General features: G+C 48.1%; 4 protein-coding genes across 9 annotated transcripts; 2 read left to right on the plus strand and 2 right to left on the minus strand.

Annotated features, from left to right (window-relative positions):
- Positions 1-14,013: 14,013 nt before the first annotated feature.
- EMILIN3 (elastin microfibril interfacer 3) lies at positions 14,014-19,698 on the plus strand (the record flags this gene model as incomplete). Its single annotated transcript, XM_081033979.1, has 4 exons — positions 14,014-14,177; positions 15,553-15,675; positions 16,843-17,066; positions 17,347-19,698. 4 exons carry the CDS (start codon positions 14,014-14,016, stop codon positions 19,131-19,133), a joined length of 2,298 nt encoding a protein of 765 aa, XP_080890105.1. The 3' UTR covers positions 19,134-19,698.
- On the minus strand, positions 19,689-36,555 carry LPIN3 (lipin 3). 3 transcript variants are annotated; one of them, XM_081033978.1, is made up of 22 exons: positions 36,364-36,526; positions 35,384-35,436; positions 32,687-32,826; positions 32,396-32,595; positions 31,108-31,203; positions 29,864-30,129; positions 29,593-29,676; positions 28,929-29,049; positions 28,448-28,790; positions 27,592-27,691; positions 27,291-27,451; positions 26,809-26,902; positions 26,635-26,704; positions 24,934-25,026; positions 24,814-24,857; positions 23,923-24,061; positions 22,730-22,878; positions 22,473-22,559; positions 21,882-22,034; positions 21,633-21,747; positions 21,450-21,553; positions 19,689-21,273 (listed from the first exon to the last, which is right to left on the minus strand). In XM_081033978.1, exons 4-22 carry the CDS (start codon positions 32,585-32,587, stop codon positions 21,129-21,131), a joined length of 2,556 nt encoding a protein of 851 aa, XP_080890104.1. In that variant the 5' UTR covers positions 32,588-32,595; positions 32,687-32,826; positions 35,384-35,436; positions 36,364-36,526; the 3' UTR covers positions 19,689-21,128. The 3 variants fall into 3 exon arrangements, with proteins under 3 accessions (XP_080890104.1, XP_080890102.1, XP_080890103.1); XM_081033976.1 differs by lacking the exon at positions 35,384-35,436 and having other exon boundaries at positions 36,412-36,555; XM_081033977.1 differs by lacking the exon at positions 35,384-35,436 and having other exon boundaries at positions 36,364-36,520.
- A 55-nt stretch (positions 36,556-36,610) lies between these two features.
- ZHX3 (zinc fingers and homeoboxes 3) lies at positions 36,611-174,616 on the plus strand. Of its 2 annotated transcripts, XM_081033682.1 has the most exons (7): positions 36,611-36,769; positions 36,933-37,432; positions 55,045-55,117; positions 81,874-82,076; positions 106,773-106,889; positions 163,147-166,161; positions 168,210-174,616. In XM_081033682.1, the coding sequence occupies exons 6-7, from the start codon at positions 163,299-163,301 to the stop codon at positions 168,218-168,220; spliced, it is 2,874 nt and encodes a 957-aa protein (XP_080889808.1). In that variant the 5' UTR covers positions 36,611-36,769; positions 36,933-37,432; positions 55,045-55,117; positions 81,874-82,076; positions 106,773-106,889; positions 163,147-163,298; the 3' UTR covers positions 168,221-174,616. The 2 variants fall into 2 exon arrangements, with proteins under 2 accessions (XP_080889808.1, XP_080889809.1); XM_081033683.1 differs by lacking the exons at positions 36,611-36,769; positions 36,933-37,432; positions 55,045-55,117; positions 81,874-82,076 and adding an exon at positions 57,775-57,857.
- A 2,544-nt stretch (positions 174,617-177,160) lies between these two features.
- On the minus strand, positions 177,161-213,754 carry PLCG1 (phospholipase C gamma 1). 3 transcript variants are annotated; one of them, XM_081033679.1, is made up of 33 exons: positions 213,676-213,754; positions 212,866-213,196; positions 192,742-192,894; positions 192,538-192,631; positions 192,327-192,374; positions 190,655-190,739; positions 190,479-190,562; positions 190,218-190,252; positions 189,954-190,026; positions 189,751-189,852; positions 189,384-189,502; positions 189,216-189,301; positions 189,024-189,144; positions 188,123-188,291; positions 187,866-187,988; positions 187,676-187,777; positions 187,409-187,596; positions 186,932-187,132; positions 186,729-186,848; positions 186,455-186,635; positions 185,457-185,534; positions 184,559-184,662; positions 184,204-184,300; positions 183,867-183,936; positions 183,222-183,379; positions 181,690-181,786; positions 181,306-181,530; positions 181,070-181,218; positions 180,333-180,447; positions 180,087-180,248; positions 179,910-179,998; positions 179,633-179,820; positions 177,161-179,452 (listed from the first exon to the last, which is right to left on the minus strand). In XM_081033679.1, the coding sequence occupies exons 2-33, from the start codon at positions 213,080-213,082 to the stop codon at positions 179,410-179,412; spliced, it is 3,876 nt and encodes a 1,291-aa protein (XP_080889805.1). In that variant the 5' UTR covers positions 213,083-213,196; positions 213,676-213,754; the 3' UTR covers positions 177,161-179,409. The 3 variants fall into 3 exon arrangements, with proteins under 3 accessions (XP_080889805.1, XP_080889807.1, XP_080889806.1); XM_081033681.1 differs by having other exon boundaries at positions 213,586-213,729; XM_081033680.1 differs by having other exon boundaries at positions 179,633-179,817; positions 213,586-213,715.
- Between the last annotated feature and the right edge of the window lie 4,624 nt (positions 213,755-218,378).

Genomic DNA, 218,378 nt, shown 5'->3' on the forward strand with positions numbered 1-218,378 from the left:
CAAGGTCACCCAGCAGCATGGTACAACCCGATTCCCCCGCACATGCCCCTCAGGCCGCCATTCTGTGATTGTCCCCTGGGAGCCCTGCTCAGAGTTAGGACTGACCAACAGGAGGCTGAAACCGCCTCCCTGTTCCCCCAGGCAGAGGACTGGGCAGGGGAGTGGCCCAGTGGGCAGCAGGACAGCACCACCAGCTCCTCTCCCATGCCTGGTGTGCACGTATGTCTGCCTCTCTCCCCCGGGCGGCTCTCGGCTTGGCTCACAGTGTCCCCAGGGAGCCAGTGGGCTTCTTGATTCCAGGCTGCACATCTGGAAGTTGACGCTATTAAAACAAACCCCATTATATAACAAACGGACATCTGGAACCCGTTAACGCTGAGTTTTTAGAAAAAGAAATTGTTTTGGATGTGCTCTCTCCTAAAAATGTGGCAAGACGCCCTCACCCTGGCTGTCCAGGAACCCAGAGACCAGGCAGCCTCTCCTGGGCCCATTTCTCAAGGTATCTCAGGCCAGGCCAGGGGTGGTCTCAGGCAGAGACAGAGGCAGGCTCCCCCCGCCGGACAGGCAAGTTCCCTGTCTCCTGAGGACTACGTCTGGGGAAGGCTTCTTTCCACTTCCACTAAATATGTCTTCAGCACTTGTGTGCCTGCTATGTGTTGCCAACTCCATATCATTCACCTGCCCACCCCAACACCCGCACTGAGCCTAATCACTCTATCATGGCTGAAGAAAACAGATCATGCGCTGCCCTGGATTCTGACCCACAATGCTTAAACAACTCTGACTCACCTGCCACCACCCAGACTGCCACCTTAGCTAGTCCCTGGAGCTCCCTAGCACCCTCCAACCTCTCCCTGAATTGTCTTCCTACCCTTCCTCCCTGGACACAGGTGTCCTGGGGCTAAACACGGTGAGGCACTGACTCACAAATCACTTGGCAAGGCTCATGGTCATTCCCTCTATGAGTGGACCTTGAACCAGCAATGAAGAGGCTTTATGAGAAATGTCTGGCTAACATTTTCAAGTAGAAATTTTAATTTTTAAAATAATTCCCCCCATCCCCAACATTTTATGATGAAAAATTTCAAACGCACAGAAACAGTGGAAGAATTGTACAATGAATGCCCACATCAACCCACCACTTAGATTCTGCCTTTGTTAACATGCAGCTGTATCTGTTCACCTAGTAACCGATCCACCAATTCAAAAGCAAGTCGCAGGCGTCACTACACTTCACCCCTAAACACTATGCATGCATATCATTAACTAGAGTTTAATATTTGTTTCTGGTTTTCTTCCCTCCCCCCCGCACCTCCCCCAACTCTGTTCAAGCCATTGTTCTCAGTCTAGTCGTGGAGAACACAGCTCACTGGCCCAGGTGGGAATCGAACTGGCGACTTCGGTGTTGTGAGCACAGCGCTCCAACCACCTGAGCTACCCGGTTGCCCTGTTGCTGGTTTTCTTGGAAATCAAATGAACATACAATGAAATGCACAAGTTTTAAGTATAGTGTTCCAGTAAGTTTCACAATCACAGATACCTGTGTAACCCAAACGCTTGTCACCATATACAATTTACCATCAATGCCAGGAAGTTCACTGTGGTCCTTCCCAGTCAATCTCCACCCCCCACTCCGAGAAGCAGTTACCGTTCCGATTATTTTCACTGTAGAGTAGGTGTTATGGGTTGAATTGTGGTCTCCCAAACTTCCTATGCTGAAGTCCTAGCCCCAGGATCTTAGAATGTGACTGTATTTGGAAAGAAACTTTAAAGAGTTGATTAAGGTAAAAATGACGTCAGATGGGTAGACCCTAATCCCATATGACTGGTGTCCTTACGAGAAGAGATTAGGACACAGATACCCACAGGCATAGAGGAAAGGCTATGGAAGGACACAGGGAGAAGACTGCCATCCACAAGCCAAGGGGAGAGGTCTCAGGAGAAATCAAGCCTGCCCATACCTTGATCTTGAACTTGTAGCCTCCAAACTGTGAGAAAATAAATTTCTCTTCTTTAAGACCCCTCCCCGTGCCCCAGTCTGTGGCAGTCCTAACAAACTAATAGGGTTTCTCTTTTCTAGGATTTCATATAGATAAAACCATGCAATATGTATTCTTTTCTGTGTGGCATACTTTACCCAGCATAAGGCTTTTGGGATTCATCTGTTTGGCGACATATATCAATACTGAGCTCCTTTACGTTGCTGAGTACTGTTCCAGTGTATACATATTCCACAGTTTGTTTAGCTGGGACAACTTATTTTTTTTAAGACTTTTTTTTTTTAGAGATTTTATTGGGGAAGGGGAATAGGACTTTACTGGGGAACAGTGTGTACTTCCAGGACTTTTTTCCAAGTCAAGTTGTCCTTTCAATCTTAGATGTGGAGGGTGCCATTCAGCTTCAAGTTGTTGTCCTTTCAGTCTTAGTTGTGGAGGGCACAGCTCAGCTCCAGGTCCAGTTGCTGTTGCTAGTTGCAGGGGGCGCAGCCCACCATCCCTTGCGGGAGTCCAACCGGCAACCTTGTGGTTGAGAGCCCACTGGCCCATGTGGGAATCGAACCGGCAGCCTTCGGAGTTAGGAGCACGGAGCTCTAACCACCTGAGCCACCGGGCAGGCCCAGGACAACTTATTTTTTTAATGACAGAGAAATTGTTTCATAACATTTCACTCAAATGGATGTTCTTTATGTCCTCCCCACAACAGAAAAGACATTCCACGGCCAGCCCTACTTAGTAGAGAGCTTCATAACTAAACGAGTGTCTAATCATCCAGAAATACACATAGAACACATTATACCTCCTGAAATGAAACGTTCTTAGAGATGAAAGTAGTAGCGCATTTGAACATCAGCTAATGCAGACGACCCCATGATGTCACTGAGGCATCCGCTCTTCATCTGTGTGGTTACAAATAACATAGTGATTATCCTGCCTTTGGGGACTGGGGCTTTGGGTTTGCGTCTTCCCTGGCTACGGGACCTTGGGAACTCACTGAACCTCGCCAAGCCTCATTTTCCTCACCTGAGAAATGAGGCAGTAATCCCTTCCCTAAGGGTTGCTTGAAGACTGAAGGAGCTAATGAATTCAGGGTGTTCCCATTGGCTGGAGAAAGTAAGGACTCGGGAAGTGTTCACTGTTTTGATGTGTCCTACTCGGCAGCCCTCAGAGTCAGAACCTCCCTCCTGCCAGGCAGGGCAGCGAAAGTGGCTTTTCAGTTCACAAAGAGTAGAAAATGAGCTTTCTGCATTGCCATGTATGATAGCTGAGACGAAGGAGCAGGGTGGTGATGGTTGCGGCAGCACCAAACCACCAAGATCAGTTAGGCTGATGCAGATGGTGCTTTTGGAGTTTCACGAAACACGCTCTGAATTGTGGGAGCAAAAGCTGCATGTGTTTGACCATGTCTCTTTATTAAATATTTTGTTCTGTCTGAATGGGGTGGTTTCAAAATTTTGTTTCACTTTGTCATGGTCGTTTCTAGGAAAGGGTAAATTTACCTCGGGGTAACCTCAGGACCATCCTGTAGAATAGATATTAACTTAGTACTTTTCTTCAGACAAAGCAGAAGAAGTGCATGATTCGAATTGCCACCATTTATTTTATTTCAGAAATTCTTCTCTTTTGAAAGAAATACTTTTCAACTTTGAAGTCCTTAGGAATTGTTTTTTTGGCATAATTTATCCACTCTGTCCCAAGTGGCTTTGCAATGTCCATAATTTCTCTCAGATGATGATCTCTGTTGGCTTTTCAAGACAAAGAAAATGCCTATAGTTTCACTTTGAAGCTCTGTAGAAAAAATTCCCATGACACTTACCATGTGGTAAATAAATGTAAAACGAAAGATAGATCCAAATTTGGAAACAGGGCAATCGAGGGCACCCACGGATAGCCTGCGGGTTGAGAAGAATCATTTACTACCATTTCCCGTGGGCTGACGGCACGTGAACATGGTCCATTGAAGCTGCAGGTGTCTTAAAGAAATGACCTTGCGTCCTGCACACTTCATCGGCGCCCCGCTTCCAAAGGCTGGGAAAGCTCTTTTAGTGGGTTTATCATGTTGTGCCAGGAACAGAACTGAGAGCTTTGAGGTCCTTTCCTTTCCTCGCAAAACTTCATGATTATTAGAACCAAAAGATATGCAGAACTCCTCAAACTTCCTTCAGTTTTATTCAAGTCAATTCCCCTCTGCTCCTATCTTTTTGTTTTCTGATATTTGTGTAACCCTGAAGGAGATGATTGATCCCAGTCATGTCTTCAACATCCATGAAACCCGAGAATCTCTCTTCGACTAAACCTTCTGGGTCAGGGCTGCCCTGTTTCCCAACTCCAAACGTGCAACTGCCGCAGAGCTCCAGGGTCAGCCAGCAGCAGGCCTGGCGGATTGGGCAGCGCCTCTGGAATGAGAGGGCTGGCCAGACAGTAGCGACCAGCGGCAGAGAGAGCCTTGGGCAGCAATCAGATCTACTAGGTTTCAGGAGAGAGCTTGGCACAGGCATCCACCAGAGAACTGGGTTAGCAGTCTTGGGAGGTCCTGGGAGGATCTGTAGAACCCGCCACCCACATTGTCCCTGGGAGATGGGGACCCAGAACACTCCCTTCTGGGGTACCACAGGGCACGAGCCAGCCTGTCAGCTGGACCTGAACCTTGGGGGTGACTAGAGCTGCAAGAAGGCAAAAGGATAAACTCTCTTAGCACTGCTTTTGCTGCATCCCATAAGTTTTGGTATGCGGTGTTTTCATTTTCGTTTGTCTCAAGATATTTTTTAAATTTCCTTTTGAGTTCCTATTTGACCCAATAGTTGTTCAAGAGTGCTTGCTGTTCACTTTCCACGCGTTTGTGAGTCTTCCCGTTTCCTTATTGTTAAACTGATTTCCAGTTTCATTCCATTGTGGTTGGAAAAGAGACTTGGAATGATTTCAGATGAATGATTAAAGAAAATGTATTACATATATATATATAATGGAATATTATTCAGCCTCTAAAAAGAAAGAAATTCTGCCATTTGCAGGAATGTGGATGGACCCAGAGGACATTATGCTGAGTGAAATAAACCAGACACAGAAAGACAAATACTGCATGATTTCATTTATATGTGGAATCTAAAATAGGCAAACTCATAGAAGCAGAGAGTAGCGTGGTGATTGCCAGGGGTGGGGAAGAAGAGGGAGGGCAGGGGGAGGGAGACATTGGACAAAGAGTACAAAGTTTCAGTTGTGCAGGATGAATAAATCCTGGGGAGCTAATGTACAACAACATGACTGTAGTTAATAATACTATATTGTATACTTGAAACTTGTTAAGAGAATTGATCTTAAGTGTTGTCACCAGAAAAAAAAAAAAGGTAACTGTATGAGGTGAAAGATGTGTTAATTAGTTGGATTGTGATAGTCATTTCACAGCGTATACTTACACCGAAACATTATATTGTACACCTGAAATGTATACAGCTTTTTAACTCTGTCAGTTATACCACAATAAAGCTGGGGGAAAAATGGGAACTTAATAAAACTTATATTGAAGTTCTGGAAAATAAAAAAAGGACAGAGAGAAGAAAATAGGCACCTGAGGGAACCTAACAGTCAGGAGAAAGCCTGCAATGCACTCAGAACTGCAGGAAGAAACAAACCGCATCCTGCACAACAACCGGAGAAAGAAAACAAAACAAAAAGAGCATTTTAAAAAATCAGATGCAAAAGAAAATACTTTCCTGAACTCAAAAACGTGATTTCAAATTTAAAATAAATTGGAGAGACTGGAGAAGTGGGAAACCAAGTGGAAGAGAAAATGCAAAACCCAAAGCAAACATAGAAGACGACAGAAACAATGCAGAGAAAAAGAAGAGCCTAGGAGGAGAGAGACTCAGGAGACATGATAAGTGAATAATAAACCTAGAAGGGGGAAAAAATAACAACAACAACAAACAGAGGAGAAGTAATAACTTTCAAACGGGAAAGAAAATTTTCCGTGGCTTGAAGAAAGACTTGGGTTTGAAAGGGCTCGTTGAGTTCCAGGCAGGAATGATGGAAAAAAACAGGCAGTTAGGCATAGCCGGGGAAGATTCCTGAATTCCATGATTAAAGGGAAAACTCTTACGAGCTTCCCAAATGAGAGAACAAGTTCCATGGGAAGAAAAGAGAAACAGACTGAAACCACACATCTTACTTGCTAGAAGGAGAAAAGAATCCTATGCCAGCCAAGGTTCTGTTCACCTACCCAGGACAGAAAAAAATACAAGGGCCCAGTGAATTTCCCTGGATGGGGAAAACACCCAAGAACAAATCGAATCAGGCAATAAATGAATCAGACTGGAGACAAGGAAGGTGAAGATTAGAGGAAGCCATGGTGAGTCGGGAACCTACCAATTCATGTGTAGTTAGTTCCAAGTGGATAATGATAGATTAGGTGGAATTTGTAATAGAAGCACTAAATGAGCTGTTTTTCTGTTTTGTTTTGTTTTTTAAACAGAGGAGAGATGCAGTCAGACCTTTTGGGTAGTAGACAAATGGGACACCTCCACGAGCTGCATATGCTGGCACTCCATCCAGACTATCTGTAGGGCACTTCCAATTTAGCATGGTTTCCTTTCATACACGTGCCTCCCTTCTTTCCTTGTCACAGCAAAAAGGACCCCAAGCTGGAAACCTGAAGTCATCCTGGAGCCCCTCAAAAGTCACCAAGGCTTACCGGTTCTCCTCCTAATCTTTCTGGACGCTTTCCTGCAGAGTGACTTGTTTATAACCCACAGCTCATCTGTTTAGCTAACACAGGCAGGAGGTGGTCCCCGCATCAAGCAAGCCCTGTCCGTCAGGAGGGGAGCTCAATGCAGAAAGGCAGTGACCGTGGCCTGTGGGAAGTGGCAGGTGAGTGGACTCATGGGGTCTGAAGACCGAGGGTGTCTGTGCACCTCCTCCCCAGCCCTCAGCCTGTACCTGGAGGAGGTGTGAGGGAAGGAGGAGCCGAGACTTAGGATAATATGGGGATGAGACGTACTGTGGGGGTGGGGGGCAGGATGCCCTAATCCCTGTGCAGCACCCAGGGTGGGGGAGGGGAAAGGAGGGGGGATAAAGTCCCACTGCAGGAGCCTTCTGCCTGCCCTTTCCCCAAGGAACTGGGGCTGCTGGCCAGCGCCAGTGTAGCCAGGAATGTCGGAGTCACCAGCTGCAGAGACTCGACCTGGGGGGGCCTCATTGGTTAGGGTGGGCAGCAAGAGCAGGTGGGTGGGCTGCTGGGGGCGTCAGAGTGGTTAGGCCCTGGCAGGGAGCCCTTTGAAAAGCTGCCAAATATATCATCTGGCCCTAAGCACGAGATGGATGGGGAGACAGAGCCCTGCGACCCTGCCAGGGTGTGTGCCCATGACTCTGACCTTGTCCTTGACCTATCTCTCCAGCCAGTTCACGGAAGCCTGGCAGCCCTCCCTCTGAATGCCTGCTCTCTCTCATTTCCAGCATCTGTGGCCTGGATCCTGGCACCAGCCCTGTCAGTGCCCCATCCTCACGGCTACAGAGTGACTTGTTTATAACCCACAGTTCATCTGTTTAGCAAACACAGGCAGGAGGTGGCCCCGGCATCAAGCAAGCCCTGTCCGTCAGGAGGGGAGCTCAATGCAGAAAGGCAGTGCCTGTGGCCTGTGGGAAGAGGCAGGTGAGTGGACTCATGGCGTCTGAAGATGGAGAAATGTAGGTGCGCTACCTCCCAAGTCCTCAGCTTGTACATGGCCCTCCCGGCTCCAGCAAACCCCCTCCTAAGCCATGGCATTCTCACGGGAGCAGTCTCCCCCCACCCGAGGGAGTCTCTTGACCCTCTCCCCTCCCCAGGCCCTTTTCCTGACCCCTCCTGGGATTTCTCCCAACTCGCAGCCACCTCTGCCCACCCCTTATCTCGGTGCCTGTGAAGCTTCTTGCACTGAGCGGGTGCCCAGCAAACGTCCGAGAGAATTAAGGAATTAGGGCAGAGCAGGTCTGAGACAAGGGCAGTGTCTGGGTGGAGGTCAGGTCCTGCCTAGCCAAGCATGAGTTTCCATGGCAACGGCCTCACCCGACCGTTGCCCTCCCCCTCCACCCCCAGTGGAGGGTAGCCTCCTGCACGGCTTGGCTTGGCCTCTCTGCGCAGCCCATGGTCTGCCTGCCTCCTCTGTCACCAGCGGTAATCCTGTGCGGTTTTTACTCTGGTGCCCATGAATAGAAGAGTTAGAGGAGGGCGGGCCTGAGCTCTTCCCAGGGCCTTGCACCCAGCCCCGCCAGCAGGGAGCAGCTCCCGGGCCCCGCTGGACTCAGGCCAGCTGTACCACCCACTCTTGTCAGCATCTGCCTTCACGGAGGCCTCCCCACTCAAGGCTCAGCGTCGTTGGCCTGGCCCGCACCGGGAATGCAGACCCGGCCCTGTACAGTTCATTAAACCGTCCCCTCTCCTCACACTTAGCCACATATGGTCTCCCCTGTCCCAGTCCTGATGTTTTGTCTCCCCTCAGCCTGGCACCTTCCAGAATCCTTCCCACACCCACAGCCCCCAAATCAGCCACCAAGGCCTGTCAGCTCTCTGTCCTAAAAGCCTCTGGGACCCACCCTCTGTCCCTGGGCCCCTCGCCTGTCAGCCTAATGGCTGACATTGCAGCCACCTCCTCCCTGGAACCCTCCCCCAGTGCCTGCTCCATGCAGCAGCAACCCTCAGAGCTAAGGGGACAGGACATTTTTTGAGAGAGGTCTGTATGCATTGTCGCCCTGCTGTAAACTCCAGGCTCTTCTCTGAAGTATCCAAGGCCCCTCTTATCTGGCCCCTGCTAATCCCTATTGGGGCCTGGCCTCCCCAGAGATCTGCAGGGCTCCCCGAACACAGCAGGCTGTCTCCTGCCTCCTGGCCTAGCACACACTGCACCCACTCCCTGGGATGCTCTCTCCCCACGGGTGGACTCTATGTTGCCTATTTGGGGAGACAAATTCTTATCCGCCCCAGGCACTTCTTCCTTAGTGACCCCGCGCGTCCCCATGGTCCTTGATCATAGTGAGTGTCATGCACATTGTCCCTTTCTGCTTGCAGTCTGTCTCCCTGTCTGGGGTCGGGTTCCCAGAAGCAGAGCTGGAGAGAGATTCAGGAACATACCATTTCCTAGGAAGGGTTCTCAGGAGACACACAGAAGGGAGGGTGGGAAGCAGGGGAGGGAAAGGGCAGAGCAAGAATGGGGTCTCGGGTGGAGTCTAGATGTGGCCTGATCCAGGGGGGCCTAGAACATAAACCCGTGAGGGGAGGAGGCCCGTATTTGTACCCCTGTATCAGCCGTGGCGTGGGAGGCTTTGTGACTTCCCAGGGGAGATTGCTCTTATCAGCCAAGGGCAACTCGCAGGAAGGGCAGCTGTGAGCAAAAGCAGTCAGCACTCCTGAAGTGGGGGGTGGGGGTGATGGGTGCACTCGGTAAAGGGGGTCTGGCAGGGCACCGCGCCCCTGTCGAGTGGGACCTGTGACACCTTTCGGAATGAATGAAAAGCATGGCGCTCCTCGGGCTGTCAGCTCTGACCGTCCCCAAGCCCACAGCTGCACTGCTCCCCTTGGAGAAGGTCGTGCGATGGCAGTCACCACTTTAGTGGGCAGAAAGAAGCCCAGACACCCACTCCCCAGGGAAGGACTCAGCCCTGCTTCCTCACTGAGTGTCTCTTGTGTGCCCAGTCATGCAGATGGGAGCTTAAGCCAATGTTCTCCTAGTAACCATTTTACAGGTGGGAAGATAGAGGCGCAGCGGGGTGACAATACTCCATGAAGGGCATGCAATTTCTGAGTGGAGGAGCTGGGATTCAAAGCCAGGTCCAGTCGGCTCTGCCTGGTTCCTTCCCCCAGGGTGCGTGAACGGCCTCAGTGAGCCCTTCCTGCCCACCGTAGGAGACTGACTGGTGAGTCAGGGTCACTTCTGTGCATCACAACAGGGCTCAGCTAAACTCAGGGTCCCCAAGGGCCACATCTGGTGTTTGCAATAGTTGGAAGGCCCATGCATGTATTTTGCATGTGATTTGCATAATGATTGCATCTGGTTTGCATGTGTCCACACTGAGAGCCTGTCAGTGCTGCACAATTTTTAAGTTGCTTGTTAGTACCTCTCATTCAATGGAAGTCTGTCCCGGCTCCCAGAGTCCAGTGTCCGTGATTTCTGGACCTTCGGGCTGCATGTCTACACACCCGAGGGTCCTGGAGAAGCCACACTTCTGCCCAGCTGGAAGAGGTCACCCCAAACCCCTGTGTGTGGATTTGACAGTAACCTTTTTTGATGGCGTGGGTGTAATCAAAATACCGACTGGGCTTTGAGCGTGCTGATGTTTATGTTGAGGAGAGAGTGAGCCAGGCAAAGAGCCTTGCTCACTTTCAATGGTGTCCCCGCGTGCAGGGAGGCCGAGCTTCTCAGGCTCAGAAGAAAGAAGATGGGGGGTGGGGCTGGGCAGGGACAAAGGGCTAGTGGAGAAGGAGTAGGGGGCTGGTATCCTAGGGGGTGCACCCCCAATTGGCTGGCGGTGGGGGGTGTGAGTTTCTCCCAATAGCAGGGGTTCTCATCCGTGGTAGGAAGGGCCTGTGCCAGAAAGCTGTCAGTGTCAGTGCTTTCTATTTCTGTCTCTTTAAGGGGACCTACATTCCATAAAACTGAGGCTTTCAATGACCTTATGTGGTGGGCCTCCATAGAAAAGCAGGTAACATCCTGGGTGAGGTGGAAGGAGCCTGAAGATGGGAGAGGAAGCTCCTGGGATTCTCAGAAGTGCGTGGAGGCCTGGAAGGACTGTCCCAGGTGAGTGGGTCACCGCCAAGCAAATCTGCCCCCCAGGAGCCCATGGACGAAGGAGGCAGAGGTTCCTGCTCATGTCCCCCATATGTGCCACTTACTGATGGACCCTAAATGCAAGACTTTATGCTCCCTGTCCAGGGTTATTGTCATCCTGATGGCATTCTCTGTTCTTCCTGAGGAGAGAGGTGGCGTATCTCTCACCAGGGCCTCATGAAGGTTGGGGAAGTATGCTTCTGAGTGTGTGTGTAGGGAAGTGGCATGGGGTGGACCAAGTGTCTGGATATGGCCGTGCAGGTCCCCACAAACAGAAAGCGTGATCCTATGTGTGGCCCCTCAGCCCGCCTCCATCCAGGTGTGGAAACTCCAGTGTGAGTGGGGGGAGGACATACTGTCTCCCCTCCTCCCCTGCCCTGGCTTGCCTATGCTTCCTGTCTGGCAGATACAAAGTGGCCTCATTGTCTGCGGGGGAGACCCCAGCCTCTGGCTAGATGCAGCCAAGACCCTGAGCGTCTCCTCCACCAGGAAGGGGCCCCAGTGCTGTATCCCAAAACTGTTCCCGTTAAAGAGGGAATATGGTGTTTGATGTCTGCCACCTGGGGAAGGGGGAAACGGGGTCCAACTGTCCTTTCAGCCCCGTTATGTGGGTTTTTCCATGTAAAGACAAGGATCTAGCCTCCTCCCTGTGAGTTATGGGCCCCACATCTGGGCTGGGGAAAGGAGTGAGAGGAAGGGGCGGGACCCCTTGGAAAAGGATCACAGTTTCTGGGACGGGGAGGGGGGTTTCTCCCAGAGCTGCTAGGCAGCGCTGCCAGGCAGTCAGGAGCCAGCCTAGGGTGTGGAGTGGGGCTCTGTTTATCTCCCACTCAGATGCTTCTCACTTTCCGAGAAGTAGAAATTCAGTGCTTACCAGATCAAGAGCATGTGATGGACACTGTGTATCCTGCCCTCAGCAAAATGGCTCATGACATCTCTGTTATAGGCCGGAGATTATAATAGCACATTGGGTGGACTTGTGGCAGAGGATGAAAGGCTGTCTTAGACAGGCAACAGTTGGATGCTGGGATCAGAGGCCCACTCGAGCTAGCTCCAGTGAAGTGGGTTATTGGAAGCAGACGGGAAGACAGTCACCAGATGGCCACTCATTGCACTTCTCCCTGAATCCAGAGCCTCTCGACTTTGCGCCACTCTCCTCTGGCAAATTCTCTTCTTCAGCTTCCCTGTAACTCCAGTAGAGCTAAGGCTGCCGCGTAGCTACGGCAGATCTGCAGCCATGATCTGTCCTCTCACCACCCCTCAAGGTCCCTGTCCTGGGTTGAATAGTGTCTGTTCTCTCAAAATTTATGTCCACCGAGAACCTTGGAATGTGAATTTAAGAGTAAATAGCATCTTGGCAGTTTTAATTACTTCAGATGAGGTCATACTGGATTAGACTGGGCCCTAAATTCAATGACTGGTCCTTATAAGAAGAGGAGAGGACACAGAGACACCCACAGAGACAAGGCCACGTGAAGAAGGCCACGGGGAGGAGACCCTGGGAAGACAGATGGAGACATTGGAATGATGACGTTACAAGACAGAGAATGCCAAGGAATGCCAGGAGCCCTCAGAAGCTGGAAGAGGCAAGGAAGGATCCTTTCCTAGAGCCTCTGGAAGGAGAATAGCTATGATGACACCTTGATTTCAGATTTCCAGTCTCCAGGATTGGGGGAGAATAGATTTCTATTGTTTTCAGCCACAAAGTTTGTGGTAATTTGTTATGGCAGCCCTAGGAAACTAGTACAGCCCCCATCTTGAAGCTGGATTCCATCAGCCTCTGTATTCCAATTCCCAAGCCCAGGACAAAGAACAGTTAGCTTGGCTGGCTCAGGTGTCTGCCTCGCAGGACCCACAAGCCACTGTGCTGGGAGAGGGCAGAGGCATACTTGTGGGTTGCAGAGCTGCCCCCTTCCAGATCCTCGATATCATCCCTTTACCTGAAGGGATGTGGATTTGCATCTCAAAGTCAGGTTGGAATGACGTGTCTCCAAGTGCCTCAGAGTTCCTCACCTTGTGCACGCCTATCAGCTACTTGGGTAAAGGCACAGAAAGCTGTGGTCACCTGTGTGCATGAGACAAAGCCAGGAAGATGTGCCACTCTGTTGGATGACAGTACCAGGATTCAAAAGGCTCTGTGCAGGTCAGAACGTCAACGAGATGATTTTGAATGAGGTTGACTATGAGGGCCAACTCTTGGGTTCCAAGAGTCAACTTCCCAAGGGAAATATGGAGGCAGCCTGGCTTAACAGCAGCTCTTTGTGAGAAAGACCTAAAGGTTTTCTTTGACCAGATGCTACTAAGGAGCCAGTGCTGTGTGGTCCAGCGGGCTAAGAGCTTTAGATGCCCAAAGAGAATCAGAGCATCACTGGCTGGGCTGGAGAGGTGACAGGCATTTGGGGCTCCATGCAGCCCGTACCTGAGACACAGGGATAACACGGACCCCATCAGGACACCAGAGGGACAGCCTGACCACCAGACTGGGTTGCAGAGGGTTAGGGAACAGGGAGGAGTTAAGATGCCTGGGGAGGGGACAGCAGACTTATCAGATGTCCTGGGCACTTCCAGACAATGACAATGACAGTGCAAGGAGGCAGAGCTAGCCAACAGGGACGGTCTGGGGCCTGTTCCAAGGAGGGGGCTGCGGAGGTGGTGCTGGCGCTACCCAAACTACGGTCATCTCCGCTCCGAAGTCGTGGGCCGCCGTCCCCAGGTGCACACTGGCTTTGAAGAGCAGTGTGTCCGGCGGGTGGGCCGCTCCGGAGAGCCCCAGGCCCACGCGGGTCCCGGGGGTCTGGCTCTGTTCTCACCCGTGCACGCGGGCTCCGGCCGTGGCTGGGCGTGTTTGGGGGCACCCCTGGGCGCCACGGCCTGCGTGCGCCCCTGCCACCCCGGGGTCGCTCCCTCCTTAACCTCTTGCTTGCGGGCGGCCCCTCGGGCGTCAGCTCGGAGTCAGGGCGGGGGTCTGGCGGCAGAGAGGGGGCCGGCGGAGGAGAGCGACGCGGCCCCAAGTTTATGCTAATCCGCGCAGAGCCCGCCTCCCGCCTCCCCTCCGCGGCCCCAGCCGCGAGAAGCGCCGGCCACTCCGCGGGACGCAGCCGCTGCGAAGCGCCAGGCGGCCGGGCCAGCGAGCTGCGGGGGCCGCGAGCGGCGGCGGGACGCGGGCGGGCGGGCACCGGCGGGGGCCCCGCATGGGGCCAGGTGGGGACCCGGGGGCGGCGGCGATGGGCCGCCGCCTGCCGGTGTGGCTGTGCGCCGTCGCGGCGCTGCTCTCCGGGGCGCAGGCCAGGGGCACCCCGCTCCTCTCGCGGCCCGCGCCGCCCGCCGCGTCCCGCTACAGCCTCTACACGACGGGATGGCACCCGCGCCTGCGTCCGGGGCCGCACAAGTAAGCGCGGGCCGCGCGGCGGGCGGGGGGCGGGGGGGGGCGGCCCCGCGGGCGGCGCCCACCTGCCCCGATCGCGCGCGGGCGGCGGGGCGCCGGGCACCCGAGGCCGCGGCGCGGAGGGGGCGGCTCCCGGGGCCAAGCCCCTGCCCAGCGGGCGCCCCACGCCGCAGGAGGCTGAGGGGCTGGTGAGGAAACACAAGCCGAGGGGGCCTGGCGCGGCGGCGGGGATCCTGGCAGTGCCCGCGGAAACCTTTCCAGAGAAGTAACATTTTCCAGCTGCGCTGTGTGCACACCCCGGGCGCAGCGGACCAGGTGGAGGGAGCGGAGGGAGGGCGGTCCGCGCGCGGAGCACGCGGGGCTCCCCCCGCACACACACACCACGCGGGGCCGCCCCTCGGTCCCCTGCCCCAGGAGGGAGGGGAGGGATCCCTGCGCCCAGCGGCCTGCGCTCCCTTGGGCAGCCCGGCCCCAGCCAGCCCTTGGCAGCCGCGATGTGGCTGGGCCTCAGCTGCTGGGGGCGCCTGGGTCCTGGGTTCCTGGGCTCCAGAGTCTAACAACAGACTACAGGTGGCCAGTTTATGTCAGGCAGCTGCCTCCCCCACATTTGTGGCCTGTAAGGAGGAGCTGCTGTCCGGCCCCTGCCTCAGCTTCTGGTCTTTAGCGGCAGTGGCTTGAGAACTGGCCTAGCTCAGGTGGGTTAGGGGCTCTGCCTGGGGTGGAGCTGAAGTTGAACTCTAGCTGCATGTGAGAGGTACTGTAGAAGGAGAGCGTCCAGCCCAAAGCTGACACTCAATGTGCCTGGGCACATCAGAGTAGGCTTCCTGGAGGAGGTGGTAGAAATGATGTGAGAATGAGGAACCAGGATCAGAGGCAGGGGCCCCAAAGCTACAAGGCGGGGTGCATTTCCCCAGGAGTCAGTCAGGGGAGGAAGGGAGAAGTGTGGTCTCGAAGACACTCAGGCACTAAATTGGGATCTCGGAAGCATCAAATGCTGAGATGAGGAATTGAGAACCAGTGGAGGAGTTGGGGAAGGGTGGGGAATGTGGAAAGGTCCTTGATGGGGAATCTGGGGGGAGGGGCTTCTTCTCCGGGCAGGGAGAGCAGAGGTCAGACTGAGGAAATGCGGCCACACCAGGCTCCGGGTTCAGTGCAGAGCTTAGCCCAGTGACCAACTCATTAGGGAGGCTGGGATCAAAGAGACTAGCAGCAGGGCTGGACCCCAGGCCGAGGGCGCTGGCTCCCAGGATCAAGGACAAGGGGTAGAAGAAAGATGGAGGTCTCTTCTGCTGAGGTCCACAGTTGGGGGGAAGGGCTAAGGAGCCTCAGAGGGCCTGGCCCAGGACAGATATTCCAAGGATGCCATTCTCCCCTGCAGGGCCCTCTGCGCCTACGTGGTGCACAGGAATGTGACCTGTGTCCTCCAGGAGGGAGCAGAGAGCTACATAAAGGCTGAGTACCGGCAGTGTGGATGGGGGCCCAAGTGCCCCGGGACAGTCACGTGAGTGCACCCTCATCCCACCCACTCGGGGTCCCTGGGCACACGCCCCACCCAGGCCTGCCTTCAGCTGAGAGCAGCAGCCAACTCTACAAGGGCTGTAACTCCTTGGACTTCAGAGAGCCTACCGCAGCCCCCACCCCAGCTGGATGCTCGAGGGGGCCAGGGAGGAGTCAGGGGCAGGCTCAGGTCGGAGCCCACAGGGGACCAGGGGAGGGTTCCTGGGGGAGAGGCAGCACCAGGCAAGGAAGAAGCAGCATGGGGCTGGGGGGACAGGGGAAAGCAGAGGGTCACATTGGCATGGTTGATGCCAAAGGACCTGGTCAGACTCAAGGAGGCCTGTGCTGACAGTGGAGAAGGTAGGCCCGGTGTGGGGCTCAGGCTGGACACATGGGGCCATGTGAGGACGTGTCATATTGCACACAGGTCTGTGCTCGGAGAGGTTCAAATGCAGGTTTGAAAACAAATCTGTTTGCTTCCATGTGTCAGTGGATGAATGGGGACAGGTACACTGCTGACCAGGTGAGGGAGTGGCCCCTGTGCTGCCTTCCACCCTGGGCCTTCCTCTCTGTGCTCAAAATCAAAGGTGTCCTGTCACTCGCCTCTGCGATCAGAGCTGAGTTCTCGGAGTCAGCTAGGGAGAAGTGGAAAGGCCTAAGGGGAGCCGATGGGAGTCCAGAATGGCCCCCAGGCAGTGAGAGGGGTTGCCTGCCCCAGCTCCAGGGCAGTACCCCTCACCTACCCACAGGGGTGGGGGGCTGGGGTGGGGGCTGAGGCTTTGTCAGAATTATTCAAGGTACCACCAAAGCCAGAGTGGAATTTCTGATGGCAGTATAAGCTCAAGTGGGTCCAAGTGATCTTGGGAGCGTTGGGGCCAAATTCCTGCTTGTCTTCTCCCCAGGCAAACCAGAGGGGGTGGGGCTTCTTCCTACACGCTTCCCTAATGCATCTGAGCCTTGGCAAGGCCTACTTCCACCCTCCAGCCCTGTCACCTTAAGCATAGAAAAAGGAAACCCCTGGGGGTGTTGTGGAGTTGGGAAGACTTCTAGGCTGTATGCACGTGTCTGAGAGTGGCCCTGAATACCAGCCAGGGCACAAGGCCACCTGCCAGGAGGCAGGCACCTCAGACCACAGGTACAGGACCCTGCCCTCTCCCCATCCCTGGCCCAGGTACCGCACGGTGCTCAGACCCAAATACAAAGTCGGCTACAAGACTGTGACGGAGCTCTCCTGGCGTTGCTGCCCCGGGCTCACTGGACAAAGCTGCCCTGAGCACCTCACAGACCCTCGGGCCACCCCGCCCCATTCAGAGCCTGAGTCCCAGATTCCCTCTGGGCAGCTGGGACCAGGCCCCAGGCCCCCTCCTTCTAGCAGAGCGGCGCCCAGCCCCTACGGTGAGTCTGCCTGTAGAGACCCTACCAAGGTAGTTGGGTTTCTTGGGGGGAGGGATGTGGGAAAAGGACTGACCCAGGCTGGCTGAGCTCAGGCAGAGCTGGCAGGGTGCATCTCATGCTGGGCAGAAGGGTGAGCCCCTGGGCCTCCTCCAAAAGCTGGTGGAGCTATGCCCCGCGAGGTTGACTTAGAGTAGAAAATCTCTCAGGTGGCCGGGCAACAGGACCAGCTGAGCCAGCCAGGCCAACGACACCCCTGCAGTTCTCTCCTCCTCTTTCCCAGGAAGGAAAGGCCCAGGGCTGTTTGGAGAGCGGCTGGAACGCCTGGAGGGTGATGTCCAGCGCCTGGCACAAGCATATGGTACTCTCAGTGGCCTGCTGACCAGCCACGAGGACCCCAGCAGGATTACTGGTGGCCCCAGAGCTCCTACTGCCCCAGTGGGCTTTGAGGTCATCCCCGAGGGGTTTGTGAACCCTGGAGACAGAGCTGGAAGGCCGCTTACACCTCCCCTGGACGAGATCTTGAGCAAGGTGACAGAGGTGAGCAACACGCTCCAGAGCAAAGTGCAGCTGCTGCATGAGGTGCACGGGCTGGCCCTTGGCCACGAGGCCCACCTGCAGCAGCTGCGGGAGGCCCCCCCATCTCCACTCACCTCCCTGGCCCTGTTGGATGAGTATGTGGACCGACGGCTGCACCGACTCTGGGGGAGCCTGCTGGATGGCTTCGAGCAGAAGCTGCAAGGCGTCCAGAGCACATGTGATCTGCGGGTGCAGGAGGTTCGGCAGCAGTGTGAGGAGGGCCAGGCCGCCAGCCGAAGGCTGCACCAGAGCCTGGATGGCCGGGAGCTGGCCCTGCGCCGGGAGCTCTCACAGCTTGGCACCCGGCTGCAAGGCCTAAGTGTGGCTGGCGCTGGGAGCTGCTGCAGCGAGCTGGCCCTGGTCAGTGCCCGCATGGACAGCCTCGAGAGGAATCTACAGGTAGTCACTGAGGCCCAAAGGGGCCATGGCCCCACCTCCAGGGATGAGCTCACACGGCTGTCTGCGGCCATGCTTGATGGGGGTGTTGATGGACTTCTTGAGGGCCTGGAGACCCTCAATGGGACGGAGAGTGGCATGAGGGGCTGCTGTCTGGGGATGAAGGAGGGGGGATGGGGTGTGGGCGGCTTCAGGACCATGCTGGAAGAGCGTGTGCAGGGCCTGGAGGAGCGCCTGGTGGCACTGGCTGGGGAGCTAAGCCATGACAGCACTCCACCGGGGAGGTCGGCATGGCCCCTGGTGCAGACAGAGCTGGCCGTGCTGGAACAACGGCTGGTTTCGCTGGAGACCTCATGCACCCCCAGCACCACCTCAGCCCTCCTGGACAACCTCATGGCAGAGGTGAAGGCCTGGCAGAGCCAGATTGCGGTCCTTCTACGCCAGGTAGCCAGCCACACGGCCCTGCTCCAGCAGCTCAATGGCACCGTGGCCGAGGTCCAGGGGCAGCTGGCCGGAGCGACAGGCAGCTCACTCCAGGGGGAGATTACCCTGCTCAAGGTCAATCTGAACTCGGTGAGCAAGTCGCTCACAGGCCTCAGTGACTCCGTCAGCCAGTACTCTGATGCCTTCTTGGCCGCCAACACATCCCTGGATGAGCGGGAGCGCAAGGTGGAGGCCGAGGTCCACGCCATCCAGGAGCAGGTCAGCAGCCAAGGCTCGCGGCTTCGGGCTGGCCACAGGCAGGTCCTGAGCCTGCGGGGGGAGCTGGAGCAACTCAAGGCCGGTGTGGCCGGTGTGGCTGGCGGGCTGAGCCGCTGCCAGGACACAGCCCAGGAACTCCAGCACGCAATGGGCCACTTCGACCAGAGGGTAGCACAAGTGGAGGATGCATGTGGGAAGCTGGGCCTGATGGCTGCAGACCTGGACAGCTTGCCCACCAAGTCGCTCAGGTCCCGGGAGGGTCTATGGGACCATGTGGACCAGCTGAATCGCACGCTGGCCCAGCACGCACAGGACATCGCCCGCCTCCGGGACGACCTGTTGGACTGCCGGGCCCAGCTGGCCGAGCAGGCACGGCCAGGGCAGGCCGACTAGGCGGGCCGGACAGGACCCAACCCCAGATCCCATCAGCCCTAGGGACCTCAACCCAGAGCTCACGCCATGCCTCCCAGCCACGCCTGGCCAGTGCAGATGCCAGTCTTGGTCCAGCTCCAAGAGTGTCCCAGGCTCCAGCTCACCCACGCTCAGGGCTGCACCAACTGGACAACTCAGGATAGCAGTCAAGGCAAGCACGTGATGCCTGAAGGCCAGGGTGGACCTAAGAGACCTCACAATCCTGTCTGCAAATCGCTCTTCTGCGGACACATAAGTTGGCCTCTGTGCAAAGACCTGCAGAGCCATTCTCTCAAGACAGGGGCCTGTCCACAGCTGGGGCCCCAGCCCATGGAGGCTTCTGGTTCCTTTGTCCCCTCAGCATGCCTCCCCAGGATTCTGGGCTCAGTTTCTGCAGGAAGGTGATGCCCACTGGTACTGTCCTCATGCCTAGCAGCTTCACGGGTGCTGTTTCTGAACCAAGGACCAGAGGTTCCCACCACCCCGAGGTTCCCACCACCCCGAGGTCCTTCAGGGTGGAACAGAAACACGAAGATTCAGCCAGAGTTCTCTTTATTCCTTTTGATTCTCCCCAAGGTGAGGGCTTAGGCAGCTGTAGATTCTTGAGGAAGATTGGGTCCAGGCGATCTGTTTGGAGACACCACTTCAATTTATCCTTTTTCTTCCCCAAAGATGTGTTCAGGGCACTCTGGTTCACACACAGTCCTCTCCTTTCCATTTGGGGGCGGGGGTGGTTCTTTCCCCCCAGCTTAGGGCCTCTCTCCAGAGAGCAGCCCTTCTTGTACGTCATGGCCTGAATGAGGTCAGACCCTGGGCAAGAGGCCACAGCTGGAGGGAGAGGGCTCCAGGCCTAGTTTCCAATATCCCTGTAAACCCAACCCCGCCTGGATGTTCCGTTCACAAAGTCCTAAGAAATTCAGGTATGACACCACCAACGGACAATCTGAAAACACAAGTGTTCAGCCTGCACAATTCCAAGACCCTGATGCCTGTCTGCTGAGGCTCCAGGCCTCAGTTTCCCCACAGCAGCACGAGCCCTCCCGTGCTGTTTTGTAGGTCCCTGTAGCCCTGCCTTCTGGTGTCTCAACATTGGGTACCCTGCCCTCCACTGTGGTGCTATCGGGGAAGGGCAGGCCTGGATTAAAGCTTTCAGCCCATCTAAAGGTATTTTCTTCCCCGAAGACGGAGAGAGGGAAGGCTACAGTGGGGTGCCAGCCCTCCTTCCCACAGCTCCTCAGGCAACGGCCCACTCAGCAGCTGTGTAGGCACTGAACTGACCAGGCTAGAGGAGGGCAGACCAACCCCACCTGCCTGTGTCCCCAGGGGAGCTGCTGGGAGGAGCAGGAGCAGCTGCTGGGGGCAGGCTAGGCCAAGTGAGAGTCATATTCTCTTGGTCCTTGCATTGCCCTGGGCTCCCCGTTTCCTGATTTCAGAGGACACTGCAGCATCTGAGCTTGGGATGTGCTGCAACGTCTGGCTCAAGAGCTGTGGGGAGGGGCCAGGGCTATGCGAGGCTCTGGCCTCAGAGGGTACGGACGGTCCAGGCTCCCAAAAGGCAGTGGGGGAGCACTGCGTTCTTCCCAGATGCTATTCAACTACTGCCCACTGCTGCCACCCACCTGCCCTGTGCTTCCAACTCTGAAGCCTCAGTGGGAGCTCTATTCTCTCTGTCCTAATTAGGAGATGAGGCAGAGTCTCAGGGTGATAGGGACAGAGATGTCAAGGGCACAGAATGCTGCTGCAAGGGCCCAGGTGACAATCATTTAATTGCTACCAGCCAGGGCCATGCTGAGGCCTGGAGCAGCTGCCCTGCCCCCTGCAGCTTAGCTGGCAGGAGACAGGAGAACAGGACCGGAAGGAGAGAGGCTGCCAGCCAGCCCACGGTGCCCGTCCTCCCCACCCAGCTTCCAACCCCATGCCCTGGACACCCAGTCAGTTCTGGGCCAGGCCAGAGAGGACGAGGCAGCCTGGGCGGGTTCAGGCCAGGGCATCAAGGTCCACAGAGGTCAGTGGCTCCCGCCAGTAGCAGAAGTTGCTGTATTCAGGGTTGGCTAGGTCTGTGCTTGGGCCACGGGCCACCGGCGGGAAAAGGAGCTCAACCACCTCACCCAGCCGTTCGTATCTATGGACAGAAAAGGGTCGTCACTAAGAACCTGCGCTGCCACCAGTCCACAGCCTCTGAGAGCCCTGGGCAAGGAACAGAGGCCCTGGTAGGGAGGTGGAACTGGGGCCCAGGGACAGGCTGGGGCATGGGGACATGGCAGGGCGTGGGGGACAGGTGGCAGGGTTTGGCCTCACGTGGATTTGTGGTTCTTCATGGGCTCCTGGGTGAGCTCTCCCCGGGGATTGACTGTAAAGATGCGAGATTCAGGTAGGCCCACGTGTCGGTAGGCAGTGATGTCCTGTGGGGGACAGGAAAGGGCCGGTGGGCTGGGAAGTGGGGAGGAGGTGGCTCAGCCCTCGCGGAGAGGACATACTCACGTTGGGTCTGTTCCCGAAGGCGGCATAGAAGGGCTGGCCGTGGGGCAGAAACAGCTGTTGGATGTCACTCAGGCAGGCGATCTTAAAGACCTCTGGCTTCTTCTCAATCACCTCCCTGGGGAGCAGGGGCAACGGCAGGGAAGGGAGCCGAGGAGGGGTAGCAGTCAGAGGATGGCAGGGTCAGGTGACACAGGCCTGGGCTGGCAAAGGGCCTGTGCTCCCCCCCACCACCGGGGGTAGGGGAGTTACCTGTGCAGGGCGGAGAAGAGGCTGCTGGGAGACAGCAGGATGGGGCCCTTGGGGAGGCCATAGCCGCGCTCGCTCACCCACTGAAGGTACGCCTTGGTGAGGTCAGCCATGCCGATGGCCCGTGCCGAGCAGTACAGGAACTTGTACCCATTTCTGGGGGTGGCACAGAGCCATCAGGGACCAGCCATCCCCCATCCCGCCCTCTTGGCTTTAGCCACCGCAGCCCAACCCTGGGGTTCTGGCCTCCAAACCCAGAGGCTTTTGCAGGGAAGGGACTTAGGACAGCTGAGCTGGGTCTGAGGTGGCTGTCCCCGGTAGAAGGAGCATGGCCAGAGTCCTGAGGCCCAAGTGGACCAGGATGGACAAGGGTCTGTAGACTTCCTGCTGTAGCAGGAAGGCCAGCAGTTAGATCCCAGGCCACAGGAGAACCAAGGACCAGCAGGTAGGTCTCAGCATTCCAGGGACATGCCCTGGCTTCTTCCCTTGTGGGCTCTGCTGGTCCCCAAGCTTGGCTTCCCAGGGCCGAGGCCACGGTAGCTTAAGAGGTCCCGTCAGCCCCTCCCTGGGGCCCTGCCCTCGCCCCGCACTCACAGGTGGATTTTGTGGTAGAGACTTGTGATGCCCTGGTGTGTCCAGTCTTTCCCCAGCTGGGGCAGAATGTGGCCCAGAGCATCCGACCTAGAGCCCAAAGGAGGGGTCACTCCAAGGCAGCCCACGTGACCCGCATGGGGCCTACCCCGCAGCCCCAAGATGGTGCAGACAGGCCTCTCTCCCTGTCTGCCCACCCCCAGAACAGAGAGCTGAGTTTTCAGAACGCCCCTCTCTTCCCCTGGCCAACCCGGCCTCACTTGGTGATGGTGCCATCGATGTCTGAGATCACCACTTTGTCGTCCCATTTCCACAGGTAGATGGTGGCCCTGCAGCGGCAGGTGCCCTGGTACTGGGTTGTCACACTGAAGACCACGTCGTTGGCACCTTCTTGCAGGTTCAGCTGCCGCTGGGGCCGGGCAAAGGGGGTGAGCTGTGATCTGCGACAGCCGGGCACGATCCACCCTGTGCCCCCCAAACTGTGGCCTTTGATCCCCCAGGCCTCTCATTCTCCTCTCCTTCCCAACTCAGAGAACCTGCTAGAACTCATCAGAGACAAGCACACACAGACACACCCACGTGGGCCGAGGGTGGCCACGAGGAGGAAGTGAGGGAGTGCTGGCGTTGCCCACAAAGTGCCAGGCACAGGAACTGTACCCTCCTTTTGTGTTCCTTTGGGGTGCAGTTCAGGGACAAAGCCTGGCCCATGGCTCCCAGTCAGGTTTCTCAGGTCAGCCCCAAGGCTGGCACTGCTCTTGGCAGGGGACACCCCACTCCATAGATGGCCCTGAGGGGATCCCCACAGGCGGCCCCCTGACTAAGGCTAGGGTACCTGTGATATCCCCCTAAAGAGAGACCCAGCCCTGTGCTTGGTCCATAGAGAAGGATCAGGGAAGCTCAGCCAACTGGTGACCAAGGCTGCCAGGCCCTGGCTGACGTGAGCGGTGTGTGAGCCCCAGGGTACCACAAAGGTGGCACCTTCTCTGCACAGGCTGGCCAAGTACCCCCCGGGGCACCTCTCTGACCACAGAGTCATACTCAGAGAAGACATTCTTATTACAGGAGCCACGAGTTACAGAGCTTGAAAACATGACTCGGGGCGGGGGGAGGGGGGACTGGGGTTGCCAAAATCTGAAGGGCTGTCATCAGCATTTGATTACTTTAGCGTGGCTTCCAAGGGCAGACCCAGAGCCAGCTGAGCCACTGCAGGTAGGGATTTTAGGATGGCATAGAGCTTTTCCACTGACAGCATCTGACAGGGAAATGGGCTGGCATACAAGGAAGTGAGCCCCTTGCCCCTGGAGGTGTTCAAGCAGAGGCTGTTAGGGAGGTGGCCAAGGGGACAGATTCTGGGCTTTGGTGACTGTGGCTTTGTGGAACCATTCCTTAGCCGAGACCTGTCGGGTTCTGGGACAGAGTTCTCACCGCCCTCCCACCCCTCCACGATACTTACAATCTGATCAGAGGAGAGGCGGAGGGACTTCTTGTAGGTAGGCATGTAGACGGGAGGTGAGGGTGGCAGGGAGGGAGCCTCAAGGATCACAGGGCTGTCTGGGGCGTCATCCTCACTGCTCAGGACATCAGTCTTGTCCCTGTGGGCAGCCCAGCTCTCAGGCCACCTCCCCCAGCTGGAGGCCCTGCACTCCCAGGAGATGCTTGCCCCGCAGGCCAGACCACGAGGGGCTTGGGACCTGTCCCTGCGCCTCTGGAGACTACCTAGGGGATCAGAAACCCCTCCCTCGAGGTACCACCCACTGTGGGGCTGGCAGCAGAATAAGGATGCAGGCTAGCAGTAAACAACCAGAAAGGTGACAGCACATCTAGAGCTGAGAGCCCGGGCTCTCAGCCCTCAGCGCCTCGCCAGCTAGGATGCCAGGGCCTGCCTTGGAGATATTTACCTGAAAAACCTAGTGTGTATTTTAGGGTTTATTCCCAACCCCACCTGCTTTGGCTTTAGTTGACTCATCTTTGGTCACCCTCCCACCCAACCCTGGGCGTTCTGGGTCACTTCAAATGTAAAAAAGGAAGCAAGGCCAGCTGGCCTCTGGTGGAGAGGGGAGGCCCTGCCCCTCCTTAATACAGTAGCCCCTTGTCTGGGCTGGGAGTCCGGGCACCCATTCCAGCTCTGCTATTTCCTGGCTGTGAGGCCTTTGCTGCATCTCTGTCTCAGTTTTCCTATCTGTGAAATGGGGGCATTTCTCAGGAAAAAGAAAGGGTGTAGGAGTGACTGGGGAGTGACAAAGAACCATGGCTGGGGGAGGGGTGCTGGCTCCATCCCTGTCCTCCAGGTGACCCTTCCCAGACTCCTCCCCAGGCTCCAGCTCCACCCAGGAAGTCAACTCACCGCCCTGGCTCCCTGGCTGTGTTCTTCTCCCTCTGTGCATTGCGCTGTGGGAAGAAGATCCATCCAGTGAAGTGTGGCTCCTGCCTGCGCTGGCCCTGCCCTGGGACTCTGACCACCCACCTCCTCGGCTGAGAAATCCCGGCGTCGCCAGGAAAACCACCACCGCCCACCCTTCCGGGGCATCTTCTCCTTCTCCAGCTTGTCCACGGTGCCCTGTGAGCAGATGAAGGTCATGGCATTTTCCCCCGGCACCATACAAACCCACCTTAGATTGCCCTTGGGGTCACACTGAGCCCAGAGTCTGGGGCTGACCCTCGAGCAAAGTGCTGTCAATGTCTGGATACGTGCGGAAGAAGCACGTTCACCTCCACTCTAGGACTCATGGAGCTAAGCCCAGGAGACCAAGGGCCACTTCTGTCTGTCCCCACTCCACCCCAGCCCTGACCCGCTAGCTCTAGCCCAGCCTCGGCCTGGCCTCCAAATAGTGTGGGTCAGTCTCTGTACTACAGTAGCTTGGGGAGTTTCTAAGCTCTGGTACTCCCTGCGTGATGCCACCAAGTGGCAGCAGGAAGTCTATGGTCATTACCGCCTTCAACTTCCAAGACCAACACAGCCAACTCCTAAGGTCAGTGATTCTGCCCCATGAACAGCCTCCCTCTCTGTCTACTCCCATCACTGTCTGGTGGGGGCAACATGACCTTGTGAAAAACGCTAGAGAGTTGTGCTAGGTATCCCCAGGGAGGGCCCAGGTCCACCTGGGAGACATATCAGCTTCCTACAAGCACAGAATGGCACACCCAAGTCAGGAGGACGTGGGCTCGGGATGGGTTGGCCAGGGTGCCCATTTGAGCTGGGAGCAGGCTGAGGGAATCTCCCAGGGGCCTCCGTGTGGGTCTGTCTGGGTAAGGTGAGGAGAGCCAGGCAGGAGAGGGCCCTCCTCCTCCCCACACGCTGTGGTCCTCGCTCAGACCCAGAGCCAGCCAGAGGATGGAGCTGAGCGTCACCAAAGGGAGGCATCAGCTGTCACCATCTGGTTACTGATGTTCTTTGGGCAATTCGAACCCCGTGAAGAACAGACCAAGGTCAGGCCCTGGACCATTCTGAGGGGCAGAAAGGGCAGGTGCAGGTCAGACAGGGTGGACGCTCTGGCAGGAACTGAAGAGTCTGGGTTCCTCCCCCTCTCTGAGCATCTGCACACGCTGTTCCCACCCCTCACCAGCTTAAGACTTACTCATCCTTCCGATCTCTGCCCAGTGGGCACTTGCTCAGCCAACCTCCCTGTTGTAGGCTCTCAATGCAACCCAGACCTCTCCTGCCCAATATTCACATTCATCTGAATTTCACATTCATCTGACAGAGTCTTTGATTAATTGTCTGTCTAGGAAGGTATGACTGTCCCTGGCACGTAGTAGGTACACGGCAAATGTGTGCTGATAAAGCAAGCCAGCCCCGCAGCCTGCCTGGAGAGGGTCTCCAGGTAAGGTGAGGATGGGGAGCTCCATCTCCCTAGCCTCGTCTCTCAGATCCAAAATCTCTCGTTGGAGGCAAATATTTATCTCCCTCTGGTTTCTCCTGAGCTCCTCTGAAGTCAAGTCCAAATCCACGAGGATTCAGCCATGCCAGGAAACCAGGGAAGGGTGGAGCTTTGTCCCCACACCACAGGTGAGGCTTCAGGGGCCCTCGGTCTCCTCTCCCAGGGTGGGTCTTGCAGCCGGTCAGCCCCAGGCCCATCTCTGCCCACGCTCCACTTCCTGGCCAAGGCCTCTACCCCGAGGCTATGGCTTCTTTCCCCAGGAGGCCCAGGGGTGCTCTAAGCATTACCTTGGGTAAGTTCTTCTGGAAGGCTTGCAGGGAGAGGATCATGGGGGCAGCTACAGCCCAGTTATAATGCCTGGGGAGACAGACAGGGTGTCAGGGCTACAGTAGCTACAGAGCCATGAAGGTGAGGGTGGGGGTGACTTCTGGGGCTGCTGGCAGCCCAACCTCGGTACGTACTTCTCATTGATTTTTACCACCAGGTTCTGGTCTTCCAGGAGGCCAGGGTTTTTGGTGAGATCCTGATAGGAGACGATGTGCTGGTTGAATTTCTCTGGGCACAGAGGCAGAGAGTGAGGGGCAGACTGACACATCCCACGACCCCCTGCCCCACGCCTCCTGGCTCCCCTGCACTCCACCACTCAGGCCTCCTGCAGGTGGGGGCTTTGACCCAGCAGGGCTCCTCCCTACCTGTGGTTTTCGCCCCTGCTGTTCCCACCCCAGGCTCTGGCCATTGTGGATTCACAGGATCACTCACAACTTGGTATCAAGCATTTGCTTCACGGGGCTGCCCTGCTCTTGCTGGCTGAACGTGGGCTCCACAGGGCACAGAATGGCAGGGGCTCCAGGCCCAGCCTCACAGTTCTGCTGCCCCACCCTCTGGGGTCCCCCCGGCCCCAGCTTCCAGCCTCAGTGCCAGTCCTCAGAAGGGTCAAACATACCCAGGGAAATGTCCCGGCTGTCAGCCAGTCCACCACAAAGGGACAGTACTACAGTGTCCACTGTGTCCGGAGTGGGTTCTGGCTCCTGTTTGGGGTTGGGGTCCTCCAAGAGCTTCTGGCTGCTGGGCTCACTCCACCTCCTGGCCCCCATGCCCCAGTCACTGAGGGCAAACGGGCCATCAGTGACGTGAAGAGGAGGCAGCTGGGAGGAGGGCGCTCACCCCACCCAGGCCCGTGGCAGCCAACCCCTGGTCCCGCGGGCTCCGATCCCAAGACACCCTGGCACCCAGAACCCGGGCACCTCTGGGGGAAGTAAAGGGCTGCGTTCTTAGAATCCAGAGAGGGCAAGTCATCCAGGTAGATGTCACTGGGGCCCAGGTGCTGGCTTCTCTTCAGGGGGCCTGAGGGCAGAGGAGGGGACACCTGTAGACCTAACGTGCTCAGCAGTGTGAGCAGTACGTGTCCCCCTGGCCTCTGAACACTCTAAAGCAGCGCTGTCCAGTAGACTTTTTACGGTGATAGAAATGCCCTATGTCTGCTGGCCCAATACAGTAGCCAATAGCCACAGGTGACTGTCAGCACACTTAAAATGTGGTGTGATGAAGAAATGGAATTTTCAATGTTATTTAATTTTAATTCACTTTAAGTAGCTAGTGACTGCTGATTTGGGCAGTGCAGGCTGCATGCCTCGTCCCGTTCTTGGGATAAACCGCCTGCTCGTGAGCCGAATTTCCAGCTTTCTTCATCAACTCAGCTTCATTTCCCAACCTCCCCACTGCCTCACTTTCGACACATCAGCTGCCTCAGTCCCTAGACATGAAACTCTCTCCTTCCTCACGGCCTTGACACATGCTGTTCCTTCTGCCTAGAATTCTCTTCGCTTTGATCCTCACTGGGCCACCTCTCCATCGGTGATGTCTCAGCTCAGACATCACCCACTCGGACCACATGACTTAAATAGCCCCGCTCCCACCCACTGATCACCCATGTCACATGCTTCCTGGTTTACGCATGTGTCATCTGTCTGCCCCACTGGACTGGGAGCCCCACAGGCTAGTGCCAAACACAGTACCTGGCCCATAGTAGGTACTCAAAACATGCTTGAAGTCACAGAATCCACCCAGGAGGTAACAGCGGGGTATCCAGCCATCACTCACCTTTCCCCCTGGAGGACCCTTCTGGCTGCCCGGTGGGAGCTGGACCCTCCAGAGCGGCCCAGCTCCATGATTTCGAGGCAGGAGGGTGACCCGTACCCCTGGACTTCTGAGTCTTGGTTTCTGTTCTCTCAGGGATGGTAAGAAGGGGGTCCGCCAGAGCAGGCACGTCCATGTCAGGCTGAAGGAGGTCAGTGCCAGCCCCCGTTGGCAGGAGCAGGGCTCCAGAAGGGTCCACACCAGCCACAGAGGTGGAGGCGGTGCTGGGCTCTCCTTGAGGAGCAGAGGCTGCCCCAGTGCTGCCATCAGGGACCGTCGAGGACACAGGCCACTCAGCCTTGCCCACCTTCATTCAAACAGAGGGGAGAGGATGTGGGCCAGTGCAGAGTCTGCCTCCCACACCGCACAAGGCTTTGGGGAGGTGGCCCACGGAGGCCACGGAGCCCCTGAAAGGCAGAGATGGGGGCTGACATGAGGAACTCACCTTAGGCAGCCTCCCCCAGGCCCACTGCATGTGGGACTCAGCCCTCAGGGCGCGGGGCTCGGGCGTCTGCACCTCCAGCTCCGAGTCGCTTTTAGGGGATGTCAGCCCACCTGACGAGAGGCTGCAGGAAATAAGAACTCAGAGGCCCCCGAGCCAGCCTGCCACCCCACTGCCGCCCACCCTAGCCTGGGAAGAAATATTTGTAACACAGTTATGCCTGTGTCGGAGCCAGAATATATGAAGAATATATAAATATATAGAGGACGCCAGCAAATCAACAATAAGAAGGCAGACCCGTAAAAGAAGTGAAAAACTGGGTAAGGTTGTGATTCCTTAATGGGTACTCGGTGTCCAGGTGGGGTGACGAGAAAATTCTGCAACTAGATAGAGGCTGTACTAGATGGTGGCACAACACTGTGAATATACTAAATGCCCCTGAATGGTATGCTTTCAAATGGTTAAAATGGTAAACATTGCGTTACGTACATTTTACCACAGTTTTAAAAAAATGGGCCAAAGACTTGTACAAACGCTTTACGAAGAAGGTACACAAATGGCTGGTAAACACAGTAAAAGTGTTCTAAGTCATTATGCATCAGAAAAATGGAAATCATTCTGAGACCTTGGCCTTGAGTCCCTGCCTGCAGCCCACCTAGACTCTCACCTGGCCTGCGGGGACCACTCTCCATCAGAGTAGGGATAGATGTCTTTGGGCTGCGGCGAGGACTCCCCTTCTGACAGGACACTGCTGAGGGGCCACAGGGAAAGAAATGATTACTGATAGCCCAGGGCGCTCCGGGCAGGGCACGGGAGCTGGACAGCAGGGACTCGGGGAGGTGGAGCCATGGCCCAGGGTCACAGCACCAGCAGAAGAAACTGCTTCGAGCCCAGCTGGCATCCTCATACCCATTAGTTCCCACCTGGTCCCCACACACCCTGGAGACTCTGGCTTGGGCTTTTCCAGCAGGGACAGCTCACTCTCAGCGCCTGCCTCCAGCTCCTCAGAACTAGAATCGGCTGCCACTGTGTCCTCCTTCCGCCTGGGTTTCCTCCTACGAAGCCTCTTCTTCCGCCCCGTGGAGGGCACACCGGTGATGATGGGCTCTGCTTCACTGGCTGTACCCAGCTGGGAGTCCGAGGGGAACCCAGACAGGCCCCCCCAGGGGATGGGTGACGTGCACAGGCGGGGAGGCACGGGTTCCTGAGGAACAGACCAGGGGCAGGACTGAGGGGCTACAGTTTAGGGGGGCCGCTCCTGTCCCCCCGTTACTCTGAGCCCTGCTGGAGTCCCAGGCTTTGGAGTGAGCTCATCTGGGGTCAGGCAAACAGGATGGAGGCTGGACAGAGGCGGCAGCCGCATGGCCTTGAACGGCTGCTGGCCTCAGAACGCCCTCACAGGGATGAGGCAGGCCAGGGTGCTATCCCAGAAACCTGGGTATCAGCCTCTCATCTCTCCACACCGACCACAGTACACACCTACTTCCCTTTTAAGTCTCGGCCAGGCGTCACCTCCTCCAGGACGTTCACCCTGACCACCCTCAGCCTCGGTTCCAACCCCAATCATTGCAACAAACAGTTTCATCATCCATTGTTTATGTGTCTGTCTCCCAGCCTAGTCTGGGAATCTTCTTCGAAAGCAGGGGTCTACCCTTACCCAAGTCCACTGCAGTGTCTGGCATAAAGTAGGGACTGTTAGAGTTTGTCCAACTCAAACTATTTAAACACCTCTGCTGGCTTGTGCTGGGCCTGCCTCCCATCTGCAAACACCCCTCTCTGTACCCAGCACCCACACATTTCCATGTTCCAGCTGCACTGAGCTAGCCCCAGATCCAGAACAAGTCGTCTTATGCTTTCCAGTCCCCAGCCATTCCTCAGCAGGCTCCCCCTAGCCAAGCTGCCCAAGGAAGTCCTCCTTCCTAGCCTTCAGGGGACCAGCTCAAGTGTCCTCTTCTGAGACACCTTTCCCAGCTTCCCCTGGGAAGTGAGTCAGCCCTCGCCCCCACCGCCCCCCAGGCTCTCACAGCGTATCCCGTGTGCCAGCACCAACCCATCCCCTGCCGTCAGACCCTTGATGATGCAGTATTCCCCACAGTGGGGACAGTGACACACCCACGACCCCATCCACAGCGGGTTCTAGGGAAGGGAAGAGGCAGGTAGTGTGAAGGACACAGGTACTTACCTCATCACTCTCCAGCTCCTGGACGAAGAAGGCCTCCCCGCTGTCCCCCAGCTTCATGTGCAAGTCCACTGGCTCCCCATTGATTTCAATGTCTACCTGTAACAAGGTGTGATGGGGCAGGGGACGCGTGGTCCCCCCCGTTGGCCTTACTCACTGCCACATTCCAGTCCACTGGCCTCCCAGCTGGTCCTGGACACGGGGGATCCCGGCTCCTTGAGTCCTGCACTTTCTGGAACTCTCTCCTTGAGACCTTGACATGCCTGGCTGCTCCCCACTCGGAGGGGCATGCTTCTTCTGAGAGTTCCCCTTCTCAGAGAGGCTCTGTGCCCCCTGACATTTCCCCATTCTCGGGGCTCAGTTGCAGGTGTCCTGGTCACGGTATTCCTGTTTGTGCCTTGGTTTCTGTGTTCCTCTCTCTTCCACACCCCATAAGAACAAGGACCTGATCCATCTCGTTACTGTTGTGGCCCCAGCCCCGGGACAGTGCTCAAACATTTGTGGAGTACACCAGCCATGGTAAGAATGACCATTTCCTATTCACTTTGTACAGTGTTTTATTGCGACTATGCTGTTTAACATTTACAACAAGCTGTTGCAGCCCTATCATTATTCTCACTTTATAAATGAGGAAACTGAGGCTCAGAGGGTGAAGCCATTCACTGGGAAGTAGCCCAATGAGGCTATGAACCTAGAAAGTCTGAGCCTACAAGCCAAGCCCTTAACCGCTTAGCTACATGGTCTCCCACAAGGTTATACTTTCCTAGTAGGATTCTAGAAAGCTCACCTCAGTGTGAAAGGGATCTGGGCCCACCAAACCTCTTTTCACACACCAGGCCTTGGTGCGAACAACAATCTGTCACGTTTGCCCAAGCCCAGTGAAGACAGTGCAGGTTCCCTGAGGGAGAGGAACTAACCTTTGCACAGTCCTGGCCCTGGGGCGTGTTATCAGCTCCTATCTAATCACCAGGCAGATGAGACCTTATCCATTTGCACAGGTGAAGTGACTTACCAGGAACACACAGGTAAGGTCTTAGCAAGCTGGAGCCAGGTCTGATGGCTCCAGCACCGGGGACTGCCCCACCATGCTGCTTCCAGTGGAAACAGAAACCCTCTTGGACCAAAACCCCCAAACTAAACCAAAACCTTCCAAGAAAATACAGAAGGGAAGTCTGTCCAGAGGACAGATCCCCAACTAAGGAGGGCCCAAGTCCTCTCCTGGGACAAGAGGGGCTGCCCTGGCTTCAACAGCCCACCCAGCATTGGCCCTTGGCCAGCTATCAGCACTCACCACCTTCTCCCGTGACCGCAGGACACCCAGCTTGCCGAAACGCACGTGGAAGGGCGAGCAGCGGAAGGAGCCGTCCACCTGCTTTACCACCAGCACGTCAATTCCACCGCTCAGCGTAGCTGGGTTCAGGCCCTGGTACAGCTCCTTCACCGTCCCAAACACTGTCTCCGCCAGCTGCCCCACGTAGTTCATGGCTGGGGCTGGCAAAGGGAGGTGGTGGTGGGACTAAGGCCTGCTCCCCCTTCCTCCGTGGGGAAGCTCCGCAGCCTGACCTCTGGGTCCCCAGCTTACCCCTGGAACACCTTTGAACACAGGCAGCAGTCTCAGGATGGGAGGTATGCCGGTAGATGGGGGTTCTAGCTGTGGCTCACCCCGACCAAAGTGGCCCTCCTGGACAGCTGCCTCCCTTCGCCAGGAGCCAATCCCCACATCTGTAAAATGAGGGCACTGAGTAAGGCGGTTGGGGGTGCTCTGAGCCTCTAAATGCCATGAGTCATGATAATGAGCATGGTACTGAGTGGCAGGGCTCATTTCATCTTCACAACAACCCGCGAGGCTGGTCGAGTGGGTGTCATTACTCCTGTTTACAGACACACCAGCTGAGGCGTAGAGAGGTGGAGTGACTTGCCTGGAATATCACAAGTAAAGAGAGGAATCGAACCCAGGCCTGTGTGGCTGCAGAACCCTAGGTGTGGACCACTGGGATGGCTCAACTGTGGGAACAGCAGGAGGTAGGCACCCCTCACTGGGGTCAATGAGGGGCAGCCTCATGACATATCAGACCCTGGACCCTACTGGGTAATGCCCCAAAGGCTGATATCTTCCCAGGAAGTGGGGAGGAGAAAGTCTCGGTTTTCCCTTCTGAGAAATGGGTTCAGATATCAGCTTTCTGCCTCCTGGTCCTAGAAGTTGGAAGGGGTCTTGCTGGTCCACTGTGGCTGATTTGTGGGGAACCAGAGGTGGGGGTACCCCAGGTACCGTAGGCTCTGCCCAACTCTACTCCTAGGGTCAAATCCCCTACAGCTGCAGGTGGAGGGAGCTCTCAGTTGAAGGCCCCAAGCTCCAAAGTCCTTCCCAATTTCCTTGGGAGGATGGGAAGTGCATCTGTGGCCCACAGTTGACCCCAGTATCTCTAGGCTATAGTTCTCAGCCCCGACCCACATCCAGGCTTTGGCCTAGCTCTTGGCGCGTCAAAGCTGCTCCTCCTTCCCACAGCCAGACCGGTCCCTCCAGCTTTCCCATACCAGGCACAGCTAGGTGAGCCAGAGGCAGGAGGCTGCCACGGCCGTGGAGAAGAGCCAGGGCTATAATGAGAGCCACCTCCACGCTGGCACAGTGCCTGCCTGCCAGCTTCAGCTCATTGCCCTCACGCTGGCTGGCAGGCAGGACCCAGGCCATCCCACCTCGGCAGAGCACTTCCCCCTCGCAGACCTTGCATCAGAACCCCTGGAGGACCAGCTGCCATGTAAGACCATCCCTCAAAGATGTGAAGTGGCTTATCCAAACTCTATTACGCTAAGAGGCCATGGGGTGGGGGGAGGGAGTGATGACTCATATCTTGGTTTCCTGACTCCATACCATGGTTCCTTCTACTCTGCGGTCCCCAAACTGCACCACAGTTGTCTGCAGAGAGGGCAGCCCAGCCCACAGCCCCTCTCTGCACAGCGCTGGAATGCCCTGCCCCTCAAAGTGTGGTCCAGGCCCAGCAGCACCAGTGTCACCTGGGAACGTATTAGAAACATGGAGCTTCACACGCATAAGGTACAATTTGAATTGCTAAAATGAAAACTGGATTAAAATGAAGCTTTTTGGACTCCAAATACGTCACTCAAATTTAATAAATATTTTATCTGCAAGGCACCTACTCTGTGTTGGGTGAAACTTTCCACTTTGGTTTCTCCCTGCTTAGCTAACACCCAACTCTGTGACTTTAGGTCTGGAAACAGACAGACTGACAAGGACAGACATGTAGTGGGCCGGGCTCTAGACCACTGTGTTCAGGAAAATCAGAGAGGACTTTAGAAGCTTCCAGGAATAAAGGAGCAAGCATGGGAGGGGCAGACCAGGGGTAAGGGCAAAGGTCTGCCCAGTGGGAGGCCCGAGCTAAGCTATCTGCCCTGCTGAGGGCAAAAGAGCTTGATGTGTGTGTCTGTGACATGCTCAGCTCGCCCTAGTACAAGGGTTCCCAACTTGGGAATCACTGACGTTTGGGACTTTGTTATGGGGGGATTGTAGGATGTTCAGCAGTATCCCTGGTCTCTACCCACTAGATGCCAACAGTACCCCTCCTCCAGTTGTGACAAATCGTCTCCAAACATTGACAGAATTGGCTCAGATTGAGAGCCACTGAGGTAGCAGAAAGAGTTGAATGGCAGAGATGGCAGCCAGGGAGCACTGGGTCCTACTCTGATCCACCCATAAAGTGTCCTCAGACAAGTACCTCGCTGGCCTCAGTTTCCCCCTCTATGAAACAAGTCCTCAAGTTTTCAAACCGTTCTCAGCCTAGGATTCCTTCCTCTCCCTGTTCCCTCCACCCCCATGAGCAGATGTCCACATGTGCCTGCTCAGCATTTGGGGAGACTCCTGTGAGCCAGGCCTTGGGCTCCCCTCCTCTACCTGTACCCATCCCGGAAGGCATCGCCTCTCCCCAGGACCCAGCTCTGCCTCCTTGGTCCTCTCCAGAGGCAGGGAGGCTCTGCTTGGCTCTCCTACGCCACCCTTCATCCCCAACTAACATGTCGAAAATCAAACACTTCATCTCCCCCACTCCCGAACCCTAGTCAGCTGAATTCCTCTCGGGACTCATGGGTAACCCTCTCCAAGCCCTCTGAATCCTATTCCCCAATTTCCTGCTCATCTAACCCCTCCTTTCTTCTCCTACTGGCCTAGGTCAAGGCTTCATAAGCGGATGCCTAGTTCCCGGGTGGCAACAGGACATTGTGGGTGAGGCACCGGAGACTGGGTTCTAATCCCCTCCCTGCCACTTACTAGCTCTTGCCTTCGATAAGTCACTTCACCTCTTTGAGCCTCAGTTTCAGCCTCTGAAATGGGGATAAGGGGATGCATGAGTAGTTAATGACATAATTCATGTAAAGCACAAGAACACAATAAATGCCTGTATATGCCATTTATCAGCAGCAGCATCTTTTTGGCGTCGTGACAGCACCACCTACCCAGGCTGGTCCTGATGACACTACAGGTCAGACTCCAATGCACTGTCCCAGCCTGCAGCTGAGAGTTTAGACTTCTTAACTAGCATTCAAAGCCCACACAGCGGTGGCCCCACTGTTTGTAAAGTGATCAGGTGGGCTCCAGGCAGGCTTCACAGGGGGGGCCAAGCCTCAGCGCCCACTCTGGGAACATCCACAGCCCTCCCAGGCCAGCACACAACTACCGCACAGGGAAGCCAGAACAAGCTGCTTTGGGTGGGAGCTTTCAGCCTTTCTGGGCTCCCAGATTTGGGAAGGGGTGGGGGCAGGGCTGTCCACCTAGGACCAGAGGGAGCAGGAGGACAAGCATCCCTCTAGCTCTGGAAGGGAGATAACCAACCCCAGCTCCCAGCGTCTTTCACGGCTGCCCCATCAGACCCAGCTAGTCCCAAAGCGGACCTGACAAGGGTTAGACCCAACTGTGCAACTGAAGATACTTAGTACCAGAGAGGATGGGTGTTCTCCCCAAGGTCAGGCAGTCTGCCTGGGGTGACGCTGGGCCAGCCTCCCCTGAGAGGTTTCTGAATCTCCTTATCTCCAGAAACCCCGTTCTGTATGTCCCGGGGGCCTGCAGCCTCTGGGCCAGATCCAAGGACGGAGTGAGTTCCTCCACCCTGGAGTTCCCTTCTGATGGCTACAGATGGGTCGGATTCAGGCCCGCGAACAGGAAAGAACGAGGGTCGGATGGCAGGACGGAAGGACCGGGCAAAGGCGGACAGGAAGAGGGGCATCAATTCTCAGGCCCGGGTTGGGCCCTACCTGGGGAGCTGCCCACGGGACTTCCGGGACCCGAGCCGCCGCCTCTACCTGCGTGCACAGGGTCCGCAGGTGGGTGTCCTCGGCCCCGCACTCGGCGCTTCCTGCTCCTCCAGGACGGGCCAAGCTCCCGGGGCCGCCCCTTCCACGAGCCCAGGGCGTCTCCGCCGGCACCGACGCGTCCAGGCTCCGCCCGCCCCCAAGACCCCGCCCCCGCCCCGTCCCCACGCCCAGGGCTGGCCTTTCACCTACAGAGGCTGGGCGGGGCCAGGCTCAGGCTCCACCCCCGTCCCTTCCCGCACCCCAGAGGGGCTTGGTGGGAGTTGCAGGTGGCCCGCCACCTGACCCACTGCCAGGACAGGCGGAAAACCCGGGACCTCCGTACTCTTGGCTCGCTATGTGACTTTGGGTAAGTTCCCCCAGTCTGAGCCCGTTTTCTGCTTTGTCAGAGGGAATACGGTGGCTTATCCCGTTTGTCAAAGCCACCTCGTAGGATTTTCGATATTACGTGAAGTGACGCTCAAACATCCCCTCCTCGGGGGCAGCTTTCCCTGACGTCCCTTATCCCCCAGGCCGGACAGGACCCTCGTATCACGTGCTTCATATTTGCTCGAATGACTGCATGCTTATTGTCTGCCTGCTCGTTTGAATTTGGCCTCCGTGAGAGTACGCGGCGTCCATCCTTACACCGTAGCGCCCAGTTCAGTGCCTGACACGCAGCGGGAGAGCAGTAACCGCCGCTGCCTTCATTCCATCTGTCCGACGCTGGTGGAGCGGCAGCCGTCGCAATACCGCCACTGGCCAGCAGAGGGCAGGGGATGACCGGCCTTCCTGCCCAGCTGAGCAACCTCCCCGCCCGCAGGCGCCCCGGGGCTGGGACAGGTGAGCCCAGGTGCGCGCACTTCTAAAACCATCAGTCGGCCGGTGAGCCACGGGCCGAAGCTCCCGGGCCAGGGAATGGTTTTTCCTTTTGGATCTGTGGTTCGTGGCCTGTCCTGTATCGAAGACCTCTCCGAGAGCCTGTGAGGATGTACGGCCCCTGCAAAGAAGGTGTACTGAGAAGGCTCAGGAGGTGAGGGAATTTGTCGTAAAGGGGGAAGGCACGGAGGAAAGGCTTGGAGGGGTGGGGTGCAATGGCAAAGCGCCAGACTTAGAAAGTACTGGGCGGTGGAGAGTGAGCGGTGACCGCCATTGCTCTGTGACCCAAGATGACAGGACCTGCTTGGAACCTCAGTTGTCTTTGCTTTAGCAAAAATCAGTCCTGAACCCAGGCAGTGTCTGGCTGGTATCTCAGAAGAGAGCCCTGTTGGGAGCAGGGTTATCTATCTCAAAGTGGCCAGAGAGCAGCCCCAGGCTGCAAACATGTCTGTAAAAGCATCATACATAACTATTCTATTTAACAATGAAACACTTGGAAACATCGGGAATCGCTCCAGCCAGGGCATCGCTCCAGCGAGCGAAGGAAGGAAGGAAGGAAAGAAGGAAGGAAGGAAGGAGAGATCATAGGTTGGGGCTACAGATATCACAGTCACTCCTTTTTGAGCCTCAATGTCCTCATCTGCAAAATGGAGATGAAACCTACCTTGCACGAATGTATTGTGAGGATGAAACAGGATGATCTAACTCAGTGGTTCTTAACTGTGGCTTCACATTGGAATCACGGTATCCTGGGCACATACTGGGGTACTGGCAATAGAAACAAACACAAAACAAAAACTTCTCTAGGTGATTGTTAATGTGTGGCCAAGACTAGAACTACTGAGCTAAATAAAATGCTGAACACGGTGCAGGGCACACACTGGGCATTCGATAATGTTTATTGCGTATATATAAATATATATATATATATATATATTTTTAAATGGAGCACAAATTGTTTTCATTGTTACTTGTTAGAGAAAAAGAAGTTGATATAAAGGTTGTTGCAGAAATTGGATTTTGGACAGGCTTCTTTCTGGAACTATGAATCTGAGATTTGGTGACTATGGGGGAGGGGGAGACAGGGGCAGCTTCTGATAGTATAATTTGTCCTAACACCCAAATGAGCTGAACGAGGCAGGGCCCACCCTGGTCCAGCTTGTGGTTTACATCACCACCTCCAACACGTCCTTGGAACTTGCACGCAGCGTGGATGCTTGTGTTTGCCCATTTCTGGGGTTAAGCGTACAGGCTATTTTCTCCTCTCCATGGCTACACTCACCAGGCAGACCTATACCACTGGCCACTGTTTGTTTCTTGATGAATCCGCGAGTATAGGTAGCACTTCCTTCTTTATGGAACTAGATAGGCTTCTGTGCTTCCTTAAGTCACAGACCCCGTGATTATTTACTGTGTCTCACTGCTTTCTTGCTGGCACCCAGGCCTGCAGCTGTGACCGCTTGTCACAGGCAGCAAGACTGGCTGTGGGAACAGTTCTTCAACCACTCCTGGTGGCTTCATTGAAAGTGGAAAGGGAGGTAAAGGAACCTGGGGCTCACTCTCTCCAGCACGTAGGCTTGGGGGTGGAAGGGTAGGCAGCGGGTATCTGGCTAGGGTTGTCAGATTTAGCAAATAAAAATAAAGGATGCCCAGTTGAATTTGAATTTCAGATAAATAACATAAGGTGTGTGTGTGTGTGTGTGTGTGTGTGTGTGTTTCCATGCAATATGTGGGAGATACTTATACTAAAAGAATCATTTGTTTATCTGAAATTCAAATTTAACCAAATATCCTTTATTTTTATTTGCTAAATCTGGCACCCCAGTGCTTGGCCAGCCAGCCAAGGAGAACCCAGTATGCGGGATTTACTGCCGGCGACGGCCTCCTGCCCGGTATTGCCACATCCAGCTTCCACCTGTCACTGCCCTGCTCCAGAACTGTGTGTGGCTCCCAGCTGCTTCCGTAGCACAACGGGCTCCCTGGCTGCTGTGCTGGGTCTTGGCTCTTCTGTCAGCCCAGCTGCCCTGCTTGGACTCTTTCCCGCCTCTGCTCTTGCTTTCCCTGCTTGGCATGTCTGCTGCCCATTCCCAGTAGCAATTGCAAGCACTTATTGTGCCCCTACTGGGTGCAGGCATGTTGCTGAGTTCTTTATTTGCATTGGTTCATTGGATTCTCACACAACCTAGTATGGTAGGGACAGCACTTATCCTACCTTACCAAGGAAGACACTGATGTTCTAAGAAAGTGATTCTTAAAGTTGGTCCCTGGGCTAGCAGCAGCAGCAGCAGCTCCTGGGAACGTGTTAGAAATGCAAACCCTTAGGCCCCACTCCAGACTTACTGAATCAGAAACTCGGGGGTGGGCCCAGCCATCTGTATTTTATAGCCCCATCCATACCCCAACTAGGCGATTCTGATAGGCGATTCTGATGCATGCTGGAGTTTGAGACCTGCTGTTCTAAGAGACGAGGTGACTGCAAGTATAGAGGACCACCAGACAGGATGTTTATAATCTCACCCAGCATCGTGCCCGGGGCCAGGCACCGGAGATGCTGCAGCAACAGCACAGTCTGGGAGGTGGGAGCGGAGGAAGGAGGGAAAGAAAGAGAAGAACACACAGGCCACTGGGATGTAAGATGACGAGGCTGAGATGAGGTAGGCCAAGCCCTGGAGCCCGTAGCAGGATGTGAGGGGTCAAGGAGAGCTTTCCCAAGGTAGAGCTCTAAGCCTGAAAAATAAGTTGGCGTTTGTTAGGTGAAATAGAGTAGCAACAGTGTTCCAGGTGTCAGGATTAGTTTGTACAAAGGGCCTGGGGGCATTTCACTCTTGGGGATAGAAAGTGAGGCAAGGTGAGTGGGGGATGGGGGAGGAATCTGATTGTGCCAGAGTCCTCTGCCCTCAGAGCAAAGGAAGAAGTTTTAAAGGCTGTTGAGAAAAAGCCCTCTGGCTTCCAGGTAGAACAGGTCCTAGGGAAGATGAGGGTTTGGGGGTGGGGAGTGGGCAGCAAGGAGAGACACAGTGGTGCTAGGCCTTACCCCAAGCCCTGGATCCAGGCTGCTTCCGTCCTCCAATGTATCTGCAGAGATTCAGCCCCCTGTCACAGCAGTGGGCACGTGTGTGGGTCCAAGGCTGGAGTCGCAGGGTGCAAGGCCAATATGTAATATAATATTCTGGGCCTAAGAAGTGGGTTTGAGGAAGCAGCGCCCTCCCTGTACCCCCTCTGCAGGCACCAACCACACTGCCGGCCCCACCCTGCTGGCCCCAGCCTCTGCCACTGGCCCAAGTTCTTTTCCCTTGCATGTTCCTTTTCCATGCTGATGTGGCTAAGGCTGAGCCTTTCAGGGACAAGCCCTGGATGGGGTCAGGGAACCCTAGGCTGGAGGGCAGGAGACTTCTGCCGTTATCCCCTACTCCTGCCAAAGAAGCCTTTGGTGCCAGCCAAAAACTGAGCCAGCCAGGCCAGGTTGCCTGGCAGCATGGGTTTCTGCTGGGCAGTTCCCGGTTCCAACTGTCCTTTCCGGAAAAATGTCAGTTTGACCGAATCCTTTTGGAACCTGCTTGCCATTTCTAGCCTAGGGAAGAATAGTGAAAGATCACTGAGCATTGTATAAAGTGGAGCTTTCTGTGTGTCTAAAATCCCTACAGGATTTACCAACTGCCCCGTGAACTTGACCTTCAGCAAGGGGACCTCCTATTCTTCCTCTTTTTATGTGCTCCCCACCCTCCATCTGGCATCCAAGACTAAGGAAGGTCTAGCATGGAGCCCTCCACTTAAATGGATGTTCAGAGATATTGTTTAGGGGAGATCAATTTATGCTCAGCCTTGAATAATATATAGATGGAGTGTGTATGGGATGGGCAGGGGCAGTCTAAGTGGATGGAAGTGGTTGAATGAAGGCACGGATACTGGAGAGAGAAAGTGAGTACAAGGAGATAGCCTGTCTGGCCTGAAATATGGGGCAAAACCATGGGCATTAAGGAACAATTGATGGTTGCTGAGCAGGAGAGTGACACAATATTGCTAGTCATTGTACCAGATTCTTTGCAAATGTTACATGTACTGTCTGGCGTATATTGTTTTCTCTGCCTGACAGTTCCCTCCTCCCCCTGTGCATATAGTTAATGCCAGCTCATTTTTCAGATCCTTGCTCCACTTCCTCAGGGAAGCCTTCAGTGGCAGACAGACTCTAAAGTGACCCCCTGTATCCTTGCCTCCTGGGGTTCATGCCTCTGGGTATGTAATCCTTTCCTCTTGACTGTGGGTGTGACCCGTGACTTGATTTTAATCAAAGCAGAAGACCCAACTAAGACATGCCCAGACTGCTGACTCACAGAAACTGTGAGATAATACACATATGTCGTTCAAAACCTCTAAGTTTGTAGTGACTTGTTACACAGCAATAGCTAACTAATACACCTTCTCGCTAGGTTGACTCTCCCTTACATAGGCTCTCACAGCGTCACGTATCTTTTCATCTTAGTGCTTTATGTGACACCTTCCATATACTATTTGATGAAGGCTGTCTTCATGAGGGTACTTTTTGCTTACCACTGTATCCCGGAGCTTCACTTGGTGCCTGGTACACAAAAGAAAACCCACAATAAGTATCAGTTACATGTGTTAGTGAGTGAAGGCTCTTATTTTATCTTTATAACAACCTGTTAGAGTAGCAACCATTGTTCCATATGAAGAAAAGGGAACCAATCATTAACTTATGCTTAAGTATACTGATCAAAATTTTATACTTAGTAAAATTTTGGTTATGCATGCCACCCTAGCCTAATTTTTAGTGTGACCCAAGAATAAATTATTTCAGTGCAGGGCATGAATCACATCATTGCATGGTATGACATTGTTTATGTAGCATTGTATTTTCCAAAAAGCACAGCTATCCAAAAGATAATTCTGGGTTCCTTTGGGTTTCCTAATGGCTTCTCTTACACTTTACTTAAATCATTCTTTTGAAACTCCTGCCCTGAGACTGTCCTTTTCTACCACTGCCAGACCCTCGTCTGCCAATACCTTTTATGATTCCAGCTGTTCCCAACCTCATTCTTATCAATTTCATAAAATTCTACATCTTCAGCAAGACTTCTTTCTACACAGAAGTGAGAAGCTATGAATTAGACATGCATACAGTAGCCTGGATGGAACTTACAGTGTTAGGTGGGGAAAACAGTAAAAGAGATTTAAAACAGTTTAACTGAGGTTTGACTGACGTACAATAAACCACACATATTTAAACTGTACATTTGAGTTTTGACATGTGTAGATGGATACCCATGAAACCATCACCACAATCAATGGTTTTATTTTGTACTCCTCTTGCATTGAACTCTCAGAGTTCAAAGCCATGTGACAGCAGGATGCTGTTAAAACCAAAGTCAGTTCTGGTTGGCTCTCTTCTCAAAACCTTCCAGTGGCTCAGTCTCATACCTCCCACTCCTCTGCTCTCTTCTTCCACTCAGCTCCCCATCACTCACTGCACCTGCCACATTCGCCTCCTCCTGGGTCCTCAAGCACACCAGATACACTCCCCCACTTTGCCCTGGGGGTTTCCTCTGCCTAGAATGCTGTTTCCCCAGACACCCACATGGCTCACTCTCTCACCCACCTCAAGACAACTCAGATGTCACCTTTCTACCCTGAACCCTCCCAGCTACCTTTCCCTGTTCTAATCTTTTCCAGTAGCACTAATCACCTTCTCATATGCTATATAATTGACTCATGTGTAATATTTGGTGTTTGTCTCCCCCCACGAGAATGTAGCCCCAGGACGACAAGACATTTGATCTGTCTTCACCGATCTATCCCAAGAATGGCGTCTGGCACATAGTAGGTCTCCAATCGAGATTAGTGACTGTCTGCATTGCCTCTACTTTGAAGTCTCTAGCCCTTGCTGCTGTATGTCTCCCTCTGACCACTTTCTCCAGTATTCTCTCCAGGTTATACGACTGGTGGTATCTGCCCCACTCACTAGGTTGCCAGTGTTTTGACCTTACTGTGTGTTTGCCAAGCCTCCAGCAGTGGCGAAATACTAAATTCAAGCTTCTTCTTTTTTTTTTTTTTAAGGACAAGAGGATAAAAGAGGAAGGAGCAAAGAGAATGAAGGGAGATGATGGGGGAAGCAATGGGCAGAGCAGAGAGGGTGGAGACAGAAGACAGTCACAGATTTTCCTGGGGTCCCCACCCAATCAGCTTTCCAAGCGGCTCAGAGGACCAGCCAGCAGTGGCTGAGGGTTATGTGCCACATATCCAGAGCTGTGTGCCACATGGCAGAAGCAGTCCCGTTGAGTCATGGGACACCCAGCCACCGTAGAGTTTGGTGTGTGGAGTATTTTTGTTTTTTACAGCCCAGCTGTCTGTGTAATGACTTCCTTCCCTGCGGCGTTATTCATGGAGGTGTCCCTGAGCGACCAGCTGAGTCACTGCATTCCTTGCAGCTTAAAACACTGGCTAAGCACCCAGGCCCAGTTCCTTCATGTAGGTGGGACCCGTGAAGGCAGCCAGGGAGTGCCCCGGAAAGACAGGCTTTTGGGTTCCCGTCTCTAACCTGCACCCATCCCCAAAAGCATGATTGAAAAAACAACAACACGGTAAAAGTAGAAATTCCCTCTGTTAAGCACTGAGGGAATGGCCGCAGTCATGTACCACAGCCTGAAGAATCACATGTCACAACCATGACATCAATGCCACGTCGAAGGGGGCACGAGGAACCAGAGTCCATGCCCTCTGTGTTGTTGCAGCGTGAAGGGTCAGAAACCCAAGTGAAGAGACTGGGAATGCTCATACCCAACTGGCAGCCATGGAAACATGCTCAGCCCTTCTGTAAAGTAAGCATGAAGTTCTCAGTAAAATGACGTCTGCCTATGGCACGGCGATCAGCAGTGTCCTTGAAATGTGTCTTGAAGGAAGTTTGCTCAGATACATAAGAAGAGAAGGAGGGGGTTGTTTATTGACAGGGTTGTTCATGCATCAGTGAATGGGAGGTGAGACTGCTGCAGGATTGTCCCAGGCAGACTTCATTTTGCTGAGAACTACCTGCTTGTTTTACAGTTTATTTCTACACGGCAATGAGAGGCTACGCATGAGATGTACACACAACAGTCTGGATGGAACTTACTGTGTTAAGTGGGGAAAATAGTAAGAGAGAGTGAAAGCACAATACTTTTCCTGTTTTACTGTGGTATGACTGACATAAAATCAACCAGACACATTTGAAATGTACATTTGAGTTTTGACATGTGTGGACACCCATGAAACCATCACCACAGTAAAGAGAACACATATATCCATCACCCCCCAACGTGTGAAGTAGATCTAGGTGTGTTAAAATTTTAACTTAACATTAAGTTGGTTTTTTTTTAAAGTTTAACTGTATGTGCAATATAATCCCATATTTATAACAACAAAAAATGTTCAGATACCCTGACAAAACTGGAGGAACATATACCAAACTTATGTTTGTTGTTGGGAATCTTGTGAAAACTGCGTGGCCCCACTTTGCCTGGCACCACAGAAACGGTTGTGCCCATACCTGTTGTTCCATATCATGGTCTCCAAGTCTCTGAAGAAGGTTTAACACACTAGAAATTTGTTATTATGGTCCCCTTACTTTGAGTGACTTTATTAAAATGTCACAGAGGTCATCACAATGGACTCCCACAGAAGGGGTGTCTGACTCTTCTATTTTCCTTTCAGCTCACCTCCAGGACCATTTTCTTATCACCCCTCCAAACAGGAACTATTTCAGCAGGGGGCTGGCTGTGGCTGGGGACAAAAGAGTGCTTCCCCAACTTGTTTTCAAATCCATCTTTTATTACCACTCTTCACGTTAGCTCATGAGAACAGGAAGTGGTGAAAGATTGTGGGGGTTGGGGTATGTTTAGTTTTGTCTGGTTATGGGTTTTATATAAAGGCAGTCATTAAGTGTTTTGTGTCTGGCTTCTTTCACTGCACGTTATTTATAAGAGTTGCGTGCAACTGTAGTCCATTCACTTTTAGTGCGATATATAGCATTCTGTTGAGTGACTATACCCCCATTAATTTATCCCTTCTACTACTGATTGACCTTTGGGTTGTTTCCAACTTGAGGCTATCATAAATAACGCTGCTGTGAACATTCTTGTACAGGTCTACCTGGGCATTTATTTCTCTTAGGTATATACTTTGGAGCAGATTTGCTGGGTAATAGGAATGCTCATGCTTAACTTTAAATAGTAATTCCAAACTGTTTTCCAAAATGAGTATAACTTTCCGCCCCCAGCAATGTGTTAAGAGCTCCCCTTGTCCATTCAGCAACAGTTCTCCTCAGCAGTTGGCACTGTCAGACTTTGTATTTTTAGCCATCTGTTGCGTCTGTAGTAGTTGTTCACTCTGGTTCATTTCCTTGATTACTAATGAGGCTAAGCACCTTTCATATGTTTATTAGCCATTTGGATTCTCTTTGTGTGAAGAGTGTGTTCTTGCCCATTTTTCTATTGCTCTTTTTTTTTTTTTTTTGTATATTCTGGATATAAACCCTTTGTCAGTTATGTGCATTGCAAATCTTTCTCATCTGTGACTTGCCTCTTCACTCTGTTAATGGTATTTCTTTTTCTTTTTCTTTTTTTTTTTTTTAAAGATTTTTTATTGGGGAAAGGGAACAGGACTCTACTGGGGAACAGTGTGTGCTTCCAGGACTTTTTTCCAAGTCAAGTTGTCCCTTCAATCCTAGTTGTGGAGGGTGCCGTTCAGTTTCAAGTTGTCCTTTCAGTCTTAGTTGTGGAGGGCACAGCTCAGCTCCAGGTCCAGTTGGCGTTGCTAGTTGCAGGGGGCGCAGCCCACCATCCCTTGCGGGAGTCAAACCGGCAACCTTGTGGTTGAGAGGACGCGCTCCAACCAACTGAGCCATCCGGGAGCTCAGCGGCGGCTCAGCTCAAGGTGCCCTGTTCAATCTTAGTTGCAGGGGACACTGCCCACCATCCCTTGTGGGAGTCGAGGAATTGAACTGGCAACCTTGTAGTTGAGAGCCCACTGGCCCATGTGGGAATCGAACAGGCAGCCTTCGGAGTTAGGAGCACGGAGCTCCAACCACTTGAGCCACTGGGCCGGCCCCATAAAGCTTTATTGTTTTGCCTTTCATATTTAAGTCCATAATCCAACAGAAATTGGTTTGTTGTTTGTTAAATACATGAAGTTAAATTGGAACAACACATCTCATAGACACCCATTCATTCAAGACATATTTATTGAGTATCTCCTGTGTGTCTGGCCACGTTTATTATTTTCCTTTTCATATTCAGGTCCATAGTTCATCAGAAATTGGCTTTTGAGTATGGTGTGAGGTAGGGTTCCAATGTCATTTTTCCCAGATGAATAGTCAATTGACTCAACATCATTTATTCAAGAGATCATTTCCCCACACTATTCTACAATGCTATCTTTATCATTAATCTGTTTTGGGGGTCTTCTTTTCTGTCTGTTGGTTTTTCTCTACTCTTGTGCCAATACCGTATTGTCCAAACCTTTAGAGCTGTATTATAACTCTAATTAGCTGATAGAGCAAATTCTCCCACCTGGTATTTCTTTGAGAGTACGTTGGCTATTCGTGGCCTTCTATAGTATCACATAAATTTGATATTAGAATTATCTTGTAATGTTCCATATGAAAATCAACTGGGATGGCTTTGAATCTATATACCAATTAGAGAGAATAACAACTTTATAATGTTGAGTCTTCCAATTTATTAACATGGTGTCTCTCTCCATTGTTCATTTATTCTTTGATGTCCATTAAAATGTTCATGGCTTCCTCTACAGAGGTCTTACATGTCTTTTGTTACATTCATTTATAGGTACTTGGTATTTTTTGACTATTGCAAAACTATGTTGACTATTCTTTTAAGAAACTATTTTTTCTGACATTTGCTAGAATATATAAATAAGATTGATTTTGGTGTAGTATCGATTTTGAAACCCAGAAGTGATCCTTCATCAATCAGTACCCAACCATGAAGGCACCCTGCTCTCAGGCTTTTACCCTCCAGAATGGTGAGAAATACATTTCTATTGTTTATAAGCTACCTAGTCTGTGGCATTTTATCATAGCAGCCAGATTAAGACAACTATTTATTGGTCCTAAAAGTTTTTTGAGATTCCTTAGGATTTTCTATCTACGCAATCATGTCATCTTTGAATAAAGACAGTTTTAGTTTTTTTTTTTCTTTCATTTCTATTCTTAGGTGGCTAAGAGTTTTTATTGTGAAGAGTGTTGAATTTTATCAAATGCTTTTTCATCACATATTCAGATGATCAAATTATTTTTCTATTTTATTCTGTTAATGTGGTTGTTTGATTTTTAAATGTTAAACCAATTTGCATTTCTGGGGTAAATTCCATTTGGTTATGATTTCTTACTCTTTTTATTTATAGCTGGATTTGATTTGGTAACATTTAGTTTTGGGTTGTCGCATTTTGGTCATGAGGGATATTGATCTGTCGTATATTCTCTTGCTGTGTTCTTGCCAGGTTTTGGTAGTAGTATTGTGCTGACCTTATAAAATAAGTTGGGAAATATAATTTCTTATTTAAATATTAGCTAGAATATTTCCAATCTTTTATCTTTTTACTCTGTATGCCCTTAAGGTGTGTCTCTTATAAACATTATATAGTTGAGTCTTCTAGTTTGGTTAAATTCAACCTGTCAACCTTTTTCTTTTTATTAAAATATTTAGTCCATTTATATTTGATGGAATTAAAGGTATGGTTCCAAACCATTTATTTCTACAATCTTATTTGTCTTCTCTTTTTCCTACCTGGTTTTTGTTCCTGTTTTCCTTTTTTTTCTTCCTTCTTTTGGATTTTTTATTATTCCATTTTATTTTTTTTAAATTGTGGTAAAATACATATAACATAAAATTAATCATTGTAGCCATTTTAAGTGTACAGTTTACTAGTTCACATTTTTGTGCAGCTAATCTCCAGAATTCTTTTCATCTTGCAAAACTGAATCTCTGCCTCCATTAAACAATGACTTCCCATTCCTTCCCCTCCCCCCGACCCTATTCCCGGCAATCACCATTCTACTTTCTGTCTCTATGAATTTTACTTTTCTAGGTACAGGTATACCTCACTTTATTGTACTTCACTTTATTGGGCTTTGCAAATATTGCATGTCTTACAAATTAAAGGTAAGACTCTCCACCAGAAAAAAAGATTATGACTTGCTGACAGCTAAGATGACCATCAGCATTTTTTTAGCAATAAAGTATTTTTTAATGAAGGTATGGTCATTGCATTTTTAGATAAAATGCTGTTGTATGTCTATTGCACATTTGGTAGATTACAGGATAGTATAAACATAACTCTTATATGCACTGGGAAACCAGAATTTTTGTGTGACTCACTTTACTGTGATATTTATTTTACTACTGTGGTCTGGAACTGAATCTGCGGTATCTCCGAGGTATGCCAGTACTTCATATCAGTGGAGTTATACAGTATTTCTGTTTCGTGACTGGCTTATTTCACTTAACATTATGTCCTCAAGGTTCATCTATGCTGTAGCATGTGTCAGACTTTTCTCCCTTTTTAAAGCTGAATAATATTTCACTGTATGAATATGTTACGTTTTGTTTTTCCATTCATCTGTCAATTGTTATCTGGGTTGCTTCCACCATTGTGGGTTGCTTTGGCCATTGTGAATAATGCTGCTATGAACATGAATGTATAAATATCTCTTTGAGACTCTGCTTTCAATGTTTTTCCACTGGAGTTTTAGGTAAACCACTTTTTTATATTTTTAGTGGTTACATTGGAGATTATGATATACATCCTTAACTTATTGCAGTATAACTTGAGTTAGTACTTTACAATTCTCCAAACAATGTAAGAACCTTACAACAATGTAATTCCCTTTACTGCTCCTACCCTCTATATTATTTTTGTCACATATTTTGCTTTTACATATTACAAATCTCAAAATACATGTCGTTATTGCTTTAAATAGTAATTTATCTTAAATTTAAAGTTGTTATTATGTTTACCCACATGTATACCCTTTCCTGCGATCTTCATTTTGTCCTATAGCTCTGTATTCCCACCTAGAATTGTTTTTCTTTGACTTGAAAAACTTTTAGTATTTCTTGTAATTCAGACTTGCTGGCATTGAATTCTCCAAGTTTTTCTTTTTTCTTTTTTCCTGGCCTGGAAATGTTTTTATTTCACCTCATTTTTTTGAAGGGTGTTTTCACTAAGTTCTGAATTTCTTGGTTGGCAGTTTTCTTCCCGCTGTAGATTTTAAAGATGCCATTTTAGCCTTCTTTCTTCTTTCTCATGAGAAGCAGGTTGTTATTATAATTGTTGTTTCTCTGAATTGTCTTTTTTTCCTTCTGCCTGCTTTTAAGATTTTATCTTTGATTTTTAATAGTTTAACTATGTTGTGTCTAAGATATGGTTTTCTTTATATTTATTATATTTCATGTATTTATTATCTGAGCTTGAATTTGTGTATATCTTTCATTAATTTTGAAAAAATTTTAACTATAATCTCTTCATATATCTTTTTCTTTCCACTCTCTCCTTTTCTGGGACTCAAATTACTTTTGTATTAGACCAATTTGATAGGTCTTTGGTTTTCTATGGTTTTGCCATAATGTATCTGGGTGTAGATTTATTTGACATCTTCAACTTATGAGTTGATGTCTTTCCTAAGTTCTAGAAAATTCTCAGACATTGTCTTTTCAAATATTGCTTCTGTCTCATTCTCTCTCTTTTCTCTTTCTGGGACTCTAATGAAACTGTATGTTAACCCTCACTGTATCCTGTATGTCTCTTATCTTCTTCTATATTTTCTATCTCTTTGTCTCTCCATACTTCATTCTGGGAGTTTTCGTCTTACCTATAATGGTAATTGTCATTTGCATTGCTTTCACCTTTTGGCTATTGTGAATAATGCTGCTATGAACATGGGTGTACAAATGTCTGTTCGAGTTCCTACTTTAGATTCTTTTGGGTATAGGAGTTTGGAAAATTAAGTTTGTGAACTCATCCTAGAAAAAGTGCTACATACCTCATTGCTGAGTGTCACTATGGTCACCTTCGAAGTACTCTTCTTTGGAAGCTATGCACCGACACCAGCACCTAGTCCATCTTTCAAAGCAGTGTTGGAACTCTTTTTCTGGAATGGCCATCAGAGCTGTCGTCATATTACCCTTGATGTCCTGAATGTCATCCAAATATCTTCCTTTCAATGTTTTCTTTATCTTTGGGTAAAGAAAGAAGTCATTGGGAGCCAGATCAGGTGAGTAGGGAGGGTGTTCCAATACAGTTATTTGTTTACTGGATAAAAACTCCGTCACAGGCAGTGCTGTGTGAGCTGGTGCATTGTCGTGATGCAAGAGCCATGAATTGTTGGTGAAAAGTTCAGGTCGTCTAACTTTCACGCAGACTTTTCAACACTTCCAAATAGTAAACTTGGTTAACTGTTGGTACAAATTCATAATGAATAATCCCTTTGACATCAAAAAAAAGGTTAGCAACATTGTTGCAACAAGTTTGCAAACTTAATTGTCGGACCTCGTACACCTAGAAGTAGAAATCCTGGATCATTTGATAAGTCTAAATTTAATTTTTTTTTGTTGCATTTTTTCCGTTTTTATTTAAAGTTATTGGGGTAACCTTGGTTAATAACATCATTTAAGTTTCAGATGTATAACTTTATAATACATCATCTGTATACTCCATGGTGTGCCCACCAGCTAAAGTCTAGTCTCCTTCCATAACCATATATTTGAACCCCTTTACCCTCTTCATCCTTCCCTTCCCCCTTTTCCCTTCTGGTAACCACCATACTCTTGTCTGTGTCTATGAGTTTGTTTGTTTTGTTTGAATGTTTGCTTTTTTGAAGAGCCATCATACTTTTTTCTACAGCAGTTGCATTATTTTATATTCTCACAAATAATGCACAAGGGTTCCAATTTCTGCACATCTAGTACCTGTTATTTTTCTTTTCTTTTTTGGATAATAGCCATTCTAATGGTTGTGAAGAATTAGCTCATGATTTTGATTTGTCAAAGCTTGGCTCTTATCTCTTGCAATGTAATAAGTTTGGTTGGTTTTTGGTCTGTGTCTGATAATTTCCTACATTTAGCATCGCTATGAATCTGTTTCTTTGTTGTTTTACTCAGTTTTTCTTTTGGTGTCTCGTCTCCATTTGTGTCTGGCTATATTTGACTGTCCATTAGACATTGCAGCACATTTGAGACAATTGTAGAAACATTTTAAGGTTAGACTGATGTAAACTTTTCCCAAAGAGATTTGAAAAAAACGTTTAAAAAAATTTTCGTTTTTTACTTGCCCCCTTGGGAATGCTCACAGTTCAGGATCCCTTTAATCTGTGTTCAGAGTGTGACGTTATCTAGAACATTCAGAGGACTTGAAACCAGGCTGCAACTGTGAAAGGAACAGACCACTTCCAGTTCACATCTCTTCTGAAAGCTCTTCGGAACCCTTGATTAAAGTAAAGTATAAAGAGTTTTGTTGGCTGAAGACTTGAATGTCTCACGGAGGAGTCTGGAGAAGGGATGGGCAGTTGTTGGATTGGGATTGGGTCAGGGGGCAGCTTGTTGAACTTTATATTGTGGTTCTTCATGGGAAAAGGAGGAAGGCCGGCTGGGCCAGACTAGGGCTAGGGAAACCGAACCTGCCTCAGGGATGGGCTGTCCCTGCGGAGGCCCATCCCTATATGGTGCAGGGTCTACCAGGTAGAGTACAGCAGGGGAGAAGCCAGGACTACAGAGAAGCTGAGAATGTGACCGGGGGTGACTCAGCAGGCCAAGGCTTCTGTTCGCCTGGGCCAGAAGTAGGTTCTCTTCCTTGGGCCTATACCGTGGCCTTCGCCAGGCCAACCAGTACCTACGTATGTGGGCTGGGCTGAGCCTGGACACTTGAGGCAGCTTCATCATTGTTCTCCCTGCATCATTCTGAGCCTACCCAGTCTGTTCTCCACGTAGCATGTTGTCCCTACTCAGGTCACTTCCATAAAGTCCTATTGCTCTTAGGATGTCTCAAATTATTACCATGACTTGATCTGGCCCTGGCCACTTCTCCAACCTCATCTCCTCCCATTACCGACCTCATTGTTCATGTTTCTTCTGATTTAAAGAAGAAAATCGCCATGTACCCTTGACTGCCACCCAGTTTAAATCGCCATGTACCCTTGACTGCCACCCAGTCTATGCATGTGCTGTTCCTTCTACAGAGAGCGCGCTTCTTTTCCCTATCTACCTAATGGTTTGGACTCAATGTATGTGTCCCTGAAAAATTCATACAGTGAAGCCCTAACCCTCATTGTGACTGTGTTTGGAGTAAGGAAATAATTAAGGTTAAATGAGGTCATGAGGGTTGTGCCCTGAGCCAGTAGGATTAGTGTCGTAAGAAGAGACACAGGGAGCTCACTCTTCCTCTCTCTGCACACACACGTACTGAGGAAAGGCCATATGAGGACAAAGCAAGAAGGTGGCCTCACCAGAAACCAAGTTGGCTGTAACCTTGATCTTGTATTTCCAGCCTCAAAAACTGAGAAAATTAACTGCTGTTGTTTAACCCACCTGGTCTATGTTATTTTGTTATGGCAGTCCAAGCAGACTAATACGTCTAATTTCACCCCAATTTTCCCCTTTAGATCTCACACTTACTGTTTCCCTAAATATCTTTAGGCCAGAGCTTCCTATTTCTGGATCTCATGGTACCAGCGCCATGTAAGATTTATGGTTTTGATTACTTGACCAATGTCTGCCTGACTTATTAGATTGAAGCTCTATGAGGGTCTCTGGTTTTATTCGCTGCTGCATACCCAGAACCTAACAGAAGGCCAGGTACACGGTAGGTGCACAATACAAATTTACTGGGAATGAGAGTGGTGGGTAGGGACAGACAATGCATTGAGCTGGACACTCAAGCTCATCTCTGGTCCAGGAGAAACTGCATATTTATAAAACAAGATGTGACTCTAAGCCCCACCCTGTGAAGGATTGGGGCTCCTGCCCATCATGCCTGGCTCAGGTCCTGGGCTGGCCTGGCCTGGCCTACGCCTGCTCATGGAAGCAGCAGAACCCCAGCTGTGAGGACTGGCAGAAGACAGGCTCTGACATCAGGCCACATCCTGTTCCTTCTCTGAGCTCTGCCTGCATTATGCTACTCATTCTTAAAAAAGAGCTGGCATATCAATTGGGTAGAATTTTTAGTTTCTCTTCCTGTAGTTCAAAGCTCAGACTTGTTCCCACCTATGAGTCTATAGCCCTGTCTACTACCCAGAGCTGTGCAGTAAACAGCCATTGTTAGAATGCTTTCGGTTTCAAGTATAATAGAGAATCCTACTCAAATTAAAATCAACGATAATGATTTATTGATTCATGTAACTGTATTTGGTAGATAGATTCAGGTAGGCATTGATCAGTGTTCCAGCTCTGTTTCTCTTCAATTCTCTCTGCCTTTCCCAATTCCATATGTTAGGTTCATCTTTAGGCTGGCTCTCCTCATGGTTACAAAACAGCTGCCAACAGCAAATGGTTCCTTCCTGACATCCCAAGAGACAGTGAGGGTTTTATGCAATCATTGTGCTGAGATAAATGTTGGGTATTAGTAGATGTAGGCTGGGGTAATAGGGCTATCTCTGAAGCAGTCAATACAAGGTGGATTAGATTACTTCAACTGGCTTAGAACAGTCAGGGTCCACACCCACATGTGGGAGATGGGGTCCATCCCTCTCAAATTGTCTCAATGCTGTACAATGGGGAGATGGAGTGGATGTCAGGAAGATACATCTGTCGAGATAGGCTAGATGTTGCTGAGGTGAAAAATAAGCCCCGATCTTGTTTATATAACAGCAAAACTTTATGTCTTACTTATACTGCAGGTCTACAGTGGGTCACCTAGGGGCATTATTCCGTGTTTTCTCTCTTCAGGACCCAGACTGATGGAGCTATCACTATCTCAAACATCGTCTATTGCTGTTACTGATGGAAAGAGGATAGAAAATTGTCTACTAGTTCTTAAAATTTGGACCTGGGAGTGACATACTTCTACTCATCCTTTATTGACTACAATAAAAGCAAGTAACATGGTCATTCCTGACTCCAAGCTGTAATGAAGTATAACACAATCCTGTCATGTATCTGGGAAGCAAACCTGAAATCGTTGGCTAGCATTCATGTCAACTACCACAGGAGGTCATCAGAATACCCACTACCGAGGGCTCATGGAGACCACCCCAGTTTTTGTCCCCTTTTTGTTGAGGAAAAAACAACTTCCTGTTTTGATTGCTACCTAAAAATAGGCCTCCCAATTACACAGAAACTCAATCATCATCTCCTGTGTCACAACCAAATGTTTCTCAGGTTTTGTCCCATAAGTGAAATCAGTGGTTCTATTTTCCCATTAAATGAGATCAATGGTTAAGATATCTCCTCAACTCACAACAATTTCCTTTTTTGTGGTCTTGATCCACAGAGGTGGGTTCCTGGTGAACTACATCACCTGTAAGCTGGACATAATTATCGGTGGTGGGGAGTGGGGTGGCACCTGACTCAAGTTGCATCAATGAGAGCCTCTTCTCTGGGATTTGGAAATTGGAATGATTAGGGATTTTAGTCTTTCTCTGGGTACCTGGAATTGTGTCATGTACTTGAGAATGGTTGGCAGACATATTTCCCATTGTGTTATCTAGAAGCAAAGAAAACAAGTTTGCAGAGAGAATCTTACAGGTAAACCTTGCTCTGCTTCCAGTTCGTCCAGAAGTCCAGCTGGGTTCTCCCCCTTGGCCTGAGAGACTCCTCCTCTTCTTCCCCAAAAGTTTAAGGTAAGTCCCCCTTTTATTTTCCTTAAATTGGCCTGATGGGTTACTGGCACTTGCAGCCAACAAACTCCTAACTGATACATGTTCTTTACCTCTGGACCCTGACCTAAATAGGTCACAGGTGTAGCTCATTCCAATAAAATAAAGCTCAGGTTGTAATTCTGTTGCATCAACTGTACTTCTGGCAGTTTCTTTCCTGCTTGAGAAAGCTCATCAGAATGTGAGTGCAGATGACATTATTATAGGGAACACCTGGAATCTACTTAAATTGTTTTTTTTTAAAGAAAAATATTTTTCATCCTCAGGTAAGCATGATTTGTGACATACCTCCTAACACTGGTATTAAGTGCATGCTGCTTCCTCTGCCTGGAGTCTCCTTATTAATTTTTTAGACCCAACCTAATGTGACCTCCTCTTGGAAGCCTTTCCACACTCTCCTATATAGTATTAATTATGTCTCTCTCGCTGCTTCCCAAAGCAGTTGGCACATCTATCTGGTGTTATGTGTTTTCCTCCAGAAGTAATTTATTATCTGGGTGTCTTCTCTGAAATACTGAGTCTCTCAGTGGTCAGGAGAGTGCCTTGTCTATCTCTGTGTCCCATAGTACCTGCATTGGAATAGATGCTCAGAAATTTGAGTAAATTTCTGTTAATTGGAATATATCCCATATCTACTTTGATTCATTCAAGAAATATTTATTGAGTACCTGAGTATGTCAGGCCATGTTCCAGATGCTAGAACACTAAGTTTCTGCCCTTGGGACATTACAGATGATATTCAGGTCATAAAGGTTATGAGGGAAAATAAAGCAGCACGAAGGGAGAGCAAGTGATTGGGGTTGGGATTTGATATTTTAGTAGAGTTGTCTGAGAAGGTCTTCCTGAGGAGGTGACTTTTGAGTAGATATTTGGAGTAAGGACACATACCTTTCTTGGGGGAAGAAACACCAAGTGCAAAAGTGAGCCTGCATGTTCCAGGAGCAGGAAGACAGCTGGTGTGGCTGGAATGGAGTGAGGGGGTAGAGTGGAAGGAGATGCAGTTAAAGTGGTGAGGGAAAGGAGGGGTGCAGATGATATAGAACCTTGGAGGCCCTTGAAAAAAAAGCCTTTGGTTTTTGCTGTGAGTGAGGTGGGAAGCCACTGAAGGCTTTAGAGAAGAAATATGTTTTGACTTAGGCGGCTTGAGAACAAGCTCTGTGAGAGCAAAATGGATTCAGGGAGCAGAGGTAGCAGGTCATTGCAATATTCTAGGAAAGAGAAGATGAGGGCTCAAATGAGGCTACTGTAAAGGCAGAGCTGACAATCTTTGCTGCTAGATTGCATGTGGGATATGACAGGAAGAGAGGGATCAAGGATGATTCCAGTGGTTTGTCCTGAGCCACCAGAAGGATGGAATAGACATTAACTGAGGTGCGGAAGGCGGGAGAGGAGCAAGCCGAGGGGCAATTCCAGTTTGGCTTTGGACATGTGAAGTTTGACATATTGCTCAGTACTTATGTACGCGTATATACACATGTTCACTGGTTTTCAGGATCTGAAGGTTACAGGCAACCCGAAGTTAAAGTCAGCCTTGCTTATTGAACAGCAGGCACCGTGCAGACAACTTCATGTGTGCTGTCATCGAATCCTTTCAATCATTCCTATTGCCTTGGTTACTAATATTTTCATAGCCCTTTTATGGATGAGAGATTAAGTAGCATGTACAAAGTCACTCGGCCAATTGTTAATCTGCCAGTATAAGGCAGATCTGGGATTCCAACGCAGTTATGTCAGACTGCAGAGGTCTTGCTGTTGAGTAATCACTGAATTCTAAACGTGGGGACCACTGAGCGTATTTGCTGTAGGTTTGGGCTCCATAACGAAAACGGTGCCTGGAACGGATGACACACTCAGAAAAGGGCCCGCTCCCAGCCCAGGTGTTACAGGTTCCAGATAGAGCCCGTGGAGAAAGCACAGCATTATTTATTGGACCTGAGAGGGCTAAGTGATACTTTCAAGTTCTCAAATACCTGAAGATTTAATGTTAGGAAAGCAGTTGTCAGAAGTTGTTGTTAAGTTGTTGGGAAATAGGAAAGCTTCACACCTGCAGGGAAGCGCTGGTGGGATAACAGAAAGGCTGCCTCCCAGGTGATGCCTCCTGGGACACACTAGCCTGGGGTAGGGGGTGCGAGGGGGTGGCCTCGGGCCCCTGGTCCCTGTCCTGCCTACATCCTTTTGAAAGCGTAGCCTGGCGTGGCCTTCCTTAGGTGGTCCTCTAGGACGACCAGGATATGGAGTCCAAAAGCCGGGAACCTCCGGGGCCCCCGCATCCGCCCCTGTCCCCTTCTCCCCCACCCCCTTCAGGCTCCACGTGGGTAAAAGCCTGACCGGCGCCCGCGCATGCGCCCGGGACGAGGTCCGCTCTCCGCGACGTCAGGGGGCTCGCGCCCGCGCGAAAGCCCCGCCCCCCGGGCGCCAGAGGCCACTTGGGCGGGGGGCCCCGGGCCACGCCCCAGCCGAGCCGAACGGGGCCGAGCGGAGCCGAGCGCTGCCGAGCGCCGCCGAGCCGAGCCGAGCGGAGCGGCCCGGAGTCGGTTGGTGCAGCTGCGTCCCCGCCGCTCAGCAGTCCGCGGCTCCGGCGTCGCCGCCGCCGCCGCCGCCTCAGCGGGGCCTGCGCCGGCCGGCCGGCCCCCCGCCGGGAGGGAGGCTCGGAGCGCGGGGAGAGCGGCCCAGCTACTGGGGCCGCCGCCGCTGCAGCTGCCAGGTGAGCGCCCGCCGCGGCCCGTCAGCCCCGTGGGCCCCCGCCGCTGTCAGCCCCGCGTCGGTGTGTGTCTCTGCCTGGCAGCCCCCCGTGTGAGCGCGAGCCGCGTCCCGCCGCGCCCGACCCCCGGGCCGCCCGCGGGGCGCGCAGCCCCTCCCGCCCGCTGCCCCGGGTCTCTCTGTCAGCCGCCAGCACCCCCCTGCCGGCAGGCCCCGCCCCTTCCCCCCGAGGCCCCGCCTTCCGCCCGTCTGTCATCACCCCCGCCCCCAGCTCGGGGCGCGGGCGGCCTGGGGGCGTGTGGTGCCGCGGAGCGCGGGGGTCCGCGTAGCCCTCCCGGGGCCACCCAGCTGCGAGAAGCGCACCGCGGGGGTTGTGGAGGGGCCGTGGGGGTCCGCAGACGCCCGCCCGACCGCGGGAGCGTGCGCGTCCTGGGGTCGGCCGGCCGGGAAGCGCGGCGTGAGCGCCCGGGAGCCTGGAGGGGCGCGCGGAGGCCGGGCCGACTGACGCGGGGGGAGGGGCCGGGCGGCCGGGGCCGCTGGCGCTCAGTCCGCGGGCCGGCGCGGTCCTGCGCGTGCTCTGCGGGGCGGCCGCCCGAGCGGCGAGGCGGCTGAAGCCGGACCCGACCCGCCGGGGTGCCGGACGCTCCTGCGTCCCGGGACCCCTCCTGCCCGCGCGAGCACAGTAGCCCCGGGCGCTGCGTCCCCGGCTGCCGCGGGCGGCGTGTGAGCGGAGTGGGGGGCTTGTCAGACCTCCCCAGTTTGGGATTTTGCATTCCGGGAAGCCTGTTGGAAGTACTCGGGGTAGAAAGGATTTGAGACTTGGAGGCGTTTTGCGTGGCGCGGTTTTGCATTTCCGAGCAGAGATTGCCCTGAGCCTGTGCCCTGTGCGAAACGGTTCTGGGATGGGGAGGGGAGGTATGCCCCTTGCTGTTCGCATCTGTGTTACGGGAACACACAGTGTGTTTATTCACGAGACCTCCACACCCCCTCAATTTAGAACAGGATTACAGTAGTTCCCATTTTACACATTTTTTTAAAAATGTTGTTCTCTTGGTGCTCGTTACTTGTAGTAACTTAGTATTGCAGTATTTCAAAACTAAGAGAAAATGCGCCCTAACACAATTTTTGTCGGGTAATTCTGAACCACGGGGAAAGAGCCCAAAGCACACTTCATTAGCTGGAACAATTTATTCGGGCTTACTTTGTTTCTAAGAGACATACGGTGGAAAAATCCAGAAGCAGCAAGGTAGTATCCAAGAGTCTTAGGAAATTAATGAAAAGGGCCTTCTATTGCTGCCTTGGAAAGATGGTATCAAACTTGCTTTAGAGGACAGAGCTACTATGTAATGATAAACATATTAACCAAGTTGGTGTTTTGACCTTGATACCTTGAACAGCGCTTGATTTGTGCCGTGCTTCCCAACAGGCAAACATTGCAGGGGCAGCGGGGTAATTTTTGGAGAAAAATGTTTCCCCTGTTTCATGTTTTGTTTTGTTTTCTTTTTCGTAAGTAAGATTTCAGACTAAGGCAGTCTCATGGTGGGAATGTTGTGTGTTTTTTCTTTTTTTTCCTTTAAGATAACATTAAAAAATTACAAAAGTAATTCATGTTTAAGGCAGAAAACTAGAAAAACAAAGAAAAGCCTAAGAAAAAAACCCCACAATCCCACAAACTGTAGTAGACCAGTTTGGTATTTATCTTTTTAGTCTTCTGTTCCCATGTACAGAAGTATTGTTTCCTACAAAAATGCTACCATAGCATAAGATTGTTTAATTGTATTTTTTCACGTATAAATAGATTATGAGAGATATATTTGTTTTATTTTTACGAGTAGGAACTTGTGTTCCCTTTGTGATCTTTTTAAAAAGTAAGTTAGATCCCCTGCTTAGAGCGCTCCAATATCTTCTTGTTTTAAAGTAAAATCTGAAGTCCCTGCCATGGCCTGCGAGACTAGCTCCTTCTCCTCACCCCCAGCTGTGCTGGGTGGAGCTCTTCGCTGTGCCCTACAAACTTCACGCATCTGCTAGCCTCAGTGCCTTTGCCTTTGCCTGGCACTCTGTTCCCTGGATATCAGGGTTCTGGCCTCAGGTCTCTGCTCAGACATAACCTTATCAGGCTTTTCCTGACCACTCTGTGTAAAATACACTCCATTCCCCCTGTCCTCCTCACCCAGCTTACTTGTCTTCATAGCACTTACCACAACTTGGTAAATACAGACTTATTTATTGGTTGGCTTATTGTCTCTCCCCCGCTCCTGCCCCATTAACCCAGAAGTGTGAGACTTTTTCACTGATGTAATAACCTCAGGGCCCAGAGAAGCACCTGACACATGTATGGGTGCTTAATCAATATTGGTTAAATGGACGAATGAATGAATGCTCATTATCCATCCATCCATTCATGTGACCTTCCTGGTGGCCTCGTGGTATTTTAGATAGGCGAGTACCATGAAACGGGGTGACAGTCCCTTAAAAGTCAGGACAGCCCTCTCCTGTACATATCTGAGAAGAATTTTACAAAGTGAGTCTTATGATCCTAAAAAGAACTACAGTCTTGATTTAACTTCACAATTGAGGGAAGGAACATTTTTGGCAAATGTTACTGACTTTCCTTCTTATGCATATTCCCTAGTGTCACATTGGAAATCTTTGAAACATATAAAGTATCCCAGTTATGTTTACAGCTGTGATTTCAATTTGGTAGTTCTCAGTGATAGTTTAAGCTTCAAGAGCATAGTGAGTTTTTTGTGTCAACAGATACCTAGAGATATAATTACAGCTTTAATGTGTTTTCATTTGAGGAGTAGCTGTTATGTTTACTTATTTTCCTGGCAATTCTATCCTTTTCAACTCCTTGCTTATCAGTTTTTGGATGGCCTAGCAGGTATACTTAAGTGTTTTGTTTTTGTTTTTAACATTTTAAAATAAATCCTTGATCTTTTGAGCATTTTACATCTCTCATGTGACTCTTGAACTGTTTGAAGGTACCAGTTTCATCTTTCAGGATGAAATGACATCTGTAATAAAACATAGTTGCATTTTCATTATAAAGATGGGGAAAATTGTATCTTAAGGTTGAATGTTTACAGGCAGGACACTATGAGAGTAAGTTTTCTAAAAGCTTGAATTTCAAGTAGACTACTTTTAATTTTTGTGAGTTTTTAAAAAAATATCCTTGCTTTTGCTCTTAAGGAAGAAAATCCCTCTGAACACGATCCAAACACGATTTCAAAAAATTTTCTCATGCCCCAAATATACAGAACTTGGGGGGGGAATCCTGATGAAACTTTTGTTCTTTTAAAGGCCTAAAGAGAATGTGTTAAGGATTTATTTTTAATTTTTCTACAGGCATTTCTTGAGCACATATTTGAGGCAGTGTTTTTTTTATGAGCTCCATGACCCTGTTCAGTTTTAGGTTACCAACCTGATTTCTTATTGTTTCTTCTCTTTTCTCACTCCATTACCTCCCTTCTCTCATCATATTCTCTCCCTAAGTGATCTCATCTATTCCCAGGAGTTTAATACCCTCTGGATGCAGATGACGCCCTCAGCTACACCGCCCACCTGGCCCTTTCTCTGGTTCCAGACTTGCATTCCCAGCTGCCTCCTTCCTGTTATCTCTACTTGCTGCCTCACAGGGATCTCAAACGTCACAGGTCCAAGATGGGTCTCTCAGTCTTCTTTTTAAACTTCCAGATTTGTATTCCCCCTGCCTGCCTCCCCTTGGCCCCCCCCCCTTTCGTCATTACCGTCCACTCACTGTTCAGGGCAGATGCCTGAAAGTCGTCTCTGATTCTTCCTGATTCCTCACCCCACATCCAAGCCTAGCCTCCAGAATCCCACAAATCCTCTATTTCCTCCTCCCTCCTAATCTAACCACCATCCTCTCTCGGCTAGATGACTGACCTTACCGGTGACCTAGTCTCCCAGCTTTCACTCTTGCCTTCTTCTGACCTATTCTCCCCCCTGTAACCAAAGTGACCCTACCAAAAACGTAAGCCAGAACACACCACCTCCCTGCTGGTGTCTTCCCACTGCACTTAGCCCCACACCCACTTCTTATTCTGAGGTGTCCAGCCTCTGCCTCCCTCTCCAACCTCCGCTCCTTGCTCACCATGCTTCTGTCAGGTTGGAGCACCGCCAAGTTCTTCTCCTCTGTAGGGACCCATCCCTCTGCCTGCCCCTCACGCTTACCCTCCTCATAGGAAGATCCTTCTCAAACATCTGGTCTCAGCTAAAATGTCGCTCCTCAGAGGGGCCCTCCCTGATCACCCATCCACAGTAGCTTCCTCCCCAATGTCCCCTCCCCAATGTTGCTTAGCGTTTCACCAACATTCCAAGTGTTTCATTTATGTTAGCTTCCTTCTGTAATGTCTACTCCCCCAGCAGACTGCAAGACCTGTGGGGGCAGGGCCGGCCTTGTCCTGTTGATGGGACAGTCCTGGCACCCGGTGCTCTGCCTACAGTCCAGTAGGTACAGGGCTTCGCTGTGCTTTGGATAATCATTGTTGTAACAGCTAATTTTTTTTTCGAGACTGACTTTGTGCCAGGTCCATTGCTAAGTGCATTCACGCATTATCTCTGAATACCTGGGAGAACCCTTAATAAGGTGGCGATGGTTATTACATGATCATTTCTACTTTTAGTTGGGAAAATTGCACTTAGAGAAGTTAAGCAATTTTTAAGGTTTCACAGCTAAGAAAGTGGTGGAGCTGAGATTTGATCTGAGTGTAGAAACGTTCCTTTTACTCATTACTGTCTTCTGATACGAACGTAGGAATGAATGTGAAATATGCAGTAATATTATTATTTGATAATTCCTCATGTTTGTGTTTCTAAACATATATCGGAGTATAAAAACTAAGAATGCTTGGGTTAAGATTTTGCATTTCCAGGGAAGTTTCTGATCATAACCAGTGTGCAAAGCACACAGATTAGGTTGTGTTCAGGCTTTGGTTTTGCTTTTACTTTTGTCACTTTTTAGCTACAAGCCCTTGGACAAATTATTTAACATGTCTAAGTTCATTTTTTCAGCTGTAAATGGAGAAAATGAATAGTTCTTATCTCACAGGGTCATTGTGAGGAACATAATTATACACCAAAAAAAATCCATGTTAGCTATTAGTATTATAAGGAAGAAAACAAATCCCTCAGGAAAAGACTTGTAGACCCACCAATAAATGAGTTCGGGTAAGAGTGAAAGATAGCATAACAGTACTGCTTCACTGACTTTGCTTTTGAATTTATAAAAATCATCTGGGAATTCACTATTTGGCTTGGAATTTATAATCTATTGATGTATGTATGGCAGCTTTATGTTTAGATGTAAGCTTGTTAAATGCTTGGAGGTAAGACACCTTTCTTCTTTTTAAAACTCTGTCTCATCTTAAAGATTCTCAGGGTGGAGAGATCTTTTGAAAGTTTGGCTATTTTTATACTTTTCACCAAAAAGGTGCTCACCACCATTATTGCTTACTTCAGTAGATTGTCACTGGGGAGCTTACTTCAAATAACTGAGCGAACAGTAGACCTCGTAGTACAAGTGCAGAGGGCTTGGTCTTATGATAAATGTCTGGGCACAGTTGCTTTTTCTGGTGGAATGGCTTATAAGCAAGGACCAGTCTGGTGGCTTCCATCATCTCTGTGAAATAGAGAGTGAGGTTGTCTGCTAAAAGTGGGAAGAAGTTAGAGCTAAAACAAGGAGATTTGACATACACTTGAGAGCAGGAAGAGGACGAGTGACCGTCGGGCAACGTCCATGATCTCCAGGCAGTAGGAAGGGCCTTGTTGAGGGAGAAGACCATGGCTTGATTGAGATACCAGTAGCAATCATCTGCTTGGTTTTAGGAGCAAAGAAGGCATATAGTTGGACTGAGCCAGGGTTGGAGTTTATGGGGAGAGGCAGCAGAAGGCCAGTGGGACCGAGGAGCTGAGGTATTGACCAGACAGTGACGACATGGTAGGTAAAGGTGTCTAGGCTGAGTGGGAAGAGAGAAGGACCAGACGTGTGGATGAAATCAAGAATGGGTGTGTTGGGTTGATGGAGTAATAATAGGAGGGTGTGGTTAGGGAGGGACATGTGAGTGGAAGATGTCAGAGTTGGAGCAACTAATTATTGATTGGACGTGTCCTGCTCCTGGGTTTTGCCTCCTGAATGGCTGAAGTGAATGCATTCAGTGGAAAGGAGTGAAGTCAAGGTCAAGTAACGGAGAGGCTGGAGAGTTCTTTGGGCCATCTATATGGTCGATCAGAGAAGGCATCAGAAAGATGGCAGGACATTTGGGGTGGCGAGAAGGAAGGTGTGCTAGGTCTTCAATAAATGAAGTACCAGCAATAAGAAGAGGTGTTATGGTCAGCCGGCAGGAGCCTCAGATTAGGGAGTTTTGGAAAATGCAACTGTAGTGGATTAAAACATGGTCTGGAAGTCAACTGCCTGTGTCTGAAGGTGAGACTGGTGGGAATGAGCCTTTGCCCATGCCCTTTAATAGATTGCTTTTCCAGGTCTGTCCGACATCAGAATTAAGGGAGCCTCTATTAGAGGCAAATATATTGACAAAAACAAGAAGAGACAGCTGGTAATGACAGAGGCAGAAATGCTATACAAAATAATTCAAAGGATGGCAGTTGGGGGACATTCATTGTAGAGGAAACAGTCTTGTTAGCCTCAGTGGTCTCTGAATACAGTAATTAATCATAATTATCTTGTTCAACAGGAATAGGTCAAATTATGGTTTAGTTAGTTCAGAAAGGCTAAGAAGGAAGTAATGCAATTTAGAAAGCTTTCCTTCATAAGCTTGCATGTTTTAGTGCTTCGGTTATCCCTAAAATTAACTTATGTGACACAATTCTGTCTCTGAAGATACTGGATTTAAAAAACCATTTACTCCCTTCTCTCTCCAACCGAGCTCAGGATCGGGTGTTGCCTGTCCTTCACAGCCCTGGTGGCTGTGTCGTCGCCTCTCGCCGTGATCTACATAGGAACCCAGAAAATCTAGAAATGAAGTTATATGGTAGAGAGAGTGTGTGGTGGAAAAGAGGGGAGTCAAGATGAAGAAAACTTCGGCCTTGTTTCACATCTTAATCTGAACAAGAAAACTTCCTGGAGTAAAACCATGGGAATACAGTGTGTATGGAAAAATCTTTCTGCATCATTCATCCCAAGATATGCATATCAGATACCAAACTGGACACAAGCCGTATGAGTATCCGAATTATGGAGCGAAGCCAGACAAATGTAATGAGTGTGGGAGAGCCTTCTGTGATCTCCAGTGTTTTGAAAAACATAAAAGAAATTACAATGGACAGAAAACCTATAAAGTAGGGAATGTGGGGAAACATTCAGTTCTTCAATTTCACTTTATATACATGAAAGAGCCCACAATGGAGAGAAGCTCTATCAATGTAAACAATGTGGCAAAGCCTATAGATATCAAACTTTTCAAACACATGAAAGGACTCACACAGGAGAGAAACCCTATGCATGTAGAAAATGTAAAGCCTTCACTTGTCTTAGATCTTTTTGAGAACATAAAAGAACTCACATTGCAGAGAAACCTAATGTATGGAAACATACATATATTATGTGGTATGTATGTGGTATGTGATGTGGTAAAGCCTAATGGATTAGAGTGCCTTACAAACACACTAGACGACTCCCACAGGTGAGAAACCCTGCGAACATAAGCCGCATGGTAAAGCATGCAGTTCTCATCTAGGTTCCCAAACGTGAAAGAGTTCACACCGGAGAGAAGCCCTGTGCATGTAAAGAATGTGGAAGAGCCTTCACATGGTACCAAAGTTTTGAAGACATGAAAGAAAATTTGCTGGAGAGAAGGCCTTTGAATGTAATGAATGTGGGAAAGATGTTACCCAAGTATTCAAACACGTGAAAGAAATCCTATGGGGAAACCCTATGAATGTGAGGAGTGTGGGTTAGCCTGCAGACATTACAGTGCCTTACAAAGACACGAAAGCACTCACCCTGGAGAGAAACCCTGAACGTAAGGAATGTGGAAAAGCCTACATAGAGAGATCACAGTTCCTTAATAACACAAAATAATTCAGACCGGAGAAAAATCACATGTATGTAAACAATGTAGTGAAGCATTTAGTTGTCTCACTCATCTTCAAAAACATGCAAGGAATCTCACTAGAGAGAAACTGTAAACAGTGTAGGGAAGCCTGGAGAGATCCTCGTTTCTTACAAACACGTGAGAGAACTCATTGGAGAGAAACCCTGTAACTGTAAGGCATGTGGGAAAGCCTTCATTTATCACACAACTTTTCGAAGACATACGACATTGCCCACTGCAGAGAAACCATATAAAATTGCAGAATTTGGGAAAAGCTTCAGATAATTCTGGTTCCTTTTCAACACATGAAAGGACTCACTGGATAAAACTTTTCAAATATAAACAGCATGGGAAAGACTTGAATTGGCCCACACACCATTTCATGTGAAGACTCCTAATGGAAATTAAATGGAAATATAAGTAATGTGAGAAAACTTAATAGACATTAATCCATGTATATTGTGCCAGAAAACTTTCAGCACAAAAGAGTTCTTCTTCATGTTGTAAATATATTGTATTTATTGAAGTTCTGTTTATAGTACATCATTGGACTGCGGGTTTCTACTAATTACTTTCAGAAGTGAGTATTCATGGGAGAATTCTGAGAGTTGTCTTTCAACAATAGTACATAAGATTAATAGGCAGTGTCTTTTCCTTAAAACGTTTAATATTTTTCCCCATTTTGAAGCCTGTTAGATCCATGGGTGAATTGAAGTGTATTTTTATGTGCAGTTAAGTTAAATATCTCTTTAAAACTTGTATTTGTTCTGTGTTAAGGGGCCATTGGAAAAGGATAGTTTGGTGTTTGGATTTTTCTAGTGACCTTGTGGCAGTCTTTTATATCCCTGGTCCATTATATATGTTCTGTCTTTCGCTCTGACAAAGCTCCTTTGTGGGGGTAAAGGGTATAAGGGTCTTTTTCTATTTTCCAGACAAATAGTTGGAATAAGTTTTATGTATGGCAAGTTTATGAAAGAATATCATTTCATGTAAATTATTATTTTCATATTTGGCCCTTTGCTTTTTGTCCTTCCTGCTGACTAGCACTTGGTGGATAGATTTTGGTTTAAGATGAGGGCAACAAAATCTAGAGTTGGAGATATTCTCCCCCATCGGTAATGTTAGGAACTTGATTTTCTAAAATCCGCCTTCTTTATAGTTCCATGTTAGAATTCATTAATAGCCACACTTGCATGAGATTTTAGAAGGTAAAAATTAAAAAGGCATTAGTCAGATTTTGAAGCCACCATTCAGACAGACACACAGACACATAGTAGCCAGGGGAACACCATCTTCCAACCCATAATCTGGATTCTTTGACCTTCCAATCAAGACCACCCTAAAACCACTACCAACTGTCTGGTATTTATTGTCTGAGAGGTGTAGCTTTGCACTGATTTCTTCGCAAGTTCCACATCAAAGATCCATCAGAGTTTGTATTTTTCTGTAAGCCCTCTGAAGCTTGTTCAGACTCTTATGCCTCTGTCAGATTCCCCTCTTTTCTAGGTGATATGCATGTAAGGTCTAATTCGTATAGGAAACCCCTTTATGCACTAACAGTGCTAGTGAGGATGCTTTCTTGATTCACCATGGCCCCCACAGTGCTGCACTCAACAAGGAAAACGGTGGGGTGGGGGGGAATGTAGGGGGGCTGTCGGCTGCATGTGCAGTGGCTGCCTCGACCAGCCCTGCCTCCTGTCAGGAAGACTCTGGATGTCCCGTTACTTGTAGCTGAATGTCATCCCTCGGTATGTTTTCAGTGATATTTGATTGTGATTAAAAGTATGCGGGATTTTTTTGGTCAAATGTACACTTCTGTAGGTGTTTCGCAAAAATACTGTTTTCTAAGCTTTTGTTTGCCAACAAATATTGTTTTTCATTTCCTGAGAAAATACGTAAGAATGTCCCATTATAATTACAGATTTTCAAATAAACTTTGTGACTCTCTTCATTTAAAAAAAAATTTACTCAATGACAAGCCAAAGACAAGAGCAGTTATTATCCCATGGGACAGTGTACATGATCATATACTTAATATCACGGTACCAGTAGCCCCACCATCTCATTCCCCTATTTTCACCAAGAAAATTCTGTTCCATTTCATGGCAAGGAAGAGGAATCCTGCAAAAGAATAGCTGCTGGAGGCGGGGAACTTTGGAGTTAGCCTTTCTTGGCTTAGAATCCCCTATTGCTAGGAAGGAGGTTTTGAGTTTGACTGGCAGTGTTTCGAATGTTTAAACTATACTTACCACCGGGCTTGTCATACCCAAACACTAAATAAAGCATTGGGAAAAGGAAGTTGCAGAAGTGGTTGCTATGGACCTTGTGCCTAAAACTTGATTTGCTTTAGCATGTGCTCCATTTCTTATTTCCTTTTAGCACTGCTGGTCCTGAGAAGCCTGACGTTCAAGCTGGTGAACTGGGTGCCAAACATGGCATAACATCTTGGTTATATTCCTGTCACTTTCCACTTCCCTCCACGCGCTATCCCATCTCCTTGGTGAATGGCAGGGAGCCACATGAACGCACATCTTGAGACCTATTAGGTTGGTGCAAAAGTAATTGCGGTTTTTACAGTTATTTTTCACCCTTTTAAATCGCAATTACTTTTGTACCAACCTAACAGAAAAAATGGCAGTGGAAATTTAGCAATGAACTCCACCAGAACTTTCAGTTTGCAAGCTGAGATTTTTAACACGTATTTCTATTTTAGAAGAAAATAGGAATTCAGAGTATATTTCCCTCTTAGTAAAACATTTTCTTCTAAAGCTGAGAAATACTGAGCCAGAGGCCCCCGAGTATTTTAATGGTAATACCATGGTCTCTAATATCAGACTTTCTCACCCTACGGAGATCAGGAACCCTCGAAGGCTTTGCTGTGTTAACGGTGTTCTTTCTAATGCTTGAATCGCTAAGAGTATTCCATTAGTGAAGTATTTGTATGCCTGCTGTGAACTAGGCCCCTTGGGGTTAAGAAAGCCGGTCCCTGGTCTCAAGGAACTTATTTTCTTTAAAAGTTAGACTAGGTGTATTTAAATCTCTAACCTCAAGTAGACTATGCTCTGTGCTGCGAAGGAGGTACCGTGTTTCCCCGAAAATAAGACCTAGCCGGACCATCAGCTCTAATGCACCTTTTGGAGCAAAAATTAACATAAGACTTGGTCTTATTTTACTATAAGACCTGGCATAATATAATATGATATAATATAATACAATGTAATGTAATATAACACCGGGTCTTATATTAATTTTTGCTCCAAAAGACGCATTAGAGCTGATGGTACGGCTAGGTCTCATTTTCGGGGAAACAGCGTAGAATCAAAGTGTAGGATCACAGACAACAGAGAGGTTACGTCTGGTGGTGGGTGGAAGTGACAAGAGGGCATTGGAGCACGCTTTCAGGGAGTGTGTGTAATCAGACTGCATCTTGAAAGGGGGGTAGAATTTTGAACCATTATATTTGGTATTCTCTGTTTGCTAAGGCATTTATTTTAGCAAGACTACAGAAGTCTTTTGGTGCTTAATGAATTAGCTTTGAGTGATCTAAATGGCTCGCTTGTCCAGCGTGCCTCATTCCCCAATTGTTTTGGATAGATTGTCTCTGTAATTACCATATGAAGTATTAGGAATGTATGGTGGAGAAGGGCTTTCATGGAAGCCCTTAAAAATCATCTCGGGATCATAGTGAATGTCTCAAATCCCAAGAGAATTGGAAATATAATGCTGTGGTGATGACAGAAAATCAGAATGATAATGGAAGGTATAGGTGTGGGTATATGATTTAGGAATTGGGGAAAGATGGAGTTCTACGTGTTGTGGTGAGGCCTTTGATAGGAAAAGAATGTTCTGCCCGGTTAGGAGGCTCTTGAACACTCACCGTCTCATTTCTGAGTCTCTGTCTCAGGGATGGTGGGCAGTGAAGGTAGGAGAGTCCTGTGGGCTGGGGCCGTAATACACTGAAGGAGGCCGGCTCTTCCTGTTCTTTCTCCCTTACTCGAGCTAAGCAAGAGCGTTTTCCATTTTTACAGGAAGGCTGCAAAGCCCGGCCCAGGGTTTCTCTTTCTGCCGGAAGCCTCTGTATGTTTGTTTCTGGGCTTCTCCTACCTCAGAGCTGTGTGTCACTGCCACAGAGTGGCTTCTCTCTCGCTGCCGTGTGGCCCTCCGGGTGTATCCTCACTTCTCCAGCGACCCCGAGTCTCGCTGTGGTAGGTTAGTTATCGCTGCATCGTTGGGCCAGCCTTGCAAATGCTGGTTGTATACCTGCCACCTTGCTGTTTCTCCTTTCCCGTGTTAAGGCTCTATTTTCAGTCTTCCAATGGCCCCATCAAAATAACACTTAATTTTCCAAGAAGCTGAAAAACATACCACTTGCTACCTTTTGTGCTGAAATGGGGCCCTGGCTCAGAATTCTGATCTCCTTGGGAACCAACACATGCAGTTATGAAAAGATAGTATTTCCTTTTTTGTTTATTCCCGATAATGCCAATAGCATTTAAAAGCCAAGATATTTGGCAATGCTGTATGCCTCATATAACCATGGAGGTGACTAAAGCAGCTCTAATAAAAAGAATTCAGCTTCTCACCAGTAATGCACTTACATTATATGCCGACTGTGTGTCACGTAGGGTTTCCAGGCGGGAACTCCTGCCTGTTCTCAGGAATATCTTTCGCTTTCCTGCTCCCGAATCCCGAGAAAAGTTGGTCGGGAAATTGGGAAAATCGGCTCATTGAACCCAGGTGGTTGGTAGCATCAGCCGTCACTTTGTGGAAACGATTCATCGTGGAGAACAGGAAACAGTTTATATCTCAGGATTTGGCAACGGGAAAGTGAAAATTCCTGAGAATGGGCGGGAATTCCCACCTGGAAACCCTAGTGTCAGGTGCTATGCTAGACACCAGTGGGAGCAAGTAAGATGTGGGTATGTACTTTAGGAATTGGGGGCAGATGGAGCCCTAAGTGACGGTGAGGCCTGGATAGGAAAGGAATAGTCCGCCAGGTTAGGGGGTCTCTTGAACACGCACCGTCTCATTTCTGACTCTCTCTGGCCCGGTGCCACGTACAGTCTGGTAGCTCCATGGCCAGGGAGCCACGATAGATTTATAGAATAACGGGGCCCTAGGCAAAAAGGCCTGGTGTCTAGTTCTGCTTTTGCCTTTTATCAATTACATGACCTCAGCCACTTGCCTCTGTTTTCCGTCAAGTGGGATGAAACACCTTTAAAAAAGTTTCATAAGACTTTTATAATACTTAAATAACACTACACAGAAAAGAGCTTTGAAAGGTCAAGTTACTATATATGCAAATATAGGTGGGTGATCAGCTCCTGCCTTGTTTAATAGGAATAGCTAATGGAGAGCGTCCAGTAAGCCGTGGCTTCCGAGTCACCAAATACAATACTTGGACTAAATATTATTAATATTTAGTTGTAATGTTTATTAATAAATAAGGAAACTAGCTACATTTTGGTGCCTGGGGTTAATATAGGCAACTTAGTCATCCCTAAAGAACTGTAGATTTAATACATACTGGCATTATTTCAAAAAATAGTGCTTCTAGGTATTTACTATATAAACAGAAATTTATTACTACAACACTGGGTATGTGGTAATGCTAATAATCTAATTCATACAATGGAATTAGAATGCAGTAAGACAAAACATGATCTGAGCCATAATTATAACACAATAAAAAGCATGCTTTGTAAATACTAGAAGATAACCTGTAGTTTTTGCAGATTTAGGTACATAAGGAGCTTTGAATTTCATGGTTCCTTTTTGGTTCCGACTTTCTGTTGTTTTTGTGGTCTCTCTAACGTGCATATTGCTGAGGAATTAAGACCTTTCATTGTAGCTATTTCCTCTAGAAACCTGGACAAGGTTTGGTCTTTCTGACCCTCAATTTACTCATAAAATGTGGCCTTTTCTTTCTTATGCCAACCTCACAGCGTTGTTGAGACATTCCAATAAAGTGCTAGAATGGATATGCTCCTATGTGTGTGACGGTCCTCATTCCATCACAGTGTAGTGGCTGTGGCCACCAAACACCACAGAATGTCGATTTATAGCGCAGCCCTTGTTCAAGTTTCCTGGTTCTTCTCACAATTCAGTGCCTTTCACATCCTTTTGTCCCATTGTCATTCAACAGCATTTCACTTTATATCTGCTTGGCAGTTAGCCAGCATTTATTGACCTTCTGCTGCGTGTCAGGCATTGGATACAGTGCTGAAGATATTGAGGTGAGAGGGCCAGACCCTGATTCCTGAGTTCCCATTTGAGTGGGGGGCGGGGGGATGAGCCCAAGACTGCAGCATTAATTCTTCCCTGAATTTCCAGCTTGCTGGTCTTCCCTACAGATTTCAGACTTGTCAGTCCCTGCAGTTGCATGAGCCAATTGCTTAAAATAAGTCTCTTAATTTGTGTGTATACATACATACATACATACATACATACCAGTACACATGTTCATTCTATTGGTTCTGTTTCTCTGGAGAATCCAGACTGATGTAGTACTCACCAAATGCTGCCGTTAGCAGTGAAGAGGAGGAACAAGCGGGGTGAGCAGGATGCTCTGTGTGGTTGCAGCCATGCAGAGTTGGAGGTGCCCGTGGAACCCACATGGAGACACCGGCGGGTCACGGTAACTGGGGGATGGAGAGTTCCCACGAGTGGTCTGGACGGTGGGGATGTGTTTTCAGGTCACCAGTGTGCAGCTGTCTGTTGAAGCTACGTTTGTGGATGATTTCAGAGAGAGTAGATATGTAAAGTAAGAGGAAATACCAAGATGGAACCTCAAGAAACACCAACATTTAGGGGAGAAGTGGAGGAAGAGAGGCCAGTAAAGGAAACCAAGGAGTAGACGGGAGGCTCAGGAGAGTGGGGGCGTGGACATCAAGGCAGGGGAGAATTTCAAGAAGGAGGGAGTGCAGCCATAAAGAGTAAAGAGAAATGTGGATGTATGTCAATTGAACTTAGCTCCTACGTAGTATCATTAGAGGTGACAGTTTTAGTGTCATAATACATTACAGAGAGTGGAATAGGGAGAATCCATGGAGATGCGTGTTTGCTCCTGTTGTTTCTTAAGGAGCTCAGTTAGGAAGTATGAGGATAAGACGTGGTGGGCTTCCTGGGGAGGGGTGATTTTAGGGCTGAAGGGACTCGAGCATGTTCAGAGGCTGAAGAGATGGAGCCCGAAGAAAGGAAGAAGGCAGAGATTCAAGGGAGAGCGAGGACAGTGATTGATCATGTTCTCCTCCGTGGATGGACGGGCTTGCACAGGGTGGGCAGTAACATTGCCAGAGGAGGGCTGCCTCTCACGTGCTGTGGGGCGCGGGGGCTGTTTGGGGATGCATATATGTCTATAGGAGACAGGCGCCGGAAGTTTTGCCCTCATTAAAGCTTCTGTTTTCTTTGTGAAGGGAAGCTTTGGCAATAACTGCTAGCCAAGGGGAGATGGAGCAGTCTGGTCTTTGCAGACAGAGGGGAAGGTATAAAATTACTGCTGTGAGGCATGAAAGTGGAGGCTGGTTACTGTTCCCCATTGTCTATTGAATGAAAGTTGCCCTCCACGGTCTGATGTTTATAAAGCCCTCCACAACCTGCCTGTAACCAGTTCTGTCAGTCTGCCTAGCTTTTCTGTTTCATCCCAGCACCCTTGTACTTCAGCCGAGAGTAGCTCTGCTGTAGCACTAGAACATGGCTTTGAGAGACCGGATGTGAAAATGCCCCTGGGCTCTGAGTCAGGGGTCCTGTGGTCCAGGCTAGGCTCCTCCGTTTACTGGCTGTGGGACCTTGCACGTACCTTAACTTCTCTAAGTCCGTTTCTTCATTTGTAAACTGGTAATTACAACACTAGCAACAACAGAATGATGATGATGATGGTTGTGTTAGATGATAAAGTGCTTTTTTAAGTACTTTGAAGAGGATAGTGCATATAAATGGAGCTGGTGTCATCAGGCCATGAGTGATCCTAGTGCCGGCGTTTGTGTGAATTTTCTTCTTTACCACTGAAGTCCTTCCCCTTTCTCTCCAACGATCCAAATCGAGCCTGTATTACTGAGAGAAATGCTAGCTTCTGTAACAGATAAACCTTGCTGAAATCTTAGTGGCTTAAAACAGTAGCGTTTTCATGCTTATTTCAAATGCAGTCAGCAGTGGGAGTGGTGGGGGCCCAGGCTGCTGGGTGCTTTGTCATCTTCAAGCCGAGGTTTCTGAGGTTGCTCTGGGTGTCAGTGTCTGGCCAGCAGCGTGGCGGAGAGAAGGAGTAGAGGATTGCCTGGGAGGCTTTTCTGCACCAGGCCTAGGAGGGGAGCTGATGACTAAGGTGAAAGGTGTGATGGTTGAGAGGAGGCGTTCACTGGGTGGGAGATGCATTTGGGGTGTTTGGGGTTTAGAGTGCTCAGGATGGTGGAGGGGGCTCAGAAGAGTGAGGCAGGACCTGCGCAGCCCTAGAACAGAACAGAAGAGGCCACTTCTCCAGCCTTAATGGACAGAGCTGGGAAGGGCCGAGGGGCCTAAGGGAAGGACTGGTTCCCAGTGAAGGCAAGTTTACAAATGTGGGAGAGAGCCCCGGCTCAGGGCAGATAGGTGGGCGAGAACTGGGCTGTTTATACACCTTCTGAGATGAGCTTCTTATCACTGTGGGAGGCAGACACTGGTTATCTTTTTCAAGATAAGAAAACTGATGAGGTGGTGCCTTGATAAAAGCAGCACAACTAATAGGCAGCAGAGAAGTGAGCTAGGTCTTGAGTCTTGCTAGGTCAGAGGCCCTCGTGGTGAGAGCCAGGAGCTGTCCCACCTGGAGAGCTGGAAACCTGAACTCTGAAGTAGGTTTGAGGTGAACCCCTGAGCATGGGGGGGACAGAGATCTCTGTGGTGACTGTTCTTTGACAGGTGACTCACCCTTTGGTAGCTTCCATAGGAGGAGGGAGGGCAAGAGAGCATTTCAGGTGTAAGGAGCAGCCCGAGCAAAGACCCTAAGGCAGAAACATGCTTAACGAGCTTGGGGACTGAAAGCGGAGCAGGCTGGTCCGTGACAAGCAGGAGGGAGAGGTACAAGAGAGGAGTCTGGGGAAGGAAGCAGGGCCAGGTCCCACAGGACCAAACAGGCCGCGGCGGGCGGTTAAGCTGTTACTCCAAGGGCAGTGCAAAACCGTTGTACATTTTGAGTAAGATGGGGTAAGATGGTCCAGTTTATCTGTTAAAAAGACCACTCTGGCTGTTGTGTGGAGAAGGGGTTGAGGGGGGGCCACAGTGTATACTGAGTGTAGTGGGTGAGAGAGAAGGAGGAATTCAAGAGAAGTGAGTCTGGAGCTCAGGGCAGACGTTCAGGCCGGTGAAGAAAATTTGATCCTGTATTTCCTGTTAGCTCACTCCCTGTCCTCAGCCAAGCTTCCTGCAAGTAGCCTTATCCACAGTTGTCTACTTCCTCAGCTCCTCAACTCAACCCTCTGTGCTGTGGCCTCTGTCACCGCCACTTCCCTGAAATGTCTCGGGTAAAGGGCACCCGAGGCCCTTCATGGTTCGCCAAGTCTAGGCCTTTGGCCCTCGCCTGGCTTGACTGGCATCCAGGCACACTGTGAGCCATTCCTGCCTTGAGATGCTCTCCTCCTTAGCCCTCTGTGTCTCTGCTCCCTCATTCAGTGACCCCTGGTAGTCCCCAAGTCCTCAGGCCAGCCCTGAAATGATAGCATTCCCCAGGCTCTGACCTTGGTCCTCCTGGGTGTTCTTTGTGCCTCTCGGAATAGAAAGAGCCCGCCCCTCTTCATCAGGCCAGTGCCTACTTGCCTTTCCAGCTTCATCTCAGGTGCCCCCTCCTCCAGGAAGCCTTCCCTGACCCTTCAGGCTAGGTTAGGCGCCGCTTCTCCTCCTTTTCCATTTCTCCTGGAGCATAAAGAGGATATGATAGCACTTAGCACCCTGCTTACTTATTTACCTCCCCAGTCTAATAGTACTTGAAGGATAGGATTACCACAAAATACTTTGTGATCTAGGACAAAGATTGCTTTCTCTAGTTCAGGTGAAAGCCACACTTTATAATGAAGGTATCTACACCTGATTGTATGTCCTTTAGTAGAGCATTCATTTCTCACTGAGTCTGAGGGCTGTGAATACTGGTATAATATCTTCTGTGAACAGAAGGAATTAATTTAACTCAAAAGAATTAGTAATTGTCTCCATATTCTGAAAGGAAAAATTGGAGAATTTAAGAATAGGAATAGCTTTGGAAGAACTTCCAAAGACCCACACTGCCTAGTGACTCGGTTCTTCTCCACTCTCTCGCGCCGCCCCCCCCCACACGTTACATGGCCCTCATGTTTGTGGTTCCACAGCTCTGGCTCTGACAGCACAGTTGCGCCCATGGTGACGAGCGCTAACATTCTGCGGGGCTGGATTGCGAGCGCCCTCCAAGGCAGCCAACAGGCTGAAGGAACGCTGAGCTTCTGCCTGGAGAGCCTTCCCCCTTGCTAACCCGCTCGCTGTGTGAATGACAAAGACGAGATGGGTGGAGGCAGTGCCGTGTATGCTTAGGTATGTATGTCACACGTCTGGGATTTCAGTGAGGTTCTGGGCAGTTAGTGTCAGGAAACTCGCAGGCTTCTCTTTTAAATGTCTTTTTGTACTCTTTCGAATTGTTTATTTTTGTCTTTCTCTCAGTTCCAAACCCACTTTATCTTTTTTGGCAGGTGGAACAAAGAAAATAAAATGTTGAATCACTTTCTTCCTAGTGGCTCGGTTTTTAGAATCTTTCTTGATTTTTACCCCCAGTGTTTAGTTTTCTGAGTCTAACAGAGCACAAAGCAGAGATGCCTTTGACATAACAAAACTCTTAGCTTCATTAATCAGAATGATGCTACAGGTTGTACTTGTGCCTTTCTGATGTAGTGTTGGGCTGATTATTTTTTAAGAAAAAACTATGGGGTTGTTGTTATTTATTTTTAACTGTAAACATCAAAGGAAGCAAGACTGTCTAAGGATGTGTAATAGCAGACTAAATTTGAGCCCCCATTTTACTCCCTCAAGGGTTTATTGTTATCAGGGTGAGAAGTGTGTGCGCACAAGTCACACTCTCTTGATTCCACTTATGTTTATTTCTGGTGTCTAAGCAAGACGTTCGGATTGTAGACTCTCAGACAGGAAATGACGTAGGGCCTTCCAGTATGCCCACTGGTAAGGTGCCAACTCCCCTTCTTAGGAGGCGGACCTCTTTGTTAGCCCGAGAACGTTCTTCCTCACAGGAAGCTGCGGTCCATATCTTGTGACCTTTGATCCTTTGGCTTTACTAAGTGAATCTTTCCCACCATATACAACGTGCACATCCTTTCAAGTACTTGAAGACAGCTATCATCTTCCCTTGTGTCCTCCATGCCTTTCTCAGATGTAACCTCCTTCTTCTGTATCCCGAGGTTTTGTTAGCTTTGTCTGGTGGCTCAGTCTCTTGTTGAACTTACTGTCAGCTGAAACCCACCCGCATGGAACCCACTCTGAGTGGAGGTTCTAAAACGTCTATGTAATGGAATATTTTTATCTCGGTACTCTTACTTAACGGTAAAGCATTTCGTACATGCGATAATATTGTAAGAAAACACAGGCATTGAAGTCCTGAGGTGCAGGTAAAATGCCGGTGAGGCTGTGGAATTTGGTTTCTGGCCAGAGCAGACTTATGCACTGACTGAGTCTGACAGTAATAAGCGCCGGCTTGGACCGAGCCCTCAGAGCACACCGCCGCTGTGCCAAGGACCGTTACGTGTGCCATGTGTTCAGTCCTCACAGTGACCCTGGTAAGGAAGATGTCATCCATAGCAGGTGTGTTACTGACCTCATCTCTACCGCGAAGAAACTGAGGCTTAGAAAGGTCGGGGCTCGCGCCGTGTTTCCCATGTGGCAGTGTGACCCAGACTTGGAGCTCCTAATGCACCACGACATCGCTTCTCTAACCCCTGGGCACACAGAGCTGACTTGGGCCTCCTATTTAGCTGTCTGGTCTTTTAAATTAACATTTAAATTTAAAAGAAGAAAGAATCGGATAATTTTTTGCAACTTACCAGGGTGCCTGGAAGCGTGTTCTCCACGTGGTGGGTGCTGACAGAACGGAGGTCCCTGGTTCTCTGTCTCCAGACCCAACAAAAAAAGATTAAGTCCCTGTGAGTTCTTTCATCTTGAGTCGGCTAGGGCCACTGCATACACTATTAAGTCTATCTTAAACCAGTAAAAGTCTGATGCCATCATGGGAGGCTAAGGACTGAACCTTCGATTTGCATTTGGGCAGCTGGCTTGCACAGAGCGATGGGAGAGAGTATGGCCGTTGCAGTGGAAGCTGGGCTGGTAGCCAGGCACCTCTGTTGGGTCCTGGCTCTGCCTCACATGCACACTTATCCTCTGTGGGCCTCCGTGTCCTCGTCTCCTGGGAGTCGCAAGGGAGAGAAAGGCATGAGGGCAGAGGGCAGTTGGTTAGCCCTTGTCCTTTCCCCAGTCTTTCAGAGGTTAAAACAGCCCTTTAGGGGTTGGAGAGGCAGTCCTGTGCCCTATTTCCCAACTCCACACTTGAACCTGTGGCACAGTTGGAAGTTGGAACTTGGGGAAGCTGTCTGCTGTCTCCCCTCCCCCGTCCCTAAGAGACTGGTGACTTGGACACCATTACTAACTTGGGGTAAAAGTAGCACTTGTTAACTGAGCCTGACTGAGCAGTTAACATATGGGACTGCCTGGAACTTCTCCCCCAAGAGTTTAGGAATGGTTGTTAATTCCCCTATGGTCTGAGGAGGTGGCGTTCAGTCATGGGCCTTCCTCAGGCCTGTTGGGGGAACACAGCTGGTCTTTTGAGTCTGGTGTTGTAGAATCATCCAGTCCTGCCTGGGTGCACCTCCCGGCACTCCCGGCCTGAGATGAACCCTGGCGCTGTCCATTCTCCCTGTGGCTCTGGAATGCTATAGATGCGGCTTTATCAGTCAGAGTCCCAACAGGAAAAGTCGGCCTTCTCAATTTAGGATAATTCCAGGAGAGTTAGCTAAAAGAGGTGTGGGTGGGCTGTAGAGGAAATCAGAAGCGACAGAACCAGAACCCCAGGTTATGGTCATTGTGGAGCTGATACCACCTCCAGCTCCAGTGGGACGAGTGGATAAAGTGGTCCTTAGAAGCCAGAAGGGATTGTCATTTACAAGAGGCCACCTGGAGAGGAGCGGTAACTTTTGGTTGGGGCATACACAAGTGAAATAAATTTCCTAACCTCACCACTTCCCTCACCCCAACTTCCACCCCATTTCCTTTCTCAAATCTCTTTCTGGGACTCAGTATTAGACAAGCTCAGTCAGAAGTCAGAGGCACGGGGCCTGTGGATGTGATCAGAAAAGATCGGCCCCCGCTGGGACCGAGAGCAAGGTAGAGAAGGGTGGAGAGTGCATCTGGGGAGCCATAGGAAGATATTAGACAAGAACCATGCAGTTCATAAGGGGCAGAAGTGTGTGTGTGTGTGTGTGTGTGTGTGTGTGTGTGTGTGTGTAGCAGAAGGAGAGCAAGAGGATGAGGTAAGCATTTCTTGAGCATCACCATGTGCTAGGGACTTGCTTAAGACACAGTCGTGTTTTGGGGGTAAGTGGCATTGTTTACATGTTATAGATGTGGAAAACTTGACCCAAGTCACCTGCCTTTAAGTCATTTCAGTCCTGGTGACCCCTGTGGTGACAAATGGTAGCCAGATGTCCCTCACGCCTGACCTTCAGGAGCCCCTTCCAAAAAGCCACAGTCCACGGCCTCGCTGGGAGAACAGGGGACAACTGTAAAAGAGCTTCTGGGTTTTTTTTCCCCCCCTTCACGTCTATGAACTTGAAGAGAAGGGGAAAGAGGAGGAAAAAAACCAAGTTGGCATGAATGATGTTAAGCGAGATCAAATAAGGTGAAAAGCAAAATAGAATCCAGAAATTTAGTTTTGCTTTTACCCGAAGTTCATGGGCGGCTGCTGTACAAAGTCCTTTTTACTTTCCACAAATGTTGAGTACTTTTCAGAACATGAATCTCATTACCTTTTACTTTTGGTTGTTTATGAACTTAAATTGCTCCATAAAAGACAAAGAACCAATTGAGCATTAAGATCAAGCTATGCTTCCTGTTATTTCACTTCTTGCTAATGTACAAATTATTATACTTAGGAGTTAAAATTATCTTTAATACATTCATTGTAAATGTATTTATTGAGCCATCAACAGTGAAATAGAAATTTTAAATAGAGAAAGAGGGGAATTGTAACATGCTAGAAAATAAACACCAAAGTTTTCTGTTCTAGTTTTTGTTGCATGCATGCTTAAATTTTGCGTGGTTAGAATTGTACAAGTTTATATTATTTTCTTGTCATTGTATTTTTCCATGTTGCTATAATTATTTATAGTAGTTTATCGGTTTACCTTAAATGTTCTCCTACTTGTTGGATATTATTATTTCTTTATTCTGCTGCATGACACGAAAAAGACTGGCAGTTTTGTTGAACATTTAAGCGGTTTATTATTTTTCTTTGTAAGCATTGTTCACATCTAGTTTCACCATCCCCTCACTCTTTTGTTCTTTCTCGCAAAGGGAAAGGAATTATTATTATTATTATTTTTACTTCTTCAGTGTAGCATTTATTAAATGATATGTCTGTCTCCCCTACTAGAATGTAAGCTCCAGGAATTATTTTTTAAGGATAATTTCTCAGAGGTAAAATGAGCATCTCTGAAGGTATATCAAGGAACATTAAAATAGTTTTCGGGGTTGCTGAAAGAAGCGAGATTATAATTAAAATGAGTCACTAAAGCAGAGTTAGTGCTTAAAATGTTGATTTCTATTAAATCCCAGGTTTTAAAAATTATTGTTAAAAGAGAACTTGAATGTCACTTACGTTTACACATGAAACTTAGCTGAAACCCTAATGTGATTAAGTTTTCAAAAATGTGTTCTTGGCTAAATCGAATGTAGTGTAATTCTGAACAGACCTTGTTTTTGATGAACGATATTGGCCCCGTTGTCCTGCAACCCTGGGCTATTCGTATTGGCTTGGTGGTCCCCTGGGCTGCTGGGAGGTGGTCGTCCCTAAACCGCTCTGCTCAGACCTAGGCAGCCTGGCCCCTTCTGTCTGCTCACTTCTTTACAAAGCTGGAGGCTTCAGGCCAGAGGGGCTTCCTTGTAATGTGCTCTTCTTGCCCTTCCACTTGCCTCCCAGCGGCCATAGTTCCGCTTTCTGGAACAACAGACGAGTTTCTTCCAGTCATCAGGAAACTTGAGAAAATCAGAGATCAGTTGTGGTTTCCAGTCGCTGTGTCCTTTGCTCTGGCATAGCACCTGGCACAGAGCAGAGGCACAAAGACTCATCTGCAGAATGAAATGTCTAGAGACAGTTCTTCCAATGTGTGAATATGTGAATACAACCATGGTGTCCCCACTTAGTCACCTCTTCTTCAGGTTTCATGTTCTCCGGGTCAGCCATTCCTTTTGACAGAGTCTCCCTCCCAGTTTCTCACCATGGTCTGTGACCACAGTTTGTTGTTAGTCACCATTAGAAAATGTGGCCAGATTTGCAGCAAGGTCTCTAGAAATGGTCTGATTTGCAGTAATTCATTCAAGTGAGCTTTTTTTTCCCCCTTTAGTACGTCCCTGGTTGCTTGTATTTTTTCATATGACCTGCTGTCAAGCCTGCTCTCTTCCACGGGGTGGCTTGTGCAGTTGAATGTTTCCTTGTCGATTAGTGTCACTTGGGATTTGATGAGGGCTCTTCAGTATCCTCATGTGAGTGATCAGTAAAAATGAGGAGCAGGGAGGGCCCTGGAATAGCTCTGTGGAAACCTCCCTCCAAATTGACCATAATTCCCTAATCCCATGCTTTTCAAACTGTCATGTGCACATAGATTACCTGGGAATTTGGTTAAAATGCAGATTCTGATTTAATAGGTCTGAGGACAGCCTGCGACTCTGTCTTTCTGACAGGTTGCCAGGTGGCGCCGATGCCGTGGGTCTGTCAGATCACACCTGATACCTGGAGTCGCCAGGCACAGAGCGGGCAGAGCTGTTCATGGGAACGAGACCTGCAGTGTTTGGATCGCGGTGCTGTCCTGTCAGAGCCCCCAGGAGATACTGTGTGCTGCAGATACTTGATCCCATCCTCAGAGCTTCATCTCCTGTGTCACGAGGTAAATGAAGAAAACAAGTGGTTGTGGACCTCTCTGCGTGTTTGATTGGACCCTTTATTCCAACCTGACAAGTTGTTCCCTCGCATATTTGTTATTTTCAAGTTTCTTGTCATCTGGACATTTGATAAAGTGCTCATGTATACTGAGTACTTTTTAAAAAAGTTATTAACCTGGTATACTTTCATATACCAGAAAGTTACCCAAAGAGAAACGAAAAAGATACTTAGTTTTTAAAACATTGGTTAGAAAGTACAGTGTTACTGATAACATTCTTTTACAAGAAATGTTATGGAGCATCCAGATTTTTTTCACTCCATTGGAATTTGGAGAAAATGGATGCATTGTTGAAATAACATTCCTAAAGTGAAAGATACTCTTTTGGCTGGCAGCCTTTCAGTAACAGATTAGCAAGTGAGTTCTGGAGCACAGGGTGGGGAGGTCACGAGCACCTGATCCCCCTTTCCTCCAGGCTTTTCATCTGTTAGCTTACGGGATCGGTGCTTGTCTTTTGCTCTTTGTACAAGGCAGGTAACAGGTGACCAAGACTCTTTTGGTCATTTCAAGGGATTGTTATTAGGTCAAAATGTAGGTAACAAAGCATTTACACTAGAGCTCGTGACCTGGTCAACAGGGCATGTGTCTGCATTAGGAATTCCCTACGTCATTGTGAGATGAGCTCTTATTTCCTCAAAGCAATAGGATGAATAGCAAGAAGTATTCAGCTAACGTTCTTGAGAAAGAAGTTTTGATCATTCTGCAGCCCTTAGGGGTGGGCTTTCTAAGCTCAGAGATGGGCTTAGAAACTCCCCAGCATTCTCCTTCCCCAAGTAGGCCTTGGGGGTGCAGTGTTCTTGAGGGGGGAGGACATTAAAATCACTTTTAAAGTGCGTTCTACCCAGTGCCCTAGTTATGGCATTTTATGGTGTAGTTTTTGCAGTTATCAACACACACACACACACACACACACACACACGAGTCTTACAATCCCTTAAGTTTTACCTGAGTAGGTCACCTTTTTGTTTGTATGTGGTAGATGTGGCCATCACCCTGGAAGGTATGCTGCCCACTGAATATCAAAATAGCCTCTCTCTCTCTCTCTGCACTCTTGAGCTCTTACAACCCCAGGTGTGTCTTTTGAGCATATGGGGAACAGGTAAAAAGTGACGTGTTGCTGCTGTAGTTCAACCATTGATTTCTTCCCTTTCAGTGACTATGGTTTTCCATGGTCAACCAGATGTTTCCCTGTCCTTTCGGTTGCTCATAGGCAAGCACAGTTGCAGCAGCAATTATGCATTTCCTTTAACAATTTTTTTATTATAGTAATTTTCAAATATGTATTATGAACATCCATGAACCCACAACATAATCTCAGCAATATCAGTGTCTTTCTAACCTTGTTTCATTTGTTTTCCACCCCTCTGTATCCTCTTCCCTACCCACCACCATACATGTCTTCCCCTGACCCCCCATCTGCTGGTCTTTTAAAGCAAATTCCAGGTATCCTATCATTTCATCTGTATATTTCAGTATATAACTTAATAGACAAAAGAAAAAAATTTGTTTCAAATTTTTTTATTGAATTATACATAAAGAAAAATGAACATAAGTGTAGAATCTGGTGAATTTTCACAAACCGGGTGGACTCATATAACCAGCACCCAGATCAAGAAACAGAACATTACCAGCTCTAAGCAGTGGAGTTTTCTAGATGAATTCAATGTTAATTTCCAGTTTGTTCTTTACTAAATATTCTGAATCCATTCTGGTGCATAATTTAAGCTTTTATGGTATGTCCACAGTTTAATTAGGACAAATAATAAGTTTTCATTCCAAACACATAAATACAATTTGACTCTTAACTCTTAACTCTGTTAAAGAAAACCCCCAAATCAAGTATTATTAGTCTCAATGAGTTGATTACTTCACCATTGTTCATTAATATGTTTAGATAACAATGACTCTTAAATTCTAAAGACAGTGTCTTCCAAACATGTCACAAAAATGAGTACTGTAACTAAACATTAAATTAGGAAACCCCAATCAGAGGAGAAAGACAACAGCAGCAAAAATTAAGCCTTGACTTTAAAAATAATTAGGCTGTTTTAGTTTCAGTGAAAAACAATAATACTCATATTCAATCCAAGTTGAAAAGAATGACTTGAATGTATTAACAATGATTAAATAATGGAACTTAAAAAAACACACACACACACATAACTAGTGCAGTTAACACACCTAAAAACGGCAACAAGTTCTTTAGTATCACCTAATACTCAGTATATGAAAAATTTCCTGAGCACTCAAAAATGTCTATAAGATTTGTAGGTTTAGAAGACATATTTTTTAGTCTATCTTACAGTTTTTACATAACCGCAGCTCTTATACAGTACTTATGCCTGTGCTTGCTAAGTTATTAACCAAGAAAATGTCGTCAGTTGTATCATAATTATTGCATCTTTGGTTAGGAAAGATATTTTTAAGTTGATCCAGTCAACCTTTCCAAACCTGTACTCACTTGATTTAGGACAACGTGTACTTAGAGATGCTGCTGTCGCCTTCCTTCTGCCAAGTATTTGTGTTATTCTGGATTTGCCTTTCTCTGCCAGCATCTCTCATCTATTTCCACATATTCGTAAAGTTTTATGTGAATTCTATTCTCTGATCTCCCGTTTTTCATATAATCCCCTTGAGGTTATATGACTGCCCTTTCAATAGTGGAAGAAACACTACGAGGGGAAGAAGAAAAAAAAAGCCTGGGTTCAGATCTCAGCTGTACCACTTATTAACTCCATGACCTGAGGCAGTGTACTTAACTTCCCCAATTATGAGTAATAGGTTTCATTCCTTTTCAGTGGCCTGCATCAAACAATACCACAAATTGTTCGAAAAATCCTAAAGCTCCCCAAACTTGTAGACAGGGAGGCAGGGAGGAAGCAAATTATTGGGTCACTGCATATCTTTCCAAATTACAACTTAGGGAGCATTGCCTAAGGAGCCAGGGCGGGAGGCCCCTAGATGAAGGAAGTGGGAGAAGAGACACAGGAAGAAAGATGATAACTAATATTTACTGGGGGCCTGTCACTACTTTTCCACGTGTTCATTTGGACCTCACAGTGGCCCTGGTGATATAATGATTAGAGAAACTTTGCTAGCGTAGCCACGTGATTCAGAGCAACAGTCTGGGTTGAAATCCCTGCTTTGCCACTGTGTGACCTATGGCAGGGTCCTTTGCCTCTCTGGGTTTGATGCCTTATCTGTAACATGGAGATAACAAGCCCCTGCTCCACAGGGTGTTGGTAAGGATTGCGTGAAATACGAGTGTAAGATGCTAAGCCCAGCACCTGGGATGTCGTCAGCATTCAGTAAAGCTAACTTGTTTATCCACCACTTCTTTTTAGACTTACAGTCTTTTTAAAGAAAGGCTGTGGAGTTTTAGTAGCTTAGTAAGAGAATTGTGACTACAGAGTTAGCAGATTTTCCAACAGCCACAGCAGAACTTCGTCAAACCCGAGTGCTGGCCTTTGAAACTGGTCATCTTGAAACACTTACTGATTCCATTGTTGCCCTTGCTCGAAATGTGTTTGGACTTCTTATTACTGGGTTGTAGTCAATAAGTATGTTTTGGACAAAATTACAACCAGAATAGAGGTGAATACGTACATAATTAAATTTAGTTGTTTGTTTATTCAACAAACTGTTATTGACCACCTACTGTTTTGTCAGCCGTAGGACAGCGAAGCACTAGGAATATAGCAGTGAACAAGTAAGGGTCGTGGCCCCGTGGCATTTGTAATCTGGGGGCAGAAAGCTTTCATCAGTATCGTGGATTGTGTTAAAAATGTGACAGTACTAAATAACATTGTTGAAACTGCTGAAAGGAAAAATGCAAATTTTGAAATGTTTCATAGATATATCCACTACTTTTATTGGTACAAGAGCACATCTTTGATATGTTACCCAAAAGAAGACAGGTGCCTTCTTTCTGAATAAGATGAGATGTTCCGAGGGAAACACCATGAATCTATAGCCGGTGCGATGATATAATCAGCCCTTTAAATTCAAATTGGGAATAAAACAGGATCTCCTTTATTTTCTCTCTGTTTAACTGTGACTTTGGAGTCATTCATGAACTTGAAATAGGAAGCACATTTAACATAGGAAGCACAGTTAAAATTGGAAGCACAGTTGAACAACACAATTGGAACTAAATTATTCACCAGTGGCCTGGGGATGATTGAAAATGGCTGTACATTCAAAAACATTTGTTAAGTTCTGTTACTATGTCTAAGAAGTGTGTTGATTTCTTCTTAAACTTGGCAAATATTTGTGTCCATTCAATTTAACACTTTAATGTTAAATAACTGCAAAATATATACAGTTAAACAAAATTACAGAGTCTCAAAATTCAAAGGGGCTTTAAAGAACATTTAGGATTCGCCCTTACAGTATAAAAAATACTATTTTTGACAATTAAGTTCATGAACTTGCCACTGTGCGCTTCCATTGGCAGCACTGTACAAACAGCTCGGTAAGGTTTCCAAACCTTGGTATATCAGTGTCTCACAGCTGTGTTCCTGTCGACGTGTGGTGGTGTCTTGCTGAGTGGCGTTCATCATTATTGTTGTATATTATTGTGTGCCATCGCGAGAATGTCTGAGCTTGAATTAGAGCGATGAACAAACATTCAATTTCTTGTTAAACTTGGCAAGAGTGAAAATGAAATCAGGGACATGTTAGTCCAGCTTTAGGGGGATAATGCCATGAAGAAAACGGCAGTGTACAAATGGATTAAATGCTTTTCTGAGGGGAGAGAACACGTCACTGATGAAGAGAGGTCAGGGTGGCCAGTAATGAGCAGAACTGATGAAAACATTGCAGAAATTCGTTGAATTGTGCTTCAAAATCGGCTGACTGTGAGAAGCATAGTAGACCAAGTAACCATCAATGAGAAATAGTTAGGAAAATCTTAACTGAAAATCTAGGCATGAGAAAGGTGTGTGCAAAAATGGTCCTGAATGAGCTCACGGATGAACAAAAGCAAAGGAGAGCTGAAGTTTGCCGAGACCTTTTGGAGACACAAGATGATGTTTTGGGCCATGTTGTCACTGGTGGTGAAACACGGGTGAAACAAAGCATCAAAGTGCACAATGGAAGTCAGCCAGTTCTCCATGACCAAAAAAATGCCATCAATACAAATCAAGAGTCAAAACGATGTTGCTAACCTTTTTGATATCAGAGGGATTACGCATAATAAATTTGTACCAACAGGACAGTTAACCAAATTTATTAACTGGAAGTGCTGAAAAGGCTACATGAAACAGACGAAAACGACCTGAACTTTTCGCCAATTCATGGCTCTTGCATCATGACAATGCACCAGCTCACATGGCACTGTCTGTGAGGGAGTTTTCAGCCAGTAAACAAATAACTGTATTGGAACACCCTCTCTACTCACTTGATCTGGCCCCCAGTGACTTCTTTCTTTACCCTGAGATAAAGGAAATATTGAAAGGAAGACATTTTGATGACATTCAGGGCATCAAGGGCAATACAATGACAATTCTGATGGCCATTCCAGAAAAATAGTTCCAACACTGCTTTGAAAGATGGACTAGGTGATGGCATTGGTGCATAGCTTCCCAAGGAGAGTACTTCGAAGGTGACCATAGTGATATTCAGCAATGAGGTATGTGGCACTCCTTCTAGGATGAGTGTGTGTACTTAATTGTCAGACCTCATACCTTCAGATTATGCCCAACACCTCTGGTGAAGGAGAATGTTTAACTGCAGACCAGGAGTCGCAGGCATATAATATAAAGGTGGGACTTTGTCTCTTATAAGACAGGAGTGGTATTAATAGTTACTTATGGAAAATTTGGGGCTGCCTCTGTAAGTACAGTTCCCCCCTCCCCCAAATATTACTCTGGTCAGCTAAGACTTGTCTTTTGCAGTCTAGTTTCTCTGCCTGTGGACCTCCAATTTGTCACTCTTCTGGCAAACTTTGGCATTGGCTGGGGAAACATCCCAAGATCTTTTAGTTTTCTAAATTAGTAATTAACATTAAGGCACACAATTTTAACCATGTATTTATTTAGCAAATATTTAGTGTCTATTGTGTGCGAGTTACTACTGTTCTAGCAAAAGGGATGATAGCACTGAGCAGAAAGTCACTGCCATCAGGGAGATTTCAAATTCACGAAGGAGTGGCTGTAAAGTTGCCGTCAAACATGAAGTAAAGGAAATGAATCAGGTCTGAGGGAGATGATGAGTCTGGTTTGCACATGTTGAGCTTGGGAGGCAACGGGCCATCCAAGAACAGAGATCCAGTGGGCAGCTAGCTGGCTCTGTGGTTGAGAGGAAGCTGCTTTGGGGATTGTTGGCGTAGAAGGTGGGACCTGAAGCAACTGGAACAGAGGTCATCGGGGAAGTGAGTAGTCTGAGAGCAGGAGAGAATCTAGGATGGCATGACTCTTGGCACCTTGTTAGGACCAAATAAAAGTTTATTAATTCATTTATTTGATCAACAGATGTATTTCTTTTAGAGTAATTATGTAATAAGCATTCCTTATTCAGTAATTGTAATATTACAGAGCAAGTACAATTTTCTCGTTACTTTGGGAGAACTAATTCTTTTCTGTTACAAGGATTTGAGATGTGGAGGTTTTTGTGTAATAACCTTTTTTAAGAATTATATAAGTAATACGCAAACACACAGATGCTTGTAACAGCCAAAATATACGCAAGTATAAAGTTTGTCCCTTTTACCTCTCTCCTCACCCTTTGTTTTTTATGACTCTGAGTGTACAGTTCACCTTGAGAGAAGCTGTGTTCTGTGCAGAGTCTAGGTTGGAGATTGGAGAATGTGATTCCTCGTGTTTGTCTTTGACTCTCAGTGACCGTAGATAGTTCCATTTATGTCCAGTGAATACCTCCCTGGAGGTGTAGGTGCCTTTGCTCTCAGAGGTGGGCGACCTTGCCTTTATAGGAAGTCATTCAACGGCATAGTTAGTGGTAGCTGAAGCTCCTGGGGAAGCTGTACCATAGCTGGACAGATGCAGAGGGTGGGGGCGGAGCTCATTACCAGGGTACAGAAATCATTGGCGTGTGAACGCATGCAAGTTTGTGCTGAGAGGAGGAATTATGTGATTGCACTTGGCGTTGACAGGAAATCACAGAATTTAGAATTTAAATGAAAAATTCATCCAGAGCAAAAGCACAGAAAGAGTAGTTGGTATTTTTTTGACAACTTGCTGATCTCCGGTCTTCCCTGTCTTGGTAAAATGGTACCCTCATGGACTTAATTATTATGGTCAGAAACCTGGACGTCATCGTTAAGAACTCTGTCCTCACACCCACTCCGCCGGCAGGCCTGCTGATCCTACCTCCATCACATAGAAAACCCGCTTCTGATGCCCGCACCCGACTGCAGGCCCCGGTCCCCACTGCCCAGGACTCGTGCAGGAACCTTCTGCCTTCTCTTTCGGTTTCCACTCTTGCCTTTCTCCCATGCATTCTACACTTCAGCCAGAGTCATCTTTTTGGAAACGTAAATCAAATATGGATTTACTCCCCTGCTTAAAACTCTTAAATGGCTTCCTATTGCCCTTAGATAAAAATGTAAATATCTGGGCAGTGGAGAAACATCACGGCCCCAATATTTACCACTGGGAGGTTGTACTCCCTGCTGTTCCTCCTCTGCCTTTACCTTCACCGTGGGCGCCCCGTTCTTCCAGTATGCCTTCAGTCAAGGTGCGACGGGATCTACGAACACACCAACCAGGGGAAGCTGTGGAACCACATCAAGCATAGGTATGAGAACCGCTAGTTTCTCGGAGGGCCCCATCCAGGCCAGAAGGACCAGATTCCCATCCAGGCCCCCACCCGGGCCAGAAGGACCAGGTTCCCATCCAGGCCCCCACCCGGGCCAGAAGGACCAGGTTCCCATCCAGGCCCCCACCCGGGCCAGAAGGACCAGGTTCCCATCCAGGTCCCCACCCGGGCCAGAAGGACCAGGTTCCCATCCAGGCCCCCACCCGGGCCAGAAGGACCAGGTTCCCATCCAGGCCCCCACCCGGGCCAGAAGGACCAGGTTCCCATCCAGGCCCCCACCCGGGCCAGAAGGACCAGGTTCCCATCCAGGCCCCCACCCGGGCCAGAAGGACCAGGTTCCCATCCAGGCCCCCACCCGGGCCAGAAGGACCAGGTTCCCATCCAGGCCCCCACCCGGGCCAGAAGGACCAGGTTCCCATCCAGGCTCCCACCCGGGCCAGAAGGACCAGGTTCCCATCCAGGCCCCCACCCGGGCCAGAAGGACCAGGTTCCCATCCAGGCCCCCACCCGGGCCAGAAGGACCAGGTTCCCATCCAGGCCCCCATCCGGGCCAGAAGGACCAGCTTCTCATCCAGGCCATTCCGGGCCAGAAGGACCAGGTCACCCGCCAGCTGTGTGCCCAGAGCCAGGGCCTCAGCTTGCAGATGACGCTCACAGCACTCTCCATGGACCACCTTTAGCTGTTGGCAAGAAATGGCTTCATCTGATAGACTCTTTAACCTCTGCTCTGTTAGAAGTATGTTTAGTCCGTCGTCAACAAATAAATGTAAATTGTCCTTGAGAAAAAAACCTTTTCATTCCCCATCTTGGTCTGCAAGGCTGTGCGTGACATACCCTGGACTAACTAACATCATCTTGAACCCTCTCACCTCCACTCAGCACTGTCCATCAAGTTCCTGGAGCAGGCCATCCTTTTATTTGAATCTAACATTTTCTGTAGGCATCAAAATAGAAATAGCACCTAAGAAGACTTTCAAACTGTGTCTGCTTTTTCCTACTCTTGGTTCCCAGATTTTTTTCAAAGTTTCTGATTAATTTTCTACATTATGCCTGTTTTCTTTCAAGAATTCTTCTTACCAATTGCATTGCACTTCACATTCTATTTGGTCAATAATTGTCCAGATTTAACTATAAGCTTTACTTATTTCTTTGATGAACACTGCTTCTTATATCCCAAGAAAGAATTTCTGAAATTCAGATTTAATTCTGCTACAATACAACTTTGAATCTCTTCTCCACACCTGTCTTCCTCGCCCACCCCCACCCCACTGCTCCGAAATGCATGGATGGTGAACTTCATGGATCCCTTGCATACGCCAACATATCTTTCTTTTGCCTTTGTACTTAAATGATAGTATTGGGAGGAGGGGTATGGGATTCTAAGTCTAAAATTATCTTTCCTTCCAAACTTTGTAGAAATTGTTTCATTTGTGTTTCAGCATCTGGTGTTGTAGATAAGGTGTGTGATGTAAATCCAGTTTTCCTTTTGCTATGGTTAGTGCTCCTGCTATCTTCCCCACCTTAGATGGCAAGAGTTTCTTTATTTTCTGCAATTTAAAAAATTTGCCAAGTTGTATTTAGGTGTTTGTTTTTTTTAAAATATTATAAATATTATAAACCATTGGCAGACCCTTCAACCTAGTACAGGTCCCTTTTCAACTCAGAGAAATTTGGTCCTTGAATTTCTTTGGTAATTTCTTTTCTTCCATCCTACCTCTTAAAAAAATTAGACCTATATTAGATATATACTGGGTCACCTAAATTTATCCTCCTTTCTCCCCTCATATTTCCTGTCTCTTGGTTTGGGAAAATTTATCAGTTCAATCTTTCAGGTCACTACTTGTATCTTTTGTAATGCTCCTTTTGCTTTTCAGACCTCTGTTGAGGCATTCAAAAAATAATTTTGTTTGCAGTTTTGCTTCTTTAGTCCCCAGAAGTAACTTTTAGTATTGTTTTCCCCCACCCTTAGTGTTTCATAATCTTTGAAATGGTACCTTCAAAGTCTTTCAGAGAATACTGAAATTATTTTGTTTCCTTTGTTAACCCTGTGCCTCTGGGCATGGCTCCTCTATTCAATTTGGTGTCACTTTTTAAAAGATTTTTATTAAAATATAGCTAACATACAATATTATGTTATTATATTATTGTGTACACACTAGCTCAACATTTATATACCTAAAGAAGTGATCACCATGATAAATCCAGCAACTGTCCCGCACGATCACAATATTATTGACTATATTTCCCATGCTGTACATTACATCCTTATGACTTAATTTGTTTTTTACTTGGAAATCTGAACCTCTTATTCCTTTCTAAAAATTTTTAAATTATAATTGACATTCAATATTATTTTATATTAATTTCAGATGTATAACATAGTGGTTAGACATTTATATAATTTAAGAAGTGATCTCCCTGACTAGTTCGAGCAATATCCCATTGTATATATGTACCACCTCTTCTTTATCCATTCATCCATCGACAGACACCCAGGCTGCCTCCACATCTTGGCCACTGTAAACAATGCTGCAATGAACATACGGATGCACATGTCCCCTTGAAGTAGAGTTTTGGGTTTCTTCGGATAAATACCCTGAAGTGGGATTACTGGGTCCTTGTTTGTCTCTTGTTATGGCCTTTGTTTTAAAGTCTATTTTGTGCGGTATAAGTATTGCTACTCCAGATTTTTGTGGGTTTTTTTTTTTCATTTTCATAAAATATCTTTTTCCATCCCTTTACTTTCAGTCTGTATGTGTCTTTCAATCTGAAGTGAGTCTCTTGTAGATGGCATATGTAAGGGTCTTATTTTCTTTTCCATTCACTCTATCTTTCGATTGGAGCATTTAATCCATTTACATTAAAAGTAATTGTTGATAGACAATATATAGTAGTTATTGCCATTTTATTCATATTTTTTATCCCCCCCCCATTTTAAGTGCCTCTGAGATTCCTTGTAATTTGGGTTTGATGTTGATGAACTCTGATAGTTTTTTCCGTCTGGGAAGCTCTTTCTCTGTCCTTTGATTCTAAATGATAGCTTTTCTAAGTAATCTTGGTGGTAGGTCCTTGCTTTTCATTACTTTGAATATTTTGTGCCAATCCCCTCTGGCCTGCAAAATATCTGTTGAGAAATCATCTGATAGTCTTGTTGAAAAATCATCTGATAGTCTTATGGGAGCTCCCTTGTATGTAACTGTTATTCCCGTGCTGTTTTTAAGATTCTTTCTTTGTCATCAACCTTTGGCATTTTAATTATTATGTATCTTGGTGTGGGGCTCTTTGGGTTCATCTTGTTTAGGACTCTCTGTGCTTCCTGGGCTTGTATATTTATTTCTATTGACAGATTAAGGAAGTTTTCTGTCATTTCTTCAAAAAGGTTTTCAATTCCTTGCTCTCTCTCTTCTCCTTCTGGTACCCCTATGATGTGAATGTTGGTATGCTTGATGTTGTCCCAGAGGCCCCTTAAACTATTCTCATTTTTTCAGATTATTATTATTTATTTTTTTTGCTATTCTGTTTGGGTGTTTTTTGCTACATTATCTTCCAAATTGCTGATTTGAACCTCTGCTTTATCTAATCTAACTAGATCTTGTTTCCCTCTAATATATTCTTCATTTCAGTTATTGTATTTCTTTATTTCTGATGGATTCTTTTTGGTTTTCTATCTCCATTTTAATTTTTTCTTGTCTCTTTATTGAAGTTCTCCCTGAGTTCATTGAGCATCCTTATAACCAAAGTTTTGAACTCTGCATCTGGTAGATTGCTTATCTCCATTTTGTTTATTTTTTTTAATGGAGCTTTGTTCTGTTGTTTCATTTGGGACATGTTTCTTTGTCTCCCTATTTTGGCTGTGTTCCTGTGTTTGTTTCTATGTATTAGGTAGGGCTGCTATGTCTCCTGGTCTTAGTAGAGAGGCCTTATGTAGTAGGTGTCCTGTGGGGCTCAGTGGCACAGTCTCCCTGGTCATCTGAGCCGGGTGCTCCAGGTGTGTCCCCTGTGTGGGTTGTGTGTGCCCTCCTGTTGTAGTTGAGCCTTAGTTGCTATTTGCATATCAATGAGAGGGATTGGTCCTTGGGCTGATTGTTCGTGAGGACTGGCCGTAAGGACAGTGAAGGAGTTGTAGTGCAGGGGCTGACCCTACAGAGCAGGATTCGCTTTAGCAGGGTTCTGGTGCCTGCCCCGTGTGCTCTTTGGGTGTGTCGTCCCCAGAAGTGTCTGGGTGATGCTTCAGCTGGGTCTGAAGCTGGCCACTGGGCATACCATCCCTGGGGCCTTCTTGGAGAAGGTCCACCACAGGCCAAGTTTAGCCCCAGTGTGTGCCCTGCCCAGGGCCACCTGGCATGAGCCACAAAGCAATCCAGAGATGGCCACAACCCACAGTGGGCTTGGAAGTGCCTTTAGAGGCCAAGCCACAAATTGAGGCTGGCTCTTGCTAGTGCTGGGCTTAGGGCTGCTCAGCCAGAGGTATGGGACACACTGAAGTCAGATGTGCTTGTTTGGGTTTTGTGAACCTTTGAGAGATTTTAGGACAGTCCGCAGCATGTGCTGAGGCAGGTTGTTTATACAGATAAGCCACTGGATGCAGCTTGAGTGGGTCTGAAAGTTGGGTGGGGTGGGGTCGGGTCTCAGGGAACCAGGGCGAATGAATGGTGTTAGACAGGTTGATGGAGACTCAGGTATGGCAGCTGCCTGCGTTCACATGCCAGGATGGGGGAGAGCTCAATACAGAAAAAAAAACAATGGCTTCCATCAGCTCCTCCATCTGGGAGCAAACTACCCCTCCACCCCTCAGCCTGAAGCCAGATAATTCAGTTCCTCCTCATATGTCCCTGATGCCTTTTGAGCTGCTGCCCCAGCACTGGAGCTCAGAGTGAAAGACACCCTCTGAGAGTAAGGCCATGCACGGGCCCTTTAAGAGGAGTGCCTGTGATTGCAGCCACCCTAGTTTCACTCAGCCACAATCTCCATTTGTTTTCACAACCAAAAGTTATGGGGACTTCACTCCCTGGCACTGAAACCCTGAACTGGGGAGCCTAGTGTGGGGCTGGGACTCCTTGCTCCTCTGGAGTTGGGGGTGGGGACTCAGCAGCCAAGATAACCCTCCAGATTTTTAATGGTCACACGTGGGTGTGGGACCAGCCCGTTTTGCATCTCTCCCCTTTCTACCAGGCTTCTTCTGTATGTCTTTAGTTGTAGGACTTCTGTTCAACTAGATTTCAGGCAATTCTGAATAATGGTTTTGTGTAATTTAGTTGTAATTTTGATATGTTCCTGAGAGGAAGTAAGTACAGCATTTACCTACTCTGCCATCTTGACCAGGTTTTGGTGTCACTTTTCAATCTACTGTTTTTCTTAGTTGGATTTCTGTTCACATTTATAAATGATGATCCCAATCATTGTTTTTCAATCCTAAGTGTGTATTAAAATATCTGGAAAGCATATAAATACTAATTTCCCATCCCTCTATAAATGCTGATTCAGTTGGATTGGGGTGGGGCCCAGGCAATTGGTATTTTTTAAATTTTATTTTTTACCACAATCCAGTTTTATTTTTATTTGTTTTTATTGAGGTATAATTCATATATAACAGTTTCAGGTGTACAATATAATGATTTGATATTTGTATCTATTGCAAAATTATCACCATAGTAAGTCACCATGCAGTTATAAAGTTGTTTCTTTCTTTTTTTTAAGATTTTACTGGGGAAGGGGAACAGGACTTTATTGGGGAACAGTGTGTACTTCCAGGATTTTTCCAAGTCAAGTTGTTGTCCTTTCAATCTTAGTTATGGAGGGCGCAGCTCAGCTCCAGGTCCAGTTGCCGTTGCTAGTTGCAGGGGGCGCAGCCCACCATCCCCTGCAGGAGTCGAACCAGCAACCTTGTGGTTGAGAGGACACGCTCCAACCAACTGAGCCATCTGGCCATCCAAGTTGTTTCTTTCTTGTGATGAGGACTTTTAAGATGTAATCTCTTAGCAACTTTCAAATATGCAATGTAGTACTATTAACTATAGTCACCTTGCTAAACATTACATCTTTGTGACTTGTTTATTTTATAACTGGAAGTTTGTACCTTTTGACCCCCTTCAGCCATTTCACCCCCCTCCTCCAACTCTGGCAACCTGTCAGTCTGTTCTCTGTATCTATGAGCTTCTTGTTTGTTTGTTTCTTTTTAGATTCCACAGGTAAGTCAGATTATACAGTGTTTGTCTTTCTCTGACTTATTTCACTTAGCATAATGCCTTCAAGGTCCATTCGTGTTGTCACAAATGGCAAGTTTCATTCTTTTTTATGGCTGCTTAATGTTACTTCACACACACACACACACACACACACACACACACACAGAGCACATTTTCTTTATTCTTCAGCCATCAGTGGACACTTAGGTTGTTTCCATATCTTGCTTATTGTAAATAATGATGCAGTAAATATGGGGGTGTCTACGAGGTCTGACAATTAAGTTCACGAACTTGTTGCAATGATGTTACTAACCTTTTTTGGTATCAGAGGGATTATTCATTATGAATTTGTACCAACTGGACAAACAGTTAACGAAGTTTACTATTTGGAAGTGCTGAAAAGGCTGCGTGAAAAAGTTAGACGACCTGAACTTTTTGCCAACAATTCATGACTCTTGCATCTCGACAATGCACCAGCTCACACGGCACTGTCTGTGAGGGAGTTTTTAGCCAGTAAACAAATAACTGTATTGGAACACCCTACCTACTCACCTGATCTGGCCCCCAATGACTTCTTTCTTTACCCGAAGAGAAAGGAAATATTGAAAGGAAGTCATTTTGATGACATTCAAGACATTAAGGGTAATATGATGACAGCTCTGGTGGCTGTTCCAGAAAAAGAGTTCCAAAATTGCTTTGAAGGGCGGACTAGGCAGTGGCGTCAGTGCATAGCCTCCCAAGGGGAGTGCTTCGAAGGTGACCATAGTGACATTCAGCAGAGGTATGTAGCACTTTTTCTAGGATGAGATCGCGAACTTAATAATCTGACCTGGTATATCTTTTTGAGTTACTGTTTTCTTTTCTTTTCTTTTTTTGGATAAATATCCAGAAGTGGAATTTTTCAAATGTTTTGAAGAACCTCTGTATTGTTTTCCATAGTGACTGCACCAATTTCCCTTCCCACCCAGCAGTGCACAAGGGTTCTCCACATCCTCACCAGTCCTTGTTATTTCTTTTTGATAACATCATGCATAATATAACATAAGACTGGGTTGTATATTAATTTTTGCTCCAAAAGATGCAGAGCTGATTGTCCGGCTAGGTAGCATGACTATTATCAAAAAGAAATAACAAGGACTGGTGAGGATGTGGGTGGGAAGGGAAACTAGTGCCTTAAAGCAAGTGCATTACATTAATTTCTGCTCCAAAAGACGCATTAGAGCTGATTGTCCGGCCAGGTCTTATTTTCGGGGAAACACAGTAACAGGTTTGAGGCAATACCACGTTGTGGTTTTGATTTGCATTTGCCCGATGATTAGTGATGTTGAGCATCTTTTCATGTACCTGTTGGCCATTTGTATGTCAGTGGATATTTTTAAAAGCTCCCCAGATGATTCGGATATGCAACGTGAGTTGAGAATCTTGGTTGTGTGATGAGAGTGGTAACTGTAGCAGGTTTCCTGAGCACAAGTAGGAATTGTTTTCCAGGAGTAAATTCAGAGTACAGGAGCCCTGCTCCTGCTCTACTACGTTACCAGGCTATCCCTCCAGGGCTCTGGGAGGGTGTGTGCCTTGTCCTATGAGGTGCTGTTTCTCCATCCACTAGTCCTGCCACTTATGTGGGTGGTCCCTACTGCCAACCCCCCACTTTCTTATAGAGAGCTATTCTTACACTTTCACCTCTTTCAGAACACTGAAGGAGGCAGCTGTCACCCAGACCTTTAATTATCCTCCTGACAATCCCTGGACAACATCCACTGCCATATACAGCTTTCACTGTTGCCGCGTTTGGGTATGTTTCCACCCAAGGTTCTCTTGGGAACACTCACATTTTTAGGAATCTCTGCTTTTGCTTGGTTCAAGTTGAAGGTTCTTCTGTGGTTAGCACCGCCATCATTCAGTTCTGATGGCTTTTTTTTTTTTTTTTTGCCGAGAATTCCTCACTGTTCTTCTGATGGCATCTTTCCTGTTTATCCTGTGCTACTGTGGACTTATTCTTACTTTTATATTTTTATAATATATATTCTTACTGTTATAATAAATAATTGAATAGTCTTTTATATTTGTCATTTTAAGGAAGGGGAGAAGCACATTCAAATGATCCGTCATTTGTCATGAACCAGAAGTTCCCCAAACACTTTTTGGTTACCTCTGAAAAGTGTCAGATAGCCAAGGAATTTAGAAGACTGTTCATAGAAGAGGAACTACTAATATAAGTGGTTTAACCAAATGAAAAACTACTTATTCCATTAATAGAAAATGCGTTTAAAGTTGTAAGATACCATTTTCACGTATCAAATTAGCAAAGTGTGTGTTTTGTGGAGAGCTATAGTGGGAGATGTGGTGGGAAACTTATGAGGGGTGGGGAGTGCGTGTATGTGAGAGACAGAGGAAGAGAATTTAATGCCGGTGAGGATGTAGACGTTCAGACATTCTTCCACACTGCTTGTGGATTGCACATTGATGCAGCTCTCCGTGCAGTTTGGCAGGATGGGCTTGGAAAATAGTCATACTTTTTGACCTAGGGATTCAAATACTGGCAGTCTATCCCATGGAAATAATCTTAGGTTAAGACAATAATTTCTATGCAGAGATGTTTGTTTCCACATTATAAAGGAAATAAAAACAAAACCAAAATGAACATGTTCAAGTGACGGACACTAAGCAGCTATTAAATTATGGTACATCTATGTAGCTAACAAAATTCTACAAATAAAATGAAGCTAACAAAAATAAATGTTTAGAGAGACTTTTAATGACAGAGGGGAAATGCTCATGTAGTTTTTAATGATGCTAAGTGGAAAAAAAAGACATACTCTAAATCATTTAAACAGAATATCAATTCTATAAGAAAAATGTATGTGCAAAGAAAAGTAAAAATTAACAGTAGTGACTGTTTTTATCGACTGGATTATGTGAGGTTTTCCCCCTATAGTCTTATATTCTTCTGTATTTTCCACATTTCTGCAATAAGTATATTATGATCGGGGTGGGGGGGATTAATATATTTTAATTGCCAAGCTGTCTCACAGAGAATAAAAACGGCCAATAATTTCATGAACGTATTTAACCTCACTAGTTATTTAAAAATGTGAAGAAAGCTGAGTGACATGGAAAATGTTTGTTACATATATTTAAGTGAGAAAAAAAGAACAATACATACACTGTGATCCCAATTTGTTAAACTTGTGTGTACAGGCATGTGTGTGTATCAAAATGTTGACAGTGCTTATTTCTTAGTGGTGGATATTTTTCAGATGTCTTTTAATTTTCTTCTTTATGCTTATGATTTGGATTATGTGAGTTTTCTCCCCTTATAATCTTATCTACTCTTCTGTAGTTTTCAGTTTTCCTATAATGAATGCATATTGCTCTGAAAATCATGGGAATTTCTTTCATACATTAAAAAATGTCAAATTACTTTTCCATCCTCTATACTATACTTTCTACTCTTAAAACATACTTAAAATATTTAACTTGGATGTTAGAGTAAGAGAAATTTTAAGGAATTCTTTATGTAATTCAGTCTTAAGAATGAAATGAATACATTAATATAAATTTCTATAGTGCTTTAAAGAGATCTTTGTTTTGTCTAAAGACGTATATTTGATTCCTTCAAATATTTTGCCTCTTTCTCAAAATATTAGGCACATAGGTGCAACGTGATGGATAATTGCCTTTTTGCCTCTTCTTATAAAGACTTCTGAACTTCTTTATTTCTAAAAATTGAGATATAATTTACATGCAGCAAAACGTGCAGATTTTAAATGTACAGTTCAGTAAGTTTTAACAAATTTTTATACCCATGTAAATACTACACCAATCAATACATAGAATAGTTTTGACTCCAGAAAAGTTCCCTTATGCTCCCTTCCTGTCAGTCTTTACCACCCAAAGGTAATCTCTGTTCTGATTTTTACCACCATAGATTAATTTTGATTTTTCTAGAACTTCATATAAACAGAATCATATAATATGTTCTTTTATGTCCAGCTTCTTTTGCTCAACGTGATTTTGAGATTCATCCATATTGTGTGTATCAGAAACGTATTCTTTCTTTTTAATTGCCCAGTAGTATTCCATTGTATGAACCACCATTTCTTTATCCATTCTCATGCTGATAAACGTGTAGGATGTGTCCAGGTTTGGACTATTTGAAAATCAGGGATGGTTAGTTTGGAGCTGTGCATGCCACCCTGCTCCTCTTTTCCTGTCTAGCAGTGCTTCTAAATTAGGCATTTGCCAACAGTTAAGGGCCTGTTTCCAGGAGCTTATAACTCAGACCACCACAAAGAGAGCAGAGAACAAAACTCAAGTGGGCCCCGCCAAGTCCAGGGCAGATGCCGCAGGAGTTTAGCTCCTGGATGCAGAGTGGCAGGCCTACAAATGAACAGGAAGCTCTTTTTACAGAGAGAAACAAAAGAAAGAAAAACTAAGCAGTGAAAGAGCTACGGGTGCCCAGTCAGGACAAGAGAGCTACTAATGTGAATACACTGGAACCAAACGCCAGCAGGTGTTTGAGGAGACTCCATGCTGGGTGCTGCCTACACTGGGAGGGGTGGGGGTGCTTCCTCACCCGGCTGGCCCTGCAGTGCCCATCGGGGCTCCTTCTGCTAGAGCTTCTGGAGTAAGGACTGCCAGGATGGCCTGCAGCACTTGCTCTGCTCTGCGGCCCCTGGCTCCTCTTCCAATGTAGGCTACATAAAAAACCCACAGCCTCTTGGAGCACAGGCTTTGATAACTGGAAAAAAACTCTGCCTAGACTCAAGTGGCTATCCTACCTTCAGGTATTCAGTGTGTTCCCCAAGAGCAGACATTGTGAGTTCTGGGTTTGAGAAGTCAAGGATGTCTGTCTGTCTGTCTGTCTGTCTGTCTGTCTCTCTCTCTCTCTCTCTCTGATGGAATAGAGCACAGCACCCTTCCCCCCCCCACCGCCACCTCATTCCTTGTAGACTGCATTTCCCTTTTGCCACCACCAGCCAAGGAGAAGAAGGCCTTTATCCCATTTCCTCGGGCACTGCCCCTTTATCCCACCTGTCCCCTGAATCGTGACACAGCGTTCATGGTGACTGCATGCAAACAGAGCTGAGGAAGTGTGGAGGGAGAGGTACATTTGTTCAGTTAGCTTGCTGAAAACTCTTAGACGATGGGAAATAGTGCGGACGCTGAAGACAGGGCCGTCGTCAGGCGGTGGCAGGGTTACAGAACAGGGCGCCCTCTCCAGCTGCCATGTCATTAGGGCCTTCCAGTTCTGGAAGAATTCATGGCAAAACTCATGCCACGACAGCGGCTACCACACATGTCACACTGACCAGCTTTACTGACGACTGTCCGAAAAGGCACTCTGACACTCGGCGGAGGGCTCAGCCAGCACAGTCCACTGCACTGTTTCTTCCCCGGACTGCTGTTGGCTGCTACCTTACTGCCTCAGGGTCTTACCTGCTTATCTTCTGGCCCCTTTGCTTGCCCAGGTCTGTTTTTTCCCTTGTCTCTTTTCCTTGCCCCCTTCAACAGACTTTGTGGTTAAAAAACAAAACAAATACAGACCTTCTAACTTTGCATTAGCGAACATTCCTGCCAAGGCACTGACCTTGAGCACCTGCCAGAAGATATTTTTATTGTCTTTGGTTTCATTATAGATGATAAAAATACATGGAATTGGATTTCTTTTTCCCGGGATTTTGACTGTTAAAGTTGTTTGTTTCAACACCAGGTAGTATTTTCTGATTGAAGTTATTTATAAGCAGTTTGATTCTTAAAACGCTTTTTGATGTTGCTGGATCACCTTGCACCGAGAGTCTCACGTGACACATAGGTTGGGAGGAGGTCTGAGCTGGAGCTTTGGAAAGTTTCCACCGAACATGGGGACTGAAGCAATCACTGCCCCTCAGACTAATAATCTCCTGGTCTCAAAATGACTTTTAGTTTGGGGGAATATATAATTTCCTTGAAATTGCTAGTCTTAGAAAAAGCCACAGTTATTTTTCCTGGGTTACTTATGTTGTCTTCAGTTCTAATTTTGATGTGAGAGCAAAGAACAGATTGTGTCCAGCCAAGTTACATTTATAACTTCAAACAATTGTTCTCTTATAGACTAGCAAAAAAATGTATAGAAAAAAAGACTTTAAAAGTCTTCTTCCCTTCCCTCCCAATTATAGTTGACACTTCAGGCTAACACTAAGAAGTGTGTTTGAGCACAGTCTTTGGGAAAGTAGCTAGTGTTTCCTATCAATTTTGGGGAATTTGAACTATATGAAAGAGAATTCATGATACCATTCTATGAAGGCTGTTCAACAAGTTACTCTTTTCAGTGAAAATATAAGACTCATGAGTATCAATTCCTTTACTAGGAACTGAAGATGATAAAAATCCTTGAGTTCTGACCTTTTCCATAGATAAAATCAAAGAGTAAGACCCGGAATAATTGACACTCTGGAATATAAATATTGGACTCTATGGCAAGTGTAAACTTCGTATTTGTGAATTACGCCTGGGTGTTTGTAGATTACCACAGAGATACATACAACTATAAGAAGTTATGGCATAACTTTATCAAGTACATTTTGAGGTAACTTAAAATTACACCATGGAATGGAAAGCTATCCCATGTTCATGGTTTGGAAGACTTGATATTATAAAGATGGCAATATTACCCAAAGCAATCTACAGATTCACTGTAATCGCTACCAAAATCCTGGCAGCCTCTTTTGCAGAAATGGAAAAGTTGATCCTAAAATCCATATGGAATTGCAAGGAACTCTGAATAGTAAAAACAGTCTTGAAAAATAATGCTGGAGGACTCATGCTTCCCAATTTTAAAAAGCTACAATAATCAAAGTAGTGTGGTACTGGCATAAAGATAGATATATGGATTAATAATGGAATGGAACTGAGAGTCTAGAAATAAACCCACACAGCTAAGCAATTGATTTTTGACAAGGATGCCAAGACCATTTAATGGCGGAAAGGACAATTTCTTTAACAAATGGTACTGGGACAACTAGATGTCCACATACAAAAGGGTAAAGTTAGATGCCAATCTCATACCATATACTAAAATTAACTCAAAATGGATCAATTGTAAAACCCAAAACTCTTAGAAGAAAACATAAGCCTAAATATTCATGACCTTGGATTTGGTAATGGATTCTTAGAAATGACCTCAAAGGCACAAGCAGCTACAGCAATAAAAATAGATCAGTTGGACTTCATCAAAGTTTAAAATTTTTGTACAGCAAAGGACACTATTAAAAAAGTGGAAAGGCAATCTACAGAATGGGAGAAAGTGATTTTCAAATCTGATAAGGGCCCAGTATTCATAATACATCTTTTTAAAAAAAACTCTTACAACTCGAAGACAGAAGACAAACAACCCAATTAAAATATAGGCAAAGACTTGATTGGACATTTCTCTAAAGGAGATACGCGTATACAAATGGGCAACAAACATGAAAATATGCTCAGCATCATTGGTCGTAAGGAAATGCAAATCAGAAATGCTGTGCGATACCTCCTCACACCCACAGGATGGCTAAAATTTTAAAACACTCAAAAAAACAGAAAATAAAAAGTGTTGGTGAGGATGTAGAAAAATTGGAACCCTCTTGCTTTGTTGGTGAGAATGTAAAATGCCGTAGTCACTGGAAAATAGTTTGGCAGTTCCTCAAAAACTTGAATATTGAATTACCATATGTTGCAGCAATTCTATGTCTATACCCAAAATAATTGAAGACAGGTATTCAAACATGCACTTGTACACCACTGTTCATCGCAGCACTATTCACAGTTGCCAAAAGGTGGAAAACACCCAAATGTCCATCAGTGGATGAGTGGATGGACAAAATGTGATGTATCCATACAATGGAAGATTTTTCATCCATCAAAAGGAAAGAAGTAAAAAAAAAAAAGAAAAAAGAAATGACCGTAGGAGAACTTCAGAACATCATGCCAAGTAAAAGAAGGTTGACACAAAAGGTCACATATTGTATGATTGCATTTACATGAAATATCCAAAATGGTAAATCCATGGAAACAATAAAACATAGTGCTTGCCAGGGGCTAGAGCAGGGGAATGGCAGTGACTGCTTTAATGAGGTCAAGATTTCAGTATGGGGTGACTGAAATGGTTTGGAACTAGGTAGAGGTGACAGTTACACAACATCGTGAATATACTAAATGCCACTGAATTGTATCCTTTAAAATGGTTAATTTTGTGTGATGTGAATTCCACCTCAGTTTTAAAAAATTACATCATCTAGTTTTTGTGATATCATAAATAACTGTGGTTTTGTTGTCATAGTTACCTGTGACTGTTGGACCCAAGTGCTTTGTAGCATTAATTCATTGGGAAAGTTCTTTGCACCCATGGGCAGGAAACGAAGATGGATGATCCCATGTGGGTTTCTTTCTTAAATAACAATTAAGGAATATAGTTTTGCTTTTTCATCTTGATAGTGTAGAAGCTGGTAAGACTTCTACCTTAAATGCGTTATTTTAAAATATGATCTAGACTGATATTGGTTGGTTTCTTTCAATTTGAAAAAGCCTGTTTTAAATAACTTCATATTATTTGGAGATGGAGCAGCTTTTAGTTTCATGAAAATTAATAGTAATTTTTAAAGAATCTAGGATATACCTATGGAATTGCAGTAAGGTTTTTCTGATAGTTTGCTGTGTTGCACTGTTAGAGATTTTTGTGACACTTTCGAAAACCACTACAAGTGCCTTTTATTGACAATGGAATTGCTGTCAGGAATAAAAATTCGGTTTAGATCAGTCAAGCAAGTTTGTGCAAAAACTGAAAACCTTAGTTTCTTAATTTTATCTTACACCTCTTTTGTTTTTTGAAGGAGGGACTTTAGGTTCGATTCTGGCTACAGATCTGAGACTGAGAAGTACTTCAGAAAGGTAGAAGTGATTTGCCAATGATCAGGAAGCTTTTCTTTATGAATGAAGTTCATGTTTCTGCCCCTGTGTTATATGTGGCCTTGTTTTTCCAGCAGGTGTTATCTATGCTAGTTTTCTTGCACACTCCCACCTGGTTTCTCTTGTGATCCAAAATATGCCATCCAGGCTGAGAGTTTGTAGACATGAAGCAAACAAAGCAAACGGGTTTGTAGTGGAGTGAACCCACAGCTTTTGTCCTTGTTAATGTGTGCTGGTCCACCGAACTGGAGAGTAAGGGAAGAAATGCCTTGCTTGAGTGAGGGTCTTGTGATTTGAAAGCTAGAAGGAATCTGGTAAGCATAGCCAAATATCTGGAGTAAGTATAATAAACTGAAGTAGTGGGTGATCAGCTTAAAGTACTTATTGCCTCCGACTTCTGTAAAATTAAGATTTCCTTTTTGTGATGTGTACTGGATAACTTTTTAAAATAAGAAAAGGTCAGTTTTTAAGTTGTGAAGAATTAAAAGTCAAGCTTTTCGGTAAAGTATTAACTAGGGAAATTTTCCAACAAGGGTTAATTTTACTAGACACTGAGCTACTTACTATCCCATGACAGAAGCAAGTGCAGTAGTAGTTGGATGAGACTTCAGCTTGCTGCAAGATTCCATTTGCCCAGAACCCCTGCGTACATTTCCTCGCATGATTTACTTAACCTTTCTGTGCGTTGGTTTCCTCACCTGGACAATTAGAATAATAGAATCTACCTCACAGGGTTGTTATAAAGATTGAATTAGTTAATTAATGTAGTTAAAGCTTAGAACAGTGGCTGACAGAGTCGAAGCTGGCTGTGTCTATATTAAAGACATAGGAATGCTGGTGAGAGATAACCCGGAGGTGCTTTGGTGAGGGGTGCTTTTCTGAGGGGCACCCCTGTTCACATTCACAGATGCTCGTACTCCCCAGCCTTTCTAGTGTACTGATGCACTGTTCTGTCTGAGGTGCTGAGCCCTCTGGTACACTCTCTTTAGGGCTATTGTACTGCTAATGGGCGTCTCAGCCAAGCAGAATGCTTTGGGAAAGAAGTAAAGAATTCGAAAGCAGTGGTTTTTCAACTGCTTCACAAGTAATTTTAAGATCTCATGAAGCATCTCTGGTGGTTTGTTGAAAACACAATTACTGTCTCATTCACTCACCAGGAGTTACTGTGTGCCCATCATTGGCACTGGGCAGAAGTGCACGACATAGGAGTAAGGGTCAGAGACAGAGGTGAAGATAGCATATGGTTCTTTGGCCTAGAACTCACAGCCTAGACCATTTTTGGTACCCCTAGAATCCATGCCAGGAGCCCCAGGGCTTAGAATGGAAGAGCTTCAGAAAATAGCTCCTCCTTAATGGTGTGCGTCCTCGAAGGTGTGTGTTACGTACACATCGGTTAGTGTATGGTTTCTGCTCAGGCATCTCAAACTTAGCTAGGAGAGACAGGGAGCTCTCGGGTGGAAAGAGTGTTAAAGCTCTTAATGAATCATCTGGCTGTGATCTATTATCAGAGACAACTGAGTTGGCTTTATTTCCGTTTATATTTTTCAGTTTCAACGAGCATTTTTAATAGTTTTAAATTGCTAGTTTGTGTTTTAATGACTTCTTTTTACTCTCCCCACCCCCTTTCTTTTCTATTTGTGTATAGTTCTGGTGAAAATGAATGAGGAAAGGAGATTGATGAGATTGGATAACTCAGCTTCCTAGAATATACTTTGCTCTTTTCTCCGTAAGTGATGACATGCGGTTTCTTTTATAGGACTGAATTGCAACTGCTGAAGCAACAAGTGAACCTTTAGAGATGCGTACAGGCCTGCATAAAGTGAAGAGGGAAACTGGAGCAACCAATGAAGTAAAGAAGAAGTATGTTCCCCAGGTGAATAGCATGCTTCTGAATTTTAGCAAGTTTCTTGTCATAACAATTACCATATCTTCAAAATGCCTAACTTTTTAGAGCCATGTTTAGTTTCTGTATTCCTGTTAAACATTCTTTATTCTCCTCTCTGTTTTTATTGCTGAGCGCTTTGATTAAATGATTCTCTTTTTGGATTAATCTAAAAATCTGCATTAAATATGCAACTTAGGAGATTTCTTAGATCCCTTGATAGGAACCTGTTCTATGTTAGGTTGACCGTTCGGTATTATAAAAGTAGGATTGTCTGTTGGGTCTGTTATGTGCCATTTGCTACAAGTCAGCTTTTAGTAAAAAACTTACACTTCGGCTTAATTAAATGACTGACTTGAAAAATTAGAACACTAATTTGAATATCAATTTACACTAATTTGAATATCAATTTTCCAAGCTATATTCTACAAGATATGTGACACTGCCCTCAGGAATAGGAAACATTTTTCAATGCTAAATTTAATACTCAAGACAAAGCAGACTGGCAACTAATCAATATAAATAGACAGTCTTTACTTGGTGTGCCCTAGTAAAGTTTTACTTATTTATTTGAGTTGGGAACTCAGTTTAGTCTTAGCCACTCACAAGCTTAGACTTTGGGGGTTTTGGGGTTGTTGTTAAAGTTTTTTAAATAAAGCAAATCAATTACATTACATGGTTCCTGCTATCTTCCTTCTTCAGGTTTCTGCTGTGGGGGCAAAGGTAATGGGAAGGGCAAAGCCAAATTGGAATCATCAGGAATTTTCTGTATGTCAGTCTCTGTACCTACTAAAACTTGGCAACACTGAGCCATCTTTTCTGCCTCTAGCTTACCTCATTTCGCCCACTCCACTCCTACCTATTAAATATGATGTTCTATTTATTATCTACACATCATGCTTCTTCTGTTTCACCTTTAGGATCTTTAAAAAAATGTTCACTTTTAAAGGGACATACTATTTGACTCAGCAGTTGCATTTCTAGAAATTATATAACCTCAAACAAGTATGCAGGTAATCCCTGTACTACCTCAGCCTCTATTAAATCCTCGTGCATGCTTTCTATTTCAGTAGCACTTGGACAGAGACTAATTATCTCTTGCTGGCATTATTTTGTTGTGGCCATGGGTCATGTCCCCTTCTAATAACTTGGGCAACTGCTCACTACTTTGCCTAAACTGCGGCGGACTAGAGACATTTGTGCAGTAGCTACCTACGGTATTTTCCCTTTCAGATTTCTTCTTTTGAACTTCTGTTCTCTTACAGCAATCTTTCTCTTCCCGTTTGCGAATATCACAAATGGTTACACTTTTTGCATTACAATATTTCGATATTTAAATGACTAAACATGTAGTGGTGGTATTTCTACTTGGCTGTACATTAGAATCACCTCAAAAGCTTTATAAAATACTAATACGTGGTCCCACTCCCAGAAGATTCTGAGGCAATTTTTCTGGGGTGAGGTGTAGTTATCAGCATTTTAAAAAGCTGCATGGGTGATTTTCATGTGTGGTCAAGTTTGAGGACTAGAAATACTATTGATTTTTTCTGTATTGGTGATGACTCTGATCACTTTAAACGCATCATAACCGTTTACGTGATTCCTTCGGGTTTATAAGTATACAGTAGTGTTATGTATAAAAACATTTTTCCTCTGCCTTTACCATATTTGTATTTCTTATTCGTTTTCATGTTTCTTTGTATTGGAAGGAACTTCTGATACTATATTAACTAACAGTGATAAAATGCTTCTTCGTTTTGAGCCGGTTTTTAATGACTGCATGGCTCACTTATTCGTCAAAGCATATTGAAAGTTAATTTTAAATAAATACTTTAATAATGTAAGAAAGTATACCTTTATTATTAGTTTTAGAATTTTTAAATTAAGAATAGGTGCTGAATTTTAACAAATGATTTTTTGGTGTCTGTTGACATGACACTACAAAAAATTTCAACCTATTTCTAGGTTCTGTTTACTATTATTTTCTTTTAAATTTTTGAGCATGAATTCTAAGTAAGCTTTGTCTATAGTTTTCTGTTTTCATTTTCTTTAGCCAGTTCTTTTTTTTATAAATAATGCATTTTATTTATTTACTTTTTTAAAGATTTTTTATTGGGGAAGGGGAACAGGATTTTATTGGGGAACAGTGTGTACTTCCAGGACTTTTTTCAAGTCGAGTTTTGTCGTTTCAATCTTACTTGTGGAGGATGCTGTTCAGCTTCAAGTTGTTGTCCTTTCAGTCTTAGTTGTGGAGGGCGCAGCTCAGCTCCAGGTCCAGTTGCCATTGTTAGTTGCATGGGGCACAGCCCACCATCCCTTGCAGGAGTCAAACCGGCAACCTTGTGGTTGAGAGCACATGCTCCAACCAGCTGAGCCATCTGGGAGCTCAGCGGCAGCTCAAGGTGCTGTGTTCAATCTTAGTTGCAGGTGCAGCTCACCATCTCTTGTAGGAGTTGAGGAATTGAACCAGCAACCTTGTGGTTGAGAGCCTACTGGTCCTTGTGGGAATCGAATCAGCAAACTTCAGCATTAGGAACACGGAGCTCCAACCGCCTGAGCCACCAGGCCGGCCCTCTTTAGCCAGTTTTAGGAGCAGGTTAGTAGAATAAACTAGTAACCTATATCTTGACCTATTTTAGGCATGATTTTTATGATGTGAATTGTGTGTTTCCGGAAGGTTTGAAAGGATTCACTAATAAACAGTAAGAGACTTGTTTTTGTGAGGGTATAGTTTTTTTATTTTATTTTAAAGATGTTGGTCTAGTTAGGTATTTTATTTTGCCAATGTTATAATTTTACATTTTTAATAGAAAATCCATCCATTTAGTTTTATCCAAATTTATTAACACATACATAGTATTCCCCTACAATTTTATTGCCTCTTTTTATTTTATTTTTTTTAATTAAAGTTTATTGGAGTGACAATTGTTAGTAAAGTTACATAGGTTTCAGGTGTACAATTCTGTAATACATCTATATATCACATTGTATATTTGATCCCATATATTTGATCCCTTTTACCCTCATCTACTACCCCCCTCCCCACTTACCCGCTGGTAACCACTAAACTATTGTCTGTGTCTATGAGTTTTTGTTTCTTCATTTGTTTGTCTTGTTCTTTGTTGTTTTCAGTTTTATATCCCACATATCAGTGAAATCACGGTTCTCGACTTTTTTCTATCTGACTTATTTCGCTTAGCATAATAATCTCAAGATCTATCCATGTTGTCGCAAATGGCACTATTTCATCTTTTTTATGGCAGAATAGTATTCCATTGTGTATATGTACCACAGTCTTCTTTATCCAATCATCTATCGAAGGACACTTTGGTTGTTTCCATGTCTTGGCCAACGTAAAAAAAGCTGCAGTGAACATCAGAGCACATATATCTTTACAGATAAAGGTTTTCAGATTTTTCGGGTAGATACCCAGGAGAGGGATTGCTGGGTCATATGGTAATTCTGTTTTTTAATTTTTATTATTTTATTATTGCCTCTTTTAATGTCCTATTTTTCCAATTACATTTCCTCCTTTTTTTGTAGTTAAATTTACCAGTACCATCACTTTTAGTCTCTTCACAAAAACTTTTAATTGAAATACAAAACTTTAAAAGGACCAAAGGAGGTTGTGAAAAGTTAGTTTCCCATTCCTGTTCCTCAGGCAATCCGTCCCTCTTTCATAGGCAGCACCTCCTGCCAGTTCCTTTTCTTGTGGTTCTTCCAAAATATTTCGGTTTTTGTTTTCAAATATCTAATTCCTTTCTTTTTAAAAAAAGTTCCTCTAGGTTTCTTTCTTTCTTCCTTCCTTCCTTCCTTCCTTCCTTCCTTCCTTCCTTCCTTCCTTCCTTCCTTCCTTCCTTCCTTCCTTCCTTTTTGTCGTTTGTTTCTCAAGATTATTTGCTGCATGTTTAGGTTTTGTTTTTTTTGACAATACTTAAAGCAATGCTTGTCCTCTATTCTTTTTTTCAGTCTGTAGATTTCTTGTGTAGTGATTTTGGTACATTTTCTAACTTCATTATATCTTGCAAGCAAAATACTGTTGATTTTGTCTTCTGTTCAACTAATCTTGAAGATTCTATAACTTATGTGTAAATTTATCCTCTTTAATTTATGGTTGATATTGCATTTGTTATGTTTTCTATGTATAATTTATTTCTTAATTTTTATAATTCTTGTCTCTTTCTATTATACCTTCTGTTTTATAGAATGTTTTCCCCTTCCTTTTCACTTTTAAACAAATTTTAAAGGTGAACAAACTTTAGAATTCTCCCATTGCTAAAAATAACATATGTTTCTATATTTATTTACTATCATTAAAGCAAAAACAGGAACTTTCCTTTCCTTCCATATAAGGAAACTCAGTTTCTCCCTGTTTTGGCATTCCCTCTTCCTATTCCATAGCTACCCCCATTATTTTTTCCTTTCACATTTTACCGTTGTTTGATGCAGTGTACTAATTATTTTTGGCTTCAGCCTGTTATTTATAAGTATTTTGCTCTTGATTAAGTTAACAGCTACCCAGGCCTTCCTCTGAGGGGACAGACGCTGTGCCAGATTCAGGAGATACAGAGATAAAGGCCATTCTGTCTTCAAGATCCCCTTTCTGGCTGAGGAGGTATCTTTCATGCATATCAACAATGGCAAAAGATTGATGTGTCAGGTGTGCTGGAGACACACAGGGAGGGACTGATGTTTGTTGAATCAGCGAAGGCATCCTGGGAGCTGAGTGTTACTGTAACAGTAGGGCTTTGAGGTAATGGATAAAGCAAAAAGGCGAATGTGTGAAGGTACCCAAATTCATTGCCTACGTTCATCAAAGGCCAAAGGTACCCAAGTGGCTGGAGATGAGACTGGACAAAGGAATGTTGGGGCCAGATGGTGAAGCGTCTTGAGTGCTTGGCCAGCAAGTTTCAGTGTGTCTCCTGTGGGCTGCACCGCTAGGCTTCAACGCAGGTGAGCACCAGGCTCAAGGCTGTTTTTAGGACGATAACTCTGTCTGTCACAGAAAGTGGGAACTCCAGGGAGGAAGTCAGTCAGGCAGCTGTGGCAGTCATCCAGGCGAGAGACGATGGGCGCTTGAACAGGTGGTAGCAATAGTGCTGGAGAAGAGAAGATGAGGTGTTTGGAGGCAGAATCTAAAGATACCAGCTAGTGTCTGATTCGGGTGAGATTAGGAATTAGAGGATGACTCAGAAAAGTTTTTTGTTTGTTTTAGGGCAGGTGATAATAGATGGTGGAAATATTGACCAGCTTGTGGAGTGGGGTAAAGTTTGTGTGTGTGGGGGGGGGCTGGTTAGCAGAAACTGATTTGGAGAGAGACAGAAGAGAGTTTATTTTAGGACTTGTTGAATTTAAGAAATCTTCAAGAGATCTAGAAAAACGTATCTAGAAACCGTGGGCAACATGGGTCGGAAACTCAGGTGAGATGTAGGGGCTGGAGATAAAGGTGTGAGACACACTTGCCCAAAAGAGGATGTCAAAGCCATAAGTGCAATCCCCTTCCCGCAGGCAGAACATGAAGACAGAAAATCAAAGGGCTCAGGATGGCTTCTTGGCAAACACCAGTCTTTTATGTATAGGAAATCGAAATGTCCTGAGCACTGTAATATGTGCCCAGCATGAAGTAACGAGAGCTTTTTCAGATGGCTTACTTTATCTTCTCAATAGCCCTGTGTATGGAAATTATTACTACCCTACTTTGTGGGCCAGGAAACTAAGGCCCCAAGGCATTGTTACCAAGCTAGTAAGTGGGAGTGCAGGCCAGGCCTGGATGCGTGTCCATGCCAGAGGAAGCGCTAGGGGAGAAGTAGAACGACTTTCTACAGGGCCAGTGGCCAGCAGTGGCCGTTCACCCAGAGGTCCAGTAGGAAAAGGAGCAGCTTAGCCACTGGTTTTTCTCAACTAGAAAACTGACAGGGATCCCAGCATGCTCAGTTCCCACTGAGGACCAAAGTCAGCTCACACTGAAGTCAGAGAAGCTGAGGAAATGCAGCTTTTGGAGACAGCTTGGTGGTGGTAGAGGAATGAATGACTAGGGCACCTGGTCTGGGGCTTGGGGGAGGGGGTGGCATCATTTTGTTTGTTTAAAAATGACAGCTTGAAGTATTCTGATCATCTTTTTTTTCTTTTAGGTCATTATCTTAGTCTTGTCTTGACTCTGGGCTTCTGTTACTAAAAAGAAAAAGAAATTAAAAGGAACTCTGCTGGATTCTCTTTCACATAGTCTGCTTGTTGAACTTGTTTACTTGGAGTTCTTTTCTTTTTCTCTCTTTCTTTTCCTTCTACACATTGTTTTCTGATGTTTCTAAGCTGTGTCTTAGTGACCCTCTTTGATTGCTAAATACATGTGAGACCCTGAGAGCTCCTCTTTGGTTCTTCTTTTAGGTCTTTCCATTTTGGAAGTGGTTTTCTTCTGTCATTTGAATCTTTTGTTCAATGCAGCTTCCTCCAGAACTCTTAATTCAGAAACTGTTTCTCCTCCAGATGATAACTTGTTCTTGCATTCTTTGACAATAGGAGAGTCCAGAGTGCTAAGAGCGTGCACTCTGGAACTAGACTGCCTGGGTTTAAATCCTGGTTGTACTAGCCACTAGCTGAGTGACCTTGGGCAAGTTATTTAGCTGCTTTGTGCTTCAGTCTCTTCATCTGTAAACGGGAGGCAAGACTAATGCCTATTAGCAAGGGTTGTGATGAGGGTTAAATGAACTACTGCCCGTGAAGAGCTTAGACTGAGCAGTGTCCAATGCCCGTGTTCCATCCTCGTTAGCTGTTCTTGTTGTTCTGGGGGAAAAACAGTAGGAGAGGTGACCTTTTCCTGATTGTCATTTGGACCACACAAATAAGTGATACATTTACAGATTATGGGAGCTTTACTTGGTAAACTAGAAATAGGCAAATCCTGGAAACCAGGTAACATTCCCTCAGGTTTTTAAGCAGTTCAGCAACGAACAATTTTAATTTCAGTCCAGATGTGGCATGTGGACTTGCAGATGTCCACTGTGTGACCTCACCTTCCCCATGGCAAGTGCTTTTCTCTTAAATACAGGCCATAAAATTTTAAATTTCTCCCTTACTGAATAGTTCTTCCACAAAACTATTTAATTTTGCTCATCCCATGTGCAAATAACAGCTGCTGGTGAATCAGCACTCAAAATTAAGTAACTTGCCTGAAGTCCATGGTGGGCTTGGAATTTAATTAAGCCCATGGTATCTGACTCCAGTGATATTAAAAGGAGAAGAGGTTTGCTGGAATACATATACATCAAACTATAGTGCTGTTTTAGTTCAAGCTACCAAGACAAACTACCATAGACTGGGAGGCTTATAAAGAACAGAAATTTCTTTCTCACAGTTCTAGTGGCTAGAAGTTGAAATTAGGGTGCCAGCATGCTTAGGTTCTGGTGAGGGCTCTCTTCTGGGTTGAAACAGCCTTGTTCTTGTTGTATCTCCTCATTTGATGGGGGGAGAGAGAGCTCTCTGCGGTCACAAAGTGCTCGCAAGACAGCAAATAGTAAGGGGAAATCATATCAACCCAACCTTTTGGAGTTTTTAAGGAAAGTGAGGAGGCTTGTACATGAAGGAGCCAGTCATTTTTTAAGAACCCTTTGACAGAATTTGCATGGTTTCAAATAAATTCCTTCAACATGTTTATTAACTATAAAAGGAAAGAAAAGGTAGTAACTTTGCAGTGGAGAAACCACGTTAACCGAGCGGTCATGGTCGACATCACCAGTAAGAAGACATCGTACCGTCATGAACCCCATGATAGGACGCGCTCAGAACACAACATCATTTCCAGGGTATTTTTGCCCCAAATACATAACTTCAGTGTAAAATCATGAGAAAACATCAGACAGACCCAAATCAAGGGACATTCAATAAAATAACTGATTAATACTCTTAAAGGGTATCAAGGACATGAATGGCGAGGACAGACTGAGAAACTGTCACAGACTACAAGATAACTAAGAAACAGCAACTCAGTATAGTGGGGATCCTGGACAGGCTCCTGGAACAGCAAAGGGACATCAGGAGAAAAACTGGTGAAATCTGAGTAAGGCCTTTGTTGTAGTGAACAGTTCTGTGCCAATGATAAGATCTGGTCCTGTCCCGCATACCGTAGCTACTCATATGGAAGGTGGTAGCACTAGGCGAGCTGGGTCAGGGGTAACGGACACTGTCTGTACTTTTCTTTTTTAATTTTTTTTTATTGGGGAATATTGGGGAACAGTTTTTCTAGGACCCATCAGCTACAAGTCAAATTGTCCTTTAATCTAGTAGTGAAGGGCACAGCTCAGCTCCAAGTCCAGTCAGCATTTTCAATCTTAGTTGCAGGGGGCACAACCCACCATCCCATGTGGGAATTGAACCTGCAACCTTGTTGTTGAGAGCTCATCCTCTAACCAACTGAGGCATCTGGCCACCCTCTCTGTACTCTTTTTCAACTGTTTTGCAAGTTCTAAAATTAGCTCAAAATTAAAAACTTGTTAAAAAATAAAGCTTTGACAAGATTCCGTACAAATGTTTTCTGTTTTGTCTCTATCTCATTTTTCTGTTAAGTAAAAAGCCATCAAGGGTTAGAGAAACTCTTTGGTCCTGGGTAGAAACTGGTGTAAGAATAGGAAAGAAAGCGTAGTGCTCAGTCTCCTTCTCTGAGTGGGTAAATGTTAATGAGAGCCTTCTACAGTATTGCTCATTTCCTGATATGTTGAATTTCCTAGACCTTTCTGAAGGGTATAGTAGCTGTGTTGGTGGGAGATTTTTCTGAAAATTTTGTGAGGCCAAGTGGGCAGAATTAGCAAGATACTGCACTTAGGTTTAAAAAAAATTCCAAATCAGACTTCTGCAGGGTCATGTGTCTAAAGCTAGCACTTCATACCCAGAGTTCTCTGAAGTGTTTGCTGCTGAGACCAGAATGGCCTGAAAACTGGTGCATGTCCATGCAGAGGTGTGCAGACCCAAGTGCTCTTCGGGAGGTATATGTAGATGAAGGGCCCTTCTGGTCCTTAGGGACCAGCCACGTTACAGCCCTGAACACAGAAAGATCTTAAAAGCTAGGGTTTTCTAACGTGTTCAGTTGAAAAATGCTGCACAGTGACAGCAGTGGGAGTCTGCATAGAGTCCAGGAGGATTTGGAGGGCGGGACGTCTTGCTCTGCCCATAGGGCGGGAGCGGCTGCCCTGGCCTGGTTTGCTGCAAAGCTGGGCTTGCTGCACGAGCAGACTGCAAACCTTCTCAGAAGTTGTTCCTGAGGCAACAACCTAATCAGGGATTTTGTTTCCCAAATGCAAATACCCTGTTAGGAAAGGACAGCTCTGGCTGGATGACAGGAACAGCGAGGCTCCTGGAAAACTATACCTTCTCTGAAATGGTTGTAAAAATCTAGTGTGTCTCCTCCTCCATTGAGTTTGGTGGGTATTAAACCAGTTCTGCCCCACCAATTAAGAATAATCTCAGTAAACTAAAAAACATCATATTTCTGAACTTACAAAAGACACTTTGGCAAGGCTTAGTGGGTTTGCTCAGTGCCTACAGCAATCAGAAATGTGTTTACCAAGGCATAGCGAGCTCTGAGAGGTGCAGCGTGGCCAGCTGGCAGCATCCAGAGGGAGCCAGCTCTTCACGGCTGCTGTGTGGACGTCTCTTCCTTCCTGAAGTTAATCCCTTGGGTCAGATTCCAAGTTGAACCTCAAGGCAGTGAACCAACTACAGTGGTGCTAACTCGAATCCACGACACTGTTACGAAGCTCTTCCCTGGCCCGCACTCCACAGGCTCTGGGCCTTCTTGTTCAGTAGAGATATGTCCTCATGCCTTGAGTTGGTAAAATGGTTATGGTGATGCATTTTTAGTTATTCTCTACAATGAGTGCAGTGGATAAATGAGATAGGAAAATCAAGGATAAGTTCTTAGTTGACAATTAATTTGGAAGACTCAGCTCTGCTAACTCAGTGGAGTATGAGAAATGGATGACCGTTTTTTTTCAGAATACTTTTGCAGAACAAAATCTGCATTCATCAGTAGAGCTTTCCACCATCTGACCATGATCCCTTTCCACCACAAATCTATCCTGCCCCTACTTGCCTTTGATTAGCTCTGGTAGGCTGGCGATACCATGTACTCTAACATTGCCAAAGTTTTTCTTCCCCTTCTCTGCTTTCAGGTCCCGTATCATCAAATGCCACCCTCTTGAAACCTTCTTTGGTCTTCCTCAGTCATTATTATCAGTCTGCTTTTCCGTACCCCAAGCTCATCGTAGCATGTTTCCTATGGCACGTGTCACACACCACTTTGTGATGTTTCTGTTGACGTGGCTTTCTCCTCTCCTGGATTATCACCTCCTTGAGGTGTCAGGGACTTAGGCGTTCATCTTCACACCCTCTGAGTGTTCAGCATAGTAAATTTGCTGACATTGATCGAGTGTTTATACTGTTTCAGCCATTGTCTAAGCATTTTCTATTTATTATCATGTTTAATGATCATAGTAACCTCATGAGAGAGAGAGAGATTTATCCTCCCCCATATTTTTACAGATGAAGAAACAGAAAGGGTAAGAATTTTGTCCGAAGCTGCAAAATGGTGGAGCTGAGATTTGAACCCAGGCAGTCATTCAGGGGTCAGGGCTTCTAACCAGTACTTGATACTGGACTACTACGCTGTAATGCCCATGCTCTTTCTGCATGCTATACTGGTATTTGTTGAATACCAGCTGTGTGCTGGCAGGAACTGGGCTGATCCTCCCAAATATGCCAGGAGGCATATGAGTTGCTGTTCTGTAGCTGAGGAAACTGAGATTCAGAGGGCTTGAGGTTAAGCCACCTGTACTAGTCAGTAGTACAGTATGTGCCTCGTGTGTGCGGGTAAATGAACAAGGGGATGAATAACAACTGAAAGCGGCTGTGGGAAGAGAACCACCATGGACTGAGTGCCTTCCATTTTTTTCTGTAGGAAATTCTTCCCCCACATTTTATTATGAAAAATTTCCAACGTGCTGCAACGTTGAAAGAATTTTACAGTGAGCAGCCATACACCCACTGCCCAGTTCTGACTATTAACATTTTACACAGTGTGCTTCTTATTCCTCTGTCCAGCCATCTGTTCATCATATTTTTTTACGTATTCCCCCAGTGCTTCAGCATGCATATCACTAAGTAGAGGCCACTATTTGTTTTACAGTTTTTTTATTTTGAGGTAAGATTTGTACATTTGCAGTTAAATTTTAATTGTACATCGGCGTTTTGACAAATGTATACCCCTGTGTAACCCAAAATCTTACCAAGATATCGTTACCCAGAAAGTTGCTTCATGTCCTTTCCCAGTAAATGCCTGTCCCTACTTCCCAGAGGAGTGTTTACTATTTTTATGTTGAATATTTATGGGTTTTTTTTGTTGTTGTTCCAAAAGAATTTAAGGTGACTCATTCAGGTCCATAAAATACAGCAAGAAAACATAAATGAGAAGTAGGTGGAGAAAAGAAACTAAGTTAGGAATATTAAATGGAGCCAGGAGAGCACCTATGATATGCCAGGCACTTTTATATGTAATATATTACTTAATCCTCACAAGAGGTATGCATAATTATTTCCATTTTATAAGTGGAGAGGCTACAAAGTGGTGTAGCTAATAAGTAATGGGGACACTTCAACGCCAAAGTCTTTTTCTATTCTATCACCCCAAAAGCAAGACAATAGGTAAAATAGCTTATTTGAAAATTAATATGGTCTCAAATAATATTTGCTCAAGTATTTGTAAATTTGTGTAACCTCACAAATTTGGTAGTTTAACTAAGGGAGATGGCAGAAGTGGGGGCACTAAATTAGTCCTGCAGTATTTGTACCTCAAGGTCAAGGTTGGCTTTGAGTTATCTCATATGGCCCTAGAGATGGCATTCTATGTCCTCAGTAAGAGAAAAAGTCACCTTTGCCAGAAATGGTGATAAAAACGGAAAGTCTAGAAATGGCTCCATTGACTGTTAAATGTGGCCTTAGCAATATCAGCAAGGAAGCATCTTATGCATGGAAGAGCCTTGGTCAGAGCTTTCCTCATTATAGGAGATCTTAGAAATCATTGTATCTGCGACCTTCTGCATTCTGTGTTGAATCTCCTTTATGTTAATAGATTGTATATAACAAAGAAGGGCAAGGAAAAACTGAATATTACTGAGAGGTTTCTTACTTGAAATGCCAGAAAAAGATTGAGCCTGTGGTAGTAGGAAGGTTGTCACGGGACTCCTGGATAAAGTTAGGGACAGACTTTGAAAAATAAAGGAAGCTGGGAGTGTTAAATTGATACTGACGTGGCGATATGAAGCAGGAGAATTTCCTCTCTCGACTGTGGCCTCCAACATGGTACGATGATCATTGCATTAGGCTCTGTTGGGCTGTGAGGACCACGGCGTGCTCATGCGGTCCTGGGTGATGCAGTGAGGAAACGCAGGAGCCAGCCCCGTGGGCAGACCTGTGTGGACCTAGCATCGTGACGCTGGACCCCCCTGGGAGCGACACAGGGGTCAGCAGCCCTGCTCTGCTGTCCTCGCTGCCCCACACCCCGTGTGTCTGCTTCCTCACCACTCCCTACCCCCACTCCTCCACCCACCGAATACCATGCCCGAAGCTTGCAAAGCGAGCATTTTCTGCACCTTCCAGGCCTTCTGCCTGTGTCTGTGGTCTCCGGGGGAGCAGGGAAGGGGTGGGCAGCCAAGTAGAAAGGTCACCAGTAGAAAGATCCATGTGAATGGAGGACACCAATGATAAATACCGGTTTCTCCTCCCCTGACAGCAGTGCAATGATCTTTAATAGATTGCTTTAATTGAAGGGAATTTTTTTAAAAAAATTACATTGTTTTCTCACTGTAAAAGCCATTCATTCTTATGGTAGATAATCTGGAAAATATAGGAAAGCATAATGAAGATAACTGAGATTCCTGTTAATGATATCTTGACAGCCTTCTTTTTAGGCATTTACTTCAAAATTGTTTACTTACAGTTGAAGCCATTCTATATATACATTTTGTATCTTGCTTTGAAAATATTTAATTGTCATATAAAATGTAATATTCAAAATACTTTACTGTATCATTAAAATTATTCATAAGCATGCTTTTAAATAGCTGTTTACATTTTCTATCTATTGTATGGACAGTACTCTATTTTCTGCCTACCTTTTTCATTGAATTTGAAGTGAGTTTCTTGTGAACAGCATATATGTGGTTGGGTTGTATTTTTCTCCACTCTGCCAATCACTACTTTTTAATTGGTGCATTTAGACCATTTACATGTCAGGTAAGTATTGATGTATTCGGGCTTTATTCTGCCATTTTATTATTTATTTTGTTTCCTGTTTCTCTTTTCTTGCCTTTTCTGAATTGCTTGAACATTTTTTAGGATTTTTATCTTGACGCATTCATTTGTACTGTTTTTGAGTGTATCTCTTTGTGTCATTTTCTTGGTGGTTACTGTGGGTATTAAAATATGCATAGGTGACTTATAACAGACTTACGGTTATCAATATTTTATCACTTTGAGTGAAATGTGGAAACCTTGCTTTCATCTAAGTGTCCCTTTACTTCCTCTTTCCCCCTTTTAAATATAATTCTTGAGTGTCAGATTGAGTTATGATTGTTTCAGTCATTAAATATGATTTATAAAACTCATGAGGAGAAGGATAGTCTATTGTATATATTCATATTCTTTTTCTATTCTTTCTTCCTTCCTGTTGCTCCAAGATTTCTTCTGTTATTCATTTCCATTCTGTAAGGGGAGATTTTCTAGCGACACATTCTTTTAGTTTATGTCTTGTCCCCTCCAGTCTTGAAGTATAGTTTCTCCAGATACAGAATTTGTGGTTGACATTCCTTTTTTCAGCACTGAAAATGTTGTGCTACTTCCTTCTGGCCTACATGGTTTTAAATGAAAAGACTGTTGTCATTTGAATTGGTGTTTTCTTATAGGCAATAGGTTCTTTTTCTCTTCTTCCAAGAGTTTTTCTTTGTTTTTAATTATCAGAAATTTAGTTATCTTGTGTTTTGGCATGGATTACTTTGGGTTTATCCTATTTGAGTTTTTTCCTAGCTTCTTGAATCTGTAGGTTTGTGTCTTTCACCAGGTTTAGGAAATGCTCAGCCGTTATCTTTTGAATACTTTTTCAGCCCCTCTCTTTCTACTCTTCTTCTGATGATGTGAACATTGGATCTTTTGTTATTGTCTCACAAGTGCCTGAAGCTCTGTCAATTTGTTTTCAGTATACTCTCTTTTATTCATATTAGAAAAGTTTTATTGATCTATCTTCAAGTTCACTGATTCTGTGCTCTGTCATCTATGCTTCATTATTAAACCCATCTGGTAAGTGTTTATTTCTGTTATTCTATCTTTCAGTTCTATAATTTTCACTGTTTTTAAAAATAACTTCTATTTCTTTGATGAGTTTTCTGTGTTTTCATTTGTTTCAAGAGAATTTCTAATTGCTTTTTCCCACATTTTTATGATGACTGCTTTAAAATCCTTTGTAAGCTGATTTCGTCATCAGATCATCGTAGTGTTGATATTAGTTGATTATCTTTTTTTCATTCTAGTCATAGTTTTTCTGGTTCTTGATATGATGGTGATTTTCAGTTTCATTCTGGACGTTTTGTCTGTTATGTTAGGATACTCTGAGTCCTATCATTCCACGATAATTTCTTTATTTTACCAGGAAGTCACCCTGATTAAGTCTAGCACACAGGTTGGGTCTGCTTTTGTGGTCTGTGGTTCCAATGAAGGTTTGCTTTTCAGAACCTTTGCTGTTACTGTTTTGGTCTGCTTGGCTTATCTGGTGCAGCTGGGGCTCTCACTGGTTCCTGCTGGTGTTGTCTGATGGGGGGAGTTTCTCCAGGAGAAACTTCCTGGGTGACCTGCAGGGAGGGCTTTCTTAACCTCTTTTATTATCTCTCCTTCTTCTTGGTGCTGCCAGCTGGCCTGATATTGATAGCAGAATTCCCATTCTATCATGGTGAAGGATATGCCTACCTGGGTTGCCTTCTGTTGGTAGTCTGGGGCTTGGGAAACATTGGGCCTGGGCCACCTTCTTCAGTTGGATGGAGGTGGGGGCTGGGTCATAAGATGCCCTGCTGCTGTGTTGTCCCTAAGCTGTTTGCTTTCCTTTTTCCATCTTTTAGACTTCTCCTTTGGTTACCTCTTGTGTTATTTCCAGTGTTTATAGTTAGTTCTACGTAGCAAGGAGGCTGGGGGAGAAATGAGTTATGCCATCTTGTCTGGACTGTTACAGTGTTCTATTTAACTATTTGTCTTTTGGATGATTAAGTTGTTTTAAATGTTGAGTACTGTAGACATCATGACAAGGGACCTTCCAGCAGCCTTGGAATCTGAAAGGCTTCCTTACTCCACAGACCCAAGGGCCTGAGCCTGGTTGGCTGCCTAGTACAGGCTGTTACTCATCTGTCTTCTGCTTGCTTGGCTGATGATGTCAGTTCTTCATGTCTGCTTTAAAGGCAGGCATTTCTTGTTCTTATGGTTCTTGAATAATGCAGTAGTTTGTCACATTTCTAACATGATTAAAACAGATAAACTTTCGCCTTTGTAGAGCCTTTTCTTAGCCTTTCGTTTTGGTCAATTTTCTCTCTCTTTTGGCAAAGATTTTATATTAAATTCAGCAGTGTAAATTGTATTTAACTGTGAGTTAACTATGAGATATTGAATTTTTTTATGTGAACATTTTTATTTCAGGGCTGTAAGACAATGACCAAGCTTTTTTTGTGTTTTTTGTTTTTTTTTTTGTAAATTAGTGTGAAAAGTTTTTGAATTTTCCACTTGTGAATGAGAAATTCGAGGTCATTTCAGTTCTTCCCCATAAATGTGCCTTAAAAAAGTCAGAGGGGGAAATCCTTTATATTGGAAGCCATGGGTCCCTTTGTATAGTTTACAATAATAGTTTTGCACAAATAATTTCAGGTTAAAATTGCATACTATTTATTCCCACCCATTTCCTTTATTGGCTGTGACACACAGGAATTACGCCCATTGCTTGACTAACCTTTTTGACCTTTTGTTACTTGGCTATAAATTGACTTGGGTCTTTTGCAAAAACACTGTCAGGGGGGAAAAATCTTTTTGTTAGAACCCAGCCAATTCCTGCTTCAGTGTAGAACAGTTTGTTCTCCTGAAGAAATGAGCCAGTTCAGTGAACAGAAAAACATAGCCGTAAACTGGCATCACCAAAAACTGCAAAAGCAATTGCCCATGATCATTCCACAGACCAGGGAACTTTATAAAAACAAAAATGAGGCTTTCAGGAGAAACATACCGTTCTGAGTTCCACGGTAAATGTTTAGGACTTGTTAGAATTATAATCACATAAAAAGGGTTTGGTGTTGGTTTGGGGTTTTTGTGTGTGTGTGTGTTTTACGTTCTAGCTATCACCAACATTGTAACATTTTAAATGGGGATGTTGTAGAATTCTCTCTCTGCCTTCTCTCACATTCACAGACTGTTATTGTAGCATGTACCCCTGCCTTTCAGTGGATCTTCCTGCCAGGTGAAAAGCTTCTTCTGTTCAACAAGATAACTATTTCCTGAGTGACTGCTCTGTGCAAGACTGTCTTGGGTCACCCCCCAAAGAAGACATTTATACTGACTGGTCTAGTGAATTATAAGAAAACATGAAAAATATCTATAGCATGGCAGGTGCAGTAACAGCAAAATGTACAAGACACAGTGTCAATAGTTGACAGAGTGCCCCGGAAGTGGGGGCATTAGAGTGAAGTTTGAAGACTGTCTGGGAGTTTGCCAGCTACCGCGTTTCCCTGAAAATAAGACCTAGCTGGACAATCAGCTCTAATGCATCTTTTGGAGCAAAAATTAATATAAGACCCGGTCTTATATTATAACATAATATATTATATAAGACTGGGTATTAGATTAGATTATACCTGGTCTTATTTTGGTCTTATAAGACCGGGTCTTATATTAATTTTTGCACCAAAAATTAATTAGAGCTGATTGTCCGGCTAGGTCTTATTTTCGGGGAAACACGGTACTTGAGAGGACAAGGGTATTCTGGGAAAAGAGAGAAGTATATATAAACTTGAAGAGTGATGAGATAGCACAGGGGTTCCAGGTGCTGTAAGTAGAATTGCTTGGGTATTAAGTATGGAGGGAAAGGAGTGGTGGACAGTGAAACTGGAGAGGAACAGGGACCAGATAACATGCGTCTCAAATGCCATGTGAAGCAGCTTGGAGTCTATGCTGTAAGTCACGGGGCTTTGTAAGGGCTTGAAATGGGAATGGCCTGGACAGAGTTGGACAGGGAAGATGTGGGTTTGCAAGGAACCTTGAGCTCAGTAAGGGTGGGTTGGACCAGACTAAGGACCATGATGGCGGGCTAAAGTGGGTAGGCTTTGTTTTGCAGGGAATCGCTGAGGACAATGCCCTGTGTGTTTTGAAAAGGCAAATATAGTCTACGGCCATACCACCCTGAACGCACCCGATCTTGTCTGATCTCGGAAGCTAAGCAGGGTCAGGCCTGGTTAGTACTTGGATGGGAAAAGGCAAATATAGTTGTGATGAAGACTGTATGGGGGAGGGTGTGTGTGTGTGTGTTACGTGTGTGTGCACGCACAGGGAATATAGGTCACTGAAATCACTGCAGTCTACATGCCAGAGGAGAGGGACGGCACTCAGAAGCCTTGCACAGGGGCCACCGTGGTGACAGGGGAATGCAGGGAGCCAGGAAGAAGGCAGGAAGCCAAGACTTTGCTTAACTCTGCGCCTGCCCCGCAAGGATGCTCTCAGTGGACTGTCATTCAGTTTTCATAGTGAGCCTTATACTGTATGCACTGACACCATTCCAGATTTGTAAAGGAGAAAACTGAGGTTTGGGAGACGACATACTTCACCAAAGACCCAAGGGACCTGCACTAGGCAGTTGCCGAGTCAGGGTCGGAACTTAGTTTTATCTGACTTCGATCATAGTGACACGCCACCTTGGAATAATACTTACTCTGACTTGCCCAGTGTTAGCAAGTCTCAAAGTGTCTTACATACTCAGTATAAGAGCTGTGCCTGTAAATGCTACTAACACTTAGATTTGGGTATTAATGCTGATACAATTCATATTTTGAAAGCCTATTTTTATTTTTCTTCTTAATCTGCCATCCCATGAAAACATAAAATACATGGTTTTATTTTTTAAAATCTTACCATTTTGGAAAAATTGGTGTGGGGGAAGGCCCAACAAAATTGGCAAAAAGTATAAATGACTGAATATGCTTTAACAAATACGATTTTTTAATGTTCAAGTGAGTGTGTATATATAACAATTTATATTAGAATAACTGTGACTTTCAGTAAGTAGAGAACCTTTTAGGACTAACGCGAAGTTAACACAGTAATTTTTGGTAAATGTATGTTTTTAAAAGACTCAGAAAACAGTTTTCAAGTAACTGTACTGTAGCTGAAGAAGGTTCACTAAGCAAAAACCATCTTCAATCAAGTCCCAGGAAAAATGAATGATTCTTTCTATGAAACATTCATTCCGTGGTCACTGGGTCATGGAATTCAGGCTTAGAGGGAAGGTGGGGAAGGACCCAAAACAAACCTGGCTTCCTCTGTATGAAGAATATATCAGCCCCTATTTAGTTACCGAAGGGAAGTACTGGCCCATTTGGGAGTGGAGCCTTGAGGTTCCGGTATGAAAGTCTGTACTTATGGAATGTGGCAAGCTGTCTCTTCAGCATCTCATTTCTACCCCTCCTTTGCTTCTCAAAATGGAACTAGAAAAAAAATGAATGTTTTTGAGATAGAAAAATGCTGGAAATGTGGAGAAAGGATCTAAATCTTAAGCTAAGTCTGAATTATTTTGTGGCATCAGTAGTAAAAGAAAATTTGCTGGGTTTTTAAGAAAAAATTAATATCTAATGTGACAGTGGAACCGTAGCCCGCTCCCCTGCCAAAACAGAGATTATATATAGCACAGCAAAAGAAAGACAGCCCTGCTTTCCTCCAGCGGCTGCTGAGCGTAGAGGGAGAAGCACTTACGTAACTGGGTGTGCTCATTCCTCGCACTGTATGCTCACACAGCTGGGCCTCGCCGGGCCTTTGTTCTCCTCAGCCTTAACTCTTGCTCGTATCCTCCATGGCTCTGGGACCTGTGCCTGGCACAGGAGGAAATGCTGCAGATACAGAACCCAAATCATGTCCCCCTAGTCTGGTCTAGTGGAGCCGACAGGCCAGTGGCTGCAGCTCACCTGGAGCAAGAAACTGGGGGCTGTGGAGTCTGGGGAGACGCAGCCTGGAGGATCCTGGCAGCCACCCCTGGGGGTGTGTTCCTGCAGTCAGCAGAGAAGCTACCTGCCTCCCTGCACCTCAGATTCCTCTGCTCTAGACAGGTGGCAATATCCACGCCATTCATAGGTATGGCAGGATGCTGTGAAATCGAATGTGGGAACTCATGCAGTGCGCCTACTTACCCGGAGCTGACACTCAGTGGGCATTTGGTAAATACACATACGCATTTCTCTGCCTCTTTCCTTTTCTCAAAGCCCCAGACTCAGTTCTCCTTTTTTTTTACTCTTTACTGAGAAATATGGTCCCTTTGGTGAACTCGGTCAGTGTATATATATCTCTTAAACCTCAAAATTCTCTCACTTTCACCCCCTTCTCCTTTTTCCTTCCTGCCTCCTATGAGTAAGTATCCCAATTCCTTTCTACTTTTCCTGGGCAACAGCAAGCAGTGTGAGGGTGAGAGGTGCAGGAGTGGGACGTGGCCTGTGAAGGTAAGGATGACATTGCAGTCATACGAGTAGACACATCACAACTCAGAATTTGTCCTAATCCAGGTCCCCTCAAGTCTTCCCAAATAGGTTTGGGAATTACTGGCTCCTGTAGCATTCCCTGTATCTTCCTCTCTTGCTTCTGTTTCCTGAAAAGAAAGAAGACAATAAAAGTTTGTCCTTTCCAAGCTGCCTAGGCCTAGAATCCTTTCTCTCCTCCCAGCCGGGGACCTGATGGGCGTTCTCCAAAGGGATCCCATCCATTATGGAATCATGTTTGTCTTCATTTGTCCTAATGTCATCAGAGTCCATACCTGAGGGAATTAGCTGAGAGGACATCGGGGCACACATCAGCTCCCTTTCCTGTCTTGTTCATGACCTCCCCTTCTTATTCTGCTTCTCCCCAACTTCCCCTCCAGACAGGCTCCCATTGCTAGCATATCTTCATCTAAGGTAGTGGTTCTCAACAATGGGTATTTGGCAATGTCCAGAGACTTTTCTGATTGTCACAACAAGGGGGCGGGGTGGGAGGTGCTGTTGGCACCTAGTGGGTAAAGGTCAGGGTTGTTGCTAAATATCCTACAATGCACAGGACGGCCCCCCAGAAAAAAAAATTATCTGGTCTAAAATGTCAATACCAAGATTGAGACCCTGGTCTACAGGGTTTCCCACACGAGCCCCCTGCTTTATGCTTGCCTGCCTCTGTGTCTGTGTCAGTAGGGGCTTTTGTGAACCTCAAAGCTGGTCCTCCCAGTGGATGGCCTCCCCTCTCTGGAGTCCCCCCCCATCCCTGCTCCAGTCACAGCTCATCCTTACCCAGGGTTTCCCAACTGCTCGTGTCCATTCATTGCAACACTTACCACCTTTTGCCTCTGATAGCCCCCTTGAACATGATATATATTTTTCTGTTTTGAGAGCAGAGTAAGAGTTTGGCTATAATGAGGATGACCATCCACACCCCAGTTTACATAATAATAATATTCCAAGGTCCCAAACCTTGCACTGGGAGAGGCAGTGGCACAGCATGGAATGAACACCAGACTTGGCATCAAGAGATTGTCTGGTACTCAACTATAACATTCCCGTTCTGTGACAATAGACATCATTTCTCTGAACTTTCGCTTTCACACAGGTAACAGAGATAATAACATCCATTTCCTAGGATTGTTTGAGGCTGTGAGGAGATGTTAGCCCAGGACCTGGTACGCAGTGGTCAAAGGCGGGTTGAAGCTTAAACATGAATCCAAGATCCCAGCTGTGACCCTGAAAACAGGATTGTTTCCCATTGCCTTGATAGCTGTGATCGTAATTCCAGCTAGCACGTGACCAGTATACCTTATGAAACGAGGAGAGCCCTCCCAGCACCGGGCCAGCAGCGCATCTTGCTTACTGGAGAAGTACTGGAGGGTTGATACTTCCCCTAACCTCATCGAAGCAGAGGAATTCCCACACACTTCTGACTCCCCCATTTTATAAGGAGACATTTCTCCCCATTCTGGAACATTGGGGCCCAAGAACCATGCCCTGAAGTTTGGAAGGTCTGCCTAACCGGCGGTAACCGGAAGTCAGCTGCTTTGTAAGGGGGTTGCTGAGGCCTGAGAGGGGTGCTGCATCCATTCACTGCCACGACTGTCTGGTGCATGGAGACCAGCATCTTGTTCAGACGCTGTATTACATTTACCTTTTCTGTAGTGCTAAGAGCTTAGTGACAATTGATCCCGTGGGCAAAGGCAATTTTCATATACTCCTAGAACTGGGGTTATAAAAACCATATAACTATCCAACAGTGCAAACACCATCCTGTATTTGCCCAGAGAATTTCAAACTTACTTCCTCTAAATGTGGCCTTATCTTTAGAACAGAGAGGAAGTCTGTGCACATCAAAGAAAAAACTGATTCCATCTTTGGGATAGCTATGAAATGTCCTGCGGGCTGCAGAAATATCGTGGGCCTTCCATTTTTTATCAGCAGCCAAAGAATGAAGAAATACTACATGACTAGGTTGTGGGTCAGAGGCCAGGGGACAGATGGGGTATGATCAGTTGAACATGAGTATCTACAGGGCTCCCAGGGCTAACAGCAGCGAATTATGGCTCCTCCTCACACGATGGGCCTTGTTAGGTTTTCTCAGAATCCTCAGGCACTTGCTCTCCACCCCAGGGCTTAGCTCTCCAATCGGATACACTCTGTTGTGCTGTTCATGCTTAAGGCATGTTCGTGTCTTTTTCGGTTTTGTTTTGTTTTTTTTTGCCAACCAAATGGGCTGTGGGTTAAGAGTTAAGAGCATAGTTTTGGAGGCAGGAAGACTTGGGTTTGAATCCTAGCTGCTGCCTGTTGCTTGTGTGACCTGTCGCGTTACTTAGCCATATACCTTTGGTTTCCCAGTTTGGAAAATTGGTTGATGATACTTAGCTCACAGGAGTGTGGTGAAGATTAAATTAAATGAGGAAATAAATGTAAAGCAGTTGGCACAGTGCCTGACGTCTTGTCATTGTACAGTGAGTGGTGGTGGTGATGGTTGTACTCTGAGAGCAGAGACATTGTGGCTTTGAATTCTCCCATTTAAACCCTGTTCCTTAGCAAAGAGCTGACCATCTAGTGGCACTCAAATAGTTTTTACTTGAAATGAATTACAGGCACACACATGCACATACAAACACATGCTTGGAGGAAAATCTGATAATGACAACAACTTGAAAAACGTAAGAGGTCATGCTTTTAAAGTATTTTAGCTCATTTTTAGAAATGTGATCCATAAGAAGTCTAAGGTCAGTCAGTCCCTACTCTTTGCAGTAAATTAGATCAGTTGAAGGGAAAGCATCTGGACCATTTCATCTCAGCTCTCCGCTGAGCTAACTTCACTTGGTTATGATATACTGTCATGTCCTCTGCCTTCTGGAGGATCGAAGTAGGGATGGCCTGTTTGAGTGTGTTTCAACGTGTTTTTCCAAACATAGCCTGCTCTCCTCACCTTTACCCATTGTCCCTTTCATAGAATTCCAAGACATCTTTCTCCTTGAGTTTACCTCCGAGAGAATTCTTCTCTGTATAAGAATAAACATTAGTCTTTGTTAAATGATCAAATGTTACTTAAAATGTACTTCCACGTTTGCCCTTGATACTGGGGATCTCAGAGTCAGATTCAGTACCAGATGAGGTGTGGAGGACATTGTAATTGTCCCCTCACAGCAGTCTCTCTGCTGCTTCCCCACCCCCTTCCTTAGCAAACAGACCACATTTGTACTTTTGTCGTCTGGTGGAGGGGACTGGCTACCCCTCAGTCCTTCCCAACCTCAGGGCTGGGTCTGGATTGTTTAAACCCAGTCAGATAACGCCTCACCTGCTGCCATAGTGATGAACCCAGTGGCACTCAGTGCCGGGGGCTAGTTCTGTGCTGGCTGTGGGCCCCAGTGGAGGCCATGAGAACGTTCCCTGAGGACCTTGCGAAGAAGGCTCCGCAGTGTTGTGGGAAGCCCTCCCCAAAGCCAGCCCTCTCTCTGTCCCGGATGGTGTGAGGCCTTGAAGCCTGGGACTGCTGTCGCCACCTTGCAGTGATTGGGGAAGCTACCCCTAGGATGCAGCCAGCAAAATAGAGAGAAAGAAAACAAGCCCTTGCTTTCATCATACGAGAGCAACTCAATGAAACCCAACCTCTGGACTTTCCACTTACACGTGCCAGTAAACCCACTTTATTATGTAAGCCCTTTTGAATTGGGTTTCATTAATTGTACCTTAGAATCCAAATGGAGATAAATTTCCTTTTATTTTGTGTATTTTAGTGATTCTAATCTGTGGACCAAACCTTTACCTTGGAGGAGGGGGAAAAGGGGTTGGAGGGCTCCATTTTGATAAAGCATGCACGAATTGCTTACATATTTCTGCAAATTAAAGAAATTTCTTGCCTATATATTATTAATATTTTTCAAATTTATCTGATGGTTTTGGTTAATGAAATACAAATTTAGGTAAAACTACTGAATGTGCAGGTTTCTGTTAGTGTTTTTACAATGAACAGAGATTAAAGGCATCATGTAAATTTCTGCAAAAATGTTTTTTGGTCGTGAAGCCATTACTTCGGTGTTTCCTTCTTCCCTCCCTCCCTTTCTCTGGTTCTTTCTCTAAATGCTTTATCACCCAGTTTCCTTCCTATTTAGTCTTATTAGTTATCTCAGTCTCTGTTAAAAATAGTTGAGATCTAAATTCTAATTAATTTTATTGAGATGGCTACGTTAAGATTCAGCTAAACTTTTCAAACCCTGCATCTATGAGTTCTATACACACGCAAACCAATACTGGGTATCGAGTGCTTTAGTATCAAGGGGCCCAAACTGAAGTTCAGTCCCATGCAACAGATTGGGTGTTGGATGGGAACACTTGTAACTTCAACCTTCCTTCTTTTGCTGGTAAAGCAGAACACTGCCGGCGAACTCCTGTAATTGACGTATTTAATGCCCCCCGTGTACTTATCACCATTACTAAGGTGGAGTAGTCCAGCGCTGAGCCCTTACTTCAGAGATTTTGCAGTTCTTTGGAAAGGAAAGACATGTATGTATACCAGACCCTAACTGAGCGAGGGCTACATCGGTAGACCATTCCGGAGCCTCTTTCTTAGAATTACTCTCCCAGAGCACTCTGGAACCTTGTGTTTAATAAACGTCAGTCACTACTGTTGTGAAATATGCTGTTTGCTAATAAAACATATTGCTCAAGTGCCCTTTCCTTTACCTTCTCTCTTCTAGCACTGATTCTTGATCAATAATTCTCAGCCTATTTTTTTTCGAGCAGTTGTTTTTTTCACATAGAAGCAAAATGTTGACACCCCCTCCCAGCCACGCACGCACAGACAGAATTTACTGCAAATACAGCAGTATAATGATTCATAATGGTAACTCCCTCAAGGAAAAGAGGCTGTCGCTGGCCCTACGCAGGTGTAAGCGAGGGAGCTGAACTCTATTCATTTCTTTCCTATAAAATAATACAGCTGAATGTGAGGGAGAGAGACTTCTTGTAAGGACAACCTTGAATTGTCTCCCAATTGGTTCAAAACAGAACAAAACTTATGAACTCTGGTATTTCATGTCAGCAGTGACAAAGGCTCACTGAGCTGCCCAGTCCTTGCTCGGCCCTGTGTGCTGCTTCTAGAATGCCAGCGGGAAGGCCAGGCCGAGGTGGCCAGCTGGCTGTGGAACCCTTATTCTAAGGCTGTGCTGCCACTTTCCTGTGACACTGGAATCAGAAGCAAAAGGGGCTTGCTGCCAGTAACCCAAAGGGCTGCATTCAAGCAGTGACCTATTTTTACACTGTAATCGGGTTGGGTTTCTCTTTTTCTCTCGCGAGGCAGCAATCTCACATTCTTGTGAGCGTGTGAGAAGCTAATTCCTTGTTACCTCTTGGGCTTGGTTGTTTCAGTTTAACATCGGTCACTCTTAACTGGGGACAAGAGTGTCTGCCCCTGCCCCCAATCAGGGTGGGAGTTGATTTAGGAGAAAATGAAAGGGTAGGAAAGTATGAACCAGGGGAGGATGGATAGCTGACGAGCAAGAACAAAACAAAGGGAAGGAGATAGAGGAAGGTTTTCGGGATTACAGGTCCAGGGCTCTGCTCTTTTAAATGCTAGTCATGCCTATGAACTAGGCACTTAGCCTGTTCATTCCATTTTGTCTAAGCTCCCTATATGCTGGGTGATAGCGGCATAGTGATAAAAAAGATGCAATTCTTGCCTCCGTGCACAGTCTTGTGGGGGAGGAAGCTTGTACCCACAGTTACAATGCACTGTCTCCAGTGCTGCAGGGAGCTAGGCATGAGTGAGGTTGGGAAGGAGGGGGACTGAGAAGGCCACTAGGACTTTCTGCTTGACTGTCCCAGCCAGCTGTGCTGTCTGCTCCAGCCTGTTCTCACCGCCATCAGACCAGTGCCTGGTCTGCGTTGTTTTTGTTCGTTGCCACTTCGGTATGTGTTGTGTATAATGTGTAGGGCTCGGGTTATTTAGGTGTGTTTCTCATGTCTACTCAAGGAGACCTTTGAGACATGAGGGAACATGTGTTACATGTCTCCATTCTCCAAATGGTGATGTGTGTGGGGGTGGGTGGGGAGATACTTTAATTTTTTAGGCCTTAAGGTCTTTACACCTAGGGTGATATGTGCTCCTATCTCCTCGGCCTGGACAGCGACGCCTTTTCACCCTTGAAGACCTCCCACAGGACTGAAGTCCTGCTCTGATGTCCCGAGAAGCACCCAGAGAGCTCTTCTCTGGTGTTTTCATTGCCTTTTACTTTCCCTCTGTTAGTGCTTACAGCTTTGAGCTTCCCTTTATCTGTTTGCACCTGTATCTGTCTGCCTCCCCCACTGGACTGTGACTCTTCGACACAAGGCCCGTGTTGTGTTTATCTAGGACACGCTAGCTGCTTAGCAGTAGTGAGTCACATGAACAAAGTATGTGTATCACGGAAATGAAGTTCCCATCCAGCACCGAGATGGCTAAAGATAGGGAGAGGAGCTCGAAACATTCTTCGTTGGTTGTCGGACTTTTTAGCTCACAGAATGTCTCTTGTACTTAAAAATAAGAGGAAGGGATATGGAGAAAGTTTTCAAGCATATAGCCTAGGAGGATGTAAAAAGTGGCCTGTTGGCTTTCCGGACAAAGAGGGATCGGTAAGGAAGGGCTGTGTACACCACGACAGAGAGGGGACCTGTCGGAAGGACAACCCGTTCAGCTGTTCCCTAACTTTTGTGTCTAATATCCTCCTGAAAGCAAGGCAGAATTGAAACTGACTGGTAGACAGCATTGTCATGTCTCAGCATGAAATGTTCATGTGCCGACTGATGTAACAAAGTCTGAATTCAGCATCGAAGAGATGATCAGGAGGCAGCCATGTTTAGCGTTGACAGACATGGTGTTGCTGTGTACGAGCCATCCTGTTATCAAATGGGGAAGGACAGAGTAGGTACTTGGTAAAGATGGATGTAGCGACTAAGTGAACGCTAGGACCAGCCTCTACTCTATCATGGTTTGGACCTTAGATTTTGGGAACTACTGACATATGTCAGGAATCTTCCTTCATTGAAAGACGGTTATGTACACCAGAGGGTGCTGTGTTTCAATTTTCATATCTGTTTCTTTTCCATTCCTGTGGTTGTACATTAGTTGATTCATTTGAAGATCTGCCAGTTGAGGATTTGCCCTCCACAAAGGCTTGTGAAGGCCTGACCACACCTACCCATTTGCTGCTTTCTTAGCGTGATAAAGGCGTTTGGAAGTGGCTGTACCACACACTCCTTGGGCCTGCTTTGATGTCTACTAGTTCTTAGCCATTAAGTTCTTTCTTTAAAACTAGACAACTTTTCTTATGCTACAGATCAAGTCCATGTTCAGTATTCTTTCTTTGGCGGAAATGGAGACCATCTGGTCACCATCATCTGTGTAATAACAATGATTGAAGATGGTTATTAAGTCACCCTTCAGCCTTTTCTCTTGTCTAGGCAAAATTGTCTCTTGTTCCTGTGGCCATTCCCCATAAATCTCATTTTCCAACTCTTTAATCATCTTGGTGGCTTTCTTTGGAAACTACATCAAAGGCTCAGTTTCAGTGCCTCTATTCTGGTGGGGTCTGGGCTGTCAGCTAATGGGTATGGAATGTGGTTGTTTTTAACCATCCAGTTTCCATAGCCAGGCCCCACATTTCCAAGGCAATCAGAATCCACTAACCATTAAGGGGCTGATTACCATCTCTTCATTGTGACACGCTTACACATATTAAGGTGTTGATTTGATATAAAACAAATTTTCACTTGTGAATAATTCTAGCTATTGATTGATGTACTTTTGCAGCCTGGTTTGTTGCATTTAAGAAACTTTTCTGAGCTGTCTGATTGTTAAGTGGATATGTTCTCTCTTATTGGAGGATAATCTCCATTCTGTTGTGTTTCTTTCATTCATTCATTTATTCAGCCAACATCTGTGTCTACTGAGTGTCAGGCTCTGTGCTAGGGGTTGAGGTCCTAAAGATGAACGGAAAATGGTCCCTAACTTCAGGGAGCTCACAATCCACAATCTAGAGGGAAACTCAATGTAATCAAAAAACAATTTACGATAGAAAGTGCAAAGTAGTATAAAAGATGACTTAAGTGCAGTGGACCTTTAGAAAGGCTACACTGGCGATGTCATATTTAAGCTGGGTCTGAATGTGAGTCAGTCTTCAGAGATAAGGGAGGTAAAGAAGGCTCTAGTGGGGGGGATTCTGGCACTGTGAAGGCAAGGAGGCAGGCGGGCCAGGGTGCATGCAGAGAACTGGGTGTGTCCAGGCTTGAACTTGAGTGGCAGAGAGGCAGGCAAATGCCAAACTGAAACACTGCCCGTGTGAAGCCAGCAAGTATCCAACCGAAACATAATGTGAGCTGCATGTGTCATCTGAAAATTCTCGGAGCAACATTTTAAAAAGTAAGAATAAACAGGAAATAAGCTGTCAAGCCTTGAAAAGACATGGAGGAAACTTAAATGCTAAGTGACATATTGCTAAGTGACAGAAGCCAATCCAAAAAGTCTGTATACTATGTGACTCAAACTATATGACATTCTGGAAAAGGCCAAACTGTGGAGACAGTAAAAAGACCAGTGGTTGCCATGGGGTTATGGGGGAGAGAGGGAGGGAGAGAGGAACAGGTGGAGCACAGAGGCTTTTTAGGGCAGTAAAGCTACTCTGTATGATACCATCATAATGGATGAAGGTCACTATGGATTTGTGGAACCCGTAGAATGTACAACATCAAGAGTGAATTGTAGTGTCAGCTATGGACTTTGGGTGACAGTGATGCTTCCTTGTAGGTTACTCAGTTGTAACAAATGGGACGCCGTGGTGGGGGATGATCACAGTGGGAGACGCTGCGCATGTGTGGGACAGGGGTGTACCGTGCACTCAGTTTTGCTATGAACCTAAAACTACTCTGAAAAAAAATATTAAAAATGAATAAACAAGCTTAATTTTATTTAACACTATCTATCAAAAATGTTAATATTTTAGCATGTAACAAAGACTATTAATGAGATATTTTACATCACTTTTTCGTACTAAGTGTTTGAGATCTAGGCTGAGTGTTGGACTTGTAGCACTGGCCACATTTGAGGTGCTCAGTAGGCATATGTGGCCAGTGGCTGCTGCACTGGACAGAGCGGGTCTTGAAGAGTGAAACTGGAGCTTGCCTGAGTCAGAAACCTCAGTTCTCAGCCATACTGCTCTCCTGCTCCCTAAGCACTGTCATGGTAACACAGAAGGAAGGGAGCTTCAGACTATCATTTAATCCCACGGTATCAGCCGTTGTCTTCTACACTGCCTGGTGGCCCAAGTTCAGAGCGTTAGAGCAGCACTGTCCAATAGAAATATAATGCGAGCCACATGTGTGATTTAAAATGCTTTAGAAACCACCCTGAAAAACCTAAAAAGAAACAGATGGAATTAATTTTAAGAATGTATTTAACCTAATAATCCAAAATACTGTTTCAACATATATTTAATATTAGAAGACATATAGACCAATGAAATAGAATTGAAAGCCCAGAAATAAACCCTCACACATATGGTCAAATGATTTTTGACTAGTGTCAAGACCATTCGGTGGGAAAAGAACAGGTCTTTTCATTAACTGGTCCTGGGAAAACTGGATATCCACATGCAAAAGAATGATGTTGACCCTTTACCTTACACTGTATACAAAAATTAATTTAAAATGGATCAAAGACCTAAATATGAGAGCTAAAACTATAAAACTCTTAGAAGAAAACATAAGAGAAAAGCGTCATGGCGTTGGATTTGGCAATGATTTCTTGGATATAATACCCAAAAGCATAGACAATAAAGGAAAAAAATAGATATATTGTATTATATCAAAATTAAAAACTTCTGTGCTTCAAAGAACACATTCAGCAGTGGAAAGCCAGCCCATGGAATGGAAGAAATTATTTACAAATCATATGTCTAATAAAGGGTTAATATCCAAAATATATAAAGAACTCATACAACTCAACAACAGTAAAAACACAACTTGATTTAAAAATGAACAAAGGAATTGAATAGACATTTCTCCAGAGAACTTTTATAAATAGCCAATAAGCACATGAAAAGATGTTCAATATAGCTAATCTTAGGGAAATACAAATCAAAACCACAATGAGATACCACTCCGCACCCATTAAGATGGCTACTACCAAAAAACCAGAAACTAACACATAGGGTCATGGATGTGGGGAAATTGGAACACTTGTCAGTGTTGGTAGGAATGTAAAATGATGCCGCTCCTGTGGAAAATAGTGTGACAGTTACTCAAAAGGTTGAAGATAGAATTACCATATGGTCCAGCAATTCCACTTCTGGGTATATACCCAAAAGGTTGAAAGCAAGGACTCAAAGAGATATTTGTACACCCATGTAGCAGTATTTTTCACAATAGCTAAAGATGGAAGCAACTGAAGTGTCCATTGATGGATGAATGGATAAATAAAATGTGATATATACATACAAAGGAATATCATCCAGCCTTAAAAAGGAAGGAAATTCTGACACATGATACAATATGGATGAACCTTGAAGACATTATGCTAAGTAAAATAAGCCAGTCACAAAAGGACGAGTAGTATATTATTCCACTCATATGAAGTACCTAGAGTAGTCAAATTCATAGAGACAGAAAGTAGAATGGTGGTTTCCAGGGTCTGGGGTGGGGAGGGAATGAAATACTGTTTAATGGGTACAGAATTTCTTTTTTGCAAGATGAAAAGAGGTCTGGTGATGGATGGTGGTGGTGATCACACAACAATGTGAACGTACTTAATTTCCCTGAATTGGACACTTAAAAATGGTTAAGAGAGTAGATTTTACATTATCTGTATTTTAGCACAATATTTTTTTTAAATCCCCCTCCTTCCAAAAGAGATGTAATTGCTTCTGAGACAATAAAATTTAAGACGGGAAAAGAGAAAAAGAAAGGAGACATGAGTAAAGGGACTTAGAAAAATGAGAAACTACCAAAAAACATTAGCATGTTGATTCAAAAAGGTAATTTAAAGCTTTTTTTAAAAGATACTATATCCGCATTTGTTCTGTCTCTGCTTTAAATAAAGAACTCTGCCCTATTAAAAAAATTATTAATGAGCTACTTTGCATTCTTTTTCACACCAAGTCTTCAAATCTAATGTGTATTTGACCCTTACCATACATCGCAGTTTGGACAGGCCACAGGTGAAGTGCTGAATAGCCACGTGTGGCTCGTGGCCATGGTATCAAGCAGGACGTACGTGTAGAGTATAGAGTCTTCAGATTGGAAGTAAGAAGACAGCAGGAATGCTTTAATAAATCAAGGAGCGATGTGAACAGATTTGTTTTTCAGGATGTTGATCCTGGTGGCAATGTTAGAGGTGGACGAAAGGGGAGAAAGAACTAAGGACTGGGAGTTGGAAGGGTTGTGATAAGACTCCCAGCCAGAACAGACAAGGGACGGAATTATGGTAAAAGACACAAGGGTGATGCCGGTAGCCATTGTTTATGGTGCACTTGCTATGTGTTGGACATGGTGTTGCACCCCTTACACCCATACTCTTAATTTTTACAACAACTCAGAGATTGAGGCTATTATCCCCACTCACAGAAGGGGAGCTGGAGACTTAGAAAGCACAAGCACCAAAGCTTCTAGGCAGCAGAATCAAGACATAAACTAGGCCTATCTGGCTCCAGAGCTTAAGTCCTCAATCATCGGACTGTGTCTCGCAAGGATGGAGATAAGAGGTCAGATTTGAAACATTGTTAGATTTATAGGATTTGATGGCAGCCGGATAAGGGGAAGATGGGCCAGGGCTGCATAAAGGATGCAGGAGTGATTTTTGAGATCAGATCTTTTGCTTGGAACTCTGGATCTGGATGTGAGATGAAAATCTAGGCAGTGGGACATGGTGGCTGAATTTTGGGTTTGCTTATTTTGTTTAGATTTGTTTTGGGTTTGTTTTTTGAGGGGTGACTGCCAAGGTAAGGAGAGGCAGAAACTATGTGTGTGGACTTTTTACAAACCTCCAGGGACCAATGGAACTGGAAGTAATGGATTTAGAGCATGGCAGATAGGTCAGGGCTGGCAAGGGTGATGTGGAAATCACGTGGGTAAAGGAGATTGCAAAGTCCTGGGCAGGCGTGAGTTTGCTCCCTTGTGAAGAGCTTGTAGAGACATGGGTACCTCCTCTGGGGCCTGAATGGCTTTGAGACTCGCCAAAGAGTAGGAAAGAGCCACTTGACTGGTGACCTTAGTGCAGGCGTTTGGGCAGAATGGGAGGAATGAATGTGCCAAAGACTGACAGAGCGAGGAAGTTGAATAAGTGGAAGGATGGATGGAGGCCGGCTCCGTGGGGGAGGGGGGACGTGAAAGGGCCAATTAAGGGGATGATTTCTATTCTTATGAGAGTTAAGTGGTATTTTAAGTAAAGTCAGATAAAATTTTGTTGTCCAAGACCATCATAGAAACAACAGTATCAAACCAACACCTAATAGTAAAGCACCCCTTTAGTTTACAAACAGTTAAAGAAATAAAACTTTCACGTAACTTATGATGGCAAGTACATCACGTCAGTCCTCATTTATGACATCAAGAGAAGTTCTTAGAAACGTTTTATTTAGGCTCCTGAAATTACATGGAAAGAAAATAAATATGCTTACCAGTTTGCATCAGAAGATACATCTCCCCAAGCACCCTCCTGAGTGTATCAGTGGTGAGTGTGTGTGTGTGCACGTGCGTGCCGGTGTGTGTGCCCTCATGTATCCTAGGGAGAGGTGGGAATAGGGACATAACGTGTACTTTATTTCCGCTTTGACAATGGTTGTGAAGAAATAGTTGTTGGAATTTCACATTTGGCACACAGTCACTCTTACTTTCCTGGTTTATAATTGACTGCTTTATAGACTAGAGAAGGCTCAGGTGTTGAGTCCTGTCGTTCCTCCTTACCCCTGGGTGACCTCGGCACCCTAAGGTTCCTCAAGACAGAGCCAAATGTCCCCAGAGGCCCCCAATGTGTCTTCCGTCTGGTGCTCAATGCCTCTGTTTTGCCACCCCTCAGGACAAGGCTCTGAAAGTGACCATGATCCTGAAGCTTTCTGGGAAAACGTGGCAGAACTTTGTCCATCAAATCCAGTTGGTCCCTTGGTTGCGCATTGTAAGATTGGAAGTAGATTTGCACAGACATATCCTGGCTCTAAGTCATAAGACTGATAAACCCAATGAATGTTATTTAATGTTACTTGTCATGGGAAACTCATAAATCCCTGATGAAATACCAGCAGCATTCAAAACATTACTCATAAAGTGAACGTTATTAAAACTGTCGTGGGCTAATGACTGAGGCGGTGCCACAGCCCGGAACTGGCGCTGGAGGGCTGGGAAGTGGCTCCTGCAGCTCCATTCTGCCCAGACCTGGGGCACTGCCCTACTCTGGACGAGGGACCTGGAGGTTTTCCAACAGGGATGGAGAAGGAAAGGGTTAGTAGCTACCTTTTCTTCTTGACAAGGAAATAAATTCGACATTTGACCTGTGGAATTCACTTAAAAATAGAGGAAGCTGGAGGACATCAGAAAGGACTAGGGAGTGAGCTTGCGAGGGAGATAATTTGGTGACAAGAGCCAAAAGGTGAAGACACCTGTGACCACTATGACTGGTGCTGCTCTGCTGGCACCATTGGATTGTTCGCAGCTTAAAGGAAAGCAGTATTTATCCAAAACAATCGAAAGCAGGGTCTCGAGATATTTGCACCCCCATGTTCGTAGCAGCACTGTTCACAATAACCAAAAGGTAGAAGCAACCTAAATGTCCATCGACGGCTGAGTGGATGAAAAAATGTGGTCGATACAGCGATGGGATATTCTTCAGCCTTAAAAAGGAAGGAAACCCTGGCCCACGCGACAACATGGATGAACCTGCAGGGCATTCTGCTAAGTGAAATAAACCAGACACAGAAACACAAACGCTGCGTGCTTCCACTCACCTGAGGTACCTAACACAGTCAGACTCTTAGAAGCAGAAAGTAGAGTGGTGGTTGCCGGGGACAGGGGAGGGGAAAAGAGAGTTGTTCAGTGGGTACAGTTTCAGTTTTGCAAGATGAAAAAGTCCTGGATCTGTTGTACATCAACAATGTGCATAGAGTGAGCACTACTGTACTGTATAGTTAAAAACCGTTTAAAACGGTACATGTTATGTGTGTATGTTTTACCACAATTTTTTTTAAAAGTGAGCAGGCTAGAATAGTTGAGGTACCTTTTGCTGTTAACAGTCAGTTGTTGTCTGAGTGAGAGGTGGTAGAAGGAGAGCAGCAGCAATCGCTGCGGTAACTATGATTTATTGAGCACTCACCACATCCAGGAGGCATGCGAAATCCTGTCACTGAACATCATGTCAGCTCTGTCAAGTAGGCACGACTGTCTCTGTTTCAGCACTGAGGAATCTGATCAGGAGGAATGAAGTCGTTTGCTCAGGAATACACGGTGCATAACGGCAGGGCACAGCCAGCTCTGTCTGGTATTTGAGTTCTTAACTCCATCCTCAGCTCCCGTTCATTCAGGGAAGATCATTATTTTGTGCCAAGCAGTATGCTGGGTGCTGAGGATACTGTGGATGTAGGTCCTGACTGGACAGAGCTTCAAGCCAAGTCAGGGTACAAGACAATGAGCAGGAGAAGGAGTCAGTAAAGATCCAGTGACACTAATAATAATAATAATGAGGAGGAGGAGGGGGAGGGGGAGGGGAAGAAAAGGAGGAAGAGGAGGGGAAGGGGAGGGGGAGGGGAGGAGAGGGGGAGGAGGGAGGAGGGAGTGCGGGGAGGAGGGGAAGGGGGAGAGATCCAGTGACGCATTTTGATCAATGTAGAGAAACTGTAGGCTGCTGTGATAGAGGACTCATTAGTGTGGACGTTGCAGACAGAGTTAGGTCACTTGACAGGGGTGTTCAGAGAAGGTCTCACAGGGCTGCGATACTGAGGGACGTGATGGTCCCAGACGCCATCACCACAGAGGCCCCCGCAGTGTGCTAGAGCCGCACTGGCCACAGAGCTGTGATCCCAGGTGGCATGGCTATAATAAAGGACTAGAAACGGACATTCCCTCTTTAAGTCAAGAAGGAAGAATTCAAAGAGGCAAAGGGGAAGGACGCCCAGCACTCCTCTATCAGAACTGTAAATGAGTGTGTGAAAATGTGTACCCACAAGGCCTTGTGATGAAAGAACCCCACTGCTGCCAAGTCCCAGCAGTGTTCCCTTGTCCCACTGGTCACCAGCACTCTGGGCCTCCAACTCCCCATCTGTGTCGGGAGAGAAAGAAGGTAGAACTCAGACCCAGATCGGGTTCTGGTCATACTAGTAGTGGTAGCAGAAGGATTAAAAAGCACTGCCTCCGTTCACATCTCTCTGGTTGTGCTACGTCGTGAGTGCTTGTCCAGTTCTTCTAATTGCCTGCCACGTTTTGAGACACATGGACAAATGAGAATGTATTCACAGAGCAGGTCACTGGAGGGTGGGGGATAAATTCGAGATGCTTACTCTGCAGACTGCTAAAGGATGGAATGCCGATCTCCAACTGTGTGTGTGAAAGACTGATCAATAGAAAAAGAGTGGACTGACTGCATAGTGAGGAGTGTTGCCTTGCTCTGCATAGGTTCAAAAGTTAGATCTAAAACCTGGGAATCCGGTCCGGCTAAGAAAGGAACTTTGGCATCAATTGTTACAAGTGATTATGAGCTCTCAGACCTTGGAGGTACCCCAATGGGGACTGGACATCAGGTCGCTATAGGAGTTTTCAACTGGGACAGGGGTTGCTCTGCACGTATGCTCCCGTTCCTCCGTCTTGGAATGTCTAGTTATTTTAGAACTATGGCTGTAAGCTGGAGGCGGATGGAGTACGTTTAGTTGTAGATGAAGTGCCCATGTAACCACCACGGGAGTTAAACCTAAAGCCCATCTGTGTTTATTAGAAACTTGGAAGTAAAGGAGTTCTGTCTGGTATTTGACTCCAGTCAAATGTTTTTAAAGGACTTCTGCTTCAACCCTGTTAACCACTCACTTTTTCACTCGTTACTTGTAACAACCCACACACTTTGGGAAACGTGCTAACATTTTTTCCATTTATATATTAATCACATTTTGAGTTTTTGTTTAGAATACAGGGCACGTTCACATTGTTCAGAATTTAAGAGTTCACAGGAACAAAGTTCCCTGTCTCTCTGTTCCCTTCCTCAGAGGTGACCACTAGTTCCATGTGTTTGCCTAGAGATATTTTAAGAGTGTGTACACAGAAGTATACCTTTCTTCTGCACTTGGCTTTTTAAAAAGGGAACACATATCAAGATATCTTGACTATTAACCCACAGCAGTATAAAGAGTGCTTGCTTGTTCTTTTTCACAGCCTATTATTCCCCTCCCCTATTTGTGGACAATTAGGTTATTTCCAGTCCTTTGCTGTTACAGTGTTTACAGTGGATTACCGTATACATGCATTGCTACACACGTATCTATATACATTCCTAGAGGCAGACTTGCTGAATCAAAGGGCATGAGCATTTGTAAGTTTGTTAGCTATTGTTAAATAGTTCTCAGTAGAGGTTTTACCAGTTTTCACTCCTGCAAGCAGTTTTCTCAAACCCTTGCTAGCTAAGTATACTGTCAAATCTTTCAAGCTTTTCTGAAGTAAGTGAAAGAAAGAGAATCAGAATGATTTTAATTAGTGTTTCTCTTACTGTGGGTGAAGTTGGGCATTCTTTCTTGTGTGAAAGATCTTGATGGGCTTTGTAGTGAGGCCATTGAAGAAGGTCATCAGTGCGGACTGAGCCTAGAAGGAGGGGGAGAGCCAGAGAGTTCCTTTTTAAATGAATATTCTGGAGAGATTCAGCCTTCAAGCTATTTAGCCTGTAAACTCTCTGGCCCACACTGGAAAAATTAAAACAAAACAAATGTAATTCAGAAGTAAAACCACATCCAGAACAAACCATTTATATTGCATCTTTTAATTTTTAGTTTTAAATTCAATAAAGTAATTTGCTTTTGTGTTTGAAACCAGATTTCGGATGCAAGGACATTTTAATCTAACATGTTTAACTTGGGAAGGAGCTGTCCCACACCTCCGAGGACGCAGGTTGTGAGGAGTTGGCTCTCATGGTACCCTAGGTTTGCTCCCAGCCTCCCCCAGCCACTGCCCCTCACTCTTCCCACCCCCTACCCAGTCCTGCAGTTTCTCTGTGGGTTCAAGCAAGTTTTGATAAAGACCAGACTCTTCACTGGGAACATTGCCATTGCACAGCTTCCCCACTCATTAGCAGCCTGAGCCATTAGTTCTCTGAAATGCTTATGACCAAACCAGCTCAATCCAGTTTTTCACCTGTAAGGCACTGTCCAGTCTTAGCAGCACAGCTTTGCTTTTGCTTCCCGCAGTAAGCCTATAGGTTCAAACCTATCTTGGTGGATGGCTGTGCCATCCTCCCAGTTGCTTAGGTCAGAACTATCCGAGTCACCCCTGATTCCTGTGGATACAATGCTCGTACTTCATCAAGTCCCTTAGGAAATCTTGTTGGCTCTATTTTCAAGATGTACCCAGAACCCAACCACTGCTCTCTCCCTCCATCTGCCATCCTGCTCCCAGCTGCTGTCATCTTCTGCCTGGATTGCTGCCATAATCTCTTGACAGGTGTCCTGCTTCTCCACTGGTTTTCCCTTCAGTCTGTTCTCAATACAGCCAGCTGGGGTGTCCTGTAGGACAAGGGTCCATCGGGCCTCTGGCCCCAGCCCTCCCAGGGTGCGCCCATGTCAGAGAAACCCATCATCACAGTGGCTCGCTCCACATGATGGCCTCCTCACCAACCGATCTTGTCTTCTCCTGCTCTCCCTCGGACTCCTCGGCAATCCTGGCTCCTTGCTCTTCTTGAACACACCAGGCACGCTGCCACCGCAAGGTCCTTGCACGAGCTTGTGCCTCTTTTAGGAACATTCTTCCCTCACTCCCTCACCTCTCAGTCTCTGCTCCGTGTCCCATTCTCAGCGCAGCCATTCTGACCACCATGTTTAAAACTTCAGCCTCATCCCCGCCCCGCCCACCATGCTCCTTGCCCCCTTCTCTGCCTATTTTTCTCCATTGCACTTACTACTCTTGAACACACAGTTCCATTTACTTATTTGGTTTATTGTCTCTCCCCCAGACACACAGAGATTTTTATAGCTCTGTTTTATCTCACCCATGCAGAATGGTGCCTGGCACAGGGCAGACACGTAGTAAACATTTGTTAAGTGAATTATCTTCTTTTCTCTATGAAACTTGTTCCTCACAGTCTGCCAAACCTAAACTGAAACAACACGTGATATGGTTTGGTACTGGTACTGGTGATGTGAATGAAATCTAAGAGCACTGATCCACGTTTTTCTGGGGAATATCACAGGATAACTAATCTGGCATCATTTGGGTACCAAATCTCATGGAAGGATGAAGTATGACAGTAGAAACTTCATTAAGGACAATGATAAACACATTCAGACTACATCTGGAGAATGAGACTGAGATTCACTCCTAGAGGGCTAGAGACAGACAAGAGCGCGTTCAGGGAAACGCAGACATTCCCACCCATGACACAAAGTGCAGGGATGAGGACAATTGGGCGGAAAGAAGACTCTTACGGAACATGATTCCTGTTTTCAAATGTTGAACAAGGTGTCACGTGGAAGATTAATAGGTCTGCAAATCTGCTGTGTAGACCTGTAATCACCTCCTTTTCCCCCTCCACCTCGTCAAAAGCAGATCCAGCTTTTGTGGAACCTGCACATTAGGAGGGAGGCTGTCCTAAAGAAAACAAGTATAAAGAATATGAGTATGGATTTATAAAAGTATAGATACCTTGGAAGGTACCTGTGCAAGTGAGGGTCCTGGAAGCTTCCGCTCCGTTAGCTTCATGATAAATTCACCACATTCAGACTTCCTGGGCGCAAAACTGAACTTGTAGTTCCCCAGACACACCATGTTTTTCCTTCCCTGTGTGGCTTGCATCAAGTGTTCCGTCTAGAAACCCTTTTCTCAACATGTCTACGTGGCAGTATCTGCTCTTCCTTCCACTGCTAATTCAAGGCTGCCCGCTCTCTGGGGCCATGCCCAGGTCCTCCAGAAAACTTAGGTGGGTGCTAAGCTTTCTGTACACCCACAGGAATCTTGTGCAAGCCGCTACTACAACGCTCGGCTTAGTGTTTGAGTTTGGTAATGTGTTTGTCTGGCTTCCCTTATACTGGGTATCAGTCAGGATGGGCTGGGTTATGCTGTAGTAAAAAGCAACTCCAAACACCTCTGTGGCTTAAAACAACAGAGGTTATTTCTTGCTCATGCTGTGTGTACGTTGTGGGTCAGCTTTAGTTCTCCCTTTAGGGCTCAGGCTAAGAGAGTAGCCACAGTCTGGAACATTGCCAGAAAGTAAATAGTGAACCAAAGGATGTACTTTCTCCTAAAGTTTTCCCCTGGAGATGACACATTTTCTTACATTTCACTGGTTACACCGACCTTCACGTGGGCAGGGTAATCCAGTGTGTCAGAAGGAGAGCCAGCCCCAGAATACTGCTGAACAGCCTAATAACCACAACAAACTATTAGCTTCTTGAGTAAAGGATGGCATCTGTTAAAAAAATCTTTGTGTGTCCAGTACCTACCATGTAGTACTTTAGAACATACTAAGTCCTCACTATTTTTTAAAATTATTATTTTTTTCAGTTACAGTTGACATTCAATATTATTTTATATTAGTTTCAGGTGTACAACATAGTGGTTAGACATTTATATTTATGCACTGATTCCTCCAATTATTCTAGTACCCACCTGGCACTATACATAGCTGCTGCAACATTACTGATTATATTCTTCTCTGTGCTGTCCTTTACATCCCTGTGACTATTTTGTAACTACCATTTTGTATTTTTTAATCCCTTCATCTTTTTCATCCAGCTCCTTTGCCCCCCGCTCTGGCAACCATCAATTTGTTCTCTTTATCTATGAGTGTGTTTCTGTTTTGTTTGTTTATTTTGTGTTTTAGATTCCCCATATTAGTGAGATCATATGGTTTGTCTCTCTCTGTCTGACTTGTTTCACTTAGCATAATACCTTCCATGTTGTCACAAATGATAAGATTTCATTCTTTTTTATGGCCAAGTGATATTCCATTGTATGCATGTACCACATCTTTTTTATCCAGTCGTCCATTGACAGGCACTTGGGTTGCTTCTATATCTTGGCTATTGTAAATAGCACTGCAGTGAACATAGGGGTGCATATATCTTTTAAACTTAGTGTTTTGGATTTCTTCAGATAAATACCCAGATGGAATTTCTGGGCCATATGGTAGTTCAATTTTTAATTTTTTCAGGAACCTCCAAACCATTTTCCACACTGGCTGCACCAATTTGCAATCCTACCAACAGCACATGAGGATTCCCTTTTCTCCACCTCCTCGCCAGCACTTGTTGTTTGTTGAGTTATTGATGATAGCCATTCTGACAGGTGTGAAGTGATATCTTGTGGTTTTTATTTGTACTTCTCTGATAATTAGAGACATTGAGCATCTTTTCATATGTCTGTTGGCCATCTGTATGTTCTCCTTGGAGAAATGTCTATTCAGATCCTCTGCCCATTTTTTAATTGGATTGTTTATGTTTTTCTGGTGTTGAGTTACATGAGTTCTTTATAAATTTGGGGTATTAACTCTTTATCAGATGTATCATTGTCGAATATCTTCTCCCATTCAGTAGGTTGTCTTTTTGTTTTGTTAATGGTTACCTTTGCTGTACAAAAACTTTTTAGTTTGATGTAGTCCCACTTGTTTAATTTTTCTTTTGTCTCCCTTGCCCTAGGGGAGATATTGGGGAAAAAATATTACTAAGAGCAATGTCACAGAGTCTACTGCCTATGTTTTCTTTTAGGAGTTTTATGGTTTTGGGTCTTACATTTAAGTCTTTAATCCATTTTGACTTTTTTCTTGTATATGGTGTGAGAAGGTGGTCCAGTTTCTTTTGTTTTGTATGTATCTGTCCAGTTTTTCTAACACCATTTATTGAATAGACTTTCTTTACCCCATTGTATATTCTTGCCTCCTTTGTCATAGGTTAAATGACCATATAGGCATGAGTTTATTTCTGGGCTCTGTATTCTGTTCCTTTGATCTATGTGTCTGTTTTTAGACTAGTACCATGCTGTTTTGATTACTATAGCTTTGTAGTATAGTTTGATATCAGGTAGTGTGATATTTCTAATTTTGTTCTTCTTTCTCAAGATTGCTGTGGCTCTTTGAGGTCATGGTTCCATGTGAATTTGAAGATTATTTGTTCTAGTTCTGTGAAAAAGGGTATTGGTATTTTGATAGGGATTGCACTGAATCTATAGATTGCTTTGGGGAGTATGGACATTTTAACAATGTTAATTCTTCCTATCCATGAACATGGTATATGCTTCCATATATTTGTATCTTCTTCAGTTTCCTTTGTCAGTGTCTCATAGTTTTCTGAGTACAGGTCTTTTCCCTCCTTAGTGAAATTCATTCTTAGGGTTTTTTGTTTGTTTTTGATACAATTGTAAGTGAGATTGTTTTCTTAATTTTTCTTTCTGACAGTTCATTATTGGTGTATACAAATGCAATCTATTTCTGAATATTAATTTTGTATCCTGTTTTACTAAATTACTTTATCAGTTCTAATATTTTTTGGTGGAATATTTAGGGTTCTCAATATATAGTATCATGTCATCTGCAAATAATGACAGTTTTACTTCTTCCTTTCCAATTTGGATGCCTTTTATTTCTTTTGTTTTTCTCTGATTGCTGTGGCTGGGACTTCCAGTACTATGTTGAATAAAAGTGGTAAAAGTAGACATCCTTGTCTTGTTCCTCATCTTAAGGAGGACACTTTCAGCTTTTCCCTGTTGAGTATGATGTTAGCTGTGGGTTTGTCGTATATGAGCTTTATTATGTTGAGGTACATTCCCTCTATTCCCACTTTACTGAGAGTTTATCATAAATGGATGCTGGATTTTTTTCAAACACTTTTTTCCTACATCAATTGATAGAATCATGTGATTTTTATCTTTCATTTTATTTATGTGGTGTAGCACATTAATTGATTTGCAGCTATTGAACCAAACTTGCATCCCAAGAATAAATTGTACTTGATTGTGGTGTATTATCTTTTTAATGTATTGCTGAATTCAGTTTGCTAATATTTTGTTGAGGATTTTTGCATCTATGTTCATCAGGCATATTGGTCTATAATTTTCTTTTTTTGTAATATCTTTGTCTAGTTTGGGAATCAAGGTAATGGTGGCCTCATAAAATGAGCTTGGGAGCTTTCCCTTCTCTTGTGTTTTTTGGAATAATCTGAGAAGGATCAGTGTTAATTATTCTTTGGCTGTTTAGTAAAATTCACCTGCGAAGCCATCCAGTCCAGGACTTTTGCTTGTTGTTTTTTGTTTACTGATTAGATTTCATTAGTAGTAAACGGTCAGTTCACAGTTTTTGTTGCTTCTTGATTCAGTCTTGGAAGATAGTATGTTCCTAGAAATTTATCCATTTTCCTAGATTCACTGATTTGTTGGCATATAATTTTCATAATATTTTCTTATAATCTTTTGTATTTCTGTGGTGTCAGTTGTCACTTTTCTTTCATTTCTGATTTTATTGATTTGGATCCTTTCCTTTTTTTTCTTGGTTAAGGGTTTATCAATTTTATCTTTTCATAGAAGCAGCTCTTGGTTTCATCAATCTTTTGTATTGTATTTTTAGACTCTATTCTGGTCTGATCTTTATTCTTTCCTTCCTCCTACTCACTTTGGACTTTGCTATTCTGTTTTTTTAGTGTCTTTAAGTGTAAGGTTAGATTGTATATTTGAGATTGTTCTTTTTTCTTCAGGTAGGCCTGTATTGCTATGAATTTCCCTCTTAGGACTGCTTTTTCTGTGTCCTATAGATTTTGGGTCATCATGTTTTCATTTCCATTTGCCTCGGTATCTTTTGACTTTTTCCCCTTGATCTCATTGTTGATTCATTCATTATTTAGTAGCGTGTTATTTAGCCTCCAGGCGTTTGTGTGTTTTTCAGTTTTTTCATGTAATTAATTTCTATTTTCATATCATTGTGGTCAGAGAAGATGCTCGATATGATTTCAATCTTCTTAAATGTGTTGAGACTTGTTTTGTGGCTTAACATATGGTGTATTTTGGAAAATGTTCTATGTGCGCTTGAAAAGAATGTATATTCTGCTTTGGGTGAGTCCTTAACTATTTTTTTAGTAAATAATTAAATTTAGTGAGTAAAACTTACAGGGAGAGGTAATTTTGGGGGGTGCTTACTACAAGGAACCATTTCCAACATCTTTTTAACCTCAGAAGATGCTGACTTTCCAGTCTTCAGAGATATTCACGTATAGGCTATCCTAAACACCCAGTGATGCTTTCAAGATGATTCACACAAAGACCAGTGGTTGAAATATGTGGTCTCTAAAGTTCCTTTAATTCTAAGGCCTCTGTATTTATATCATCATCATCTTTCTGAGTTTGAGAAAGAATAAATTAGTGTTCATTAAAGAGGTGATAACATCTGACTGGAGCAGGATATTTCTATTAGTGACTTGACAGAAACAAGATTTGTTTGAGGGGGGAAAACAAGTAGAGAGCTCTGGCCCTGATCCCTCAGCTGAATGGTGATTACTAAGTGTAGAAAGTATTGTGACCCTTACGTATTCAGAGAGCAAAACGAGGCCAGCTCTCGACTGGATGTTGCTTTGACACTTGAGGATTCAGGCTTAGAAACAGATGAATTCTTTGTGACTCTCTTGTTTCAGCAGAAATCTAATGATTCTAGCCAGCAGATCTGCTGGACTGCCAGGGTCCTGCCCACACACATTCCTGAGGATGGACGGTTTCTCTTGTGTTGGTTTTGCTGTAGATTCCTGCTGACCTAACCTTGATCTAATCACTGAGTCCCACTGTAACAGTTCTCTAGTCATATGTAAGTGTAAATAATACATTCCCTTTTCTGACTATGTAAAACTGTTATAAATATTATGGATCCTGATAGCCCTGTCATTTTAATTTAAAAAAATAACACTGGAGTAATTCAGTTTGTAAAATCTTTGAGCTCTCTGTAAAAAGGCTCAAAATAATGTAATTAATAATGTAAATAGGGCCAGCCCAGTGGCTCAGGCGGTTAGACCTCCATGCTCCTGACTCTGAAGGCTGCTGGTTCAATTCCCACATGGGCCAGTGGGCTCTCAACCACAAGGTTGCCAGTTCACCTCCTCAAGTCCTGCAAGGGATGGTGGGCTGCGCCCCCTGCAACTAGCAACTGCAACTGGACCTGGAGCTGAGCTGCGCCCTCCACAACTAAGACTGAAAGGACAGCAACTTGAAGCTGAACGGCACCCTCCACAACTAAGATTGAAAGGTCAACAACTTGACTTGGAAAAAAGTCCTGGAAGTACACACTGTTCCCCAGGAAAGTCCTGTTCCCTTTCCCCAATAAAATCTAAAACAGAAAAAACAATGTAAAAATAAAGGTAGTGGGTTATTTTTCAGTTGAATGTGGCCTGAAAAAGAACATAGGATTTAGAATCAGAGCACCAGGCCCACACACAAATCTGTGTGGCTTTGGTCATATCACCTCCCCTTTCTTGCTCAGTAACTCCTCAATGCTAAAATGGGGGGAGGGGTGGTAATAACTAATTCAGGAGGCTATAGAGATGGATCAAGAGAGATGAAAGCACTTTGCAGGCTCTGAAGCACTGTGAGTAATGGAATTAAAGTAAATCCAGTGTCCTGGTTGGTCATGGAAATGTCTCAGATTTTCTTTCTAGCATAGCAGTGGCGCCATTGGTGCAAATAGACCCATCTGTATGTGGTGTTATCTTATACTTCAGAAATCTCTTGAGATGCAACCCATTGATTTAATTCAGAGTGTATGTCCGTGGTTCACAGGACCAGCTACTACTACTATTGGGATCACTTGACTCATGCCAAACATAGACTCTAAAAGGTACTCATGCATTGTCACTTTCAGCCTGGATTAAATTCACATGAGAACTTGCTGGGTTCTTTGTTTTGTTTTGTTTGCACATCTGGCCCCAGGACAACTTTTTGTCACTTCCAGTGCTGTTGTGTGTAACTTCACACAAATGTGCAATTTTCAGGATGTTTGTAACTAGGTTTATTTTTAAGTGTCAAAACTACATTTCCTAAAGATTCTGCCTCAATAAAATTGCATCTTCATGGATTCCAGGGTCCATTGAAGTGGTAAAAGCTGTTGATAGTTTGAAATTGATACCGTTGTCTTTTGGTATTGGGGGCTAATTGGTTCTTGGACCCCCCCACCCTTGGATACCAAAATTTGTGGATGCTTGAGTCCCTTATGTAAAATGGTATAATATTCACATGTAAGCTACACACATCTTCCTGTATACTTTAAATCATTACTGATTACTTATAATAATACAATGTAAATGTTGTATAAATACTACCTTGTATTGTTTAGGGAATAATGACAAGAAAAAAAGTCTGTACATGTTTAGTACAGAGGCAACTATCATAGGTCTAACTACTAGGTACACATCAGCAACAATATAACATTTTTCTTTTTAATAGTTTCGATCTATGATTGGTTGAATCTGTGGATGCAGAACCTTCAGATATGGAGGCCTGACTTTATTTGAAAACAATGAGTAGTCAGATTCCCTCCACCTCCCCAGTACAGGTAAATCCATGACAGTTATCATTTATTGTTCCAATTGAATGATAAGGTAGTGATACCAATTAGGGGCTCCATTTGGACAAAGCCAAGGCACCTGTGGGTATATCAGGACCCCACCTCCTGCCCTCTCCACACACAGGATGGTTCATATCACACTAAAATCTCTCAACTCTAAATGAGCAACTCACTATCATGCCATATACTGGCCACTCAATTTGCAGGGTATACTGCTCCCTGACACTATTAATTTTATTTATTTTAACCCTTACTGCTATTTTTAAACTAAAAGTAACACATGATTGTAACAAATTCAAATAATATAGAAGGCATAAAGTTAAAAAAAAAGTAAATGTTCTTCATCTTGCTTAATAAAATCACTTATTATTTAATGAATCAGTCTTTATCCTTTGTTCTTTTAAATTCTGTTCATAGTCAAACAAATACAAGTGTACATAGATTGGTCTTTATACAATGAAATCATGTATTTTATTATGCAACACATTATATGTTTTATTATTTAAATATGCCTGGGAGATGTATTCACATCAGTTCAGTTAGGTCTTAATCTTTTTAGATGGCTGCATTTCATTTTCTAGTATGTTCTATTTTTTTGTTTTATCACTACCTTACTGCACATTGTTCATGCTAGCAAATTATGCATTGAATGACCTTACTAATATCTTTGTGATTATGTGCATGTATTTTTGTACTTTATCAGACTATATGGGTTCTTAGAAATGAAATGGCTAGATAAAAGGATATGCCTGTTTAAATATTGATGAATGTTGCTAAATTGAACTTCATAAAATTTCACCAATTGATACTCTCACCAATGATGCATGATGAATACTACATGGTCTATCTTTCTGATATCTGCCAATTTATAAAGAAGGGGAGAAAAATCTCATTTTTAATTTAATTTTTATTTCCTTAATTACTAGTGAGGTTGAGCATCTTTTCTAGTTTATAGCTTGTATATTTTGCTTGTTCATTTTCCCCTTTTTCTAATATTTTTGTCTTATTTACATGAGCTTTTATATGTCTGTAATATATTTTTAAAAATTATAATGTTTTGTAAATTTTCTTCCAGGATGTCTTTTAGTATTCAAAAGTTTGTAATACTTGTGTAGTCAAATCAATCAACCTTTTATTTTGAGGTTTCTAGATTTTGAGTTTTGTGTAGGAAGAACTTTCTCAGCACAATCTAAAAAAAAGCTTCTCCTATATTTTTTCCAATATGTTTGTAATTTTGCTTGTTAAACTTCTCTGTTAAATTCACTTGGAAATTATTGTTCTTTATAATGTGAGTTAGGGATTGAACTCAGTTGTCCTAATACTTATTTGTTTGTCTCTTTCTTTCCCAACTGATTTAAAAATAGCACAGCTTTCATATTTTGAAAACCCCATATATACAAAATATATCTAGATGATTCATTCATCCCTTTATCAATTCTTATGCTAATAATACATTATTTTAATTATTCAGGCTTTAAATTATATTTTGATATCTGATAAAGCAAATTCCTCTAAATAGCTCTGTTTCAAAACTTTTAAATCTATTTTGCACTTTTTACCTTCCAGAGAATTTCATATTCAGCTTTTCAAATTCCATAAAAAATCCTTATGGCATTTCCCCCAACATTTTTTAAATAAAATGTTTCAAACATACAGAAAAATTGAAAGAATTTTATAGTGAACATCCATATACTCACCACTTAGATTTTACCACTAACATTTTAAATATTTGCTTTATCTGATGGCATTTCAATTGTGATGATAATCATACTAAATGTAGAGATTAATTTAGAAAGAAATGACATTTGTATAATTCTAAATCTTTACCCACAAGATATGCTATGACTCTCCATTTATTTAGGTCTTTTTGTTCTTATTAAAGTTGGTAGTTATTCTATAGATTTTGCACATGTCTTATAAGGTTTATTCTGAGATATTTTCCAGATTTGGTTGTTCATGTGAATGGGCTCTTCCCCCCACACCCTATTTTCTTTTCTAATTAATTATTTATGATATATGGGAAAGTTAATTATTTGTGTGTTGCAAATGTATCTCATCATCTTACTTAGTTCTCTTATTAGTTATAATACCTTTTGGGGGGATTTTTCTCACTAGACAGTCCCCTCATATGCAAATAACACTGGTTTGTCTCATCATTTTTCACTGTCTATTCCTTTCATTTCTTTCTCTTATATTTTACTGTCTTGGATCCCATTATAATGTTAAATAATGATAGTGGGAATCCTTATTTTGTTTCTGACTTGAATATTTCACTATTACGTATAGTATTTGCTGTGTTTCTGGTAGAGATTATATATCTAAGGACATTTTCTTCTTTTTTCCTTCATTTCCTTCATTTGCTAAATCTTTTCAATCATGAGAGTTTAGACTTGAACAACACCAAGGAACAATTGGACCTAACAGACATATACAGAATACTCCACCCAACAGAATATACACCTTTTTCTCAAGTACACATGGAACATTCTCTAGAATAGATTATATGTTAGGTTACTAGTCAAGTCTTAACAAATTTAAAAAGATTAAAACCATACCAAGTATCCTTTCCAACCACAACGGAATGAAACTAGAAATCAGTAGCAAAAGGAAAACTGGAAAATTCACAGATATGTGGAAATTAAAACACACACTCTTGAACAACCAGTGGGTCAATGAAAAAATCACAAGGAAAATCAGAAAATATCTTAAAACAAATGAAAATAAAACTCAACATACCAAAACTTATGGATACAACAAAAGCATAGTAAGAATATTTATAGCAGTAAATGCCTACATTTAAAAAAAGAAGAAAGATCTCAAATCAACAACCTAACTTTACACCTCAAGGAACTAGAAAAAGAAGAAAAAACTAAACCCAAACTTAGCAGAAGGAAAGAAATAATAAAGATTAGAGCAAAAATAAACAAAATAGGAAAACAATAGAAAAAACTTAACAAAAGAGTTGGGTTTTTTGAAAAGATCAACAAAATCGACAAACTGTTAGCCAAACTAAGAAAAAAGAGAGAAGACCCAATAATAAAATTAAGAAATGAAAGAGGCAGCAGTCCGAATCCACAAAAATAAAAAAGTATCATAAGAGACTATTGTGAACAATTATACATTGACAGATTGGATAACTAGAAGAAATGGATAAATTCCTGGAAACATACAATTTACCAAGACTGAATCATGAATAAAAAATCTGGCCAGACATATAACTAGTAAGGAGATTGAATCAGTAATCAAAAACCTTCCAACAAAGAAAAGCCAAGGACCAGATGGCTTCACTGGAAATTTCTACCAAACATTTAAAGAATTATTAACATAAAATCTTCTCAAACTCTTCCAAAAATTGAAGAAGGAACAGTTCCAAACTCATTTTATGAGGTCAGCATTACTATGATACCAAAACCAGACAAATATTCTACAAGAAAAGAAAAAAACTGATGAGTACTGATACAAACATGTTCAACAAAAATACTCAACAAAATACTAGCAAAGCAAATTCAACAGCGCATTAAAAGGATTATATACTATGACCAAGGGAGATTATTCCTGGAATGCAAGGATGGTTCAACAAATGAAAATCAATCAATGTAATACGATACACCAGAGTAACAGGATGAAGGACAGAAGACATGCAATCATCTCAACTGATATGGAAAAGGTATTTGATAAAATTAAACATCCTTTAATGATTAAAACACTTTCAACCAACTAGAAATAGACGGTAATTACCTCAACATAATAAAGGCCATATATGAAAAGCCCACAGCTAACATTATTGTTTAACAGTGAAAAACTGAAAGCTTTTTTTCTAAGATCAAGAACAAGGCAAGGATGCCCATTCTCACCTCTTCTATTCAACATACTACTGGGAGTCTTAGCAGAGCAATTAGTCAAGAAAAGGAAATAAAAGGCATCTAACTTGGAAAGGAAGAAATAAAATTATCTCTGTTCACAGATGAACTGATCATATATGTAGAAAACCCTAAAATTTCCACACAAAAAAAAAGAGAAAAAAAATTCAACAAAAGTTGCAGGACACAAAATCAGTACACAGGAATTTTTTTTCTATATACTGTGTTTCCCTGAAAATAAGACCTACCCTGAAAATAAGCCCCAGTTAAGATCATCAGCCAGACGGACGCATTTAATATGTTATGGCGACATTCCAAAAGAAGATGACATGACTATATTTGAATAAATGTAAATTATTGTACATGAAAAAATAAAACATCCCCTGAAAATATGCCATAATGCATCTTGTGGAGCAAAAGTTAATATAAGACCTGGTCTTATTTTGGGGGAAATATGGTATAAGACCCTGCCTTATTTTTGGGGAAACACAGTACTAACAGTGAAATATCCAAAAAGTAAATTAGGAAAACATTCTCATTTACAGTAGCATCGAAAAGAATAAAATACTTAAGAGTAAATTTAATCAAGGAGTCAAAAGACTTGTACACTAAAAAATACAAAACAGTGGTGATAAAATTAAAGAAGACACAAATAAATGGACATCTCATGTTCATGGATTGGAGATTTAATATTGTTAAATTATCCATACTACCCCAAGTGATCAATGGGTTTAATGCATCCGTATCAAAATCCCAGTGGCCTTTTCTTGCAGAAATACAAAAAAAGTCCTAAAATTCATATGGACTTTCAAAGGACCCTGAATAGCAAAAGCAATCTAGAGAAAGGAAAACAAAGCTGGAGGCCTCAAACATCCTGATTTCAAAGTACATTACAAAGGTACAATAATCAAAACTGTATGGTACTGACAGAAAGTCTCCATCAAGATGGTGCAGTAAGTAAACGCTGTGCTCACCTCCTTCCATGACCACATCAAAATTACAAATAAACTATAGAACAACCATCATTGAGAATTGCCTGAAGTCTAGCTGAACAGAAATCCTGAGACTAAGGATATGCAGAAGAAACCACTCTGAGACCAGTAGGAGGGGCAGAGATATGGAATGGGCTGGTCCCACACCCACATATGGTGGTTGAAAATCAGGAGGGATATCTGGGCTGCAGAGGTCCACCCTTGGAGTGAGGGGTTCCAGCTCCACACCAGGCTCCCCAGCTCAGGGCTCCAGTGCCGCAAAGAGAAGCCCTCATAACTTCTGGCTTTGAAAACCAGCAGAGATTGTGGCTGAGTGAGACAGAGGGCTGCTGGAGTCCCAGATGTTCCTCTTAAAGAATCTGCACCCACACTTACTCACTGACAGACTCACTCACTGTGAGCTCCAGCACTGGGGCAGCAGCTCAAAAGGCACTAGGGACATATGGGGAGAAACTGAATCATGTGGCTTCAGGGCCAGGACTGGAGGAGCAGCTTTCTCCCAGACACAATGGAAGAAGCCATTGTTCCTTTGCTGAGCCCTCCCCAACCCAGCCTACACACGCGGGTGGGCGCCGTATCTGAGTCTCCATCAACCTGGCTATCACTGTTGGCTCTGCCCTGGTGATTCCCTGAGACCCTCCTCCACCCAACTTGTGGGCCCACCCAAGCCACTTCCAGTGGCCTTTCCATACAAATGGTCTGTCTTGGCTCATGCTGCAGACTTTTCTAAAATCTCTCAAAGGTTCACAAACCCCAAACAAGCAACATCTGGCCTCAGTATGCCCTGTACCTCTTGCTAAGCAGCCCCAAGCCCAGCACTAGAGGTTGCTGGCCTCATTTTGCAGCTTAGCCTTTTCCAGGTACCTCCAAGCCCAGCACAGATCACTTTGAAGCTCATACCAAGTGGTTTCAGGCAGGGCATAGGCAGTGACTGACCTTGACTGCACCAGAGCTCCTCCCAAGAGGCCCCAGAACCAACATACCTGATGACCAGCTTCAGACCACACCAGAGCACCACCCAACCACTTCCACAAATGACACACCCAAAGGGAAGATTCGGCAGGCACCAGAGCCCTGCTAAAGCGAATTCTGATCCATAGGGTCAGTCCCTGCACAACAGCTCCTCCATCGTAGTCACAGCCAGTCCTCACAACCAATAAGCCTGACGGTCAACCCCTCCCATTGATGTGCCAAGAGCAATCAAAGCTCAACTATAACAGGAGGGCACACACAATCCACACAAGGGACACACCTGGAGCACCCAGTGCAGGTGACCAGGGAGACTGCACTACTGAGCCCCACAGCACACCTACTACATAAGGACACCCTACCAAGACTGGGAGACAAAGCAGCCCCACCTAATACATAGAAACAGACACAGGGAGGCAGCCAAAATGAGGCGACAAAGAAACATCTCCCAAATGACAGAACAGAACCAAAATCCAGAAAAAGAAACATGTTGGAGACGAGCAATCTACCAGATGCAGAGTTCAAAACTCTGGTTATAAGTATGCTCAATTCAGTGAGAGCTTCAGCAAAGAGATAGGAAACATAAAAAAGAATCAGTCAGAAATAAAGAACACAATTACTAAAATGAAGAATGCATTAGAGGGAGTCAACAGTAGATTAGATAAAACAGAGGATCGAATCAGCAATTTGGAAGGTAAGGTAGCAGGAAAAGACCCAATCAGAACAGCAAAAAGAAAAAAGAATCCCCCAAAATGAAGATGGTTTAAGAGGCCTGTGGGACAACATCAAGCATTTCAATGTTCACATCATAGGGGTACCAGAAGGAGAAGGGAGAGAGCGAGGGATTGAAAACCTATTTGAAGAAATAATGATGGAAAACTTCTCTAACCTGGCAAAAGAAATGGATATTCAAGCCCTGGAAGTGTAGAGAGTCCCAAATAAGATGAACCCAAAAAAGCCCACAACTGGACACATCATAATCAAATTTCCAAAGACTAAAGACAGAGAATCTTAAAAGCAGCAAGAGAAAAGCAGTTAGTTAACTACAAGGCAACTCTCATAAGACTCAGCTGATTTCTCAACAGAAACTTTGCAGGCCTAAAGGGATTGGCATGAAATACTCAAAGTGATGAAAAGCAAGGGCCTACAACCAAGATTACTCTACACAGCAAAGCTATCTCTTAGAACTGAAGGACAGATAAAGAGCTTCCCAGACAAGAAAAACCTAAGGAAAGTCATCACCACCAAACCAGTATTACAAGAAATGTTAAGGGGACTTCTTTACAAGAAGAAGAAGAAAAAGAAAACATCAAAAATATGAATAATAAAATGTCAGTAACTACACATCTATCAACAATTACTTTCAATGTAAATGGATTAATGCTCCAATCAAAATACATAGGAGGGCTGAATGGATAAGAAAACAAAACCATTACATATGCTGCCTAAAAGAAACTCACTTTAGATTGAAAGACACACAGACTGAATGTAAAGGGATGGAAAAACATATTTCATAAAAATGGAAACAAACAAACAAACCTGGGGTAGTAATACTTATACCAGACAAAATAGACTTTAAAACAAAGGCTATAATAAGAGACAAGAAGGACCCCATAATTCCACTTCTGGATATTTATCCGAAGAGACACAAAACACTAATTGAAAAGACATGCGTCCATATGTTCATTGCAGGATCATTTACAATAGCCAAGATATGGAAAGCAAGCTAAATGTCCATCAACAGACGAATGGATAAAGAAGTGCTACATATATTTAATGAAACATTACTCAGCCATAAAAAAGAATGAAATCTTGCCATCTGCAAGAACATGGATGGACCTAAAGGATACCATACTAAGTGAAGTAAGTCAGACAGAGAAAGACAAGTGCCATATGATTTCACTTATATGTGGAATCTAAAGAATAAAATAAATGAACAAACAAAACAGAAAGAAACTCATAGATATAGAGAACATTTTGATGGTTGTCAGATGGGAGGGGGTTTGGGGAAATGGGTGAAAGGGGGGAAGGGATTAAGAAGTACATATTGGTAGTTATAAAATAGTCATTGGGATGTAAAGTATAACAGAAAATATAGTCAATAATATTGTAAGAACTATGTATAGTGTCAAATGGGTGCTAGATTTATCGGGATGATTACTTCGTAAGTTATATAAATGTCTAATCACTATGTTGTACACGTGAAACTAATATATGTCAACTGTAATTGAAAAATAAAAAATTATTTTAAAACAACTGTATGGTATTGGCATAAACACAGACATAGACCAATGGAACAGGACAGAAAAATCCAGAAATAAACTCATTTGATCTCAAAAAGGGTGCCAAGGCTACACAGTGGAGAAAGGACATCACTTCAATAAATGATGCTGGAGAAACTGGATAACCACATGCAAAGAATGAAGCAGGACTGTTACCTTACACCATATACAAAAATTAACTCAAAATAGATTAAAGACCTAAATATAAGACCTGAAACTATAAAACTTCTAACAGAAAACATAGGGAAAAAGCTTCATGACATGGGTTTGCTAGTAATTTCTTGGATCTCACATGAAAAATACAGGCAACAAAGGAAAATATACAAATGGGACTACATCAAACCTAAAAACTTCTGTGCATCAAAGGGAACAATCAACAGAGTGAAAAGACCATAATGTTTCCATAGCAGTTATGCAATTTTACATTCCCACCAACAGTGACGAGAGTTCTAATTTCTCCACATCCTCACCAACACTTTTTGTGTTCTGTTTTAATAGTAACCATCCTAACCAGTTGTGAGGTGATTTCTCACTGTGGTTTTGATTTGCACTTCCCTAATGACTAATGACGTTGAGCACCTTTTCATGTTTACTGGCCATTTGTATATATTTTTTGGAGAAATGTATTTTCAAATCCTTTACTTATTTTTTAGTTATTTTTTTGTCCCTCTGTTGTTGAGTTGTAAGAGTTCTTTATTCTGAATACAAGGCCCTTATCAAATGTATGAATTGGAAATATTTTCTCCCATTCTGCAGATTGTCTTTTTCTCTTTTTTGATGGTGACCTTTGAAGCACAAAAGTTTTTAATTTTGATGAAGTCTAATTTATCTGTCGTTTTCTTATGTCATTTGCACTTTGAGATATTCTATTTGATGTCTTTAATGATGTATCTGAAAATCTGATTTGCTCACTGGAAACACAACTGTATTATTCTTAGCTTTCCTGATTTGGAACTGTAAAGCGTTTGATTTAAAATGTTTGCCAATAGCATATAAAGGAGCTTAGAAATGTTGATATCCATTGAGATGGTCAACCCATTTCTATGAACTTAGCCTCTGAAAATAGTTTAATAGAAATACATCCTATACATCCAGAGGTCATTTCATTGTCACCTGTCAGAGAGGGATGCTGGAAGCATGTTTAGTAGCAGAGGAGGATGAGCTAAGTCCATAGTGGCGTATTATCAGGCAGCTGTTGAATATTATAATTATGAAACGTATTTAATGAAAATATAATGTTCAGTGGAAAAAAACACGTTTGTACCCATCATGATTAAAAATATGTATAAAATATTTGCACTAGATGGAAAGGTATACAAAATTATAGGTGGTTTTATTTTTTACAATTTAACTTAATATTGATATTTTATCTTTACAATTAAAAATTAAGTAAAAAAATATGTGCATGACATTTCACATTGGTTGGGGAAATAGTTAGATCTGGGCATTTGTTTATCCTTATGTCACCCTATTTTTTAATAGTAACTGTGTCTTATGATCATCAGGGTTAGATTTACAAACAGAAAAACAGTTTGCTCTGTTTATTTACTAAGAATTTGAATAGAGATATTTTAATTTTCTTTACATTTTTATTAAGTTGGTGCAAAAGTATTTGCGGTTTAAAAGATTAAAAATAATTGCAATTACTTTTGCACCAATCTAATATATCAAATCCAAACACTGATGATAACATGATTTGGGTATTAGAATTAGTATTATTTTAGTCATTATCAGTATTATAATTTGCTACAAGAAAGATAGTGGTGATTAATAATAGGTATGACAAAAACTTTCTCAGGCATCTCATGAAAGAATTATTATAATTATTTTACATGTAAACAAATCAGTCACCCCAGCTTTTGAAATGCATTTCAAATGGACCAAAGATTTAATAGTTGTTTTTCCTTTTACGGAACTATACAGGCCTCGAAAGAAATAAAAAAGTAAGGGGTCTGTGGATTCCCCTGACCCGCTGACCTTTGACTTCACTTGAGTGACAGCGATCTGGGGTACAGCCAGTACCTGTGAGGTGATCACTCTTCTGTAACTGGGAATGGGTTTGACAGGGCAGCAGGCAGGGAAACATGCCCGAGAGAGGCCTGGCTCCTAGAGCGAGCCTGTGCCCCCTGCCACCCTTCCCTCTGACTTGGCCTCTGGGCCTAGCTTGGTTCAGGCAGAGGCGTCATCTTGTTCTCATGTGTGGGAAGGCTATGAAAAGAAAACCCTGCTTGGCCCAAACATTAAACAAGAATTACACTAGGATCTTTTGTTCTTACTCGGACATGGTCAGAATTAATTTGGAGGTCCAAAACAGGATTATTTTGTTGTTGTCGTTTTTGTTTTTGAATCCGAGTTACTTAATGCAAGGATACAGAGGGAAGTACAAAACAAAAACACATGGCTGAAGTCTGTCGAATGGTATTGAAACATCCCCAGGTCATTCTTCTTTGTTAGTGTTTGGGGGGCTCCTGACTCAAATTCTACATCCCAGCTGCCGCTGAACCTCCTGTGAAAAGGCCCCAGTGATAGAAGTCAAGCAGTGGAGTGTGTCTGGGTTTCTGAGACATACCCAGACAGAGCTTCAGAGATCCTAATCATTTTTCTTCTTTCCCCTCAGGTTTAATAGGGAAAACTTGCTTTCTGCAAACAACTGAAAAAGCTGCCCTTGAAAACTGTTTCTTTGGCCCTCATGGCGCAGCTGGAACTTGTACAGTGAGGCCCTTGATGGGACAAGCTCTCAGTCACTGAGCCCTCAGAGTGGCTGTCGCCATGGCCAGCAAGAGGAAGTCCACCACCCCGTGCATGATCCCGGTGAAGACGGTGGTGCTGCAGGACCCCGGGGGTGCGGAGGCCCCGGCCGCCGAGCCTTCGCCTGAAGGACCCCAGCAGGATCTGCCCGCAGACGCGCCCGCGCCGAGCGGCGAGGCCGCCCAGAGCCCCGGCAGCACCGACGGCGCCGCGCTGGCCAACGGGCACCGGGCCGCGCTGGATGGCTATTCGTATTCCTGTAAGTACTGCGATTTCAGGTCCCAGGACATGACCCGGTTTGTGGGACACATGAACTCGGAGCACACAGACTTTCACAAAGACCCGTCTTTTGTCTGCACTGAGTGCAGTTTTCCAGCAAAAACTCCCGAGGGCCTTTCTCTGCACAATGCCAAGTGTCACTCGGGGGAAGCCAGCTTTGTGTGGAACGTGGCCAAGCCAGACAATCATGTCGTCGTGGAGCAGAACGTCCCCGAGGGCACCGGCACTGCCGACCTACTGTGCGAGCCCAGCGCCGAAGGGGCCGACGGGCAGGCGGAGATCATCATCACCAAAACTCCAATCATGAAGATAATGAAAGGCAAAGCTGAAGCCAAAAAAATTCATATGCTCAAGGAAAACGTCCCCAGCCAGCCGGTCGGCGAGGCCGTGCCCGCCCCGTCCGCGGGGGAGCCGGCGGCGAAGGAGGGCGGCCACCCCTGTGTCAACGGGGCGGCCCCGCTCAGCCAGGCGTCGGCCGCGGCCGCCAAGGCCCCGCACGCGGCCAACGGGCCTGTGGTCGGGGCGGTGCCGGTGCTGCCGGCCGGGGTGGCGCACTTCCTGCCGCTGCCGCCGCCGCCGCCCGCGCGCGCGCAGCCCCACGCGCCCCCGCCGCCCGGCTGCAAGGCCCTGCCCAGGGTGATGATCCCGCTGAGCAGCATCCCCACCTACAACGCCGCCATGGACTCCAACAGCTTCCTCAAGAACTCCTTCCACAAGTTCCCCTACCCCACCAAGGCCGAGCTCTGCTACCTGACGGTGGTCACCAAGTACCCGGAGGAGCAGCTCAAGATCTGGTTCACGGCGCAGAGGCTCAAACAGGGCATCAGCTGGTCCCCGGAGGAGATCGAGGACGCGCGCAAGAAGATGTTCAACACGGTCATCCAGTCGGCGCCGCCGCCCCCCGTCGCCGTGCTCAGCACCCCGCTGGCGGCCGGCGCCGGCCACGTGCAGCAGCTCGTCCAGGCGGCGCTGCCGGGCCCCGCCGTGGGGCAGCCGGAGGGCGCGGCGGGGGCGCTGCTGGTCCCCCCGCCGCCCACGGCCAACGGGCTGCCGCCCGCGCTCACGTCGCCGCCCAGGCCGCCGGCCGCGGCGCCCACGAACACGGGGTGCTCGGGCGCGGCGGCGGCCGTGAAGGTGGTGAACGCGGCGCAGTCGCTGCTCACCGCGTGCCCCAGCATCACCTCGCAGGCCTTCCTGGACGCCAGCATCTACAAGAACAAGAAGTCTCACGAGCAGCTGTCGGCGCTGAAAGGGAGCTTCTGTCGGAACCAGTTCCCGGGGCAGAGCGAGGTGGAGCACCTCACCAGGGTGACGGGCCTCAGCACGCGGGAGGTGCGGAAGTGGTTCAGCGACCGCAGGTACCACTGCCGGAACCTCAAGGGCCCGCGCGCCGTGATGCCCGGGGACGCCGGCGCCGCGCTCGTGGGCGCCGCGCTCGTGGACCCCGCGCTCGTGGACCCCGCGCCGGACGCGCCCTTCCCCCCGGCGCCCAAGGCCCCGGAGCCGACCTGCGTCCCGCCCGCAGCCGCGCCGGCCGCCCACCCCCCCGCCAGACGGCAGTCCTGGCACCACATCCCTGACTTCACACCAACCAAATACCGGGAGCGCGCCCCCGAGCAGCTGCGGGCGCTGGAGAGCAGTTTCGCACAAAACCCCCTCCCCCTGGACGAGGAACTGGACCGCCTGAGGACCGAGACCAAAATGACCCGCAGAGAGATCGACAGCTGGTTTTCCGAGAGGAGGAGAAAAGTGAACGCGGAAGAGACCCCGCAGGCCGCCGGGCTTAGCTCTCTGGAGGAGGGGGAGGCGGTGGCGGACGAGGGTGGGGCAGACGGTCCCTTGGGTGACCTGAGGGTCCCCGGGGAGAGTGGCTCCCCGGAAGTGCCCAGCAGCTACGCGTCAGCCGAGCGCAGAGTCAGCCCCATCAAAATCAACCTCAAGAACCTGCGGGTCACCGAAGCCAACGGCAAAAGTGAGCTGCCGGGGCTGGGCCCCTGCGAGCCCGAAGACGACGGGCCAAGCAAGCTGGCCGAGCAGCCCCCTGGCAAGGTGAGCTGCAAGAAGACAGCACAGCAGCGGCACCTACTTCGCCAGCTCTTTGTGCAGACACAGTGGCCCAGCGCCCAGGACTATGACTCCATCGTGGCCCAGACCGGTCTGCCGCGGCCGGAGGTGGTGCGCTGGTTCGGAGACAGCAGGTACGCCCTGAAGAACGGCCAGCTCAGGTGGTACGAAGACTACAAGCGGGGCAACTTCCCACCGGGGCTGCTGGTTGTCGCCCCTGGCAGCCGGGAGCTGCTGCAGGACTATTGCGTGACACACAAGACGCTGTGCGAGGAGGACCTGCAGAGCCTCTGCGACAAGACCCAGATGAGCTCCCAGCAGGTCAAGCAGTGGTTTGCGGAGAAAGTGGGCGAGGAGATCCGGGCTGTGGCAGACACAGGCGGCGAGGACCAGGGCGCTGGAGACCCTGCAGCGGTTCACAGAGGGCTGGGTGACGCCTATTCAGAGGTGTCGGAAAACAGTGAGTCCTGGGAGCCCAGTGCCCCTGAGGCCAGCTCAGAGCCCTGTGACACACCGAGTCCCCAAGCTGGACATCAGCTAGGTAAGGAGCCCCCCGGGAGCCATGGCTCTCCTCTGTGGGTGTGGGGAGGAGGCACCCATGGGTGGGACTGAATTTACTGCATGGGGGCATCTGCTGTTCTGAAGGCTGCCTGGCAGCAGGACTAAACTGCCTGTCTGCTTCAAGTACAACTAGCCGCACGTGTCGTTGGAGCATAACGTGGTAAAGGCTTGAGAGCTGGTTTTTCATTTCGTTTCATGTTCTTTTAAACCTGTGCAGGGGAAGGAACATAGTGAACCTACAAGGGGCCAAACTTTTCTCACCCTTTCTTAGCAAAAGGAAAATAGGTCCAAACGTCACGGAATCAGACAGAACCACACCACTGGTAGGAGAGAGAAGTCGCACTTGTGAGGCAATTCAGCTCAGATTGGTGAACAAAGGGAAAGAGTCTTTCATTGTCCTTGGATACATGAGTATTTTTTTTTCCCAATGATGAAAATATTATGATTTACATGTCTGTTGTTCTTTGTGATGTAGAAGTAATGGAAAATCATCTTCCCGCATAGCTATATATGGAATCAAAACCTTGAATTTTATTCCTCACTTTCTCTGGATCATGGTATTCGTACTTGACAGAAAACTTTAGATTATTTTAGTGAAGACAGTTTTGAAGCTACAGGGAAGTCACATCATGAGGTATTGATTTTCTAGGCTCTGGGTCCTGGAGTTCCCAGCCTCCCCCCTCCCGTCCCCTCCCCTCCCCTCCCCTGCCTTCCTCCCCTTAGGCATTCTCATCCCCAGGATGACTGGGAGCATTGTAACTCAGCTCCTCACAGGAGTCTAGGACCTGGAGAAGTGTCTGGATCTTCAGCTTCTCTGATTCGTGGAGCTTCACAAGTTGGTTCTGGGACCCGGTGTTTCTGAACTTGGCGTTGTTTCCCTCCAGGGCCCCAGGACTCAGTGAGGGCCTCACTGGGCGCCTCCTGAGCAGCAGGGGACAGGTGTGGCCTCCCAGCGCTGGCAGCGCTGGTTGCCTTGGGCGTCTTCTCCAGCTCGGGGCCTGCCCCCGGGGAGATGCCCACCCAGGCTTTGGCTTTGCCAGCGAAACAACATAGATTGCTGGAAACTAGAAAAAACTAGTTTCTTTTGCTTTTATAAATTAAATTTTATTCTAAGTTATATTCTCGGGTAGCTGGAAATAGCGTAGTGCTTACAAAGCATTGTGAACATACTAATACCACTTCATGCACACTTGAAATGGTTAAAACGGTAGGTTTTATGTTATGTATACTATTTTATCGCAATGTTTTTTTTAAAAAGCTGACCTGGAATTGGGATGAATGGGTTTGAATCGCAAGCGTTGACTCCCCTCAGCTACTAAATTCAACACAAAATGAAGTGTTGATGTCGTGGGCGGGGCAGAGCCCGAGTGGCAGGGGTTGTGGCATGCCGTTGTCGCATTGTGCTCTTCTGTCCGAGGACGGTTACCATGAGTGCAGGAAGGGCTTGTCTGCGTATCTGTCCACGATTCTCACGGCTTTGTCGGCAGCCGCTGTACAAGGGCCACTTCTGTAAGCAGCACAGATAACGGCCCTCTCTGAACAGACCCACTGACTCTGACTTCAGGGTTGGAAGTTCTAAACGAAGTGAAGACACACATGTGGAAACTAGAGCCAGCTGCTGTTCTGTTAGAACAGTATGTTCTGGAGAGCCGGAAGGAGAGGGCAGGACAAGGCGGATTAGGACAGGACCCAGAGGTGGCGGTGGCCTGGGGAGCGGGGCCGAGGAGTGCAGTGAGGGCCCAGAGATGAGCTCCTGCCCGGCTGCGAGGCCCGGGGTTTGGCGGTGGTTCCTTAGAGTGTCTGTGCCCACACCAGATGTAGCCGCGTCCCGTCCGTAACCCACATCCCTTCTTCACATTCCCTCAGGCTGCAGAGTAGGGAGTGGCTGGCAAGAAGGCATGGCTCATGGAATTAAGAGGTCCCCAAAGCCAGTGGTGCCACCCTGGCATGGCAAAAATGGCACGCTGCCCTGGGGGCTATGCCAGCGACAGCTGACATGGAGGTGACAGGCATGTGTTTTCTCCTCAGAAACAGACTGAATTTGAACCAATGACTGTGAAGGAGTGGCCAGTCTGGGACGCCGTGTGCCACGTGGAAGGGCCCCACCTACTCTCTGCTGCCACATGCTGTTCCCATGCCTGGCCGCTGGGAGCGCACAGAGCTTCTGGAAGCCTCACAGAGAGCCCAGAGCCCTCCATCACCTTCGGCCTGCCACCACCGAGCAAGCGGGGAGAGCGAGTTCTCGCAAGTTCTTCCCCCCACAATGTAGGACCTTTTCTTTGCCTTCCAGTGGATAAAGTAGTTCAGATTTCATATTCATAGACACGGAATCAAAGTTTTAACATATAAATCCGCCTATACACATTTAATAAAACATCGTATTATAAACACTTTTATTACATAGAAACTTTGGTTAGCAAAGCAGTACATTGTCTTTTACATCATCTCTGAAAATGCCCTGTATCTGTTCTCTGGAGATGGCTGGGGCCCCATGTCCCCTCACCGTCCAGGTGCAGGCAGGGGTTACGGGCAGACTCAGACTCCATCTGGAGCCCCTGTGCCCACTTGGTTCTTGAAGGAAGGCTGTACCTGTGAAGAGATTCCCGTTGGCTCACTAAGCGATGACCAGCAGTTTCCTGCCGGGCTTGCCTCGCCTGATGGGATGATCAGTGCAGAGCCCACTGTTACCGCATTTAAAAATCGGGCTGGTTCTGTGATTAGCGTGTGAAGCTCACCGCTCTCTTAAGTGGTTGCAGGAATTCTGCTTTTTCACGGAAGTTTGAATCATGGACCATAACTTTTCAGTTATCAGATCAACTGAAGAAACATTTGTTGTCAAGCCTAATGTACTGACCTAGGTGCCCGCATTTTTTAAAAACCTAGACATGTTTAGAGCGAGAGGAAAATTGAAAACAGAAACGGGTGGGGCTGAAAGAATGCACAGCCACAGCGTGGGGGTGTTCTGAGCCCTTCACCCTGTCTCCAGAGCCGCCTGTGTTTTAGGAAGGAAGACCCACACTTGCCTGGAAGTGCGAGTGAGCATTGATGGGATTCAGGACTTCTTAGAATGAGCCGAGCTGGGTGGTCTTCGGCACTAAGACCTGCATGCAGGGGTTCCTGGCAGAACACCCAGAGGCTCCTGGCACCCTCTCCAAGGGTCCGGCTGGCATGCTGGGCACTCGCCCCAGGGCTGCTAGCCACCACTGGACAGGTCCTTGTGAGGATTTATATTTTGACGGTTCAGTATTTATATCCACAAACTTGGAAACAAGTTCTCTGTCTACTTTAGCTTAACCCTCATATCCATTTTTTTCAATTGAGAAAGATCACAGGAAAAGGTGCCTTTGCAACATTGGCAGACTTGCTTCCAAAGCTGTACTAAATGGTAAATCCCTATTTCCCCAAGACTGGCTGCTCTGAGAGTGGCAGGGGGATGAGTAGGGTGGGCAAAAGAAGCATCACATGCAGCTCTGCTCAGCTCCAGAAAACCACCTGCTTCCCAAAGCATCAAGGCCTCGGGGACTTGGCTCTCCTGGGCCTAGGCTGGGTGGGCAGCACTAGGAGACTCCAGAGCGAGGGCAGGGGCTTTGGGCAAGAAAACTATCAGTGGGTCAGCCGCAGTCCTTCTCCCCACCCCGCCAGGGAACTGGACTGGGCGGGGCCCCTCACGGGCTTGCCTGGGAGGACGAAGACACTGGTAGCACCTTCTGCTTCCAGGAGAGGGTTCGGTTGGAAACCGGAAGCCCCCGAACCATCGTCGTTCTTCAGAAGTGTCTTCTCCTGCCCTCTCTGTCTCAGTAGGGACCACCTCTTATGTGTTTCAAACAGGTGACTTGTGAGTACTTGGCAAGTTTTGCAGCCTGTTTTTGTATCCTTTCCATTTTGGGTGTAAAGCCCAAAGGCCTCTCTGCGGAATCGCCAAGAATGGCGAGTTACTGTCTTCCTTCAGAGAACAGACACCTGGAATTTTCCCTGTAGTGTTTATGTACATGCAGATTAATTTATAGGTACACATATACAGTACAGATATCCATTTGATACTTTGCTCATGCAATGGACATCTGACATGTACCCTTGAGGACCTTAGTGGCTGGCACATGGGTTTTGGGGAAAGTAGCCTGTGTTGGAGGGAATGCTGGTATGTGGGGTGCACTGGGCGGCCCGACACGAAGCCACCTCCAAGTATTGGGGAGACACCCTCCCGGCATCACCCCCAGGGCACTGCACGCACTGGCCAAAGGGGTGTGTCTTCAGAGAGGGTTTTCTTGGTTATTTGTATTCACATTTCATTTACAACCCAAACAGCAAGACAGAAAAAATAAATCTCATGGTGGACAAGTTCATGTAGGACATAGAGAGCGATCCACCCTCGGCACCAGCTTGTCGTTAAAAGCTGGAAAAGTTGGCCTGTTTTCCTCACAGATGTTGTCCACCCCAGCAGCCAGGGCCATGCAAACGAATGGCGAGACGGCCCAGGTAAGGAAGCCAGCGAGTGGCCAGACCCTTCCCTTGCGTGTGCTCTGGGACAGGAGTGAATAAGTGGGTGTGGGCCTCATGCTTGGAAAGAATAAGATGATCAAAGGCGACAGTGGGAGAGATGGTTGGGTCATCGAGCAGGTGCCTAACGGGGCATTGCAGCAGGTACCCAGGGCTTTGATGTGGGTGCGAAACCGTGAACACAGCTAACCGGGCACAGAGGGAAAACCCACACAGGCCCGGAAATCGGGACTGCACCCACCGTGCCGTGGGCCTGTGGGACAGCAGCCGCCAGCCCTGTGGCCCTGGCACAAGGCGGCTCCCTGACAGGTTGGATGGATTCTGTGATGTCCGCGATGTCGCCTACGGTGGAAGGCAGTGTGGGCTGCAGAGTAGAGGGGTGGGGGCGGGGCTAGTCTGTCCCGAAGAAAAAGCCTGTTTTGTAAGGTGACTAATCTTTCCCCACTCCCTGCATGCTCCTGGACTTACCAGAGACAGTACCATATTTTGGTGTTTCTCGTTACCTAGGGCTTATCCATGTTTGGTTTATTGTTTTTTTACATGGGATTATAGATCCAGTTTTAGTAGGTGAGACCAGATCACCATTCTAATACAGGAATTCTGGATTTATGATACACATACTTTGCATATTTTGATTACTTGTTTTATTTCTTGATTCTTGAGGAGCTTTTTGATTTGGGAGGAGGTCCTCATTTCCGGGAGTTGCAGGTTCCCGAAATAGAATGCTCGAGTGGGATGACTGCCAGCGCTTTGGACTTTGGCAGATCCCGGGGGTTAGGGCTCCTTGCTTGGCCGAGTGACTGGCAGCTGTTCAGGTGGACCAAAGCGCCTCGACTCCAGAAGCAAAAGGTGGGAGCTGGGCAGAGTGTCGGGTGGTACCTTGTAGGCTCCCACGTGGAGGGATGGCCTCGTCCCAGCTGGCCGTGGGGGCTGTCCCTCCAGGAAGTTTCAGTGTGTTCTCCAGGCTGAGATGTGGCTCTTGTGGGTTTTATCCCGCTCAGTCAGTGGCCCAGTGACAGATCCCGTGTCACCTCCTTCTGGCCTCTGACGTGGGGACACCTGGCAGGCTGCTTGCCATGCAGGGCGCTCGCATTTCTATGCACGCACTCTCCCATGGCGTCCTGCTTGTGCTGCCCTGTCTGGGACCCCGTTGCCTCTTACCTCCCTGTTCTCTTCTCGGACCAAAATGTTGGGATTAGAGCAGCTTTGTCAGTTCAGACATCACAGCCCAAGTGGATAAAGGACTTTGCATAAGAGAACCAGCCAAGAAGAAACTCTTAAAACCAATCCTGCAGTTTGGGCCTTTCCTTGTGTTTTTTCCTCCCCTTTTTCCTTGCTCAGAGTTTACCTGAGGCAGGTTATCTGTTTGACTCACCTTTTCTGTGAAGTTTAAATTTTCACGAATCCCATTGATTTGCAAGGCTCAGTTGTATGCTCGAGAAGAAACAGCCTCGAGACAAGGAAAGGTCCACACAGCCAGCTCTTCCAGGCCACAGCCCAGCGGCCTGCCCGGGTCAGGACAGTGACACAGTAACGGGGCTCAGGTCTCTCCTCACTCCAGACGGGAGCCCCTCCCTCTGCAGAGTCTCCCGAATCAGCTTCCTTTGCCGTCTTTCCCGAGGAGCATGGGCCCTCCCCGCCTTCCTGCCCAGAACTGGGCAGCATCTCCACGTGGCTGGGGGGGCACCTGCCCTCAGAAAAGCCCCAGAACCTGAGAAAGGAGGTCATGGCGTCTCCTGCTTAATCCCCTCCCCGAGCGAGGCTTCCATCGGGGTACCCACCATGCTGCTCTCTCTGGCCCCTTTATAGCTGGGGAGACCATGAAATGGTGCGATTTGGTTTGGGCTCAGGAGATGGAAGCGGCTATCACAGGTGCTGCGTGGCTCACTGCCCAGCGCAATGCTAAGCCCAATGGAACTGACAGGCCTCTGCTTGAATTCGTTTCTGCTGGAATCTGACGGTGCTCCCAGAGGGTAGGGGGATGAGCCCCCGCTTTCCTGTAGGTGACCCGGGGTCTGTAAGTAGCTGTGAGGACCACAGAGGGTCTGCTTGTTGGTTCTTCAGTTCTGAGCTCATTGTCAAGACTGGCCGTGCTGTGACCTGCCTGCAAAGCTGGCCTCTCCTTTGAATGGGGCTAGTCCTTCAGCAGACTGGGGCCATGACAGCCTGGACCCAACAGGAACCAGGTGTTCTACTTGCTCCAAAACCTGGACAAGGGGCGGAGATCCCAAGTCTGCGATGGACTGGGCAGGCCCTGGTTACCATACAGACAAGTACGGGCTGCCTTGATTTTGAAAAATTCAGATCATTTGGTTTGCAGGACGGCAAGGATTCATGAAGAACATATAGTTAACTGCTTTGCTGTCACCAGCCTTCAGGCATTGTCACCAGCCCCCAGGCTTTTGCAGGCCACAGGACCTGGCCCTTGCTGCTGCTCAGGCCTGAGCCATGGTCGCCCAGCGGAGCGAGGGGCGGGCAGTGAGCAGGGCTGTTGGGGTGAGGGGGGGAGTCTTCTCTTCCGGCTGCGTAGTATCCTGCTGGCCCCTCGGGGCAGGTGGCAAGCCAGGGTTCCTGAGAGGAGTCCCGAGTGTTTACCTGAAACATGCCGTTAGTGCCTCTTCCTTCCGGAGAAGGGCTCTGTGGTGAGCATGTGTGCACACAGGAGCACTGGAGTGTGTTAATGAATAGCTCTTCTTGGCTAATGCTTTATAACTTCTGTTCCCTTCCATGATAAATGGAGCGTTTAAAAGTACTCAGTGTGACTGGAGCTGAAGGTGAAATGTCTAGGATGAGAAAGGCTGTTCAGAGTCACTGAATATAAAAAGCTACAAGTGCTTGGTCTTTCCCCAAGAGTCAAACCCCAGCGTAGACACACTGTTAGGGGCCGAATCTACCCATGTGGTGCCTGTTAGTCCTGTAATTTGTGTTTAAAGAGATTGTCACTCATGCCTGGCTCCTGCCCATACAGCTGTCTTATTCGTGCAGTTTGCTGGAAATGTGGGCGGGGCCCGAGGTTGAGCGACTAGGGGAGAGGGGACAGCCAGCACCGCCCCCGCGGCCCAACAGGGATCCAGCATGGTAATGGGCCACAGTGAAACTGGGCCAGTGCCAGGGGAGGGAGAAGTGGGCACTCCTGTGCAGAGGAGTTCCCACCAGGCTTCTGTAGAGCCGCTTTGTTCAGCTGTGTCAGGAGGGCCAGACTGTGCCATAATTGTTATCAAAAGGGAAAACATGCCAACCTCCCCTCTGCCCTGCCGGCCATTGTTCATTGACAGTTTACTGAGCAGTCTTTGTGGGAGTTGCCAGAGCTGCAGATCCCTTCCTCCTGGTCCTGATTCCTGGTTTTCTACCACCCGACCCACCGTGTCTGTTCTGGTCTCCATGCAAACCTTTGTTCCCGAGGGCCACACTGCTGCGAAGTGACACAGGAATGACTGCTGAGCAGTTTGCTTTGGGTGCGCTTCCTGTCTTCCAGAGATGGCTGAAGAAATGACCGTCTTGGTGCTAAGAGGCGACTGCCCGTTTTTGTCCGGAGGCAAATCAGAACTTTACCAAGCTATGAAAGAGGGGCCCATCTCCTGCGGTGGCCAAGTGAGAGACACCACACACAGGCATGCTCGGACTGTCACGTAGGCCTGGGTGGAAGGGATTCTTTACCTGGGTAAATGTTTCTAACAGAGATGGAACTTGCCTCTGGACAGTGGCTGTGCCGAGGTAGGAGGAGGGGACGGCCCCCTCGGCTGTCTGCAGGCATCACAAGGTCCCCTGTGGGGATGCTGCTATTTCTAAGATGCAAATTGCACATTTCCTAGATTTTGTATCTGTGGATTTGGATAAGGGAGGGGAACAGGGACAAACTGCTTGTACAATTTGAAATGGGCCGAAATGGTACTTCAGATCTTTTTGATTGTTCCTAAATAAAAACGTAAATACATTTCACATCTGCTGACTTTATTTTGTGGGGGAGTCAAAAACATAAAAAGCTAAAAACCCTTTAGATTTATTCTGTGGGCAAGACCGACCTTAACCTTGGGTGGATGATGTCCGTTTTCCTCAGCCCACTTCAGAGAAGTTCCAACTTGCCGTCTCCTGTGCTGCTTGATCCACTGGAATGGCGTCTACGTGCCAGAACTACGATGTTTTTAGAAATTACGCTAAATGCAAACAGTCAACCCGGGATTCATCAGGTATCCGGTGAGAGGACACTGGCCAGACTTTTCCTTTTCCTGTGAGGCAGGTATTGATAAACAGCGCTTGTCATTTGCTGGGGGGAGGGGGAAAAGTGAAGGGGACATGCATAAGGACCCAGGAATAGGAAGCAGCTTAGTGCGGAGTCTAAAAAGCAAGCCCTTGGGAGCCAGACCACACTGGTGTGGAGCCTGAAGCCAATCAGCTGACCCCCACGGTGGGTGCAGACTTGGGCAGTGGCTGCCGTAAGACACAGCTGTGGCCGGGGCTGGCAGTAGTGGCCTGCAAGGGGTCACTGGGGGCTTCCGGGCAGGGAACAGCCGGAGTGCCACAGGGACTATCAGAGGCTGACCCAGTGTGGGGGGTAGGACTGAAATGTGGGAGGAGCATGATTTGATTTTGTTCCAGGAGCTAGTTTGGTGGGATAACCCGTTAAGACAACGGTTGTTTCTACCGCAACAGAACTGAAATGGTGAGAGCTCCTGTTGAAAGACGAGAGTTTCTAGCCCCAGGCCCCGCCTCCGGGTGATGTGCAGGCTATGCCTGGTCAGGCGGGGAGACCCTGCCCTCTCCGCTGGTGGCTGCGGGGCCTCATTCATGGCGGTGACCTCAGCTGAGGTCAGCTACTGCTCCCGCCTTCTCTTCCGGAGTCCTCTGATCAGGCTGCAGTCCCTGACCACGGAGGGAGGCGTGCTGTGCGTGTGCAGACGTCCATGGGGTGAACGTCAAGGCCTGCTGCTTGGCACCGCTCTCCTCGTCCCTGGTGTGCCTGCCGGCAGCCAGGAACAGAGGACCCTGCGAGGGAGCCAGGCCAATTCCCCTGGTTTGCCCCTGGTGCCATCGACTTCCTGTCCTAGCTCTGCTTTTGGTTTCCTCTGCCCAAACTGCCCCCCAAGCACCGGTTTTTCCGAAGCTTCCCAGGTGATGCGTGATCCCGTGGGTGGAGGGCACGCAGCCCACATGTCACACTGGGTGTATGGTGCACCGTGGGCTAAGACACAACCTGCCATCCTAAGTGAGGATCTCCTGGGTCAATCAAGAGCGTCAGGTCTGGTGGAACATGAAGTGTGTGTACTTGACTGAGAGCTGTCATGTTTCCTACCAGGAAGAAGGACCAAGACCTTTGCAGACAAAGGCAGAGTTGTGGCAGCGCCCCGGGGACCCCAGGTCATGCTGCAGAAAGACTTGTTCAGGAAGTGGAGGTATGTCATGCTAGAAATCAAAGTCCCATTAGCGAGGAGGTCACCATGTCTCCTGGCCACAAGAATCTGGAGTGGGAAAACATGGATCAGGAGCGCCCAGGTTAATTCCCACCCACCTTCTTGTCCGCGGGAAAGGCCCACACTCCTCTCTGAGTAGGGCCGTGGAGCCCTGAGAGCCAAGGCCAGCAAGCACCTGAGCAGTGGCTGTTTGAGCCTGGCTGTCCTACCTAGTTCAGTGGGTGACAGGACATATTTTAAACGATGCCCCCAGTCCGCCAAATGCGTGGTACTCAGAGGGGCCCACACTGACCCAGTACTGGCCCCAAACCTGTGAACTTGGGAAATGTGAACTTTGGTCTGATTTCTCATGTAGGAAAGGACGCTCTGCACCTACAACTCTAAGTCTGCCTTGGGCTTCTCTTAAAATAACCTTGGTCTGAAGCCAATGACCATGCTTTGGTACGTGCATTATCGGACCAGGGGTGTTCTAATTACCATCTCAGGATCCAACCAATTACACTGACATGCGTCTCTTCAATGACATCTAATCTCAGCTCCCTGGGGTGGTTTTTTATGCCTGTCCCCACCCACCTACCCACCCATCCATCAGGCAGCCCCTCTGGTCTGGATGGCATCACTTCCGATCCACACAGCACAGACCACTATGAAAACAGCCACGGGAAGGGTCTCGTCAGCCATGTTCTGGGCAGAGGTTTAGGTTGCAAGCTACAGAGGCAACCAGAGTGGCACCCAGCACCCTACAGTTTTTTTGAAAGGTGGTTTCTGTGGAACTAGGAAGGGACTCTGCTTGCTTCTGCTTGCCGCCATAGCTGGCTGGCCATGGAAGCCTGGGCTTGCTCCCAGACAGGCCACACTCTCCAGCCACACCCTCGGAGGACAGGCTGGAGGACAGTGTGGCCTCACACTTCCTCACACCTCCTCGTAGCCCAGAGGAGGGAAGATCTGCTTGACCTGGGAAATTACCAAAAACTTCTCACCTGCTTCTATTGCAGAACTAGCACCGGGCGACTGTCCCTAGTTAACAAGGCTCCAGACAACAGGCTCTCCTGAGCCCACAAAAGAACACACAAGTTAAAGGGACACAAGGATGATTTATTTGGCAGTCAGATCTTAAGAGAGCAGAACTAGCAAGTGGCTGGGCTAACCCTAATGCTGGCTACGCTATGTGCCCACGGGCCTGTCCTTAGAGGTGGGGCTGCTTTCTCATCTCTTTCCTGGATCTTTTACCCGCTAGACAGAAACCGTCATAGGCACAGCAGCTTCAGTCAGCACCTGGTGCCTGTCCATCCCCCCACCTACCCACAAAGCAGGCAACTCCTTAATCCCTGTTCCATTCCTAAGGGAAAGCATATCGAGTCTTCTTTGCTTTAAAAAACAACCTACCTCACCAGAACAGGCTTTGCTATTTCTTCTCTTCCCACCCTGTTCCTGATGGTGCTTTAACACCCAGCAGGGCAGGCTACACACCGGCTGCTCTCCTCTCCAAGGATCTGCTCCAAGGTCCCCCCAAGGGGCAGGAGCAAGAGGAAGTTAGTTACAATACTATTGAGAAGAAAAAAATACCGCTGCTTTTTAGAAGTCCTTTTTAGAAGGAAAGCTTTTCTGATAAAATTTAAAATTTTTAATATTTAAATTATAAACCAAACGCTGGCAACCATATATAGACATGTTTGCTATGGACAAATTAAGATTGTGAGGTCATACTTTCAAATACAATTTCAGAATTAGTTTAAATAAATCAATACACTTCCTCAGAAATTGCATGATTTCCTTCGGTTTACAATTCATGATATGGAAAGTTTAATATAATGTTAAATAATTTACCATCTACCCTAAAAGTAAGCTATAGAAAACTGAATCACTATTAGGACCGAATAATAACAAGGCTTTTAACGGCTCAGTGGTTTTTCTTAAGAGTATATATAAATCTTGAAAAGGTAACACTGTTAGCTGAGCTGAAAATCCATAAAAATAACAGTTCTGCCACAGTGCACAGATGAGTTCTTTCATTTTGCTTCCCCCCAATCCCCTCACCAAGCAGCTTTCAGGTTAGAAATGGAAGACATAGAAAATCATACATCCTACATGAAATAATGAAGATAGTGAGAAATAGAGTGTGCAAAAAATAAACTTTAAAATTCCACCCTCCAACGTCATGTATGTCTAGTATAGGATTTTCAGTTGATTTAATACTTGAGATCATCTCAGACAGTGTCCTCTCGCAGTGTTGTCTGCAGACTCATGCCAGGCCTTCCACTGCAACAGGCAAAGTGGTCTTCGGTCCAAAACAGGATGGGGGTCGTAGCTGGTCTGCCAGGGCCTCTGGAGGCGCCTTGCTGGAGGGCATGTGATCTGTGTGCAGGAGTTTCCTGAATGTACTGGGCAAAGTCCCCAGCTCGGCCTCGGCGACTTGGTCCTCCCTTCTGGCCCCACTGGCCCTGATCTCCCCGACGAAGGCCTCGGGGCTGTTGCTGCCGAGCTGCCACGTCTCGGTGGCACAGCCTTGCTGATGACGCAGCACATACACCCTGGCGAGCAGGTCCCCATGGCTCATGTCCAAGGCCCCAGCCATGGGCAGTGGCAGGTGTAGCCCAGGGTGTGGCGCGTCCAGCTCAGGGCCCCGGTCCTCCATCGCACTGAGGCACTGCTGTGGCTCTGGGACTCGTTGCCACCGTTCCTGCTCCAGGTGGTGCCCTGGGGCTCAGTCTCCTCCACTGGCCCCTCGCAGGGCGACCCTCCATGGCTTCCGATGCCCAATGCTACTATTTTAAACCTGATCCCCTGTATCTTTCAGGCTGGGCAGTGTTCCCAGCCGTGGGCAGTGTGCCCTTGTGCTGTGTCCTTCTCGGGCAGGCCCCGGCTCCAGGGCCAAACTGCGGGGCATCTACCCTCCCACCTTGCCCCGCTATGGTTTTAAAGCTGCAGGACAGTGTAAACTTGGTTCCTCTGGCCCAGCAAGGCTGTTACTCCATGCTCAGGAGTGTCATCGGCTCCTCAGTGCCTCCTGTGCTGCCGGCTGAGGCAGCCCTCCAAGGGGCTGCAGCCATGGTCCTGGCCCCACCAGATGGAAGGCTCCACCTCCAGGAGTCAGGTCAGATGTGTGTGCTTAATGTGAGACAGTACAGTTTGGCCTTCACCCAGGCTGGGGCGTCGAGGCCCCAACAGTAATACTCATTAATGGCTTGGTTTTGTCTAGCAGTTACCACTGGAATCCAGGTCCAGGCTGCGAGACCAGGAAGGCTGCCGCTTCCAGAGAACCCAGTTCACGGCATTCCAAGAGGCGCGCAGCAGCTGCTGCTCCCACCGAGGCTGGGGCACAACTAGAGGCGGTTGTCTCCGTTGACCCGAGTCCTTCGTGGGGCCCTGGACAGAAGGGACGTGTGTCCTTCCCAGCAGGGGGGCCATGCAGCCCAGTGGGACAACCCAAAGCCAGACAATTCTAACTCCTGGACTTAGGAGGTACCAGAGGGCGGCCGGGCCCCTCCGCCCCGTCTGCCCAGCACCCCTCCGAGCTGCACTGGCCTCTACTCCCCATCCCCTCACCTTCGCTCCCGACTGTCAAAATGGTCTGCGAGATGCTCCTGGGAGATGCGAAAATCCTCAAATGGCTGCTGGTAGCGGGCTTCAAAGGAGCCTTCCCGGGCCCGGCCGTGAAACAGCTGGCTCGAAGCCTCGGAGCCCCGCTCCCTCAGGGACATCCCGCTGAAGGGGCTGAGGTCGCCATTCTCCTGCTTCAACAAAGGCAAGTGCACAAGGTCAGGGTGTCCCCACTCCTCGTAAGGATGCAGCAGTTCCCATCCCACCCGCGGGCGGCCCTTACCTTGGCGGGGAAAATGTCTATCTTGACCAGCAGGGAGGCCAACTCGAGGTCCTCACTGTAGTTGTTCTTCAAAGGCACTGCTCTGTACCCTAGAGGAGGAGAGCTTGGCCCTCAGCCCGGGGGGGAGCCGAGCGAGGGCCCCCGTCATGTGGCACTGTCTGCAAGAAGGGTTCTCACCTGTCTTTAGGCCTTTCACCGGGAAGGTAGCCTGAGCCAGAAAGTTCTGGTCACTAAACATGTCCTCTTCATACACCACAAAGCGCAGGAAGGCGAATTCGGGGTTACTGATCTGGAAGTGGAAGGGCTTGGCCGGCCACACGGGGTTCAGGCCATTGTCCACTAAAAAGCAAGGGCAAAAGGCCTTAGGCCACCGCGGGAGAAGGTGGGGGGCACTGGTACAGTGAGTGGGGAAGGCGGACTCACCCACAAACTCTGTCTTCTGCTTGGTGCTGTCGTACTCCGCTCCGGCCACCTCAATCTCCACAAAGGGACACACAATGCCGCGGCCATTCTTCGGCAGATGCCGGGCTCCCAACACCTGTAGGGCAGGCAGAGATGGATGGGCGCAGGACTGTCCTTCCTGCTCCCTCCCAGTCTCCACTACGCAGTGGAGGCAGTGCGCCCTCTGCTGGGCCCCAAGGACACTGCTGACGTCCCTAGGAGCAGCTGCTGCCAGCAAAAATTCTTTTGAAGACGTCTTAGCTTTAGGCAAAATTTTCATGTGAGATTTTGTAATCCACTTCACGTTAAATTCATGTCTGTATTAACGTGGAAGTCTTTTTTAAATGACTTAAATGACTTGACCCTAGGAAATAGTCCAGTTCTCCTAAGTGCTGTCTAGCTTGCCCTGGGGGCTGGGCCCCTGGCCCCCCACTGGCTCCAGCTTCCTGCCTGTCATCTGCGTACGCCTTCCATGCGGTGGCCACCAGCAGCTTGGCCTCACTGGACAGCCTGACTCCTCAGTGCCGAAAACCAGCCACGGTTAGCCCACTGCCTGTGCCACGCGGAGCCCGGCTCCATAGTGGAGGCTCCCAGCTGCGTTTCCACCTCAGCGGCAGCTGTGCGTCCTCCAGCTCCAGGACCGTCCACTGCCCCTGCCCCATCCAGTCTTATTAACCGGCACCCCCTCCTCAACTCCCGAACCGAACCCTGCAGCCCACCTCGATGCAGATGGCGCATGGCTCCAGCCCACGGAGGCTGCTCTTGTCAAAGGGGTCGAAGGCCTCGTCCCGCATGGTGCTGGGCTGCAGCACGTAGCCGCAGTGCCCGCCGGTCATGAACAGGGCCTGGTTCATTTGCATAGGCTTGTCTGCAAGAGCCAGGGTACAGGCCTCCAGTCCCAGGCCCAGGGCTGCCCCACCCGCCCGCCGCCCAGCCCCACAGGGCACCCCCTCACCGGGGGTCTGGAAGTTGAGGGCCACCAGCTGACTGCCACAGATCCACATGGGCAAGGGGTCGTAGTTGGAGGAGTCCAGCCGCTGGCCCTTGGGGTAGATGCGTGACAGCTGCAGCCGATTGTACTGGAGGAACTTCTTGCCTTTGGCCTTGTTCACGTATTTCTCAGCCTTGGTCTCCGGGAAGGACGACATGTCCCGGTAGCAGGCCCGCTCTGTACCAATCTCTGGACCAAATAGAGAAAACACTTACAGAGCCCACCTACCCAGGCGGGCTGGGGGCTAGCTCCCCAACCCCCACATCCAGGGACCTGACACTTCCCTTGCTCTCACTCCCATGGAGGGCACCCAAACACACGTACACCCCACTGGGCCTTGGTCCTTACTCTCTTCATCGAAGGGAACAGGCCGGCAGTAGACGACAAGTTCCGAGAGCTCCAGGGCAATCTTCTTCCTCCGTTCCATCATCTTCCCCTCTGTGAGCTGGTGACACACACAAAGGCCCCATAGCTCCAGGCTGGAGCCCCACCCAGGACAAAGACGCTCCTCCAGCCTTGGGCAGTCCACACTATAGGTGCTCTGGGTCCTTCCCCTCCCTTGAACCTTCCAGACCCCACAGGACAGGAAATGGGAGCCCTCTATGCTCAGCCTCACCCCAAAATCATCCTCTTCTCTGCCCCTGAGGACACACTTGCCCTCCAGGACTCAGGGTGGGACCCTCGCCACCAACCATGCCCTGGTGTTGGCTGCACACCCAGTGATGCTTTGTGACCACTCAGTACCCAGCCTCCCTCAGGCAAAAAGGCCCCCTCCTGGTTTCCCTGTGACTTCACTGGGGCCTCTGGCTCAGTCTTCTGTACCCTAAAGACCATCCTTCCAACACCCTGGCCTAAAAGCCTCACCATCGCAGCTCCCCCGACTCCAGTGCGGCCATCTACTTGCCACGCCATATCTCAGCAACAGAAGCCCACTCACAAGTACCCCATCCAGTCGCCTTAGGCCTGGAGGTCCACTTCCTTCCATCAAGAGCTCCTACACTCACACTCTATCTTCCCTTTTCGGCCTAAACCCCGGCATCACCCCTTCAACCACCTGGTCTGCCAGTACCTTGTCCATCCTTCCCGGCCACAGCTCTGGCAAACCCTCAGCACCCATCCCTTCTCTGCTTGGTTCAGAGGTGCCCCCTCTCTAAAGCAGCTATGGGTCTGTTCTGTAGCCCCTCCACCCCACGCCCAGTGACTGGAGGAAATGGCCACCTGACCCTTGTGACTGCTTCCCCCTCCTGGTTGCCCAGGCTCAGTGGAAGGGGCCTCCCTGCTCTAGGAGGCTGCTGCGGCCGCCCAGGCCTGGGCTCCATCGCGCATGTGCCACTGGCTCCTTCAGCTGCTGGCACGGACACCTCCTTGAGTCCCGGCCCTGCGTACCCACCGCTCTTCCCCACAGCCAGGCCCCACAGAGCTTGGCCATGCCACTGCCTGATGCCCACTGCCCTCCAACCCCAGCCGTGACACTGACACGGCTCTTGGTGCTATCACCAGGGCCACATGCTACTGCCACCTCTAGGGGGACTTTCAGTGTCGTACTCACTGGGCCTGTGTTCCCAGCCCTGCACACGCCAGACCCCGCTGCACCCAAGCGCCTCTTCCTGCTCTCTCCTCTGCACCCCTCTGGAGTCTCTGGGCACCTGCCCCTGCCGCCGCCCGACTTCTCCTCTTACGTCCGCCCTCTTATGTGCCTAGCTGCGCACTAAGCAGACCCACGCATATCTCCACGCATCCTAACCGTGGCACATTGCTGCCTACATGTCTGTTTCCTCTGGGAGCCTGCCTGGAGGCGGGGGGCTGGGGCTGGAGCTCGGCCTCCCGACAGGCCCCCAAGCTGCCCACCTGGCACCCCAAGGGCTCCAGAAGGTGCTCACCCTGGCGTCTGCGGTCTGGGCCACTTCGCGGATCTTTTTCACCCAGTCCTGCAGGTCCTCCTGTGAATCAGCAGCGACATCCAGGGACCACTGTGCCACCGACGCCATGCTGATGGAGAAGACGAAGAGCCGGTTGTTCTTGCCCTCGGGACGGATGGCTGGGGGGCGAGAGCGGGCGAGAGCTGGAACACACATGTCTCGTCCCTGGCACCAGCTGCACTGAGTTCTCGTCCCCTGGCTCTTCCCCACACCCCGGAGGGAGGCGGCTGCTTTGCCAGGCCCGTTTTACAGCCGAGGACGCTGCCGCTCAGCAACAAGTCACGGCCAGGAGGCACAGGCCAGGGCTCGAACCTGGGCCCTGGAGCCCACCTGCACCCAAGCCCCGTCACACCCTGTGCCCCAACACAAGACTGTGGCTGGCAGCGAGCCAGCAGCATCACCCACGGTGCCTGGCCCGTGAGCATGCAGGTGAGCATGCAGGGTCAGAGCTGGCGGTGTCATGGGGGTGTCCGAGTACGGGGAGAGCTCAATGAAGGCAGCCTCTGGGGTCCAGCCAGCGGCCTCCCCCCTTGGAGCACAGAGGGAGCCACAAAGGAGAGCCCAACCCTAAGGAACCGTGGGCAAGAGAAAGGGATGGGGGCTCACCAATCTGACAAGCTGGCACATCCAAGACTCCCCGCAGCAGGTCCCCTAGGGGGCTGTTCTCGTCCAAGTGCTGTGGGAAGCAAAGCCCACGGACTCGTCAGCGTGTCTCCGTACACACGCATGGGAGGGGCTGTGTGTGTGCAGGTGATCTCACAAGTGTGCGCATAACTACACAAACGTGGGACGTGTATGGTGGAGGCCATGGACACCTGGGGTGTGACAGTCACGTGCTGGGTGGCTGTGCACGCACAGGCACGCCTGACACTAGGTGACGGGTGTGTGCACACAAGAGTCTGGGGATGGGAACCTGGACCCGCCGACGTGGGTCTGGTCTCACCTCCCTCTCAGGCTCCAGGGCCGCAGGGCTGACCAGCTCTTCCACGTAATTTGATGGGAACCACAGCTGCTTCTTCCCACCATAGTCTCCCCGCCACCTATGGAAGTCATGGGGTGCTGACTTCAGCAACAACTCCAAACTCCCACAAGGAGGGTCCTTTGTCAGGGGCCCCCAACCCAAGCCGGCCGAAGCAGGTACTGCTGGTACACACGTGGGACAGACGCTGCTCACACGTCTATCACTGGGGGCACACACAGCGCCCCGTGTGTCACGGAACCCTCAGTGTCAGCCCCTGCTGGAGCTCCAGACGCCTGGCTCACCCACCACAGCTCTCTGGTCCGGGAACCTGGCTTACCAGCCTCCATCCTGCTTCTCCACATTCTGGATGATGGCGCTTTTGGTGAAAGTCAGCTCGTCGTCTCTCTGGGCCTTGTAGTCAAAGAGGGCTTTGACTGCACACTGCAGAGGAGAGAAGCACTAGTGAGAGCAGTTCCTCCTGCCACTGCTGACGGGGCCACACGTGTGTACATGCATGGGCTAGGGCTTCCCGCAGGGGCTCCAGTGGCAGCAGGTGGCACTGCCGCAGCCCGCGCTAGTCATAGTCCTCACCCTCACCACTGCCCTGCAGGAGGCACCCGGACAGATGTGACTGGGGACAGAGCCAAGCCTTGGCCAGGAAGCGCCTCAGGGTCTGGGCAGAACCTTGCAAGCTGGGAAGGCAGTGTCTATGGGGCCCCGAGTGCCTGCCTCGGGACCTGGCAGCCTGTGGGCATCGCTGGGACCCCATCATCCCTCTGGAAAGAGGAGAAGGAAACTTCTCCCAGACTCCCTGGCTGCTGAGGGAAGGGGGTGAGGAACAGAGCGCAGCTCCTTACCCCTTAGAGAAAAAGGCAAAAAGAGGAAGATCCTGCCTGACGGATTTCCACGAGGTGAGAGACTGAGTGGCAAAGGCAGTTTTCTGGCAGGTGGGCCCTGCCCCCACCCCGCTTCTGCCCAAGGAGGAAATGGGGTTACCCTGGGGAGCAGTCTGAAGGGTCAATGCTGACCCCCAGGGACAGGGGCTGGGCCAGGGGTCGGCCCTGAGACAGCTGCGGTCGTACACCAACCACACACCTCTCACAACCTCTCGGGCCTCGGAAAACCACAAACACCACTTCTCCACAAAGACCACAGACGGGCCTGAGCAGGGAAGTGCAGGCCCTGAGCAGCTGCGGGCCCTCTCCAGCTTCCTGTGCCGAGGCCCGAGGCTGTACCTTAAAAGTCGGCATAGGGTTTGCCTCCACATAGAAGCCGGGATTGCGTCCCTCGTACAGGGCACCATAGTCAGGCTCCTGGAAATGGGACAGAATACAGTGTGTTAACTCCCAGAGGTGAAAGCAGTGCTGGCTTCCACCATGTCTTCTTTCCCCAGTGCAGCTGGCCACCAAGCTCACACCCAACACTGGCACACAGTCCACCGCCGTCCCCTACCTCAGTGGGGCTGGCTATGGGGAACTGGCCTCCCCCCTTCCTCTCTCCCCATTCTTGGCCTTGAGGCCCACCCACCCCATGATTCCGCAACCTCCCAGGTCCTGAAGGCCCACACTGGCCCTGGGATCTCGGCAGCATGGTCCCCGCAGAAACCCCTCCTCAGTGCTCTCGTTCAGTGGCTCATTCGTGCACCGCTGACTCCATCCCACCCCAGCCCCCAGCAGATGGCAGTCCTCCCTGGCCACCCATGTCCACTGATGACAAGAGTCTCAGTGGCTGTCCGTCCCAGACCGCTTCCTTCTGTCCGAGGCCATGACCCGGGTCCAGAGCTCTCATCACCACTGCGCCACCAGTCCTGTCCCTTTTCACTAGTCTCACCCCTGTGGCTCTACCCTCCATACCCCACTCTGCAGCCTCTCCTGCCCCAGGGACAGTCCAGCCCATGCCCGCTGGGTGAGCCCCTCTGCGTGGGCTCCAGGATCACCTCACCCCACCTCGGCTCACAGGGACCTCTCTGCTTCAATGCCTGGCCCCCACCTCTTCACCGGCCAACTCACGCCCATCCTTATAGACACACTTAGATGTCACTCCCTCTAGGACACCTTTCTGACACCCCCACCAGTTCCCAGCTGGGCTAAGTGGCGCCCCAGGAGCTCCAACAACAGCCAGCCCTCTCTGTCCCACACATCTGGATTATCCCATGCCTGCCCCGCGGCCGGCCCAGGAGTGTGTGGAGAGTTACGCCGCTGTCCCCTGCCCCAGCCCCAGCGCCAGGCCTCACAGCGGTGCCGATCTTCTCCAGCGCCTCCTCGTTGATGGGGTAGCGCAGCTTCATCTTGCGGTATAGGGGGTGCTTCTCGTAGTAGCTGATGAGGTCCACCAGGCTGTCAAACTCCGAGTTGCCCAGCATCACTGTCTGGCCCTCCTGCTGGACGCGACAGTGCTTGATCTTGCCCTCAGCCCTGGACGAAGAGAGCAGTCACACAGGGTCAGGGCGGCCCAGCCCCAGGTGCGGCCCAGCCCCACCACCAGCACCCCAGGGCCACACCCCTCACCGGAAGGAGATGGCGTAGGAGTTGGGCTCGTTCCGTTTCCGCACCAGGAAGGCCCCATCACGGGGAACACGCATCAGCATGTGCTCGGCCTGCGCTCTTGTCAGGCTTGCGTGGTACCACCTGAGGAGCGGCCGAGTCAGGTCCCCGCTGTCACCACCCAGGTCCTGTCCCCGGCCCTGGCCCTGTCCCGGCCCCGCCCTCACTCTTTGCTCTCGTGGGCATTGGTCTGCGGGACAGGCTCCGAGAGGCGCATCTCAAATTCGTTGCAGCGCAGGGGCACCTGCTGGTAGTGCGTGATGAGGTCATAGAGGGAGTCAAAGACGAGGTTGTCTGTCAAGAAGAACTTGGGGGTCCCAGCATCTTGCCGGGAGTGGATCCGGCAGTGTTGGACTTTCCCGTTCCGCCTGAGGGAAGATGGTGAGGCAGTGAGAAGCAGGCCCGAGTCCTGAACACCACGCACCAAGTCTCAAAGAGGGATGCGGACCTCCTGAGGCGCTCAGATACAGGGCAGCCCCGCAGCAGCAGCCATGCTGACTATAAAACTGTGTGTGAGCATGTGCGTAAGCATACATGTCATAGAATACCGTTTCACCTGAAAACCTAGGACAGAAGACAAACTGGATCATAGCTACCTCTGGGCGGTGCTGTCCGCATGTGCACAAGCACTGGGAGTGGCTTACCAGAAAGAGAGGGTGTAGTCGCCCACGAAGGTCTCGCTCTCGCGCACCAGGAAGGAGCCGTCAGGGGCCCCTGTCTCGATGCAGTATTCGGTGAGCAGGCGTTCGGCGATGTGCCGCCCGTCCCGTCCGGCTCCGAGCTTCCCGTGGAACCACTTCTCGTTGGAGTGCAGCTCGGTGCTGCCACTGGCCTGCGAGGGGGGAGGACAGCAAGGCCACTCAGTGACTGAGCCCAGCCCAGCTCCCGGCCCTGGGCCGGTGGCCCCTCACCTCTTTGGGCTCTTCCTCATCCTCGTTGCCCTGGTCACTGCTGGTCTCCTCGGAGTAGTAGATCTTGCTGCTGGTCAGAACGAAGTAGTGGGGATACCACTCCTGGAAGAGACCGAAGCGGGGCGGTCACAGAGCCCTGGCACCGCACTGTCCCCCCGCCCAGCCCTGCCCGGCCCGGCCTGGCTCGTACATGGTTCACGGGGTCCTCCAGGTAGAGGATGCCGTTCTTGATGGAGTTGCTGATGTCGTTCTCGGAGTACATCACAGACGTTGGCACCTCCTCATAGGCACTGCCCTCAGCCAGCTTCTTGTGCTGTGGGGGGAAGGCCAGACATGGCAGTGCCAGCCGCAGTCCCAGAGCCCCAGCTCGTCACTCAGGTCTAGACGACAGCCGGAACAATGACCAGGGACAGGCGCTGGGAAGTGGGGGCCCAGCTCACTGCCCACCTTGATAAGGATCTTCCTCTTGAGCTGGTTGGGGGATGGGAGCCCGTCGGCGGCGATGTCCACGGGCTTCGTGAGGAGTGTGTCCCCCAGCACCTTCTTGAAGTACTGGGCCATGTTCCTCTGCTGGGCAATACTGCAGTGGTCCTCGATGGACAGGATGACCGGGTACCTGCAGGGGTGGGGACCAGTGTGGTGGCACAGACCCTATGGTTCTGCGGAGTCAAGGCCCAGTCCAAACAGCCCCTCAGAGGGAGGTATCAGTAGCCAAGGGCCTGAGGGTCCTGTCCACGGGGAAGCTGTCCCAGAGAGGGGGTGGGCCCTGGCCATTAGAAAGGGCAACTGTGGGTGCAGCAGAAACAAAGGAGTGGGACTGCTGCAGATGGGAGACCCGGAGTTGGTCCCATCATGGAGGCTGCCCTGGCGTGCAGGAGAGACGTCCCACACCAGAGAGGTCGGGAACAAGGAGAAGCAGCCTCTAGATTCAGCTACTGGGGGGGCCCTGATGAGCCCTTCAATGCGGTGGCAGAGACTAGTGAGCACAGGTTAGGGTGAAAGGAGTTGTAGAATGGGACACAGGACATACAATTCTCTGGGCTGTGAAGGAAAAGGGGTTGGCAGGACCTACAGAGGTCAGGGAGGGTTAAAGAAGTAATTTTTTTGAGGATGGGAACATCTTGACTGTATTCTCCAAGCTAAAGAAAAGGACCCATGAAGAGGGTGGGCCAAGGATGCAGGAAAGAGGGTAACTTGGGAAGCAATGGCTCAAGCAAGCAGGAGGGGAAAGGAAGGATGAAGATGAAACCAGTAGAATAGGGACAGGGCAGTTGAGGGGACCCTCTGTTTTCTGTTACAGGGGAGAGCTGGAGCCAAGCCAACCCTGGGTCCCCCACCCCCCACTCACTCTGAGGCCACAAAGGCATGCTCCTTGATGGTATGCAGGACATCTGAGAACTTGATCTTGGTGGTAAGGGTGTGTCCATGGTAAATGACGGGCATCCCATCTGGGCCGTCCCAGCAGTCCACTGGGGAGCACATGCAGAGTCAAGCAGGCAGGCCTCCCATCGTCCCTCCCCCAGCCCCGGCCCCAACGCACACTCAATGCAGCGACAACCCATGCGCAGGCAGCGAGCATAGGCTTCCAGGGAGGACTCGCTGGAGAACTGGTCCCCGGTCAGGTACCTGGACAGGGAAGGAAGGCAAGGTGGTCAGCCAGCCCCTCCCTCCCATGGATGGGTCGGGTGGGGCCAAGGGAGCAGCTCACGTATTGTGCGAGGAGGAGATCCAGTAGTGGGAGAGCGGGTTGTTCATGGCGTCCGGGCACACTGCATCCAGCTGTGAGTTCCATACGCTGTTCTCTTTGGAGAACAGGAAGGTGACAAACTGTCCAGAAACAGATGTGGAAGGAAAGAGAAATTGAGCCCCTGCCCTAGCCCACTAGCGTGGGGATGGTGGGAAGCGGAGAGTAGGGTGCTCAGTCTTGACCGGGGTGGGCAAGGTAAACAGTGTGTGTGTGTGGGGGAGGGGGGGACAAGGTGGCACCCTTAAGGCAAATCTGGCTCCTGGAAAGCAGATGGGGTTCTGGTCAGCGCACTCATTCTCTCTGACAAGGGGTGAGAGGTAGGGCTCACCTCATCCAGGAAGAAGTATGGCTCCTCGATTTCTCGCAAGGGGTCTCGGAGGAAGCTGAGCATGAAGTCCTGCACCTGGGGCTGGTCGACAGCCCACAGCTCCTGATGGGGGTGGGCAGAGCAGGGGCATTTGTGAGCCCCAGTTAGGGATGAGCCCAGCCCCCGCAGTCGGGCACCCTGGCGCAGTCCCAGCTAAGCCATACCCCTTGGTACTCGAGGAGGAATTGCTGGAACACAGGCAGAGACACTCGGCAGAGCTCTGGCCGCTCCCCCGCCCTGCAGAAGAGAAGGGAAGTGCTGGCGGCCAGCTGGCTAGCATGGCCCACAGACAATGAGGGGCCCCTTAGAAGGCAGAGCCCAGCTTCCGGCCAGCACAGCTGCCCAGAAGGGTCCAGCATGGCTCCCCTCCTCCCACTAAACAGGGAATCAGCCAGTGGGGAACCCCACCTCCCCACTTCAAACCAAACCTCAGGGCACTGGCTTCCAAGAAGGGGAGCTCCATCTGCAGGAGACAGAACCTGGTCAGAGCGAGAGCCCCTGGGAGGCCACATGGGAAAGGGGCTCTCAGGAAGAAAGGCTGGGGCAACAGACGGGGGGAGGCCTCAAGAGCAGAAGAGCTGGAGAAATAGCACCCCAAAGCCCCCAAGCAGGGCAGCAGGGCGGAGACAAGCGGGGCTGGGGCGGGAGAGCAGGGGCGAGGGCGGTGGGAGGACAGGTGGCTCATGCACCGTCTTCTGGGCGCTGTACATGAGGCTGCGGTACAGTTGAGCAAACTGCCCGTATGTGATGTCGCCGCTGCGCTGCTCCAGGTCCTGCAAGGTGCATGGCAGGACCTGGTCAGGCCCACTGGCCAGGGCTCCGGGCCTGGCCGGCCCCACCCGCGGACAGCCCAGGAGGTCCTTACCGTCAGGCGCTCTCGCAGGAAACGCATGTTGGGGACGCGGTAGTTGACCTGGGATAGCATGTTCTTCAGGTCCTTGGCTGATATACTGAGGAGGCAGGGACACCAGCAGCCTCGCACCGCTTCTCATGACCTCTGACCCGTAAGCTAAGCCCACCACCCAGGCTGGACAGGAGAACAAGACTGCTCCGGGACCGAGGGCAAGGCTGGCCAAGAAGCCCCTTCTTTGCTTTGCACTCATCTGAGCAAAAAGCCCATGATTGTGGCAAGGAAGGCTTAATAAATGAGGTCGGACATGTGGGAGGGGGGCCCATCTCAGGCCCCCCCACCAGCACTGCTCAAGCCCACAGCCCGGGCCCCCCGGCTTCCGTGGTGGCAACTGGCCCATCTGTTGCTCCTGCAGGGCTCACTCACAAGCTCTCTGCAAGGGCAGCTCTGCAGAGACGGCACCCACCGCCCCTGGGACGCGGGAGTTCAGGCCTCAGCACGGGCATTGGGGGAGGAGGGGGAGGCCACTCTCAGCCAAATACCACTGCTGGAGACGGGGCACTTTCTGGGAGTCTGACAAGGACTCCTGCGTCCCCTGCCCCCCGGAGGTGCCCTGCCCAGGATGTGGGGCCCTACTGGGCCTAGCAACACGATGGAAAAAATGGGGGGAAAGGCTTTCTCTCCTGGAAGGTGGTGCCAGGTAAGGGAGTGTGGGAGCCCCCGACTCCTGCCCAGCAGTCTGGCAGACAGTACCCAGCATCCAAGCAGCCCGGAGTCAGCCTGCAGCCCCCTTCCCTTTTTTTGCTGCACCCACCCCCAGCCTTATGGCCTTTCGTATCATCTAAATGCTCCCCAGGTAGCATCTCCACCCCTGCCCTTCTGCCCTGAACTATATCTACCCACCCGCCTACTCAATGTACGCCTCCACCTGGACCTCTAAGGGCATCATAAAACTTAACGCGCTCCAAATGAACTCCTAAGTTCCCCGAAATGTACTGCTCCAGTCATCGGCAGCTCCACCTTTCCAGATGCTCAAGCCAAAAAGCTGTCATCCTTGAGTCCTCTCTTTCACTCACACCCCAAAATCAATCTGTTAAGAAATGCTACTGGGCTCCATCTTTGAAACACAGTACAGCCGAAGTCCAACGCTTCCTACTGCCCCCACGCTGACCCAAACCCTCTCGGCTCCCACTGGAATGCTGAAGTTACTTCTGAACTGGGCTCCCTGGCTCTGCTCCGCCCCACTGTCTCCCGGCGCCAGTGATCCGTGTCACTGCAGTCAGGTCACGTCACACCTCTCTGACAGGCCGTCTGTCTCTTTCACAGCACAGCCCAAGGTCCTTCCCAGGACTGGGTCTGTCCCCCGTCTCTCCTTGGCGCCTGGTTGTTACTCCGTATTTTCAAATCCAGGAGCTTCAAGGTACCCCCGCCACACGCACTAAAAGGCACCCTGACCCTCTTTCGAGGACACACAGCCAGTTCTGTGCTTCCTGTCTCTGCCTCCGGTGGCAGGGCACACAGCCTCTCACGCCAGCTTGCACCGTGGCCACTGAGGGCTTTCTGCGGGAAGCTATTGTGCCAGAACCACTTGCCCTCCTCTAGCCCCCTTGAAACAGGTCCCCTGGGTCCTCCCTCGGAGGCCTGGCTACTGCCGTGGACACCCCAGCTCACCCTGCTCAGCACCTACCGGTCCTCGCGATTCCGATCCACAGAGTAGAACTGCTTCCGCAGCCACCTGTGGGGACAGAAGCCTACAGTGAGGGCCACTTCTCCAGCAGGGCCCGGCCTGCCGAGGTGGTCAGCAGGCAGTGTCTGGCACACAGAGCTTGCTGCCATGCCCCTGCTCCCTAGACCTCAATGCCCCCAGTCCTACCCACAGGGTCAGAGGTGGTTCTTACCTTTCGATCTGCAAGGGGGTGGCCGCCTGCAGCGTATCCTCCATCAGCCACGTCAAGCCCTTTATCCACATGTTCACTTCATCCTCAGATGTAGCTGAGTGAGGGATGAACGGCTGAGCGGAGGGCACGCACCTCCCGCTGAGTTGGGGCCCCGGGGGACATGCCCCTTCACTCCCCTGCCTCCTCCTGTCCCTTGGCCCTCACCTTGCAGACTCAGGGTCTTCAGACGGAATTCCATTCCATACAGGATGACAAAGCAGTGTGATTGGTCCGGTCGGAAAGCAGGGTCCTCTTGGTAGCGATCAAAGTCCCGTGAGGTTTTCCCCGGGCGGATCTCTTTGATTTCACGAATGTCAACTAGGAAGGTGGAGAAGCGGCCAAGGTCAGGCTGGGGAACCCGAGACTCAGCACCGCAGCGAGGGCAGCCTGGTTTCCTCACTCATTCCCACACTCTCCCTCAGGGAGGGACCACACAGAGAGATCCCTCTCGAGGGGCAAAGACCACTCACAGGCCCACTGGGTGACCAAAAAGAGCCGGGCTGCCCTCAGCATAGACCTCTGCTAAAAGCTGAGAGGTCTGGGGAAGCAGCCAGCTCTGACCGGTGTACCTTCCGTCGCTGACGACACAGGCAGGTCACTTTGACTTGAAAAAAAGCTGGACTCTTTCTAGAAAGAGAAATGGGGACCCCAGGCTGTTCTGGAAGGAAAATTTCCTGACACAAAATACATACACAAACCAAATCATTCGGTCCTGAGCGGGGTTGGAGGGGGCAGGCCCAAATGGCGGAGTCTCAGGATCCCTGGGAGGAAACAGGGATCAGGCCCCGAGGACGGGTGCACCCTGGAAACGGCCCACTCCCCGAAGTCATCCACAAGCAAGTCTTAGCAAGAGGCCTGGTCCCCCGAGGCAGCGGCTGTCCCTGGGATGTTTCCCATCCTGGCTGTCAAAGGCCTGCACACGCCCCTGCCCTCACAGAGCACACAGCATGGGGAGCACGTAGGACTGAGTGGCAGACCCCTGCCCCGGCCGCTAACTCCAGAGATGACGCAAAGTCACTCATCTGACTCCTCAGTCTCGGTTTCACCATCTACAGAGCAAAGGGCTTGAGGGAATTTCTCCAGAAGGCAGGTGGTAGAAAAACCATGCCGGGCTCTGGGGCGAGCATGCCTGGACCAGAACCCCAGCTCAGGTCACTGCTATGTGACCTCAGCAGAGTGACAACCACGCTGACCCCACTTCGTCTGTGAACACAAGTCAGCAGCAGCAGCGTCATAAGGGTGATGGTAAGACCACGAGTCCTAACAGCCAAAGAGGCCAGCCCGGGCCCTGCAACAGCATGCTGGGAAGTCTACTCAGGCACACAGGTTCTGAACCCGGCCCGGAAAGGGCTGCCCCGGCCACAGGGCCTCTCACTCTCTCCCCTGGTGCTGGCTGGGACTCTGGACAGAAGGCAGACTTTCCAGGCGGGATAAAGAGAGAGTTAGGGAAAAGTCAAACGGAAGAAGCCTGGCTTAGCCACCAGAGACAACTCTATCTGGGCACTCCCTTAGCTCGAGAGCCTCTCTTTCCAAATGCCCTCATCTCAGACCAGCCCGGAAGATAGGGAGCCGGGAGCAGTGCCAAGTTGCTGCCTGGGCAGCCTCCACCCCAGGAGCCCTCCCAGCCCAAACTGCACACCAGACTGGCTGGAATGTCCGAAGGGGCCCAGATCCCCAGGTTCCCTTCCTGTCCTTCTGGCCGCAGCTGTGTCCCATCCATCCCGCCTCGAGCAGCGGCATGGCTTCTGGCCCCAACTCCAGCTCCCCCACCGCACATTACTGGTTCTACTGGGCCTGCTTCATTGCCCTCAGCAAACCCCTTGGGCCTGGCTGTCCAGCTGAAAGCCCCGACTCTCCTGCCGGCTGCCCTGCCCCCCAGTTCTCCCCATCAATCAGCCATCCTTTCGGAGTCTTCCGAATCTTTATAGAACATTGTTCAGATCCCTCCCTAGGTTGTCACTAAGCAGACATGTGCCTTTTCTGGCCTTCCAAGCCCTTTATGATGGGGCTCAGTCCCCCAGCTTCCGTCCTCCCATCTTCTCTGCTCTATACAAACTAAGCTGGATCAACGGCAATAGGCAGTACTCCCAGTTCCCCATTTCATCCTGCTTCTGCGTTCCCCATTTCATCCTGCTTCTGCGCCGGGGACAACCTACCTCCTGGACTCCATTCTATCAACAACCCACCAGGGCAGCGCCCTCCTGCAGTCGTCACACCCTTGACAGCGAGCGGCACTACATGTGTTTACATGGCTCACCCCGCCAGGCCAGGCGCGGCCCTTCCAGTGCCTGCTCAATGACAGTGAACAAATGAAAAGGGCAGGTACATGGGTGGGCGGGGGGGGGGGCAACAAACTGGGAGTGGAGTCGTAAAAATGGGGAGTTACACTCAGGTGGAAACAGGGAGGGGGGAAACTGAGTCACAAGGACCCAGCCTGGAAAGACAGTCTCCAAGGATGGAAGGAGGAGCTGAACAGGGGAAATGCCCAGATGAGAAACTGCAGAATAACCACAAACTCTGCTCTTTAAACAGAAACCAGCATGTTTTTCCGGTGCAGCGCTGCTGTCACCCCCAACCACATCTCACACAGGCATACAACTCACACACACAAACGCTTATGGCCTTCGTGGTCCATAGCCCAGGGGGAGCCTTCCTCCCAGCCATCCCTGCCCACCCCCCACCCCGTCCTGTCATTAGAGGTAGGCCACAACATGGCCACCACTCAGCAGGCAGCTGGAGGGGCAGTAAAACCTGCTGCCCGGCCGCAGGCAGCCACCCCACAGGTGCTGCCACTGCCAGCAGGTCCTAGGGGAGGCTCTGGCATGGCCTGTGCTCCTGGGCACATTTCCCCCGAGGCCAGGCTGGGGGCAGACAGCCTCCCTTTGCAAGACAGGGACCAGGCAGACACAGGGCAGCTCCAGGCCAGGGGGCGAGTCACTCAAGCTCCTGCTGGCTACCTGGTCTCTTTACGTCCCCCATAGGGAGGTGCCAGCCTGGCCCCGATGCCCTCCAAGTCCATCAAGCCAACAGCAGGCTGAAAAGGACGTGACACCAGAGTGAGACTCTACTATTCTTAAAAGCCATATCCTATGCAACTTCCTACCCACCCACTCCATCTTCTTGCCTCCCAGAACAAATAGAGCAGGGTCCCTTTTCCTGACAGAGCCAGGCCTGGTTCCCCAGGGATTGCCATCATGGGAAGGAGACGCCTGGGACAGGCACGGCCTTGACCTTGTTGGGGGGGAGGGCAGGGGCGGCTGATCACCCAGCATGGTCTGCAGTGGGGCAGGAAGGGCAGAAGGAGAGACCCTCCCGGGGGAGAAGTGCTCAGAGGAGCAGGAGAGTAGCACCCTATTCCCAGAGACCCATAACCCTGCTTCACCCTCACTTAGAAACCATGGGAGAACAGCGTTCAGGGGAACACTGGGAAAAAGAAAAGCCAAAGGGACTGAGGTCTTTGCTAGGCTGGAGACGGGGGGTGAGCGGGGGGCTCTCTGAGGCAGGGGCAGGATCCCCCAAACAGGGTTCCTGTGGCCAGGCCAGCCTGATGTGCAGGGAGGGCAGGGCTTTCGCTGATGCCAAAGCTCATCCCCAAGCTCACCACAAGCGGAGAGGGCCTGGGGTTCTGTCAGCATAACAGCCAGCTCAGCCCAGCAGCAGCCACGGCGTGCTCAATTCCTCCATGGACCAGGCCCTGGGGGCCACGAAGGCGGCCCAGGCTTCAGGAATGGCATGGGTGTCACCGTTCCAGCATGGCCATGGTACACAGTTGACAGATAAGCTGCCTGGGTGACGAGGGGGACTCAGCCCCAGGCATTTAATCACCCACAAATGCTCGGGAAGAGATGGAGACTAGCCCTCCGTGAGAGGCTTTGGGGTCGAGGGACCACCTGCGCCTGGGCGAGGCCCTGGCACCCCATGCCGGCGCCCCATGCCGGCGCTTAGGGCTAAGGGCCAGCTCAGAGACCAGGCTGCCCGGTGCCCTGGGCAGAAGAAGGAGGGTCCTGGTGGTGGCCTGCCTCCTCCCACTCCAGGAAGCCTGGCTGACCACCCTTTGCTAAAGGTTGCCCAGGCCTAGCAGAGACAAACCAGAGGTCTTACACTATGCGGCCCTGGGCAGTCCCTCAGTCATTCAGCCTCAGTTTCCCCATCAGTCAACTGGGAATTCCTTCTACCTCCCAGGAATGCAGTCAGTGCCCTGCCAGGGATCACTGGTCCCAGTGAAGTCTGCAGAAGTCTGTCCCCTGCCTGTGTTGCGTGCTGAGTGCCACAAACACCAGTCCTACGTAACCTGGCAGTAGAGGAGACAACTGGGGGCAAACCCAAACCTAGGAGAGACGAGTTGGCCACAGCTATCTCGGCCCAAGGAAAGGAATCCAAGTGGCCAGTTCCCAGCTCAGAAAGGGGCCTGGCAGGAATGGAACACCGTGGACAGGAGTGGGACTCCAGGGGCTGAGTTCAGATCAGTGCGCGCAGACGTGCTCTAGGCCAGAGGCCACTGCCTGAGCCTGCAGCAGCCGCCTGTCGCAAGCGCAGCACCCATGGGCACCCCCCCCAACAGTCTGAGGCATGTGCTCCTCACCACCTCACACCAGTGGGTACCAGAATGGAGACTAACAGGTATGAAATCACAAAGATCAAGTTTTGAATCCTGTTTCCCAGAGTATAACTGTGGTCTTGAGCAAGTGAGCTTTCCCCTCTGGTGCGTCACGGATAAAGGGAACGCTGCAGATAAAGGGAAGGATGGACCTGTCGAAAACCCTGCACATGCAGAGAGCCGCAGGGGAGACGTCAGCCTTGGCCTGTCCTGAGAGCCCCCAGCCTTCGACTGGATTTTGGGGTGGTCTTTATGCAGAAGGAAATGGGCTCTCTGCCTGGCAGCAGGGGCCAGCCCTAAGCTCTAAGGCAGGATGTATGGCCAGGCACAGAGACCCTCCCTCCTGTCCTCTCTTGGCCCAGGGACACACTCCTTGCCTGAGACCACAGAGACCAGAGACCAGCAGTTACTCACAGCACAGTGCCCTCCCTGGTCATGCAGACCTGAGAGCAACTGCCTTCCGGACATACCTGTAATGGCAGTCACTTTCTCTCTAGGAGCCTCAGTTTCCTCCTCTGAGCCACAGAACTGATCCCAAGCACTCTGGGAGCTGTACAGCTAGACAGCAGCAAAGGGTACTGCTGCTCTCAGGGCCAGCTTAGAACCTGCATCTGCGGCAGCATAGGCCCCCACCCCAGGACAGCACCCACTGCCTTAGGTAGGGGAGGAAAGGGTACTGTGAAGGGGACATACTAACTGGCAGGCAGCCAGTCTGGAGCCTGGGAAGGGGGAAGAGGATTGGCCTGTGCTCAGCGCCTCTGAAGGGAGGACTGCTTTCTGTCTTGGAATGCTACTCCCCACCCCTCCCAAACATCGGGCCAAGCTATGAGGCCCCCATCAGCCCTCCTCCTGCCCGGCGCATCAGGACAGCCCCATGCAGGGGTGCTCTAGGGGCAGCATTCCTATTGACCAGGCAGAGTCCCAGGACAACGAGAATCCCAGGGAAGAGAAAAAGGCAGCAAGGGTGGGGCACCAAGACCTTTTCAGGGTTCCTTAATGAGCACAGCCAAAGAGAGCCAGACAATCCTGCCCTGGGAGTAGAAACACGGCTTTATCCTGACCACGGTGGGCCCTGGAAGTGGGAGAGGGAGCCCATGCATTAAATCTAAGACCCTAAATTAGACCCAAGCTTCTTGGTCAGGAGCCGGTGTCTCAGAGTCTATTGCCCTCAATGAAGCCACTTTCCAAATGGCCCTACACAGGTAGAAGTCCCCCAGACCTGCTGGACCATTAACCACCCATCAAGCAAGGAAGACATGCAGAAAAGAACCGTGAGCAAAAGCACTGGCAAGCCGGGGAGGAGGCAGCGCCTTTGAGCCTCACTTTCATCATCTGCCAAATGGGATCACCACTCCTGGTACCTCCTCCACTGGGCTACTGCGAGATGTCAATGAGTTGAGAAATACAAAAGTGATTTTACCAGAAAGGGGCAGGAGGACATACTGAAAATTAAAACCCCCAAATGAAGATATGGCCAAGAAAACCACCACCGCCATCACAACAACAACAAAAAAGGAAATGGCATGTATCACAAACTTCTGGACATGAAATGTGCTTTGACCAAAATATTTCTCTTAAGAGTTTTCCCTTTACAAAGTAAAGTATAAGTTAACTGATGTAAACTACAATAGAAAATATTCATATGTAATGCACGTAAATACATTTTGAAACTTAAAAAAAACCCTGCAACTCATGATAAATATGAAAGGTCTTTCCAAAATCTCAACAGCTTGAGAGAGTTAAGTGCATATTACCTAGACAGGCCCCTTCGCTCGGGGGTTTTCAGTGCTCCCACCTGTGGGATGTAAACACCCAGATCCCGCAGGCCCACACGGCTCCCAGCCCTCCTTCCTGCCTCTAAGCAGGCACACGCAGGGCCACCTTCTCTCTTGACTCTCCATCAGGCCCCCCCCCCAAGTGGCATACGTGTGCTCCAGGACTCTCGTCACACTGTCTAGTGCTTCCTGGTGTCTAGGCCACCGGCCTGTGAGCTCCCCAGGGAGGAAACCTCTTTGGACTCTTCCCTCCATTCCCCCAACCCAGGACCTGGGGAAGCCTCAAATGTTTAGGGTGTTTAGGAGCAGGAATGAACACATGCGACTTAGACCCCAGAGCTGTTATCTAAAAGCGGCAGCGAGGACCAGAGGGGCTCACAGACAATATCAGGGATGGAAGAAGTGGTGCACTGGGGCAACAACGGCTGAGGAGCTACAACAAATACGCAAATGCACTGGTCAGTGAGGCGACCGTGGGGACAGAGAAAAGGACCAGGCACAGCAGTGGAATATGGAGACCAGTGCAATCTGCAAACAGTGGGAGGTCCTGCACAGAGGCTCCTGCAGCCAGGGGGAACCATGGGGAGCTAATGGAGTTTGGAGAGATGTTACAGTAGAAGAGGCAGGGCTCCCTAGTACCACGCCCTTCCTGGCTCTAAGCTAAGGCCACCAGGACATTCAGGGGAGTGGGTCCCAGGAGGCAGAGAGGTGTGCAGATCTTCCCAGAAATGATCTCAGCAGTCACCCTCTCCACGCACAGCCTGCGCAAACAGATGGGCCATTCCCAGTCCCCCCATCCTTCAACTCAACAACACCCCCAGGGCCTGAGGGAGCACAAATGGAGCTGAGCCGTCTCCCCCAGAGGATGTTGAGATGGAGTAAGGAAGCCCCCAGGGGAAGCGACTGCCATCCGGCCAATCCCCAGCCCTGCACGTCTGCCACTCCTACACAGGTTCCTGCACGGTGCAGCCAGGGTGGGGCAGGCACTGTACGCCCCCTTCACAGGGAGCCCGAGGCAAAGGGGCTCGGCCCCCAGGGAGTCTGTCCCAGCCAGGAGCACGCAGCCTCGACAGAGGCTTCACAGCTCTGAGGCAAAGGCAGGAGGTGGAGGAGGAGGAGACAGGCAGAAGCTGGGCACCCGTGAGCAGGAGGAACCTCATGCAGCACCAGCCCGGCGCACGGGCGGCCAGCAGTTTCCACGCTGGCTGCCTGCTGCCCAAGGCCTCTGCGAGGAGCCAGCTTCCCCTCCCTCTCCATTCTCCTCTCTGTTCTGAGGCTGTAACTCTTGCCCCCCGACCTTCCAACAGAAACAGCCAGGAGCAGCTCCCAGCTCCCACCAGAGGAAGGCAAAAGCAGAAGGGTGGGCAGCTATCCTCCTCCATTTGACAGATGAGGGTCCAGGCTCGGAGACCAGTGAGGCTCATGCTTAGCTCCTTCCCCTTCCTGGATGGCAGCTGCCTTCAAACCAGACCAGCCGGGGAGAGAGGAACAGGGCCGCCTTTCCAGGATGCGTACAGGGAAAGCCTGGCCCAACCCTGGAGTCTAGGTAGACCGAGGTCAGAGCTCAGCATCTATCCCCAGCTGGGATTTCGTCAGCTGTTGGCCCCCAAACACCTGACCCAGAAGGGCAGCCAGGCCGGACTCGGCATCCGGCCCCTCTCCCACCTTGATAAACAGGAAAAGGCCATTCGGTCAGCGCATGTGGGTCTGTGGCTCCTCCTCCCGGGACCCTGCACCCCTCCTTGCTAACTGCTTCAGGTCCCAGCGGTGAAGGATCCTCACCAGCACGTGGTGAGCCATCTACAGTCTAGATTCTAGAGGAATCTCCTCTTTGGAGAGATGAGGAAACAGAGGCTCCAAACGATCTCATCATGCTCACATGTAGTTCATGGCAGAACTGGGACCCTCTGCGGTGGCCCCACTGCAGCCACCATCCCTGACAAGGGTATGCAGAGAAGCAGGGCAGGCCCTGTGAGCCTTTACACCTTCCAGGCAGGCAGCCTCTTTGCTAGGACGCTAGACTAAGCCCACCCACTTTGGAGATGGGAAAAGCATGCCGAGGCCCCAAAGGAAGGAAGGGACAGAAGGCTCCACCCGCCCAGAAAACTCAAAGCTGGGAGAGGGCTGAGCAGGTGTCTATCAGGCTTATTCATTAATTCCATCACCCCATCAAACATGTATTAGGCACCTACCCGTCCGTGGGAAGCCCTGCGCTGGGTCCTGGCTAAGCAGGACCCAGAAGGCACTGGAGTTCCTGCCCGAGAAGCCCCTGCCCGGTGGAGGAAACAGATGGGGAAGCAGGTAAGTAGGAGGTCGTGCCAAGAGTGGAACTACAGGGCATACGTGTCTGTGTGCTGAGAGCGTGGAGAAAGTGAGCAGTTCCACTTGGAAAGTCTCGGGCTGCTCCACAGGAGGCAGGGCCGGAGGGCTGACTTGCCCACACCAGGCAAAGGGGACCACAGAAGCCAAAGCCTGGATGCAGTAGCTTGGTTGTTTGGGGAACAAGGGCGTTTGTTCAGTTTCGTGGATGAGAAGTGAGGGAAGAGTGGCCTATGCCTGCCTTCGATGCCACAGTAAGTGGAAGTCGCAACAAGGAGAGGGTGTTGCCCCAATTTTTCTGCTCCAACCTAGATGACGGCAGGCGGCCCACAGGTCCGCCTCCGGGGCAGAGGTCCTATGCACTGTGACCTCTGCCTCCCCTGCAGGCGGATGCTGCCCCAGTTCTAGATGGCCTGTGTCCGCCAGTCCCCCCGCTACAGCAGAGGGCTGAGGGCCCAGCAGCTCCAGGTCCCAGAGGTGCCCAGGATCTAGAAAGGCCCCATGATATGCCCCCCATAGTATAGTCAGGCCACCTGGAGAACCAGACTAATGAGCATAGGTTACTTTTTATCTTCTTTCCTGACCCTCAGAGCAATCAACAAGGTCGACCACACCCTCTGTCCTGCGTCGTCCTGTGTGAAGCTCTGCCCTTCACTTCTTCCGCACAAGCTCTCCCAGTTTTCCTGCTACCCCTCGGGCCCACGCCTCCCCCCATTACACGTTAGCCTCCCACAAGGCCCAGGCCAAGGCCCTCTCCTCTCCTGTGCTCTCCGTCTCCCTAGCCAGTGTACTCCACACACACGGCTTCAACGGCCTCACAAACACAGCTCTGGCCTCGTCCCTGACTCTTAAGCTTCAGACTCTTCCATCCAATTGCCTACTTGCCATCTCCACCTTGACATCTGTTCAACTGAAAAACACCTCGGGGTCAACCCCTCAAAACCAAATACTGTCTTCTCCCACTGAAACCCATGCCTCTCGCCACATGGCTTGGGCCAGCTACCAGCAGCACCTCCAAACAGGAACTAGAGACTTTAGAACCATCCTTAACATCTCCTCCCCACCCCAATCTAATCCTTGAACAAACCCTATTGGCTTTATTATTCGCAGCCATCGCTAGCGATGAGTGGGAGCCGGCTGCGTATCTAAGGCCATCTGACTGACAGGCAGCACCCCCACTGGAGTGTCAGCTCCTTGAGCACGGATGCTGCCCTCAGCTTCAGTTCTCCAGAGCCCAGCAGGAACCGGGATAAGTTGGAAAGAAAAATCTGGGGCCTCCCTCCCCCAAGGAAACACCAGGGGCCTCTGACGGGGGTCTGAGTGACAGGGGCTGAAGTGTGGGGATAGCAGAGGCCTCCCCTTGTGGAGCTCGCTGAGCCCCGTGCCTTCTCACCACCCAGCCCCGGCTCTTTGGTTTCCTGGTTACTGCCACCGCAGGAGCTGCTCCCTCTGGGGCAGGAGGGCGTTAAACTGTGGGGCCAGCCCTTAAACCCCAACAGAGTGAACCCTGACTAGGAGGTTGGAGACATTCTAAGTAATGAAAAGAGCCATCGAGTCAGTGGCCTGCTGGCTGAGACACCCTCTTCCGACACCCGACTAGCCTCTCCCGTTTTAGAGCTGCCTGGCCCAGCCTCTCCTCAGCATCTGGCCACATTCCCTGTGGGCCATGCCAGCCCACGCCAAGCCACTCTCCTTGTCCTTTTGCTTCCTGGGGAGGCAAGGCCCCAGTGCGTGTCTAGACTCTGACCTCACTCTGAGGTGATAGGGAACTCACTCACTCACTGCCTCCCTCCCTGGGAAGCCCTGATTCTTAGAGATGGCCTCCCCGACTGAGAGGGATGACTGCCTTGCCTTGGGACTTCCCTTCCTGATTTGAATTCCCTCATTCTCCCCTCTTAAGATAGCTTCTTGCCTCCCCCTGCGCTAGCACACACCCTAGGACAGCTGCCTCCCGCCTCCCACCCCAGCCTGCAGAGACGCACCCATCCAAGGAGGGCCCATTCTCAGGCCAGGGACATGGACGTCCTGGACACAGCGGTCCAGGCACCAGACATTCTGTTCTCACTGAAGAGCACGCTCTATGGATTTCACTGCTGGCCTCAAGAGACCCTGAGGAAAATCCCTGACCAAGTGACATAGGGTCCCCTTTCTAACCTCCTGGCTGAATACTCCAAGAGCTCCCAAGAAAAGCCACAGTCCCCGTTAAGAACCGACAAGCAAACGCAGGCATCTGATACTTACTGCTGGGTAAGAAGAGCACTACTTCCAAACAGGTGGAATAAGGGGACATGGTCTGCAGAGCCTCGGGGGGACCCCCCCCACCCTTGTCGCTGCCCAACCTCCCAGATGACCTCCTGCCCCTCAGAGGACTGAGAAGCCTTTGGGCCCTGTGGTCACTGCTTCCCTCACCTGGGGTGAGCCGCTCTGTGAACACGCTGGGCCCGAGCTGAAGTCCCTCAATCCCATGGGGTTAAGCTCCCCCACCACACCCCACACCACCACAGGCAGGGCCCGTGTTGTCAATGCCCTATGCCCCCCACAGGCAGGGCCAAGCCAGGGACACTGTGACCTGGGGACAGCCCTTAAACAACTTCCCTCAGGCCATGTCAGCTCAGCCATGTCCCCAGGTGTCCAAGAAAACAGGAAGCCAACCTCAAAGCGAACATCCCACCCCCATGAGTTAGAATTAGATCTCACACAAACAAGCGGTCAAACGCTGTGGCCCAAACCTTCACCAGACGGGTCAGTTGTTTGCTGCCAGGGCCGGAGCTGTGCTCAGACCGCCCACTCTTCACTGTGCCCACACCTGGCTCCCAGGCCCCTCACAGCCTTTGCACACGTCCTCTAACCAACAGGGGCATGCTAGCCAGTAGGGGAGGGAGCCGACAGGGGCAGGATGGGCTGCTACAGAGAGAAGGCTGGTTGCATGTGGACCCTCAGCCTGTAGCACTTTACACACAACTGTCCGCGGCCAGCCCTGGCTTTCATGGTTTTCTCCATGTCCCAGGTCACAAGCTCCTCAGGATCAAGGACTGGGTCACCTCCTTTTCTTGCTTCCTAACCCCAGCCTTCTGTGCCAGGCCTGGGCTCAGCAAAGGAGATGCCAGTCTTCTGCAAGAGAAAGTCCCGCCCTGTTTATTCTGTATCCTGAGTCTCGCTGAAGCCAGGGCCACCCGCCAACACCGGGAAGGGCCCGGAAGGAAGCAGCAGAGCCTATACACAAAGTGTACATGTGGGCTATAGAAAGGAGCCCTCCCCGCTTCCCCCAGGAGGGGCCCGGTTCCTAGGAGGTGACGAGTGGGGAGAGCTAGGACTTGTGCCTCGGTACACGGCACTGTAGCCTCTCAAAGGCTGGCCAAGCGCCACCGCGAAAGGAAGTAGTCCTGCAAGGAGTGAGGGGGACATGAAGAACTGAGCCCTCAATGCAAGCAGAGGCTCTCAGAGCCCCACCTCCTGGGACCACAATGGCCCCCAAAGCAACGAACTCCACTTTCCTTACTGCCCCACCCCAAACACCAGAATATTCAGGGACCACCGCCTTCTCACACCACTTTCCCTCTTCTCTGGGGACTGCGGGCATTCCCTACTCTGAGGCCTCAGCCCACCCGCAAAGGAGCTCTAGGGAGCTGTGATGAGAGGGTCTTACTGTGGGGTGACAGCAGGAGCTGTGGCCATAACAGACTAGGCTCCGGAGCAGCTCAAATGAGGGCACGAGTGTCGGGGTGAGTATAGGGAGATGACAGGCAAGGGAACAGCTATACCTCCAAGTCTGAACACAAGACACCTCTTCAAAGACCCCAGCCAAAGCAGCCTCTTGACCCACACAGATAGCCGCGTCCTCTGCCTCATGGCGCCTTGGCCCAAGTCACAGAAGTCAGTTCCTCCCAGTCGCCATTCTCCAAATCCTTCTCCAGCCTATTCTGCCCAGTGTTCAGGCTCTGCACCAGAGGGCTAACCCAGAGCCACTGAGACCACTCTCCAGGGACAGAGGACTGGCTCACCATGGACATGCACATGTAGCTAACGGGAGAAATGAGTCTTGGTGGTCGTCAGCCACTGAAATGTGGGGTCAGGAGTTACCTACCACGGCACACCCTCCCCTCTCCTGACAGACACAGCCCCCTCTGGCTTGTTTTCTTCACAGCACTCCCCAGGCCCCAGAATTATTTTTACTTCCTGGCTGTTTACGTCCTTTCTGGCTGAATCTACCTTAAACTTTATGTTCGCTACTGGGCTCCACAGTGTTTGGCACATTAGCCAATGCCGTCGTCCCACGCCGGGGAAGCACAAGTGGGGTCTCACTTGCTCAGTATGCCACAGAGACCCAAGAGAGCTGGCTTTTTTCTTTTTTAAGGAAAGAATAGCTCTGGTGATACGGAAAGCACACCAGGTTAGAGCTCTACGGAACAAGTCAGAAGTTAGAGTAATCACGTCCAGTTCAGCAGGCCTCACACAGCAGCTCGGCCCACAATAAGTGAGAGACAACTAAAGGAGCACATGGATGAAGGCAGGCACGGGAGCTTGTCTGCAGGGGTCCTGGGAAGGCCCTTCTCGGAGCTCCTAGAGCATGGCGCCCCAGGTGCCCGGTTCCCTGGCAGAGACTTGGGTACAGCTGCTGTCATGAGCCAGTGAGAGCAAGTCAGATGAGGCTCCTCTGTTACTCCACCTCAAAACAGCTGCTCCTACCTCCCACCCCAATAGGAGTGTGGGAAAGAATCTTGATGAGGGCCCTGTAGCAAGACGAGGGCAGCAGAGGCTCTAGATGGAAGCACTGAGTCAGTCCAGTTTGTCCACAGACAGAAACCTGGAGGGCAAGGGTAGGGATCAGATAGCAATGTCCTCGTTAAAGAAAACAGTACCAAAACTCTGGTCCTACAGAGGAGTCCATATTATTGTCATTTTCTCCAGAGTGGAAGAATGAACTGAATATTGTAGTGAGAATCAGAAATGCCAGGCTCTGGTCGAGTTCACTGCCATGAACTTGCTGTGTGACCTTACCCGTGGGGCCTTGGTTTCCTCATCTGTCAGACAGGGCTAATCACTCTTGCCCACCCTCGATTCACGGAACTGTGGTAGAGCGCAAACAACACAATAGATGAGAAAATACTCCATGAACTGCAACACACTATTCAAATACCCAGATTTTTCTCATGCCCCCAGGCCTCTGTGTACAGACTCGAGGGAACAAAGAAAACAAGAAGGAAACAGACTTCCAGCCTAAGCTGTCAGGGCAGCACTGGTGGCTAAGCTTGGGGGTGGCACTGGAGCTCTGTCATTAGTTAAGGTGAGACCAAAGGAAACAAATACTTATTAAGAGCCCACAGGTGCCAAATACTGTGCTGATGTCATATATAAAATCTCTTACTCTCATTTGACTATTGTTAGTATACAGCTCTGTGAGGAAGGAATTATTTTTACAGCTAAAGATTCATTTCAGATAGGTTAAAGTTACTTGCCCAAGGCCACAGGAAAAGCTGAGGCTCGAACCCAAATCTGACTGACTCTACCCTCAAATCTCTGGTCACTGCAGCCCAATTACCAACCACTGCTGGAGGTCACGCTTCACCCTTGGCTCTGCTTTGCCTAGAGTCTTGTCACCTGCACCACGCTGCTCTCAAAGATCCCCCCCCAGGGAAATACAGGCGCCACGCTTCTCTGAACAAAGCACTCAAGGAGCACCAGAACATTCGTCTGCCCCATCCACCCCCGTTTCTCCTAGAACTCTCGTCCAAGTCCCCACAGACATCTCCAGTTCTCAGAGAGGGAATGGAGAAGGGAAAAAGTCCTAACAGCAGGCCTTTCGACATTAGCCATCTCTGGCCGCCTTGAAGCTACGTCCCAGAGGAAAAGAGCACAGAGTGGGAAGAGATGCCATTAGTTAATGAAGACTGACATGGAGGGTGACAGTAGGGACAGAGGCAGGCCCTGCCACTCTGAGGCCGTGGCATTAAAACACTTCCTGGAAGACGGAGTTCTCCTACCAGGGTGCTCAGATAGCATTTCTGTGGTCTAGGCACTCTGAAATAGACCAGTCTGTTACCTTCCTACGACACCAAAGCAGATACTTCCAGTCAAGTGCCCTGTCACCCTGCGAAAGGCAGCTGTGGGAAACAATCCTGACAACAGAGGGGTGGCTGAGAGCTTCAAGGGAGAAGATGGGTGGGCCTCCTTGTCCCTTGAATCAAAGGGCTTGGTGGCCAGGCAGCAGCCCCCTCATATAACAGGGGTGTTTGCGCCCATCTGCTATCAGGTCCTCCTGGGACCTCATCTTCCTCATCGTCAGAGCTCCCACGGACACTGAGCCACGCTCAATGTAAAGCACTTTACACAGATTCTCATCAAATCCTCACAAAATCCTCATGAGACAAATGTAGTTTGTACCTATCCCCCTTTTATAAATGAGGAGCCCAGAGAGGGAAAGTCACATAGTCAAGGTCACAGAGCAAGTTGCAGAACAGGATTTTTAATCTAAGAAGTCCAAGTTCAGAGCCCAAATGCTAAACTACAGTTGACCCTTGAACAATGACAGGGGCACTGCCCCACCTCACCCCACGCAGTCCAAAATCCGTGCCTAACTTCTGACTCTCCAGTCGACCCTTAGTATCTGCAGGGGATTGTTTCTAGGACCCCCCCCCCCATACAAAAACCTGCAGATGCGCAGGTCCATTATATAAAATGGCCCAGACCAATGCAGACGGTCAGCCCTCCACATCCATAGGCTCCCAGCTGTGGATCAAACTATTGGTAAAATGCACGTGTAAGTGGGGCAGCACAGCTCACCTGCACCGCATCCCTCCAGACCCAACCCCACCCTCCACCACCACTGCGTCCGCACCCTCCACAGCGAGGAGGTCTTGCCCTGCTCGTCAGCTCTCTCCTGCAAACTGCCACTCACCAGTCTCCCTCCTCAACCTCTCCCAAACCCACGGGATGGCCCCAATGTAGCCATTGCTGACACGCACTGAGTGTAGCCCGTGAGCAGGGCACACGGGGCCCTCCCTAAGCTGCCATCAACCAGTCCCAGCCTCATCTCCACCACACTGCACACATTCCAGACGCCTGCAGCGACCCCCACCCCGCCCTTCAGCCACAGTTCCCCCATCATTCCAGGCCCCGCTCCCAGCTCGCCTCTCCTAGCTCTCTCCTCTCAACCCCAACTCGCTAAGCAAAGCTCGTTCCTCTGCACTCCCAGTGCTCTCGGTGCAGACCTTTATCCTGGTGTGTAACACATGGGATTATAATTACATGTTCCCAAGTCTGTCTCCTCCAAGGGCCTGGCAGTTCCTCAATGGCACAGATCATGTCTTATTTATCTTTTGAACCCTCAGTGGGCAAACAGGAGGTCTTCAAACACTACTTCTTGAACAACTACATGCCCCTCATTTCAAAGGGCCACCCCAAAAGAAGGCTAGTGGCCACTATCCCTCACCAGTGACGCAAGCCTGTACATCTGTGTATGACACACACCGTATTTGGGTGTTGGGGGACCCAGTGCTGCGTGCACTCAGCTCCTCCAGTCACCTGTGCTGCAGGCCCCTTTCCAAGGTTCACAGGAAACAGAGAGCCCCAGGTGGACAGGGGGTCCTGCCAGGCCTGGTCTGAAACCTACACATCAGGGCAAGCCTCGGGTGCTGAGGAAACACTAAGAGGTCTGACTTCCCCTGGAAAAAACTACGTATAGTCAGACAGGAAACACACAGGCAGGGATGGCTAGCTCTGGAGAGCCTGACATGTGTTCTTGCCCCTCTCCCACTGGGAGCAGCCAGCCAGTACAAAGAAAACCCCTGATGACACCCTGCCTGCCGCCCTGAGAACAGGCCTCGTGGTCTGCCTCCTCACCAGTCTGACAGCCAGAGGGGTAAAGCCCCTATGTCCCAACCCCACCTCCTCTCTGAGCCTGACTGCCGTGTCCACGTGATGTGCTTTCTTCGGCCACTCCCCACCCCTTGTCATCAAGGGCACCACTTGGAATTGTCTATTTCAGTTTCCCTGAGGGTAAGGACCTGTTTTCATTCACCACCTCTGGGGGCCCAGCATCATCTAGAAGAGAATCTACAGAAGAATCAGAAGGAAAGCCTAGGGCTCCAAAATCCCCGGTGGGTGCGTGGCTGGCATGCAGAGCCCTCCGTGGAGCCTCCACCTGGGCCCTTGCCCACAATGACCCTTGACTGAACCATCTCATCCCAAGAGGCACCAGAAGGAAAAGTGTGGCGCCAGAGCCTAGGGAGGCTGAGGCTGTCTGTACTGTACAGTCTGAGCACAAAGGTTTCTCCTCAGAGGAGCAACGGGCCTGGGGCCCACTCGCAGCACAACCCCAAGGCTTAGAGCCTCCTGGGATTGGCCAGCCAGCCATGACTGTCCCACACCAGCACTATGACCCGTGACATAATTCACTCCCTGGATTTCCATTTCCTCATCTGCAAAATGGGACGCTACTCTGGACTATCCCCCAGGGCCCTTGTGAGGATCAGCCAAGAAAACATGATGAAAAGCCTTTGTAGCACTCAGCAGGAAGTCTATAATTGCTTTATATTCACTTATGTCAGTATCTGCAAAAATAAAAAATAAAAAAAATAGTGGTTCCTGTCATACCACTACAACGGGTACCAAAGCATTTCCCCACCCCTCTTCTAAGCCAAACTACCACTCTACACATCAGCAGGCCTACTTCACAAGTGGTAAAGTGAGAGGAAACAGCTCTTACACACGAGTGCTGTGCACTTTCCCTGAACTACATGCACCATCTCTCCTCCAGGGCTGCGGGCACCATGAGGGTAGCACAAGTGTCCCTCTCTCTCTTTGGCCAGGCTACAGGCACTGCATGGTACCCTGGCAGGGCCAGCAGGAAAAGGCCAGGCACCTGGGCAAGAGGCCAGATGGCAGGGGACCCAGCTGGCAGCCCAACCTTCCTCAGAGCTTGCAGAGCGGGGCTTCAGGAGTCAGAACCCACCAACAAGGTAAACCCACGAATGGGCAGAAGTGGGCCAGTTTCAGTGGGGGCTCCATTTGCACAATCTGAACTCTAGCTGGACCATCTGTTCTAATGTGTCTTTTGGAGGAAAAATTAATAAGACCAGGTATTATATTATATTATATTATATTATATTAGACCTGGTCTTATATTAAAATAAGACTGAGTCCTATATTAATTTTGCTCCAAAATACGCATTAGAGCTGATGGTCTGGCTAAGTCTTATTTTTGGGGAAACACAGTAGCCTACTAACCTTGTTACCGAGACTCTTTCAATCGGGTCTCCAAAATCAAAGGGCCAGGGCCCTTTCTACACATTTTACCTATGCTCCAGGTCTCTCAAATCCCAGCTAACTAGTAAAATCACTGAATATGCACCTCTCTGGCTGACCCACCCTTGGGGGCTGGGGTCATCAGGTCCTCTGCATTCCTGCATCCATCCCCCAGAGACCTGTGACACCAGGGACTAAACCCTTCCCTCTCCACACCTCTTCCTTCTGTTCAGGCCCCAACTTACAAACAAGAAAATCAGGTGTCAGATGTGCAAATCTCCATATATTTACTCTACACACTGTTCTACATGGTAAGTGGGTGGGTAGGTAGATGGGTTGGGGCAAAAAAAAAACCCCATTTCCTACCCTTTTCCGGGTAGTAATCTAAGTGAAATGTGAACTCAGTTCCCACCCTCCCGCCTTCCTGCACTCTCAGACTCTCCTCCACCCACGCTCCCCCTCCACAATATTCACAGTCCAGGGTCTAGGAGGGCAGTCATAATCTGTTATCGTTATTATTAACAACAGCTCACATTTATTAAGTATTTATCACGTGTCAGGCACTGTGCTAGATGTTTTCACATCGATTTTCTCATTGAATCTCCAGAGCAACCACATATAGCGGATATGTTATTATTCCTACTTTACAGATGAAAACTAAGGATAGGAGAAGATAAGTAACTGACTGGGGGACACACAACTGATACACAGGCCTCAAATCGAGCCTCGCCTTCAACCGCTGTGCTGCACTTACTACCTGCTGGTTACATGCATGGTTTGAAATGCAGCCTGTTGTTACTCAGGAGATTTCTATCTGGGAACCTCCAGCCAGGGACCCCACTTAAGCACAGCATCGGGATCACCACAGAAGCAAGAAGGGGGCTGTGTCTGGACTCTGATATGTGGGTGACGTTCCCAGGACTATCTCAGCTTTCTGCAGGGTCTATACTTCCTCCACTTTGAAATCCAGTGTCTCAAATCACTAACATTTTCTCACAATGGCTGACAGGGCCAATGGGGGCATGGAGAGGGAGGAAGACAGCTGCCATTTCTCAGGTCAGTGGCTGTGTCAGATCTGGGGTTTGTAGTTGAGGATGGCTGCCTCACCACAAGGTCTTCCTTCCTCCCAATCTCCTCACCCATCTACATGCATATACAGCATGATCAAGGAAGTCTGTAGGACCTTCCCTTGGGGGTGTCAGTCCCCGACCACCCTCCTATACGTGGACCGAGTTCTGAGCCTGGCTCTGACACCTGTCTCTGGAGGGGGTGGGGGGCAGTCCTTGCAGGAAGCGACCTACAGCCTGGGGTTGTGACACATCATCTCTCACACTTGGAGGCGGGGGAATGCAGGGCAGAGCTGGGTGCCCATCCGGCCACAGCACAGGCATGTGCTAAGTGGAATAACACTGAGAGATCTGGGTTTTTTTCAAAATCCCCAACTCCTTCCTCCCAACTCAGACCTGCACCAAAGCCGCCATGCTCAGGCCCGGGAGAGCACGGAGGTAAGAAATGGAGAGTAGTTGCTCGTGGCTCCCTACAGCCACAGGACATAAAGGGCTCGACCCCACACTGGCTGCCCGCTCATGAAGAGAGTATCTGACTCCAGGGCACTGAGGCTGGCCTTTCTGGGACCAAGCTGTTGAGACTGAGCTTCCAAGGGAAGGGGGAGCCTGGATCTCTACCGAGAGTGCCTGCCCTGGCTTTGGGTGTCTGCCCACCCACACAGACGTCCAGAATTCAGCTTCAGGACAAAAGCAGCAGTAGGAAAAAGCAGCCACTGCCTGCTCTCAGGCTTTTCCAAGCCACACAGGACCACCGTCCTCCCCAAGAGGGAGACGAGTAGGCCCGGCTCGGCTCCAAAGCCAGCCCTACTCCAACATCTGCCTAAGTTCTGCTAAGAACCCAAAGGTTCCTCTGCAAATAAAAGCGCAGCCCAGGGGCCCAAACAGTTTCACCAAGACTGCTCTTTTCGGAGAAACGTGGGGAGCGGAGACCATCTGGCCTCGCCCCGGGTTCAGGGGCCGGAGGGGGCGCTGCCGGGGGTCCCCTCGCCTCTGTGGACCCCACCCGCGGCGTGTGCGAGACCCGACGCCTGCCCCGCTGGTCTCCCACTCACTAGAATTTTGAGGCCTCTGGGCCACGCGCCAGGACACTCCCCGCGCTGGGGAGGGGGTGTCCTGTGCGGTGACCGAGGACCCGGATGCCCCCCGCCCCTGGTGACCACCGGGCCGAGGCGGGGGCGGGGTCCGGAGCGTGCGGGGAGGGACGGAAAGTTTGTCCAAGTCGCTCGGCGGCCGCGGATCTCTGCCGCCCCCGCGCGCGCCGCGGGCCCCGGGGAGGGGTCGCACTTACTGGCCCCCTCGATCTTGTCGGCGCCGCGGCTCCACGTGATCTGCCGCGTCTCCAGCTTGACCTGGAAGGTCTTCCGCTCCGGCCGCTGCGACTTCTTGGAGTAGAACAAAGTCATGACGGTGCCCACCTCGAGGCTGCGGCAAAGGTGCAGCACCTCGGCGTCCGAGGGCGCGCCGGGCCCGCAGCCATTGGCGCAGGGGGACGCGGCGCCCGCCATGGCTCCGGTGCTGGGGGCGCCAGAGGCTACGACGGCGACGCAGGCCCGGCTGGAGGGAGCAGGCGGCGGCGGCGGCGGCGGAGGCTGCCGGCGAGCGGGCCCCCGCGGCGGCTCCTGCGGGCGGAGACGGGGCGGGGCGGGGCCTGAGCGGGGGGCGGGGCGGCCCTGCAGGCCCCGCCCCGGCCCGCGCGCCGGGAACAAAGACGCCCGCGCGCCCGTGGGGAGGACCCCCGCCTGCCGCCCTGCGCGCCTGCGCCCCGCGACCCCCGGCGAGGCCCCGGGCGGGGGCGCGATGGCGGCGGGAGCGCGCGTGCCGCTCGCCGTCAAGCCCTCACTCCTCCGTCCCGCAGAGCTTCCTCACGCGACCCCGTACACAGCTGCGTGGCCACAGTCGACCCCGTCACGCGCGGTAGCCGCTCGGCGGCCCCGCGGTGAGTCGCACACGCACCGGCGGCCGCCCAGCCCAGTGTCCCGCACAGGCCCAGTCGTAGCTGTTTCCTCACCCCTACTCCCCGAGCACCGCCCGCGCAGCAACCGGGTAGGGAGGTGAGGGCGCGGAGCGGCCCCCGGGCCCGCCAGCCAAACCCAGTTACCTGGGCGGGCTGCCCGGCGGAGGGAGCCAGGCCGGGCCGCCTCACCCCGGCGGCGGCGGCGGGTCTTCTGCGCGCCCGCTCCGGGGAGGGGCGGGGGCGGGGCCGTCTGCGGATTGGCCTGCGGGCTCTGATGGACAGGCGATGTAGCCCGCCCCTCCTCTCTGGCCGCGCAGGGCTGGCCCGCAGGCCGCAGACCCACGTCTGTCCTGCTCCTGCGGCCAGTGTAGCCTTCCAGGGCCCTGTAACTCGGAGAAGCCCACCAGATCTGAGCATCCTTGCAGGGCCTTTAGATCTACGGCTCGCAGTGTGGCCTTTGTCTCTGTCACCTCACCTCACACTCCGTGTCACGGTCACCCTCCTGTAAATGCTCTCCTGAGCTTTGGTTTTCACAGCCTGACTCCTCTTGCTTCCCTCCTCCCTCTCTGGCTGCTGCCGTTCGGCCTCAGAAGCTTCTCTTCCTCTCGGCTGGGTCCTGAGCCAGTTCCCAAGGCGACCTGTCACCCCCAACCCAGGCACCTGCAACGTCAAATCTGTCTCTCCCCTGCACCCCACTACCTACTCCGCGTCCACGCTTAACACAGGCATTTCACTTCTTCCTCGAACTGCTCTTCCCACCGTCTTCACTTTCTCAGAACATGGCACTAAATGCTACGGGGCTTGGGCCAAAACCCTTGGACATATTCTTGATTCCTCTCGGCCTCAATGCCCCACACAGTAATCCATCAGATCCAGTTCACTCTGCCCTCAGACATCGCCACTCCGTCCGCAAGCCCAAGGCCCATCTTTTCTCACTCACACTGTTTACCCTCCTTGCTCTCGCCTGCATCTATTCTCCACGCTTTAATCTTTAAAATGAAATTACATCATGGTCCCCTACCTCCAGCCTCAAGCCCTCCATGACTTCCCATTACACATAAAATCCACACTCCCTCCCTGGCCCAGCAGGTCCTGTATGGTCTGGCCCCTTTCTCTTCTACTTCATCTCTCACCACCTCCCCTTCACGCCCCATTCTCCAGCCGCAAGGCCTTTTTGTGGTCACGGGCTGACTTTGTTTTAGTGCGCCTCATTTGTTGGGCTTCACAGGTGTTGTCTTTAACAAACTGAAGGCAAGACCCGCCATTTGCAAAAAGATTACAGCTCCCTTTATCACCATATGAGCTTTATTATGGTGATCTGGAACTGAGCCTCTAATATCTCTGAGATATGCCTGTATGTGAATAATGCACACTCTTTTGCCTTCCTGAAGCCATTCTCTAAGACTCGTCCCTGCAATCTAGCTGCCTGTCACAAAGAACCGCCAAAACCGAAGACACCTGTGGTCACAGGGGAACCGGTCAGACAGATATCGAGTCGGGCAGAGCAGAGAAACTTACTGCAATTCAGAGGTGAGAGGCCCAGTGGAGCACCCAGCTGATGCCCGAGAAAGATCCCGGCTTCCTGGAATTTGTGCTCAGGCAACCCACCCAGCTGGGTGGTGACTAGTGTCTGGGGTTGCCTCTTGCGGTAGTGGTGTGTGTTTTGTGTGTGTTTTGATTCCCTCTCAAGTGCAGCCCCTAAGAAGCTGAGAATTCAGCCTGAAGTTGAGTCGCCTGTCCTAGGAGGCTTCAGTCACCTGAGCGGAGGTGGAGTGGCTGAGATGGACTGCCACCTAGTGACAGGCTTTTAAAATGGAAGGGAACTAAAGTTGATCTAATGCCCTGCCCAGTGATACAGTGCTTACATATGTGGTCACACCTGATCCTCATAATTACCCTCTAATCAGGGATTATTTTCCCTAATTTACTTACGAGGAAACTCAGATTCAGAGAAGTTCTGTAACTTGCCCCAAGGCCACAAAACTAAAAAGTGGGGATTTGAACCCAAGTCTGTCTGACTCCATGCATTTTCTGCCTCACAAGAGAGACACTGGCTTAAGTAGGACAACAGTCAGTGGGCATGGAGGCTAATTGGGATGGGTGAGGGGAAGACTTGGGCATGCGTGGCCCTGGGCACAGGGAACCCAGAAAACACAAGCCCTCATAAAGTGTGGCTTGGGCGTAAAATGGTGCTTCCCCTGTCTGCAGCCCCTGAGCTTTCCTGTGCTAGGCATTGGTGCCATGGGTTGGAAGAACAAGAGAAACCCTGCACCGGCCCTCCAGGAATTCACAGACATTAAACAGATAAACACTCTCTAATGTAGGCACAATTGTGATGAGGTCTACAAAGGAAAATAACTGAGGGCTATGAGATAAAACATTAGAGAACGCTACTTCAGGTCTGGTAGACAAGGAAGACCTCTTTTAGACTCAACAGAGACTTAAAGGATGTGAGTAGATGGCCAGGTGAATTATTAAGGGTGGTTTGAAGGAAAGGAAAGTGTTTTCCAGACAGAAGTAACAGCATGTACAAAGGCCCTGAGGCCGGAAAGAGCTTAGTGAGTTTAGGAATAGAAAGAAGGCTAGAGTTTATCTAGTGCAGTGGAACATGTGGGGTAATGAGGCCAGGAAGACCGGTGGGGCCTGAATGGGGCTCCTCCCTGCCTTTCTGATCTTGTCCGTTTTTCTAGGAGGGCCCCTCCCAACTCCTATAGCCTTCCTTGAGCTTCTTGTGCCAACTTGGGCAGCCTGTGGGCTGTGATGCACTTTTAAAATCTGTTTTTCTATTTTCTGAGAGCTTCCCAACATGCAGCCCATGCTTCCTTGCTTTTGCTTGTGTTTTTGATTCTCAGGCTGGGCCCCCAGGAGCTCCAGAAATCCTTGCCAACACGAGCTCATATTTTCAGTCTGCTGCCAGGCCCTTCATCAGGAAACAGGGCCCGATTTCCTCCTGGGATTCCTGAGCCAGCATCCCAGGACTCAGGTGCCTCCCTCCACCACAGGATGTTCAGGGAAAGCAGGGCACACAGAGGACGTGGCTGGGATGGGTTTCCCCCATCTCAGCATATATATGGGTATGTGGGTGTCACTGGCAATGCATGCAGCTGCACTGGCTAGGAGGGAGCAGCCCAGCACCCACACAAGGCACATGTCTGTGACATCACCCAGGCTAGTCTTGCCTGGGCCTATTTCTAGCAACACTCATGCTTCCACATGCCCGGTCTACCCTAATACCTGTGCCTGGAGTCTGGGGAGGAGTCCCAGCCCAGTTGCCCCTCCAATCCTGTGGGCCTGACATCACAGGTGTTTATTTACCAAACACTTAGAACAGCACTTAGCATAAAGTAAGTCCTATATAGCTGCTTTACTCACATTGGCTCATTTATTCCTCATTACAGCACTGAAAGTATGTTCTTTTTTTTCTTTTCCCCCTTCTTCCACCTACCCCCCAACACCGATTCAAGCCATTGTTTCTCAGTCTAGTTGTGTAGGACGCAGCTCCCTGACCCATGCTGGTATTATGAGCTCCCCCAGGGCTGAGGCAGTCGGTTGCTGGTCGTGGGTCGGCCGCTCACAGCAGCTCATGACAGCTCTCGCTGGTTGCCGGCAGCTCACAATGGCTGCTGGCCACTCATGCTGGCCACCGGCCACTCCAGGCAGCACATAGCAGCCTGCGGCAGCACACGGTAGCCCACAGCAGCACATGGTAGCCCACGGCAGCACACAGCAGCCCGCAGCAGCTCACGCCATCCTTTGGCTGCTCACGGCAGTCCAGCTCCAGGGAGAGCTGTTGTTCACAATGTTAGCTGTAGAGGGTGCAGCTGGGAATCGGCCCATGTGGGAATCGAACCAGCGACGAACCAACGACCTAAGCTTTAGGAGTACAGAGCTCCAACCACCTGAGCCACTGGACTGGCCCCAAAGTATTGTTCTTATCCCCATTTTACAGGGGAAAAACTGAGGCATGAAGAGATTAAGGACATGGTCATGGACATATAGCCAAGAGGTAGCAGAGATGGATTCAAACCTAAGCAGCCTGGCTCCAGAGTCAATGCTATGTTGCCTCCCATGCAGGTATGAACGTTTTATTGTGTATCCTCACCCCTTTCCATAATACCCCTACCTAATGTTTTCTATTTTTAGTTATTTTGTTAATGTTGTCAAAGGTTGGGGGTGTTTTGGAAGCAGACTCTGACAGAGGTTAGTGTGCAGAATGTGTTCTTAGGGAGTGCCCTTGGGATCAACACTGTGCAAGAGAGAGGACGGAAACAGGAGGAGGTACAGGGGGAAGTTAAGCTGTGACACAGGCCAACCCCCAGGGAGCCCACGTCAATCAGCCACTGGATATGGACTGTCCTGGGAAAAGCAAGCCTTGGCCAGATGGCTTTCCACAGCTGAGGTGACTTTGGGGGACTGACAGCTTTCCCAGCAGTGGGGCAACAAGTGCTTCCTTAAAGGGGAACCTGGATGGCACATCACTATGCTTACCACAATGTATTCTTTTCAATCCATTGAAAAAAGTTTAGGCCAGTTAGCTCAGTTGGTTACAGCATGGTGCTAATAACACCAAGGTTGTGGGTTCCATCCTCACATGGGCCAACGTGAGCTGCGCCCTCCTTAAAATAAATAAATTAATGAAAATAAAATGGCTTTTATAAAAAAAAGTTTAGGGTACTTAAAACAAACATTGTATGGGACATACAATGATAAAAGAAGGAATATAATATGGTTAATATGGGTTAACATCAAATGTAGCTGAGCTTCCTGGTAGCCAAAGCAAAAACTATTTTGATAACTGACAACTTAGGGGAGAAAAATTTTCCTAGGGATAAATTATACAAGAAGTT

Source organism: Rhinolophus hipposideros (genome assembly GCF_964194185.1).
Source record: "Rhinolophus hipposideros genome assembly, chromosome: 22".
Taxonomy (NCBI): Eukaryota; Metazoa; Chordata; class Mammalia; order Chiroptera; family Rhinolophidae; genus Rhinolophus; species Rhinolophus hipposideros.

Excerpts from the sequence above, each read along its gene's own strand:
- LPIN3 (XM_081033976.1), bottom strand. The coding sequence starts at position 32,587 with ATGAACTACGTGGGGCAGCTGGCGGAGACAGTGTTTGGGACGGTGAAG. Across the intron at positions 24,858-24,933 it reads GGGATTTCTCAGCCGAGGAG|CGCAATGCACAGAGGGAGAA; the intron begins GTGGGTGGTCAG and ends TTCTTCCCACAG. Across the intron at positions 21,274-21,449 it reads ATGAAGAACCACAAATCCAC|ATACGAACGGCTGGGTGAGG; the intron begins GTGAGGCCAAAC and ends TTCTGTCCATAG.
- ZHX3 (XM_081033682.1), top strand. The coding sequence starts at position 163,299 with ATGGCCAGCAAGAGGAAGTCCACCACCCCGTGCATGATCCCGGTGAAG.
- PLCG1 (XM_081033679.1), bottom strand. The coding sequence starts at position 213,082 with ATGGCGGGCGCCGCGTCCCCCTGCGCCAATGGCTGCGGGCCCGGCGCG. Across the intron at positions 189,853-189,953 it reads TCCTCCTCGAGTACCAAGGG|GAGCTGTGGGCTGTCGACCA; the intron begins GTATGGCTTAGC and ends CACCCCCATCAG. Across the intron at positions 184,663-185,456 it reads ACCCTATGCCGACTTTTAAG|TGTGCAGTCAAAGCCCTCTT; the intron begins GTACAGCCTCGG and ends TCTCCTCTGCAG.